This window comes from Equus przewalskii, chromosome 1 (assembly GCF_037783145.1).
Source record: "Equus przewalskii isolate Varuska chromosome 1, EquPr2, whole genome shotgun sequence".
Taxonomy (NCBI): domain Eukaryota; kingdom Metazoa; phylum Chordata; class Mammalia; order Perissodactyla; family Equidae; genus Equus; species Equus przewalskii.
The window spans coordinates 28,308,612-28,592,500 of NC_091831.1; the positions used below are offsets into that span (position 1 = coordinate 28,308,612).

Here is a 283,889-nt window from a genome sequence, read left to right on the forward strand (position 1 = left end):
AGTTGTGGTCCCACAATGATTTTTCCACATAAAAAATGGAAAGTTAGCCAGAATTAAAAATTAAGAGGTCAGGGGCCTCCCACCCCAGAGACTCCTCCTTCTGGCACAATGTCCAGGTGTCTTCATGTAGGAACTCAGAGCCCTTTGGGGTGATGCATCCCATATGGGTTTTAGAGCAAATATTTTGAGTGCTTATAGTGTGTCAGGTTCTTAAAAAGTGATAAGCACTTTTTATATGTTATTTTGGTTAATCCTCATCACTTTATTATCTCCACTGTATCTCTGAGGAAATGGAGGCTTAACTAATAAATAGCAGAGTTAGGAAAACTTGACCTTAAGTCTGTGTTCTACCTTCCCACTCACTCCCATGAGGCTCTTACCTCTGTCTGGTACCTGAAGAAACCAATCAAACTCCTCAGCCTGGATTCAAAGACCCTCCACCATCTGAACAAATTTCTTTCCTAGGCTTATCTCCTCTCGCTCCTTGTCAGGCAGCGCAAGCTTGGGTCACCAGATGGCTTGCTGTTACTGGTCCTTGCAATCTGCCAGGCCTTTGCACAGGCTGTTCCCGCCACATGGAATCTTTTTCTCTCCTCTCTGCCTGGCAAACTACCAACGTGATTTCTCCAAAACTCGATCAGACTGTGTTACTTCACTTTTTAAAACTTCTGTTTCCTCACCACCTTACGTGATCAAGACCAAGTGTCTTAATTTCCAATGGGATCATCATGTTCTGGGTCCCATTGGCCTGTGGGCTCACCACTCCCACTTTCATCTCCTACTTAATGTTCCACTCCCGTGATCTACTTACAGTTCCCTAAACATTTTGGGCACTCTCAGTTCAAGGCCTTTGCTTATGCTGTTCCTTCTTCCTAGAACTCTCTTCTTCCCACCTTTTCCTTCACTTACCTGATTCCTACTTGTCCTGATCATTGCTTGGGCCACACCTCCTCAGAGCTCCTTTCCCTAACCATTCCAGGATATCTGTCCCCTCCTGTACACCCAGGGTATATGTTTTTCTATACTATGAATTCCTCAAGGTCAATAACCAAATTTACTAATGTCTGGTCCCCCAGAGCCTCACAGAGGGCTAGCACCAGGCCGTCTCAAGAAATAAGAGAGGAATGAAAGAACTGATGAATGGATGGATGGATGAACTACAACTTAGAGTTCCTGAATGGGGTCTAGGTACTCAGTCTGACCTTAGACCCTTCCTTTTTGACCAGCTGCTGCCTGATAGTCTTGCAATTACTCCCATTATTTGAAACCTCTTCACTGCAACGTGACCTTGCTTATGTGAGTTTACCTCTTTGAGACTCAGTTTCCTCGAATGCAATATGAGAAGGTAGGAGTACGTGATCCCTTCCAGATCCCTTCCAGATCAAATGTTACATGAATCCATGCTGCTTGCAAAGGAGAAGGAATTTTCCAAGCACTGTGTGCTTGTGTGCGGGGAAAGCACCAATGGTGTTGGTGGTTGCAAGAGATTTTCAGAGACTCCAGCTTAACTCTCTAACTCAGGTTGGCAAACTACAGCCCAGGGGCCAACTCCCTCCCACTGCCTGTTTTGTATGGCTCACAAACTAAGAAGGTTTTTAAAGATTTCTATTTTTCCTTTTTTTCTTCCCAAATCCCCCCAGTACATAGTTCTGTATTTTTAGTTGTGAGTCCTTCCAGTTTTGGCATGTGGGATGCTGCCTCAGCATGGCTTGATGAGTGGTGCCATGTCCACGCCCAGGATCCGAACCCGTGAAACCCCAAGCCACCGAAGCAGAGCGTGCCAATGTAACCACTTGGCCACGGGACCAGCCCTAGCAAGGTTTTTTCACATTTTTAAATTGTAAAATTTTTAATTTTAAAATTTACATTTTTTACATTGGGGTAAAAAATCAAAAGAAGAATAATATTTCTTAACAAGTAAAAATCATATGAGATTCAAACTTCAGCATCTATAAGTCAAGCTGTCCTGGAACACAACTGTGCTCATTTGTTATGCATTGTCCATAGCTGCCTCTGCACCACAACAGCAGAGTGGAGCAGTTGTGACCGAGACTGCGGCCCTCAAGTCCTAAAATATTTGCCATCTGGCCCTTTATAGAGAACATTTGCCAACCCGTGTTCTGACTCAACAACACTCAATGGGCTCCCCCTATCCATAACAGCGCTGTCCGATAGAAATATAACGTGAGCCACAGAGGTAATTTAAAATTTTCTAGTAGCCATGTTAAAAAGTAAAATAAACATGATTCTAAAAATTAAGAGTAATAATATATTTTATTTAACCCAATCTATCAAGATGTAATCAATATAAAATTATTAATGAGGTTTTATATTCTTGTGTTCATTCTAAGTCTTCGAAATCTGGTGTGTATTTTGTGCCTATGCCACACCTCAACTTGGACTAGCCATATTTTAAGTGCTCAGTTGTCACATATGGCTAGTGGCTACTATACTTGACAGCTCAGAGTTAGAAATCAAGCCCAAACTCTTTGACATGAAGTTCTAGGCCCTTCGTAATTTGGCCTCAACTTTATTCCTAGCTGCTTCCTCAAATGCTAGCCAGACCGATCCATCCCATGCCTCCTAAATTAGATACAACACTTTCCACCTCTACTTCCTTGCTCTCTCCTTTCTTTCTTTCTTTCTTTTCTTTTTGGTAACAGTTTTATTCAGATATAATTCACATCCCATGCAATCTATCCATTTAATGTGTACAATTCAATGGTTTTTAGTATACTATGTTATGCACCATCACCACAATCAATTTTAGAACATTTTCATCACCCCAAAAGAAACTCCATACACTTTAGCAGTCACCCTCATTCCCCACATCCTCCCTCAGCCCTAGGCAACCACTAATCTATTTCTGGCTCTAAGAATTTGTCTGTGCTTGACATCTCATATAAAGGGAATCATACAATACATGATCTTCTGTCCCTGGCTTCTTTCACTTAGCATAATGTCTTCAAGGTTCATCCCCGTTGTAGCATGTAACAGTTCTTCATTCCTTTTTATTGCTGAATAATATTCCATTGCTCCTTCTTTTCTGGTATGCCCTCTTCCTCCAACAACTTTTCTTCAAGAGATTGAGCCCCAGGGCCCCAGTGAAAACTCAAGAATGAAGAGAAAAGCCTGCCCGTCTTAGTCCACAATATTTAAGATCAAACACAGGATCTGTTCAGATTTTTAGAGGAAAAAAGAAGATAAAGACTTTGTGAAATCATTACATTAGTAACAAAATACATCATTTTTCTTTAAACCAAAAAAACCACAAACCAAAATATGGTCTAAAGGGAGAACTTCAGATCAAACTGCTGATGACTCTAGAATAGTATACTGAGTGAGCCCGTTCAATGCACCAGTAAACCGAACACGGCAACCCAGCCTCAGCCGAGACCCCACAGTAGAGGCCACAAGAAGTCTGACCTCACTTCCAACCTTCCTCTGTCAGACACTCCGGCTGAGCTGACTGACTGGTCTGCTGACAGCTCCACAGGCAATGATCCCCATGCTCCATACATTCACAACAAGAAAAAAACAAACCAGAAACACCTACTAAACTCCAACCCTTCTTCCTTCAGCTCCTAGGATTATGTTCCAGGTGATTCTGACTCCTCCACCCCCCCACCCCCATGGCCTCGCCCCTTTCCTCTGGCTTAACCCCATGTTCAGCCACAGCTCTATCTTTCCTTCTCCTCTCCTGATTTCCCCTTTCCTACTGCTCCCTTAACTCTTCCCTTTCCTCCTCACTCTCCATCCAGCTTTTAGTTTCTTCTCCTGTTATCTCCCTCCTCTTCTCAAACTCCTCCCTTCTTTTCCACATCTTGGTTGCTCCCCTCTTCCCTCATATCGCCCGACTGCCATCACTTTTCCTCTTCTTTTGTTTTTTTTTCTCTCAGAATGTGCCACGTAAGGATGTGGAGCTGAAAAGTCCCTTAGGCTCATCTCACAGGAGACAGCCAAGATCTAGGAGCCAGATCCGAGGCTGAAATGTGGCTCCATCACTTAGGAACCGTGGTGTGGAACTACGAGCCAATTACTCAACCTCCCTTATAGGATTAACGGTATATAAAATGGCGTACGGTGAGCTCACAATAATCACTCCTCATCCTTTTTAAGCTCGCACTGGAAAAGAGAGTAGGAGACCCTTCCCCACAGGTCGGTCCCAGAACCACCAGTCACCTCTGCGATCTTTCCTTCACACTTCCTCGTTTTGGTCCCTCCCCCGTCCCCACACGCATTCTTTCTCTCTACTTCCGGAGGCCGTTCTTACAGTCTCCCCCTCTTTGCTCTTCTCCCACCCTCTGTGCAGCTCCGCTACTCTCCTCTTCTCCTCCCACCTTCCCAACTCTTTTCCAGGCCCCACCTCAAGCAACAGAGCCTTACTGTGCAGGCACTAGGGACGCCCTGCACCATTTAAAGTCAGGTGGCTCCTCAAGGCCCAGGGTCGCCCCAGCAACGGACAGACGGGGCTCACCTGAGTGCCTTCTGATTGGTTGGGCCTCTCAGCCAATGATTTCCTGGTTCCACTGCCCGCTACTGCGCAAGCGCTTTCCAGTCTCACGGGCCAGTCCTTTGAGACCTGGCGCGCGCTTTTTGATGGGGCCGAGCCCAGCTTGAGTTTTAAAATTTCTCCTCTTCCTCCTCTTTTGTTAAGTTTTCGGTGTTATCCTGGTGCTGCTAAAGAAACTTTTGGAAGTACATAAAAGTGAAAGCACACGGTTTCTTCCAAAGCTGTGCCCATCTCCCTGATCGTAGAGTCCAGGTGGGAATGTGAGCTACATATATATTATTGTTAAAATATTGGGATACTGCTGCAACAATAATAGAAGTAGTGATAATAATGGGTAAATTTATTGATATTTTCAGTGTGCACTATGTTAAGTGCTCTTTATGTTTAGCCCTGGCACTGCCATTATTCTCAATTACAGATGTGAAACTGGCCTTACAAAGGCTAAGTAATCGCTCTAGATCTTACACTTAGTAAATAAGTGGTAGAGCCAGGATTTCAATCCGGGTCCGACTCCAGAGCTCGTGTGCAGCCTCTTGGCTGTACAGGGTCGTTCTTACATGCAGCATCTGTTGTCCCTCTGCCTTGGGACAGATGCCCTAGATGGTAATGCTCCTATCGTTAGAAGATGGGAAACACAAGTCAGGACTGAGTTAACGCCTTTGCAAAAGGCCTATTAGGCCTGACTGAGAGCCAGCCATCCTGACTGAGAGACATCCCTTCTCCAGGGATACCAAGGGCTGGACCACAGAGGCTGCCCCTGAGGATGAGGGGCTCCCCCGGGAATCAGTGACCCTGTAGCCACAGCTGCAAATGCTCACTAATAATAACAGTGATCATCTGTAGGGCATGGGCTAGATGCCAGGCAACTTATTGATGTTATTTCAGTCAGCCTCATAATAGCTATACAAGGTGGGTGAAATGATTTGCCAATGCCAGTGTTGTTAGGATTTGAACCCAGGCTTACCTGATGCTGGAAGCTGTGGTATTTCTATCTTGCCTTTTGCTTTTCTGTGAAAATGTAATAGTCACTAAGAGTGAGCCTCTGTTATGTGCCAGGTCCTCTGCTGGGACTCTTACATATATTCTTATCTCCTTGAGTCTGCACAATAATCTCTTCAGAAAGATATGATATTTCCCTTTTACAGATGAAGCAGCTGAGGTTCAGAAAAGCTCGGTAACTTGCTTAAGACTGCATAGCCTGTAAGGAGAAACAATATTCACACTCTGATTGTTTGACTCCTAAGCTCATGCCCTGTCTGCTGCCCTGTGCCAGGGGGCAAAGTTTTGCTCTGCATTGAGGGTTTGGACCAGAGCTGGCTTCAGCTGTGTGAAATTTCTTCAGGACCCCACGTTCTTCCTCTGATACCCTCTATGGGGTGAACTAGGGCAAGACCCTGAGAGGAGGCTGCTGTTCCTCTTTCTGTGAGGGGGTCATAAGGAAACTCTGTGATGTTTCCATGGTTGTGCTTTAGTTCCCCATCCTGTGCATCGAGGTCCTGCTGAGCCTTTGGCTCTCTTGATTTTGTTTAAAAGAAAAATACCCCATGCCATAGACTCACAGGGGTGGGAAGGACTTTGAAGGAGAGTTACTAGTACAACCTTCCATTCGATGCTTCTCTGTGCCCCCGTTTCTTCCTCTGTCTCTCAGGATTTCACAAGACCTTGGGTAGGAGAGGTAAAATAATGGCTGTGGGAGCATAAGAACTGGGATAAATAGTTTATGGTTCTGAATACTCTAGATCAGTAATTCTCAAAGTGTGATCTGGGGACCCCCTGTGTGTCCCCAAGATTCTTTCAGAGGTCTGCAAGGTCAGAATTATTTTATAATAATACCAAGATGTTATTTGCCTTTTTCACTCTCGTTTGCTCACAAGTATACGGTGGAATTTTCCAGAAGCTACAGATTATGGGATATCACAACAGACTGAATAAAAAAGCAAATATGAGAATCGTGGCTTCTATGAAGTCAGAAATTAAATAGATTTGCAAAAATGGAAACAATTCTACTCCTCTCACTAATTTTTTTGGGAAAATATAGTTATTTTTAATAGAAATATTTATGTCATATGGAATGAGTTTATTATTTTAAAAAATGAATTAACTGTCTTTTCAAAGTTCTCAGTTTTAATTTCTAATATGGTAAATATTGATAGATATAAACCACATGAAAAAAGCTCTTTGGGGTCTTTGGTATGCTTCAAGAGTGTAAAATGGTCCTGAGACCAAAAAGTTTGAGAACTGTTGCTTTGGATCATCATTAGCATCACACTGACATTATATTAGGCCTAATTGTGAGTGGTGCAAAAGAATTTCTAGAATCACAGTCCTGACTAACTGGAGTTTCCAGTGAAAAGTGCTAATGCCAGCCAGGTCCTCTCACCCCAATGGGACCCAGAGACCACAGCATAAGAATCTGAGCCAGAGTCAGGCTAGGCCCTACGGTGTCAATCACAGCAAAGAGTAAATGCGTTTGTGGAAACGATTTAAAGATGGGATTTATTGGGTATTTTTTTTCAGCCTTATTGAAGTATAATTGAAGTACACTAACTTGCACAGATTTAAAGCGTACGGCTTGATCAGTTTTGATATGTGTATACACCTGTGAAACTATCACCACAATCAAGATTACAAGCATTGTCATCACCCTCGAAAGTTTCTTTGTGCCCCTTTGTAAGCCATCCTTCCCTCCACCCATCCCCAGACACCGCTGATCTGCCTTCTATCACCTTAGATTAGTTTGCATTTTCGGTAACTGTATACACGTGGAATCAGACAGTAAATGCTCCTTTTGCCTGGCTTCTTCCACTCCGTGTGGTGACTCTGAGATTCTTCCATATTGTTGTGTGGGGGAGGAGATTTGAACTCTAGCTCTCCCACCTCCGAATTGCATGACTTTGGGGAAAATACTTTTCTGCTCTTCAGAGAGGAAGCAAAAAATAATTCCTATCTTGCATAGTTGTGAAGATAAAATGAGGCAATATAAGTAAATAAAACACTTAGTTCAGTTCCTGGTAGTTCCTGGGTGGCTGATGCATGGTAGTTATTTTTGAATATAACTTTCTGGGATAGGAATTAAGGAGGGTAACTAGTACAGCGTGGGGTTGGGGGAGAATCTTGTTTAGACTAAGTTGATCCATAGCTCAGGTTTAACTATTTCTTAAAGGTTTCTCACTTGCACACCCCAAACCTCCACACATGCTAACCTAACCAGGAAATTTTTCTTTGGTGAGGGCTGGGGACATGGAAATTTGTAGCTTTGAAAGTAATGCCAATTTGGAGTTACCCTGTTGGAAAAAAACAAAATCCCTCCAGGCTGCTTTGAAAATGGAAAAGGTGTAGTCCTTTTTCATCCTCGTTGATTCCAAGTCCAACTGGCCAACTGTGGAATGAAAATCCCTGCCTGGGGATGGGGCAAACTTCAGAAAATTCTTGGCCAGGAAGTGGGAGATTGAGGTTTTCTGTGTGATCCGTGGCAGCTGAGCCTGAGTTGGGGCCGTAGTGGTCAAGCAGAGGAGTTTCTCAGAGAATCCAAACGGGTTCCCCAGCTTCTGGGCCTTTCTAAGTGCCAAGGGCCATGGGGACCTGTTACAATCATGTTGCATTTGCTACTGGCAACTGAAGCTCCTTGTATCCTCATGCTGCTGGGAGGGAACTGCTTTTTCCTAAGCCTGAAGACACCGTCTGAGAGAAAAAGAAAACAAAGAGGACATGAGAGAAGAAGAGAGGAGGGAGGGTGAGAGAGGGCTGAATTGATCGCCGTCTGTTCAGGTCTAGCTGGAAAACACAATGAAGTGAAAAGGCTTCTTGGTTGGTGTGCTTTTCTTCATTTTTTTCCCAGGGTTTGAAGTGGGGAGGGAGGGATGGGAAAAAAGAAAGGAAGAGGTGGAGGATTGGCAAGGCCTGAGGAGAAGCAGCACGGGGCCCTCAGGGTTGGGGAGGGGAAAGTAACTTGGTGATTCTGGGACCCTCTCAGGTCACCCCCTTACTGGCCAATTCCTTCCTTCCACAAGAGACTGTGGCTCAGGGTGATGCTGCCAGCAGTGCATTTCGAATGAAGAAAAACCAAGCAGCTGAAGGCTGTCCATCTCTGCCCTAGAAAAAAACACCACATAATGTTTCTTCCGGTTGGGGGAGGGCTGGCTGTTGATGTTGGTTTTCTTTTTTTTCCTGTATAGAGTGTTTGCAAACTTTTATTGAGCTCTTACTTTGTGCCGAGCATTCTCCTAAGTGCTTTATAGGTGTTATCTCAATTAATCCTTGCAACAACCTTGTGTGGCGTGGGTTCTATTGTTATCCCCATTTTACAGATAAAGAAACAGAGGCTTGGGAAGTTTGAGTAAAGAACTTAGGTCACGTAACTAGAAGGCGGCAGAACCAGGCTTCATCCAGAGGTGTGTCTGAAGTCTGAGCCTGTGTTTCGAAGCACTGCACTACGCATGTATTTAGATATCGTCTCTTAAATAGCTCACATTTACTATAACTCTGGAGGGAGGAGGGTTGGAGCTGCGAAGAAGCTGGATGATAGTCATGTGCAAAAGCAGCTACAATACAATGTGTTATGAGCCATACTAGCATGTTGAAATAAATGCTTTGGACACCAAAGAAAAGAATACTTATTTCTATAGGCCTGAGATGATGAAATTAACAAAACCCTTTTACTTTTTTATTTTTGTCTTTAATATGTGACATTTTAAGAGGTTAAAAGCTCAAGCTGCAGAACTTACTGCCTGGCATCAACTAGGACTGTGACCTTGCTCAAGTTACTTACTGTCTCTGGGATTCAAGTTCTTTATCTATAAAATGAGGACACATTCATTCAACAAATGTTTACTGAGAGCTGTTTTATGTCAGATGCCGTTTTAGGCAACAGAGATAAATTGGTGAACAAGACAGACAAGGACCTTGTGCTCACAGGGCTGACATTCTGGGGCGAAAATAATTGTACCTACCTCATGGGGCTGATGCGTCTGGAACCCCCTAGCTCTTCACTCCTATCCTTTCTTGCCTCGGCTCAAGTCCCATTTTCTCCATTTCCAGAGAAATCTTCCCTGATCTGCCTGACCAGGGCAGTTTCCATAGGACCATGGACCTGTCCTTTATGATACTTCCCATCATCGTAAGTTGTTTGGTTCTCTGATTAAAGTCTGTAAACTCCTTGAGGGCAGGCACAATTTGTGATTTCCTCTTTTATTTTGTTTTTAGCTCACCAGTGACAGGTTCATATTCGGCTCTCATGAAATGCTTGTTGAATGAATAAATGAAATGAGATAATGCATGTAAAGGACTTGGTGTGGCCCTGGCACAGTCAGCATTAAATGAAATGCCATCTTCTATTATTACTTGACATTTATATTTCTTGATTTGACGACAGAAGTAAGCCCCATCTTCACCTACCTGCCTTTGACATCTTGTCCTGAGTAATGGACTCTGTGGGTTGCCTGCCTAACTGCCATTGCCACTTTCTTCCTTGTTGTTAGACCCTGGATGTTGTGTGACTGTTCACCCTTCCCCCAGACTAGTAAGTGGCACAAGTGGGGTTTGAATCTAAGCAGTAGGCTCCACACCTTGAACTTTTAACTTTTTAAAAAGTCACAAATTGGTAAATATATGCAAATCATGTATCTGATAAGGAGTTAATATCCAAAATTTCTAAAGAACTTCTGCAACTCAACAACAACAAAACAAACAACCCAGTTAAAAACTGGGCAAGGGACTTAAACAGACATTTCTCCAAAGAAGAGATACAAATAGCCAGTAAGCGCGTGAAAGATGCGCCACATCGCTAATAGTTAGGGAAGAGCAAAACCAAAGTGGGATACTACCTCACACCCGTTAGGATGGCTGCTATTGAAAAACAACCAAAAACTCCCCACCAAAAGCCAGAAAATAACAAGTGTTGGTGTGGATATTGGGAAATTGGAACTCTTGTGCACTGTTGGTAGAAATGTAAAATGGTGCAGCCACTATGGAAAACAGTATGGCGGTTCCTCAAAAAATAAAAAATAGACTTACTGTTTGATCCAGAAATTCCACTTCTGGGTATATGCCCAAAAGAACTGAAATCCCAGTCTCAAAGAGATATGTGTACAACCATGTTCATAGCAGCATTATTTGTAGGTAGAAGCAACCCAAATGTCTGTTGATGGATGAACGAATAAATATAATGTGGTATATACATACAATGGAATATTATCTAGCCTTAAAAAGGAAGGAAATTCTGATATAAGCTATGATATGCGTAAACCTTGAAGATATTATGCTAAATAAGCTAGACACAGAAGGGCAAATATTGTACAATTCTGCTTGTATGCGGTATCTAGAGTAGTCAAATATATGGAGACAGAAAGTAGAATGGTGGTTGCTAGGGGCTGGGAGAAAGAAGAATGGAGAGTTATTGGTTAATAGGTACAGAGTTTCAGTTTTGTAAGATGAGGAGAGTTCTGTGGATGTGCGGTGGTGATGGTAACACAACAGGGTGAATGTACTTAATGCCATTGAACTGTACATTTGAAAATGGTTAAGAGGCTAAGTTTTGTTATGTGCTGTTTTCTACCACAGTTTTTAAAAAGTTGATCAACAAAATTCTTTTCAATTAAAAAAAAGTCACATATTAGTCTGGGAATTATATTTCAATATAGCTGATGTACATATGTACACGTGTGTGTACATATATGTGTATATAAAGTCACATATTAAAAAAAAAAGTAAAAGGAGTTTCTTAACCTCATCATCCCGGGTCTGCAGGCCCACCAGTCATGGCAATCCCATTGGTCTTATTGGTGATTTGTGTACAGGTGGGTATGTGATGAGATTCTGGCACGTGGGACATGAAGGTAAGTCTGCTGGGGGGCTTCTGAGAAAAGTTCCTCACTGATAGAGAGAGATGCACAGGAAGATAGGGCCTGTCCTCTGCTAGGTCTCATCTCATCCACATAGGATATCTAGGACTGCAGCAGCAAGTTTGGAACCACGAAGGGTACTAATGGAGACAATGTTGACATGCCCAGGATGTCAGAATTGAAAAATGCTTCACCCAAAATCACGACATCATTGAATTTTAAATTAAACAACTCCAGGGCCCTCCTTCTTCCAGACTTCTTCTTATATGAGATTATAAATGTTCTTTATTGTTCAAGCCATTTTGAGTTGGGTTTTCTGTAACTTGTGGCCGAAGACATCCTAATAGATACAGAATATCATAAAATCAGGGCTAGGATTCTCTGGCCCTTTGAGTGCTTTTCCTTTATGCAGCCTCCCCCAAGTCAGAATACATCACATTTTCCTCTCCCAAGGAAGCTCTGTTCCTTTGACAGCAAGAGTTGGCAGGAGTCCCAGTGGAGGCTGCAGGTTTGTGGCAGCTGTGGAGGTGCACCACTCAGATGGCCCTTCAAGGAAGAACTTGCCGGGCGGCTGCCCTTTTGAGCCGAGCCGGTGCTCCCCATGGTCGGCCCTCGCTAATGACTGCTAATGACTGAGCGTAGTGAGGGTACCAGGGCCTGGCCTTCCTGCCCAGCGTAGGACCCCTCTAATCAGCAGTCTTTCCTCCAGAGCCTTTCCTGCCCAGTTCTGCTTCTTCCCTCTTTTATCTTTCATAGGCGTTCCCACCCCCCACCCCAAACTGCTTGCACACCTCACCCTGTCTCAGCTTCTCATTCTGAGAGGGCCCAATTGATACAGAGTTGAAGATCAGCAATGACTCCTTTTTGAAGGATTTGTGCAGCCGGGTCTGAAAATAGAAGGCCTATTTTCTCCTTCTTGTCATTCTATATCTTTATAAACATATTCCTAATATTTTGAGTTGCAGGTCAGGAGACACTCAATTATTTAGCAATTGTTACGTGCCTGTTCACTCTGGCATTGTACTAGAGGCCTTGCATTCCTGAGCTCCTTTAATCCTCAGAGCAATCCTGTGAGATGGGTCTAAGTATTATTTAACAGAGGACGAAACTAAGTCTTGAAAAGTTAGGTGATGTACCCAAGGTCACCTCGTCAGAGAGTGGCAGATCTCATTTTATTCAGAGACCCGTGCCTCCCTGTCTAAAACACTTCCCCTACTTTGATTAGTCTCTTCTCCTCTGCCCCACTTTACTGCTCTCTGAAATTACAGTTTTATACGTTTATTGTCTGTCTGTCTGTCTCTCTCTGAAAGGGAATCTTTGCAGGGCAGTGGTCGTGTGCAATTTACTGCTGTATCCCCAGGACCTTGAACAGTGCCTGGTGCTGAGCTGTGCTCACTGAGTGGGTGCAAAAAGGAAACTAAGCTCATCTTTAAGACCTGTTTATATTCATTGTTTTAAATAATAATATGCCACATTTGAATAACACTCTGCAGTTTACAATGTGTTTCCACTGTCATCTCATTTAATCCTTACAGAAATCTTTGAGGTGGGCCTGACCCTCTTAGTCCTTCCTCAGGGTCTTCTCACACTCGCTGGTCCTTCTGCCTGGAATGCTTTCCCCTCAGTTCTTTACCTACATCACTCTCTGCCTCCTTCTATATCACTTCCTTGGGGAAGCTGGCCCTGATCCTGCAGCTCAAGTTAGGAACCCATGTTACACACTCCCTTCATAACTTGTAAGTCTCTTGTAGCCCTTATCACAATGGTAGTTAAATAGTTATGTACTTCTTTTATGACTGGCTCCCCCACTAGCCGAGGATCCATGAAGACAAGGTCTTGCCATGCTTGTATATGTCATATGCCACTGTTCCTGACACACGGTGGTGCTCATTATATGTATGTGTACATGAATATGTATATATATATGTATATGTATAAAATGAATTATTTCCACTCAATAAATGGCGAAATCAAAACTCCATGGTCTAAGCCACGGGCTGGAAAACTTCTCTGTTTGTTACCCACAGTAAGAAATTTATTGTTCATCATGACCCAAGGAAACGCACCTCCACACTCACATGTGATAGTGCTTATACTTATTGTGGACTAAGCATTGATATTTTCTGTTTTATTCAACTTGAATTCATTAAAAAACATTTAGTTCCAATCTATTTCATTGATTTCATGACCAACTAATGTCTGAACAACCTTGAGTGACTTGTTCAAGGTCACCTAACTAGTATAGTGGTTGAATCCGGAGAATAATCCAGTATCTCCCACCTACCACACTGTGCTGGGTTTCTTGCCCTAAGACAAAACTATCACAAAAGTCTTGTGTCAGTTTTGATAACTAAAGAATAAATTTGGGGCTGGCCCTGTGGCCAAGTAGTTAAGTTTGTGCGCTCCACTTGGGTGGCCCAGGGTTTCGCCAGTTCACATCCCAGGTGCGGACATGGCACCGTTCATCAAGCCATGCTGAGGTGGCGTCCCACATAGCACAACCAGAAGGACGTACAACTAGAATATACAACTGTGTACTGGGGGGCTTTGGGGAGAAGAAGGAAAAAAAGACTGGCAACAGATGTTAGCTCCTGTGCCAATCTTAAAAAAAAAAAGAATAAATTTGTTCTATTTTCAGCCACAATTAAGGTGATGCTAGTCTCACCACATGCAGGCGTTTCAATCTGATTTGTTCAGATACCTCAGCTCTCTGTAATGCAGCTGTCCAGAAGGTTCTTCCTAGAATCTCCAAAGGGAATGATTTAGCCCTAATGGGTGGCACACCCAGACTTGCTGGAATTCTCATCTGAATTACACCAAACATTAACATATGGACAAAGGCACATGGCATATTAAATGATTTACTGGGGTCAAAGATCAAGTCAATGGCAGGCCTAAAGTTAACCTGCCACACACCCTCGGAGTCTGCTAGGCTGAGACATGAGGAAGCCTCGGCTAAGCAGGGCTGTCAGCCTGGCCCTGGTCAGCCGTCAGCCAGTTAATCGACAACGGCACCTTCTTTTCCTACCAGAGGGAGGTTTGACTTGAACTCCTGGGAGACCTGCCTTCTTGGAATCTAGATTTCTCTGCTTCAGAGTCTACTTTAGCTGGCATTGGATGCAGAAGCCTAGAGAAAGCTAAAATTTGTTTATTTGTTCTTTTATTCTTGGATTTATAATTTGACCTAATATACTGTATGTCTGTACATGTGTTGATCTCAAAAAATGTTTGAGCTTGCCTGCTTCTCAGGCCATGTTGGCAGGCAGCTGTTAAAGCCATCAGTGATGTTTGCTTCCAGTTACAAAAGAAAACATTCTCTATTTGAGACTATGTTGTTGTTTTTTTCTTTCCTGATTTAAAAGGGGAAATATGTTTCCCAGTAGACATGTGGAGCTGTCTCCATCCCCTTCTAGGGCTGAGAATGACTAAGAAACCTTTTCGGCACACCTGGTTCATCATCTTTCTAATATTCATACTCTTTTTCTCTCCCCGTGGAAGTATTCTTAGGGGATTTGGTTTGAAATTATTTGAGCAACTGGGCAGGTTTCTCTCCCTTCCCTGGGGATGGCAGTTTATGGTTCAACATCTCTCTCAAACTCTGGTGTGTTTTTAGCTAAGAAAGAGTCAGGTTGTGTCCCATTATCAGGTGCATGGATGAAATAACTGCTGATGGGACCAAGAAAACATGAGTAATTCTAACCTCTGCCCAGAACTTTTGAAGGAATGCGTAAACCCTGACCTTGCTTTGGTGCTTTGGAGAGACCATCTGGGGAAAACTTCATTTCCCAAAATATATATGAAATTGAGAGTTCCTTTGGCTGGGAAGTAGGAAAAACCATATGGCAAATGTGGGGTTCGCATATGCAAATATTTGTTTCAGAGAAAATGACTTAAACACGATAAGTACACTTTTGAAGGTCTGGCCTGTACCCTGGGGAAGAGCAAGGAAGGAGTTGGAGGGAAAGAGGAGTGAAGGACAGAGAAGGCAGACAATAGCTGGGAAACAAGACACAGGCAGTATGACTTGCTGGAGGTTGGGGGTGCCTTTGGAAGTGTCAGACCAAAGTTCAGTAATCAGCTGGAAGCAAGAGAGGCAGGAAGGTTTGAAAATGAGGAGTGGAAGCCTGCGGGGAAGATGCCGCTACCTAAATGAAAGAGGCTTGGAGGAAAAAAAAGACTTCACAAATAGTACCTCCGAGGAATCCAGGGATGGTTAGAATCACTCAAAGGACAGCTTTGACTCAAAATTAAAGATGAGGTCTGGGACACTACATGAAAGGCCTCAATAACCCAGGACTTCTGACTAAAGGATGTAGTCAAGTTGAAACTGCTATTCGCCAAGCTAGTGTGCTGATCACCTGAACCCATTAAATGGTATCTTTTTTAAAATTTCAGATTCTAGTTGTTCATTCCCGGTATATAGGAAAGCAGTAGATTTTGTATACTGACCTTCTAACATGGAATCTCTCTCCATTTATTTAGATCTTCTTTTCTTTCTTTCATCAGTCTTGTGTAGTTTTCTACTTATAGATCCTGTACATGTTTTGTTAGGTTTATACCTAATTATCCGGGAGTTTTGGTGCTATTGTAAGTGGTATTGTTTTTTAAATTTCAAATCCCAATTATTCATTGCTGGTCTTTAGGAAAGCATAAGAAATTAGACTTTGATCTTAACTGCCATTTTGAGCTTGTACCCAAAAGACACTCTTAGTAAGGGAAAGCTGGGGCAGGATGGGTCAGTAATCACAGTGTCCCTCTCCCCATCTTTCCCCGCTTCCTCACTCTGTAAATGTTTGTTTATTTCATTTGACTGAGTTGATGTTGTGTTAAAGGACAGCTAGGGAGGAGGGGGTACTGTTGAGAAATAAGCGAAAATGTCTAAGTCTCAAGGTTAAGATCTTTGGAGGAGAGATGTTTGAACTCTCAGTGTTTGAGACAGAATGGTGAGTGTGGGAAAACTAGTGGTAACAGTGTCATGAGAAAAGGAGAGAGGGCTTCACCAAATGATGTGGGTAAAGACGAAGACATATTATGCCTGGGGTTACATGCAACAATCTACCAAAATAGTGTGTGAATTGAGATCATACTCCGATTGTGGCCCAGAGTAATTAGATGTAATTAAGTCATTGCTGTGTTAATGTTTATGGAAACGTTTCAGAAAAAAACAAGCTCTCAGATGAGAATAGTCTCTGTGCAACTTGGGGTTTGTTGCTGACAGGAGGCTTGATGGTTGTGAGGAGGTGGGGCTTTCAGTGGAATTCGGTTGAGAAAAAAATGAGAAGGTTCTATAGCCCACTTTTTATCCCCCAGTGCTTAGCAAGGTACCTGGGAAGTAGTTCTTAACAAATATATGTTGAACAAATCTGGAAGCAACTCAGCAAAATTAACTTTAGTGCCCAAATGTCCAAGGAGGGCAGGGCAGAGATGAGTTTAAGCAATTGTTATTAACAGAATTGAAGGTAACAGGTAAATCAAGATTCATGTGGCTTCCAGGGATTTTTACTGGGACAGAAGGTAGACTGACACTCTGGACAGAAAGGCTGTTGCTTACTCAATGACTGAGGTAGCCAAGAGACATGGCTTTCCTTTGGATTGTAGGTAAACTGTCTGTGGATTCCCATCTTCCCGCAATCTGAAGACTGTCGACTGAGCTGTCAGAGAATGAACTGTGTAGCTGGGAGATGCACTGGTGTGCTGGAGGACTGTGTAGTGATAGGATGACCCTCAGAGTCTCTTCTAACCAGGATGACCTTGAGCTGTGGTTGTGCCCTTTGCTGGAGGGACCCTAGCTCATGGAGGGTGACAGCAGGGGAAGAATCCTGGGAGCCAGAGCCAAGGCCTTGGAGCAGAAGCTCCTGAGGCTTAAGGGGTGGGGGCAGAAGGTCACCTAAGAGGTAACAAGTAAAGTGGGAGAACCATTTCTAAGAAGGCTGCTCTAAGTCACAATTAAAGATATAAGGGAAAAACTCCTTCCCGCCAAAGGCCCAGCTTCCATTAAGGGTCCCAAGGAAATCATTTACACAAGGTTCTCACCTGGAACATTTCCCTGAGAACTGGCATATCATGTACAATTCTTTCATGTCTCTGCAAACACTAAAGAAGTTTCTTTAGGTGGTTACTATACCCAAGAACACCACCATTTTCTTCTTAGGCAATGACCTAAAATTTAACAATAATATTACTTCAGAGAGCGACAAATGTTAACAGTTAAATATTGAGGGAGGTTTTATTATGTGAGGCCAAGAGCATGGGCTTTGCAATCAGTAGGTCTGAGTTCAATTTTCACTTCTGCCATATGCTAGCTTTGTGGCCTTGGACAAATCACTTGACCTCTCTGAGTGTCTGAGAAATAGGGATGTAATAACCACAATATCCATTCTGTTGAACTTACAGGCTATTACTGCAAGCAAGGAAATGCTATACATTAATTATGATTATTGTTGGGGCAAAATTGGTATCAGCGCTCCCTAAAAATTGCCCCAGGAGAGAATCCATTCAGAAGGACTGACATGGTCCTACTGATACAGGCAGATCATAAAGTGTAGGGAGAGTGAAAAGGGTCAGTCAACAAATATTTATTTACCATCTACTATGTATAAAACATTCTTGATGCAGAAGGGGAAAGGTGAGGGGGCAGAGAAGTAGTAAGCATGGTTTCTGTTCTTTGACGGGCTACCTGGAGAAGTCAAATACACAGTAAAAACTATGACCAATATCAGGCGGTGTAGACCAACGCCAAATGAGTAGTCTAGTCAGAGAGTGCTAAGGATTTTCATGGCAGGGCTTTCAAGGGGGCTAAAACACGAGTTTGCTTTGATGGATGGGTGAGATTCAGATGAGAAAGGACTTGTCCAGAAAGAGAACAGGTGGGAGCAAAGGCTCAAAAGCCAGGATAAACAGGACATTCATGTCACCCATCAGACACTCACTACACCCTTGCATTGTGCTAACTTCTTTTATATGCCGTTGTCTAGTTTAACACACGCATAATAATACGGCAAATTAGGCTTTGTCATCCCTGTTTTACAGATAAGGGAACTGAGGCTCAGCAAGATTAGGAATTTTGTCCAAGGTCATTTAACAAAGAAATCACAGAGCCAGGGTTCAAATCCAGATTATCTGACTCCAAGTCTAAGGGTCTTTCCACAGCACATGCTGCTTATTTGAGATTTAGCAAATAGTTCACTCTGGATGGAATGGAAGGTTTCATGCTGGGGCAATAAGGAGGGAGAGGTCGGGGGAAATCAGAATGCTGAGCGGTCAGCAAAGGCGTTTGTATTGACCTCGAAGCCTGTGGGTGGCAGAGGTCTCTGAGTATGAGATCAATGTAACTAAAGTTTGCCCAGGATTTCCAAGTCCAGGGCCCTGTGGGGGCATAGGCTGTACCAACTAATAATTAGGTAGTTCAGGAGGGAGAAAGCTACCACCTTGTTATTTGTTCCTGGATGATTCCTCTTGAATTAGTTTTCTCTGTTGTGTTATTCCTGGGTGCTATAAAATACTTCTGTAATTTCCACCCCAGAGAGAGCATCATATTTCAGTAATGAGCAAAGCGAAAGAGATTCAGATTGGTCCTGCATCCAGTAGCGAACTACAGAGAGGAAAGTGCTCACATGCAGAACTATTTTAGCACCCTGAGTACCACTGAATCAGGCTTTCTAGTAATAGGCTTCCACATTCTTTTCCTAAGCTGAAGGTTTCGATGGAGGTCAATGGTGAAAGACGAATTGCGGGAGGGCTAACAGACAATGCCCACTCTTTGCATTGTGTGCGGGAATTTCTCCACTGATTAAGTAGTAGGTTCCTTGGGGTCTTAAGTGCGTAGCTGCAGTAGCAATTCTTTCTGTCCTCCAATCCCTCTTTTAAACTAAATTCTAAAATGGCTGTTGATCTTCAAAGCTTTAAAAAATGTACATGCCCTATGACCCAGCAATATCACTGTTAGGAATTTATAAGCCAATTTAAAGCAAAGTCAGGAATGTGAATATGGAATGCTCTTTATACTGCCAAAAAATTGAAAACACCCAAATTTCCAATGATAGGGAATTGATTGAGTGGATCATGGTATATCTTACTCAGTGGAATGCTATGCAGTCATTAAAATGATATTGTTGAAGAATATTCAATGGCGTAGAAAAATGTCAAGGTTATGTTAAGCTACAGTTGAGGCCAATTTTTAATTTTTAGAAGTATATAACCACTTCACACCTATAAGGATGGCTATTATGAAAAAAAAAACCAACAGAAAACAAGTGTTGGTGTGGATTTGGAGAAATCGGAACCCTTGTGCATTGTTGGTGAGAATGTAAAATGTGCAGCCACTGTGGAAAAAAGTATGGTGGTTTCTCAAATATTTAAATATAGAATTACCATTTGACCTAACAATTTCACATCTGGGAACATATACAAAATAACTGAAAGCAGGGACTCAAACAGCTAGTGTTCATGCACCAGTGTTCACAGCAGCGTTCTTCGCAATAGCCAAAGGCAGAAATAACCCAAGTGTCCACTGAGGGATGAATGGATAAACAAATTGTAGTACATACATGCAATAGAATATTATTCAGCCTTTAAAAAGAGTAAAATTCTGACAGATGCTACCACATGGATGAACCTTGAAGACATTGTGCTAAGTGAAATAGACCAGATACAAAAGGACAAATGTTGTATGATTCCACTTATATGAGGTAGCTAGAATAGTCAAATACATGGAGACGGAAAGTAGAATAGTGATTACCAGGGCCTGGGGGTGGGGAAACGAGGAGTTATGGTTTAATGGGTACAGAGTTTCAGTTTGGGAAGATGAAAAATTTCTGGAGATGGATAGTGGTGATGGTTACACAACAACGGGAATGTACTTAATGCCACTGAACTGTACACTTAAAAATGGTTAAAATGGTAAATTTACCATAATAAAAAATTGTTTAGGGGCCGGCCCCATGGCATAGTGGTTAAGTTCAGCATGCTCCGCTTTGGTTGCCTGGGTTTGCGAGTTTGGATCCTAGGCCATGCTGTTCTGGCTACCCACATATAAAGTGGAGGAAGACAGGCACAGATGTTAGCTCGAGACTAATGTTCCTCAAAGAAAAAAGAGGAAGATTGGCAATAGATGTTAGCTCAGGGCTAATCTTTCTCAGCAAAAAAAAAAAAAAGAAAAAAATTTAGAAAATTATATGTACAAAAGACTATGTGGAAGTCTGGGTAGCAGATTATAGGTGATTTTATTCTTTTCTTTTTAGTTATCTGCTATTTAGTTTTTTAAATCACTTAAAATTATTTTTAATTACATGAGAATTATATAAATACATTCTCCTTGTAAAAAAGTAAAACATTACAGATAAGGTTAAAATCCCCTTTGATCACCTTCCTCAATCTCATATACATGTGTACCTGAACCCACTAAAATTATGTGATTGTTTTATACATATAATTTTTGTAATATCAGCTTTCAACTTTTTTTTCACTCAACAGTATTTCTTAGACATGTTTCTGTGTCACTCTTTTCCAGTTTCGCTCTTTTTAATTGTTACATATTATTCTATAGATGGATACACTATAGTTTGTTTAGCCAGTTGCCCATTGATGGACATTTAGGTTCCTTAATTTCAGTTTTTTGCTATTATAAACAATGCCGCTTGAACACGATTTGTCTTTTTTAAATTGATTCTAATAAAGTGTGTTACATTTATAAAGAGCAAAAGTATTTTAAAATATTAAAAGTATTTATTGTTTTAATTTGAGCTGGAACAAAGGCAATGACTTTAATTCAATACGTGCCCCCATTTTTCTAGAGGTCACAGTGGCTCAAGACACACATATTCCCTAACACTGTTGATGTGTTAGGAACCAAGTGATAACGCTTGGCCTCCGTTATTTTTTTCTCACAGAATTCAGGGTAGTATAAATCCATCAACTCCCCAACTTTAAGGATCCATTTGAAAACTGAAAAGACCAACAGCTGCTACAGATAAGAGACTGAATCCCACTCCTTCTGAAACTTCAAATCAAAGGAAGTGAGAGCTGGGGAAAGATTTTTCAGCCCAGAGAGTGAAGGAGGTGATAAGATAGATATCTCAACTCTCGTGGCACATCAAAATTCTCAGGTAGAATTAATATAATTTGATCCCTTGGATATGCAACCACATTAGCTCCTGTCACTCCCTGATCTTCAACTCCTAACCTTATACTTGGGATGCTGGAGACGTTAGAATTAGTGACGAAATCTGCAAATTCCCAGCACCTTCTGCTTAGAGCCATGTCATCTTTAACCAAAGGTGCAACTGAGTGTAAAATAAGCAAAGTTCTTGCATTTGCTAAAATGAGTTACAGCACAAAGGCTCTCCAGTCTAAAAGAGAGAGAGAGAGAAAAGAAACAAACTCCCCTCCCTCCAGCCTCCCCTCAAGCCTCTAATCTCATCTGTGAAAAAGAACTGTACTTTACTGTCCACAAAACAGTCTATTTTCAAAGTGAGGGGAGAATTGCTCTGTGAGGAGAGCCATCAGTAACTGCGGTTCGCGAATTCCTGCTTGTTTATAGAAAGCAGTGGCTAAGGATAGACACTTTGAAACCACCTGTGAAAGAATTAAAGACCAAGGGGGGCAAAACCCCCATCACAAACAGAATCTCACTGATCAAGTGTGAAAGAAAAGGAAGAAAGAAAAAGCCAAGTAGATCTTTGCAGGCAACCACTAGATGGACATAGAATTCAAAAACATTCTTTAGTGAGATCAAGGATGGCAGGCTTTGAAGCCTGGAGGGCTGGCGAGTCTCAGAAACGGCCTGGCCGTGGCAATCCCCACACCGAAGCGTCCACAGTCTTGCACTTGCTGGAGTAAAGCATTTAAATTGGAACAATGTCAAATTTCACAGCTATCTTATGTCCAGTGACCTTACGGGACCCCAAGGGAAAGACAGATAAAAAATGATTGTTCTCAACAAGTTCCTGAAAGCGAAGAACTCACATAGGCAACCTCAAGAAATCACTTCAAAATGAAAACACCCACAGACTATGGCAGGCAGGCTGGCAAGCGAACACTGCTTATTTATTCACCTATTTATCCTCTTTGCTGAGGACTCCCGGCATGTCTTATTCCTTACAGAACCCACACAAAGATCAAGCTCCGTCACCACAGTGCGTTAATTTATGAGGATAATGTTATTGTGGGGAAAGAGGAGGTCACAACTATTCTCAATTATTTAACTAATTTGAACCAGTTTTGCTGTTCTTATAAAGAAAGTGAGACAGAACTAGCGTCGGACCAAAAAAATCTACACGTTATGTGAACGTATGTGAATATGAGGACAGACATGAGGTCTCAAACCTCTGCTGTGTTTTTTAAACAAGAATTTCAGCGGCACTTCACATCCCCAACTATGCCTCAGTGAATCGTCTTAGCTTAATTTTTTTTTTCTTTTAAAAGAAATAAGCGTTATAGATGTAGCTAAAACTCCCTTTCGCCACTACCCCCAATCTCATTTCCCACTTTCCTTCGCAAGAGGCAGCCACTCCCATGAGTCCGAGGTGTATAACTCTGTTCTATTTTCAGTACTTTTACATATATGTGTATGGTCCCTAAAGAACTATATAGTTTGTAGTGTTAACTTTTTTTATAAATGGTATCATACTGTATATACGGCTCGGAATTTATTTATTTTGCTTATTACACTCAACTTTATGTTTTTTGCCACTTATCCAGATATGCGTTTTATTTCTTTTTTGGACTTCAGTGTTTTAAAGGAATAAACCAAAGAGGAAGAAAAAGTCTATTCATACCAGAACAGTTGCATGTACCTATATGTTTCTGCCTGTCTCTGACTGTGAGACTAAAGTCAGGAGGATTTCTTAGAGGAAGGGAGGCCTAAATTCAGTTTTGGAAAGAGGCGAAAAAATGCTAAGTGACAGAGAATGTCATTGCAGAGATACGCCTTAAAATAATTTCGTAAACTAGGAATTGTAAGGTTTGCTGTATGATCTTCCCATCACTATTTAAAATGTAGGTTGTATGGCTTTTTTTTGTTTTTTTTTTAACAGTTTGGCTAGATGAAGGATTTGGCTGTGAAAGATATGTTTAAAAACGGATGCTATACTAAGTAACACAAGATTTACTAAAATCAAACAACTCCAGAAATTCTATAAAACACTATCATAAGTCTAACAGGTGGACACACAAACCAATTACAAATGAAAAAATCTTCGATCAATGGAGTCATTGGTGTGTGCTGAATAAAATACATTCAAAAGGTATTTGTCGTGTGCGGTAAAGATACGGAGGTCACCAGTGAGTGCTGCTTATGTTAGCAGTTTTAATTCCACCTTGTCGGTGCCCCTGTGTACAAAACTTGAGAAAGCAAGACTTTGATTTGTTCAGGTTTCCTTAAGGAGGGGCCACAGAATCCTTGAAGCACGATTTGAAAAAGATGGATAAGATATTCCACCCAAAATTCAACATCACCTTTAATCTTGGCCTCTCCTCCTCTAATCCCTAGGTAATGTTTTGTGCTTCTTTTGCAGGAAAGCAATTTTGTTAATCACTTTAGCACCAATTCTTGCATCCCTGGCAATACTCAGAACTGCTTCCATCCAAGTCTTTGATGTGGGAAAGAAACACACACACGCTCTTTCGCATGTAATCTGAAAACAATTCACCTCTTGCCAATGAATGCACAGCACTCCACTTTAATAGAGAGCAAGTTCTGTGGAGGTTTCTAATCCTTTCTGCCAAAGAAGAGAAGAGAGAGAATCACTCAGGTAGCCCAACCTCATTCAGGAGTTAAAATCACTTGAAATGTTTTGTGGTGTGTCTGGGGCTTTTTAAAAAAAATATCACTTGCTCAAGATTACTGCTCTCAGGGGAAATCAAAACAACTCAAGATCAAAAAATAAATAAATAAATAGAAAATAAGAAATAAAAAAAAAGATTCTCCATCCCCAACTCAAATAGGATATTCTTCTCGACTCAGATAACTCTTGATCTAAGTGTATTACAAGAAACCTGCTTTAATCCTTCAAAGCAATGGTGTTACAGATAAGTAGCAGTAACTGAGGTGGCTTAAATTCCAGAAATGTACAAAAGATTTGGTTGGGAACAAAACTGAAAAAGAAAGAAAGCTCAATCTTCATTGTTGTGACTTGAAGAGGTAAATTTACGGCAGTAAAAATGCAAAGAAGGACCCCTAAAAAAGAAATAGCCATAAAAGTCCACAATTGTCTTAATGGTCTTATGGACTGCTTACAGTGTGTGTCTGAATGCGTGTGTTTTAGGGGTGTGTTTGTGTAAGCATTTTAAGGAAGTGAAATTGTTTTACTGATTGCTGGATTCAGATGGAGTTCATCTGAAAATTTATTTCTACATTTTATTGTGACATTAAAACATTCTGAAACTTTATTTCACAAATCATTTTTTTCTCTTTTTATAATTTTTAATTGAGTTCCAATATTTTCTCCCTGTTTAGTCCTTTTTCTTAACATTATCATTGCTTACTGCTTACTTAAATGCAATGAGACAGACTTTATTCTTTTTCCTTCTGTCAGGAATTATCAAATTTTCACAATCTCGGTACTAATTTTGATCAACCTTCTGACATCCCAGTTAATACACTGCAAATTCCCCCCACCCCCCTTCTTCACTATAGCTCTCCTTTGCAAAGTAATGGCAATTTCTTTCATTATGGCCTCTGCAATGACCCAAAATATGCTCGAAAATGATCTTTTGCTTTTTTAGAGAGTGACCTTTTTTTTAGGGATAAAGCCTATTATATGATAGGTAATACAAATATTTAATAGTTAAAAATTCAAAAGGTATGGGGCCAGCCCAGTGGCGCAGCAGTTAAGTGCTCACGTTCCACTTCAGCAGCGCGGGGTTCGCCGGTTCAGATCCCGGGTGCAGACATGGCACCGTTTGGCAAGCCATGCTGTGGTAGGGGTCCCACATGTAAAGTAGAGGAAGAGGGGCATGGATGTTAGCTCAGGGCCAGTTTTCCTCAGCAAAAAGAGGAGGATTGGCAGCAGATGTTAGCTCAGGGCTAATGTTCCTCAAAAAAAAAAAAAAATTCAAAAGGTATAAAATAGTATATAGTGAAAAGAAACCCTGTCCCTCATCCACCCAGTTCCCCTCCTTAGAAGCAAACACTGGTACTAGGCTTTTGTGTTATTTCTCCAGAGATATTTGGCACACAAAAGTCAAATCACACAAGTATAGCTCCCCCCCACAGATGGCATTATACACATTGTTCTGCATTTTGCTTTTTTCGCTTAACGTTTATTAGAGATCCCTCTATACCAATGCATATGGACTTCTTCATTCTTTTTCACAGCTGCTTATTATTCTATTCTATGGATGTTCCATGATTTATTTAAATAGTTTGGAATATATTTGTTCCAAACACTTCTATTCTCTATCAGTGGCTTGTTTCCTCCCAGGTTGTTTCTATGACTCTATCTTGGGTACTATTGAATAAATGATTTTAGTTGTAACACAGAAGGCTCTTCAAGGAATTTTAAAATTTTATTTTCTAAAAGTTTTACAACTTTAAAGAGTTACCCAAAAGGATGTGGGTTTATAGGTTTCAAAAAAACAGCATTATGGAAGTTGTATGATGTCAAGGCTTTCAGCCACCTCCTCTCAGTCTCATCGTGGATCTGCCCTAGATTGCGTCGTGACCTAACTGCTTAAACATTGAAAACTGCTGTTCATTGGTTTCCCTATGTATGTCGACATAGGGTACTGAATTGAAAATTTCCTTCTAATAGCTGATATTAACTTTCTCTTACTACAAATATGAAATATGTTTTACAACACCTTTGATTGAACACTGATTCAACGTGCTATCTCATACATGAGTAAGGACTCAAATAGGAGAAATCGATACTTGTAGTTGACCTCAACTCTTGGAAGAGCTAGGCAAGCTGTGGGGCCTGACGGTTGTGACTCCTCTCCCAGTGCCGAGTGGTCCAAGAGATGGAGATCTTGAGAGAGTATACACTAAACCTCCTGGGTTGTGCCACACACCCACCGAGATTGATCAAGCTTAAGGAATGCCTGAGCACCTGGGCAAAACCTCCTTTCTACTTCTTGGTGGCTCCATAGCACTCAGAGGCCCATGCCCTCGCCAAGTGATGATTTGAATTCTTAACTCTGTCTCGTCAGTGCTGATACCTCTGCGATTATTGTTTGGTTCTATCAGACTGACTTCGGCTTCAGCTTTTTAATCTGCCCATTTTGCTCCTAATTTATGAGCTTCTATCACAGATGTGAGGTTTAGTTCTCTTTGCGTACGCTCTTGCCGGGAAACTGTTCCAGCAGAAAGCCTGTCACCTGTTGTGAAAGGGAGCTGGTGTTGACTTGAAGCAACAGAGTTGGTGGTCCAGCGGCCATGGTCCTGTGTGAGGAGCAGGTGGTCTTGCCCAGCTCCATGTGTTTGCAAACTTCTCTGACTAGCGCTTGCACTGCTAAAGGGAGAAGAGCTCAAGCTGCACTCCTTGTTTCCAGGTCAGTTACTGAACCTGGGAAGGTCCCCAGGGGCTAGCTTGGACTTCTTCCTGCTTTTCTCTCCATGGTGGATTTTAAATGTAGGGGATTTTTCTCATTCATCTCTCCATTTGTATTCGAAACAGTTGCTCTAAGAAAGGGGAAAAGGTACACTATACAGAACATATAATTTTTTTGAAGCAATGACAGAGGTTCTCAAAGGATAACAGTTAAATTTTGGTCCAAAGGCCATAATTGATCTTTACTTAGTATATGAGCGTGTGTGTGTATAATACACATTTTTTTTTACTAAAGTAAAAACTAAAACAAGTAAGACCCATCCTTATTCCATTCACATTCAAACTTTTGTTTATATTTAACAACTGAACATAACACCCTCTATTCAAAATAACGTCACAGAATAAAACTTTAGAAAAGTTGCCTTTTGTGCTTTTCATGTTTTTAACAGGACCCAAAACCTACGACAAGATAAATAAATTTATCCTGTGGTTTCATTTGGTGTAATGAATGTCTTAAATGAAAAATTTACTTGAAGTTAGGCATTCTTAAGTAATAATAATAATTATATTGGGGCTGGCCCTGAGGCCGAGTGGTTAAGTTCGAAAGCTCTGCTTTGGCAGCCCAGGGTTTCGCCAGTTCGAATCCTGGGTGCGGACATGGTACCGCTGGTCAGGCCATGCTGAGGCAGTGTCCCACATGCCACAACTAGAAAGGATCCACAACTTAAAATGCATAACTATGTACCGGGGGGCTTTGGGAGAAAAAGGAAAAATAAAATCTTCAGAAAAAAAATTATAGAATCAGAAGATTTTTATATTTGACTTGGCACTTTCTTCCAGAAGAACTGAAGATGCTCAAGAGAAAATTTTGTCTAGAGCTTAATTATCATTCTTTCGTGGGAAAAGAATACATAAGATCATATTTATTTATATTCTATCTCAGTGGTGACTATTTCTTTTTATTTTATTGAGGTCATAAAGTTTATAACATAGTGAAATTTCAGTTGTATGTTATGATTTGTTAACCACCATGTGTATGTGCCCCTTTACCCCTTATGACCACCCGCCAACTCCCTTCCCTTCTGGTAACCACTAATCTGTTCTCTTTGTCCATGAGTTAATTTATCTTTCACATATGAATGAAATCATATGATGTTTGTCTTTCTCTGTCTGGCTTATTTTGCTTAACATAACACCCTCAAGGTCCATCCATGTTGTTGCAATGGGACGATTTTGTCTTTTTTATGGCTGAGTAGTATTCCATTGTATCTATTTACCACAGCTTCTTTATCCATTCATCAGTTGATGAGCACTTGGGTTGCTTCCTCAGTGGTAACTTTATTTTTATGTATGCATGCATTTACTAATGTAAAGAAATCCCTAGGTAACCATGAAAATTTCACAAGATTTTGTTGTTCCCTTCACCTGCAAGTTTGATATGTTCCATCATCTGTTGCCACATCACTCAGTCTCCTGATCGACAGAGATCAGAAAAATCACCAATTCTGATGCCACTTGGCAATAAAGGAATTGATCTGAGATCCTAATGCTGACGGTGTGCTCTATATTTTGTTCAAAATCTATTTGAACACCACCTATTTCCATGAAAAAGGCTATATCAGACTAACGACGGCATTACTTAACTGGCAGGTCTGGAAACTTGTTTTCTTTTCCCTACAAAGTTACACAGTAAATTTCTATCCTGCCCACCCCCTTACTTGCTCTTCTACCCGTTATAGACAGATGGTCCTTAAATTTTGTATACATATGTGTATACTTACATAATATATATTTAAATACATATATATATATATACTTTATATAAAAATTAGTGCTTGGAGATGTCTGTTTTCTCACAGTCGTAAAGTCAGGACATTCTCTTGGAATGATATTTGACCCTTTCAAAAATGACTTTTTCTAGTACAGCTGTAATTTGAATAACTAGAAATCTTAGGTAGTAGTTTTCTTTTTGTTGGAGATGACTTATGGGACATTATTTCGACTTTTGTCCTTTGCATTTGGGGTGACAGCATAGGGATTCATAATGTCACACATCTCTAAAACTCAGGAAACACACTGGCTTCACGGGCATTACAATTTTTGCAGAGATTTTCTAAGTCACAAAAGGCTAAAATGAGCCTCTTTTAAAAACTTTATTTTGTAGAACAGATTTAGATTTACAGAAAAATTGTGAAGCCAGTATAGCAAGTTCCCAAATACTCCCATTATCAACATCTTACATTAGTATTGTGCATTTGTAACAATTAATGGACTGATCAGATTTCCTTGGTTTTTTACCTAATGTCCTTTCTTTTTTTCTGTTCGAGGACACCACATTACATTTGGGTGCCATGTCTCCTCGCTCCTCTTGGCTGTGACAGTTTCTCAGCCTTTCCTTGTTTTTTGATGATCTTCACATTTTTGAGGAATCCTGGTCAGGTAGTTTTACAGAATGTTCCTCAGTTGGGATTTGTCCAATGTTTTTCTCATTATTAGACTGGGATTGTGGGTTTTGGGAAGGAAGACCACAGAGATAAAGCATCATTTGCATCCTATTATGTCAAGGGCACCTACTATTGGCATGGTTTACCACTGTCGATACTGAACTTGATCACCTGGCTGAAATAGTGTTCGTCAGCCCTCTCCACTGTAAAGTTACTCTCCTGCTCCTTCCATATTGTACTCTTTGGAAGGAAGTCACTATATTCAGCCCTCTTAGGAGTATGTGTGTGTGGGGAGTTATGCTCCACCTCCTTGAAGGTAAAGTGTAACATAAATTATTTGGAATTCTTCTGCATGGGAGATTTGTAAAGTGAACTTTTAAAATATTAAAATGAGCTAGCTTAAATTAAACGATTTCTTATGTTTAGGTGTAAACATCTCTTAGGCTTTTTTCTTTAAAAAAAAAACCAACTGATGGCCAGCCCTGGTGGCCTAGTGGTTAAGTTCAGTGCGCTCCGCTTTGGTGGCAGCCCGGGTTTGGTTCCCGGGCACAGACCTACACTACTCTGTTAGTGGCCATGCTGTGTGGCAGCCCACATATTAAAAACAGAGGAAGATTGGCACAGATGTTAGCTCAGGGCAAATCTTCCTCAGCAAAAAAAAAAAAAAAAAAAGGGTAAAAAAACCCTCCCCAATTATCTATGTAATACATGCTCACTGCAGAAAACTTAGTAAATGTAGAAACGTGTAAAGCAACAGCAAAAAGAACTACCCATAATTCTGCTTCTCATAAGCATCCATGTCTGGTATTTGGTCATATTTCCTTCTAGTCTTTTCTGCATAAGGTTAACTATTTTTAAACAGTACTTTAAATAGTTTCATTTTGAAATAAAAATATTTTATCTTTGAATATGACAAAGGTAGTAGATTCACAGAAAAACAGAGCAGATCTTAGTGGTGTTTTTAAACAGGATTTCAGAATATAAACTACCAACTTGATAGATAATTTCTGAAAACAACACTAGCCTCTACCCTTCTATTTATGAGATGCTGAAATATTTGTAGATACAACATTCACTGTAGGCCTCTTATTGTTTCTAATACTCTAATTTGTTCTTTATTTTACTATTACATGATACACATTTTAAATGGAATAAATAAAGTTCGAAGAAACTTAGGTGGCTAGTTAAAAACTGTAGCAATGACCTAGGCTTAGAATCTCCAACGTTCTTGTTGCACGGTGTGTTTGGACTCACGACAACTCTTTTTCTTTTTGAGAGACTTTATTGATTTTATAAAGGTGACACGTTTCTTACTAAAAAAAAAATCAAGAAATACAGATAAGTACAAAGCAAAATCCAAAAATTCTCTTACCTAGAAATAACCATTATTAACCTCATTCTACAAAATCTCCCTTTGCATATATACAGATAGGGACAAATTTATTAAAAAAGGCTCATATAATACATGACATATATATATTTTGTTACTTAAATTTAACTGAAGAAAATAAAGTGGAAGCAAAATGAAGGAATTACTAAACTTCAGTTAAATGTTCTTTTGTAAGATATATTAATTCCTACAAATCCCTTTCAAGTTTTCCAGAAAGATTATGAAGAGCATTAAGAGGTTGTAGGTCTACATGGTTAACTCTTAAAAAGCAACTGAGACGAGAACAGGGGCTACTTTCGTTGCTTAGAAACAGCTTTTATTTAGATACCAGAACTGCTTGATGGCCAGAGGCAAAGTATAGTATTATTGGCTGTGTCTTTATTAGTTGTAAGCGATCCTCAGAGGACCCTGAATTCTGTGCCTTATTCCATTTCCTGCTGTGTATGGTGAAGGCATGGTTCAGAGACAAGCTTTGGGCTTAGACTGTCTGCATTTGCTATCTGCTCTGCCATTTAGGAACCACGTCACCATAAACCCCAGTTTCATCTTCTGCAAAAAATGGGTTAATAGTTCTCTTCCTTCTATGATTGTTGACAGGAATAAGTCAGACAATACATGGAAAGCTCTAATGATAGTTTCTGATATATAGTAAGTGCTCAATAAATATCAGCTATTACTATTATAGAGGAATAATGGTGAGTATCTGAGCCAATGTATGACAGTGAAATTTGTCATTCACAAAATAATCTCTTTTTCACTCATCTCAGAATAATTCCCCTGTTAAATATGCCTACTTTTAAAATTAAAGGCTGGGGCTCTGAGGGCTTAACCAAATGGGCATGTGGATGTTGGCTACTATGGGTGGGAACAGACTCCTGTGTGAGATTGTCACCTATGTTTATAAGAACGGACTGAACGTACAATTCTAGCCTTTTTACAATGCTAAACATACATTATATACTACCTATAACAGCAATAATCACTATTATGTATGTCACTTACATGGACATACACAAAACACTTTGTATCTGTATACTTAAATATCCTCCTTAAAAATAAACTGCTATTAGTGTTTCTAAATACCCAGTATGTAATTTATATTGTCTTAAGTTTTAATATATTATGAATTCCACAATTTTGCCATTCTAAAGTAGTCTAATTCTTAAAGTTGTCTAATGTTTTCAGTTTACTTATTAATAAAGCTTTTTTATAAAAAGCTTTATAAAAGTAAAGGTAAATTTTACCCTCCTATATTATTTCATTTTCATTGATTCCTGGATTTGAATTTCAAGGGAGTTGATGGCTTTTCTTAAAGATGTTCTTAAGTCCATTGTACTCTATCCTCCTTTTTTTCTGGCTATTAATATATTTATTTTCTTTGATAGTAAAATGCTATTCAGGTTCTCCATGAAGATACGCATTTACTTTTGTTACAAACTCATCTTTTCAGCTACAGTTGAATTTTTAAAATACCCTGTCCCAAAGAAGAATTTTAAAAGTGCTTTTTTGTGATGCAGTTTTTTTCAATTTTGGGAAACCCCAAATTGGATTGTTTTGTTTAGAGGGGGAGGGAAGGTTGATGAAAAATTCTAGCTGCTTCTCTGAGCTGAGACTAAACTGTAAGGGTTTTTTTTTTAAATGCTCAGTAATTTAGGGATACACATCACCACCAAATAACAGAATATATGCCAATTTTCCATTTTTGGCTTTGCCTTTCTGCATAGTGAGTACTTTGGCTCTTTTTGGAAATCATTAAACCATAAATTCTAGCTTAAACAGTTCACTTGATCTCTAGTTTGGGTGTGAAAGAGGGTGATTTGATGTTTTTAAATGATAGTTTAATTTCTCCATCAATGAAGGCAACATGGGGTAAAGAGTAAGTTGTACCTGTGCAATTGTGGATTTTAATACTGACTTGATTTATGTTGGGTTAATTAAATAATTTTCTATGCCTTCAAGTCCTCCACTAAAACTACTAGGTACAAGGTGGATGAACTACTCAGCTTTACTCTGTGTAAAGGAATAGTTAAAAAATTGTCAAACAGTAAGAATTTACAAATGTGTCTAACACAAATCTGAACATAAAATGTAGGAACCATATGCTGTATTCATCTTTGTCTTCCTTCCAGAGTGGCTCACAGTACACAAATGTAGCAAAATCAATAAATGTTAAGTTGATGACATGACCTCAATTTGCAACATTCCTCATCTACAGCCTTTTTAACAGTCTGAATAAGTAAATTTCTTTATAATGATCTCTAAGAGATGGTCTAAATTCTTTAGTTGTATTGAAATGTTGTATCAAATATTGCTTTTAATAAGTAAACCACTGGCTGGAGTTTAGAAATCTTTTTCTACACAAAGCTTTTGTTGTATTTTTCCTTTTTTTTTTTTTTTGTAAGGGTATTTTTTGTAACAGGATTTGACCTGTAACTATTATTGAGAGTTTTCTTAGAGAAGTTCAAAGCATTTTACAGGGATCATCTCATTTATCCCTCGAAAGTAAGGCAGAGACATTATCTTCACTACAGACTGAGGGTTTTTTTGTTGTTGTTTTGCTGAGATCAAAAAGTAATTCTAGGGCAAAGCCAGATTCCGGTCTGACCTTGTTACATGACGCTCCTGGAGCACCATAATGCAGTGTAGTTACTTCCCTAGGTTTCTCCTGGGCTATGCTAGACGTTGAATAATTTCCAGAGTTGATTTCTGATTCACTCTTGCTCCTTGAACATGGGTCTTAAAATGTAAATACAAAATAAAACCCTCAAATTCTTCCTATCAGTATTCAGGGTACAGGATAGACAGACAGGGGTAGGCCTCTCCCCCTGCCCACGCCCCCCCCCAAATCTTACTGCCCAGCCCAGTGCTATCCAATAGAAAAATAATGTGGGCCACAAATACAAGTCACATGTATAGTCTCAAATTTTTCTAGTAGTTACATTAAAATATTTTATTTAGTCCGATGTATCAAAAATCTTCAACATGTAATTAATATAAAATCATTAACGAGATAGTTCACATTCTTTTTCTTGTATAAGTCTTCAAAATCTGGTGTGTGTTTCACACTTATAGCACACCTCAATTTGGACCAGCCACATTTCAAATCCCTAATAACCAACGTGTGACTGGGGGGACCGTGCTGGACGGCATGTCTAGACTTCAGTACGTTTTTCTCAGCTCTCCCTTCAGATTCGTGCCCTTTGAATGGAAGGGGTGGTGTGGGAAAGGGCTCTTGGGTGACCTTAGAGAAACCTCTTGCACTTGTGTGGTGACTAATAGGAACACGTACTTATTTGCCACGTACTGATGCATGACTGGGGAGTTATGGATTCAGGATCTAGAGGACTGCAACCTCCCCAAATATCTAAAATACCAGCTCAATGCCAGGACCGAGGTTCACATTCTGCATGAGAGCCCGGGTTAAGGAACCTGCCAACTTCTGGGGCTGCAGTTGGTGAGGCCCTGGTATGTGGCCTGTGGAAAGGAGGCATCACCCGAGGAAGAGAAGGGCCCGCAGAGAGGGATGGGTACCCATGTGGATGCTTCTTGAGGGCAGGGGCTGCAAACAGCTGCTGCTTAAAGGCAGAAGCTCTTCTTGAGGCCTCTGGCCAGGCCCTGAGCCGCCTCGCATGCCGGCCGTCTGAATGCATGTGCTTCCACCAGCCGCTCCGGGCGGCCCCGGGGACGGGGGAGGGGGTCCACTCCGCAGCCCTGGCCCGCACCCCGAAGCCGCTCCACGGCTGCGGGTGTGAGGGGCGGGCCCAGGCCTCGGCCCGCGCCGCCCCATGTGACCCGGTCCGACATGGTGTCGCCTCCTCCCGGGGCGGCGGCGGCGGCGGCTCGGGCTCGGCTCCGCGTCGGGCCGGCCCCGCGGCCGCTCATGGGCAGCCAGGGCCGCTGGGGGCCCCCCGGGAACGGCGGGCCCGGCGAGGGCGAGGGCGGGGAGGCGAGGAAACTGCAGGAAGGGAGGGTCGCGAGAGGGAAGCGAAGGAAGGGGAAGGGGAAGGGGAAAGCGGGAGCAGGGCAAGGCGGAAGAGGAAGCGGGGCGGAAGGGCAGCCGGAGCCGCAGAAGACGACGGAGGCAGCGGGGCTGGGGGCCGAGGCGGGAGCGAGGGCAGGCCCGGGGGCGGGAAGAGAGGGAGGCGGAAGCGTGGAGGAAGGGGCGAGAAGGATCGCGAGGGGAGCTGAGGGGAGCACAGGGGCGGGGAAGGAGGCCAAGGGAAGAGATGATGGGAAGAAGGAGGCATGGAGGGTCAGGACCGGGCGGCGGGAGGACGCAAGGCCGGGGAGAGCGCAGGGACGAAGGGGTCAGGCATGGGGCCGCATCGCGGGGCCAGGGGTGGCCATGGCGGCGGCGGCCGAGGAGGAGGCGGCGACTCGGGAGCCGGCCGGCCGGCCCGCGGCGGGGCCCGCGCTCTGGCGCCTGCCGGAGGAGCTGCTGCTGCTCATCTGTTCCTACCTGGACATGCAGGCCCTCGGCCGCCTGGCGCAGGTGTGCCGCTGGCTGCGGCGCTTCACCAGCTGCGACCTGCTCTGGCGCCGGATAGCCCGGGCCTCGCTCAACTCCGGCTTCACGCGGCTCGGCACCGACCTGTAAGCGCCCGCTCGCCCGCCCGCTCCCCGCCCCGGGCCGGCCCGCGTCCCGGGAAAGGTCGCACCCCGAACTGCGAGGCCCACACCCGGCCTCCGCCGAGACCCCTCCCCGAGCGCCTTCCTCCTCTCGGAGGCCCCCATGCCAGGAAGCCTCCAGAGAGCATCTCTGAGTTTGCACCCTCCCCGTGGGCGGCTCCTCACAATTAGCCATCTTAAGCACTCCCTTAAGCTTTTAATTGTGTCTTTTCGCAGACACTGACTGCCACGGTGCCTCAGTCCCAGAGGAGCCCGGCTGGTCTGTGGCTTTGGAGGCCTCCTCCGGTCCAGGTCTAGGACCATGTCCACTATGTGGTCTAGCAGAAGGTTCTTGTGGACGTTCATCCTCTCACTCGTTTTCTAGAGGTTGTTGGGCTTCAGGGCTCGTAGAAAATCGAATGTGGAGAAGGGAGCTCAGACCCGAAAAGAAGGCCCTTGGTCCAAGTGTCAACCATAGTTTATGACTAGATACAGGCCGAATGACACAGAAAAGGGTGCCTGCTCATGGCAGGGGCTGGGTTAGGTCTAGGCTATGTACACAGGCACAGTATTGCAGTTTGGCCTGTTCTTGGTAGGATCTGAGACCTGTGAATGAAAAACTTCCCTGAACCGCTTAAGCTGTTAAATAGAAAGGGGAAAAAATGTAAGGAATTGAAGGAGTAAAAACTTTCAGATTGTGCCCAACTCTGTCCAGTTTGGCTTAAAAAACAAAGGTGGTTCTAATGTAGAATAACAACATTAAAGAAAGTTGTTTTAAAACATAAAAAGCTATTAATACCACCACCTCTAGACCACTATTCATTTTCAAAAGTTACTTTTCCGTTGCGCACTTCTTGCCCCGTCTTAGTTGCTATCTTACTGATCCTAACAGAATAGGTACACAATAAATGTTTGTGGGCTATACAATAATGAGATGATTAAAAACATTTCTCTAATATTAAACTTTCATTTTATGTCCAGCTTTTTGCTATTGTAGATAACAATGAAATGAATAACACATTTTTGGTAACAGTTTTATTGAGATATGTCACATACTCTATAATATATATATCTTTTGAATTAGTTCCTTAGGATAAATTCTTGAGATTAGCATTATTGGATCAAAGGTTATAGTTTGTAAAGGTGTTAATACCAAGTTATAGTGGCACCAGAAACTAAACCAATTTTATGTGAGAACTTTAAAAATCTTTGCTGTTTTAGTGGACACATAATGGTATCTCAAAGTTTTGTTGTTTTGCATTTCTTTCACCACTGACCCGGATAAAGATTTTCCCATGTGTTTGTTTCACCTGTGAGATTGTCTGTTCCTAGTCTTAGCCCATTTGTTATTGGGGTCTTGATGTTTTTCTTATAAATTTGGAATCCCTGTGGGTCATAGATATTAGGCTCTAGTCTATCATCTTTGATGCAAGTATTTTTCCCAGTTAGTTCTTTTTACTTTACTGTTTTTAGCCTACAGATGTTTTACACTTAAATATATCAGAATCTGTCAGTCTTTTGTGACTTTTTTTCCTTTTTTTCTCCAAAGCTGAGAAATTTATACTTCCTCCACAGGCTCTCTTTGGGTTTCTTATAATTTGATTTTTTTAATAGTTAACACTTTCATGAACACCACTTTTGTTTTGGTACAAGGGGTGAATTCATCTTTTTTCTAAACAGCTACCTAGTTCTCTCTACACTTTTTGTTAAATAATTCTTGTCTTTCCCTTTGTTTTAGAAAGCTTACTTTGCCAAATATTAAGTTTATGTATATACATATGTGCCCACATACATACATATGTATATGTATTGGATCCATATCTGAACACTCCATTTTCTCCCACTGATACGTTTTTCCATTTCCATACTATTTTAAATATTGTTGCTTTTTGATAGAGTCTAATATCTGTTAGGGTTAGATTATCCTTGTTGGATTTTTGTGTGGGGGGGACATCTGCACTCCCACTCAACTCCCCAGCAAAAAAATTCTGTGCCTTTTCAAAAGTTTCTGAGATTTTCACTATAAAGTTCCCACATATCTGTTGTTACACTTATTCCTAAGTTTTCCTAAATATTCTGTTTTTATTGTGAATACAGTGTCTTTTTCAGTATGTTTTCCAGATGGGTATTATTAATGATGTACAGGATTACTATAATCTTTTGTAAATTTTGAACCTGATTATTTTGCTTAACTTTTGTCTATTCTAGTATTATTTTGTTGATGACGATGATGATTCTTTGGGAGTTTTTGGGCATGCAGTCTTGTGACCTTCATTTCTTATAAGAAAAACTCTTTGAAAGAACATTATCAGTTGGCCTGTAAGAAAGTTGGCTAAAATGACTGGAACCCAAGCCAGCCAAAGCAAAGTTGGGCTTTCTCTCCTTGTAGAGACTGAATGAATGAATGAAAGAATTGATGTTTACTTTTCTTTCCTTTTCAAATTTTCTCAAAGAGAGATAATGGGAAAGTGTGTATTCTGTAAGCAACGATAGTGAAGCAACAAAATGAAAGTGAGTTTATGGTATAAAGTGCTTTGAGACTGCCCGGTGATATGGCTTTATTCATTATTAGCCATGTGTGTTTTGATTTCTTGCCTGTGTTCTAGGATGAGGTATCTCCGACCTTCTAGGGAAGTTTTACCACAGCATTTGATAAAGAGCAGGATCATCGTGTGTGTTTTCTGAGTTGAAGGGAGAAGTTATGCATGTTACAGCAGGTGGAGAGAGTGTTTACCAGTGTGGTCTGTTTCTGGACAGCTGCAAGGATGTGATAAGCCACCAAGAGAGGCGGTTGTCATCCCTGGAGGGAGATGGCATGCACCCCAGTCCTCATAGGGCATTAGGGAGCCTGGCCCAAAGTTCAGTGAGAGTATGACCGCTTGGATTGTTGCAGGGCTGTAGTTCATGCTTTGGGCTGATTAACTGAAGACTGGACCGCAGGATTATTTTTATAAGCACAACACAAAACTTCGTTTTATCAGAAGCCACAGACCCTCACTGCTCCAGAGTTTTGTCACCCGTAAAGAATAACATACCCAGTAAAATGAGGCTTAAATGTAGTAGTGTCTAAGTGCCAGCACAGTGTTCAGCACATAGTAGGCACTCAATAAATTGCACAATTTATTAATTTTAATGAATTTATTAATTTTAATTACTTGGTTTCTCCGCTAGTCAGTCTGTATATAACAGAAGTGGAGATGGTTTGGCATGGAGATGCTGCCTAAAGACAGGAGGTGGGGGAAAACACACACACACACACACACACACACACACACACACACACACACACGGCTTAGTTTCTCTCACCTGACTTGAATGTTTTTGGAAACAAGACAGTAGAACCTGTGGGCTTAGGGACTGCACTCCCTGCCGATGAGCCTCTTGATTCTCAGAAACACAAACTGCTAAGGTTTACTGACCTTCCGGCCCAGGGCAAGTCCCCTTCAGTTTGGCTGTTCCTAACTGATCATAGCTTTGTTGAGTAAGATGACCTGCTTTGATTCCTTGCTATTTGTTAATGGTCTTATACTTGTGCTTGAAGGCATTTTGGCCACTTTAAAACCACAAACAAATAATTTGCTTCCCTTTAGGCCTCTTGCCCAAATAGTGATCACCAGTAGGTATCCTGAGCTTTTTTTTTTTTTAAAGTGCACACAAAGACAGTTTGAGTCAGTCATCTGGTTTAAAATCAGTTTCGTTTGAAGGTTTTATGAAGCCTGGGGGACTAGAACTATCTTTAATATAAAAATCAAGGAAATGTTTCATATAGCAGGCTTTTAAGTTTCCCCTAAAGAGTAGGGGGAAAACTAACCTAGTTCAGTCTTCAAGAAGAAAACAGAGAAATTTAACTCTGTCAGTTTATACTGTAGGCTAAATGCAAGAAGTTAGACAGACGGTGTGACGGAAGTGCTATCTGCAAATTCTGATACTGGAAATTAACAGGAATGGAAAGAAAAAAGTGTGTGTGTAAATCTTTGTGTGTGTGTTTTTTTGATACTTTTGCCAGTCTTATATTAAAGAAAACTTACTTGATCCTCTTCCTCCCAAATTAACTCCTACATGTTTTCAAACTTGAATTTTATTTTAAATATCCTTTGAGCAATACCTGGGTGCTCTCTTGCATTTGGCTGTGATGGATTTGCCTAGAATTAACAAATAGGTGTTTAGGGAGTAAGGCTCTGAGGTGTTTGCCCTGGCATGTACATTCATTCCTCAGCCAGGGGCTTGTGGGCTTGGAGCTCTTTGAGGCTGGGCGCTGGGGTATCTATTTCAGTGATGATTAACGTCCAGAGTGGTGAGATGGACACAGATAAGCAGAGTGTGTTTGTTTGTTTTAAAATGATTGTGCCTAAGAGCATTTTTTTGTCCCAGAAAGCATAAAGTTTCCTTTCCTGACTCTGAATGGAGAAGGCATTGCTGACTGGTTACATTTAAGGTCTAAACAGTGATTTTCAGAAAACAATTAGCAACTTAAAGTAGTTTTGGCTTTCTCCTTCACCTTTCTGCCTTACCTAGGAAGGAGAGTCACTTACTTGTGCTCCAGTTCATTGAAAGGTTTTATCTATGGATGTATTTATCTTTAGCCATATTGGAAAGCCTTATTTTTAATGGTTTTGTGAGTTAATAAAAGTTGAGTTCAGTTTACATACTTAAAATAAATAAAACAATACACCTGTGGAAGCAGGAAATATCTAACACAGTCAGTACCTCCACATGCAAACTGGGAGAATGGAAGAGTTCTTTCTTCCAAGACTGGGAGCGTATAGAAGCTGCTTATAGCCTTTCCAGTCTTGTAAAACTTGAATAGTAGGGGATGAATTTCCTAGCTTTCAAGGCAGAAACATGGAGAAACCCAAAGTCCTCAGAATCTGCAAGATAAACAATTCACATTGGAATGAAATCTCTGAAAATATTTCAATACTCCATACTTTCAGTTTTCTGTGTCTGGCAGCTTCACCTTAGGTAAAGATTTTGCCTGAGCTGCGGAAATCAAACTGACAGTGAGGCTACGGGCGAAGCATTCAGATTTAAAAAAAATTATTTTTGAGTATTTGACATAGAAAAGAATTACCTTAGTTTGACAACTTAATTCTGGGTTGACTCTGGCATTGGATTAGTTTCTGGTCCTGACTCATAACTGGGGAACAGGGAGAAATTCAGGGAGACTCTTCTTGAGGCCAGGCTCCAGTAAAGTTTTAAAATTTAAGATAGGATCAACTGTTTGAAAAAATGAGGAGAAAGTTGAGTTTTGAATTTTTAGTGAAAATTGGCATGCCCCTCACTTTGATCTACAGAAACAGACTTTTGCTAAGTGCCAGCATTATCTCAGGTGTGTCAACCATCCGATGATGTTGAGAATCCAAAGATTTGGTTTATTCTTGAGGAAAGTCCCTTCTATTCAGCAGTCTTGCTCGGATTTGAACAGGATTCAGATGGAACTCCAGTTGTAATCAACAGAAGCAAGATGGTTGTGCTAATTAAGAATGTGTTTATGAGTCCTGAATCATGTAAATACTTGAACTGTATCTAAAACCAAGTATGAGACTATCTGGAGGAAGAATTTATCTCTTGTTAGAGGTTTGGCTGCCTTGTCTCTACTTTGAGTCAGTTCTTCATTATATCCAGACTGTCTACATTGCCATCCCTGGAAGTCTGGGCCACCCAATGGGCCACTGTGCCTGCCCCTCTTTAGCCTACAATTAATTGCCAGTACATTCTTTCTTCTTCTTCTTCTTTTTTGGTATTTGACATGAGCTCAAATTGCTGAGAAAGGTGACAACTGTGAAATGAAGACAGGGCTTGGAGACACCTTAAAAAATACATGCAAAGGCCACTAAATGACAAGAGCAGACTGCCAGGCTCTTTCAAAACATCACCACGTCTGTTGACTTTCCATTCCTTGTCCACAGCACAAAATTGGAGGTCAAAGAATCATAGGCGTTAGAGATGGAAAAGACATTTGGGGTCAGCCAGTTCATCCCTCTGCCTTCTCTTGCCCCTGATTCCAAATCATTCTTTACATTATATTTTCTCCCCCAGCTCTTGTACAGTTTTCACGGTCTTCACTCAACCCGGCTGTCACCTTTGGGGAACAATGCTGGAGGCTCTGTCCAGTTTCTCCTCGGCAAAGAGAGATATTGCCTCTCCCCGCAGTTGACATTCGTGAACTTCTTTGTTGGTGGTCTCAGCTGAGAGGCAGAAGTCTAACTGGAAGTCTTTCTGCTGCCTGGTGATGGGCCTTTTCTAGATAGAACCGAGATGCGTTTAGTATATGATGATGTTGGGGAAGGGGAAAAAGGCTGGGGTACAGTGTAGCCATTGCTGAATTTGTTCCTAGACTTGTGTTTTTCAAGGCTCTTGACCTGAAAGGAGATTTGTATGTGTGTGTGTACGACGAGTATGGTACTGGGGAGGTGGACCGAGACAGGGAATTATACTAGACAGGAGTTTGGTAAGAACCCTAACTTGGAAATTGGTGGATTAAACAAACAAAGAGTACTAGTCTTGTGAGTAGTGGAAGATTATTTCAAGAAATGCATGTCAGGGAAGAAATAGAGTAGTAGCTTACTGTACGGAAGTTTCATCTTAGAGTCAAGTTGAGGAGAACAGATGGGCTGGAGGCAAGTATTTTGGACTAGGGGACACTGTTCCTTTTGGGGTCTCCCCTTGCTTTAAGAAAGTAGAGAAAGGGAAGTCTTATGCTCACTGGCTGCCTGGTTTGGCGGTGGGAATGGTCCTTTTTAGAGGCAGCTTTGGAAGGTTACCCCCAGCTTCCCCTCTTGTTCCAGCAGCTGTTGGGAGCAGTCCGAAGAGGGTATTATATTTCTTCTGGTAACTCTGCCAAGAATGAGAGGAAATCCACAATCTGTGGGCTTTTTTGGGGGGGGGGGGGATGGGGATGGGGTGGCAGGTGATGGGACAGGGAAATTAAATTGTTATATAGTAAATATGTTGAGATACTTTTCCTTGAAAGCTGCCTCATTGAAAGGAATGCTATTTCCCCTGCTCACTAACTCTGTAATGGGTTCTTTCTCTGTAGAGAAAGGGAAATAGTCTTCTTCCAGTACTTTTTCTTTTTTCCCTGTAGCTCCAGCTTTGACCTCCCATGTTTCTTTGAGTTTTCCTTGAGTCCATATTGAAAAGGTGTGTCGAGATTCAGACACAGGTGGTGTGTGTGCTTGAGAGAGGCCTCCCTCCAGAAGTGAGTTACTAAAGAAGAACCTCTCATTCATCCCTTATCTTGGCTGCAGTTTGGCTTTATCATAATGGCCTAGAAACTGGAGATGTAAAAACTTTCTGGGTGGTGTCTGGTTCATGTTCTCTCCATCCCTTCTTCTAGGCTGGAAGGGCACCAGGGATTTTGAAGCCTGGCCACTTGGGCTGAGAACCTGTTTTGGTGATTAATATAGAACACCGTTGCAAGATTAAAAACAATAAAAAACAACCCCAAGAAGCAGAGCAGTGTAATTGTTCCTCACATTTCAGATGGGGAGCCCAGGGAAAAGTCAATTTGAAGGTATGAGGGCAAAGTCCCCTCTGCGTCTGCTAGTGTCTAATTCATGACTCAGAGGATGGCCTGTTCACAAAGAATAGGGGCATCTTCCTTGCTGTTTATTCTCAGAAAGTGCTAGATCAGTCTTTCTGAAAGTTGTATTGTGGAATTCTTGCAAAACTGATTCTGTGATCACTTGAGTGTGGGAAATGCTGTACTTCACATCTTCTTTCTTGGGAATTAATTTAAATTAATTTAATTGGTAAATTAAAGACACTGAGAAGTCCTGTGATAGACAGACCTGTTTAATTTTGTTTCAGCCAGCATTGTCCAAAATGTTTTGACCATAAAATTCTGTTTTTTCCTGCTTAATATCTCTTAACGTCTTGCAGAACACACACACTGGCCAAGTACCCTGCAAATACAGAACTTGCCCAGTAGCAGGACGGAATGGGTATGAATGTGAACACGGCCCTAAATCCTAGGCTCATGTAAAGAATCAGGGTTATACCCAGTGCTTCTGAAACTGCTTTAGACAGCTCTGACATGTGGGTGCCACATTAAGTTATTTTATCTGCTCAGATTCCTTCCCTCAAGCCTCTCTAGCATAAGAATTTGGAGTCCTTGGTTGAATTCCTGAAGATGTGGTGTGTTACTCATTTTTAGGAAGGGCTGTTGGAGCTTGAAGGTAGTGCGTCCAGGCTCCTGAAGATCCTCAGGCACTGCTGAAAGGGTGACTTGCCAGAGGGAGAACTCTACTTTGGAGAACTTGCTTAAGCAGTCCCTGAGCGGTATCTATCAAAATACCTGTTACTCTAGGAACATGGTTCTCACCTTTTGTCTAAGACATAGTTTTGTATGATGTTAGAATTTTTGATAGTATATTAAGGAATTAAAAGGCGAATGTCTTTTTTCAATAAAGCAAGTTTCAGAAAACCTGTCTATTTACTTGTTCACTGTCTGGTATGTTACTGTTTGAGTAGAACTATTTCCTGCCCTTGTTCTCTCATATCCTTTGAGGTAAAATTATATATGTTCCTCTAAACATGCAATTTTCCTCTTATTTGCAGTAAATTGTGTCATGAGCCACATTGTGGCTCAGTGGTGTGTCTGACAGAAATCTTCATAAAAGTGTAGATCTTTAGTTGAATGGAAATAAAATCTATTAATTGTTTAAAATTTGCTGGCACAGTTATTCAGGGTTCCTGGGGTACCAGTGCTTTGCAGCATGTTGGTTGAGATCCACTTTTAGAAGTACTGAAAGGTTTAAGACTCGATCCTATGGAATTTATGATTATATTGGACACATAAGACATACAGCTGCGAAAAGCTAACAATGCCTAGGTTTGTGGTAGGTTCAGTCTAAGGGTTCACATGAGAGGGGGAGGAATGTGGAGGAATCAGGGAAGTAGAGGCTTAAGCTCGATCTTGAAGAATGGGAGAATTTGACTAGTGCGCAGAAGAGAGAAGCAAGCATTTGTCAGGGACAAAGGTAGGCTGGTGCTGGCAATATAGGAGAAGGTATGGGAATAGGAATGAATGTAGAAGAAATGAGCTTGGCGGGAGTTCACTTGCATAGTGTGGAGCCATGGAGGTGAGGTTGAATGAGTAAGGTAAGTTGACATTTGGAGGCCTTTCAAGGGAGATGTGGATCTGCTCCATGCTCTCGTTGAGCATGGTCTGTCCTCGTGCTGGCATATTTCCCACAATCTCACTTTACCCTGGGTGTTGGGGCTATTCCACATTCCCTGGCCAGAAGGGTAAGCAGTTTAACAAAATATAACAATCTTTTTGAACCTTAATTATAGACCTTTGCTGCTGAGGCCATTGGAGGATTTAGCCTCATGCAAGTATAAATTAAGAGTTAGAAGTTTCTTGTCTTGAGCTGTTTAAATACTTGTACTTTAAAGCCAAATTCTTAGTATTGGTAGTAGAGCTGGTGGATACAAGCGATATGGGGGAAAATCTGCTTTCTAGAGACCAAGAAGATCCAAGAAATCAAGAGACAGTGTTGAGTTAAAATTCCAGTCCCCTAAGCATCGTTTTGCATAGCCCTGTCCCCCCTTGAGATGGCCTTGTTCTACACTTGTGGACAGATACCCTCTCCTGAATTCCCAAGGCGACAGGAAATTATGTTTATGGAAATCATGCCAGTCATGCCGGTAGGCGGCATCAGTGGCATGAAGGGAATCAAACTTCGAGATGGGACAGGGAGGGAGGTTGATTTGTGATCCAGGAGTCTTCTGATCTTAGAGACCATATGGGTTTAAGACCTCTGCAATACACCCACACTCCCCTCTTCTTCATCCCCCAGCCATTTTTCTTCAGACTGGGTTTCTTTTAATTTGCTTTTGGTTTGGGGTATGAGCGAGGAGAGGTGAAATGAAAGGGGACTCTAGATAACTTCCTAGATTAATTTCTGTCCCTCTGGACTCACTTGTTGCCAAGATTTTAAGGAGCCTGATAGCTTACCGTGGGTACATGTTGTGTTGTTTTTGTTTAAAATAGGTCATGCACCCAGGAATGCAGTCAAACTATAATGGTGACTAAGTGCCGGAAAGCTGAGAGGGAGGGGGCCCAAGTGGAAAAATGAGCCTGAGGCAAGAGAAGGAGGGCTGGGAAAATGGAAGTTCCACCAGGCCCACAGCCAGGTTAGAGATTCCTCCGCACATTAACAGCCCTGCAAGAGGTTTATTTTCAGGGCACGAAGCATTTTGGGGAGAAGCACCCCCACTTTACACCAGTAACTGTATTGGAGAAACAGCCAACCAGAGAGCTGCATCGCATTTCAAGGATGGGAACGAGGGTTCTTATTGAATTCCCAGGGGCACCTGTTCCTGTCTTCTCAGGCACTTCTACTGACCCCCTTTCACTGGACTGTTTTCAGAGAAAGAAGATTTTTTTATTCGTTCTGATTTTTCGAGTGTTCGAGCCAGTAAGAATATAGACACGATTTGGCCACCAGCGAGGGAAACTAACTAGAAACGATTGACCAAACACAAGGGATGGAAAAGCTGAGCTGTTAAGGTGCTTTTAACAAAGTGGTGCTATTTCTCAAGGAAAAGCCAAATGAAATGGTTTTAAAAAGTTGAAGTTTGATTTGAAAGACCAGAGCCAAGTATGTTGATGATGGTGTTGGTTGTGAGAGAGGACGCTTGCACCTGCTGTTTGGCAGCAGCTTCTAAAGTTCAACTTTGGAAGTTTCTTGTTGCTGTGATCGGGCCCTCAGGGTAGTGCTTTGACCCTTAGTAAAGTGTCACCAAATAGCAGCTAAGTAACCAGAGAGATGAGAGAAGCACTGTCCTTATCCCAATTCAGGAAATATATTCTTTTCCCCCTTTTTTCCTTCTGCTATTATCCAGAATATTCCATTTTTGGTTTCATCTCCGCATATTAACTTAGACCTCACTCAAGAGGAGAAGTTGACTACAAACGATCTCTTCGTTAATGTCTGGGAGGGATTTGCAGATAAGTTTTGGCAGAGAGTCTAATCTTTTTCTTTAAGAGTTCAGTTCTTTTGGTCCATCCTAGTGACTGTGTTTTACTTCCTCAGTTCTCTGTCCAGCTGGTGGTGTAGATTGCTCTCTAGCAATGTGAAACCAAGGGCCACATTCACCCAATGGATGAATTCAGTAATGTATTTTAGCTTTAGATGTGTACACCCAAATCCTAATTATTCAGCCTGAAAGAAGACTAAATTTCACTTTAGGAGAACAATTTCTAATAGAATTAAATTAGGAGGAAAACAGATGATTATTGGATTAGCTTCAGCAATGACACCATTAATGGATATTAACTACTATATATATTTATGTAAAAATAATTAACCTTTTTGTAGTGATTTACAACTTATACTGTGCTTTGTTTTGGTTGTTATCTTTGAAACACCACAATTGTGTGAAATATCCTTATTTCATAGATGAAGAAATTGCCAATTAGAGAAGTTAGGTAACCAGGGTTGTATAATTAGTAAGAGACAGAATTGGGATTCAGATCCAGTTTCCTAAGTCTGCATTCTGTGCTTTTTCCACAACTTCTTTAATCTACTATTTAGTTAAAGGTGAATTGGAAGACCTAACTGTCAATAATTATGATATATTAAAAAAATTTCTTACTTCCTAAAGTACCATCTATTTACCTCTTCTGACCTGTTATTTACGGAGACATAATTTTATGTAGTGTCTCTTCACGTCTACCTTTGTGAATTTGACTTAGTTTTAAAATTACCATTACTCGTTATATTCATTTCCAAAATATTTTGCAGTCCTCACATTTGTAATTTCTCATGGCAATATATTCCATTGTATTAGTATACCATTCTCCCCCACACAGAGACATTTGGGCTGTTTCCAGATTTTAGCTCTAATATATAGCTGCAACTATAAATATCTTAGTAAAAAATATGTTTTTCTTCTGAATGATTTCTTTGTGATATAGTGCCCAAAGTGGGAGTGCTGGGTCAGAAGTTGTCATTTAACAACTGTTCTTGACAGGATCCCTTTCTGAAGGGCTGTCCCAGCGTGCTACCAGCAATATATAACCAAACCCAAACCCTTCTCTCAAACCAAAGCTAATGTCTAGTTTTTCCACTTAATAGATGTGAGGTGGTACTTGAAGAATTCTGTTAATGAGCATGTTTGTAAACGATTGTTATTGCAGGACATTTTCCCAGCGTTTTATCATGTGAGTACTGTGGGGCTGTTCTTATCCGCTTTTATGGGGTATTGGAGACAGAGTGTTATCCTCATAGATTATTTATCAGCACCCTAAAAGTTTTAGGGATAAAACTTATACCTACAGTATTAATTGTTAATTTTCCCCTACTCTGTTTCTTTCACTTTAATCTCTTTTTTTCTTCTATGCAGTATTTAAAATTTAAATACTTTAAACTCTTCTAGTTAAAAAACTCTTTTAAATGCACTCTTTCATTTTTTTGGAATTTATGATATTGTGATATGAGATGGTAATTTAAATCGGGTTTTTGCTCTATTGACATCCAGTTTTCTCAACAGCCTTATTATTTTAATGAGTATTTTTCTCTTTACCAAAAATTACATTGTAGAAAAATTGGAAAATACACAAAAACACGAAGAAAATAAAAATACTTAAAGTTGCCTATGCACAGTTAACCATTTTAGACTACTGTATCCTTCCAGTGTTCTTTCTAGGCATGTATATTCTTTTCCCTCCCTCCTTTCTGATAAAGTTGGGAACATGCTATGCAAACCCAAGAGCACTAATTAAGTTGTGATTTCTTTCTTGACTTTCAAATTTTCCTTTGTTATTTATATTAAGTTCATATCAGTTTGGTTAATTTCTGGCTTTCTTTTTTAAAATTGAAAGACAGTTTTCTTATTTCCAATGTCCTCTATTTGGACAGAATGCAGGAAGTATAATCGCTCTATCACCAAAACGCTTATTGATACTTACTATGCATAAGGCATTGGGTAAATGAGAACGGTGCCTGGCACATCCTAAGCACCATATTAAATGTTTGTTAAATAAATTATCTTTGGAATCACGATCCAGAGCAATTATAGCATTCTAAATAATTTTTAAATAGTATTCAGTTGAGTTAACTAAACTTTACTTACTTTGTTGAAAGATTTTCAGAGGTAAGATTTGAAATAAAAATATATTTTGGGTTAACTTTCCTTTAGCCAGAAAATTGTAACAGGAAGACCTTTCCTAAACATTGACTGTCTTTAAAGTGTTTCAAAAGATTAACATGAAATTATGGATATATAAAAATTAAAAATGCATGGATAAAAACTAAAAATTAAGTAAAAAGAAAATAATAAATTGGAAAAAAATTGACAACACAGAATATATAAAGAGTCTTTGCGAACTCATGAGAAAAAGACCATGAACCTAGTAGAAAGAGGGACAAAGGTCCTGAACAAGCATTTCACAGAAGAAGTGCTAATGGCTTTCAACCATATGACCAGATATTCAGTTTTATCCATAATTAGAAAAAATACATGTTTAAACAACAGGGAGGAATCTTTTTTTACTTCTTGGAATGGCAAAGATAAAAAGAAAAATAAACAATGCCAAGATCATGAAAAATAAGGAGAGACTGAGAAACTGCTATAGACACAGGAGATTAAGGAGACATGATAATTAAATACAATGTGGATGCTAGATGGGATCCTGGGACAGAGAAAGACATTAGTGGAGAAATTGATGAACTTTGATAAAATCTGGAGTTTAGTTAATAGTAGTGTACCAGTGTTCATTTCTTAGTTTTGACAAATATGGTTGTGTAAGACATTAATGTTGGGGAAGCCTAGTGAAGGGTATATGGGAACTCTGTACAATCTTTGCAACTTTTCTGGAAATATAAAATTATTCCAAAGTTAAAAAAAATCAAGATATTCAGAAATAAACACCCTAATATTTTATTGGAAGTGTAAGTTGGTATAACTTCTTTTGGATGACAATTTGGTAGTATCTATCAAAATAAAAAATATTTTCCTTTGACCCGTTCAATACGATTTCTAATAATTTTTTTCTCTAGATATATTCTCACACATAATTTGAGGTATAAAGATATTTATTGTTTTTAATAGCTGAAGCCTGGGAACCTTTTAAATTGATTAAAATGATGATTGAGTCACACAATGGAATTCTATGCAGCTGTAAAAGAGAATGAGATGAATCTAAATGTACCAATATGAGGGCCGGCCTGGTGGCATAGTGGTTAGGTTCAGGAGCTCCACTTCGCAGGCCCTCGGTTCGCAGGCTGAGATCTCAGGTGCTGACCTAGCACCTGTGGTCAAACCACGCTGTGTTGGCATCCCACATAAAAGAGAGGAAGATTGGCACAGATGTTAGTGACATTCTTCCTCACACACACAAAAAGTATTGATATGGAATGATCCCCAAGACTTACTGTTAAGTGAAGAAAGCAAAGAGTAGAATAATATACTACTACTTTTTAAATCAAAAAGTGAGTTTATGTATAAATACACACACACCAATATATGAATCTACCCTGTATATATTGTACTGTTGCCTCTGGGGAGGGTCTCAGCCAGGAGTGAGAATGACTTACTTTTGCATTGTTAACCTTTTATACTATTGGCATTTTTTTTTTTACCGTGTGCATTTATTACTTTCTTAACCAAAAGTAATTATGCTATACAAATTAATAAATGAAATGAGGCCGGGAGGCAGAGTTATCATTTATCCAGGAATGGATTGGGTCTCTCTCTTTCTGCTTGCCAAAACCATTCCTTCTAACCTGTATCTGTTACAATCGTGAAAGCAGGACTTGCTTGCTGTCTTTTAGTAAAGGGTGATAAATGTGAAGGTGTAGTAGAAATGAAGAAACGTGTCTCTCTCCTTTTCTCAGTGGACATGGCAGTGGTCACTCTGCGTCCTGAGCAGTGTACCTTGTATTGTCCAGTGGAGCAAACCAAGGAGACCCAGGGGAGATGTGGGGGCCCAAAATAGAATTTTCAAATTCTTGCTCACAGTTTCAAAATTCTGTCCAAAGGTGCAGTTTCAAAGGGACTTTGAGCCCTTCTCCCTACCCCCTGCTACTCCAACCCACCCCCAAACTATGCCATTCCTACTGCTAGTGTGCTCCCTTATTTCTTACTATTCTAACTTTCCTCATCCAAAAAGTACTATTGACACTCCCCTCCAACATTTTTTAAATGAAAAATTTAAATCATAGAAAACTTGAATGAATTTTTCAGTGAACACTCATATACCCCTCATCTAGATCCTACACTTAACATTTTACTGTATTTGCTTTATTACGCATTTCAAAATGAGTTACAGATATCAGTACACTTCACCCCTAAACACTTCTGCATGCATGCGCATCAGTGACTAGAGTGTATTAGTTTATGGTTCTTTTTTTCTTTTTTAAAGATTTTATTTTTTCCTTTTCTCCCCAAAGACCCCTGGTACATAGTTGTGTATTTTTAGTTGTGGGTCCTTCTAGTTGTGGCATTTGGGATACTGCCTCAGCATGGCCTGGCTAGCGGTGCCATGTCCACACCCAGGATCCAAACTGGCGAAACCCTGGGCTGCTGAAGCAGTGTGCATGAACTTAACCACTCGGCCACAGGGCCTGCCCCAGGTTCTTTTTTTTTTTTTTTTTTTTAAGAAAAATTTATATACAGTGAAATGCTCAAATTTTAAGTGTATCATTTGATTTGTTTTTGACAAATGCATACACACCTGTGTAACCCAAATTCCTTCAAGATTTAGATATACGATGTTACCCAGAAAGTTTCCACATGTTCCTTCCCAGTCAATCGCTGTCCCTACCAGGAAATCACTGTTCTGATTTTTCCACCATAGATTAGCTATCCTTCTCCTCAAACTTCACATAAGTGGAATCAAACGATACGAACTCTTTTGTGTAAAATTTTTTTCATTCAGCGTGTTTTTGAGATTCACCCACATTACTGTGTGTATCAATATTTCTTTCCTTTTTATTGTTGAGTAGCATTCCATTGTATGACTATACACTGTGGTGTGTTTATCCATCCTCCTGTTGATGGATGCCTGGGCTGTTTACAACTTTTGGCTATTATGACTAAAATTCCTAAGACTGTTTTTGTGTACTTATGCTTTCATTTCTCTTGGGTAATTGCTAGGTCATAGAGTAGGTTTATGTTCAGGTTTATAACAAACTGTTAGACCTTTTCCCAAAATGGCTGTACCATTTTGCTTTCCCACCAAGCATATAGGAGAGTTCCTTCTTGACCTTCAAAATATATATATACATATACAGAGAGGATTTCCTCATATTTTCTGGATATAAGCCCTTTGTCAAATATACATTTTGTGAATATTTTCTCCCAGACCATGGCTTGTGTATTCATTTTGGTGAGCAGAAGTTTTTAATTTTGATGAAGTCTAATTTATTGAATTTTTATTGTACATTATTGCTTTCTTTGTCTTAAGAAAGCTTTGCCTACCCCCTAAGCCACAGAGATATTTTTATGTATTTTCTTCTAACAGCTTTATAGTTTTAGGTTTTATGTTTAGGTCTGTGATCTATTTTGAGTTAATTTTTCTGTATGATGTGAGGTAGGGGTCAGGGTTCATTTTTTTCCCTTGTGGATAGCTGGTGGTTCCAGGACTCATTGTCATCCTTTCTCCATTAGATTGCTTTGATGTCACTATAGACACTTTAATGGCAGGCTGTTCTCCTGGGCTTTCTTGGTTATCCTAGTATCGAGAGAGAAGAGGTACTCCTTTCTTGTCTCCTACCCCATTTACTTATGTCCAGATATATTCTGGATTTTCCCGAGTCCTGACTTGTAAACCTATGGAATTTTCTCTGGTTGGCAATGCGTTGTAGTGACTGGATTATCTGTTGTGTCTGGACAGGATGCCCAGTGTACCAGTGAAGGAACGGGTGAAGGTGTCTCAGAACTGGAAGTTAGGGCACTGCCGAGAGGGGATTCTGCTGAAGTGGAGATGCAGGTAAGCAGCCTCTTGACTCTTTTAAATCTACCTGGGACAGAAAAGCATGCTGGGGAAGTAGAAAATCTAGTCCTAGCTAGAGTGTCAATATGCCTGTCTTGGGTGGTGTGGCACTGGTGATCCTTTAAACACCACAAAGAGGGCATCAGAGGGACTTTTTTTCACATTTAAAAAAAGGATGACAAAAAATGTATTTTAACAAATTCCATATTTTTTATAATTATAAAAATAATATATGTTTATTCTAGAAATTTGAAAAAAATAGAAAAGTTTAAAGAAGAAAATAAAACTTACCTGCTATCCTACCACTCAGAAGTAACCACTGTTAGTGTATCTCATCAAAAGAAATAAATGAAGCCAATATTTCAACTCATCTAGTTTTACAATGTTTCTTTAAATCTTCTGTTCTAGGGAGTTAAACCTTTACTCTTGGCTTCCTGTAGCCTTCTCCCCTACTTTATTGCAAGTCAAAATAGGATGTAAATGTTTGGATATATATGTTACAGGAGTTAGAGCTTAGAAAAAGTGCCAGGAAATTTAGATAATGGCTTTGGAACTGTTAACCCCACAAATTTTATGCTTCATTGATGCTAAATTATTTCGTAGTTATTATTTGACTCCCTACCGAAAAAGTGCAGCATGTTGATTGGTTGGAATAGATAGGAAGCATCATGATTCCTCACTGTAGGTTGACCTGTCCCTGTGCTGATAGGTACAGGTAGTTTTCTTCATCTGATGCCTCTTTCTCTCTTGCTTGTATCCAGTTTCTGCTGGTTTCACTGACATCATTCGCTAGGAATTATGTGGTGGTGGTGATGGGAAAGAAACTACAGGGCAGAAAGACGGAATTTTATGATGACAGACTTTACCCTCAGCTTCCCCCTTTTGCCTTTAAATGCCAAAGAGTAGAGTTAATTTCTCTATCAAGGTTTTGTCCCTCACATCTTTTTGGGCTGGTTTCAAGCAGTTTGGCAAATAAACACACAAAACTGTTAGCTGGCTGCCCTGGGATTCTCCACTGTTCACCTGGCATGAACCTGGTTGACCTGGTTTCTTGTCCTAGACAAATGGCTGTTTACCAGATGGCTCTAAACATATGAATTCCAAGCCCCAATGAGTGCCACAAACTCGTGCAAGGGGATGTTGAAGAGGAATGTGCAGAATGGGTGAGAATGTAGGCATCTATACACACTACACATGTTCCATATAATATATGCGCACACTTGTAAAACCTCATGAACAGAAACTCAGTTACTACAAAGTCCAAGCTGCATTTAATGGCCCGTCAAGTCAATTTGCAGAACTTTTCCACCTTCCCATGACGCTTGTATTAAAGAGTCTGGGGAAGAAACAGAGCCCAGTTTGCTCAGACAGACTTGGCAGTGGGAGATGATGACTCTGTAAATGGGGCTGAATCCGCCTTCCCTATGCTTTGCTCGGGACTTGGTAGCTCCAGGACCCCTATGTAGAGTAGGACAGGCAGCTGGGATGTCTGCCTTGGGAAGGGGGTTAGTCCCCACACAGAGCCTGGTCTCTGGCAGAGTCTTCTTTCTTCTTAAGGCTTACTCCGTGCCGTGGGACTGGCCTGTGGCTTTTAACCTTTCTTCTTCCTGCCAGATTGTAGAGGAAATCTTTAACCATTTGTGGATTTCTCTTATCAGCTGCCTATGAGAGCTGACTATTTCTCTGTAGCCCCGGAACTATAGTAGACTGCTATGGAGCTGTGTTTTTCCATTGCCACACTTACCTTCTAATACAGAAATGTAGATTTCCCCTGTGAGGATCCAGGTATCTAATCAGTACATTAGCCTCCTGTCCTAAATGGCTTATTCTTTTCACTTATAAACAGGGCTCTAGAAGGATGAGAGATTGGGGCATCCCTGGGCTCTCTCTTCTCTTTTCTCTGTCACACCTTAACTGATCTGTTGGGACAGAGGTATGAATGGGAGTCTTGGAACCTTGAAACTTATCACTTACACTTCAAATCAGTGAGGATGCAGAACGGAAGAAAATTCATCCAGATGGAAGGTTTCTTTTTGCCCCTCCCCATGCATCAATCATTACATTTTCTAAGCTCTGCCTACCCACAAGAAATCTAGGTTGCAAATAATTCAAGTCTTAAGCATTCTTCAATTATTTAATTGGTCTTTTAATTCTGATTCTCTTTTAGAGTGTCCAAAGAAGATTAGGTCACCACAAAGCTCAGTCGGTCTAGTTTTCTGAGGGTAGCCTAAGGATGGGTAATTTTGAAGGAGGGGAGCAAGGTATAGACTTAGCCTTGCAGGTTATCCTTGCTAAGCTGGGGATTGGTCAGCCTCTCAAAGATCGGAGTCGAATTTCATGCTGTGTCTTGATGATCCTTAAATTTTGTTTTCCATCTCTGCAGTCAGATGCCCTGGATGCAGCTAGAGGGTGATTCTCTGTACATATCCCAGGCTAATTTCATCCTGGCCTATCAGTTCCGCCCAGATGGTGCCAGCTTGAACCGGAGGCCCCTGGGAGTCTTTGCAGGCCATGATGAGGATGTTTGCCATTTCGTGCTGGCCAACTCACATATTATCAGTGCGGGAGGGTAAGTGCTGCAGGCTTCTCCTTCCACCCTCTTCTGTAGTATTCTTCAGGGACTTCTCTGTCTCAGCTCCAAAGGGATGAGGAGGGAGACTAGAAGGGGTAGTGGTTTTTTTCCATTTAAAGCAGAGAGATTTACCAAAGGCACTTAATAGGGTTAGCTGGAGAAGGAAAACAGGAAGAGCCTTTAATGAAAAGTGAAGCTGGTTTTGATACTCTCAAGGGGGGAATTTGTTTTGTCTCTTGGCTCTGTTCAGCGACCAGTGTACTGAAGAAGTAGAAGTATCTAGAAGCTCAGCACCTTATTGGGCTGAATTGCCTAACGCTTAGCAAATTTGGATGTCACTGGAGACTTGGGCTGTTTCTGTAGACTTGTTCTCTTCCTGCAGAAAGAATAATTAGCTTTTGGGGGTGGGCTCCTTATTTCTCTCCTAGAGATGGGAAGATTGGAATTCATAAGATTCATAGCACCTTCACTGTCAAGTACTCGGCTCATGAACAGGAGGTGAACTGTGTGGATTGCAAAGGGGGTATCATTGTGAGTGGCTCCAGGGACCGGACGGCCAAGGTGAGGTGGTCTCCCCCTTACATACTGTTATTCCCTCCTGTCTATAGGGAGTGGGGTGGGAGAGGGTGGATGGGGCCTTGAGTCTTGGGATTGGCTGAGAGCATTGGGTGGGGGCGGGAGGGGAAACGACACGATAAAGAGCTCACTTATGTGCCTCTGGCATGCAGCTTGCCCTGCCAGGCTGTGTCCCTGCCAGCTGGCCTGGGAAAGGAGTGGACAGTGGCTGGGAAGCTTGCCACTCACTTGAAATGTGGCGTGAACTCAAAAACAGAGGGCCTAGCCAGCTTTTCCTCCCTGAGCTAAGTTTCCTCAAGTTTGTGGGTTGAGTTCTGACCCCAATATTTTATTTTAAAATCTCCCTCCTTTTGCTTGCTCTCTGTTTAGGGAGGTTAATTTTTCACCACCTTGTTTATAAGCAATCAGGCTGATAATTAAAATGTGTTTTTATTGCTTCTCTGGAGAGTGATGTGGTCAGTAAGCAGTAGAAAGATGACGGGAGAAGGGTGTTGTTTGCTCTATCACTGCCAAATTGCCTGGTCTACAGTCAGATATCTGCCAAGGCATAACAGAGTGAGGCTGATAAGTAGTGTGACCCCTGCTTTATGGACTCAGCTCATCCATGTCTGGGTCAAATGGGCTCCCCTCCGTGAGATAGGGAACTTTCTGCATCCCTGTGTCCAGCAGCCCTAGCCGGGGCCCACACATGCCTGGTCCTTTGGGGCTGCCGTGGGAACTTTGCTGACAATTCAGTTGATGGTGCAGGAGGCCCAATATTGTCTTGCTTGTCTGTTTCCCAGTATCTGGAGACTCCACGGTGCTAACAGGAGCAAAATGCTGTCTGTGTCAGCAAAAGGGCCTCTAAGAGACATAGGGAAAGAGAAGTTGCAATCTTTACTCACTGACTTTTCTGACTCCGCGTACTCTCTGGTGATTACTCCTTCACGTAAAAATGTTGCTAATTTATGTAAAAAGAAGGGCTAAATATGTTCCCTTCTATTTATGGAAATTTCTCCTCCCTTTCCTATTTTCTTCCTTACACTCTGTCAGAGAGACATGTGTACCATCATAGGGAAACAGAAAATTCCAGAAAATCTTTTGGACCAACATGGAAACTAAATTTCCTATCCCCTCCTTCCCATTTCCCTACCCTATACTTACTCCAGGTTTCTGATTGGTCACTCTCTTTGTACCATTCCTTGCAAAGAGACTGCCCTTAGGTTGCCATACAGCCCAGAAGTCAATTTGCATAGAAACCTTTTGTGGCATGTGTGACCTAGACACTCCCATCTCAGTCTAGCGTCTTCTTGTCATGGCTTCAAGCTTCTGCTGGCTCTTCCTTTCCAGAGACCTCTCTTTCTTCTATTCTCTGTGGTCAGACACCCAGAGCAGTATAAGCTAAGCTTTGTGACTACAGGTAGAGGTTCAGGAGTATGGACTGCTTATGGTTGAAGAATGATAGCAATTTTACTTGGGATATTGGGTTAATTTCATGTTTTAAGTACCGACTCATTCCTATTTAGTGGCTTAAATTTTTTTAGGCATTAAAATAGGTACTTTCTAATTCTAAAATGGTCACTGCAGTCCATTCTGTTCCTTTTGAGGATTTCCTTTAGGTCAGTGACAGAATTCTGCCCCCTGGTTCTTCAACTCCAGAAAGCTAGTCAGCTGTTTTAGGGCTCCCCAGTGACCTCCAGGCCAGCTCATCTTTTCTGGCTCTCTGGATGTTGCTGCTGTTCTCTCCTTTCTGTTGTTGTCTTTGCATTTAGCCACCTTCGTCTCCCTGGCCCATTTCCACATTACCTACAGCTGGTCTTTTGTCACTGACTCTGTGTCTCTTCAGTAGCATCTGCAATTCTACTGCCACTTCCACAGGCTTCTAATACCTGAACCTACATAAGAACTTAGTCATGTTTCCCTGTAAACATCTATAACCTGGTTTTTGGGAGTTGCCCACATATGTACTGTGTTTTAGAAAAGAGATTTATTTTATTGGGGTGAAGGGAACCAAAACATTTTCTCCACACGACTTCTGAGCTAGGGACTGCCCAGAGAGCCTGCTTCCTTCCCCTCCCCGAACCTAGTTTCAAACTTACTGTGACTTAGCTTGGATTGCCTCTCTGGGCTTTAGGAGGGCCAGCTCCATCCTGAGATGTGATGGGATGGTAGCTTACATTCTTGGTAGGCTTGGGCCGGTACTGACCATTCCTTCATTTCCTCCTTTTTCTCTATTCTTTCATTCATTCTGGTAAATGCCCACTGTATGCACAACGGCAGGGCTCTTCAAAAGATACAGCCTCTCTCTTTAAGGCGAGCTGAGACAGGTGTGCACTGGCTATGACGCTGATTAGAAGTGGCTGGGACTGAGGTGTGAGGCTCTGGGGAAACGGCCAGAAAGTGCAGAGGGTGGAGAGACCACATCTGGCTTGGAAAAGGAGACTTTATGAAGGAGGGAACATTTGAATTTTTTTCTTCTTTTGGTTATTTTTCAATGCATAGGTTTGCTTGTTTGTTTTATAACAATATAGAATGTAACCAGGCGCTGTGCTAAGCACTTCACATTTGTTCATTTTCTCATTTTATCCTTTAGGGTAATTCTTTCCTCAGATAGTTATGCTCATAATATATTTTAGGTACACAATATACCCTGCTGTATCTACTTTATTTTATAAGGTTTTCTATTATTATTACAAAGTATTTGTAAGTGTCACCTTTAATGGCTTCACAATGGACTTACCATAATTTAGTTACCATTTTTACTATTGGTGATGCTTGTATCTAGTTTTTTGCTATAGTATAAGAACCACCATTATTGATGCCTAATAACTGCCCAATACTGTGCTGGGTGCTTTGTACATATCTTCACTTTTCCCCACTGCAACCATGAAAGATAGGTATTATTTCTCAATTTTACACATGAGGAAACTGAGGCTAAGAAGTTTTGAAACATCCCAAAGATCAGAGATAATAAGTAAACAACCAGGGTTCAAACCCAGATTTGTCTGACTCAGAAGCCCGTGCATGCTCTTTCTGCTGCCACAGGCTGCAGGGGATATTTTTAGCATTTAGGTTTTTCTTCATTTTAGGATTATCCTCTTAGGATAGAGTCTCAGCATTAGAATTACCGAGTTGATAACTTTGGTCGTTTTAAGGGTCTTGATACATATTGCCAACTTTTAAAAAGGATTGCATAAATGTCCACTCCCACTGAGTTGTATCTTCTCGAGGCATGAGTCTGTTTTGGATTTGACCACTGAGGGTGAATACGTGATCAACATACTCATGTTTCTGGTGGATAGTGTGCTGCCGAGGCAGGTCAGGTGGGGCGCTTCCCAAGATCATGCTCAGAATTAGCAGCATGCTTCCTGAGCCACTCATGGAGACCAGGGACCTTGTTCTGTGGTTGGCATGATCTAGGAATCCACTAGCCCTTTCCATGGAGGCCACTAGTGAATTCAGGCCTAGGGCTGTCCCCATAGATTTCATAATCAGAGTCCTCAGTGTCTCCCCACCTCCTAAGCAAGAACCTGCCTCCTCGGGAGTTTGCATCAGGGAAAAGGCAAACCTCTCTTCCAAGCTGAGGCATCTGAAAGAGGACATTAGAAGTGCATCTAGTTACTACCAAAGTGGCCTGACTGTAGATCCAGAAGAGTAAGCCAGAATCATGGCACACCAGGGAAGTTAGGGTATTTACCTTTGTTTTCTGCCCCTGTTTGGTCAGGATCTTCTTATTAAATTTATTATCTTTTCTCTGTGTTGGGAAAAGTAACTCACACTCTCCTCCTCCATCATAGAAACCCAAAATCTAAGAAACGCTTTCTCCTTTTATAGGGAAAAGATATCATGTGACCCTAAGAAGGCAGGACTACCCCCGCTCCGTCACATACTCCTTAAACCCAAGGAGTGTTTCCTGAAAGTTCTTCCATCTAAGGTCCTGACTGACTTTTGTGTGTTCCCCTTATAGCACTGCAGGGACCTTGAGAGGTCGCTGATACATCTGGCTGCCTCAGGATCCCTCCTTGGCTGTTGTCTGGGCACAGCCCTGTATGTTTGAGATTTCCTTTCTGTTTGGTTAGAGGCTTATTTCCCTGTGTGTGTCATCTAGGGTAGGGTAAGGTGAGGGGGGCCTTGTGCTTAATGGGAGATTTCTAAATGCACTGACTGCTGAGAGGGCTCTGTGAGTGTTGATTAGAGTTAAGCCCAGAGTGGCTGCTAATGTACATTCCTGACTGATAGGGACCAGATAATGTGCTCCAAGCAATATTTTTAACCTGTAGGAGATATGGAAGCTTAAAAGAGTTAAGCTTTTCTGCTACTTTTGGTGACACTAGGTGCTAAATTCCCTGCTGACATGAATAGCATTGGATTCTGGGCATTATCAACAAACAAACAACAACATACCACCTTCCTACTTTGAAGTCTCTCTTCTTCTTCCATTCTTTCCTTCTCTTGAATCTTCTTTTTTACTCCTCTAATTCTACTCTAATTCTATCTCTGTCCTCTCATACTGTGCCTTGATCTTTCCTTCCTTTCCCCACCTCACCAAAGTAAAATCTTGGTGAGAGAAAGGAAAAAAAGAAAATCCACAAACATGGGGAGGTTGCAGAGAGAAGCAAGCCCCATGTACCCACTCCACTCAGTCAAGTCTCAGCTGGAGAATGTGGAACTTCTGATTCCCTGGCATAAAATTGCCTAGTAAGTTGAGGCTGGCCCCGTGGCCGAGTGGTTAAGTTTGTGTGCTCCGCTTCGGTGGCCCAGGGTTTCGCTGGTTCAGATCCTGGGTGTGGACCTAGCACTGCTTATCAAGCCATCCTGAGGCGGCGTCTCACACAGTAGAACTAGAAGGACCCTCAACTAGAATATGCAACTGTGTACTGGGGGGCTCTGGGGAGAAGAAGAAGAAAAAAAGATTGGCAACAGATGTTAGCTCAGGGCCAATCTTTGGAAAAAAACAAAATTGGCTAGTAAGTAAGGGCTGTCAGGTGAAAGTAAAAGAGGGTGGTGGTTAGGACTGGGAGCCAGGGTCTATTTGGGTGGTAGGCAATCCAGAAGCTAGAGAGGGCCCCTCTGCTGATGCCCTGAGCTCTGTGTATACAAGATGGAAAGAATTCTCCATTTCCCCACCCTTCACCCCTCCTAGGGACAGTCACGCCACTGAGTACATCTTTCTCCTCCCCATACCAATCCCAGGCAATGCCAACGAGAGCATCTCCTCTCCTGTTTCCAGGTATGGCCTTTGGCCTCAGGCCGGCTGGGGCAGTGTTTACACACCATCCAGACTGAAGACCGAGTCTGGTCCATTGCTATCAGCCCATTGCTCAGGTAAGGGAGATGTTTTTGGATATGGATTTGTCCCGTATAATAATGCTTTTATTTTACGAGCTTACATGGGCTAGAAAATCTTCCACCTGTGTGTTCTAGGTTGTTTTGAGCCACTCTCCTGGAGATTTTGGAAATTGTCTAGAAACTTGAGGTCTGTGGCTCACTTCATATATGTGTGGGGTTGAGATAACTTTCTAGGGGCTAACTTCCTGAGCATCTAACACCAGAAATGTGAAGGAAAAGATATTATGTTAGAATTTAACTGAGTCCAGCTGTTACAAGAGTGTCCCTTTTGGAGCAGATGCCCTCCGGGATTGCTCCCAAAGCAGAGGCCTCGCAGCCCCGGGAGGTGACGACATCAGCCAACCTGCTCTCACAACTCACATCTGTGGTTTGTTCCCCTTGGAAAATGTCTTCTGGAGTATCCCATACAGAGTTGAGTCATCAGGAGAGACTTGGGGCCCATGTCCACTTGGGCCCTCATCCAAAGGCGTGTATGTGGAGTAGATTCATTGACAATTGTAGCAGAAGTGCCAATTTTTGATGGTGGCTTTACCCTCCCCTTTGGCCTGACTGGTATTTCTCTAGTTTTACCTATGAATGAATGAGCTTTGCATTCTGACTTCTGCTTTCTAGGGTCTCTTGAACCAAGGCAGAGCCTCTCCTCCTCAGCCCTCTCCTGCACCTGCTCTGTCAGAGTGTTTACCTAGGGTCTTCCCCCACTTCCTTCACCCTGTACTCCCCTCCCAAACGATCAATGGGAAGACTAGGGCTGCCATCCTCCAACAGTGGGTTGAAGTCAGTCGCTGGTTTTATGAGAGAGTTGATCCCCCACTTTACTCCGCCCCCTTCCCCCTCCTTCTCCTCACCCCATGGAGCCTGCACCCCTCCTCCTGCCCTGTTCCACAACTCCCTTTCAAATTTTTTTCTTCGTAAAGAATTAGAGCCGATTAGCCACGTCATTAATTCTTCAATTTGACGGCTGATATAGCAGGACCTGAAACACATTGCTGACCCCAGAGAATGGATACCCCGTTCCTTAGCATATTGACGATGGGAGAAGTTAATTAAAATTCCACAGAGCGGAGGTGTCGGCTAACCTATAAACCTGTCGCTGTTCAGAACAAATCATTCTAGCAATCCTCGGAAAGAGGAAAGGAAAGACTAGCAGGGAGTAGAAAAGCCTAAGTGTGTGGGAGCAGAGGGTAGATGATGGAGCCACAGGGCTTTGTCCCCTCCTCAGTTTCTTCCTGATGCTGTCCCTTGTAAAGCCAGGTAGACAGGCTTGGGGGTCTGTGGGCTAGATATGTGTTAAGGATTGAAGGAAGGTGGGACAGCCTGGAGGAGGTGACAGGTGGGCTGGTGACTTTGTCTTAGTGGTTACCTGTGGACTTCTGCTGGCTTTAGGAGACAAGCCCAGACTGGGGTGGGGTTGGGAGTAGCAGGAAGCTTTTCAGGGCTGAAGATGGTCCTTGTGCTTCCTGCACATGGATTTAAGCCAAAGAACACAGACAGGCTCTCCCAGCACCCCACGCCCCTATTCCTGTACCCCAGCCACCTCCTCTGGAACGTGTTAGGTGACCTGTTAACAGACTAGAGCGTGGCAACTGTTGAAGATGCTGTCAGTGAGAGTGGTTGAGGAAGAGTCTGCCCTCATCGTTAGGAAGCGTTTTACAGCACAATAAACAGGGGTTTTTTGGGCCACAAGTTGGAAACTGGCTTTGAAGGAGGACCTAGCTTTCTTGTTACTAGTACTACTCTATGACTGCTACTACTACCAGCAGCTAACATTGTTAGTCATTTGCTCTGTGCCAGACCCTCTGCTCAGTCCTTGATGTGCCTGGTCTTTGGTGAAGACCTGGGGCTAGTGTTTTCTTCGCATTCTCCTTCGGAGTCTTCTTGTCCTCTTGGTGCTCTGTCTTCACCCTGGGTGATTCTTTCGCTCACTGTTGGCTGGCTGTTCAGCTCCTGACCCACAGTTATTTGAGATGATCTTTCTCCCAACTCCGCAGATGGAGTGTTGGATTCTTTTAAAAAATAGTTTGCATCTGGGATCCTGTCTTTACACTAGATGACCAGAAGACTGGGATATATGCTAGGGTTTACCTCTGCCCCTTTTTCTCTGAACCAAAGAATATACTGGGATGGGGGTCTTTTCATCTTATTGTTAGATCTATTTCTTTTCGCTGTATCCATGAATTGAAAACTTTCAATAAACTTATCCATTTTCCCAATCTGGGGAGACACTGCCTGCAGCCTCCAGGGTCTGTCGTGGAAACTGGAGTTCTGCTTTGCCACCAACCAGCAGGGCGGCCTCACGGAGGTCATTCCTTTCTCTGAGCCTCATTTCCTCATGTCTTAAAAGGGAATACTATTTCCTTTATAGACCTTGCTAGATTATTGTGAAGATGACCTGAAACAATGAATAAGAAAATACTCTGCAAAGCTAAAAGGGCTATGATATATGTCAACCAGAATTTCTGTCTCTGGTGTGGCCTTTATTTAGTGGCTTTAGCTGCTCTCACATCTCCACCCTTGCCCGGGGCTTGTCCCAGCCCTCGTGTCATTACATGCTCTTTTGCAGTCTTATGGAGGTGGGCACTCAGCAGCAATCTCTCTTTCCTCTCTTTTTCCCCCTGTAGTGTTGTTGCCCATGGTCACTGCCTTCTGTTTCCCTCCCTGCCACCTTTTCTGTTGGGTGTGGTTGTCAGTGTCACTACTGTGATATGACCATGTAGGACATGAGGAGAAGTGGGCAGCAGCTCTAGGGCAGTCGTCTGGTTTACCCGACGACCTCTCACCCCCTTCACTGCTTCTTCCTATAGTTAGAAGGAACCGGGACAGTTAGGAGACCTAGCACATCCTTTTTCTCGATTAACCCCTTTCTTCTATTTCAAATAATTTGTCAGAACTATTCATTGTATTTATCTTTGATGCCTTCTTATGTGTGTACTGAAACACGTAGTATGAAACATGGAACCTTAAGCCTGAGGCTTAATTTGAGGTACTCATGACTGGGAGAAAGCAGGTATCCTGTCCTGTGTCCAAATGTCGCCTTTCCTTCCTTCCCTGACCTTGAGTTCCTGATTCATAAACAGTCGTGGAGGGTGATATTTAATACCAGTTATGTGCTTAGAGCTGTGTTAGGTACTCAGAAAACACAGAAGGAAAACTAGTAGTCTCCACAGGAGGGTGGCAGGCAGGGACCTTCTCCTCTCCCTCCGGTGTGCCCTCCTACCCATCTTCTTGCCCCGACTCCAGTAATCCTGTTTCTAAGATTCATGACTTATGGATGCAGCCCAGCTCCTCTAGAGGAGGCCCAGCCTGGAGCTGTTTGATGAGTGAAGGAAGGATGGGTTGAGACGAACAGGAGTGAGATGCTGGAGGTATGCCTAGGATGTAAGGGACATGTCTGGGTGTAAATGTGGAGCTGAAATACATTCAGAAATACTGGTCTCAGAGATGCAACCTCCCCAGGTCACATTGAATTCTGAGCACTTTTCTATGAGCAACACAGAGAAGCAGAGTTTTTAAAATGTGCAATGTTTTATTCCCATTTAAAAATTATTTCCAGCTAAATAAAGTTAGTAAATACTCAAGAGTGAGGAAATGCAGAACTGTTAAAGACTCTTTTCCAATCTCTCCTACTTTCCATCTCTTCCTTTCTCACTTCCTTTTCTTCTCACTCCTTTTGTGTTGACTGAACTCTGCTGTGTGGAAGCTTCCCCGAGGATCTTATTCACGTGTGGGCATGAGATGGGTATATAGCTGTAATGGTTGACACCAAGTGCCTCAAACCAGGCTGTCTCTGGTTGAGGGGGAAGAGGGAGTGCCATTCCCCTCCTGGCAGAGGGAGAAATTGAAGCTCAGGGAAGATCGATGCAGGGCGCATGTGGGATGGAGCAGAAGAGGCAGCAGTGTGTGCTCAGGTCTCTATCCTATTGCCATGTCCTGTATACTGAGGGAGGGCCATGAGGCAGGCCTCTGGGTCATTGCTGTGCCTTCATCCACCGGCATCTTGGACAGTAGCTGCGGCCCTTGAAAGTCTCTGTTCTCTCTTCCTGGAGGCAAGTTGAGAGAGCACGGAGGGGGAAGGCAGTATGTAATCGAGACCTAGGCTCACCCAGGTAGCTGTGAATGCTTGTACCATTCCAGGAGAGTGAGTGCAGGGGGCCCTGGTGGTGAAATGAATCTATAGACCCACTTGCCCTGTTTACCTGGGAGGGGAAGAGACAGGAGCCCACAGCTCCTCCTTTGCAGACACCATATTTATGGCCCTCTGAGAAAAAGGAGGTGCTCAGCAGAATCCTTTCCCCGTCTCCGAACAACACTTGCTGTCGTGCGAGTGAGTGTGGTCAGGAAGGCTTCCCAACGCACTTGGGTTTTAATCCCTTCTTTCTTGTTTCTGTCATTAGGGAAATGTATGAGTGGTATAGGTGTAGAAACTTGACTTAGCTGTGTTATTAAATATACAATATAATTTTGTGTAACTTTGCTCACTGTGGTGGCCTGTTTGTTTTTGGGAGGATTAGTCCAAGTCTGCATGAAATGTACCGATTCAAATTTGTAAAGTGAGTCGTGGCCTCTGGGGGGTTTTGATGGAGGAGCTGTCCCTTCTTGCTTCATTTCTCCCAGAGGTGAGGGAGAGTCTGGAAGGAAAGCAATCACTGTGTACTGTTTGGTGAGGGGGTGGGTTTCTGGGGAGAGCAGAGTGTTTGTTCCCAGTGGCTACAGAGTTTACTGTGTGTTGTGTGTGTGGTAGACACATATTCACCAGCCTGTTGAAATACACCTTTCTTTAGTGAGAGGTAATTGCATCTGGAGTTTTCTCTGACAGAGGGGTTTGAAAGATTGGAAAAAGAGGCAGCCAGCTTTCAGTTTGGATTCTTTTGGTTCCCAGTGGTTCAGCAATCCTTTGGCCCTGGGCTTTATAACTTAGTGCTTTTAGGGGAAGACGATTCAAAAGTAAAGGTTGTGCCTCTGAGTTTTGCTTTTTCTGGTTGGTGATGGAGAGCTGGGTCTTCAAGGAGATCCCTAACCTTGATAACCTGAAGGAAGACTCTAGTGGATGACTTTGTTGTGCTTCATATTGTAGCTGGTCCTCCTGATGGCTTGGCCTGTGGCCATGAAGATCTGTCTGTTCTCCCTTCCCAGGGTAAAGGAGACCTTCCCTAGGCAAAGAGTGGCTCAGTGTCCCCCTTTGTCAGACTACAGAACACACAGGAGGGAGCCTCCTGCATGTGGTACCCCTGGATGAGAAAGTCAGAAGCAAAAAGACACCAGGGAGGGGCCAGCGGCTGGCATGGCTAGAAGGGGTGGCATGATGTCTGGAGAAAGAAGGAAGCTCTGAGTGATGCTAGGTGGGCCCGTGGTCCAGCCTAAAATGACCTAAAATTGGAAAGGGATCAGTGTAGGGATACAACTGAATTAGAGTCTGGTCCTGCTGAATCTCAGGGCAGTGCCTGCCACCCTAGAGTTCATAGCCTCTGCTAAGCCAAGCCTCTCGGGCAGGTGTATCCATCAGTAGCAAGGATGAAATGCCACAGGGGTGGGTTTCACTTCCTCAAGACCCTGGATTTCTGCCACTACCCAGGGCATGTTGGGCACAGGGAGGCTCATGTGCTGAGCTTTTGGCCTGAGACCAGCAACCCAACCAGCCCTGGCTGGCCTAGAACCCATTTGTGGGAGCGACTCCTTCCCTGGCCAACAAGGTTGGCTCAGTTTTCAAGAGCTGACTTAAATAAAACACTACCAATAGAAACAGAAGCTACTGCCGAAGGCAGGATACTGTGGATACAGAATCCGTGCATGAAGACCCTGCGCCTGCTAACACGGATACATTTCCATCCATCAGTCTCAGTGTTTAAATTCTTTCTTTCTCCATCTCTGTCTCTGTCTCTGTCTCTCTCTTTCTCTCCTCCACCCTCCCCCCTGCCTCCAGTCTCCCTCTCCAGATACTTCTTAAGCATTACTGTGTGCTAGATCCTAGGGAAACAACAGTGAGCTAGACAGCATAGTCTGATGGAGAGACAGACAAGTCAAGTGGGTAATACGGTGTGCAAAGTTCTCAGGTGGGGAACAGAGCTCATTGGAGGGATCAGAGTCTTCCTCCTCTTCTTCCTGCTGCCTGCACCTTCTGGCTCCAGTCCCCACCTGCACCGCTTTCTTCTACTCTTCCGCATTAGGAAGAGAGAAGGTAATTTTCCTGCCTTAGCTGTGGCTGACTTTTCTGGGTTGTGTGTGCAATGTGCCTGTGTTTTTCCACCTTTGATCACTGTTCTGCCGACAGATAATTTAGCAATCACATCCTAAGGTGGAAGCATGGAGTTAATGTTAAAATTAGTTGGTTTTTTTTTTTTTTTACTCTTTAAACTTCAGTGGGTGATGAGGCAGAGAAGGAGGTGGGAGGGTGAAGGGGAGCCATAAATTCTGTGGCTGGTGTAGCTGTTCTCTGAGCAGCCGGGAAGCCTCTGATGTCTCCACAGCACTTTCATTAACATTTAAATTAAGGGTTTGTTTTCCAGTCTGTTTTATAGGCAGGGACCTTTCATGGCCTGTCACATGCAGCACCCCCCCAACCCCTCCTTCCCAAGCAAGTGTGTAATTGTAGCCACTGCTCTATCCTAACTCTGGGTTGCAGCCAGAGTTCAAAGGGGATTCCTGGAGATGGAGCTCTGGAGGTACAAGGTGTAACGGTCAGGATGTGGGTGTTCCTCCTCAAATGAAGGTGCTGTGTAGGAGCTCTTTCTCCTCTCATCTGACCTGTGCTATTCTCTGCTCTTTCAAGGAACACACATTTCAATCTAACTCTGACCCCTCCCCGTCCTTCCTTCCCTGGGGCTGTGGGGCAGGTGGGAAAGGGTGCTTCCATCTGAGTGGTTTCTCCTTATATCACAGGTTAGGGCCTGGGACTGATCTTTCTAAGATACAGACCTTCATCATGCTTATCTTCCTCCTTTTGACTTTTTTTTTTTTTTGAGCCTCAAGAATACTTCCTCCTACTCTACTCAGACTTAGAGAAGCAACAATATAAAAGAGATTACCATCTGAGAAGAATTTATAATAGGTTCCTTTGGTCCTAAAAAGTGCATTCTAGTGTAGACAGATATGTGTACACACACCGTACTTAGTTGCTAGCTCTGGGTGTATGTGTGTTTGAAAAAGCTTACTGATTTAAGAGATCACTTGAGGAGACTGTTCTCTGAGGTCTTGGCATTCAGAGGAAGCTCTCCTACGCCCTCACCGAGTGAAATTGTTTCTAAGCTTCCTTTTATGCTGGTGTATCTGGCAGCATTTGGGGGTGTTTTGAAAAGACATGGTCTCTGTCCTTCCCATCACCATCTTGTTGATCTGTTGGTGATGAGAATGTGTACCAAACGTTCACAAAACATCTTCCTAGTTCATAAGCTCTGAAGGCTTATTCACTCACTGCGGGCACCTGATTTCCTCTCTAGACAGTGATGAGAGGGGCATTGGAGCCATTCCCTCTTTATGTTCAGACGCTGAGAATTTGCTTTCTCTTGGAGCCTTGACTTCACTGCTCGAGTCACCTCCTCTTTTCTCCATCCTTCACTAATCCACTCGAACTATCCCTGACTTATCTGCAAGACTGAAGATGGCTGAATGTCCTGCCCGCCTGTTCCAGGTAACCAGTCAACAGGTGGACACCCTCATGCCCTGGAGTCCTGCCCAAGGGGAGTGAGGGAGGTGCCGGGGTGACCCCTGTGCAGGTGCTGCTGGGCTCAGATTGCAGGCTGGTGTCCAGGCCCCGCCTGGTGGTGATTAATCTGGGACACGGGCCGTCAGAGGCCCAGCCAGCGCAGCTTTGGTCCCTCACTGTGAAGACCTTTGGCTCGGAGACTGAACTGATCTCTGTAGCCTGTTTCGGCTTGAGTTTGATCTGTCAAGGCTAAAGAGGAACCTGATGGTTGGGCGGAAACTCCTAGCCCTGTCTGACTTATGGCGCTGATCCGTTCCAGCGGCCCTGTCATGATAATACTCATATATTTAGGAAGATCTCCCCACCTGTTAGCTGTAACACTCAGATCAGTCAAAAGAGGGGTCTTCATGAAACATCTGTGCTCTTAGTTTCTTGAGCCAATGGAGTTTACTCTTGGAAGTAAACTGGGAAGTGGGGTGGGGTTGGTACTGGGCCTGAGTGAAAAAGGCAATGGTGGGGGTGTGGCTGGATCAGTAGCATAATGTATGTTTGTGTACTGGGTGGGGGGTCATGTTGCAGGTGGAAGGATCACCCTATCCTCCTGCAATTAGGTGGCTCTCAGGCCATTTGGGGCAGATTTCAGTATTTCAGTTTGGAGTCAAGTCTTAAGTTCCTTGTTTTCATTTCAAACCAATTTTTTTGAAAAGGTGCCCCCCGCCTCCTCCACCTTTTCATCTACCAGAGTCCTGGTCTGGGGATCTCCAGGTGACAGTCCATGGTATTAGTTGTATTTCTTCCTTTCTCTGAGTTTGGGACAGTCACACATGGCTCCAATTGGTCATGGGCTTAAGACCCAAGAACAGAAATTCTGCTGCCCATGACGGTTTCCCTGTATCGATGAGTCTGAGTTTTATTAATATAGTTATTTCCATTTTAGGGGTTAGAAGCTTGGGACCCAAGAGCTGGAACATTTTCCTCACACCATCAAAAAAGAGAATAGACATCCATGTATACCACCAGCAGTGGAATATGTTGATACCATTAACAGGGAAAACTGGCTGTAAAGATGCTCTGAATCGTAAAGGTCCGCGTTGACTCTGAATTTTGCTGTGCTGACTAGAGTTTTTACATATGATGACAATAAAGGATGCATTTATGCCCCAGCAAACCAACAAATGTGTTTGGCTCTTCCTCCAGACCCATCCTAAAAGATCTCTGGCTGTGTGGATTGGACACCTGCTAATCCTGTTCCTCTCTAGCAGTTTCTTGAATAGGACTCTTGAAGTTTCATATTATGAGCTTTTGGGGGCAGGGCTTTTATTTTTTGTCTTGTATAAGCGTTATGTGCCTGTGTGCTACAAACGAAACCCCTATGCCTCTGGGGTGCCTCATTAACTTGACTACTCAAGATCCTTGCCTCTTTTCCCAGCTGGTTCTTGCTCCTCCTCCTGGCCAGGGCATTTTCATAGGGGGTAGTTTGTGACATAGTCTGTAGTGCTCTGTCAGACAAGCTTGGCTCATATAGAAGGTGCTGGCAAGTGGGGGGGGGGGGCTAGCAGGAGGAGGGAGGTGAGTATGTGCGTGTAGAAGCCATGGTAATTGCAAAGAGAATATTAGTCCGAGAGCTGCTGGCCCAGGAAATTGCTTTTTGCCAAAGCTTTCCTTTTTCATAGTTTGCAATGCAAATTTAAACATGAATGGGGCACAACAAGTATAGGAGGGGCAGGTGGGGTGCCCTTTGGGAGGTGATAACATCCAAAATCTTTAGCAGGGTCTTGATTTGCAAAAGAGAATTTCAAGTAATGAGAGAGAACCTTTTAGGAGATTAAAATAATTATAAATCATAATTTGTTGTGAAACCCCTCCCCACACACACCTTTTCATGTTCTTGTGTTCAGACTTGTCTCTGGCCCTGCTCAGCTTGCCCTGCTGTCTCCTCCTCTGCTCCTTCCAATAGCAAAGCCATAATCTAGCTTCTAGAACAGTGGCCATGGTGGTCATGATGTAGTATTTTGATTTTCACAGCAGGCTCGAAACAGCAGCCCCATCTAAAGTTGGTACACTTAAGAAAACATGCACGCTGGTCGTGGGGACTAAAGAGCATGCATCTCAAAGGTAGGAGCTTGTCTGCTCTGAGAAGGTGCTAAAGCTAAGGCGTTCGTCTATGCCTTCTCTGATCCTCTTACACCGTGGGTAGGCTTGATGAAGCAGAATGGGGGCCCCCGGGCCTTTTTCCTCTCTCAATTTCCCATGCTTCATCTGCCCCATCTAAAGAGATGTGGCTTTCTGTTTCCAGGCTGAAGATTCTTATGTTTATGTTGCACCTGGATGCGCCAGTGGTGCTGGAAGTGGGGGTAGGCAGGGGATGGCCACCAGTTTCATTATGCTGGCATAGCAAGAGGTTGGGTGAGAAGCTTTAAACTGTCTTGTTTCTAAGCTGAGCTAGACAGGTAGACACAAAGAGAGGCCAGAGGGCAGTGTGGAGGAAGAGCTTTTCAAGTATAAATATGCCCCACTGGCAGAGGCCACTGGGCAACTGTGGGGCTGCTCCTCGTTCATGTGTGTCTGTGTTGCACATGTGACACGCACTGGTTGAACAGATAGGGAAGGAAAAGCTGAGATGTGCAAGGTGAAGTGAAATGTACCCCTTTCTGTCTGTGGCCACCGCCAGTGTCCCTCCCTCTCTTGTTCGTTGATTGGGGAATTTTGAAAGGGAGATTAGCTCGAGTCTTCCCCAGGGTCAGTCCTGTGGTGCCTGGTCAAAACTCTGGAGTCTCCAGAGCACAGTCTTCCTATAGGATAATGTCCAGACTTACTCAGCCATTGCTTAGCCCATGCTCCTCACCCTGAACTTGCTGCACCATGGCCTTCAGGGGCGACAGAGAGGGTGTAGCTCAGAGCATGTCACCACTGTCTCTCTTTCTCCTGAGGACTCTACTCTTACAGGCTGCTTCTCTTTCTGCTGTATTTTCTGCCTTGTTGCAGCTGTAGCATTAGCTGTCCTGGCCAACCCTGGGCCTCTTTCCTCCTGGGCCTAAATGGGAGGAGACCAAGTAAGTGATTGGAGTGGGGTCCTATGGTAAATGACCCAAGAGAAGGGTCAGCTGGGCATGAGGGTGAGCTTTGTAACATTTGGCAGAGAGAGAGACACATGGGTTAATGTGTTTGAAGCACTCTACTTTCCCGGCCAGTATGAATCTCACTAGTATCCAGGGTGAGCTGTGGTTGAGAATAAAAACAAAAAATTAGCACCAAAAAATACAGATTATTCAAAGGATTCTTCTACTTGTTAGAAGTCTGTGGCCAGGAAAATCCTTCTTTACAGGCTGGTAAGGATGGGTCCAGGAATAAGGAGAGGAAAAGTTAGAGTTTTAAAATTGCATTATTTTGGCAGTAGGTGTCAAAATAAAAATGTAAAACCCTTTTTTTTAACTTTTTATTAAGATTATGATAGTTTACAACCTTGTGAAATTTCATTTGTACATTATTGTTTGTCAGTCATGTTGTAGATGCACCACTTCACCCTTTGTGCCCTCCCCCCTCCCTTTCCCCTGGTAACTACTAATCTGTTCTCTTTGTCTACATGTTTAACTTCCACATATGAGTGGAGTCATACAGAGATTGTCTTTCTCCATCTGGCTTATTTCACTTAACATAATACCCTCAAGGTCCATCCATGTTGTTGTGAATGGGACTATTTTATCCATTTTTATGGCTGAGTAGTATTCCATTGTGTATATATACCATATCTTCTTTATCCAATCATCAGTTGATGGGCATTTAGGTTGCTTCCATGTCTTGGCTATTGTAAATAATGCTGCAATGAACATTAGGGTGTAAAAACCTTTTGACACATAAATTCCACTTCTAGGAATTTATCCTAAGGCAATAACCAGACAAGTACGCAAGGTGTATGTATAAAGACTTATATTAAGAACATACAAATATCCATTAATAGGGATCTGGTTAAGCATTTTATGGTATATTTACCCAATAGAATACTACATAGCCATTAAAAGGATGATATAGGTGTCTATTTATTTACTCCAAAAGATGTTTTAACATTGTTGAGTGAAAAAAGGAAACAAAATAGTATGATAGTTATTTGACTATTTCTTCAGAGTTATTTCTTATGTGGTAGATTTCTGCTGCCATTTACTTTCTTTTTACTTTTTTGTATTTTAAGTTTTTTATAATGAGCCTATTTTTATAATTAGAAAAAACAGAGTACATTTAAATGTTTATTTCAGTATCAGGCAACAGTAGAGAGAATCCTTCCTTTTTTCTTCACATATTTAAATTAAATTATTTACAAATTTAAGTTAAAGATACATAGACCTACATTTATTTTTTATTTTAAACAGTTTTATGAAGTATAATTTATATACCATAAAATTCACCCGTTTTAAGTATACAATTCCATGATTTTAAGCAAATTTACAGAGTTGTGCTACCATCTCTACAATTCAGTTTAGAGTATTTCCATCACCCTGAAAAGATGCTTCCTTACACTTACTTTTGCAGCATTAAACATGATTTCATGCTTGGGATGTTTTTTGGGGAAAGAAACAAGTTAAAATACTGGGATTTTTTTTTAAAGCAACGTACACTCAGAAACGTTTTTCTATGTAATGCATATCTCTGAGTGCCTGTCTTATGGATGTATCGAGAATGCTGCTATGTGCAATGTTGCGTGGGAGTATGAAGCACAAGCGACAGTTTTTACCATCCAGGGGCTTATAGTCCAGTTGAGGAAACAATGCATATCCTGAGACAACAGTTTATCCCAGTATCTAAGCGATGTGAATGTCATCAACTGTCAGGGTTATCAACAGGAAATCAGAGGAAGGCAGTAGCCTTTTTGTTAAATCAGGGGAGCTTCCTGGGTGACATGGAATTTGAAGTGGGACTTAAAGGATGGCTCTATTTAAATTGCAGAAGGGAGCTTGAGGCAAAGGGGCTGGGATGAGCAAAGACATGATAAGACACGGGGAAGCTCAATGTAAGTTTGGGGGTTCAGAGCAGATAAGTTTGACTGGCTAAGGTGGAGGGTTTATATAAAGGAGTGATGGGCAATGAGGCTGAGGGGAGGTTGGGGCCTGGTTTTGGAGGGTTTTGAAGAGGAGTTTGACTTTAACCTGAGAATAATAGGGAACCACAGAAGATTTTTGGCCATATTGAAGAAGTTAAATGATTAATGTGGTGGCACAGTGTATGGGATAATTTGGAGTGGGAGAGACTGAGGCTGTTTGCATACTTTTCCAAGACTACACTTCGTTAGCGGTAAGGGCCTGGCCTCCTAGGCACAGTGGAAAGACAACTTTGGATTCAGGAGAAAGAGAGGAGAAAATCTGTTGGCAGTCATGACTGAATGTGGGGATGCGAGGGAAGAGCCCTGTGTGAGTTCCATTATGAGCCTGATGGCTGTGAGAAGACTGGATTCTGTTTTAGACATGTGGCTTGTGAAGTGGTGATGGGCCAGTCAGGTAGCCATGGCCAGAGCCAGCCAGGAATGATGGCCTGCAGCTCAGATGTGGGGACGAGATGTGGAAAGCATCAGCATGAAGACAACAGTTGAAATAACATGAGGGCTTAGCAGGAAAGGGAAGCTCAGAGAGAAATAAAGACAAGTGGGCCAGGAGAAATGAAGAGGCGAAAGGTACCATGAGAGGCAGGAGGAGAACCAGGAGCTAAGAGAGAGTAGGGCATCCAGCAAGAGTAGAAGGTAGCGGGCAAGTGAGGATTTGGGGCAGCTTACATAAACTATCACCTCCTTACTGTCAGGCCTCCTCCCTATTCTAAGTGACAGGTAGAGAGATAAGGCAAAACCACATAGCCTTGATATCCATGCAGGGAGATGGCAAGCATTTTATTCACCTGGCTTGTGTGAAGCATTTTGTTTTCCAACTACAATTGATCCTAAATTTGGCTTTCTCTCAAGTTCTTTCCCTTGGCTCTTGTTCTGTTTGCTTGTGTTCTACCCTATGGTTATTTTTGCTGTTGCTGAGGATTGCCTACTTTGGGCTTGGTAATATTTTTCCTCTCAGCTCACAAAACCACTAAGTGTGAGCTGAGTTTTGGAGGGTCAGCAACTGAGCTAGAGATGCTCAGTGACAAAGTGAAGGAGTATCATTAATCCCAGTTGTTTTCTCCATGTATGAGGGTGTCCAGGGCAAAGCAGGAGAGGCTGATTTAGGAGAGGGGAAAAAGCCCTCCGACCGCTCTGCCATTTGGAGAGCTTTGGCCTCAGAGGCACAGGGGCTGCCCGGGTTCTGGGCTCGCTTGGATGACTAGGGCTGCCTGAAAACTTTTTCTTTAAAGAGAATTAAATAGAAACTCTCAAATCCTCCTCGGGTTTTTTGGGGTAGTCATTCCATGGGGCTTGTCATTTGTGTTTGAAGCTAGTGGTGAGGAGGGCGGAGTGAGGAGAAGCGAGGGGGTGGAGATGGGAAGCTGAGAAGGAATCAGAGAGAGAAATTTTATTGAGGGAGAGTTTGCTGGGTTTATGGGAGGGAATCTCTCCCCTCCTCCCCATTCGGATTTGAAAGGGCCGGTGAATCTTTGATTAGGTGCAGGTCAAAAGAATTTACACATTGTGACCTTAATAACTAGAGGTGATTGGCAGGCGGGCTGTGGGGAGGGGGCCGCGGGCCCCTTTCATCTCACTTAGCACAGAGGAGAGACAATGGGCCAGCCGATTTTCCTTGTTGTCCCTTGTTTGAAAAGGTCTGGTGTCTCTACTAGGTACCTGTGACATGGGGGTCTTGATTGGGGTCTCATAAAGGCCCCTGTCAGTATGTCCAAAGGCCAAGAGTACAAAAGCAAGCAGTGGGTGGGGGTCTCAGCTGACCACTGAAGAAGGGAGGGGAGGGCCCCAGAGGCAGTGGAGGGAGAAGCAACCCCCGATGGGAGCCCTTATAGAAGGATGGGAGGAGGGGGGCAGAGAAGGGCCATTTTTGTCCCTAACTCATCAAGCACATCTGCAGAATTGTCCAAGCTGCTGCCTCCCGGTTTCAAAAGAAAAAAATGATCGTTTGATAAACCGTCCCTGATTCACCACTTTCTCACAAGGGTGGGAGACCCAGCCCTGACCTCTGTATGATTTCACATCAGGACCAGGCTTTCTTTCCCCTACCCCCAAATTGCTAGAGAAACTTTGAAATGTATCCTGTGGCTTTCTCTCTCCCTTCTGCAACCCTCCCACCCCCATTTCCCACCCTCTCCACCCCACTGGCCTCTGTTTTCTCCCTGGGCGCTCCGGAGTGTAGGCGAGTAATTAGTCCCCTCTTTCTGGGGCACAATGAAGCCAGGGTGTTTGGCGGGCCCCTTCCCACCGCTCACAGAGCCGGGGGCCTGGGGGGAAGGACCAGGTGGCATGTTCAGTGTGTTCCAGGCCTGTACAATTGCTGGGGCACAGGGCCGGGGGCGCAGGGACTACTGTGCTCCTGCTTCTCGAAGGAATGTGCAGAGGCGCATGCATTAATGGTCCCCACACAATGCTTGCATTTTTTTTCCAGGCAGAGGCATCTTCCCCGTGAAAAGGCTGCCGAACCCGGAGCCCAGGCGGGAGCTTTGGCCGCCGTGATGGCGTTCTTTCCCACCCTGCGCTTAGTCACTTGGAGCTAACATGGGAGACCAACAGGCCGCGTCTCCCGAGAGCCCGATCTTTGTATCCGATGTGTGCTCCCCCTCTGCCCTGTCAGTTTTGTGTGTTCACGGAGTGTTGATTTTAATGCGGGCCTGTGTTGGGCTGGGAGGCCAGGCTGGGGGGCCTCAGGTCTTTGTCTTGCAGGGCCTCTTCTTCTTGGAGGGTCTTCGGCCCTAGAGGCTAGTGGCAGATTTGAGAGGTAGGGTGAGATGCCAACTCTGGCTGGCAGAGGATTCCCCCATCCATGCGTCTGTCACAGACCACCACAGGGTGCCTAAAGAACAAGAGCACCTTGGGATGCTCAGGCACACGCTTGCTTGGCACTCCTCACCCCCTGAGGTGGGTGGTTAGTTCTACCACATAGGACTGCCAGCTTGAAATGCATTACACCCCCCTTGTGACTGAGTCCAGCAGGAGCACAGATTGTGAGCCTCAGGGAGCCAGGGCAGGGCCTTGTCTGCAGGGGTTCAGGGGAGGTGGGGGCGGGCAGGAGGGGTGCTGGGAGAGCACAAGTTGGCTGCAGATGACTACCCAGCAATTGGTAAGGGTCAGGAGAGAACGGAACCAGACAGAAAAGAGGCAAAGTGTCTGGAGGAGCACTGGCAAATCTGATGCTCATCTCTGGCAGTTGAGGGGAGAGTCCTTAGAAACTAGGGATAGAATGGAGGCATTTTCCCCAGTGAGGAGAACTGGGGCCCTGTCACAGGTCGACGCACTAGGGACTGTCCAACAGGATGTCTTCTGTCTTTACCATTCACTCAGCTGCAGTGTAGCCAGGAGCTGTGGGAAAGGATCTTTACCCATTCTGAGCCCCTAGTCTTGCTGAGAGAGAGGATGCATGTGCATGGCTCAAGGAAGGGTAGATTCTGGGATTATCAGCCTGTGTGTGGCCTCCTGTACTTCTGGGAAGAGGGAAACCTAGGGTTACCTCTGAGTCAGGGAGCCGGTGAGTGAGGACCTGCCCCCACTGCCCCCCATGGCCAGGCCATGGTCACAGCATCTGGTGTGGTGCTGGGGGTCGGGGTACTTCATCTGAGGAATCAGGTTTTTAGAAAGGGACTGTGTCCTCACTTTCCATATGATCAGAAGGCAGAGCTGCAGGCTGACCACTAAGATGAGGTGGCCCTGGAGAGGCATCCCGCCAAGGTTCCCCGAGCACAGCGGCTCCTCTGTGCTGCTGTTGGCACTCTTCAGACTGTCTCTGGAATTGGTGCCAGTCACACTGTCAGGCCTGATGAGGGGAAAGAAGCTGGAGCTCCAAGGCCTTTGAGGGGCCTGAGTCCCAAAGGGGCCCACCAGTAAGGAGCGGCTCCTGCTTTGGGTCACTCTCTGGCAGAGAACATCTCTTTCATTGAGAAATAGGCACTCCTGGCAATACCCTCCTCCTCCCTTTTTCGTTTTACTCTTCTGTTCCCTTAACTTTTTCAAATGCTGTGTCTCCCTTCCCTTCTCTTCCATTTTGTGGACAGCTCATAAGCAGCCTGAAAGAGACAGAACTTACGCATATGGATGTGATATACGAGGGAGTTGGGGTCAGGGCTGGTCAGGCTGGGGCTCCAAGATAGTAGAAAACACCTTTGCTCCCCTCAGGCTGTCCTGCAAGGGCCTGGCTGGGAGGGCACCAAGAGATCATAACCTTTAAACGCAAACTTGATGGAGGAGAGAGAAGGAAGCCTGAAACAAATTAGATATATCTATAGGGGGTGTTCAGCTGGAGAAAATGAGCATTTCTTACTAATTGGAGTGAAGGGCATTTCATTATTAAGCTTCATTAGAAGGGGAAGAGTGCGGCAGGCCTCTTTGGGGATTCCCTAGGCTGTTTTTTCCTTTTTAAAAGCATAATTGTATTTAGGTTGGAGGAGGAGGCGGGAATTGCTCCTGGTAACTTTGTGGAGCGCCTAGGGATTTAAAGCAGAGTTTGGAGCAAGGTAGAGGGAGGGAGAGATGGACCAGTGGGAGGCTGCTTAGAGACCTCCTGCATTCCTTGACAATAAATAAGAGGTAAGAAAGCACTGATGGAGGTGGGGACCTCACTTCTGGAACTAAGATTGAGGAATTTGGAATGACAAAAAAATGTTGATCAGAAAACCTGCCTTCCTGGGGTGCCTGATATTTGACTATTTTAACTTTTGTATTAAAAGTACAAAATGGTGGAATTCAGATGTGGTGCAATGGCCTGACACAACCGTTGTTTCCCAGCATGCACAGGACTTTCTCCTTTGGGGCCAGGAAGGGCTAGGGTGGGCTGGCTCTTCACTGAGCCTGCTTGGCTGCATGGTAACTTCCATCCAGGCAGAGGCAGACTGGGCCTGTCCATGGAAGATTATCTGAGTCAGGTGAGCTTAGCTTTCAAGTTCTGACTCCTTTTCCTTCTGCTGCCCCAGGGCTCGTGTCCAAAGTACAATCGGTCCCCAAGAAAACTCTGATCCAGAGTGCTTGCCCAAAGAAGTGACTTGTCTAGGTTCTGTGTAGTCACTCAGGCTCTCTGGTGTTCAGTGTTCTCAGGGAAGCTGAGATCAGGTACCATTTTGTCATGGGAGAGTTTCTCTCCCATGGTTGGAGTCCCAAGAGCTGGGATACGAAATCTCATTTAGAATCAATGCCTGTTGTGACTTCATCAAAGGCCTGGAGTTTTTGCTTTCTCCCACCTGCAGCATCCTTTGCTCTTACCACAAGTCTCTGCTTGGCTCAACCTCCCTGAGGTACCTGGGGCTTTAAGTACACAGGATGTCTTCCTGTTGTTGGGAGACCTAATCCCTAATGGAGGCCTAACATCGTTCTTCAGCGGCCTGGGATCTCCCGGGTGATTGGGTGAACCAGGGATTTATGAGCTCACTGAGCACCTGTGGAAAACAGCTTATTTCTGTCTCCCTCTCCCCCGACCCCACCTTTTCCCCATTCCTCCCCACAAAGAAGCAAAAGTATCCTGTGCACTTTCTACTTCCCCAAAGAAAAGGAGAAGAGATGATCTGAAGAAAGAGCACCTCATGAAAATTAACTGAGTAATAGATAGCCAATGCTGTTTTTTTATTTGCAGGCACAGGTCTTGTGCCCTTCTCTTCCTGGCTATGTGTGTGTATGTGTGTGTGTATGTGTATCTGTCATCTGTCTCTGAGCCTGTGCACCTGAAGGTGTGTGTCAGGGTGGCAGGCAGGTTCTCTGCTCTCTGGGTGCCCTCCCCCAAGCAAGGACAACCTCTCCTAAGATGATCCACGTGGAATCCTCTGCCTATCACCTTCATTACTTTGTGTTGATATCACTGCTTCTCCTGGGACAGTGTCACCTCAGGAAGACACCTCTACATGAGAGAGTGTGCATGTATGTGGACTCTTAAAGCCGCTGGGTTCCTTTGTTTCCTGGGCACCTACTTATTGAGTTGCTGGCAATCACTGTGTTTCCTGCAGTCCTTTGATTCTCCTCTAGATTATCTTTTGCTTGGTCTTCTCCTTGGGACTCCCTTGCCCTGCGAATTTTCCTCCTGTTGGTGGTGGAGTGCAAGGAAATGTTGTGTTGTGGAAGAAGTTGTATGCTTCCCAAGCAAGTCACACTGGGTGGTTGTGGTTGTATGGGAGGATGCAGAACCTGAGCATAGAAGAGAGCAGGAGCTGTCGAGTTTGCAAAAGCCCCAGGCCTGTGCTGGTGGCAGCTGACCTGAGGGTTCTGAGCAGGTTTATCATGAGGGTCTAAGCTCCTTGGCTTTTCCACAGAGGGAGTAGAATATTGGGTGGGTGAGGGGATGGGAAATTGGTTTTCTCTAGAAACCTTTGACTTGTTGATAAGTCAGCAACTGACAGTGTCCAATTCTTAACACAGTTACAGTGTAGCAATGAAAGCCTGAAGTGAGTTGGGTCACCCAGCCAGTAAATCAGAAACCCACACTGCTGTCAATGTGTTTGCAAATTTGTGTCGTTTCTTTTCATTCTACTAAAGGTTTGTATCCCATCCCAAGTGGCTTAGTGAGAAAGAAAGTAAACTTCCAATCAAATGACCTTTTTGGTATCATGATGTCTTTCCAAAGAAAAAAACCCATAGTTTTTATAGTTTGTGATTTCAAAAATGCATGACAAAAACATGCCACCAGAAAAAAATCTGTTCCAAAGCAAGTGTTGGGGGTGTGGTGTGAGTGGGTTGAGCTAAATTTGAGGAATTGGATGGGATGGTCAGGCAGCTGCTGAGGGAAGGGATTCCCAGGCTCAGGATCTCCTTAAACTCCTCTGTGAAAACCTTGACCAAGGAAGGTCTGGAGTCAGAACTCTGGGGTCCAGTGGAAGGGAGCCAAGAGAGGCAGAATGACCTGTGGGTGGGGGCTCCTTTCCTGAAAATAATGAAAGAAACAGATAAGTTAAGGTCACCACTGGAATCTTCTCTACCCATTGTAGGAGGCCTTGCCCAGGCCCAGGGCCAGGAGGACATGGTGCTTGGGAATTACGTGGGCTCTGGCAGCCCCTGATGTCAAACCTCCGTTTGGAAAGCCGTGCATACCCATGACTAGCAGGACTGCATGGGTAGGTGTGGGCCTTGGGAGCTTGAGGTCCCAGAGTTTTGTGGTAGGGCTGACTGAAGCCATGCTTGTGCCCCATCCCTAACCACCCCCACTAGGAGGTAGAAAACTTCTCTCTAGGCCTCTTGGGACCAACTCTGGCTCCACTGGGACTTCAAGTCTCAGAAGAGGGATAATAGGTATTAGGTGCTGTGGGATCACTATTGGCTCTTTATGATCTGAATCCTGGGTTTGAAATTAATTGGATTGCAGAAACAACTTCCTTTTATTATTTTTTCAAACCACCTAAATACCCCAAAACCAAATTTTAAAACCCCCAAACCTTTCATCATGCTCCCTCTCTCCCTGTGGCTTTATTTGCTGGGTACTGAAAAGTGCTTTCCCCAGCCTCCTTTGGGTTGCCATGCTGAACAAAGTGAGAAACCCAGGGAAGGAGGAAGCTGGTGCCAAGAGGGCTGGCCACTGCCCCCTGCCAGCTCTGCGTCCCCTGGTCTGCCCCGGCCGCCTCACCGTCTGGGCTGCAGCCCAAGCAAGCAAAGGCGCCTTGACCGACAACAAGCCCCAGCTTTGTTGCGCCTGTAGTGGGATATGCTTTCTGGAGTCCAGGGATCTCCTCTGAGAACCACCTGTGCCTCCCGGCCTCCTGCCTAGCCTGGGCCTTCTGGCACAGGGGCCCCTGCATTCCAGCCAGCAGGCTGATGGTAGAGAGCAAGGGGCGCGAGAGGAATAAGGGATCTGCGGTCAGTTTGAGGGGGCGCAAATTCCAGTCTGCCCCTTTAAGGCCCCTGGTTGGCTCAGGATCTCCTGCAGCCCTGCCTAGGTTAAATTTGTCCTATCTGTCATCGGCACTGACAGTAGCTTTCTGAAGTGGTCTGCAGAATAGGGACACAGGACCCGAGGTCACTCTTCTTACCCAGTTTTTGCTGCTTCAGGAGGGAAACAATATAGGTTCCCCTCACCAGGCCACTTCTTTGACCAGGGGTCCCCAGTGCGTCTCTGCTGCCTAGCCAATAGTGGTGAGAAAGATGAGGATGAGGATGGCTGACTCATGGAGTGCCTGCTAAATGCTAAGCACTATTCTCCACACTTTATATCTCTCTTACTCCTCCCAGACAGGTACTGTCACCATCCTCAGTTTACAAGTAAGGAAACCGAGGCCTGAGAGAGGTTAATTAACATGCCCAAAGTCACATCTGGTAGTTGAGGCACCAGGGTTTGAGCCCTGGCGTCTGACTCCAGAGCTCATGCTTTTTTAACTGCTGTGCTACTGTCTGCCTTCCCAGCCCATAGTCATCTTGCTCTCATTTGGGATTGGAATTTGTGTATTGTCTTGAGTTGCTTCCATTTTTTTTTTTTTTAAATATGTATTGAAGTTTTGACTCACTGTCTGGACCTTAAGCTGCCAAAGGGCAAACCCGCGTGAGTTTTGTTTTTCCTGAACACCCTAGCGCCTAGCACAGGGCTGGCTTGGATAGCCCTCAGGTACTTGTTAAAGGAATGAAGCCCTATCTCTGCCTGCCCCTAGCTCAGGAATTGCCCAGGCAAAGCCTTATTCTGTGAGAGGAGTGGTCAGTCCCAGAGCAGGAGCTTCCATCTGAGGCGGAGAGGGTGGCCTGCTCAGGTGGGACACAAGGCTGATGCAGGGGCAGCAGAAGATGGGAAGACGGAACCCAGGCCGGATGTGACTAGAGCCGAGCCAGTTTTCTGAGCAACAGGCCTGCTTGTGTCCTGCGGGTTGTTGGTCTGGGCTACTCTGAGAGGAAGAGGCTGATCAGGGTGGTGGGGTGTGAGGGGCGGGTCTGCTTTCACGTCTCTGAACTGTGGGTTTTTGGACTAGCCAGCCTGTACTTTGTAGACTCTTGTGTAGAGAATCACTTTGAACCTCTTTTGGCAGGGCTTGCGGTGAGGGCGGGAACAGTAGTTCCAGCAACCAGCCCAGGTCAGTGAGGGAGCAGGGTCGGGGTAGGTGTCACCTTGCGGTAGTCTTCATGGCTGGATCTCCTCGTTGGATGCACAGGCAAAGGTCGGACCTGACTACTGCCCACAAGCCATGTGCCAAACTACTCCACCTGCCACCAGCCGTAGTTGCCCCTGAATGTAGTTCACCTGAGCTCTCACAGACTGTCATGTGTGGTGAGGTTTGGGTTTTTTTTACTTTTTATTAAGATTACGATAGTTTACAACCTTGTGAAATTTCAGTTGTACATTATTGTTTGTCAGTCATGTTGTAGGTGCACCACTTCACCCTTTGTGCCCACCTCCCACCCTTTCCCCTAGTATCCACTTTTCTCTTTGTCTACATGTTTAACTTCCACATATGAGTGGAGTCATACAGAGATTGTCTTTATCTGGCTTATTTCACTTAACATAATACCCTCAAGGTCCATCCATGTTGTTGTGAATGGGACGATTTTATCCTTTTTTATAGCTGAGTAGTATTCCATTGTGTATATATACCATATCTTCTTTATCCAATCATTAGTTGATGGGCACTTAGGTTGCTTCCATGTCTTGGCTATAGTAAATAATGCTGTGATGAACATAGGGGTCCATGGGACTTTTGGAATTGCTGATTTCAGGTTCTTTGGATAGATACCCAGTAGTGGGATGGCTGGGTCATATGATATTTCTATTTTTAATTTTTTGAGAAATCTCCATACTGTTTTCCATAGTGGCTGCACCAGTTTGCATTCCCTGTGGTGAGGTTTTTGACAGCAAATGGGGACATGATCCCACTTGTATTGGTTGTGTGACTGGAGGGAAGGTGGGAGGCAGCACTGTGGAGCACTGACCTGTGCTACGAAATGCTCAGCTTTGTTCCTTCCCATCGGCCCTGTGTTCTGCTGGGTCACAGCATTAGTAGTGGAGTGCTAGTAGTGGAGTAGCCCTGGAGGTAGCTGGTTCTGGGGTTTCCAGGCTGGGCTCTGAAGGTCTGCATCAAAGGCAGGAGCGTCATGGGCTGGCCCCGTGGCCGAGTGGTTAAGTTCGCGCGCTCCGCTGCAGGCAGCCCAGTGTTTCGTCGGTTCGAATCCTGGGCGCGGACATGGCACTGCTCGTCAGACCACGCTGAGGCAGCGTCCCACATGCCACAACTAGAGGAACCCACAACGAAGAATACACAACTATGTACCGGGGGCTTTGGGGAGAAAAAGGAAAAAATAAAATCTTTAAAAAAAAAAAAAAAAAAAAGGCAGGAGCGTCGGAGGCCACATGGGTGGGGCTCACCCCCGCCTCCCACGTCTGCTCAACTGGAACAGCTCCTTCAGTTCCTGTTTTATGTATCTATCAGAGATGGCAGCTCACAAAAGTTTTCTGTTGCTTTTTTTAAAAAGTTCAAAAACATTGTTCTAGTATAACTGTTTCCCATTTTACAGACAAGAAATGTGAGGCCCTAAGAGGTTACAGGCTTGCCCAAGGTTACACGGCTTGTGAGCGGCTGAGCTGGCACTGGTGCCGGCCTGTGGAGTCCCAGCTCTGGCTCTTTCCAGGGCGCCGCAGCGCTGCCTGCCCCGGCCTGTGTTCTGGGCGTTCCCACCTGGCAACGAGCTCAACTCCTCATTCTCTCTCTCACCCATGCACAGCTCGTTTGTCAACCAGCGCTTCTGTTTCTGGTTTTCATTTTTTCCTTCTTTTAAGGAGAACTTCTTTTCTCTCTCCTGGGTCTGAGGTCAGCGCTCTCCTAGGGCTGGTTGTCAGAGGTTGGCAGGCCTGCTTGCTTCTGGCTCTGTGGTTACTTCCACTGCTGGAGTCCACATTCCAGCCTTTGGACACTTCAGCACTGACCCCAGATAAGTCACATGCTGCTTTCACCCTGTGCCTCTCTAGCCTCGAAGCCACCCCTAAGAAGAGGGCTGTCTTTCCTCTGCTTGGCTGGTGGTAGGGGCTGCTGTGGTGGCCACAGTGGAGATAAGTATTAGTGGAGCCCTGGGGCTCTCTGTCTCTCAGGAAAGTCTCTTTCCCTCAGCTTCCTGACTCAGGGGGGTCCTTGAAGGCCTGAAGCAAAATGAGAGCTCCAGCCCCAGGCCCTCTGGAGAGAGCCAGACACAGCACTGTGGCCCTCTGGCCCCCCGTGTCCCACCCCAGCTCAATCCACCACCCTTTCCCTATTCTTTGCTTCATAAACACAGAGCTGTGGTACTAGTTACAAGTCAACTGTCTTGAGTGCCCCTGCTGCCTCCCAGAAAGCTATTTGGGGCCACTGGCCCTGACTGGAAGACACAGATTGGGTTGGTGATGATGTAGGTCCCTTCTCCAAGCCCCGGTCCCAGCTGCCCCCACCAGACCTGGTCTGGCTCACCACGGGGCCCAATTCAGGGGCCTCTTTTGTTTGCCTTGCACAGGGCAGCCCAGCTCACCGTTCCCACATGCCGAAGTTTCCCCACCATTCACTGGGAAGGCTGAAAAGCCCTCAGCTAATTGCGTTGGGCTGAAAATTACCACTTTCCTGCGTTCCCCTGCTGCTGAGGACATTTGTGTCACTGCTGTATTTAGGAGGAACAAAGGCCCCCTGTGGGGAGAGCCCAGGTACGAATGTGGGATGGGGGGAATAATTGCTGTCTCTCCAGGTGAAAGCCCCTGTTAAACTTCAGTAAGTCAATTAGGCTGGGGGAGAGGGCAGAGACCCCCACAACAAACTGTTCCCACCAAGCAATTAAAGAAAATCATTTTAGCTTTGAGGAGAGAAACTGCTTATTAGAAATTTTGTGGGTCCCCTTCCTCCCCTACTCCAGGCCCCCCTTAGGGATGAAACAACAAAACGCCTTCCTCAATAGAAGTGTTCCTCCTCCTCCCACTCATTGTGTGGTCTGAAAGCACTTACTGTGGGCGGGCAGAAGCAGGACAGAGACAGGCCAAAGTGGGGAGAAAATGGCAGGGGTTTAACACCTGGGCTCACTGAAAGTCACAACTGCCCAGCAAGGTTGTGAAAGAGACTCCCGCGGGGCGCAGCGCTTCCACAGGTTGTGTGGGACGTGCACATGCCCATGGACCTGCTCTCCTCTCTTCATCAGGAGTGGAAACTCCAAGCAGTGGGTACATCTGTGTGAGTATGTGTGTGGCATCCTAGGTGCCCCCTTACCAAAGGGAGCAAAACGCAGGCAGTGTGCATGCATGTGTTTGTGCACGCATGCTTATGTGTGCCTCCTCAGCAAAGGATGGCGAGGTCAAGACAACCCAGCTGGGCATGCACCTCTTCCCAAGGCTGTGACTGGGCCCATGTTCTCTCTCCTCCCAGGAGCCAAATACCAGCACCTGGGAGTTGAACCACAGCATAGCTTTCCGCCTCGGATAGTCGGCAACTGAGGGCTGAATGGCCAGCAGCCATCTACTGACCCTGGGCTAGGAACGGTCTGGGGGATGATGGATGGACATGCTGATCTCCACAATGTTCTTCCCCATATTGTTTGGGTGGGAGTGAGATGTGGAGACTCAGCAGGAAAGAATCAGTGACCTGGGCTGGCACATGCCTTCTTGGTATCTAGCTTGGCTTAAAACCTACCCCCCAATTTCTGAGGAGAGGCAACAATTGGAAAGATCAAGTGATCTTATTTGATCTTATTGGGGGGGGAGGTAGACTCATGCATCAAAAGTCAGTAATCGGGTAATTTACAGGGGTGTATGCCTATGTGTACCCACAGATCACAGGTAGCCCAGGTACCACATCCCACCCTGCCCCAAATCTTGGTAGCTTAGGGGAGGGCCTGGTGGCGCTGATGGTGGGCATGGCAATGAGTCAGGCACTGCCCTGGCCCCAGTGCTTCCCTGTGGCTCATGATGTGTTTGGCCTTTATTCCAATGTTCCAAAGAGGTGAAATTAAACATTGAGGGGTTGACTTTTCCCAGACAACAAATATGCCAAGTTATTTGCCTACCAAGGGGCCTTAGGAGGTAGAATTTGGTGCCTACAGGCTGGCAGTGGGGAGGTGAGGGCTGTTGACAAAGTCCTGACCAGGAGCATGGAGGTGAGGTTTAATGGAGAGCAAGGGCTAGTTGGAATTTGGGAATCTTGCGGTGGGGATGGGGGTGGGTGGAGTAGCTCAGAGAGGAGCAGGAACGGGCTGCTCACTGTGGCAGGCTCCACACAGTGGCTACCTATAAGGAGCTGGGTCTTCGGAGGAACCTGAGGCTCAAGGACTTGTCATGTTTCGCTTCAAATTTTTTATATGTATCTCTCTATATAGATACATACACATATGTGTCTATTTATGTAACATATAGTGATATATTTATAGAGTTTTTATATGACACATGATATCATTTATTATTTTATGCTCCAGAGTGTGGTTTTCAATGAATGGGCCTTGGTTTCCTCATACCTAATTTCTGATTTATGACTTCAAATGTTTTGCTGACCTAGGGCCAGTTTCATTAAAAAAGAGAGTGAGCAGGTTTTTTGGGACTGCTTTGGGAATATGTGAGATTTCTTGTTTTATTTTTGCTTTTTACAAAAAACAATTTTACATGCTATGTGTGAGTTTTCTGCTTGGTTCCTCCTGCATTTTTTGTGTGTGTTACTCAGAGGGACTCAGGAGTGGAATATTTGAGTTTGCTCCTATGGTCAGATTTATTTTTCCCTTGGTTTGGGGGCATTAGTAGTGGATCAGGGTGGGGAACAGATAAAAGAAGTTGCAACAGTGGAGTTGCTTGGGGTTACAAGGTTTTAATTGTTGGGTATGTGTATTTTTAAACTTTTAATTCTGAAAAATTTCAAACATACACAAAGAGAAAATAGTAAAATTGACTCCTATGTTTTCATTACTATCTTAACAATTATTTTGTGTCCTTAATTCAAGTCAGCTAAATAGCTGGAAAGTATGTTTACCTCTCTCTCTCAGATGCCTGGCACTATCGTTGTTGAAAATGGAAGAATCTGAGAGTGGACCAAACTCTGCCCCATCAGTGTGACCCTTGTGGTTTCCAGCAGAACTTTCACTCTCATCAGTTCGTAAAAGAGGATCCAAGAGGCCAAATCTCTGAAGACCAGGGCCTTCTTCCTTATAAACTATAGTCCCATCCCTCAAGCAGCATCCTTGTTATCTGCAATTGTCCACACCATCTTTCCACCCCCTACTGGGAATGGGAGAGCAGATTTTTTTCCTGGCACTCTCCTTGGGCCTAGGTGTAAGAGATGACTTCATCCCTCTTCTGAAGTTCCAGGCCAGCCTGTGCTGCCCCTTTTTTTCTGCTCCCCCAGCAGACCCATCAGCTATTGATTTCATGGCTAAGGTATCTATTGTTAGTCAGGCTTCAAGGTATCCAGTAGGTACCTGGCAAAGCCCTTTTCTCATCTGTCAGTGAGGACATTCAGATGGATGAGAAGCCCAGCACCTACTGAACAGAGGCTCTGTAGTGGTCAGGACAAATTGGTTGTAAGTGACAGAAACCAAATTCACATTAACTTCAGTAAAACTTGGACTGTTTGGCTCATGAAATCCAAGCACGAAGCTGAGCAACCAAGCCAAAGGAGGAGCACAAATACAGCTGGGCTCAGGAGTAGCTAGACCCAGAGACCTCAGTGCTGCCAGGACCTTATCCTTCTCGGGTGCTCATCTCTCTTTCTTCCTGAATCTTAGCTCCTTCCTTTTCCCCAGCTGACCAGCTTTTTCCAGAGGCTGCCAAGGGTTCCTGAGTTTGGCAGCTCATGGCTTAAGTCGCGGAGAGTGATTGGCGTCCCAAAATCCCAGGGCAGAGACTCACTGGCCCAGCTTGGGGCAGCTGCCCTCCCTGTGGCCAGGGAGGGACAGTGTGTAAGAACATGGGAAGTCTCCCAGGAATCACATGTATGGAGGGAGAGTGTAGGGCAGACAGAACAACATGTGTCTGCTATTTTCACAAAGGCCAGATTACTCCATGACATCTGGTCCCAAAGTCTGTGGATGGCACTAATATGTGGACGGTGACTGAGCTCAGAGCCTTGGCCACCACGTCTCAAATAAAGTCAGAGTCTGGTGGGAACTGTGGCACTACAGCCTTTAACCTCTTCTTCCTCACTTCATTACTGGTTCACTGATTAGAGGTTCCTCCACTGTAAACTGTTGATGGTGTCTTTAGAAAAACCTGCCACTTTCCTAACATGACCTGGACAGGCAAAAGAACCTGGCTGCAGACTCATGAGGTTGGATGAGTCAGCAGCGGGCTAGTACCCTCCCAGTTGGGGTAGAGAGAAACTGGAGCCAAGTCCTGGGATGGCACAGGCCTGACCTGGCTAGACCTCCTCCAAAGGAAAATGACTAGGAGGCTCCTTGAATTAGACTGCAGGAGGACAGTTTACCTCGTGGAACAGGGCAGAAGACAGAGACTCCTACCTCTTTGGTGTCAGTGTCAAGAGGGTGGGAAATCTTGGGGAGGAACAAAGTTCAAGGTCAAGATTGCTGGTGCTGCTAACTAATCTGGAAACAAGGAAGTTCTGAGGAACTTCACCTTCCTGAAAAGCCCTGTAATGGAAGTCTAACAGAAAAGGATCTCAGTCCCCTCACTCTTCTGTCTCCAGCAGTATAGTTTTTTCATTTCCCCCTGTAATGTAAGCCCCAATCTGTATGGCTGGTGTAAGGACTCTGGGGCCCTCATTGTCTCCCATCACAGGGAAGGAGTCAACACAAGAGTTATTGACTGGATTTTCACACCAAGGTTTGCTGCTGGCCCTTTTCCACAATGGAGCCCTTCTTTGAGAAATAGGTTATAAGTACTGTGTACATAGACACACAGTCCTCTCCTTTTTTCTTGTCATGGATCCTACTTCTCTAGACCTGCTGTGTATAATTTATGATGCATAGTAGGTCTACTAGCCTATCAACCTCCATGACAACCCCTTCCCCGTCACTGACAGCCAGCAGGGTACTGGTGGAAAATGCTGCAGCAATCAGACCCGACTGAGCAGTGGAGAGCTTCACCTCTCCTTCTCCTCCCTCTGTCTTTATAGAAGAGAAGTGGTCCAGGGCTGCAGATGGTGATGCTGAATCCGTAGGTTGACACTCACACCCTTAACCTCCCTTTTTTTCAGGGATGTCACCTTTTTTGCTGGATGTCACCATGGGACTCTTTTTTCATTGGTGGGTTATCAGGGCCTCTGTTACTTTAAGCCCTGCAAGAGTTATGAGGCCATTGGATGAGGAAGGCCATGCAGTCATGTGGTGGGTGGTGTGGATGGGCTCTTCTGCCCTTTGATTCCTTAGAGAGAACCTCTTTCTAGAAGGTCTTGATTATACTTTGATGCTTGTTACATGAAAATGACTGCCCCACGTTGGTGCTTAGGGAACGTTGAGAATAAAAATAAGAACCAGGCCAATCTCTAGGGCACTCCATTGCTGGGCCTAAATGTGACAGTGGGTCAGGGTGTAGGGCCTCAGGATCATAGTCACACAGATTTCTCTTTGACCTGTCCTCATTTCTCTTCTCTATTGGTGTTATAAACACTTAATGCTCCTGCCCAAATCTAGATCAAGTCTGAGTTCCAGGGTCCTTCTGTGGTTTGTTAATGTGGGTATGTTTAGAAAGAATCAGATTTTAAAATAAACGTGTTGAGTTGGGTCTGGCTTATCTGTGCAGCCCTCCAATTGAGCCCTGCTTTCCTCTCTATTTGTTTGTAGAGCCACAGCTGATTCTAATGGTTCTTGTCATCCTCCCATCTTATGCCCCTAGTCAAATGCCAGCCACTACGTTCATCAGGAAACCTGAAGAAACACCAGAGCTTGTCTGCTCTCAGTCTCCCTAGTAATCAGCAGACCATATGGGCCATCCAAGCTCAGGCCTTGGGCCTGACCACTACTGTGATGCCAAAATGGACCGCCTAACAAGAAAAAGTGATTTGTTTTGGAGTTGAAAATATATTTTGTGCTTCAGGCTTGGCTAGCCATAGCAGCAACAGTCATTTGAGCACCCAAGATGTACAGGGCACTGTTGTGGAGTAAGCCATGGCCTTGGCCTCTAATGGGCTCCCACTGGAGTTCAGTAGCTCACCTGTGTGAAGAAGCTTGCTGTTTATCTCTTTACAGAGAGAGTGGTTATGAAGCAGAAGTTGGGGGGGAAAGTTCTATAAAAGCAGGGGTGAAATTGTGGAATTCTCATAGGCAGTTGTTTCCAGGCCTTAACCACTCGGAAGCCCTCTGGGTGAAGAGTTTCTGTCAAGGGTCATCAGCCAGGTTCAGGACAGAACCAAGAGACCATGTGGTTTGTGTGACATTCAGGATTGCATTGAATTGAGTGTGCCACCAATATGCAGCCCTTCTTTCAGACAACTTCAAAATGTATTTTGTTATTACCATCCTCCTTTTAATTTCTCATTTTCTATTTTGTTTTATTTTTTACATAAGTAATATACTATAAATATGTTCCAATTGTAAAAAGTTTAAACAGTTTAAAATACAAAGAATATAAAGTAAAAATCCCCTTCAGTTTCCTCAGGCCCCTCCGGCCATCCTTCTCCTTTTTGTAGGAAGTCTGGTATGTGTCACTCCAGATCTTTTAATTTGAAGCAAATATCAGACATCATATCATTTCATGAATATGTATGTGTGTATACAGACACACATAAATATATGGTTTTGCTTTGTTTTAGGCTCACATTATGCATTTTTCTACAACTTGAATTCTTCCTCTACTCATGTGGCTCAGAGGTCCTTTGCTGTCAGAACACATAGCTCTACCACATTCTTTTTACTGCTGCTTTCTAGTTCAGAGTTTTGTTTTTCTGGATTCCACATACAGTGAAATCATATGGTATTTGTCTTTCTCTAACTTATTTCTCTTAGCTTAATGTCCTCAAGGCCAATCCATGTTGTTGCAAATGGCAATTCCATTCCTTTTTTATGGCTGAGTAGTATTCCATTGTATTTATATATACCATGTCTTCTTGGTCCATTCATCTATCAATGGACTCTTGGGTTGTTTTCATATCTTGGCTATTGTAAATAACGCTGCAATGAACATGGAGGTGCAGATATCTTTTTGAATTAGTGCTTTCATTTTCTTCAGATAAATACCCAGAAGTGGAGCTGCTGGATCAAATGGTAGTTCTATTTTTAATTTTTTGAGGAAACTTTGTACCATTTTCCATAGTGGCTGCACAATGTACATTCCCACCAATAATTCCCTTTTCTCCATGTCCTCGCCAACACTTGTTATTTCTTGTCTTTTTGATAATAGCTATTCTGACGAGTGTGAGGTGATATTTTATTGTGGTTTTGATTTGCATTTCCCCGATGATTAGTGATGTTCAGCATCTTTACATGTGCATGTTGGCCATCTGTATGCCTTCTTTGGAAAAATGTCTGTTCAGAGCCTCTGCCCATTTTTTAATTGGGTAGTTTGTTTTTTTGTTGTTGAGTTGTATGAGTTCTTTATATATTTTGGGTATTAGTTCCTTATCAGATATATGATTTGGAAATATCTTCTCCAACTTGGCAGGTTGCCTTTTCATTTTGTTGATGATTTCCTTTGCTGTGCAGAAGCTTTTTAGTTTGACGTAGTCCTATTTGTTTATTTTTGCTCTTGTTGCCTTTGCCAAAGAATCGTTGCCAAGACCAATGTCAAAGAGCATACCGCCTAAGTTTTCTTCTAGGAGTTTTATGGTTTCAGGTCTTACATTCAAGTCTTTAATCTATTTGGAGTTAATTTTTATGTTTGGTGTAAGATAGTGGTCTAGTTTCACTCTTTTGTGCATGGCTGTCCAGTTTTCCCAACACCATTTATTGAAGAGATTGTCCTTTAACCATTGTATATTCTTGCCTCCTTTGTTGTAAAAAAATAGTCTTATTATCCTTTAGTTTGACGAAAAAAGTTGTGTTTACCTCCTTCACACCCTATTTTTTAAATAATTGTAATAATCCTGTTATACCAGCGTTTTTTCTCATAGTGGAATCATAAGCATCCTGCCTGTGTTCTTTGGGAACATCATTTTACTTTTTATTATTTTATTATTTTTATTTTTTATTGAGATCTCATCAGTTTATAAGATTATATAAATTTCAGGCATACATCATTATATTGCAACTTCTGTATTGGCTACACCATGTTCACCATCAGAAGTCTAGTTGCCTTCTGTCACTGTACAAATGTGCCCCTTTACCCCTTTTAGCCCTCTTTCCACTCCCCTTCCCTTCTGGTAACCACCAGTCTATTCTCTGTGTCTGTGTGTTTATTTGTTGTTGTTTTATCTTCCACATATGAGTGAGATCATACAGTACTTGTCTTTTCTGTCTGATTTATTTTGCTTAGCATAATACCCTCAAGGTCCATCCATGTTGTTGAAAATAGCAAGATTTCATCTTTTTGTGGCTGAGTAGCATTCCTTTGTATGTATATACACCACATCTTCTTTATTCATTCATCTGTTGATGGACACTTAGGTTGTTTCCAAGTCTTGGCTATTGTGAATAATGCTGCAGTAAACACGGAAGTGCATAAACCTTTTCAAATTAGTGTTTTCATATTCTTCGAATAAATACCGAGAAGTGGACTAGCTGCATCATAAGATAATTCTCTTTTTAATTTTTTGAGGGATCTCCAAACTGTTTTTCTTAGTGGCTGCACCAGTTTACATTCCCACCAGCAATATACAGGGTTCCCTTTTCTCCATGTCCTCTCCAACACTTGTTATTTCTTGTCTTTTTAATAGTAGCCATTCTGATGGGTGTGAGGTGATGGCTCATTGAGATTCTGATTTGCATTTCCCAAGTAATTAGTGATGTTGAACATCTTTTCATGTGCCTATTGGCCATCTGTATATCTTCTTTGGAAAAATGTCTGTTCAGATCCTCTGCTTGTTTTTTAACTAGGTTGTTTTTTGTTGTTGTTGTTGAGTTGTATGAGTTCTTTATATATTTTGCATATCAACCCCTTATCAAATATATGATTTGGAAATATCTTCTCCCAATTGGTACGTTGTCTTCTAGTTTTGTTGATGGTTTCTTTTGCCATGCAGAAGCTTTGTAGTCCCATTTATTTTTTCTTTTGTTTCCCTTGCCTGAGGAGACATATCCAAAAAGATGCCAAGATCAATGTCAAAGAGCACACTGCCTATGTTTTCCTCTAGGAGTTTTATGGTTTCAGGTCTTACATTCAAGTCTTTAATCCATTTTGAGTTAATTTTTGTATATGGTATACGATAGTGGTCTACTTTCATTCTTTTGCATGTGGCTGACCAGCTTTGGGAACATCATTTTACATGACTGTGTAATATTCCCTTAAGTAGATGGAGCATCATTTATTTAACATGTTTTTGGTCTTGACCCCTTGAAGGCATGTCCTTCTTTCCCTGTTAACCCATTTTGGTTCAATCATACACGAAGTTGGCTAAACTGCTTTTGAATTTATATTTTCTATCTGTACCATCTCTTTGAGGTAATGGTATGCCAGTTGCTTTGTGAAATGGAACTTCTTTCTATTTGCCTTAAACTGTACTCATTGAAGTTTCACATAGGCCTCTTGGTCTTATTATCCTTTAGTTTGATGAACACAGTTGTGTTTACCTTCCTCTCCCTGGACTTATAGCTTTAGTTCTGGGCCTTATAGGCAGGTGCTCCTGTGGATGGTAGGCCCGGCAAGTGTGCTCCTGCCCCCTCACTGATGTGACTCTCAGCCTTCTGGTCTGAGTATAGCATTCACGTGGAGGTTTCCCCGGGTGCAAGGTGGGATGTTTGTTGGAGAGAGCACAAGATTTCTTTGCTTCTCTTTTTTTTCCTTCCCAAGCACATCTATTTCCCCTCCCCTTGGGTGGGCTGGGGTGCTCTGTTGGCTGGGTCTTGGGAACTGGCTGCCTCAGACTTTCACCTGCCCCAGCCTATGTGTCTCCTCTTCCTGACTTCTGTTGACCTCCCGTTCCCACTCTACTGGTCCCTCCCTCACAGTGCTGTCACTGCGCTACTGCTCCTGGCTTCCCCTCACAGAGTGAGTTTGTGTGACCTTCGCACTGCATTCATGCTTTGGGACTTAGTTGCTATAATGATGTCAGTGGCACAGGTTAGCAGATGGCAGCAGCCGCAATGAGACCTGACATGTTCTAATGATTCCCTTCTTCCCATCCTTGCAGGCTGAGCCGATGGAGGGGCAGGGATTTCCTTGAGGCATTTTAGGAGGGGGATGAGGGAAATCGGGGGGCCCCCAGGTGCCGATGAGGCCTGTGACCTTTGCTGCTATAATATCAGTGTTTCACAAGCAGGGCGGTTCGGGAGCCCACTTGCAGCCCATCAAAAATTGATTTAATTGCAATTTTTCCTCCAATTAGGAGCACTGGAGCCTGACTAATTGGAGTAATAGAGAGTAATAAGGCTCAGATAAAAAGCCTTCCTCGGCAGCCTTTGTATCTCGTGTCAGTGCCTGTCAGAGGTCAGAGAGCTTGCATATTCTATTAGGCAGCCCGGCCTTCATTTGTACAAATTAGTTTACCCAACAGTAATTAAAATGCCAATGCGGGTTGAAGAGAACTGAATACACTTGATGGGCATGTTGGTGAATGATGTGACAGCTCTGGTGGCCTCCGTTGCCAAAGTGTGTCAGCCCCGGCTCAGAGGCGGCCGGGGCCTGGGCCAGCTGGGCGGCTCTAGGCCAGCCACGGGGCACAGCTGCTGAGCACGCCACTTCTGCTGCCCCTCCTCAGAGCCACCCGGTCGCTCCTTTTTTCTTCCAGGTGGAGTTATTTGTTCATTTGTCCATTCATTCATTCACCAAGCATCTGAGTTTTCAGTGTGTGTCAGGCATTATACTGGGTGCTGGGAGAGAACCTTCAGGGCAGAAACCAGGGCAAGGGGTGGTGAAATCACTTGAGCTCTGGAATCAAGACTGACTGGGTTCAGATTCCAGTCCTACTAGTTGCTACTTGTGTGAGGTAGGGCAAGTTCCATTACCTCTCTGTGCCTCAGTTTCCTCATCTATAAAATAGGAAAAGTGATACCTATTGCATAGAGTTACAAACATTAGATGGGATAATGCTTGTGAAACATGTGCTTAGAACCTGGCACACAGTAGGTGCTCAATAAATTACTAGCATAATTAAGAGGGCCTAACCTAAGGCAGAGGCAGCAAGAATCCACCTTCTTTTCACCCTGCCCACACCCAGCTGATTTCCCTTCTTATCTTCCTCTTCTCTTTTCTGTATCTTGTTATTTTCTTTTCCTCAACTTAAGTATCAGAGCCCTAATTCTCCTCATGTCTCTTTCTGATATGAGGATTCCTATTTCTACTTCTTGGGCCTGAGGATGATCTCTGTGATGCCAGGTTTACCTAAGCTGGGGCCAGGAGGCCAGTAAGGTAGGTTAGGGATCTGGGCAAGGTCTGGGACTAGATGAGAAATCATAGAAGGCTGGTTTCTGGTAGGGCTTTCTGGTCCAAAAAGTGTAGAATTTATGGAGTCAGAGTGACTTTCAGACCTTCAAGCTGAGAGAGTGTCTGCACTTGTTCAAGAGCATGTGTGTGTGTGTGTGTGTGTGTGTGTGTGTGTTGATGTTAATTTTTAGGTACTGTTGGTAAACTTCTCATCTATTACCTGGTTGTGGTACTTATGAGGGATTTCACTGCCCCAACAATGTATGACTATGTCATGTGTCTTTCAAGTCTGAGTCTGGTGATTTGGGAATTATTCCATTAAGAAGCAGAGGGACCCCCCTTCACAGCCCATATGACTTGGTTGGGCTTTGTTGGCTGTGAGCTCTGGAGGGTTCTTTCAGTTCAAGTCTATGGATTTGTACTGAGTGCCTCTTTTGGGTCAGGCACTGTGCTGGGCACTGAAGTACACAGGAACCACTAGACAGTTCATGAGCTCACAGGAAGGATGAGAAGATAACCCCAAAAATACCATTTGTCCCATGAGGGTGAGACCAAAGTGTGGTAGGGACCCAGAGGAAGGATGGCCAAGCTACCTAAGGAGCCAGGAGCTCTTGCTTCTGCCTGTTCAGCACAGGTTTGCTATCCCTGTCCCTGGGATATTCCTGAGGGAAGAGATGGGACTGAGGGTAAAAGCCATTTGAATCTTCTTTCCTTTCTGAGGAGAGCTGGCTTTTTCAGTAACTTCAAACCCTAACTTGAGATTATAGCAAAGACCTCTTAATGGGAAAGATTCTTTGAGTAGACCCTAAGGAGGAGCCATAGAAGGAATGGTACATGTGTTCCTTTAGTTCATCTCTAAGTATTTATTGAGAATCTTTGGCATACTTAGCATAGGACCCAGCACAGCGAGGGATGTGGAGAGAATTTATTTGAAGATATCAGGCTGATGCAAATGGAGCACAATGGCATTATATTCAGGCTAAATTGCCTGGTGGAGGTTAGAGAGAGTGAGGGTGGTGAGGCTGCCTGTGATGTGCAGATCCCACCTTACTAGCCCTTTTTCAGAGCACTTGATCTGGCAAGTCTCCAGGGAGGGGTACAAGTATGTGAGCAACAGGTCCCGTGTGCAGCTGCAGCATTTCAGGTAAATTCATGGAGGCTTGGCTGTCACTTTATTTTCCCTGTCTGTACAATGGGAACAGTAATTTCTATCTCCTGGACTTATTGTGGGATGTGAAGCATCCTTTGAGTGTCCCAGAACTATGAATTTCTTCTCTTCTCTGCTCCATGTGTCCGTCCTACACTCTGGCAAGACTGCACTTGGGAGCCCCCTTTTAATCTTCTGACTTTGAATGTGGCCAGTCTGTGGCTTTTGCATCCTAAAGTCTGTGGGAATTGGGAGGTAGGGTAGGGAGCAAGTATGGCCGAAAGCAGGGGGAAGTAGTTTGAGGTGTGCAGGGCTATGTCTGCAGCCAGCCTCGCCCCCAAGAGTCCTGGGCAGTCCTCATGGTTTGGGTGTGGGTCCTGGTGAGTGTCCCCAGCAAGACTTGGTTCCAAATCTGCTTGGCTGTGGCTTGCGGGGTTTTTTTTACTGAGTGTTAAATTTGATTAAACTGTTAGGTCCTCGTAAGTGTCGAGGGGACTCTCTACTTTCCCTCCTTCTCTTCCTCCTTGCCTCACATGGTTAAGCAAGGGAAAAGTGCAGTTTTGGAAAGAAACATTCTTGGTGTCGTGTCCAGACAATTAAGAAAGACCTTCATGGGGTATGAAGGTGAGAGGTACTCCTCCTGGTGGCAGATGGACAGGGCCTGGGGCCAGTGGGCAGGAACAGAGAAGGACAGGAGTCCCAGGGGAAGGTGTTCCCATTCCCACCTCAGCCTGCTGAGAGGTTAGAGCTGTGGGAGTGGCAGGGATTCAGGTTCCAGGTGCCTCCCCCCCACCAACATTGACTTACCTTGATGCTAATTTAGGCCTGTGGCCAGTCAAAGGCCTGCCACAGTCTCCTTAAGAGATGTCTGTACTGGCGCCCCTCACCTGGCCCCCACTCCTCAAAAGTCTGGAGAGCCCAATTGCCTGCTCGAATGATTTCCAAGTGGCTATTATGTTTCCAACCCAAGGTAATTGGCTTTACCAGTTATTAATGGATTACCCTCAAGAGAAAAATGTCGAGGGGGAGGGAGGTGAGGACACCTCCTGGCTTTGTAGTTTCGGGCTTCAGTGTCCAGTGGCTCCTTCCCAGGCTGAGAGTCACTTGGGGCATGACAGAGTGGCTGTTTTGGCATGCTGCTCTAGTTTAGTGGCTGCTGGTACTCCTATGGGTTGAGAGGAAGCTGGGATGATGGAGCACGTCCCTCAAGGAAGTCTTGGCTTGAGGCATGGAAGCCCCAGGGGGGCTTATGTGGCTTTTTGTCAGCCTGGGATTGAAAAGCAGACACTTGCCCTGCAATTTTGATTGTAAATCAGTGGCTCCGCCAATGCCTGCCCTAACATCTCCTCCATGAGCAACTGGCAGGCCAGCTCCCCCGCAGCCAAAGCCACTGGCTTCTTTCTCTGTGGAAAGCCATCTCCCCACTGACATGCTTGCGATCAGAGAGCCACAGGTGCTGGGCAGGGTCAGGGCGGATGGGCTGCTACCCCCACGTTGCTAACATGTCATTAGTATGTCCAGTCCCCCTCCCCCCCATGCCAGACATGTAGGGACATGGCCCTTCCCTGCCCCAGGACTCCTGAGTGACACAACTGCTTTCAACTCTCTTGTTCACTGTTTAGGTTTTCAAGCCTAGGGTTCCTGCAGGCTTCCCACTGCCACCTGCCAAATCCTCTAACAAAGGAGTGGTCTGGAGTATAGGTTCAAGTTCTAGTCCTAGCACCACGGCCAACCTGGCTCATTGCACGGAACCTTCTCACTGGGCTTGTGCCTCCACTTAAAATGAAACTCTGCAGATTGTATATGTTGAACTTTTTAGGGGTTTAAGAGACACTCTGGGAAATATGGTCACAGTGTTCCTTCTCACCTGCCTCTTGGTAGTATCTGTCATTGTCCTCTAAACTCTGCCTGACTCCCCTTCTACTCTGAAGCAGCCCTGGCTGCCTGGCCCCTCACATTCCCTGCTCTCTCACCTCATCTACTAGCATTATGACCCATTTCATCTTTTCATGTTGTTACTCACCTTTCAGTTTCCCTTTCCTCAGTTGGGTGCCTTTATACCTGCTCTGTGCTTTTACCATATTCCCAGATTCCCCCAGCTCTTAAAACCTTCCATAATGCCCCCCCAGCCACCCTCACTTCTGAACCGTGGATTCCCAGGAGACCTTTTCTGTGCCATGGCATTGTGAACTTATCCTTCATACAACTGAAGCCCAACAGGCTTGCTGTCCCTTGGCCTCAGAGTTGTGCATCTGGAGATCCATTATTATGGGGGGCAGAGACCACACAACGGTCTGAGTAGCAAGTAGCAAGCTCAGTCGTTGTTAAACCCATGGGTCCTCTGGCCAAGCAGCCGTGGGAGGTCACAGCCCTCACCGTGCTTCCAGTTGTCTTCCCACAACTCCTCTGATGGCTGTCTCGGCTGCTTCCTTCATCCTGGCTTAACCCCACGATCCCCTGGAGAATGAACACGGTACTTACAATTTTGTAGCCATTTCCCACAAGTTCTGACAAGCCAGACCTGACTCTGCTCTCCTTTTGTTTGGCAGCTCTTTCGTGACAGGGACGGCTTGTTGTGGGCACTTCTCACCCCTAAGAATCTGGGACCTCAACAGGTAAGAGATTCCTGAGCCCACCATGGCTTCTTGGGGGGGTGGGGGGGGGGTGCTGGAGCAGCCAGGGTCGTAAAGCAAAGAGCTGGCTGAGCTGGCCCCTGCTTCAGTTGGCCACCGACTGGGCCAGGAGGAGGCTGGGACCCCCGGCCTGCAGCCCACTGACAGCCTCCACTGTGGGTCTTCTCACACGGAATCATTTGGGTTAGCTTGAGAAAACGGAAGTAATTTATAATAGGTAAATAATTTCCTGTGTAATTTATGATAACGACAATTTGGATTTATGATACTCTTTCTCTGAGGAGTGCCTATGTGGCTACATAAAACCCCATCTATCTTCACAGATAATTTTTCTAAAATAAAGAAATTTTGAAAGTGGCCTACAGATCCATACAAAGAATTATACAGAACAGTAAAAATACATCCAGATTTTACTCATAGTTCTCCTCGTTGGCAGGCTAAACACATTCCCATCTGATTATCTGCCATTCTGTTGTGTTTTTAAACTTTTTATTTTGAAATAATTATAGATTCATAGAAGTTATAAAAATAGGACAGGAGGGTACCTGTGTAACATATTACATTGGTACAATCCATAGACCTTTATTCAGATTGCACTTGTGTGTATGTGAGTGTGTGTAGTTCATTGCAATTTTATCCCATGTGTAGTCATGTAACTACTACCACAATCAAGATACAGAACTGTTTGTTCCACTAGCACAAAGATCCCTCTTGTACCCTTTTATTGTCGCACCCATCCTCCCCTCCACTTCCCTTCCTTCTTGTCCCTAACCCCTGGCAACCACATGTGTCTTCCTTGTCTATAATTTTGTCATTTTGAAAGTATTATATAAATTAAATAATACAGCATGTAACCTTTTGAGATTTTCTTTTTTTCCCTCTAACTCAGCATAATTCCCTTGAGACCCATAAAAGTTGTTGCATGTATCAATAGTGCTTTCTTTTTTATTGCCAGTAGCATTCCCTGGTACGGACATACCAAAGTTTCTTTCCCCATTGAACAGCATTCACCCATTGAAGGATATTTGAGTTGTTTTCAACTTTTTGACTATTGCAAATAAAGCTGTTATGAACATTTGTGTATAGGCTTTTGTGTGGACATAAGTTTTCATATCTCTGGGATAAATGCCCAGGAGTACGATTGCCAGGTCATTTGGTAAGTGTACGTTTAGTTTTCATTTTTCTATCTGCCAAACTATTTGAGTGTCTTTATTATTTTATATTCTGACCCCAATGAATCAGAGATCTACTTTCTTCGCATCCTCAACAGCATTTGGGATTGTTGCTATTTTTTATTTTAGCTATTCTAATAGGTGTGGTATCTCATCATGGTTTTAATTTGAATTTCCCCAGGAGCTAACAATATTAAACATATTTTCATGTGCTTATTTGCCTTCTGTATATTCTCTTTGGTGAAATATCTGCTTATGTATTTTGCCCATTTTCTTATTGGATTGTTTGCTTTTTCACTGTTGAGTTTTGAGAGTTCTTTGTATATTCCAGATGGTAATCTTTTGTCAGATATGTGGTTGGCAAATATCTTCTCTAAGTCTATAGCTTGTCTTTTTATCCCCTTAAGAGGGTCTTCTACAGAGCAAAAGCTTTAAATTTCGATGAAGTCCAAATTATGGACTTTTTCTTTTATCGATTGTGCTTTTGGCATCAAGGCTAAGAACGCTTCACCTGGCCCTAGGCCCCAACATTCTGGTTTTCAATGCCATAATTTACAGGAGTGGTGAGGATATGCTCTTCTTGTCTGTCTCCTGCCTCAGTTGCTCCAGCTTGTCTTTTCTTTCCATCTCCCCTGGAAAGTATTAGCCATATCTTTTTTCCTGAAAAATCCACTGTATTGTCAATCTTTCTAAAAGATTTTTTTTATAACACATGGAATGTTTTAATTAAATATGGTTTCCTCTACAACATTGTCTTGATGGTCATCCAACCACAGGGATAGGAAACTGGCAACTTCCCCAACCACATCACATCTTTGGATAGCTTGGAGAGCTAGAATGCCTACCCTTCATTGAGAGTTGAGCTGCTTCCTGGAGCTGTGATCCTGGACAAGAAGGAAAGGACTTCAAATATCTGAAAACTTGGTTCTGCTCCTCCAGAGTCTTCTCTTTTCCAGACCAAAAGTCTGAGGCCCTTCAACTATTGCTTATAAGCATAGTAGATCAGTTAGGGTGCTTCTGGCTATAAGTAATGAAGATCTAATTCAAAGTGGTTCAAACAATAAAGGGATTATTATTGTGTTAAATGACAAGGAGTCCAGAAATTGGACGACTGGCTGGTTCCAGGATTGAGGGGTTCAGTAGCTCAATGAGACCACAAGGGTCCATCTGCTCCGTAGCTTTCTGCTTTGCACCCCAGTCAAGATGGCTTTTGCCCGTGTCCTCAGGCTTGTTTACACAAGCTCTACCAACTCATAAAGGCAACATCCAAAGGGAAGAAGGAAGAGTGAGGACGTGTCCCTGCCTGGGGTCTGTTTTTAAGATGGGGAAGCCTTTCATAGGAGCTCCCAAGCAGACTTCTCATATTCAGTGAGCCAAAAGTGTTCTCCAGTACTCACCCTAAACCAAACTCTGACAAGGGAAATGAATGACTAGTCAAGATTCACCTTCCAGGCCTGGGGAAGAGCCCAGTTTTCCCCATATGCTCAGTGGCAGTGGGGGAGAGGTGGGGTGGGCACAGAATCCAGTTTTGGTCAGCAAGAAAGAAAGAGAGGAATAACTGGATGGATGACTTACAGTGTTGGTCTCACACCGGTTTCAGGACTGTTCTCACCTGGAAGTTTCTCTAATTTATCTGGGTTTATCCCTCTTGAAATGGGGCGTTCATAACTGAGTACTGTACACACTGGGTGTGGGCTGATGAGGGGCAGGTGCTTTCACCTCCCTTATTCTAGATCTTCTGCTTTTGTTAATGTAGCTGATCTTCACATCACAGTTGCCAGCACAACTAAAACTTCCAAGGGCTCCTTTGTTCTTTAGCCCCTGGAATGTTGGAGCTCCTGCAATACGTGAAAGTTGTTCCCATGGCTCACTCTGCCAAACTCCTGCCATCAGCAACTTCTTCCTTCTCAATGGGACTGGGGCAGAAGGAGCCCCTCCTCTAGTGTGTGACTTGGAGGCTGTGAGGAGCTACAGAGGGAGCACAGACCGTGTGGTCAGACAGACCTGGGCTCTAGATCTGACTCTGCCGCTTATTAGCTCTGTGATCTGGGGGGGACCTCTCTGGGCCTCAGTTTCCACATTTGTAAATGGAATTTAATTATCCCTACCTAAGAGAACTAGTATGAAAAAAAATATTTTGAAAAAGTATCCCCACAGTGCCTGTCACCTTGAGGGCATTCAACCACTGTAAGCTGTCTCCTTCCTCTCTTCCTCCTCCCCACAGCTTCCACGTTAGTACCTTGGAGTTTGTGGAGGCTTAGCCTTTTAATTCTCCAAAATAGCTGTGGCCTTGTGACCAGTAGCAGGGGAAGAGAACCTGCTGACTTCATGGCACAGAGAAAGCTCTTGATAGTAAGGCTGCAGGTCACAAAGATGGGAACTTCTGCTGAAAGTCAGCTTTATTTAGTCATGTAGCTGGACCTTGTGCTTGGCATCATCACTGGCCTGGGTTGAGGATGGCAGACAAGCCTGCGGGGGAGGGCCGGGTGCACCACTGTGGCCCAGCTTTGTCTCGAAGGTTGGGTAACCTTTGAGTGGCCTCTTCTACCTGTGGTTGCCCTGGTGGGCACAGATTTATGGTCAGGATGGAGTTCTAAGGGACCAACTCCTCGAATGGCATTCTCTTATGAAACCCCAAACACTGAGTCTTCATAGAACCTAGAAAGAAGCAAAAGGAGAATGGACACAAGACAGCTAGGGCCTTGGTTCTCATTGGAGCCAGACAAGAAACAGCTACTGCGCCCCCTGGCCAGCCTGTGGCAGGGCTGTGCTGGGCATCCCTTGGCATTGCCTTCTTTCTAGCCCCTGGATTCGCCTCCTCACCACTGAGAGGAGCCAGGCCTTGTTTAACCATCTCTCCTGTCCTGAGGGAAGCTTGGAGGACTGAGTGGTGCAGGGATTGAGGGAAAGATGCCCTGGCGGGGACATCCGCTTTTGGTGGGAGGAAACGGGTAGACAGGACAACTGTCTGTAGCTGTCTTTCCCAGAGAAGCCCAAGCAGATAATAAAGCCATGTAGAAAATAGGATTAAGGTAATGAACAGGCAGGACAGAGTTTGATCTTTCAATAATGCCAAAGCCTGACTGACAAGCCAATCTGGAAGGTGGAGCAACATCGCCGGCAGGACTTGGTGGCGGGCGGTGTGCAGTGCTGGGTGGATTCTTTGCTTTTAACCTGTCACCGCTGAAACCTGAGGAGCGCCAGGGTTCTGTCTTTTATGTGTGTGCTCTGTCTTGGGGGGAGGAATACTGGAGGGGCAGTTTTGCTCTGAGCATCACCCCTCCAGGGGCTGCCCTCAGGATGATGGTGGGGGCTGGGACACACCTCCTGGGTTATAGGTGCCCTGCTGGGCACCAGCACTCCCTCATCCCTTTGTTGTCCCTTTGCCATCCTTAGACAGCCTAGGCTACTTCTCACAATGCCTGAGGACGTCTTTCAAGGTCACCATGGCGCCTTCAGCCCTTTGTTCTATCAAGACCCCGACACTCTTTTCTGCCTATGGGCTAGGGAAGGGGAGGTGCTGGCTGAAGCACATGGGTCAGAATGCAGTCATGGGCACACAGCCACTGCCTAGATGGCAAGGAGCTTTGTTGCCCCCCTCACCCTTCCTCCTTTTTCCCTTTCTTCTTTCTCCTGGAGCTGGAGACTGTGGGCTGGGCCCAAAGACAGGAATTTCTAACCTGTCTAAACCAGGCAGAGAGAAAGATGGAGTACTTCATCCAAGCTCGAGGTGCCAGAGTGTTCTTGCTTCTGAGGGCAGAAGGTCTTCAGGCCCAGTCCTAAGGGCTCCCATCTTGACAGACTGTGCCGACAGCCACCCACTGAAGTATCCTTAGCTAGGCCCTGTGGTCTCATCAGATCCTGAGGAACTGTGCCAGAGCCATCCTGTTCCTGAACCTGGGGTCTGGAGGAATCAAGGCCCATCTGTCTTCTCTGTCTGCATGTGAGCAGGGCTCTCAACTAGGCCCCAGGGAAGGTGTTGTCTGTGTGGGACATACCTCCTGGTTGCCTGAAGGCCAAAGGGTCTGAGTGGCCTGACATCACACACCCTCTCCATGGGCTTACTCTTGCTGTGGGTTTTACCTTTTTTGCCAAGGGGCATTTGAGCTGGATCTAGCATTGGTGCCCTGATAGCAAGGCGCAACAGGTGCCCTGGTGACAAGGGGCAGGTGGGCATCAGGATGGAGAGGCCTGTAATCCCAGACCTGGAGGTGTCACAGTGGGCCCAGCCACATTCCTAAACCAGCCTGGGGACTGTCAGATAGGAGTGGGCTTTGGTGACCTGGCTATTCCTAGGGCATTGAGGGCTCAAGTCCTCAGCTAGGCACTACACTGCCCTGTATGTGTGATCATATGCATGGCTCCTGCACACACACCTGATCGCCCCTTCCTCTTCAAGCCAGGTCATTCCTGGCTCCCATCACCCCTCCATTTCTACGCTCCAGCCCCTAAGTCTCCTCCTTCTCCATGAAGGCAGGGGAAGATAGACTTCTCACACATTCTGACAGCCATCCTGTATTGTTTCCCCTCTGAGCCTTTGCTCCAGCTGACTCGCACCTGAAATACCCCCTCTCTGCCTACTGAAACCCTACTCACTCTTCAGCATAAATAGCACCTACATCGCAAAGCCCTCCCTGATCCTGACCCCTGTGGCTGGAGTTGGTGACCCTTAGAGCACTCATAGGGCCACCTTGTCAACCACCATGTGGCTTGGTATAGCTTCCCTGCAGGTGAGGAACTTATCTTGGGACCCTGGATTGAACACAGGAGATGCATATCAGGGCATCCAGTGGCATTTGGAATGGTAAGAGGCGCCTAGCTGCAGCCCTTTCTAACCATCTGCAGGAGGAACCAGTGTCCTGAAGGCAGGCTCGGCCGCTCGGAGGGCACCATTAGTGCCCATCCTGCTCAGGTGTGGCTTTGTCTCTGCCCCTGGCCCTCCGCCTCCACCCCAGGCAGGGGGCCTGGCCCTCAGTCAGGGTGATTACGGGAATTGCCCCTCTTTAAAAGTACCTGCCTTCTCCTTTGAAAGTATTACTGACAGCTTTTTTCATTTTCTTTTTTCTTTACCTCTTTAAGGAACCCTGTAATTTCTTTCTTTTTCTTTCTTTCTCCCCACCTCTTTCCTTTTTCTTTCTTGTCCCCTCTGTCCCCCTGAACTCTTTGAAATTGGCTCTCTGCCTGCTGACACCAAACTGATACTTTGCGTTTCACTTCTCCTTATCCCTTTATGGCAACAGATGTTGAAATTTTGTATCCTTTTATCTGCCCGGCTGCCCCTTCCTGTAATTATGGTCCTCTTGTTAGCAGTACAAAGTGGGCTGCCGGGCTGCCTGGCCTTTGAGCCATTGTGTCTGAACACGTGTGCGCGGGCAGGCGCTGGGGGGCTGTGCGCGCGTGCACACACACACACACACACACACACACACACACCGCATGTGAGAGGCTGTGTGCTTGGGAAGGTCCTTCCTGCTCACCTTATGGGGCTGGGGCAGGCGAAGCTTCCATGGGCTCGTCCTGTCTCCACCACTCTGTGGTTACATCTAAGACCTATCTGCCTCCTTGAGTCTCTTGCCCTCCCCACCACAGGGCTGGACTAGGACAACCTCTCCCTGCTTAAAAGCCTCATGGCTGTCTGCCACTTGTGGAGTTCATGCCAGCTGAGTAGTGTACACCTGAAGGCCCACCACGGTCTGGAACCAGATCCCGCCAGCTTGTTCCCCTCACATACCGAAGCCTCCAGCCAAACCAGGTGCTCTAGCTCTGCACCTTTGTTGTTGCTGGTCCTTCACCTGGGCCATCCCCCCTCTCCTGTCATTGCCTGCCACCTCCTGTCACTCACTGAAGAATCACTTAATACCCACAGCCAGAAATGTTCTCTTACCTGTCCTCTTATAAAATTTTCTTTCATCTCTCCTGATACCCACTGAGTCACCCCTTCTATTATTAGTTGGATACATGACAGACTTCTCTCCCTCACTGGGTTGAACACTTCTTGAGGACAGGGGCAATGTCTCCTTCAAAGTCACACCTCACATCTCCCTGCAGTTTCTGTTATGCACAATGCCTTGTATACAGAAGGTGCTCAATAAATGGCCATTGATCAAAGAAAGGAAGAGAGGGAAGGAGGGGGTAGAAAGAAGGAAGGTAGAAAAAACATCCCATTCTCTTAGCGACCAATATTGGGCCTAGCTTATACCTTCAGGCCATCTGTCCCCTGGGAGCAGAGAAGAAGGGTGAACTGTTTGTCACCCTTCTTTCCCCCTCTAGAAAAGCCACTGTTGCACTTTGTGTGACCCCAAAGAGGGCCAGATAGGGTGTCCTCACACCCAAACAGATGCAGGAATGAGCACTCAAAGGATCTCCAGGGAACATCATCAGGAACCCAGTATGGAAACAGTGGCTGTACAATGGTGTGGCGGCCATGGGCATTTGTGGATGTGAGCTGGCAGGTGGGAGCCAGGGGTATCATATCTCAGCGCACTTTAGCACAGGAAGACTTTCTATGAACTGTGGCTTGTGAGCTCAGGCAGGGGAGACGTTTGGAGGCTGGGAGGGGAGGACTCAGGGGAAGGAGAGAGGGAGTGAAGCAGGGCACCAGGCTTCCAGGTTCTGCAGGGCCCAGGCTGGGGGGTTGGCGGGGGAAAAGGGGGCTTGCCGGGGACTACTTTTCTGTGCCTGACTCTAGCCTGGCACTCAGGGCCTCTCCCAGATGGGACATCTGGGTCTTCAGGGCCAGCACCTACCTCCAGTTAGCCAGTGCCTTATTTAAATTTCCTCCTCCCTGTCAGGAAGTTCCTCTCTAAACTTCCTCTTCCCTCCCGCATCAGTGGAATAGCCTGTGCCTGGGCAGCAGGGTGGGTTGGGCCAGGCAGACCTGATTCCCTCACCTGATCCCCTCCTCAAGGGTCCCTGGGATGAGGCTGCACTCTGCTGGCTTTTTCTGCCCAGGTACTCTGGGGGCTCCCAAAGGGAGGCTACACACAGCCAGGCTGCAGGAACAGGTCTCCTTTAGGCTGCTCTCTCAGCCTGAGTTGCATTCATCAGGCTCACAGGGGCGGCCCCATCTGTCTTTATCTTTCCCTGGGTTGAGAGAGAATTGCTGGAGTCAGGCTCGGCCCCCCAGCCTCAGCGGCTCCTGGAGGCCTGGGCTTTGTGCACAGGAGTTGGAAGGGAATGGACTTTTTGTCTGGCCCTCTATAGTGACAGACCCGGCCCTTGCTCCTGTCTTGGCCTGGGGCTCTGAGCGGCAGCGCTGTTCCCACACAAGTTGTGCGACAGCGAAGGCTCTGCACCCGCCTCCCGCCCCACACAGTGAGAGGCCGAGAAGCATTCTTAACATTCTTTCCAGAGAAAAGGGGTGAAATGTCTGAATTTGGGGGTCACCACGTTATACAAATTGCAATCTAATCATTTTTACAAGAACACACTTGCAGTAAGAAAAGCAGCCCGGGAGGAGGGACTGAGGAGACAACTTGTTTTGTCCCCCTTCCCCCCAAACTTTGGGACTACTGTCAGCCGATCTCACTCCCTCCACCAGAGAGGTTGAGCTCGAGTTTTCTAGTTAAATTGGTCCTGGGGTGGGGGCCACGAAGGGCCCACGGTGCCATTTCTGTTTGTTTTCCCAAATCAAAGCCCCAGCAGGGCTCCTATGGCACTGCTGGGCCGCTATTTGAAGAGACGGGCCATTTCCCAGAGCCTGGTGTGTCAGTTTATGCTCTGAACTTAACCTCACAGGCACTGCACAACAGAGCCTCGAGGGTCCTGGGCCCAGAGGCAAAAGAAATTGTGTCTTTTTATTGGCCCATTTAAAGTGTGTGTGGCCCTTTCAGAGAATCAGAGACCAGTGTTAAAAAACTCCTCAGCCCCTGGCCAGGCTAGGCTGACAGACGAGGGGCTTTGGAGACTCGTCCCAGCCTCCAGGGCCTGGTGCTCACTCGGGCCCTTGGGTCTCCCTGAGAGGGTAGGATTCTGTGTTTCTTATTGCAGACACTGTGGCATGACACTTTCCAGTGGTGGCACCCAGGATGGCAACTTGGTCTTGGTGTGGCCCTTACACTGCTGACCCTGCCCAGCCAGTGGGTGCCCAACTCTCCTTCCCTCTGAACCCTGGGACCAGGGGTGGGCAGGTAGAGCCATGCTGGGCTTCACGCCCCCCCAACCCCCACTGCCTTTCATCTTCTATTTCAAACAGACAAACATGAAATTACTTCTGTAGATTAAAGGGGAGAGCTCCTCAGTCATTCCTGAAGGCCTCACTAATGGAGGGGGCAGGGCCCCCAAATCTGGAAGGAGGCAGAACTGTGGAGCAAAACAGCTCCTACCCGGTGTGTACAAATGTGCATGTGTGCCCATAAGGGAGAGAGAGACTGGCTCCTCTCGGGGCTCTGGCCTTCCCCAGGGTGGAGGTGGGGTCAATCACGGCTGGTGGCCCATCTGGGAAGGCAGGCCTTCCTGAGACCCGAGGTCCATGATCTCTAGGAGATGCTTACCCAAGGAGAAGGCTTTCTGCTTGATACCTCTCAGGATCCCCCAATATATAGAGGCTTAAAATCTTCTACCCCTGATAGGAAGAGCATCTCCCTGGGAAGGAGGATGGGGGCAGGGGTGCTGACTTAGGGCCTAACCCCCACTGGCCAGCAACAGTGCTTCTTGCTGGGGGTCACCTCACAGCCCAGGGCTCAAGGGGAAAGACAGAGTGGGCAGAAAGGAACCCACAGCCGCCTCCTCTATTCCTTCAGCCTTCAGGGAAGATGGCAGCTCCACTTGGTTAGGGAGGAGGGAGGCTGAGGGTCAGAGTCTGTGTGAGGTGGAAGGACTGGAGCTGAGGTCCACATTCACACATGTGGCTGGCAGCCTTGTCTGCCTCAAGCCCTTAGGTGAACACTGCTTGGGCCAAAGCTGGGCTAGTGAGACCATGAAGTCCTCCCCACCCCATGCCAGGGGCCTCTTACCTGGGTGACCCTGTGAAGTGTCCATGGCCTCGTTTCTCTTGTCTGCCATGGAGGAGAGCCCAGCATCTCTTGGGTGAAGCTGAGGGATGGGGCCTGGAGGGTGCCCCTCTTCTTCATTCACACCAGTTATTCTGCAGAAACTCACTGCTTCTACTCGTCCCTAGCCATAGGGATTAGCGGGTGCACTTGATGTTGAGGGGTAGTTGCTAGGGCCAGGAGGCCCCCCTACGTGGTTGCTAGGGGTCTGGCATTGGGGCTGGGGTCTGCCCACTGCCGCGGTCACGGAGGGAATTACACAGTCACAAAGAAATTGTTCTTCTCAGTAATCTGCTCTCGGCCACCAGGAGGGGCGAGGATGGAGGGAGCAAGCTGGAGCCCAGCGGGCTGGGGGCTGTGATCACAGAGGCGTGCTAGCCCTGGGCCGAGGGCCAGCCGGGCCAGGAACACCAGGGACCAGCCCACTAAGCTGCTTTCTCAGCGATTTCTCTCCCCAGACACAAAGGTGTTTACTTGTTTTAACATCTCCTGGGACTCCCCTTCTCCCTTTGTGTGGTCTTTATCCCCAATGAGGTTTGAGCCCCAGATTACAGGCGGGAATTAAGGCATTGGACTCAGGCAGCTCAGAACTGCATGACCTGCAGGATCAAGGAGTATAAAGTAACCAAGTGTGTGTGTGGGAGGGGGGCAACCCCTTCAGCAAGGCCCATTCATCCTCCGGAGGAGGAGTGGCTGGGCAGCGGGCAGCCAGCATGCAGGTGTGATGGAGGGGCTGTTGGCAGCTGATTGAGGCCTTTAGCTGGGGGAGGGGCAGGGACCAGGACTGGAGTGAGAGGGGTGGGAGTCTGGGGCATCTCCTCCTTCAGCTCTACTCCTGAGGGAGTCTAATTCTAGCTCAGGAATGAGAGCTGCATTTCCCTCGGGACTGATGCCATCTGAACGTTAAAAGAATGTGTGTGGACCAAGGTGGGACAGCCTCTCATCCTCTGCCTCTCCTCTCTCCCCAGTGGGCAGCTGATGACCCACTTGGGCAGTGACTTTCCCCCAGGGGCTGGGGTGCTGGACGTCATGTATGAGTCCCCTTTCACACTCCTGTCCTGTGGCTACGACACCTACGTTCGCTACTGGGACCTTCGTACCAGTGTCCGGTGAGAGCACTGGCAGAGGACAGGTGGTGGGAACCCTGCACCAGTCCCAGCCCTCCCTCCAGTCCTAGTGGGCCCACGGGAGAGGGCACAGAGATTCCATGTCAGAGGCTGGTAAGGAGCAGCCAGCAAGGTCAGCTCAAGCTTAGACTCCCCAGCTTGGCAGCCCTAGTCCTGTGTCCCGGAAGACCATAGCCATCAGACCCTAACAAGAGCCTTGGGATCCGTCAGGGTGCTGACCCTCAGCATTCTGTCTCAGCCTTTCTTACCTCTCTGCCTCATAAGTCCTGTGACACGTAGCTGGCCGTGTGAAGCACAAATGAGGGCATAATATGCCCTGGGGCCTGGGGCTTGGTGAGAAAGAGACCTTTATCAAGGAGGCTTTCCCCCATTAAGTCTGGCTTTTAAAGGATTTGGTGATTCAGCTTCTCTCCCAGACAGGATGGCTCCCTTTAGGCCCCTGGGGAAGCTGGGGTGGAGATGGAGGGCACCCCTGAATCATCCCTGCATCTCCTCTTCCTGGACAGGAAGTGTGTCATGGAGTGGGAGGAGCCCCATGACAGCACTCTGTACTGCTTGCAGACGGATGGGAACCACTTGCTGGCCACTGGTTCTTCCTACTATGGAGTTGTACGACTGTGGGACCGGCGCCAAAGAGCCTGCCTACATGTAAGTGTCCGGCTTACCTCATGCCTCCAGAACGCAAGGACTAGTTATTATGGGCTGCATCTGGAAGTGGGTATACCTGGAGTGGGTGGGAGGAAGCCTACAGTGGCCCCTGTCTCATTGCACTGGGCCGGGGAATCCTGGGTTCAGGCTCCTCCAGCTCCCATTCGGGATGCTCTTGCCATTCTTCTGCCCTCCCTTGCAGGCCTTCCCGCTGACATCGACACCCCTCAGCAGTCCTGTGTACTGCCTCCGCTTCACCACCAAGCATCTCTATGCTGCACTGTCTTACAACCTCCACGTCCTGGACTTTCAAAACCCGTGACAGTCAGGGCCACCCCAGCCTTGGGCCAGGGAAGCCAGCTACTCAGGGACCTCTCCTGCCTGGAGGGTGCAGTGATACCTCCCCCCAACCCCCTCATCGTGCCTGTGCTCCTAGACCTATGACTACAGTGCTCGGGCACTGTAAGCTAAAGGCTGCTGACTCCTGGGGATTTGGGGTTACCCAGAGGCACAGTCCCTCCCAGGAACCAGTTGGAGAGAAGGGACGTGGGAGAGTGCAGATGAACCCAGCTAGGCCTTGCTTCCCTGTTGGCCAGAGCAAGGATCTGGCTTAGAGAGGCCCACCTTAAGGTCAACCTAAGAAGGTCAACCCCTTCTTAGAGCTGTGACAGCTTAGAGTGAGGTGAGGTGCTCCAGCCTTCCCAGTTGGTCTCTTTCTGCCCCTTCCCTGGAAAGAGGGGTGAGGGTGCCAATCAATACCCCGGCTGGCACTGGCCCTCACCTCCTCAGTCAGACCTCACCCTTGACCAAGCTCTTGGGGCTGAAGACTCATTCCTGGGGCACTGTGGCCTGGTCTCGCTTTGAAACCAAGAAAGGACAAAGGGAACCCCACACTTCTGAGTGAGTTCTAAGCCAGCCCAACCTCAGTCCAGCTGTTGAGACATGCTATAATGTTCATTTTTGTAAAAATAAAGCTTGATTGTTCACAGATCTGCTTCTTCACTAGCTGAGGAGTCCTGGGAGGCCCCAGAGAGAGGGAACACCAGATCCATACTTGGGAGTGAGCATGCTGGGGAAAGGGTAAGACAAGTCTCATGGCTCGATATCCCAAAGACAAAGGTTTCTTTTCTTCAGGAAAACCTCTCATTACCACCTACCCCTTTGGCCCTAGTGGTGGGGTGGGTGTCACCTATGGGGTATGGAGAGGGGACCATGGAATGGCTCTGAGTTGCGGGGGGGCCACGCTACTGTCCATCTCTGGTGACTCTCTTTCACCCTGCTCCAACACACACATACTCTGTGCAATGCTACCACCCTTAATCTGGTTTTTGACCCACAGTGTCTTAATATCCTGTGCTATTTCCAAGGTTTCTGCATTTAAAAAACTCTCTCACCCACCCTTATCTTAGGGAGTTCCTCTGGACACTTCTGCAAGCTAAGGTAGCACAGGGTCCCTTCCAGCCTAGTGTTCCTCTGAGTTTATGCAAATAGTTTAGGGAAGATGCGGTCAGAGCTCCATCTAAGGCCCACGCCTCCCTTTATGCAGAAGGCTTTACCTTGAAGGTCTCTAGGATAGAGGAGAAGGGAATGTTGTCACCACCACCCTTCCTGGGGACAGGAGCACACAGAGGTGGACAAGAATACAGTCCACTGACAGTGACTCAGAATGACTTTACTTAGGAGACAAGACTATGATGCAGGGGCTAAAGGTGCCCTGAGGCCCAGCCCAGATAGCTCCTGGAAGAGAAGAGGCTGCCCCTGCACCGGAAAAGCCCAAGCCTCGAAGTCTCACAGGCTGACAGGAAGAGCCTCACCCACCCTCCACACCAGAGGTGCAGGCTCAGCAGTCTACTACTGGGTCTTGCAGTCCCCATCACTGCTGTGGGCCGTCTTTACCTTCTTCAGCTCCTTCTGCAGTTCTGACTCAGCCACCAGGACCTCCTTTGGTTTCTGGTACTGTGGATGGAGCCAGGAATAGAACATAATTCAGTTACATCCCCCCCTCCCTACATGTATACACACATGTGCATGTGCACACACACACAGACAGGACCCCTTCTGATCCCTTTATTCAAAGATGAAGAAATTGAGGCCTACTGAATGATTTGCTCAAGGTCACATGGCTGGGTAGGAGCAGGCACTGGACCAGAACCCCAGGCCTGTGATTTCCGCCCCTCCCCATCACCCTCTATCCTATTCCAGGTGTGATTTATAAGATCAGGCTCCTCCCTGAGCCCCTACTCTGCTCTCCTCATGCTCAAGTAGAGATGCCTGTTCTTTAGCAAGCACAGCCCAGGGTAGGGGCTAGAACTGGGGACTCCTATGGGATGGGAGGTGGGCAGGAAAAGAGGGAGCCTCTCCCTGATGCAGTGGCCAAGAAGTCTGGGTGAATCTTACGGAGATGATCAGAGTGCAGTTGGCATAAGCAAAGCTCAGCGAGGAATCATCCAGAGGTAGCTGGTATCTGTCTAGGTCAGGAATGGAGAACTTCTTGTAGTACCTGTGGGGACACCAAGAGGCATTGGGGATACCCAGCAAGGTGACCCCAACAGTTGGGCATTAGGCCCTCTGCTGCCAACCTTCTACACAGTTCTCCAACACCTTCCAAACAGCCAAAGAGGAAGAAGGGAAGCCAGTGGGAACACTAGTATTTTAGAGCTTAGTGGCCCTGGGAAGAAAAGGATGAAAGGCCTTATGACCAAATCAGCAGCAAAAGAGCGGGACTAACTGTGATTCCTTGATTAGACGAGGATTAGAGTGACTCACACTTCAGTTTTGGGACTCCCAGACATGGAGAAGAAGCCTCACGGAATACAGAGAGCTCAGGCAAGCTAAGAAAATGGGACATGTGTGCTACCAAGGGACAGAATAAGGACATGTAGGGCTGTCCCCCAAGGCTGGGGAGTGACAGTTGCCATTTACATGGGACTTCCACTGAAGGCCTCCGTCACATATGTTTTCCTCTTTTGAGATCTATCAAAGCCTTATTAGCCTGACTCTACCTGTAGGCCAGAGAGCGAAGTACATCTGCAAGGAGAAATCTCCCTAAGAGGACGGACAAACCATGTGATTCATCGTGGAAGCCGGATCTCTGGGGCTCTGGACTCCTTTGCTGGCCCCACTCTTCCATTTTCACACACCACACAAGGTCCCTATCATCTGCAGGTGCCAATTCAGAGATTAATGATCCCTTTTAGTACAAAACAAAACAAAACAAAACAAACCAGATAGCAACACCCAGCCCATAAGGTGTGTAACTGGATTTTGTTTTGCAGGAAATTTGACCTCCTTTACTGAAGAGGAAACTCAGGCTCAGCGAGGTGAAATGTCTTGCCTGGTTTCACAGTCAGTTGTCAGTGGCATCAGGATTAAAGCTCCTTGCCCCTGGTCTGCTGCTTGTTACACCAGAGCACAAAGAATGGCCTTCTCATCTCCAGCAATAGGCCCGTGTGGCATTGTCCTTGGTGGAAGTGTAGCCTCAGCTCTGGCCAGTGGCTGCCAGACCTGTCACCCAGGTGTGGCGTCCCTGCTGCTACAGAGTTTGTGTGGGCTGGGGAGGGAAACGCTGCAGGCAGGCACAAACAAACTCAAGTGAGGGGCCTGAAGAGGACGGGGCTTTTAATACTTCAGAGGGGCCTGGTCCTTGTGGTGACAGCTACCCTGAGTCCACTTCAAAAGCTCCGATGCCCTGGGGACTCGGAGTTGACATCAATGCAGCACTTCTTCCCGCTCTCCCTGCCGAAATCCCTCAGTTTAGTGGAGGCTCTCAGGGCCCCTCTCCTCCCAGGTTCCTCACTCCCCGCCAAGGTGCTGGGACCCACGGCAGGAAAAGAATGTTTACTTAAAGGCTGACAGTTCAAAAGGAGTGGGGGCTGGGGGATCCTAATGGCACCACAAGTTTGCTTTATTTTCCAAAGCTCTGCCCCAGGGAAAGGCGATCCATCTGCCTGCAAACTGGGGTGGAATGCTGGCCTCATCCTCTTCCTAGCCAGCCCAGGCTGAGGGCTCTTCCTGGGGCCCTTGGTCTGGCCAGCAAAGGTGGCAGACACTGATAATAGGGGGGAGTCAAAGGTTAAACAGCAGAGATTAGATGAACACAAAGGCTTGTTAGGAAGTGTTAACATCTTCCCTGCAAATATACACAAGCGGCAGAACCGGGAGAGCAGCAGCTCAGGCACACGCAGCCCAGCCGAACTGATGGGGCCTGTGTAAGGCCTTGCCATGCAGAGCATGGGGACATCCTTTCTGCCTACCTGGCTTGTGTGCCAGGGGTGTATAGCAACACACCTGTGCCCCCTTAGAGGGGCACGGTCAAGCTACATTCCCCAGGCTGGGGCAGGGTGACTGGAAAAAGAATCCTAGAGCTTGCCCTCAATGGCAACAACAAGATCAAAGGGAACTTGAGGTGCATGGCTTGCCCCCTCCCCTGTCCTACTCCCACCACCTTTCACAAGGCTAGGGATGTGGAGGCAGAGTGGGTCTGGAGGCTTGGATTTGTTTTGAGTCTATTCTAATGGATTTAGTTTATTTGTTGAGGTTAAACAATTTTCCTCAGAGGCTCCTACAGGCACTGTTCAAGGGAGTATGGGGCATCTGCTTTCTTTCCTCAGATAGCAGTCCGCCCCCTTCTCACCTCCATTCCCTGGCCTTGGGTTTTCCCTGACAGGAACCACACTTGACTTTCTTACCAGCACCCGGACTAGAGAGGGACCCACTGTCCTTCTGGAAAAGTCAGAATGCTCAGCCTCAGGCAGCCCTAGGTAGGCAGGAAACACTTCTTAGGCATCATCTGTATCCCAGGCCTTGAGCTGTGAGCTGGGAATTTAAGGATGAAGAAGAAACAAGGCCACATCCCTGCCTGAGGAGACCTTGTTGTGTTTCTGTTAAAAGCAACACCCTGGGGCCAGCCTGCTGGCGCAGCGGTTAAGTGTGCATGTTTGCTTCGGTGGCCTGGGGTACGCCGGTTCGGATCCCGGTGCGGACATGGCACCACTTGCCAAGCCATGCTGTTGTAGGCGTCCCACATATAAAATAGAGGAAGATGTTAGCTCAGGGCCAGTCTTCCTCAGCGAAAAGAGGAGGATTGACAGCAGTTAGCTTAGGGCTAATCTTCCTCAAAAAAAACCCCAAAAAGCGACACCCTTACAGCAGGTGGTTCCCAGGCTGTTTGCAGATGTGCAACACTCCCCCATTCTCATCCCCTTCACAGTTCTCACTTTCAGCCATACAATGAAAGGTGACACTTATTAATGCTCATTCTGTGCCAGGCTCTATTCTATACATATTGAATCCTCAAAACAACCCTCTCAAGTTGGTTACTTCTATTATCCTCTTTTACAGAAGAGGAAACCGAGGCACAGCAAAGTTAGGTATCTTGCCTAAGGCACAAAACTGGTAAATGGAGATGCCGTTATTACAAGTGATAAGTCCCCAAATCTCCTGACCCTTCCATCTCTCCACATTCTCACCTCAAAGTCAGAGACTACCTGATCTAGGTTCCCTGCATTTGTCCAAAGACGGGGTGGATATGAAGAGTGGTCTCCTCCGGGATCCAGTCACCCTGCAGGCCCCTCCCCTGGGCACTCTCTCTGACACATAGTGCTCCGCCTTTCTGAATGTCAGAAGTGTTCAAAGACGTATATAGAAGCAAAGGCTCTCAGGACGACTCTTGCACCTGCCTTGGGACCCTGCGCTGGCCACTGAACTTCTGGGCCTCAGTTTCTTCCTCCAAATTCCTTCCTCAAATAAAGGAGCTGCCCTAGAGAAACTTTAAGTCACTGTCAAAGGAACGGGAACAGGCCAACTCTGTTACCTCTCTCCAACCTGGGCCAAAAGGACAGCTCCTACATTTTGGCTATTTCAGAAATGACACACGCCCATATCTCCTTCCCAATTCCCAGTCCTTCCCCAACCTATTCTTCCTTGCAGTGAACTGAGAAATGGCACAAGAGGCCCGGCCTTCAGAGAGAGAGACTGGAGGAGAGGCTGAAAGTAGCAACAGGGCCACTGTGGACAGTCACATGGGCCATGCCCCACACACCTCCAGAGGGCGCCCTGCATACCTGCACACAGGCTCAGCTAGAGTGGTCCAGAGAAGCCTCCAGCCAGCCCGGCCCTTAGAAAATCAGCAGGCAAATCTTCCTTCTTTCTTAAACATCAAGGATCCAGGCATCAAGCCTCCCTGCCTACAGGAGTCCCCTCCTAGAGAGTTACACTGCACACTCACATACTAAAAGCTCTCAGAAGCCCTATCAAAGAGAAACTTGTTTAGTCCAGAGTTTCGTAAACTTATTTGACTACAGAATCCTTTTTTCTAGTGATGCCTATTAACACCTCCCACAGTGTTAATATCATCGATGTCAAATCAGCCAAGATCTCTCGGGTTCCAATTACCAAAGAATTGTTGAGGACCTGCTTCAGGCTGGCCAGTGTGCTGGGTGTTGTACACATACAATTTCATCAAATTCCCCAAACAATCTATGAGATAGGTATGACTTTTCTCCTGTGATAGATGAGGAAACCTTGAGCAAAATACTAGTTAATATGTGGCAGAGGCCAGATTTAAGCCGATGTCTTCCCAATCCAGCACCCTGGCTCATTCCACTTATAGCTGCCAGCTTCCAGGCTAAGGCTAAGAACCTTCTTTCTGCACAAACACTCTTACCAGGAACAGATGGTGCCACACTGGGATCCTGGAAAAGCACTTTCTTCCTTCCCTGTTCATCCCTCACTAATACCTGAAGCCACGGACATGATACACTGGAATCACTTCAAGAAATGTGGCAAGCCAGTTCTTCAGGGACAAGGCAGGTATGGACAAAAGATCTGTGACTTTTATTAGTAACCACATTCCAGAATATTAGAACCAGGTCAAGCATAGAACCTCCAGGTAAAGGAAGAAGTCAAAGCAGAGAGAAATGCCATGGTGTGGTGGAAATTGCAGATGCCTAGGTGTTGAGACCATCACTAACTTTCCCTTCGTCAAGTCAGTTCATCATGCTGACTTTACAGATACACTTACATAATCCTTAATATATAACACAAGAATAAAAATAGGTACCCTGCCCACCACTGGATGGTGTGAAGATCAAAAAACAGATTTTTAAAGTATCCTGAAAAAGTTAAACACTGCTCAAAGGAATAGCCATTGAGTTCTGTTTAATTAGTGGTAGTAAATGTATAAGATATACCACTACTCCAGATAGAAGATGAAAAGGCCACTAGGCTCAGGAAAGAGCCAGTTAAGGGTTTAGTGGCCTCTCTCACCTACCTCCCAGCAGAGGGACCTAAGGAATGCTGGGTTGAGCCTAGCTGGGCCTCGACAAGAGGCTCAGTGTGGGTTTCAAAGTGGGCACACACATACTCCTCTCCCCTCTGTGGGAATCTAACCCCCAGCTCTGCCCCATCCTGGGGCACTACTCCCGTCCCACCTGGCCCTCACCCATCAGCTCCAAAATATCTCCCCCTTGCCTTTGGCTCTGGAGTGGGCCTCTAGCCATGGAGCTCCTGGCCAACAGCGCCACCTATGGCTGGATAAGTGCAGGAGATGGGACCCAGGGGATCCGCCTGCAGATGATTTTGGTGAGCTAGCTAGCTAGCCTCTCTTAATCCCTGGTAATCACATTTCTGCCTGATATCTGTATTCGACAGTGACCTCTGGGGGACAAAAGGGAGGCAGCAGCCAGCTCCACAAACTGCTGGGCTGCAGATTCAAGTGCTATCAGAAGCACTTTTGTTCCCAGTTTGGACCCAGGACCTCTTGCGCCAGGGAATGCTTGCTGAAGCATGGAGTTTGCTTTCCTAAAGGCAATTTCTCCGTTGTCTGAAATTGCTAAATTCCACTTTAGGCACTGACTCTTGTTAATGATGAGAACAATAACGGGAATAAACTGCCTTTTATCTGAGGGCTTCAAAGTGCTTTATAAACGCAAACCCTTATTATTATGACTTTATATTTATAGACAAGGCCCACTGCAGGGGCTGCTGGCTGCATGTACAGCAATAATCTCAAAATTAATTCATTCATCTCCACCCCTTCCCCACCCCCTTAACCCTGCCAAAGTGACAGGATGCGGGGGTCATAAGAGTGGGGCAGAAGCCAGGGCTGCATTGGAGGAGCCTGGGAGCCACGCTGCTTCCCTGCGGGCCTCATGAACCTGAGGGAGATGGGAGGGGAGTCTGACACCACACCATCTGAGAAGATGGACAAAGAGCTGGGTCCCCCTTACTGCATGTAAACCAGTGGATGGGTGGGGGCACGTCTGGCCTAAGCTTAGTACCCCATGAGGCATGTTGGGTGGCTTCACAGTTTGTGGACCAGTAACTCATAAAACCTCCAGCTCAATGCCCTAAAATTATTTGAAGGGAGTTGGTCCTATACTGCAATCCCTCTGGCCCAGATCAAGACCAATTCATGACAGTGCTCTTCTCTTCTCCTGTGATCAGAGCTCTGGAAACCCAAATGGGACCAATGCATTTCCAAGACAGCCCAGAAGCAGCCCTGCCAGGATCAAATCTCTACCCTGGCCAACTTCTGTCCCCACTACCCCACATTTTGCCTCCCCCTTAGCCAACCACAAGGAGAAGAGCAAAGGGAAGTTGAGTACTCCTTTTGGAACATAATGCAAAAGACTTCCAAGGGGCCAAAGCAAACTGCCCCTCAGTCCAGGGAGGAATCTCATTTACTGCTCCCAGACCAGTAATTTAAACTCCTGTAAATGTTAATGGCCAGGTGATTCCCTCATCCCCTCACTCATTCAACAAATATATATTGAGCCCCAGTATGTACCAGGTACTGCACCAGACACTCATTGTTCCAATTTCCCTGCCTGATGGAGCAGATTACATTATTCAAGCTGGTTTGATCCCCAGGTCAAACCACACCCCTGACCCTGCTCATTCACAGGCAGGAAGGTGCCCATCACACTACTTACTTTTTGTTGGTTGTTCTGACAATAATGCAGCGTTCCTTCTGGTCCACACAGACACTATAGACATCCTTAGGGTAGGGGAGATTTCGAATCCGCCACTGGAAACTCATCTTGGTATCTTTGCGCATGAAGATGGGCTGCAGAAAGTAAATCCAACTCAAGGACTGTTCTTGGAGAAGGGCAGGAAGGGATGGCTTCCCCCTCTGCAATGCTCTACCAGAGGGCACAATTGGAGACTCTCAGCTCTTCTCCAAAGCTCCCCTCTGATGCTGCTATTGCTGTGACATTCCAGGCCTGGAGACTTCGCTCTGGGATGGCCAAGTCAAAACCCTTTGGGTAGTCATTCAAGCAAACATTTCTAGAGCACTGTGTCCAGGTGGGCACATGAGAGATGAGGAGATGAACAAGATATGGTGCCTGCCCTCAGGGGCCAGCAGGCCAATCCCACCCCAGCCTCCCCAAGACACCTGACAGATAGACATACATTGACATTGCTTTCCTTGATGAGTTCAGGCCCCAGGCTCCCTGCTCCTGGGAGTGCTGGCTCTCCCACCTCAATCTGCCACTGGCCCAAGGCTCCCAGGGCACTTTTCACACGCCACTTTCTCACTGGGGAGAGAAGGAAGCAATGGGATTATGAGGAAGAAAGAGGCTCTGCTCTTTTCTGCCGAATCATTGACATCACATTTGGTAAGTGGAACAGGATTAAGAGTGGGAGCTACAGGCCTTCGCACTGGCTTTGTGCATCTGAGCAGGGTCCTCACAGCCTCTGAAATCTCAGCAGAGCATTTCAGTATCAGACAACTTGTAAAGCTCATCTCATGGGTGCCCAGACAAAGAGAACTGAACAAAACTCTGCAAGGAGCCAAGCAGAATTAAGAAATCCCTAGGTGTGACTTCAAGCAAGGAGAAGATGCAGGGGTTAGGAACTGGGTAGTTACTGGTAACGGAGAAAATTTGGACCCCGAAAAGTGTGAGCTGATGTGCATTTTTTCCCTCTGAAAATGTGCAAAGGAAAAATGCGTTAAGAGGGAGAAAGCATTGAGAGGCATATTTGTCTCAAGATTCACAAAGTCCAAATATAAAAATTCACTCATTTCAGGTTTACCTGGCTTAAAACAACAGCATGAGTTGTATTTAAACAAAATTTTAGGCACACATCATTTTAAATGCATTGCTTACAGACAATTTAATGTGAACTTTTTGTAGAGTGGAACCGTTCTTTTATAATGCAAATAATCATCTCTATTTTACCTTATTTTACAACCCAGATGTCTGCATAAGACTGTTTTTTTCAAATAAGGCACATACATTATGGAAATTATAAGTGAAAAAACTAGTTCAATGGACATTACCTGGAAGCCCCTGGCTGGGATTTTGAGGAAGCCCATTCAGCCACGTCACAGTGACTGCTATTGTCAGAATGGCAGCCCGTCCTGTAGGGGGGCCTTCCTGAGCAAAGGCCTAACCTCTGTTCCATTCCCTTCCTGCTGCACCGGGTGTCCTCCAGCCTGGGCAGCCAGGTGCTGCTAGGGGCCAGCAGCCTTCCTGAAGCTGGTGTAAAGAGCTAGACAACTCAAACAGTGCCTGGTATTCGGCCGTGGTTGTTCCCGTGTGCTCCATTTTCTGGGCTGGGGGACAAGAGCTGCAGCTTGATTTTCAGGATGGGTTTCTTTGAGACTTTTTGAGCAGTTGTGCCAAACCCAAACACCCTCACTGCTCTAAGTAAGGCACGCAAGCTGAACACAGAAGTGTGCTGTAAAATTAGAATTTTCCCTTGAATATGTGCTTTTATAAGGTCTGCTGCATTCTGCAGTGTGATTTTATTACAACTTAGGGCCAAAAATTCTCCCTAGAAACACATTTCCAAGTTTATAATGAAAATTAATAAGGAAGAGTAAAACTTCGAAATATGCTTCACAGGCAACTTTTTTTTCCCACAAATACTTCTACTCTCTTAGGTGAATGGACTGTGACTGGGAGCAGATCCAAATCTATTCACGTAATACGTCACTTAACTGGAAGCCAGCCTTCTGGGGGCCTCTGTCATGGTCAAAAACTCGGAAGTGACAAAGGCCTCCAAGCAGTGGCTTATTGTGACAAGACCCATGTAGCTGGCTCTATACCATAGGAAAGATCACTCCCAGATTCTCACTCAGACTATATATAAAACACTATGTGTGGAATAAGGCAGGAAATAGGCATATTGACAACAGCTTACATCAGAGGGCAGCATCAGAACTGCAAAGCACGTGGGATCACTGAGTGTAAGGGCAAACAAGCCCCCTTGGAACCTGCCAGGATCACTACAGAATAGAACACAGTCATCACAGATTTTAAAGATGGAGGTTTCTTTAGAAAGCGTTTGGTTCAATGCCTGTATTTTTTGTGTAGGCGTGAGGAAGAGTGGCCCTGAGCTAACATCTGTTGCCAATCTTCCTCTTTTTGCTGGAGGAAGATTGTTGCTGAGCTAACATCAGTGGCAATCTTCCTCTATTTTATGTGGGATGCTGCCACAGCATGGCTTGACGAGTGGTGCTAGGTCTGCACCCGGGATCCGAACCTGTGAACCCTGTGCCACAGAAATGGAGCATGAACTTAACCACTATACCACTGGGCCAGTCTCACCAGTGCCTGTATTTTTTAAATGAGAAAGAGAATTTCTTCCCTGCCTCCTCTCTTTCAACCTTTGCCACTACTGTCCAGGGGATAGAGTATGAAGAATTACCAAGGCTCAGAGAGATTAACTTGCAAAAACCACAACTAAAATTCAGGTCTCCTAATTTCAAGATCAGAATGTGAATCATTAATAAAAGGCTAAATTGTATTCCATAAATGTTCAATAAACATATATGATATTCAGGAAGGTTTCTTTTCCTTTTTTATTTTTTTTAAGTAGCTCTATTTCTTTTTTATATTTTAGCCTTTAGAGGAAAATCTTTGATTATCTGAAAATGTAATTTGTGAGGAATACCTAACTAGCTGGGGCTGAATAAGAGAGGTGCTCCTGTAATCATAGGCCTTGTTAAATCATATGTCCTAAAGAACAATACTAGTATGGCCAGGAGAGGCAATTCCAAATCCAAGATTTTTATCCACTGTTTTACTCCAAGGGATGTTGGGTTTTGCACAGAAACCTTCCCAAGGAGCATCCTAAGGAGGAGGAAAGTCAGCTACTGGATTCCTTACTGCTGACTTTAAAAGCCAATCAGGTCACAGGAACTTGGCACCCTTGGCTGTTTTACCTTCTCCTTTTTTTTAAACACCTTGGGATAAATTTCTGTTACAACACAGAGGAAAGTTTCCCTACTCCTTCGCTTATGAGATAAGATCCACCAGTGATTTTGGTGACGTCCTTGTTATTTTTCCTAAGTACCTGGGCATGAATGCACACATGCAAACACATACTTTGTTTTATCTTTCTTGTCCTGTCTTTGTTCCTGAACTCAAGGACAGCTCCTGCGGCAACAGAAGACTGTTTCCACCTGCTGTCACTCTGATTTGATTATACGTTAAACCCAAACTGGTGTGTGCAAGGCAGCTCCCTGGGATGCTGTCATATCTTCCTGGCTGAGCCAGGGTCAGTCCTTGGAAAGGAGACTTTCAATGACCCTGTAAAGGGTCTGATGAGGACTATATGAAGGAGGCAGTGCCTGGGGGCTTTTTCCTAAATCAGCAGGAAGCAGGCTGATGTCCCAGACTGCTGAAAGGAGGCCTCGTCTTTCAGGTGGGCTGGAAAGTGGAGGGCCTAAAGGCCTCTTTCCCCAAAGCTCCAAGCCCTGGCCCACTTCCAACATGGATAATTGCATTCCCCTTTCCTAAATACTCCCTGCTGCTTAAACTGGATGCAGGATTCTTCTTTTCTGCCCTAAAACACTGCAACATTGCTATGTTGCTATTAAACAGCTGCCACGTCCCATCCCTGAGGAGACTGAAGGGAATTGAGTGGGTCATTTATAAAGCCGGTGAAGTGCTTGGGGATGAAAGTGCTCAATATCCTCCAAATGCAGCCTGGGGTGGTTAGGCTGGCGGTCAAATACCAAAGCAGATTAAGTCGGTAATCCGAATGTAATCGCTGGGGGATGGCCTGCCCTTCAGCCTCTGCCCCCCTGGACATGCTGTGTTCTTCTGGGGCTGGTTTGATGTTCCGATCATTGTTATGGGGCCCTTCAGTTTTTTCCCCTATGAATACATACAGCATTCATTGTGGGGGGTGGGAATGAATAGCATTGAGAGGGGTGAAAAAAATATATGACACTACTATCCTTATTAACAGTGACTGAAAGAACTCTGTCCTAGACAGGAGCCCTATTGGCTTCCTCGATAAATTACTTTCTGGGTTTTTCTAACAGAAAACCAGTTTGGCCAATTATCAAATTTGTATAATTAGCTGGAAAAGTGGTAACTATTCCTATTTACAGCCATAAAAACCCTGTCCATATTTTACTTCATAGAATGCACAAGCAAAAGTCAGCTCAGGCTCTGGGATTATTTACACTTAAAAAATAATGAACAGTATTTTGCAAGGGCAGCTGGTGGGGGTAGGGTGGGGTGGTTGGGGTAAGAAAAGGATCAGCTGTTCAAAAGGCTCGGTGGTTCAAGCCGGGTGTTCCTCTCTGCCCATCTCTGTCCTGCTCCTACCAGCCCCTACTCAGGTCATTCTGGGGAGAGCAAAATTTAGTAAGAAGAAAATAAAGCAGGATTAAATATTCTCAACTCCCAGTGGTACGCTGTTGTGGACTAAAGCATGGGCTGTTAATCAGACAGACCTAGGCTTAAATCCTAGCTCAGAAACTAACTAGCTGTGTAATTCTGAGCAAGCTGCTTAACCTCTTGGATCTTATGTTTTTTTTGACTATAAAATGGCAACAGTACCTGCCTCATCAGGCTGTAATGAGGATGATTCAATAAGACAATAAATATAAAGCACTTAGTATAGTGCCCAATAAAAGTTACAGTATTAGTATCATTACAGTTGTGCACCGCATATCGACATTCCATTCAAGGATGGACCACATATACGATGGTGGTCCCATAAGATTAGTACCAAATAGCCTTGGTGTGTAGTAGGCTATGCCATCTAGGTTTGTGTAAGTATACTCTATGATGTTCGCACAACGACGAAATCGTCTAAGGATGCATTTCTCAGAACGTATTCCGTCATTAAGAGATGCACAACTTGTATTAGATAAACTTTAGCCAAACAATGTTCTCCTATGAACCTCCATTTCTGCTTTTAAGAAAAAGAAATTTGGGGGCTGGCCCCATGGCCGAGTGGTTAAGTTCGCGCGCTCCGCTGCAGGCGGCCCAGTGTTTCGTTGGTTCGAATCCTGGGCGCGGACATGGCACTGCTCATCAGACCACGCTGAGGCAGCGTCCCACATGCCACAACTAGAAGAACACACAACGAAGAATATACAACTATGTACCGGGGGGCTTTGGGGAGAAAAAGGAAAATAATAAAATCTTTAAAAAAAAAAAAAAAAGAAAAAAAAAGAAAAAGAAATTTGAAGGCCACTGTCTATTCCCCTCCTGCCAAGAGAAGCGATAGCTTAATGTGGGATGCTACCGATGAAGGAAGCTGGCCTTATTTTTCATTTTAATTTCATGTTCAAGCACAATTAAGAGGCCCAGGTTTTATTTGTTTGTTTGTTTTTACAGCCACAGCAGCTATAGCTGTTTTATTTGCTCTGTGTGGAGAAGAGGTGATGCTGGGGGAGAGGAGCTGCGGCTAGTCTCTGGCTTGGTGATGGTAGTGGTTAGCCCACGTGACCTCTGCTTTCATAAGCTCGCCCCTATTAGGCATTCCAAGGCTGTCATCCCCTGGGAGCGCTATAAATTACAATGCATTGTGAGGATATTACTACTGTATTGGTTTCCACCAAATCAGTGTCATATGCTAAACACATCAAGATTTTTAATAGCACCAGACTAAACCAATTGGGACTGAAGCCCAAGCAGCTCATAATGAGGAGGGATCAACACTTCACTCTGCAACTGAACATGCGCAGGACATGCATTTTAAGACTGGAGACTAAGAGAATACAAACCAGTGTAATCTGTGTTGTCGGTTCTAGACATTTATGAGCTGTCAGAAAAAGGGAAAAAGAAATTCCCTCACCAATACTACCTGTCGATCAGGCCCAGGAAGAAATTAAAGTCAAGAATAATGACAAGAAAATAACCCAGCCCATGATTCCATCATTGGTCTTAGCATTTTAGGTGGAACTTAATAAAGAGACCAACTCCCACTGCTGACAGCCTCAGGCCCTGGGTCAAAGAACCAGCCACCTAGCTCTGGGAAGTCAGTTAGTGCTGATGTGCATACCTGGGAACAGAGAATGGACAAATAAAATAATTCTCAGAAATCTGAGCTGGAGCCCCTATTCATGAGCCTATTCTTAGAGGAAAAGAGCTGCAGGAACGAAAATGATAAATGCTGCAAAATCACCATTTCTACCCCCTACCCCACTTTGATTCAGACATTCTCCAAGATAAGGGTCATATTTAATAGTGCCACCTCTGAGAACAGGTCAGAAGCTGCTGCCTCTGATGCTTGCTCCTGGTGTGGCTTCAGAAAACAAAACAAAAAACAAGCAAAAAAATTGCAGTGAAAGCCTGCCCTTACCACTACTCAGCCTACAAGCCTCACTTCTAATTCCATCTTCTCTGTAAAGTTTTTTCCCAATGGTTTCTCTACATCCCCATTCCCACCTTACAAGAATCACTCACTCTCTCACTTGTCTGGAGGTGGTGTGGGGTTCACTGGCCACTCCATCTCTGGTGCCCAGCCCCGCCTCAGATTATTCTCAGGAACAATCTTGCCTTGGGGGCCTCAGTTTCCCCATTTGGCACTGGGCTCTTCCCTTAAGCCTCAGGCTGGGAGTGTTTACCTGTGTTTAGGTCATCCCAAGTGTTCCTAAGGGCCCACTGGGGGCCCTGTCACTTACCAAGTAGTTCACTCGTCTTCTCATCATATTCTTCGGCCATCTCCTTCCCATCTGGGAACAAATAGTGCACCTTCCTTCTCCCTACGCACAAAGCAGAGAGTGCCTTACCCCCAAGCCTCCTCTTGTCTTGCCCCTTGCAGATCAAGGGCTCTATCTGGGAAACACCGACAGCCTTGGTGGTACTGAGAAACCCTCCCAGAGCCTCCCACGAACTCCTTGCCAACCATCGCCTACCATTACTTTAAGACGTGTCCTGGAACTCACTTCCTTTCTGAAGCTTTCTCTGAACATGTCTTTGCTTTGTGGTTTCCTCTACCAGCAAAGGCTCCATACTTCTTCCCATCTGTTGAACTCCTCACTCTTCAAAATCCAGCTCAAATGTCACTTCCACTGGGAAGTCTTCCTAGACTATCACCCCCAGGCACATTGGCAAAACTCATTGCTGCCTTGTTTTTTGTGCCTCCCTAGTGCTTTATTCATATCCATAATGGAGCATTTGTCACATAGTGTGATACTCTTAAAAGCATCTGTCTCCCTAGGAATGATACAATATCTACCTTTCTCTCCCCAGCTGATGTGCTCAGGATATGGAACAGGATATTGACTGAGCACTCCCTTTAGCCGTGCCATCACTCTGCATTCTTTTGCACATTTCTAGGCCATTCCTATTACATAGCCAAACGATGTTAGTTCCCATGTGTTTTCTTCAGGGTTTTTACCTTGGTTATGATTTTACACCTATTTGTGTGATTCTTTGATTACTGCCTGTCTCTTCTACTAGACAAGAGTGGTTTTATCCCCCCTGCCTATGGTTTCCCTAACACCGAGCATAGTACCTGGCATATATTATGGGCCCAACTAACTACTGATGAAAGAACAAGTGAACACTGATTCGTCTTTCATTGAAAACATGGAAGAACCTAAGGGAGTCTCCTAGCCCAACTCTTTGACCTACCTAGTATAATTATAAGCATTTTCTTAAAAGTGACTAAGTAATTTCCCCTATTTTTAGAGACAGGTAAGTAGATATAGGTAGGCTCCTCAGTGAGACTAATAACAAATGCCTAGGAGACAGGTTCCCAAAGTATGTCTGATGAATAAGAGTCCCAAGGTCCCCAACAAGCTAAAGCTGCCACTAGTTAAAACTTGCAACTGTATCTGCTCTACCAAGCCTTTTTCCTGTCCAATTCACTACCCTGGGACACAGTTCCCTTGAGTCGTTCCTAATTTGTATTCTAGAAAAATTCCCCCCAAATCTGCGGGGACTCTCAGCAGGCCCCTAGTTCACACCACCCTTAATCACTTGGATGGCTCATAGCGCTGAAGGGGGTTTTCCTGTCAGAAGTGGGGTACAAGGTGCTGCCTGTGAGTAGCTGAGGGGGTCTGGCCTGACCCTCTTCTCTCCCTGCAGTCCAGCTGTGAGTCTAAGGACGCAGTGCTAACTATTGGCCAGGCACTTTACATGTTTTATTCCATTTAATTCTCACAATAATCCCACGTGCCCCCATTACCTGTATTTCACAAATGAGAAAAATAGAGGTTTAAAAGGCATGCAACTTGTCCAAGGTCATAAAGCTAGGAAATGACAGACTGAAGGTGAAACTCACTTGAGGCCAAAGTACATGCTCTAATAACCATGCTAGAATAATTTGTATAGCTTTAAATATTTGTAAGGTTGAGCACTGTTCCAAGAGTTTATTGGTCATGTTTCTAGTGAATTACCCATTTAGGCCTTAGCCTATTTTATTTGGGTATTCATCTTTTTCTTACTAATCTGATTGAGCTTTGTATATATTAACCATGTGTCACATGTGTTGCAAATACTCTCAATTTCAATTGCCTTATAACTTTGTTTAAAGTGGGTTTTCCCAAACTAGTGTTTAATTTTTATATTGTCAACTATTTTTTCCTTACTACGCAGAAGTTATGCTTAGAATATCCTCCCTTACCCAAACATTATATTTTATTTATACTTTATTCTATACATATTTATTCTATACGTATATGTGTATGTGGATATAACAAATTTTAAGTATATTAGCATGACATTTTCATAAAAGAAAAAAACATATGTGTGAGTGTGTATGCATGGGAAAAATATCGAAGTTTATGAAAGAAAATGTAAATTATGATTACCTCTGGATGGTAGGACTATCGGTGACATTTATTTTTTATTTTTTATTTTTTTTTAAAGATTGGCACCTGGGCTAACAACTGTTGCCAATCTTTTTTTTTTTTTCTGCTTTATCTCCCCAACCCCACCCCCATACATAGTTGTATATCTTAGTTGCAGGTCCTTCTAGTTGTGGGATGTGGGACGCCGCCTCAACGTGGCTTGACGAGCAGTGCCATGTCCGCGCCCAGGAACTTAACCACTCAGCCACGGAGCCGGCCCCAGACATTTATTTTTAATATTTCCACTACAAATATATATTTTTCTGAAAAAAATTTAAAGTGTATTGGGTTCTTATTACAATAGCAGTGATTCTTGGTAGGAAGGAGGTAACATCCCCCACCCATACATGCACACACCAGGAAGGTAAATTTACAGGAAAGGTTTGACAAAGCATATCCATATATGTATATATATATATTTTCAGTTTGGAAAAGAAAAATCTAATAACATTGTTTTGTGATGCTACTAATAAAAAAACTTAAGAAAATCCTGGCTGATGAAATATTTGTTTAAACAGTCCTGTGACCAAAAGAAGTGAAAGCAGGGACTCGAACAGATATTTGTACACTCATGTCCATAGCAGTGTTAGTCAGAATAGCTAAAAAAGCTAAAGCAACCCAAGAGTCCATTGTCAGATGAATGGATAAACAAAATGCGGTATATACATACAATGGGGTATTATTCAGCCATAAAAAGGAAGGAAATTTTGACACGTGACAACGTGGATGAGCCTCGAGGACATTATGCTAAATGAAATAAGCCAGTCACAAAAGAACAAACATTGTATGACTCCACTTCTATGAGGTTCCTACAGTAATCAAATTCATAAAGAGAGAAAGTAGGATCGTGGTTGCCGGGGGCTCGGGATAGGGGGAATGAGGAGTTAGTGTTTAATGGATATACAGTTTCTGTTGAAGAAAATGAAAAACTTCCGGAGATGGATGGTGGTGATGGTTGCACAACACTGTGAATGGACTTAATGCCACAGAGGTACACTTAAAAATGGCTAAAGTGGTAAGTGCTATGTTATGTACTTTTTTATAATAAAAACAAAAGCCACTGTCCTCTGAGAGAATGTCCAAAATTTAGCTTGGCATAGGAGAACTATCACAACATACCCCACTTTATCTGCAATCTCTCTTCATTTTCCACCATTTCCCCTCATTAATCCTTGAGAAAAGAGACCTTTCATTCACCCTGCCATCGTAGCATCTAGTACCTGACACGGTGTGAGGGGTTGTAATGACTGACTGGGTGAATGTTCAGCCTCACTAAATGTTTTGTTACTCCCCTAGTAATCAGCTATATACTTTCACACCTCCATGCCTTTACATGAGTCATTCTTCCCAGAATAGCCATCCCCTCTTCTCTACTTACCAAACACCTATTAATTCTTCAGGACCCATAAACATCACCTCTTCTGTTAGACCTTACTTCAAAGAGTTGATCATTTCCACTTTCCTGCTCTCATAGCATTTTATAGAAGATTTCAGTCTCTATTTAACACATACTATTATTTATTTACATGTGTTTTTTCCTGGTCACTCTGTGAACTCTTGGGACAATGAGTCTTTTTCTATCTTCTCTAGCACACAGGTTGGCACATAGTAAAAGCCTCCCTAAATACTGCATAAATGAGTAAGTGAACGAGCAGCTGATTTTTAATTTCCAGGCTTCCCTGATTGGCTTCTGGCTATGGATGCGAGTCCCTAGCTGGTATCCTGAAAGCTACAGGAATTCAGATCTAATTCATTCCGGCTGTCAAGTGCGTCCAGGAAGGGACCCTGAAGCACAGGGAGTCCCACACCGGCCAATCCTAGGGTGAGAGAAAGTCAAGATTCCATATCCCTGTGCCCACCTCTTCCAGGCACAGCCTTGGGCCCTTGCTGTCTCCCCTAAAGACCCAGGGAACATTTAGAGGTTCACTTACAAACATAACATGACAGCTGGAAAGGACCCAGAGATAAGAGAGGTAGCCCATCCGCCTCATTTTACAGATGAGGAAAGTGAAGTCCAAACAAGTCAACAGCCAGGATGGAGAGCCCATGGTGAATTAATGGCAGAGTCATAAATAAAGCCTAGGTTTCCGGCCTCTCCATGACACCAGGCTGCCTTCAGCAACAGAATCCCCAGATTGAGGTTCATGGGATCCCAGGTCAAGATCCAGTTGTACTACTGACTGGCTGGGGGAGCTGAGGCTGGTCTAAAATCTTCTTGGATTTCCGTTTCCTCTTCTGTAAAATGGGGTGGATATTAGCCTCTCGGGACAGCGGTGAGGAGCAAATGATATAATGAATGGGAAAGGAATTCTTATTTACTAGTAACAGAACTCAGACTGGAGTGAGGCGGTGTATGGGAAACCAGGGGATGTCCAGAGAGGCGTGTGCCAATCACATCATCTCTCTGGGCCTCAGTTTCCTCATCTGCAAATGCAGGACATGGCCTGGCTGGCGACCGCGACCCTTCCAGATCTGCCGTCCCAGGGTGAGGCCCTTCATGGAGGCGCCAGCACTGAGGGTAGGACCCTGGGGGAAGGGACGAGGGGGCTCGCGAGGGGCCTCAAGTTACCGTCTTGCAGTAGCGCCGTCTTCTCGGCAGCCCGCAGACTCCCCAACCAGCCTGTCACCGCCATCTTCCCTCCGCCCAGCCGCGTGCCCGGACGCTGCCATGGCAACCGTTCTGCCTAGGGTCACTTCCGGCTGACCCGGAAGGTGTTCTGGGCATTTGTCCTTCCCGCCCCACCCCACCCCCACCGCATCTCCCACGCCTTCGCCTGCTCTCATTGGCTGCTTTGGTAAGTAGTTTTTTCCTGGCCCCACTCAGGTGACCAACCCGGCCTGAAGTTGAACCCATCCTAGACCAAATCCCGGGAGTGGGGAGGGGGCTGGGCCCCCTCAGGGCAGGGTCCCGACGCTCCAGCCGTCCTGTAGTCCCCAGCTGGGAGTCCCTGATGCGCGCCAGCTGCGTACGCGGCGGAGACCCCACACCTGCCGGAGTCTTCTCTACCCCCAGCTGTGAGGCCAAAACTTCCCCAATCCCGGAAGGCGCCCCACCCCAGCTGCGGCCGGGCCCCGTCTCCCTGCAGCTGCGGGACTGAGCACCCCGAGCCGAGAGGCCCGCGACTAGGCAGGTGCAGGGCGTTCCCACTGCCCCGTTAACATCTCCCCCGCCCCCCGCCTCGTTTTCTTCTGTGGGTCTGTGATGGGGATAGAGAAAGATTATGTGGGGTTTATGTGCAGGTTTCCCCCAGTCTCCACTCCTCTTGGGAGCGCAAGGGCTTCCTAAAGATGTAGCTCCATTTCCTAGCCTGATATCCCCTTTTGGTAAAGCCCTTTGGAAGTGGGATGCAGCAGGGGCAGACACTGCACTGAATCTTTAGAGTAACCCCACTGAGGAATGATATCGTTTCCTTACTCTCAAAAGCTCCCCAAATAGTCCCATTCTTCCGCCCATAACCCCAATATTCTGACTTTGAAAGGCTGGTGAGTGTAGAGGTAGGCTAAACTACTGACGTTCACTTGGGTTTTTGGAGACCCCTGGGATCTGGGCTCCTGCCCTCAAGGCTTGATCGGTAGAGATCCCACCTCCATAGGCAGAGGGCTTGGGGAACCTCAATTCTGGGTTTCTACAAAACAGCTGCTGTGATCAGCTCTCAAACAGAAAGGACAAGATCCAGCCATATCTCAATGGACCCCAGGGGTATCTTGAAGGCATTTCCCAAGCGGAAGAAAATTCACACCAATTCACCATCAAAAGCACTTGCAAAGATTCCCAAGAGGGAACACGGAGAAGCAGGAGGAGGTGAGCAAACCCATCTCAGAACCCTCATGTGCTTGAACCCTCAGGATTCCTACGTTGTTCATGTTCAGAATCAGATGTTAGAGCTGACTCTGCCCACCCAGGGCCTGCAGGTTTGTTTGTACCTGCCTTGCAATAGGCTTGGTCTCCAGTCTTTGACAGGCTGCTGGCTGGGGTATCTTCTACCCCACCCCAAGACCTCCATCACTCAGAAAATACTCCTTGGTCCCTAAAGAAATGACCAGCAGAATCCTTTCCTCTCAGGTTCCCAGAGTTATAAGCTATTTTACAGCCAAATTGACAAATAGATGGCAAAGGCTTACGTGGGAATGGGGAGGGGGAATCTCTGAGACTGTGAGGCCTGTAATGGCAAACATGTGTGCCTTGTGCCTAGTACATAGTAGTAGGTTTCTATTAATATTGTTGAAAGAATAAATGATCAGATGAAGTGATTTATAGAATACCTACAATGTGCCAGACACTCTTCTAGGTTACATGAGGAAACAGGACATATCAAAATCCTTGCCCCTTTCATTCAAGTGATGGCTATGAGGAAATTAGCTATGCTTGGGGTGGAATCTTCAGAATGAAGGCTGTCTGGATGGAAGGGAAATGATTGTCCAGGGGCAGGGGACTGCAAAGGGTTCATTGGGATATATCTGAAAGTTACAATAGGCATCTGGATGTCCTCTCCACAGAGTGGCTGAGCTCCCTGCGGGCCCATGTTCTGCCCACTGGCATTGGGCGAGCCCGGGCAGAAGTCTTCGAGAAGCAGATTATCCAGCACGGTGGCCAGATATGCCCTGCCCAGGCAGCAGGGGTCACTCACATTGTGGTGGATGAAGGCATGGACTATGAGCGAGCCCTCCGCATCCTTAGACTGCCCCAGCTGCCCCCAGGTGCTCAGCTGGTGAAGTCAGCCTGGCTAAGCTTGTGCCTGCAGGAGAGAAGGCTGGTAGACACGGCAGGATTCAGCATTTTCATCCCCAACAGGTGGGCTGGTCTCAGTCTTTCCTCAAATGTTTTCTGGCAGCATCTTGAGCATTCTTCTTGGGTTATTAAAAATAACTCTCATTGTCTTAATTGGACACAGTGGAAAACCAAGGTTTCAGAGTAGAGAAAGGTTGGGAGCAGAGATAGGGTGAGGTCTTTGGTATCTTAACCTCCCATCACTGTCCCTGCAGGTGCCTGGACCAAACACAGCTCAGCAAGGCAGATCAAGACTCTTCTACTCCTCCTGGAGCCCGTGAGCCTCTGCTCAGGACAGCCCTCTCCCCTCCTCCTTCTCCTGCCAGACCTGTATCTCCTCCCCGGAGGGCAGAAGAGGCTCTAAGCACCCAAGTCCAGGTCAGGAGCCTTCCAGCCCCCAAACTCCCCTCTCCTGGAAATTAGATCACAGAAGCAGGGAGGGCCTGGTGGTGGTTCAGAAAGTTCCAGGCCCCTGAGAGAGGAGGGTTCTCTTTATTATGAAGCCACTTAGTTCTTCCCAACCCTCATCGCTCCTGCATTTGCCATGTACCACTGGGGATGCTAGGGCTGGGCTCTGGGGGAAGCTGAATGAAAATCAGCCCCACACTTAAGGAGACCCATGTCTGCACAAAAGACCCAGCCTCATTCTTGGGTCTGACTAGGAGATTCAACCCCACCCTCAAGGAGCCCTCATCACTGGGGCAGGAATTGATTGTCTCTTCTCCTTCCCTACCTCAAGCCTGGCTTTGATGATGAAATCAGTGATGGGGAAGAGACCCAGGTTAGCGCAGCTGATCTGGAAGCCTTGATCAGTGGCCACTACCCTACCCTCCTTGAGGAAGATGGTGAGCCTTGCCCAGCTCCGAAGGGCCTGGATAAGTGGGTCTGTGCACAGCCTTCAAGCCAGAAGGCAACCAACCACAACCGTCACATCACAGAGAAACTGGAAGTGCTGGCTAAAGCCTACAGTGTTCAGGGAGACAAGTGGAGGGCCCTGGGCTATGCCAAGGCCATCAATGCCCTCAAGAGCTTCCACAAGCCTGTCACCTCCTACCAGGTATCTGACAGCCAGGGCAGGGTACGCAGGGGAAGGGGGAGGTCTTCTCTTTACTGGCCAGAGATTGGTGGAGGCATCAGTCACAAATGGAGATCAGGTGGAGTGGTTAAGATTTTGTGATGTCTGGGACTTGCACAAAAGCAAAAAATGGGGGGATTGATGAGAGCAGATTGACAAAATCTTGATAATTATAGAAGCTGGGTGACAGGTACTTGGCAGTTCATTATACTGTTCCCTCTACTTTGGAATTTTTTTCCATAATAAAAAGTTTTTTAAAAGTTTAGAATCTGGAGGCCAACAGACCTGGGTTTGAATTCTGATTCCCATTATTCACTAACTGTGTGACTTTAGGCAAGTTACTTAAACCCTTTGAGCATCAATTTCCTCATCAGTAAAAAGGGACTAACAGTAGTAACAAATTCAGTGTTCCTGTGAAGACTAAAGATGATCTCTGTAATGCAGGACCTGATGCACAGTAAGCCCTCAGTAAATGTTAGCTTGCACTATTGTGATGATGGTGGTGATTAGTATCATCATTATTGCCTTTTCTCTATTTCCTCTGCTGATCCCCATCCCTCTGGGAACCAAAAGACAAAGTACGCAGCCCATTCCATCCACACTTCTCATCTTCAACTGTGCCCGAGCTTTACACGGCCATCAGTTGCCAACTGGCCAGGCTGGCTTTTCTTCATACATCTGCTAAAGGAGTCAGCTTCCCCACTGCTGGCTCTACCCGTCCCATCTTCTCACTCTTCTTTCCTGCCTCTGCCTCCTCCTCCTCTAGGAGGCCTGCGGTATTCCCGGGATTGGAAAGCGGATGGCTGAGAAGATCATAGAGATCTTAGAGAGTGGGCATCTACGGAAGCTGGATCATATCAGCGAGAGTGTGCCTATCTTGGAGCTCTTCTCCAACATCTGGGGAGCTGGAACCAAGACTGCCCAGATGTGGTACCATCAGGTCATACTGTTTCCCAGCCCCTACTTCAGTCTTGCTATATTTCAGAACTTGTCTCACAGTTAAATTACCCTGTGCTCTGATGGGAATGAAGCCAGACTATAGGGAGACCACTTTTCAAGGGGACCAGGGCTCATGTAGACCCCTCTCCTGGCTCATAGAACTTGGTATCCTTGAGGCGTTAATCTGTGGTGTAGGCAGAGATAGGAAGTATGTTTCTCTGTCCCACAGACCAGCAAAGGCCTTCCTGAGGAGACCAGGCCTCAGGGCTGAGTATCCAAATCACTAGTTCCCAAACCTGGCCACGTACAGAATCACCCCTAGTCTGATGGAATCATGAACCAGTGTTTTAGGATGGTGGCAGGGCTGAATGGGGGCGTGTCTTCCATGCTCCCTGCGTTTCCCGAGTCCCAGTGTATTACAGACCCAGCCGCTCCTGGGGTTGGTCCTGCCTCAGGCCTTCTTTGGAGTCTAGGGTTGGTGGAAGCCTTGTGTGTGTGCTCATTCACTGTCTCTTCATTGGTCATGGAGCCTCATAGCCTTCCTATCTGGTTTCTTTTTTCCAGGGTTTCCGGAGCCTAGAAGACATCCGCAACCAGGCCTCCTTGACTACCCAGCAGGCCATTGGCTTGAAGCATTACAATGACTTCCTGGAACGCATACCCAGGGAGGAGGCCACAGAGATTGAGCAGACAGTAAGCACATGTCCCAGAACAGTGAGGAGAGCCAGGTGCTGCCCTTATAGCAGGGACTGGCTTGAAGCCAAGAACTCCTGATCCCTCAGCTGGGACCCCAGTGGGCAGAGGAAGCTGTAGTTCACCAGAGGTTGGGACTAGGGGAAAGAGCAAGTTGAGACTGAAGCTGCAGGTCCAGAGGAGGGGTGGGTGGCTTTTGTTTGGAAGGACTGCAATACCAGCTCTCTGGATAAGGGTTCTCAGCGGTTAGGCAGAGCAAGCGTTGGCTTAGATGCTAGAATGGCGTTTGGACTGGGTTAATGTTAGGGCTGGGTTAGAGAGGGATTATGATCAGAACTGCTTGAGGATATGGGGGTTTGAACTGGGCTAGGTTAGGGTGGGTCAGGGCAGAGGTTCTTTGAGAACCTGATGAAAACTATGGGCTCTTTCTCTCCAGAATTTGTATAAATGTGCAAAGTTTTATATCTCTTTCCAGATGTAGGGGCCTTCTGAAACCCACCCAAGGCTGGTTCAGGGTTTGGGTTAGAGTTGGTGTAGAAACACAGTGCCAGTAGGATTAGCTTTGGGGTTAGAGGAAAGCTAGATCAAGAGTTGAGTTAAGGTTAGGCCTGAATTAAGAGTAGGGTTTTCTTAGTGTTGGATGGTTTTCAGATTGTGGTTATCCTAGAAATAAGGTTTGGGCAAGATTAGGGTTTGGTTTAGAGTTAGGGTTAGATGTATCATTTGTTCAAATGGCATTAGGATTAGGGGCTGGTTGCTATGGGCAAGTTTGCTCCCTTTGGTCTAGGATTCTGATAGGGAGGACTCCATGGAGACTCTGGCCCAGCTTAGTTGAAATCAGCCTCCAGCTCTACTCTAGGCCGTGGGACTGTGAGGCTGGCACAGGATGGATGGACAGGCCCCTTTGTCCACCTGACACCAGGCCTTGGTGCTGGTGATGACACTGTCACTCAGCCACGGTATCTGGGCACGGAGAATGCCTCAGTGAGCCTCTGGCCTCCAGCCCCTTGGAACAGAAGTGGCTTCCCACCTGGCCAGCTTCCCCGACTTAAGGGCTCCAGCCTTAGGAGTTTTTGATGGGATTACTCATCCTAGGCCTCCTCCCATCCTCTTGGGAGGCTCAAGAAGGGAGTGAAGGGATTAGCAGAGCCAGCCTGTCAGGAGAATTGAGGTGTCCTGGCTGCGGGTATCCAGGGCCCCAGAAATCTCAGTGTCCTGGCGTGGAGTCGGGAGGCCATCTGCATATGAAAGGCCTCAATGTCTCTGGGGTGGAAGCTAATGGGCTTATCCCCCTCAATGAGAGATGATCCTTCAGCTGACAGTCCCCTCTGGCTCAGCCCCCTCCCCCCTGAGCCCCATTCCTCTAAGTAAGAATGTGGGCATTGGCTCAGAATTGCCTCCCTCTTTGCTTTCTTTCCTTTCCTTTCCTGCAGGTGCAGTTATATTTCTGGGTTCCATTTTCCCTCAGACCTGGGCCCAGGGCACCCTGTCAGCCAGCTGCTCAGGCCTCAAGCCCCAATTCACACACTGCCGTTAGCTCCAAATCCGTAGATACCTGGGGCTGCCGAGATCTGGCTGGGGGCTTCCAGGTACCTGGCCCTATGTCCTAAGTGGAGTTTCACAGGCCTGGGCATCTGGGTTGGGGCAGGGGCCAAGAGAGTTGTCTTTTTTCTCTTAAAGAGCTCTAGAGGGAAAGATCAGTGCTTGCCCTCAGAATCAGAGTACACATCTTCTTCTGTCTCTCCTCAGGCTGCCTCCAGTGGCATCTTCTGTCCTAGTGAAGCTACAGAACAGCTGCTCCCCAGGGTAGATCTCTGGCCTCTGTTCCTTGGGGCTTATTCCCTCATCGTGCATCCAAGGATTGGCTTGGGGCATCAGCTGGGGATGTGGGTCCTGGGTCAGGGAATGCCCTCGGGCTGCCGTGAGAAAGGAACTCCTCACAGGGCTGGAGGCCCACAGCCCCTTACCCCCTCACTGTTCTTTCCCAGGTCCAGAAATCAGCTCAGGCCTTCAACCCTGGGCTGCTGTGTGTGGCATGTGGTTCGTACAGACGGGGGAAAGCAACCTGTGGTGATGTGGACGTGCTGCTCACTCACCCAGATGGCCGATCTCACCAGGGCATCCTCAGTCGCCTCCTTGACAGCCTTCGGCAGCAAGGTATAAGCTCCATCTCTGGGTGCACAGGTTGGCACAGGGCAGGGAAGGGCTGGACGGCCTCCAGGAGGGAGAGCCTCAAAGCTGCAGTCTCGAGGCAGGAAGCAGGGAAAGGTTGCTTTGTGAGAACCCCCCCCTTTCCTTTATGGCCAAAGCCGTTTCAGGGAAGAGAAGAAACAGCTCCCCACACCTACCCAGAGGTGCTCAGTAATACCTGCAGGTTGAAGGTCTCATCTGATCTTTCTGTGACACTAGTTGGGGCCTGGGGAGGAATTACTATCATTTTACAGATAAGGAGACAGGCTCAGAGAGGGCAAGGTCACCCAGCAAATACATGGATGAGCTGGGGCTAGAGGACCCAGGGGTGATCAGGAAAGATCTGGGAGGATGGGACGGCCCAGGGCCTGGCTCCCTGTGCTCCTAGCAGCCATCCTGTGTTGGGCCAGGATTCCTGACTGATGACTTAGTGAGCCAGGAGGAGAACGGCCAGCAGCAGAAGTACCTGGGTGTGTGCCAGCTCCCAGGGCCAGGGCGGCGGCACCGACGACTGGACATCATCGTTGTGCCCTACAGCGAGTTTGCCTGCGCCCTGCTCTACTTCACTGGCTCCGCCCATTTCAACCGCTCCATGCGGGCTCTGGCCAAGACCAAGGGCATGAGCTTATCAGAGCATGCCCTCAGCACAGCTGTGGTCCGGAACACCCAAGGCCTCAAGGTGGCGTCTGGCCGAGTGCTGCCCACCCCAACTGAGAAGGATGTCTTCAGGCTCTTAGGCCTGCCCTACCGAGAACCAGCTGAGCGGGACTGGTGACCCATGGCTGCAGGGGAGGGGATGCCAAACTGGACCGGCACCCCACCTGGCCATCCAGTACTCCCTTCTCCCCTCAGCTGGCTGAACCTCACTGCTTCAACTGCCAGCTCCCTGGGCCTGAGGGAAAGGGCCAGCCTGGCTGCCAGGGTGTGCACAGCCCTCTCCCTGACAGGAGCATGCTGCTTTCCCTTCTACCTCACCACTGGCCCTGGCCCCTGGCCACATTCTAGGCAGGAACAGGCGGCTGGTCTGCAGCCAGCTTCCTGTGCCGAAGGCCCAGGCATTCATACTTCCCTGCCCTAAGGAGGGTCTAGCTGCTGGGGGTGGGATGGGGCTGCAGGGGGAGAAGCAAGCAGCTGTCGCCCAGCATCACCCAAGACCCCTTGGAGAGGAGAATGAGCCATTCCACATGTACTCCCTCCACCCACCCCACTTCCTGTGCAGCTGGAGGTGTGTCGTGGGGGCACCCCCGGCCTGGTGAGGACAGCATTTGAAGGCTCAGGGGCCCAGTAAAGTGCATTTGACATTTAACCTGCTTGGTGTCTTGAGCTGCTGCAGCCCTTACCTGCCATCTGACTCCTGGGCAGGGATAGAGATGGGAGCTGAATGAGAGCCCAGAAAGGCAAGTGAACTGCTCTCCACACAGGCCAGGCCCGAGGCAACTCCTGAACTCAGAAAGTGGTAGGGTGGACGTTAAAAGAGAGAATTCATGGAGTCAGGCATTAGGTGCTCGTATCTACCCGTCAGCATCTCCTGTGAGCCCTGCCCTAGAACAGGCTATCTGGGGACATGAATAACGGTGATGGGACTCATTAGGAATAGCTAAATGGTGATCTCTGTGCCACTGACAGGGCTGAGGCAGTCAGGGAAGGCTGCCTGGAGGAGAGGAAGGGGGGCCTGGCAGGGAAATAGCCTGTTTGAAGTAGGGTGAGCGGCTCTGGGAACAACTAAGGAACACATGTTAGAGAGGATGCTGTATGCCAGGAGTCAGGAGAAGGCCGGGCTGCTAGAGGACGGAAGTCCAGCTTAGGGGCTTAGTTTGATAGAGCAGAGAGGAGCAAGTCCAGCTCGTTGGATCAGGATGGTTTTTGGAGGCTGGACCTTGTGGGACAGGGAGAATTTGTGAGGGGAGTGGAGGAAAGCTTGGGCATACCAGGTATGAAGAATAACGGGCCCAGAGGCAGAAGGAGGAGGCTGCACTGGAGCAGCAGGGAGCCTGGAGAGGCTTCGTGACATGGGGGTTTTGAGGGGAGCTCAGGCTGCAGAGACGGGCTCAAACCTGAGTGCTGGCTGTGAGGCAGGGTGGGGGGCGGGTGCCAAGTCCTGCATCTCCCTCAGTAACTTGCAGAGTCCCAGAGCTGGCTTTTGTTGGCTTGGTGTCAGTCAGGGGATCCCAGCAGCCTGAATCGGCCCCCCAACTCTAGTTCAGAACCCTGAAGTCCAAGCCATGGGGCCTTGGTGGCACTGCTCATGCAGAGAAGGAATCAAAAGCCGTGGAGTCTGGGGTGCCCCTTTCACTACCAACCAGAGACAGCCACATCAAAGGCCCAGAAACCGCTGGGAGGGGCGGGCCTCTCCCTCAGAGTGTCTACTCCCAGGGAGGCTGGCTGCCCAGGGCCTGGAGTGGAAGAGAAGAGCTGTGAAATCCCTGTGTCCCCCAGGTGCTAGGGCTGCTTTTGGTCCCTCCTTACTGCTTGTTCTCCTGTGGACTGGGCCCTCAGTGCCCACCACCAGCAAAGGTTGGAGTTGGCAGAAGCCCAAAGCCTGGGGTGTCCGGCTCCAAACGTGGATGTTGCTTCTCTCCTTTTGCTTCCTACTTCAGTTCCCAGCCTGCCCAGCAGCCTCTCCAGGCCCAGAGGAATGGGGCCTCCAGGGCTAGGAGAAGAGGGAACCAGTGGGTCACGGGGTAACTTGGCCAATTAACGCCTTCCTACACACAGCAAGTTCCCAGACTATTGGGAGGGATAGTGCTGACTTCTGTGAAACCAGGGGCCTGGCCCCCATTCCTGACACCCACTCACACCCACCCCATCTGCCTTAACTCCTTCTCCCAGAAGACTCAGAAATCTGGAGTCCGCCCTTCAAACCATACAAACTCCTGGTCCTACCTCCTGACAAGGGCAGCAGGAAGTCATGGATAAAAAGGAAGAGTGCCTACACCCTCCAGACCCATCCTGGGGCTGGTATACCCCTGGCTGCTCAATCTGACACACAAGCCCAGGAGAAGAGCTGATGGTGGGATTTCTGTGCCTGGAGAAAGGCTGCCCAGTTTGGGGGAGGGGTGGTTCTCTGAGTCCAAACTAAGCAGAGTGTGTTGAGGGCTCCCCAGCCACTACAGAGCCTGCCCCTTCTTCCTGGGTGGGCTCTCAGCCAGTGCCCCATCCTTCTGGAAAGAGAGACTGAATTTCAGAGCTCTGGTGGGAACTGGTGTCTTGTCTAGCAACTGAGCACCCCAAACCACCACCCAATCACTGCGTGGTCCTGAGGAGGAGGAGAGGAGCCCCACAAGCCTGCTTCCTGCCCTTAGCCCAGCCGTCGTCACTCTGTGCTTGAGCCAGAGTTGTCCCTGGACAGCCACGTGTGGGGTCAGCAGAATAATGGTCCCTCAAAGTGATACCCACATCCTAATTCCTAGAACCTGTGAATGTGTTCCCTAACTAGGTGAAAGGGACTTTGCAGACGTGATTAAGGATTTTGAGATGAGATTATCCTGGATTATCCAGTGAGCCCAATTTAACCATGAGTCCTTTAAAGTGGAAAACCTGGGGCTGGCCCAGTGGCGTAGTACTTAAGTTCGTGTGCTCTGCTTTGATGGCCTGGGCTTTGCAGGTTCAGATTCCGGGTGTGGACCTACACACCGCTCATCAAGCCATGCTGTGGTGGTGCCCCACATACAAAATAGAGGAAGATTGGCAGAGATGTTAGCAACAATCTTCCTCACCAAAAAAGAAAGAAAAATAAAGTGGAGAACCTTCCCCATTACAATCAGAGAGAGATGTGACAAGAGAGAGAGATGTGACAGTGGAAGGGAGGCCAGAGAGATGCAGTGTTTCTGGCTTTGAAGAGAGAGGGGCCCACCAGCCAAGGAATGTAGGCAGCCTCTGGAAGCTGGAAAAGGCAAGGAAACAGATTCTACTGTAGAGCCTCTATATAGAATGCAGCCCTGCCAATGCCTCGATTTTATTCAGTGAGACCTGTGTCTGACTTCGAAACAATAAACTGTGCAGTAATAACTGTGTTGTTTTAAGCCGCTAAGTGTGTGGTAATTTATTACTGCAACAATAGAGAACCCATAGACTGGATAAGTCTTGATCTCTCCCTGTACAAAGTGAGCGGAGGGACCGTGGGTGTGAGCAGGCCCTGCCCTGAGGTGGAGAAGGTCCCCCGAAGTGCAGTGGGGTGTGGGAAGGGGAGGGAGCCTCCCATGCCTGGAGGAGGGAAGGGGCAGGTGGTAGGCAAAGCCCTGGGCCCCAGCCTCTCCACTGACTGCCACGTGCTCAGTCTGAGCCTCTGTTAATGTCAGTTTCACTCTGTCACTTTGTGCCTAAGATATAGTGCTCTCTGGGCTGCTTACCCCAACCCTGCCAAGCCGGGAGCCTCATCTCCCAGGGCCTGGAGTGATGACATTGGCCTTAGCCTTAGACTTTGCACTGAAAGGGGAGTAAGATAAGGCCAAACTTTTCTCCTGGGTTCTTGCTGCTTGTAGGGGAGCAGTTGTGGGCACAGGGCCAGGGGCCTCGCAGGCCTGGACTGGGCATGGCAAGGTGGGCAAGCCCAGCCCTGTCCTACCCTCCAAGATCCAAGCTGGGAATAGAAAACCCAGGCCCTTTGTCCTGCTTCTAACAGGAGAGTTATGGCATTCCTGTCCCTTTAAATGGAAGGCCTGCCTCTTGCAGGACTAGGGCCTAGAACTTAGAGAAGACATTGGCCTCACTCCCTCTCTCCACTCCCCGCAGCAGGAGAGCTCCTCTGCAAGGCCTCCCCACCACCTCAAAGACTGACCTCACATGGCAGCTACAGCTGTTGGGGCACCTGCTGCTACCCAGACTCTGCCGACCCCGGGAGCTGCCCCAGGTCTAGCATCGGCTCAGCCCCAAGACCTTTAGCCCTGTGTCCACTCTGCCCTTCAGTCTGGGCACCAGCCAGCTAGTTTTCCAGAACCCCTGAGCTCTGGAACTGGGGGACCCTCAGGGCTGAAGCCCCAAAGCTGGCCTGAGACTTTGGGCCAGACCTCACCTCCATTGTTGAATTGGGGGCTCTGCAAGCTCTGGTCCCCTACAATAGAGGTCAGTGCAGAAGCTTAGCCCCAGAGAAAGAGCTAGAGGGAACATTCCTGAAGAAGGCCCCGGAGATGAGGAGCGGACCCAGGGGTTGAGGGACTGTGCAGAGGGCTCTAAGGATGTCACCAGAGGACAGTACAGGCTCCAGGCGAGGGGCCACCACTTGCTGCTTGAGTGGAACCTCTGCTTGGCACTTAGCCCTGCTGGACTCAGGCCTGGCCCTGACAGGGCAGCCCGTGGCCTCAGATACAGTGTGCCTCCCACAGCAAGGCTCCCCTCAGCCCTACTGCCCTCACCCATGGGGCTCCGGTTCCCTCAGCTCAGCTGTCACTGTGCCTGTGTCTGTTTCACTGTGTGTTGGTTTGCCTGTGTGCCTAATGTACCTTCCCGCGCCCTGTGTTTGTGTGCTGTGTGTTCATGATTTTGTGTTTGTATACGTGTGTGGGCACCCGGCTATGTGTCAGTGTGTCCCGTCTATCTAGACCTCTGTGTGCATGCCCCTAGGTTATCCAGGGCTCAGGCAGAGCCTGGGGTTGGAGGGGGAGTCCTTGGAGTCCCCTGTAGTGCTGAGAAGGGACCACAGAAGGTGGCGGAGCCCTGGCTGAGCTCTGGACTCTGGGTCCTTGTGTCCGTGGAGGCGGCCACAGGGCGGGCCGCCTGCGTCAGCCTTGAGCGGCCATCAATAGCGCGCGGTTAATTAATTTGATGGGAACAGCAGGGACTGCCGTTTGCATTTAGTGAAGTTCCAGGAACTTCCAACCTCATCTTCATAATTGGCCTCATAAATTGTGAGAAAGAGAGAGATCAGCAAAGCAGGAGGGAGGAGGGGCCGCCCGTCCGTCCTTATTTAATTTTATTGCTGAAATTCATCTTTTTAGCCTCCTCTGGAATCGGCTCTCCCTGCCGGATTCGCCTAATCATGATAAATTAATATTCATTTCCCCGCCTCTTACCCAGCTCCCACGCTTGGATGGAGTTGGGGAGGGTCTCCTTCCAGCCCCTCTGCTAGGCCTTGATGGGGGCCTGGGGGGTGGGGGCCCTGAAGGGGAGCTCACATGCAGATCAGAAAGTGGAGCCTGGGGAGCACTGGAGGGGAGCCTGAGAGAAGGGGCGGCTGTCTTACTGTTGGGGGTGAGGGCTGGGAATGCGGGGTGATTGATTGGGCCTCCCCAATGAGAGGCTCTTGAGGCCCCCCCTCCGTCGGCAGGAATAGCCCAGAGGGTCCAGGATGCTGGGATCAATTACCCCTGCCGAGCTAGGGCTGGGTGGGAGGGACAGGAAGAGCCCGAGAAGGGCCTTTTGGAGACCCAGAGGCCAAGACTGGGGTCAGATAGGATGGATTTGGGACATGGATTTTGTAGGCCCACTCCAGTTGAGAGGTGGGGGGAGCAGAAGGGGTTGGTTGCCCACCTGACCTGGTCTTTGCCCTACTCCCCCGACTAGGTGCAGGCCACTTCGCTCTGTGCAGGCTCCAGGAGGGACCCATCCTCATCTGTGGGGCCTCACAGCTGCCCATGGTCTCTGGCCAACAGAAGCAGCCTCTCCACTTCCCCACAGCCCAGCTCAGCTGGGTGGCTGAGCCTCTTACATAGGGCACCTTGGCGGTGCTGAGCACCTGTCCCAGCTACTGCCCTTCCCTAGTAAGGCACTTTCGAAAGCCTGCAGGGGGTGTTGCTGGAAGAGTAATGCAGTCCTGCTCTTCCCTGGGCAGGGGCCCTGCAGTCCGAAGGGTCGGAAGTCGTCTTCTTGCATCACAGTTAGTATGTGAGCCAGGGGAGGGATGTAGATTTTATCCAGTCCCTTGCCCCATTTTACAGATGAGGAAACTGAGGACCAGAGATGGGAGGTGACTGGCTCAAGGTCTCACAGAAGTCAGGGGGTGCTGGACTAAGAGTGAGGGATGCTTCCACCCCACCTTGGAGGCTGAGTGTGGTGGGCAGGATTCTAGGACCCTCCAGTGACCTTTGCCCTTGTATAACCCCCGCCCCTTTGAATGTGGGTGGGGTCTTCAACTATGATGGACCGTTACTCCTGTGGTTATGTTACCTTATATGGCAAAAGGGAGATTATCTGCATGGGCCTGGTCTGATCACATGAGCCCTTTAAAAGCAGAGTTTTCTCTGGTCAGTAGCAGATTCAGAGAGATTTGAAGCAGGAGGAGGATTCAACATACTTTTGCTGGCTTTGAAGATGGAAGGAGCCATGTGTAAGGACCAAGGAGAGTCCTTGAGGGGCTTAGAGGAGCTGACAGCCAGCAAGAAAATGGGGACCTTAGTCCTACAGCCACGAGGAACTGAATTGTGCCAACAATGAGAATAAGCATGGGAGCCGATCTTCCCCAGAGCTCCCAGATACGAGCCCAGCCTGGCCAACCCCTTGATTTCAGCTTTGTGGGACCCTAAGCAGAGAATTCAGCTGAGCTTGCCTGGACTTCTGGCCTACAGAACTGTGAGATAATTAATGGGTCTTGTTTTTAGGGGCTAAGCTTGTGCTAATGTTTTATGCAGCAACAGACAACTAATACACCAGACTCAGGGGAAGGGCATCTTAGGAGGCATCTGTGATGGAGGGGAGGAAGGAAGGCCGGCAGGTCTGGGCTCTGTCCTAATGCCACTTCCCTCCCCCCATATTCCCACAAGGCAACCATTGAGTGGAAGTGCGCAGCTCCTCATCACTCCATGCTGTTTCACTTGGGACCAAACCCTTGTGAACATTTAAATTTGTGGCTCCTGTGAGGTGGAGTCTGGTGTTCCCCCCCCCCCCGCCCCCCCTCCCCCGGGGTTATGAGGAGCAGCGAGTTCACCTGTCATAGGAATAGGTCCTTGACGGGAGGAGTTTCTATGGAATTGCCTCCGGCAGAGCCTTCCAGGTGTGGGTAAGGGCTGCTGATAACTTAGGGCACTTTCAAACCAGATCTCCCTTCCCCCTCCCAAACCAGAGTTTTCAAAAATATTTATTCATGGGGCCTGGGTGGGTTCTGGCAGAAGTTGTCTTTCATTCCCACTGGAAGGCACCTGATTCTCTGGAGGTTGGAGAAGACCAACTGACATTTTGCAAGCTATGAAAAGAGTCTCCAGTGAGGAGACCTGGGTTACTGCACCACATTTCGGGTTTATTTCCGCAAGGTTTCAGCCGCGTTTACTGACTGACACTGAGCCTGGCCAGTCCACTCTTACTTAACCTAGCTCTGCACATGGATTATATCATATAACCTTCCCAACAGCCCTACGGGTAGTTGTATTATCCCCATTTTGCAGATGAGGAAAGTGAGGCCCAGAGAGGTTCTTTCACTTGTGCTAAGTCACACAGCACAGGAGGAAGAGAGGTGGGTTTCAACTCAGATCTCTATGACCCAGGAAGCCCTGCTGGTTTCCCTGGCTCCCCTCTGGGAGTGGCTCTAGCTCAGCTCTAACTGGGTTTTCTGTCCTAACCTCTCTCCCTCCTGTGTATCCAAAGCAAAGAGCCCTGAGCTTTTCAGTCTGTGGAGGGTTCCTAATGCTGACGACATAGTCCCTGCCCCTGAAACCTGGGGTTTTGAATCAGCAAATGCTCACCTACCCTGAGATGGGACCCCTGACCTCCCACCCTCATTAGGGAATTAATGGTTTGGGGGGCACTGACTCCTAAGCTCCACCCTGCTGGAGGCAGGGGTCCTGGCTCTATAGTTCACATATATCCCTGTACATGCCTAACCTGTCCCCCGTGGTCCCCACATGTGTCCCTCACAGACCTGACCCCTCCCTCCCAGCCCCACACATGCCTGACTTGTTCCCACATGGACTCCACACATGGCCTGAGGGGGGCCCAGCCTGGCCTGAGACATCCCCTCACCCTGACTCCAGGCTTCCCCTGAGGCATCTTCTCTCATCACCGTGACTTTGGACTCAGTGCTGTATGGGAGCACTTTGGGATCAGTTTGACAAGGGCCTCTGGTCAGGCCACCCTACCTACCTGCCAGGCCAGACACACCATTGGAAAGGAATCACCCTCTGGCCTGCCCTTCTTCCTCCCAAGCTGCCTAAAGAGGAGAGAGCCCAGGACCCTTAGGGTCTGGCCCCAGGAGAGAGGAGCCCAGAGGCCATGCCCTTCCTCTCCCTGCCAGAGAACAGTCCTGGAGCGCTGGGCCACCCCAAATTCCCACCTCAGGAGCCAAGGACTGCAGCCCCCACCTCAGAGCTTCTGGAAGCCAAGGCCCCCTCCCCACCATGAGGGCCTCCCTGACCCTTCCCCACCCAAGTGCCTGTGGAAGCTTCAGGACCAAGCGGAGGAGGAGGGCTCCAGGAAGATGCCCTGGAGGAACCCCGCCTGCTGCCCTGTGAAGCACAGGCTCAGACTGCAGATGCCCCTCTGGAGCCTGGCTCCCTAGGCAAGACACGCGCTCTCTTCACTCCTCGCTTCAAGTTCCTCTTTCTGTACCTCACTTCCTCCACTCTGTAGGAGCAGACAAACGGGCTTCTCTAAGATATGGAACGGGAGCGGCTGCTCCGGAGCAGGGGGATGGCGGGACAGAGAAGTGCTCCAAGGGGCATCCTGGGTGGCAGAGGCGTCGCCGCAAACGGGTACCTGCCCGCGGGGCCTTGGGGTGGGCCTGGCGCTGCCGCCAGGTGTGTTGGGCTGGGGCTGGGGCGGGCATTGAGGCCCACGAGCGCGCTTCCCGGGAGGCGCCAGCAGAGGGCGCGCGAGGACCGGCGAAGAGGCCCGGCCTTGGGCGAAGGCCGGAGAGAGGGGTGTGGTAGAGAGGGCGGTAGATGCCCGGGAGGAACTGCCCAGGGGGGTTTCTCTCAGTGCTCGAGGGGGTTGGAGGCCGGGGGCTGGAAGAGAGCGGACTGCGCTGTCGCAACGCGGCCCCTCGCTTCTCTGCAGGAGGCGGCCGATGGGGATGTGGTCTGGTGCGCCCCTCCGTGGCTGGGTAGACCCTCCCCATCACCCCTCAGGGGAGCAGGATCTGCGGATCCAGGACTGGTGACCTTGACGCTGAATCGGGTGGAACCCTTCCCCAGACTCACCTCTGATCGGGATTCTGTGCCTCAGTTTCCCCTTGGGTGAGTTCTGTCCTTGCTCCTGGAAGCTTTTAACTGGGAGACCAAGTGGGGTGAGACGACCCCATGAGAGGGAAACAGTACCTCCTGAGTACCCCCGTCCCCCTCCCCTCGCCAATCTTGTACGCAGAGCTTGAGGGGAAGTAGAAAAAGATGGAGAGAGGAGAAAAGAGTGAGTGATGGAGGGAGGTGGCGCTGGAGAAGCAAATGGAAGGGGAGAGTGGAGGAGGAGGAAGGGAGGAGGGTGGGGTGTGTGGGTACGAAGAGGGGCCTAGTCCTCTCTGTGAGAGCTCTTCTGAGACTGGGGCCATCTTGCGCCTCCTCGGGCGGTGCTGGGGGCTGAGCTCCCCGCTGTATCCTGGGAACCATCGCTCTGCCCGCAGCCCCCCTCCAGCCGCCATGATTTATAGCTGGGCCAGTCCCTGCGACCTTGGACGGATAACTAATGACGGGTCAATAACGCTACAGAAAAAGTGATCTGGTGAGGGAGGAGGGCCGATGCCCATTAGCCGGCCCATCTCTTTCCTCCCGGCATCTTCTCTAATCCCCGTGCTGCTCGCTGAGGTCGCCTTGCTGGGTGTCTCCCCGAGGGCCTCTTGACGGGTCTGAGAGGTGATGGTTAACCCAGCTGAAATAGGGGAGGGGGCGGTATGGCCAAGAACCTACTGGAGAGACCCAAAGTGGGTCACATAGGGGTGAAGGCGACAGGTAGGGGTCCTGGAAATACTCCCTCCCTGCTTCTGTAGACAGGAGGAAGTCACACGTCTGGAAGTCAAAGCTGGCAGGTGGAATTCCTGTCAGGCAGAAGGCAGGGCACCCTGGGAGGGACCGGGGGGGGGGGGGGGGGGGGGGGAGGCGGGGTAGCAGCCCTGGGGCCCTCCACTCCCCTCCACCCCTCTAGGTCTGGCTCCCTCTCCTGGCCGGTATCTCTGGGTGTGTCCTCTGCTTCCCCCTGCACCCCAAGCCACCATGCGTTAGACTGTTTACTTTAGTCATGGGTGGCACCTCATATTCGGCTGTGTCCCTGCTTGCAGGTGGGTTGTGAGAGGCAGGGGCCTGAGTCTCAGAGTACGCCCCAGCTTCTTCCTCCCAGTCTGCCTACTCCCCTCCCCCTGTTTGGGGTCACCTGGGTCATCCTCTGGGTCCTCAGTCTATTTTTGATACCTCAGGGAACCCAGAGTTGGGCGGAAGGAAGGCACTTTCTCAATACCTGACCTGAGTGAGTGCATCTCCCCAGTAATCTCTGTCAGCATCACGGTGCCGCCGGTGTAAATGTTTTGCCGTTTTATAGTCCCATTTTGTAGACAAAGAAGTTGAAGCTCAGAGAGAGGAGCAGTCAGCCGAGGAAGGAGCTGAGACAGGAATTCAAATTCCCCTGCTCCAAATCATAGCCTGTTCCTGCCCCATCACGGTCACCCTGAGGGCCTGGTTCCTCCCTCAGTCGGCTCATCCTGATCTCCTGCCGGGCTCTGTCTGCAAAGCAGAGACACTCAGTGAGGGGGCCACCGAGGCAAGGGCAAAGTTTCCCCAAAGTAGGCACAGGGTGACAAAACAACCCTGGAGGAAGTATAGGGCAGTGGCAATGGGAAGGGGGAACATATCCCGGCCGGCATGTGCCCCTCATGGTGGGGGACGGGAGGCCCAGTGTGTGTAGTGTGTGGACTCATGTGTGCTCATTAATTCATGCATTCACTCATTCCTTCAACAAACAGTATTGAGTGGCAATCGTGTGCCATGCCCTAGGGACACAGGGGTAGCACCAGGGAGCTTATACTCTAGCAAGGGCAGCACATAGAATAGGTGTGTTTTAGGAGGCATCCCTGTGGTGTGTGGCAGTGTGTGGACTCACTGTGGAGTGGGGAGGAGCATGGGCAGAGGCATTTGCAAGGTGCCAACTCCTGCTCTGGGGATGGAGACACTGAGTCTTCACCATCACCTCCACCCCTCACTTCACATCCAGATCTCACACACCCCCTGGCCCAAACCACACTCACGTCTTCTCCCCTAGATGTGCTCCTTCTACTGTCTTACTTAATCTGGAAACCTGAGAGATCCCTAGCTCCAGGACCGGCTACATAATTTTCAGGGCCCGGTGCCAAATGAAAATGCAGGCTCCTTGTCATAAAATTATAAAGTTTCAAGACAAAGCATTAAACTAAGCATAGGCTCTTCTAAATGCAGGACCCCCTGGGACTGCACAGGTCACACACCTGGGAAGTTGGCCCTGCCTGGCACCTCCTGTTTACTTCTTTCCCATTCATTGACCTCCTGGTCCTCTGCTTTTCCGTGTCCAGTGTAGCTGAGCCTTCATGGGTCTCTCATGTGGACCTACCCCAGCCTCCTCGTTGGCCCCTAGCCTCAGCCTTTTCTCGGCCCCCAGTCTGTCCCATAAGTTTCATTCTTATCACTCTCACTCAACACCATTCGCTCGGACTCTTGGCCCCAAACACTCCCTACATGCTCCCATTTCTATACCTTTTCTTCAAAATTCGATTTCTTTTGAAAATTTACTCTTCCTCCAGGAAGACTTTTGTGATTTTCCAGTTGGAAATCTCATATCGCAAACTATGTACTTAGATCAACACACAGATCATCTTCTGCCTTCGTTCATAGCCATTTGTCTGTGCCCTCTAGTAGACTTGAAATTCCAAAAGACAGGGATGGTGTCATATTCATCACTGTAACTCCACAACACCTAGTTGACATGTGCCTGGGAGGGGGCTCAGTTAATATTTGTTGATGCAGTTGTGGGCATCTTTGGCATGTGGGTATGTTTGGAGGCCCTGAATAGCGTGCACAGAACTTACGTAAGAGCTTGTGTCCATGTACAAGCATTTTTGCTTATATGTTTACATATTTCCATGTCCATGCACATGCAGGCATGTTGGGAGTATACATGTGCGCAGACATAAGTGGTTTCTGTAGGCGTGTGCACAAATTGCAGTGCATGGGAATGCATGGCTCTGTGTGCACGGATTTATGTTGGATGTGTACCGAGATCTGGGTGCCAGATGTATGCCCATGCATAGCACAAAAATATGTGTCCATGGTCCCGTGAGGTGGGGATTGTGCCTGGACAGGAGCTGCAGGTGCACCGTGCAAGGGCATAGGCGACTGGCTAGTGTGCAGGCCATGTGTGTGCACAGCTGCGTGTCCCAGCCGCAGGCAGGCCCGACGCCTATTGCGCTCCCTGATGCCGCTGAGCGCGCGGCTTTGTTCCTCTGCCAAGGGCGCCTGGGTGGGTTCCCGGCTCGGTGGCCTGGGCATCTTGGGCCCCCGCGGTGATTGGCGGCCGGGAGGCTCGGCTCCCTGCAGGGCGGGCGGAGCCAGATCGGCTCCCGTTACCGGCGCGGGGCTGGGGGTGGGGGGGCGAGGCGAGTAAGGGAGGGGGGGGCGGCGCCAGGCCATCCATCTTCTGTTATTACAGCGTAATGGGGCTGCTCGGGCGCCCGCCCATTTGTCATCGGCCTCGTTCGCTGATAACGGGCATTTGTCATCACTTTCCTTTGCACCAATGTCATCAGCGCCGCTGACAGGCGCGGTGGGGCGGGGCGGGGGGGGGGCGGGTGTGGGTGTTGCGTGCATGAGCACAGGCGCGCACCTATGAACGTGGGCCTGCTGGACACACGCTCATGCACATACGCACAGGTACACGGAACCTGAGGGAGCACACCGAACCTGGGGGGACACGTGTCCCTGTGTGTGGATCAAGGCTCCTTGGAGACGGACACACATGCAGGCACACACTCAGAACAGCCTCATCTGTCAAGCAGATATTCCCAGCTGGAGATCCTCTTCCCAAGTCGAGGAGCCGGTGCTGGGGGGAGGGGCTGGTGTTCGTGGTTAATAGCAGCTTGAGTGCAGGTGGCCTTCTGCCAGCTCCGTGTGCACACGTGTGACATCACACACCAACATTTATTGAACCCCCCACAGGCACCACAGGCACGTGTGACTGTGTGTCCTATTGGCAAAGTGTGGCAGCACAGGGACAGCCAGACGGTTGTGCTTAGGCCTCCCAGGCTGCTCAAACACCAGGACTTTGGGCAAGTCTGCAGCGCTGGGTGGTGGGGTCATGAGGTGATGGAAGTGGTGAGTGATGGGGTGGTGGATGGTGGGATGATGGGTGGTGGTCCACACAATGCCTTCCTCCCAACCCTCCAGAGACCGTGTAGCTGGGGAATCACCCTTCCACTCCTGGCCCCACGCAGGCTCTGAGGCTAGGCTGATCTGTAGCAAGAGGGACTCAGGAAAGACTCCAGAAAGAATTTCCTGCCTGGGAAGGGTGCAAGGCAGTTTGGGGTAGGGATGGCGCTAGTAGTCAAGAGGGGAGCTTGGAAAGGAGAGATCTCTTGCCTATGTCCTATGCCCTCTGGGTGGGGTCAGGAACCAGCCCACCTGGGGCATGGATGGCATGTCTGCCCAATGCTGCTTTCTACACATTCACTTCAGGATGGCAGAGGGGACTCCATTAGTCCTTATTAGGGAAGGAGACCCCCCCCCCCGCCTTGACCTCTCAGGTCCCTGGTTATGTGGCATGTATTAGGTGCTCAATAAATAACTGTTGAATGGCTGAATGATTGAAGACAGGGTGTGGGGAGGAGGTGGAGGTCTTCCTAGTCCCTCCTTGAGTGGCCATCAGTACTGAGGCCCAGATCTCACCTCCCGCCCTCCTCCTAACTCCCTTCCTCACTCCTTCGTAGCCCCCCAAATTCCTCTTCTCCCCCAGCCTCTCCCTCCTGGGCTGAGGGGGAAGGGGTGGGGGGAAGGTCCCCTGGCAGAGCAGGGCTCGCTTGTTCCTTGTAAATGAAGACCATAATTAACATTAAATTAAGGTAATACAAATGAAGGCAACATAGAGGCTGACAAGATGAGCGTTTGGGGAGGCAGTGGGGAGAAGTGATTCATATTTTTAATTTACTGTACGGATGGGCCGTGTGGCTGGGGAGCAGACGGCTCGCGTGGAGGGGGTGTCGCCCCGCGATGTTTGCTGGGCTCTGAGCGAGCACACAATGACTATTAAACTCAACTGTCCATATAATGGGACAGATTCGACATGACGCCCACTGGAGCACCAGGAGCCTGGCCGGCCAGGCTGTAAATCCTGTCTACGCGGTGCCTGCCTGCCTACCTGCCCACCTGCCCACTTAGCCTGGCTTTGGTCAGGCCTGGGGTAGAGTGGGCACAATCCCCAAGGGGCTTGAGAGGGGCCTTGGACCTGGGGAATTAAAGGGGCCAAAAAGGTTGAGGCTCCTCGCCCCAGCTGAGCTCAGGGTTGGGGGGCACCAGAAGGTCAGGTCTTGAATGTACTGGGGGTGAGAAGAGCCCGGGTATCTCCCTCTCAGCCCAGGACCTCAGTGCCAGGATGGGGCTGGAGCTCGGTGGTCCCAAACGTGGTCTGTTCCAGGAACTGAAGAGAAGACGCTGGTGTCCCAATCCAAAATGGGAGCTAATCGTCATCGTCACCATCATCACCATCACGACTCACATTCACCAAGCACTTACTATGCCCCAACCCCTACTTCTGACCCGTTAACTGAGTCCTCACGACCATCCTATGAGGAAGACGTTATTATCCCCATTTTGCACAGGGGGAAACTGAGGCTGAGAGACAGGGAGTAACTTGGTCACAGAGCTTGTATGTGTCCACTGCCCCACTCCACACCTCCGAACTGAGGGCCTGGGGCGACCCCTTGATCCTGTAAACTGTGCACGGAGTGAAGGCCAGCGTCCCAGGGAGCCCTCACCACTGAACTCTGAGGCCTTAGACACAGAGCCCTCTGGGGACTCAGAGGGTGTGTGTGTGCATGCACGTGTGTACATCCCCCCACCCTCCCTCCAGTCAGAAGAAAGGTGCCAATGAATCCCAGGCTGGCAGGGAGGGATCCCTGCTTACTCACTCTGCAAACAGAGCCGAAAGATGCTCGTCCCTGGGATGAGAGACGCAAGTGTAATTTAGGTTTTGATATTATGAAAGTCTCGCTGCTCTAAAACAGCGGGGCACTCGGTGCCTCATTAATAAAGGATAAACTCGGAGTCTATTTACAAGGCGCTTTTTGGGGTTATTTACTCTCCAATATACATATGTAATGCTGCGCATACTTACCGCTAGGTACAGCTCATCCTTCCAGCTTGGGCCTTGGAGTCACCCTGGGGAGGCGGTCCCTGCAGGGTGGAGAGGGTCACTGGGGAAGAGGGAATGCAGAGGGGGCTGCCCCTGGGACAGGGGAGGCTCTGTGGTACAGGGCCCCACGGGGAGGCGGGGGAGTCATGGAATTTTAGAGCTGGAAGGTAGAAGGGATAAAGGGGACAACCCTATGTCTCCACTTTCCCCTTTCCTCCCTTCCTGATAAGGTATAGGCTTTTTTTTTTTTTGAGGAAGATTAGCCCTGAGGTAACATCTGCTGCCAATCCTCCTCTTTTTGCTGAGGAAGACTGCCCCTGAGCTCACGTCTGTGCCCATCTTCCTCCACTTTATATGTGGGATGCCTACCACAGCATGGTTTGCCAAGTGGTGCCGTGTCTGCACCCAGGATCCGAACCAGCGAACCCTGGGCCACCGAAGCAGAACATGTTCACTTAACTGCTGCACCACCAGGCCGGCCCCAGGTACAGGCTTAAAGATAAGGTACAGGCTAAGCTCCCTGCTGGGCCTCCAGGTTCTCGCTCCCAGCTCTTCCCTCTGTATCAGGCCAGGGCTCTGCTCTGACCAGATTCTGACCACACTGGGGAAGAGCCCCTGCAACTCTGAAAGGAGGTCAGCCAGTTCCTATCAGCAAGCATGTCCTGTGCAACTGCTGGCTATCTAATCTTAACACCAGCCTTGTCCTGCCACCCCAACATTGTACCCACTGGTGCCTGGAGTGAACCTGGTGTTCCTCAAACCAAGAAGGAGCTTCCCACCCAGTTCCTGGTGCCATTAGCCAGCCATGTAGGGTTGGGCTTCCTGCAGCTGCCCAGCCCCCACCTTTCCCTGCAGCCACCCCCAGCCTGGCCTGCACTCTTTACTTCACCTGTGCTGTCTCGGTGAGCCTGCGGCTATCTGATGACATCAGGCACTGCTTTCATCTCCATTTCATAAAAGAGGAAACTGAGACTCAGGTTAGGGAACTCCCCCAACAGCATACAGCCAGTAGGTTCCAGGCTGGGACTTAACCCAGGTTAGGGTTCTTAACCCCACAAGGCCTCCTCAAGAGTCCAGGGCCTTCACTGCCCATCCTGGCCCCTCTGCTCAGCATGGGCTCCGACCAGCCCATGGCCTCTGCAGAGGAGCTCTGAGCTTCACCCTCCTGAAGCACATCTCCCCTCACCCACTGATCTGCTCATTCACTGAGTCACTGAACACCCAGCACATGTAGACCTGGGCCTGGACATATATAGCCTGAGAGGGAATAAGTGTGTGGGAGCGGAGGCCTTGGTCAGAGACCCGGTTAATGCACAGGGGAGCTTAGAGAGAGGGCTGCCCACCCATGCACCCCCACAGCTTAGAGTTGTGAGGCTTTCTGCACATCAGCTCCTCAGGTGAGAAGTGTGTGGCCCCAGGCCCAGCCTGGGAGTGGTGATGGTGGCATGTGCTTGTATGCAGGCGACATCAGGCCCCCCTACAACCTGCCCACTTTGGACCAAGGAGACATCCAGTGGCCACTAGGAGACCTGCAGCCTTTCTGTAGGAGCTCTGGGTGGAAGTATTAGGGTCTAACCAGTCCCCTGGGAGTGCCCAGGGGTCTAAAAGGACATAATCACCCTCTACCTCCATGTTGGGGTGGAGCTCATGGCTGCTCCAGGCCTCAGTGCTGGGACTCAGTGGGAAGAGAGCAGGTTCTTGTGTATCCTTTCCAACCCCAGAGTTGGGGGAGAGCTGACCGGGAGGGTGCTGGACAGAGGGAGGATGGCAATCAGGAGGATCTGATCCATCATTGTTGGTGAACAATGAGCCGTCACCACCCTAATTAAAGATGTAATTACAGCAAATACATTCTGGGCTGAGAATGAATGACGGATGGCAGGAAGGCACCTTGTAGCCAGCAGCCAGGACTCCAAGCTGGGTAACCCTCCCCTCAGCATGCCCCCCAAGCTGGTTACAGGGTGCCTTGGCTTTTGACAAGATGATGATAGACAGACAGGGACTGAGTCTGGAGCTGAGGTGCCAGGCAAGGCTGGGGGCCAGGGCCTTGTTGGAGAAATGAGCGTGGCAGGGAGGCCGAGGCCAGATTAAGAGGGACTGGGTTGGTGTTCTGTCAGGCAGGGGAGCAGGGCCAGAAAGAGTGGGTACCTCTGTGAGAGCATCACCAGAGCACAAAACAGCATTTCAAGGCACACCTGCTTTGGGAGTAATTGGGCCTCTGCAAATGCCAGAGGGACTGAAGGCTATTGACCTTTGGTCCTAGAAGGTGAGTGCAGGGACCAGGCAGAGGGGACTCAGCCTGTAGAGGGTAACCATAGTGGGGGTCTGGTGGGCTATATTGGCTTTTAGGTCTGGCCCAGACTTCAGGGACTCGGTGTGGGTGGGGGGACTCTCCTGAGGGCCGATTTGTTCTTACCTGGGGGTCAGGGTACAGGGCAGGGCAGGGGACTGGCTACATGAAGGGAAGAGAGATGGGCTCCTTCCACTCACCTGGTGACTGCTGCTCCCTCCTTCAGCAGGGAAGGCCCCCAGACACCCCTCACTCCCTCACCCCTGCCCAGGACCCCCTTAAAAGTTACGGGCACTGGTAGGGACCTAGGGACTGGTTGCCCTGAACCTGGGCTCAGGACATCTTCCTCTACCTAGGATCTGAGCGTCTAGATTCCAAGGCCTGTTTGCCCCAGGCCCCTACCCCAACTGACCCTCAGGGATTAGGAAACCCTGATCACAGGGTCAGGTCACTCTGAGGCCAGCCTGAGCTGTGACCATCCCAGGGCCATCCCAGGTTTGAAGGCCTGCTTGGATGGGGGGCTTGGTGGCCTCAGCCTCTTGGCCCCATCTGCCGTGATGGCCCCTAGCCAGGGTCCTTCAGGGTGTGTGGACTGACCCCAGGGGAGAGAGGGCTGGATGGGGGCTGGTGGGGAGCCCAGGCAGGCATACGGAAGGGAGGGAAGGCCACTGACAGCAGAACAAATGCTTGTAATTTTATAACCAATCTCAGCGTGTCCGTGGGGGGCCGTTTGTGCCTCCACTCAGGACCAATCAGCCTGACAGAGCTATGAGTCTGCCTGAGTGAATGTGAGCAGCTTCCCCCCCCAACACCACTTACTGCAATCTCATTACCTGCCCAGCCCACGACCCGCGAGGGCTGAGGGGCTGCAGGGAAGCAGGACCCAGGCCATGCTGAGGCAGAGCCAGGCCAGAGCCAGGAGTGGGCTAGGGCCAAGAAGGCAGGGTAGGTGGGCCTTGGAGATCCAGTGCCTCAGAGGGACGAGGAAGGCAGGCAGGCTCAGGAAACAACAATTTACTAAGCACTCATTGGTTGCTGAGCATGTAGGATAGGGTTAGGGTACAAGCCTCTGCCCTCAAGGAGCTTGCAGTCTGCTAGGGGCAGATGGCAAGATTACAGAGGGATGGGCCCTGGGGAGGGCAGAGATGGAGAGAGATGTGACCAGAGGGCAAGGAGGGGCAGAACCCCAGAGTGGAGCTAGCAATGGGCAAGGGGTGGGAAGGAGAGGGTAAGAAATCAAGGTAGAGGGAACCAGAGAAACCTCAGGAGTGCTTGCAGAGCCCAGGCAGGGAAACACAGGGCATGGGAAATGCCCACCAGGGGAGAGGGGCCTGGCTGGCCGGTGGTGGATATTAAAGGATGGCCTTGCTGGATAGCTGGCTCTGGGGATGGCTATATGCCCATTAGTCTCTCTAATTGTCAAAAATCTAATTTAGTGTCTGGAGCCCGGGCCAGCCTCGGGTTAAATGGAGGGAGGCAGGCCTAGCCATAAATCTGCCCTCTCAGCCTGGGCTGGTGCTAATTCTGCAGTTAAGTGAGGAGGTGAGGAAGGCAGCAAGATGGGACAGGGAGGGGATATCTCTGACCCTGCATGCCAGCCCCCGTGCGCTAAGTCTTAGCTAGGCTTTCCTCCCTTGCTGGAGGAAGGGAACTTCCTTGGGGCTTGTTTGGACCAGGCAGGGGAAGTGCCTCAAATGTGTGATGAGATCAGGACCAGAGGGAGTCTCAGGGTCTGCGTGGCTGGGATTGTAAAACCATCAGCCCCTCGTCCTGGACCTAATCTGGGTCTCTGTGGGCTCAGCTCTTCACAGTCATCAGTAGGAAAGTCACATTTCCTAATACCATAGTGAGCCTTTGGCGAGGAAGGGGGCATGGAGATTCAGACCATGGGAGATTCATATTCACACATGTGACCAAGTGACTGGCATCCTGTTCACTAGGTGATGGCTAATGATAGCCTCGGTGATGGGGACCCACAGCCATTCCTCACTGGGGAGAACAAACACAGCCCCCCGAGTGGCCCAGCCTCTCTTTCCCTGGGCCCAGACTCTAAATAAGGTGCATGGGGACCAGGACAGCCTCTGAGGGCCTCCTGTGGCCTGAGGCAGGGGAGGGCTCTCCACCTGGGTTTGGTAATGACCTCACTCCCCTCAGAGCTGCTAATTGAAAGCAAGGGATGTGGTAGACGCAGCGGGAGAGTTTGGGGGGCTGAGAGGGTTCCCTGAGAGGCTCTGCTTCCATTGGGGGGAGGAAAATGATTCCTCCTGGCTTCGGCTCCATCTCACTAGGCACCCACCGGCCTCTCCCGCTGCTAAGGAAGTGCCTTTAATTAGCAGCCTAATAAAATGCTCTTAATTGGCAAGAGCCAATCAGGAAGAAGAGAGGTCTCCTCCCCTTAGTCATTGCTGATAGGGGTGCAGCTATAGGTTTCAAGGGAAGAGGGATTCCAGGCCCAGCCTGGCTTTAGGAGACAGTGACTCCAAGGCTGAGTCATCTAAGGGCATGCCCTAAGCCCCAGCATCCCTGCGGGAAGCTGACACTGGGTTTGAAGATGAGACTCAAACCCCAGACCTAGTCTCTGCTCAATTCTGGGCTCAGAAGCCCAGCTGGCGAGTGACAACTGAGCAGATGCCAGTGACCAGAGTGGTCTACTGACTCCTCCCTCCCTGTCCCTAGTTGTTAGGGAGAAGACTCCAGTGTGGTCGCAGGTAGTAGGGGGAGCCCCTTCTCCTGCTCCTCAGGTTCCTCATCTGCAAAATGCCAGGGGCGCCTGATGCTCTGACTTGTCTCCATTCTAGGAGGAATAGTTCTGCACTGGGCCATCTGCACTGCGGCCCTGTCGTCTAACAGTCTGAGAACGCTCTAATGACCACAGTGGTCAGTTCAGGTACCATAGGCACTGGGACCACAAGGCTGATAGAGCCTGGGAGCCTGGTCAAGCAGAGAGGGATACTACTACTGAAAGCCCATAGATGGAAAATAAGGGTGGATTAATTTTGACAAGGATCCTGCTTGTGACACTTGGAGGGGAAGAGAAGAGGGGGAAAAGGAGGGGTCTGCCATGCTTGCTACCTTGCATCCATCTCCCTAGGTTTGCTTTAAGGAGGTAAGGGGGGTGGGTTTCCCCAGTCAATGCTCTCTTCATTTTTATAGCTTATTGGAGTTTCTCTGGAAATTGCTCCCCAATGTGAACTCGCCTGTCTAGAAACTGACCAAATGGGTTGCAAGGGAAACCCAAGTCTTCTTACCCATCAAGGTGGCAAATTTAAGGAAAAGGAAAATTTAAGTTCTGGGCTCAGGCTGAGTTGTAGTAGGCTCAGGCTATGGTGACAAGTTCCCAAATTAGACATCACTTTGGCTTCAATTTAATTCAACATGGAATACTAATTGTACACCAAGGCACCCCATATTTATTCACACCATTTGGCCCTGACTTCTCTCAATGTTGCTTTCTCATGTCAGATTATCTTAAAAGTATCTGTGTACTCCCTCAATTTGTATATTGAAATATTCATTGTCCTCTTGATGTCGGGGCAAAGAGACAAGACACTTAAAAAATTCACTTTAATCTTATATTTGTAATTTAAGTTACTTTTTTTTGAACAGTTAAAAAAACCAAAACACACTACATTACCATGATCCTAGGTTGTGAACATATTGGTACATTGACTACACATCACCGTAACATAATCACAAAATTCAAAGCAGTCAGCACTTAAGAGTCTAGAGAACAAAGGCTGAATCAACAGAAAGCTCTTGGGGAAGCTCACATTTGTTGCCAGGCCTGTCCCATAGTGGAGTCCAGCGAACATCCCTCAGAACAGTCTGGGTTGGGCTTGAGTGATCACTGATTTGGGAAGCTGTTAGTTTCCTTGGTACCCAGAGGTCTGACCCTTCTTGTTGGTCTTTTCCTTCAGTGTCCAAAAAGGGAAAGGGACAGAGGAGCATTGACATTTATAGTGCTATTTATTACACTGATCCTTACACACACACAGCCAATCAGGAGCTTAAGACCCAGCTGGGTGCGTTTAGATGTCATCTGCCTCCATGAAATTTTAGATCATAGGTATTCAACTTCCAACAGAAAAGGTTTTCTGGGTATCAATGCATTAAGTTCCAACTGAAATCAGGCAGCCATAGTCATGCTTTTTTGGTTTCTCTCCTCAGTTCCAAGGATTCTGAAGTCACAAATGAACTACAGGTAAAAAGAACAAGAAGCAAAACCCAGCTTTATTCCCCTAAGAGATGCCGGTCTTCCTGGCACTGATTATGTCGAGACTGTGGATAAAGTAAGGGGATCTGGTCTGTTAGTGATCAGCTGTGTGTGGATGAAGCCCAGAGAGATTAACTTAGCCTGTAGGCTTTGGGTGAACTTGTTAGAAGTGAGAATTATTCTAGGAGGTAAGGAGGTAAGAGAGGAAGGCAAGGAGAAGCAAGGGCACCTTTTCATGTTCTCCAGCTCTTAGAAAGTCTGTTGAACTGATCCAAACGAGGAGGGAGATCAGAAATGTGGATTAAAGTCATATGGTAAACCTGATCATCAAAGAGCATGATGGTCACAGGCGGTGGGTATCTCAACATCCCCTTTTCCATCTGGAAGTACCTTGGATTCCTCCAGAATCAAGCTTGCAGCCTAGCCTCTCAGGCATACAGTATTCTGGGTTGAAATGCTCCCACTTCAGGCAGGAAGATATTACCATCTAAGGTAAATGGAAGATGCCAAGAAGGCCAACAATACCAAGGTATCTAATCTAATTCTAGGAAAGAAAGAACTGCCGTAATTATTTCCAATACTCTCCACCCCGTCTACCCCAAGCCCTTTGTTTCCACATTCAATCAAGTGTTAAGCAAGGAGGAGACGACCATAGCTGTTCAGACCTATGGGCACCAGGAGACTGCAAAGGAGAAGAGTGCATACTTTCATCTCTTCAGCTTTTGATTTTACAAAAGAAAAATAAAAAGGATTTTTCTTACTCAAGCAGAAAACAGAATAATTTAGGGGTCCCAAGGTCTTTTCCAATTCAGAAACAAGTTATGAGGGCCAGACTTTATTACTTGTCAATAGAGGTCCAAAGGGTCCCTGTCACTGAAGTTTCTGGTGAAGAGTCACCAGAGAGAATTTTGCCAAGGGACAAGTGTAAGAGGCCTCCCCTTCCCATTACCCTTTACAAGTGTAGAAGGTGTCCCACGAAAGAGGACACTCACGTCCACTTTCAAATTGCACATAAAAGGATGTTCTCAGTGGTGGAAATACACATACGTGCAGCAAGGCATGCTGGTTTTGTCTAAGCAGCCCCGGTGGGAACAGAGCTCGCACGTGCCCACAGAACTGCCAGGTGGAGGTGCAGGCACACACTCCTTGCCCGCCTTTGGAAGAGCTCCCTCCCATCTTTAAGAAATGTTTCTTTCAGGCCCACATTTGAATTTTAGTGAGAAGAGACTAATCTACAATGGAGACATTTCATTTCAGAGCCCAGAGACACCTTCAGCTCCTTTCTACCAATCCTTTCAATGTGTTGAGACTTTCTTTGTTTCTCCTTCCTTTTTAAAAAGGTCAAACTTTACATTTATTCTAGCCCAGTTGGGGATTAGTGATAATCAATTCCCACTGAAATCATGCAGAGATGGTAAGTGGGGTTTACCTTCTCTGGAAATGAACTTCTACTTACCTGATTATTTCTTCTACAATGAACTGGTAAATGACCCCCAGAGCTGAGAGATGTGACTGACTCAAGTTTTTCAGACCACTTAACTTCATTCCCATTTCCATCGGCAGCAAAGGACAACTTGGAGAATATCCTTGACGGAGCTAATGGCTCCAGACTGCAGGGTCCACCCTCGATCTCATTTATGAGGTACTGGACAAGTTTCAAAACAGTCTTAGAAACAATACACCTTCAACTGAACCTAGATGGGAGAGCAAAACCCCAGGCACCAATGAATATTCAACAGCTCCCACTTTTGAATAGCAGCATATAACAAAAGGGCTAGTAAAGTTATGGCTATTGGACAATATTTTGAAACAGCTTGAAATCCACGCCTCTTCAATGTCTGACCTGTGTTATTCAGGGCTGATGATGGCACTCTGCCTCCTCTGTAGCACAATCCTCAACCAATCACAAAGCCATTAACAGTCAACACAATAGACAAGGAACCTTGACAGTGGCTAAATAGAAAACATGTCTCTGTAGCATTTGGGCAGTTGGGAAGGGAATTATACTCAGAAAATATTTCCCAGGCAATGACATATTATTACACTGGGAAATATTTTCTGAATATAACCTGGAACTAAAAGCTAAAAAGCACTCATAAAGCAGGAAAGGAAAAATGCATATGCATAATCTGCCTCTCAATATGAAATAACAACATTCAGTCTGGGCACATTTTGGGAAGAGGACACCTTCTTGCAAATCAGAGGGAAGAGTGAAGATGGTTTTCTCTGCCCTTTCTCCTCTGCTGAACTAAAGGTGGCTTGGCTTTGAGGTCACCTGCAGCTAGCTCCTATTCTGATGTTTTTACAGCAGCTGGTTAAAAAGGGGCTTTCTTCTACTCAACTGCTTTAATTAGGAACAGAAACAATGGGCCTGACTGCTCAGCTTCGAAGGGAAACTTGAGACTGCACTGTGGCCTTGAGGCCTTCGATGAGCGTGCCCATGCTGGTGCACGTCCACTCCTGCTCTGGGACACAAGTTGAGCACACGCTCATAGTAGCCCCTGTGCTCCCAGCTCGGGGCGGCACCCGCACCCTGCACTTGAAGCCCATACAGCTCCCTTTCAAGTGGCCAGGTTAGCCTGGCCCTTGCTGAGGTCCATTTGTTTATGTTGCTCACCAACTGCCAGAGAAATTTTATTGACTGGGGAGAGTGGAGAGTAAAATAAGGCCAGGAGGAGGAAGAAAAGGAAAGAGAAGGCAGTTTCTGCCTCATTAATAAACCCTGTGTGCCAAACTTCACCCTGATCCTCTCTCTCTGGCAGCTTTGCCTTTTGTAAATACTGAAAAGCAGAAGGAAAGTTCTGCAGTGCAAAGTTGAGATGATTAGCCTGAATTCTGAGAGATGATATTTACTGGTCTAAATGAAAAAGAAATCAACGTTTACTCCTGACCACCCCTCTTGAGCTATTCTGATAGTGGTCTTGGCAAAATATAGGCGCCTGGGTGCTCACAAGCCCTGATGAGGAAATCAGAGACGTGAACCATTATGCAGAACGCACTGAGCGACTGGCTCTGGCCATTTCAAACCTTTCCGTAGGCTGAGCTTTACCAGTGATTTAAGATGAAGTACAATGCTTTTTATTACACATCTAATTGTTAATGAGAGGAAATGCAATCAGCAACTGCTTTCCACACTCTACATGGAATCGAGGAGACTGCTGAGTCCAGAAAAGATGCAGCCATTGATGGAGCCCAGGAAATTTCTGCCCCCTCCCTTTTTTTTGGGTGGGGGGCCGGGGGCCGTGCTAGGAGGAGAAGAGAGAAGAGTTGCAAGTATGATGAGAGTACCATGTCTGAGAATCCATTGTTGCCACTTAGGGTCACTTGCAGCAAAAGCCTGGGTTTGAAATTTTGGCTGAACACATTTAACTCTTCCAAGTGTTACATTTTCTAGCTGATTTGCCTCACGCCAACTGACGACACTCTCTTCATACTCTTTCTTCTCAGGTGAAGCAGAGAAACAGCTTGAAGGGGAGAGGGGCAAAGGGGGAAGAGGAACAGAAACAGAGAAAAAGATGAAAGGAAACAAGCCCAGATCTTCCAGTGTGTGCATCCTTGTTTTCTCTTTCTTGCCCCAGAGGCTACACAGACAGCTGTCTCCTCCTAAGCATAGCAGGGCAGGGCTGATCTTGCCAGGCGCTGGGCACTCCCGCAGTTCACATGGAGACACTGGGTGCTGTCTGGCTTAAAGTCATATCCCCCTGTCCCCTAGAAGTGGGTATCTCCCAGTAGGCTACATAGGGAAACTAGTTCTTCTGCTTAATGGCAAAGCAAGAGAGATTCTGGCAAAACACTAAATATATTTATAAGTCATCTTTGTCTGGAACCAAATGAGGAAAAAACAAGTGTAGAGGGGACAGGAGAAGGGGAGGGGAGGTGCGATTTAAAAGTTCCAATCATTCACGAAAGATAAAAGACATCTTCTGATAGCAGCACGGAAGCAGTCAGCTGTGTTGAGTAGACCATCCTGGGTCGACTGCAGACCAACTGTGTCCCAACAGGAGTCTCAAAGTCCCACTCCTCAGCTAGTCCGGGAAAGTGGGTAGTAGTTTGACTGTTACGGTTGTTGCTCATCTTGGTATGGGCAGATACGTTAAATACTGCAACTTTAATGAGTCCTGTGTGAAAACAGAGCAAATAGTCATTAGTCCTTTTCCCTATATTTCTTACTTGCTCTAAGAGGAGAAGAATATTAACCTAGCCATCAACTGGGAGAAAGGCTCAGAGGTCCTTCCTAATGCCTGCTCTCTGCCCATGCCACGCAGGAGCTTCTGTCGAAGGCTACATGGCCTGTTTGGGGACTTGGCAGGGCTCACTAACATGCTCAGGGCAGTAGTGCTCACACAGAGTGACTCTGATGTCTTGAGATTAAGAGTGACTATGGTGGGTGTAGCATCTAACGGTAGAGCAGGTAAGGACAGCTCTGAGGTTCTGGCTCCGAGTGGCCAGGAACAGTTGTGTCATTAGCAGAAGCAGGGGAGTTGGTTGAAGCTGTCTTGCTGCTTGTCTAGAGGGCACTGACAGTGTAGATGAGGGGAAAATATGATTGTTAGATGTGTACACTAGATATGCTCCTAGTACCCTCAAGGATAGATGTGTAGGTGGTGGCTGGAAACGTGGCCTGGAGATAAGGCAGAGGTTGGGACTAGAGACACAAATTTGAGAGTCATCTACATTGAGATGACAGCTGAAGCCTTGCTCCCAAGAGATAAGGCAGCCAAACAAGGGAACTTAGACAAAGAAGAAAAGCCTGACACAGACTCTTAGGAGATGTCTATGTTTTAAGGGTGAGAGGAGGAGGCACACATAATCAGAGAGCCAGAAAGAATATTAAAAATGGAAAAATGTCATAGAAATCTAGGGAGGAAAAAATTTTGGCAAAAGGAGGGGATAGGTACTTGATGATTACAACATTAACACTAATCACCACTTTTTACTGAGGGCCTTGTGTGCTAGGCATTGTGCTAAGCACTAAGAATTTTACATATAAGACTTCAATGCAATCCTCACAACAGCTCTGTGGAGTAGGTATTGCAACACTCACTTTACTAATAAGGAGACCGAGGCTCTGGGAGGTTACTTGCCCAAGGGGACACAGCTAGGACTCTCACCCAGGCCTGCCTGTGTGACTTGCGGAAGCAGCTGTCCTCTGTGAGAGAAGTTAAGCACTGAAGCGAGCCTACCAGGGCATGAACCACCTCACTCAGAAGAACCAGTGCGAAAAGATGTGCAGAAAAGTGTATTAAATGTGTACTTCTGCCATAAGAACTGAGGCAAGCATGGGAAATGAGAAATCATAATGACAGCAATGCTCCCCAGTAGCTTTTTCCAAAAAAAGTTCGGTTTTCCCAAATGAGCAATAACCTAATTAATGTATTTGAACTGGTTAGGACACAAGGTATGATCTGAATATACCATAATATAGATAAAGATGAATTCTAGGATCTTTTCATGTCTCAGAGGGAGGATGCAGACTTGAGTGGGAGAATACACTGAGTTTTCACCAACTCCATAGCTACTTCCAAGGTCAAAAGACAGTTCTTTTCTTTTTTGGAGGGGATGGGGCCTGAGGATAAGGATAAAAAAGCTACCTTTTATAATCAAATGACACTGACAAGGCAGAACTGTGAGAAGTCAGTGTGATATTTCACCAAGTGATTTTTCCATTCACACGTTAGATTATCTACTTGGATTAAAGGGTCTCAATTATAGGTACTGGTTCGATTTGGTTAACTACAAAGTCAGGATTTGGGGTCATTACTCTTAGTTTCGAAACTAATTCAAATTTCATTTTATTTTCTTAACAGTCCTATTAGATAACTGGGGCAGAAATCATTAGTTCCACTACACAAGGATCATCTAGATCTAGTTCAAGAATCATCTAGAACTGAGGCTGGCTTTATAGGGCTTGGAAAGATAAAGGGCATGAGAAGGCTCCATGAGCTAGTAACACCTTACAGCCAGTACTCCATCTCCTATCCAGAGTGCTATGTACACAATTCTTTTTCATACCTGGGCAAGTATGAGGTCAGTGTATGATTATTTATCTGGAGATATAGGTGTATGTTCGAGAAGGGGAGTGGGGGGGTTCAGCTTGGGCAGCTGGATCATTTAGGAAGTCCCAGATGAGGATTGTGTCATCATGTGAACTACTGACAATCTGGAATTCATCAAACTGAAGTCGGAAAACTCTTCCAGAATGTTCCTAAAGAAGCAGAAACAAAAACTTTTGAACTACTCAAAATCAAAAGGACACAAATTCAGCAACATGTCAGAGGAGTCTATGGAAAGGTATGGTATGCTGGTAATTTACCATTTATCTCTTTCAAGAATTCATAGAAAAAAGCTGGATTAAAGGCTAGATGGAAAGTCAAATATTGGGCAGTTAATTTCATACACAAAGTAACATCCACTAGAGCTGAGACATGTCAAATAGTATGCTAGTTTCTCATTGCTGACTGTCCTTGGCTTAGGCTGAACGAGAACATTCCTCAGGACCTCCCTCAACTTATCCTCTCCCTGTATCTCTAGAATTCTTTTACGATCAGAGGCCAAGGATTGATGAGCAATAACAAGTGGTGTGCTGTTATATGTTTATCAATTAACTCTTCTCAATTTGTAAAAGCAGTTGTACATTTTCATGGTGTAAAAATTCCTATCCTGGCCAATTTAAAACTACCCATGTAAGGTCAACCAGCTTGCAAAATTCATGAAAATTTAACAATTGGCTCTCATAAGCAGGTGGAAGCCTGCTCTACCACACCATTAGCAGTGCTAACCAAGCACTGCTGATCAAGATGTAGAATATTTCCAGCATCCCAGAAACTATTCATGCCCCTTACTAGTCAATACTACCTTCATCCCAATGCTATCGTCATCAATTTGTTTTTCTTGTTCTTGAATTTCATATAAATACACTCATATGGTATGTATTCTTCCGTGCCTGGTTTCTTTTACGCAACGGTATAAGATTCCTCTCTGCTTCTGCAGGTAAGAGTGCTTCATTCTTTTTATTATTACTGGTTGATAGTCCATTATATGAACACACTATGATTTGCCTTTTCTCCTGTGGTGGACATTTGGGCTGACTGTAATTTTGGCTATTATAAATAAAGCTGATAAGAACATCTATATACATGTCTTTTCATGGCTATACATTCTCATTTCACCTAGGAGCAGAACTGCTGGGCCATAGTGTAGGTATATGTTTAGCTTTAGCAGACATGGCAAAACAGTTTTTTAAAAGTTGTGCCTATTTACGCTCCCACCAGCAATGTATATCAGAGTTCCAATTGCTACACATCTTCACTAACAAATTGATACTGTCAATCTTTTAAATTTTAGCTATTTTGGTAAGTTTGTAGTTGTATTTTATTCATGTTTTAATTTGCATTTTTCTTTATGCAGTTGAGGAAGTTCTCTATTCCTAGTTTGCTGAGAGTTTTTATCATAAATGGATTTTACCAATTGCCTTTTCTGCATCTATTGAGATAATCATGTGATGTTTCTTTAGCCTTTTTTCTTGATGAGGAATATTGGCCGCGAGCTAATATCTGTTGCCAATCTTCCTCTATTTTTTGTATGTGGGATGCTGCTACAGCATGGCCCAATGAGCAGTGCAGGTCTGTGACCAGGATCTGAATTGGCAAACCCTGGGCCACTGAAGCGGAGCGTGCAAACCCAGCCATAGACTACAGCATTAGGCCAGCCCCTCTTTAGCTTTTTGATGTGATGGGTTACATTAAGTGATTTTTGAATATTAAACCAGCTTTGCACACTTGGAATAAATGCCACTTAGTCATGGTGTATAATTCTTTCCATATGTTGTTGGATTCAATTTGCTAATATTTTGATGAGGATTTTTTTAAATTTAAGAGTTAGTTCATTTCACTGGCATATTACTAGCTTTTAAATAATTTTAGAAATTTCCTTATTGTGAAATCACTAAACATAAGGACAGTGACAAAACCATACTCAAATCTGAAGCAAATAGTTCAAAATATTACCAAAAAAATTCTACCTAATAAAGTCATATTAGTCTTGCAATTGTGTGTTTACCTATTATATTACTATTTAAAAAAACATTTTATTTTGAATTATGGTAAAAACCACATAAAATTTACCATGTTATCCTTTTTGAGTGTATAGTTCAGTAGCGTTAAGTGCAATCAATCTCCAGAACTTTTATTAGACCACAACTTCCCATTTCCCCCTCCCTTCAACCCCTGGCAACCATCTTCTAACTTTTTACGTATTTGACTACTTGAGATACCTCATATAAGTGGAATCACACAGTATTTGCCTTTCTGTGACTGGCTTGTTTCACTTAGAATAATGTCCTCAAGTGTCATCCATGTTGTAGCATATGACAGTATTTCCTTTCTTTTTAAGGGTGAATAATATTCTCTTATGTATGTGTATATATATATATATACACGTCAGATTTTGTTTAGCCATTCATCTGTTGATGGACACTTGGTTGCTTCCACCTTTTGGCTATTGTGAATAATACTGCTATGAACATGGGTATGCAAACATCTCTTTGGGATCCTGCTTTCAATTCTTTTGGATATATACCCAGAAGTGGGAGTGCTGGATCATACGGTAATTCTATTTTTAATATTTTGAGGAACCACCATACTGTTTTCCATAGAGGCTGCACCATTTTACATTCTTTTTTTTTCTTTTTGAGGAAGATCAGCCCTGAGCTAACATCCGCTGACAATCCTCCTCTTTTTGCTGAGGAAGACTGGTCCTGAGCTAACATCTGTGCCCATCTTCCTCTACTTTATATGTGGGATGCCTACCACAGTATGGCTTGCCAAGCGGTGCCATGTCCGTACCTGGGATCTGAACCGATGAACCCTGGGCCACCAAAGCGGACCATGCACACTTAACCACTGCGCCACCAGGCTGGCCCCCCATTTTACACTCTTTACAAGATATAAATGAGCTCTGTGATCATGAAACATTGGTCTGTAGTTTTCTCTTCTTGTAACATCTGTTTGGTTTTGGTACTAGGGTAATGCTGGCCTCATAGACTGAGTTAGAAAGTATTCACTCTGCTTCTATCTTCTGGAAGAGATTGTAGAGAACTGGTATAATTTCTTCTTTAAACATTTGGTAGAATTCACCAGTGAACCCATCTGGGCCTGATGCTTTCTGTTTTGGAAGATGATAAATTATTCATTCAATTTCTTTAATAGGTATAGGGCTACTCAGAATGTTTATTTCTTCCTAAGTGAGCTGTGGAAGACTATATCTTTCAAGGAATTGGTCCATTTCATCTAGATTTCAAATTCTGGGGCATGGAATTGTTCATAGTATTGTTTTATCATTATCCTTTTAATGTCCACAGGATCTGTAGCGATGCAAAGCTGAGTTTAACACTAAAAAAATCAATGCAACACACCAACAGAACAAAGGCAAAAACCATATGATCATCTCAATGGATGCAGATAAAAGCATTTAACAAAACCCAACACTAATTTCTAATAAAAATTTTCAGCAGTCTAGGAGCAGAAAGGAACTTCCTAATCCCCTGACAATGTACTTACCAAAACACCTATAGCTAATTTATATCTATATATATATATATAAAAATGGTAAAAGACCAAATGCCTTCCCCCCATTCACTCTTACCACTTCTTTTGAACACCGTACTGAAGGTTTTAGTCAGTACAATAAAATAAGAAAGAGAAATGAAAGGCACACAGATTGGAAAAGAAGTGTATTTCTATATATTTGCAGTGAACAATCCAGAAATTAAAATTTTAATTTTAATAACATTTGCAATATCATTAAAAATATTAAATACTTAGGGATAAATATGACAAAGACCTTCATACTGAAAACTATAAAACATTGCTGAAAAATTTTAAAAGACCTAAACAAACAGAGAGATACAATCCTAATGAAAATCTCAGCAGATTTTTTGTTGCTGAAATTGGCCAACAGATTCTATAATTCACATGAAAATTCAAAAGATTCAGAAAACTTTGAAAAACAAGAAAGTTGAAGGACTTAAACTACTTGACTTCAAGTGTTATTAAAAGGCTGCAGTAACCAAGATAGTATGATACTGGCATCAAGACAGACAAAAAGACCAATGGAACTGAACAGGTCTATAAGCTTCATCAACCAATTTTTGACAAAGCTGCAAGGCAAGAGGAAAAAGGATAGTCTTGAATAAATGGAGCTGGAACATTGGATATGCATATGAACTGTGATCCATACCTTGTACCATCCACAAAAATTAACCCAAAATGAATCACAGACCAAAATGTAAAACCTAAAACTATAAAACTTTTGGGGGCGGCCCAGTGGCACAGCGGTTAAGTTTGCAAGTTCTGCTTCTCAGCGGCCTGGGGTTTGCCGGTTCAGATCCTGGGTGCTGACATGGCGCCGCTTGGCAAGCCATGCTGTGGCAGGTGTCCCACATATAAAGTAGAGGAAGATGGGCATGGATGTTAGCTCAGGGCTAATCTTCCTCAAAAAACAAACAAACAAAAAACTATAAAACTTTTAGAAGAAAACACAGGAAAAATCTTTGTGACTTTGGATTAGACAAGGTTTTTTAAAGATATAATAGCAAGATATAAGATATAATAGAAATAAGATATAATAGAAAAGTTGATACATTGGACTTAATCAAAATTAAGAATTTGTGCTTTTGAAAGATACTTTCAAGGGAATGAAAAAACAAATCACGGACTGAGAGAAAATATTTGCAAATCACATATCTGATAAAGGACTTGTATCTTGAATATGTAAAGAAATCTCTAAACTTAATAATAAGAAAACCACTCAATTAAAAAAACAGGCAAAAGATTCAAACAGACACTTCACCACAGTATATAGATGGACAGCAAATAAACACATGAAAAGATGCTCAACATTATTAACGTTAGGGATACGGAAATTAAAATCACAATGAGGTACCACAATACACTTATTAGAATGACTCGAAAAGACTGTACTAAGTATTGGAGAGGATGTGAAGTAATCGGAACTCTCATACACTATTATACAATAATGCTAATTGGTACAACTGCTTTGGAAAACAGTTTGGCACTTTTCTAAAAATATTAAACATACACTTAACATATAACCTAGCCATTCTGCAGCTAGGCTTTACCCCAGAGAAATGAAAGCATATGTTCATACAAAGACTTGTACATAAATGTTTATAGAAACTTTATCTGTAAAAGCCAAAAACTGGAAACAACCCAAATTTTCATCAACTGGCAAAAGGGTAAATAAACTGTGGTATAACCAGAAAATGGAATACTACTCAGCAATTTTTGAAAAAGAATCAACTATTGATATACATCAATAACATGGGTGAATATCAAAATAATTCTTCTTAGTGAAAAGAGACAGGCAAAAAAAAGCATATACTGTAGGTTCCTTTTATAAAACCCTAGAAAATGCAAACTAATCAATATTGACAGAAAGCAGATCAGTGTGCGTGGGGACTGGAGCAGTGGGAAGTGGGGTAGGAGGGAAAGAAGGGATTACACAGGGGGCATGATGATATGTTCATTATCTTAGTTGAAGTGATGGTTTTATTGGTATGTACATATATCGAAATTTAAGTTGTACACTTTAAATATGTCCACTTTATTATATGTCAATTATATCTCAATAATCTGTTTTTAAAAACTTCATAAGACAATTCAATAAATAAACAAGGACAAGATTTGAACAGACACTTAAGAAAAGATAAACACATGAAAAGATGTTCTACATCATTATCACAGAAATGCAAATTAAAACATCACTATATACCCACTCAAATGGCTATAATGTTTTTAAAAACTGACAATACCAAGTGCTGTCAAGGATGAGGAAAATGAGACTCTTATACATTGTTAGTGGAAATGTAAAATGGTTTGCATTTGCAAACTCCCAAAATGCCACTCTGGGAAATAGCTTGGTAGTTTCTTTTAAATTTAAACACACTTATCACAGGACCCAGAAATTGCACTCCTAGGTATTTACCCAAGAGAAATGGAAATGATATGTACATACAAAAACCTGTCTGGGAATGTTTTCAGTATCACCAAAAACTAGAAACCTTCCAAAGGTCCTTAAACAGATGAATGAATAAACAAACAGGTTCATCCACACAATGGAATACTACTCAGGAATGAAAAAGAATGAAGTACTAACACATGCCACCACATGGATGAATCTCAAATGAAGTGAAAAAAGCCAAATGCAAAAAGCTACATACTGTATGATTTAATTTATATGACAATCATAAGATAGTAAAACTATAGGACAGAAATCAGACGAATGATTGTTAGGGGTTGGGGAGAGGGGACTGATATGAAGTGTCATTTTTTGGGGGATGGAAAATGTTCTACGTCTTGATCGTGGTGTTTAAACAACTGCAAAATTCATAGAAGTACATTAAAAAAGGGGCAAATTTTGCTCTATGTAACTTACACTTCAAAAACCAGACTTAGATTAATTATAAAGTTAATGAAAGTAAACGTTTTCAAAAATGTGTGAAATGTGCAGGTAAGCCACATCTGGTGCTGAAAGAATGAGCTTTAACTCCAACAAGGAAGACAAAGAAATCTCTCCCTCCCTTCTCCAGAGCAGAGACTGCCTAAACGTTGAGAGTCAGGATTCAGAACACTGGGCTTCAAATGCTTGCTCTCCTGTTTTTCCTGAGTTGTGCCAAAGATGCTGTCCTCCCTAGTGCCCCACTTAATCTTCTTTTTCTAATGGAAGCAGCTTTTAACCTTAGGCCATTTTCTAATCTGGGCCTTTGGTGAACACCACGATAAATAAAAGACTTGAGAGCTTTCAAAGGTGACATTCCCCCTTTTGAGTCACTTCTTTCCTCAAATGTCAAGCTGTTCAGGTAAGGGGGTATATGAAGACCAAAAAAGAGGGGATTCAAGTTGCTGGAGGCAGCATGCCTTGAATAGGATGCAGAACTAAGGGGCTGACCAGGGGGTTCACGCAGACTCCCTGGGCACTTTTTGCAGGCAGAGGTGTGCAGGTCCTCAGATTCTGGACAGGTTCCAATTTGAGTAATTATGTTCTCTCTCCCTAAGTACCCCCTACTGTTTCTGGAGGATACAGAATTCTTATTCACTTCCTGTACTAAAGTGTTGTGTAGAGTTGCTGTGCAGCTGTTAAACAGCTGCCACATTCCTCTCCATACATAGTCTCTAAAGCACTTTTGGATGAAAGGTGCTATATAAACATATTTTATTATCATGTATTGGTTGCCTTTCCATTTAGTAATAGGTTTTGGGAAGTTCTAACTATCAAATCCAGGTCTGTATTCCACAGCACATCTATGTTTAATTTCTTCCCCTTCCTGCTCCCCAACCCCCTCTAAATGACAAGGCTCTTACCACAAGGGTCCGTAGACAGAGAGTCCCTGCAGGAGCACGGGGGTCCAAGGCAGCTACAAGATCCCACACTTTAATTTTTCTAAAGATCAAGAAGGGGACCAAAATCTTAGTTAAAAGTAAAATTAAAGCAACACAGGAAGAATAGCAAAAAGTCATGGCACTAAATATGTATGGTGGATATAGTTTATATAATAATGCAGCTCACAGGAATATATAAAACCTTTTTTGTCTGGGAGATTTGGTTCTTGCATTCATTTTTGTGTTGAGTTATTGGTCTTAACAGGGGAAAATGTAGGTGATTAACCTAAAGATGAGAAATAGGTTAGCTTTAACCACACTGAAGATAGTGAATGGTAAAGTTATATCATACTTTGGGGTCAAGAAGAGATATCAGACCTCTTAATGATATGAGAGATCACTTCAACCTAGAAACCTACAACTCTGAGGCATCTTCTTTCTGGTCAATTCTAAGAATGGCCCAGGTCAAATGTACCAGAGGACTGGGGTGCATTTAAGAACTCGAGAGTTTATATAAGCAAATCCTCCTACTTTGATTTAAATAAGAAAAGTTTAGCTCTTCTAAAAATCAATTATAAGTCATGTCTCCTCAGGGTAAATAACAGACAAATCTCAAGAAAGCTGGGTACAGATCAAAACCAGGGCAATGAGAAATACAACCTTGAACCCAGCTGGAGCATGTTGTCACACCCTGAAAAATTTTCCAAGGTATGACAGTGATGGCTGACTCAAAGCAGAGGAATTGGGTCTGTTACACTTCCTGCTACTTGAGTTGTATTGATATATAAGTGTGGCCAGTTCATAAACTAAGATAACGTTGTAAGTAAGTTTCTGATACTTTAAAAGCCAATGTTTGAACTGTAGCCTCCACTTGCCCAAATCGGGCACCTTGACAAGAAGAAATGATAAAAGAGGCCTTCATAAGTGAATACACGTTTGTAAGAATTTACTATGTGCTTAGCATTGTGGACATGGGATCCATCCACAACATGAACGGATTCTATAACCACTGGAAATTAGATTGAAGAAAATGAAGATTACCGAGATAAAGTTACTCACTGTACCTGAAATTCTAGGAGGTGAAAACAAGAGGGCTGCGCTTTTAGGAATCACTCAGAGAGATCAAAATGCAAGACTCTACCACACTAAGCCCCAAAGATACTGCCCTCCAATGTTTCAGTTTTATTAATGAGTCACTATTTTATATGCACATCCTATTATACCGTTTGTCCAGTTCTTTGCTTTTTAGGGCAAAACAGACAACTATGTAACTAAATAACCAAAATATTAATTAAAAACATGAGCAAATAAGTGCAATTAGATGACTGCGAAGAATATTTTGGAAAAGAGTAAACAAAAGAGCGGTAAACACGTAGATTAGACACAAGAAATACTGGATCCTCTCTGTGAAATCTTTAATCTTACAGAGACAAGGCAAGGCTACATTTAACAACCTAAGACAGGAGGGATTAAGATGTAGGCATATTTTTTTTAACACTGTTAGCAAACCTACCCATCATAGGCCCCACTGACTATCCTCTTGTTATCAAATCGAATACAGCGCACCAACTCCTCGTGCCCTTCTAACACTCGTAAACATGCACCACATTCTATGTCCCATAATCTGGAAGAGAAAATTGAGTCAAGTGAATTTTCATGTATTCTTTTCTAAGCTTGGAATGTTATAATAATATACTTCATATGTCTTTTAAAAATCCACAAAAATAAAATCAATCAATATCCATACAAAAATGTATTGCTTTCAATGTAATTTATTTCCTTTCTGCCATATAACTCAGGCAGAAAAATGTATGATTTAAGTTCAAACATAGCATATATTTTCAAAGCACAAAGCTTTGTATAATTGACCAAGACAAGAAAAGTAATCCTGAAATCACCAGTAAGAATGAGATGCAGTCTGGCAGTGACATCACAAGGCATGTCCTCCTCTGTCACTGAGGACACTCTGCTTTCACCCACAGTCCAGAACTGTCTTTCTCATATAACGGAAATGCAAACTAAGTTCTCAAAAACTTTTTTTTTCCTTTTTTTTTTAAGGAAGATTAGCCCTGAGCTAACTACCGCTAATCCTCCTCTTTTTGCTAAGGAAGACTGGTCCTGAGCTAACATCCGTGCCCATCTTCCTTTACTTTATATGTGGGACGCCTACCACAGCATGGCTTTTGCCAAGTGGTGCCATGTCGCACCCGGGATCTGAACCGGCGAACCTCGGGCCGCTCAGAAGCAGAACGTGCGAACTTAACCGCTACGCCACCGGGCTGGCCCCTCAGAAACTTTTATATATTAATCTAAAAAACTGTATGCTTTCAGACCAATCCAAATATTTCTAGGAATGATCATTTCCTCAGATATAACAATAGCTCTATCTTTGGTATTTTTAATGGCCTTTTCATCCTCTTAGTACTTCTTTGAAGGAAGGGAGGGGACTGATAATTCGTGCAAATTCTATTAATATCTGTGTCATTCATCCCTGTGAAGGGAAAACACCAAAAAGTACTTCAATTTGTGGATCCTTCATAATTTCAGAGACTAGTTAACTCCCTGGCCAATTGTGTAATGCTAAGAAAACAAAATGCACAATTTCTAGTAGGGAACAAATCTTTTTTCCCTTTTTTTAGAACAGTGGCAGAGAGAAATGGCCTTTAGCTATTTATTAGCAATTTTCAACTGTAGACAGGAGAAATTTAAAGGGAGGGGCCTTCAACCTCCATCTACTTATCTCTCTTGTCCACTTCCTCATTTAAGCAGTACCTTTTAAATAGGTCTATCTGGTGATAAAACTATTACAGGAAGGAAACACATCAACAAAAGGCTTTGCTGTGCTGCCTCTGCTTGGGGCAAACTTTTGACCTGTAAGAAGCTACAGAAAGGAAAAATGTTTATTATAAACATAATGCAGTTGAAGATTTGTTTGATCTGTGCACAAACAATGAATGGCAGGATAATACTGATCCCTTCTGGGCAAGGGCACCTGCTGCTCACCTGATAGTGTTGTCAGATGAACCACTCACGACCAGCCTGTCTCTGTACTGTAAACAGGCAATGCCGCGTTTGTGTCCATTTAAGGTCCTTACAAATTCACAAGTACTTGTGTTCCAGACCTGAAACAGAAAATAGCACTGAACGAATGGGGGAATTCAACTTTTCAAACCAAACCAAATAAAAAACATGACAAGTTTGATTCATGGTAACATAGGGCTGATTTGTAGCTGGCCGCTATCACATGAGAATTCCTCAAATCGATTTAAGGTGTTAGCCTGGTCTTGTAGATACATTTTCTTTACCCTAAATTTACCTCTGCCCTTCTCACACTCACCATTATTTATAGGAATAAAATATCTAACCAAAACTATCACACAACTTGTCTCACTCATTACCTTTTTACACATAGACTAATATCTGAATTAAATATTAAGTTATTCTACAGTGATGTGTGAAATTGCCCTTGATCAGATGTTCATATGAACTCTCCTACTCTAAGTTAGGGACATACTGAAAAATGCCTTATTACCTTTATAGTCCTATCCCCAGATGCAGAAACAATGTACTTGTCATCAAAGTCTACAACATTGACGGCAGCTCGGTGTCCGACTAGCACCCTCCGGAGGGTGATATCAGTTGGGGAGGCCATATCCCATACAGCAATGGAACGGTCTTTGGAGCAGGTCACCATCATGCCATTATTGAAACGCAAGTGTAGAACTGCTTCACAATGGTGAATCAACGTGTTTAGCATTTCACCTGTATTTACATCCCACACCCTGAGACAAACAACATTAAGGTTATCTAAGATTTTGATAGTACTCATGCTACAATCTGTTACTGGTATTTGAGGATAGTGCTCCTCTCCCCTCCCACTTCATTTCCATAGTTAGTGTTATACCCTACTCTTCTTTTGCAGCTTTGAGGTTGAGATGAGGTAAAGAGTACTGATGGACATGGGGAAGTGGTAGATGGAGGGCTGGGCTGGGATGCTGCCAATCTGAAATCCTTAAGACATACTACTTGAAATCTGGGCAAGTTGTGGGGGGTAGGAACGAGGCTGCAGTCACCATCACCTACTAATTGCGCCCAGATTTCAAGATTATTATAAAACTTCTGACATTCAATCTGATACCATTAATTGAATACATTTTTAACTGGGAATCTGACTAATAACAGCAGCATTAGTGTCCTACAGATAGCCCTCAGGAACAAGAACGGATATAGGCCAAGAAGCTTCTGTGACAGACTGACTTAGTACTGTGGATTTGAGCTTGATGACCCTGGATCTTAGATTTCACCACGCAGGTCAAGGCCCAAGATTACCTAGACTCTAAGTCTAAGGCCCTATTTCTGTGCTTTGAAGGCAGGTTGGAATCAAGAATAGCCATCCGATTGTGAATATGGGCTTCAGAGCACAGTGTGGGACTCTCAGATAGCTTGAGAATTTTGTATGATGATATATTTTATTTTGATTACTCTATTTTTGTATATTTACTTTAGTTTTTATAACGCATTTTATTTCCTTTTCCAGTTTAAACCCCCCCTTTTAGAAAATAATTTTTTCCTTTAATCTTATAAACGATGTTAGCCTCTACAATGTTTCAACTACCTTGAGGCACTCCACAAGTACCAATAAATGTTAAATGTCAATAACTATAATAAGAACTGAGTTTGCTATGCCTTTAAGTCAAAAGACAAGAAACAGGAACAGCTTTTTCTATTCACAAAGGATAACCTGGAATGGTAAACATTTAACTTCAGAGAATCTAACAATGCAGTTAACCGCCTTTTTTTTCTATTTTTTTTTTTTAAGTTACTTTTGATGCATTATGTTTGCTAAATCCTTTAGCTTAAGGCAAAATTCCTAACAGAGGTTTCCAGCAGTGCTGCTGGTACCCAGAACTCAAGCTACACTGGACTCCAGCAGCATAATGGCTGTGTCATCAAATCACTAACGCCTCTGGAAATTGAAGGCCCCTCCCTGAGTGAAGCTTGCAATTAAAAACTGCAGGGGCAGCAGGGGAGGGGCTGGCAAAGAGAAAGCATTGCTCACCTGTACACATTTTAAAGGAGATAATGCATGCCTGCACTACAGTTATAACCACCTGAAAGGAAGGCTTCGTTCCATTCATGTCATTCCCCTGTGAGGTGGTTTTTGTAAGGAATGCAAGGTTCACTAAGTTTCTATAATGGATGATTCTCCCAAATTAAAACAGAATATGTAGTTTCTTAAATGTACAAAAACGTAAACTTACCTTAATCATGCCTAAATCAAGTTGTCTAGTTCTAGACTGACACAATGATGGGAATTTATTCTTTTTTAGTTACGAAGTTTCAGAGCTGTGTTCATGCAGAAATATACAAAATTACTATCTATGACAAAGAACAGAGCGGATCTGGTATTTCAGAGTTCAAAAGATCATTTGAAATTTTCTACCTGACCGTGGAATCCGATGATCCAGTTATGATCACCCTCTCGTCATACTGGAGACACAGGACAGAACCCGTGTGGCCTGTGAGAATTCGCTTGCATTCCAACGTGCTTTTATCCCAGATCTAGGATGACAAACAAGATCCTTTTGATCACTGTCATAATGGGGTGCTGCAGAGACTTGCTGGCTCTATTATGTGTTTGATTCCCCAAAAGAATCAAAGCCCAGAGTAGTGTGGAATGCATTCTTTTCTACAGGTATAGCTAAGCACCTATATATATGTGGTTTCAGTAGTAATGCAGACTTTATCCTTTTCATTAAGGAAAAGGAGTAGCCTATAATTATGTGAGGGTGAAAAGAGTAATAGCCCATTCAGTGCACCTAAAGAAGAGAATTTAACCCTAGCACTAAGCATTTGTATGTGCTTCTGGTGAGGGAGGGCAGGAGGAAAGCAGGTATCTGTCCTTTAAGGAAATGATTTTGGCTTTGGGACTGGAAACAATCTAAAACTTTCATTTTGTGGAAATAATGCTTAGAGTTTATGCTTTGGATTGCTTTTATGAAGGTGGTTAGCCTCGCTTATTCAGCTACCTTCCCACAATTGAACAGACCTCACCTTGATTGTGTTGTCTCGAAGGCCACTTACTATCTTCTGATCATCATACTGTAAACAGTAAACTCCTTTGCTTGTTTCACTTCGGCAGTGGATTCTCTGTAAACTGTGTCTTCCACATCTCCAATTAGATTCTATGGTCTGAGAAGGAATGGTAAAGAGACAGTAATTAGGAAAAGACCAGAACTAAACTCTTACCTGACTTTCATGGCAACCAATGACAAATGCTCAATGCTTCCCTCAATGCATATACAGAACTTAAGGCAAACTAAAAAAAATGTTTTTAAAAGGCCACTATTTAAAATTGTAAAACATTTTTCCATTTGCAAAGTAATTAAAGATTTATTTCCTAGAACTCTCTTGCATATAACTTGTATAATTAAATAATAAATCTTGTGGAAAGAGACTGCTCACCAACAGAGGGCAAGCTATGAACCACATGAGGTATGTACTCAGCGCTCTTCTTACTATGTGGTGGCCATTTCTACCAGTGAACTTCCATGGAGGCTCAATTCAGAAGATACGTGAACTGTATATCAGCTTCTAAGTGTAACCTTAACAGTCTCACAGCTATTGTATGACGACATCATATGCCCTCTCTCTTGCTCATCTATCAGTAAACAATTTTTAAAAGCTTTAACATTTTTGCTTGGCAATTTACTACATTTTACCTAACCTATTCACTTGTAAAGAAATTGATATTTAACCCACATCAATAAACCTTAATGGGTTTGCTGTAACAATGCTGTTATTGAAGAATGCTGATGCTTCTCTAGTATTTGGCAAATACCCAAATATACATAGATTCTTACCTCAATGTCTTGTATAATTTTAGGATAAAGTGCTCTATAAAAAGAGTTGGGAGGAGCATTCCCATCAGGAGGTTTGTTTTTGAATAAATAATGTCCCCTAAAAAAACAACAAATATTTCCCAATAAAAATCATAATACTGTACATTTACAAGGAGCTTCATCTCTCTTCAAAGTGTTTTCACAGTTACCGTTCCACGTAGTCTCCCTAACTAGCTAGAGGAGGTGTGAAGTCAAGCCTGATTTCAGGAGTCCCACATCAAGGAGGAACTTTCTGGGCTCTAAGGAATTCAGTCAACACTGATTTGCTTTGGGTAAAACATGATGATTTCCATGTAGAACATCAGAGTATCAGGCCTTCAGGAATATTACAATGTCAATAGCCAAAGGAATATGTATAATCAGAATTCATCTACTTGTCTGTCACACTCCTGTACAGACAGACTCATTGGCCTTATCTTTTGAAAGTTTTGTTAGTGATGGTATCTACTACCTTTGAACTAGGTACATGCCCCACAGCCTTTTCACTGAGTAAAGCTGTGCCAGTGTCACTGGAGCCTAGCATCGTGGGCAGCAGGAATGCCTCTGTCATGGAGATCACTTTGTCTCGTCTTCATTTATGTGGAGGAAGGTGTGCTGGTGGCTCAGGCACCCAGGCTGCTGGTGATCAGTGTAGCTATGCTTTAAAAGGAGCAATTCAGTTCATTTCGACAGAAAACAAAGGCATCACAGGAGTGTCCAGCACCAGGTATGGAAGAAGATGAAAGGAAATGCCTAAGAGCAGTGTGCTGTCAAGTCTAAGGCACGAAATTGACTTTCACAGGTGTGTTCCTGGCTACATACACACATACATGCATTTTACTGCCTTTCCTTGATTCCTGTGAGCAACATTTGTTAGCATCTCCTTCCTTATGACAGCACATCCCTGGAATACTCATATCCCAAGCTAGATCTTTGCTACAAAAAAAAATCAGTAAATGGCAATCACTTCCTGCTGGGTAAAAAATTTAATTCCTCATCCTGAAGTTAAGAACCCACCAAACACGGTGTGGAAGCTAGTAAACCCCACTATGGGTGTACTAACTGCTGTTCTCACTGGCACCGTGCCTTGCAAAGTGGAGACAGGCAGAAATGCCTCTGAGTGTAATACTGGCACCAGAGAAATCATGTTTTCTCTGGGCCAGTCATCCACTCCTCCCTCTATAGCTCCATTACAATATAATTAATTGTTTGATGTCTCCAGGAGCGCTTCTACCCTGCCCTCTTCCTATTATATACCTTGAAAATTAGTTGAAAAAATTTCCTATCAGGAAGGTAGCTGGCTCTGACTTCTGTGTTAATACAGAAAGGGAAATCTGCAATGGAGGAGCTAAAATAATAGTTTTTAAAAGGGGACTAATAGGAGCAAGAAACATGATACACTAACATAAAGAAAAGGCCGAACAAGACACATTATGAAATAATTCTAGCTTAAGAGATACACTTTGAACAATCTTATTCGATAAACACATTGCAGGCAAACAACAGATTTTGAATGAAGAGATTCTAAATCTGGTTAATAATTATTAATAATTTCAACTTCAACATCCTTTAATGAGGTAGGAATCACTATATTGATTTTGCTGATAAAGAAATCAAATGTCGGGGAGGTTAAGTAACTTGCCCAAGGTCACACAGCTAGTGAGCAGACCTGGGATTTGAATCTAAGTCTGACTTCAGAGCCCTCACTCTTAACTACTTTATTGTCTCTCAGTGCCCACAATTCCTCAGATTCCTGTCTTCCTTTTAATCTCTGGCAATCTATACAGGCACTCCAGGATTTTCTTCGTATGCAATACAACTATCTCTACATCCTAAGGAAAGAGAAAGCATATACTTTTCTGATCTCATTTTCTATCCCACTGTATTTACCATGCCTTGGTAAAGAAGTATGTGAATTTCTTCAAATCAAAGGTACTATAAAAAGGGTAGCTAGATGTTGAGAACTGATTTCTCAGTATATATCTATGTTGTAAGTCAAAATCTTTTATGATGCAAGCTCTTTGACAACAGGGACCACTTGTATGTGAAATGCCTAGTACCTCTGAGAGCAAGAGTACATAATAAACGCTAAATACTAACTTCAGAATGTTATCATAAAACATGATCTGCTGATTAAGAAAATAGACTTTTCCCAAGTGGTCTTTTATCATACTTTTAGAGTAACCATTACTGAGCAGAGAGAGCATATTCAGTATTATTCAAGAGTGAAAATGACAGAGTTCATGTCCTAGGGGCAGACTGTCAAATTCATCTAGATATAAACACAATAGCAGAGTGGAATTTAAACTCAAAGCTTTATTAGAAAACTGTATTTACTTGTTTATTTTTGGTTGGAGGAAATGTAAGAAACTTTCAATAATAGCATTTGTGGGAAAGTATAACAGAAAGACTTTATTGACACAGTAGGCTTAGTAAGACAACTTGAAGGAAGAAAATGAGAAACTGATCATACATTAAATTTTTTTTAAAAAGTGGCAGACGACAACCAACACAGGAAGACAGGCAACATGTAAAAAACAGAAGCAGCTACAGAAAGTCAAGGGGATACTGGAGGAGGTCTTGATGAGTGGACAAATATTTGTAATTTCATGGGTCTGTATCAAGCTAAGATGACAAATGTGACCAAAGACAAAGGAATATAGTCATAACTCTGAAGGATACTCAAAAGAACAGGAATGGGTTTCTTGGTTGAAGAGAGGGTAAAGAGTGATAATTAGTGCTGGATTCTGGATTATTTCTCAGCTATACTTTCATATACTGTTTAAAAAGATCAAAAAGCCATCTTTTCAATGATTTTGTTTTTTTCTTTGTAACTAACATATCAGATCTTGCTGTTTAGTGCCTATCCTCAGCAAAATTGTGGAACCTATGTTTATCAATGGCATTTTCACATGCATCTGCCAAGATCTGACCATCTACTTCTTGTTCTCTCTGGCTTCAAAAAAAGACTTTGTAAAGTCTCAAGGTCTGATAACCGTTTCCTGTCATATACAGTCTAAAAGGGAACAAGGTGTATTTTAACAGGGAACAAAACCTTTACAGCTATAGGAACGAATCTCTGTCACTGAAATTTCAGATCAATTATCTGGAGGAGAGTTTCTTTTCTTTCCTTTTTTTCTCTTCTTTTTTCCCCTGAGGGGTAGAGAAATATTTCTAGCTACCCTAAAATTTTCCCATGTAAGCAACTGCCTGCTCTATTTCTAAGGCTGGTTCTGGCACACTTAGCAGGATGATAGACTTTGGACGCCACACAACTATGTAACTTACTTGCTTTTTTATACGATAGAGCTTATTTCCAAAGTATGAAGTAAGTTATGAAAGATAAGGTTTCTATCTTTCTATAAGTGAGAATAAGAAAAACACATTTGGAAAGGGGAAATAGAATAAGTTTCCATTTATGCAATTTTCATATAGCTAAAGAATTGCCTGGAATTTGCTTTCTTTAATTGAATTTGAGGGAAATCTTAAAGTCTTCCTAATAGCCAGAATGACAGAAATCTCTTGAAGCATTTGGTATAATATTTAGAGGTCATTATGTTAATTATATATTCATGAATTTCAAAGATACAGAAAAAGAAAGGGAGCCAACTATATTTTTATGAAAATTGCTAAGAAAAGTTGATCCTCCATTCTTCACTGTTTGGCATTTCTTTAACAATTGATAAACTTAATTGCTCAGGATTATCACTGAGCACATATATGCCTACTGGTGCATATCTATCAACTAAAGTACTTAATATGTCACGTTTATTTTATTTATGAAATATTCACACCTGACTTTCCTATAGTGACATTCTAGAGACATCCTCTGAGAGAAAATTATATATAGACAGCATCTTTCAGAAGTTCTAATGAAATGGTACCACTACGTTAAGAGAACAACAACAAAATTGGTGAATTCTCTTAGGCTGCTAACTATATAATGCCTTAAGGAATTCAGGATTAAGTAGTAAAATCTTGAAAAAGTAAATGTCTTATGAAGAAACAATGATTTATACTAAATTCCATTTTTCACTCCGATGGCTAGAGTTCTTATTCTACTTGGGCATAAAAATAATTTTGATTACAAAGATGATAAAACACCACAGATATGGGGTAAAGGTAAGAAATCTTTGGAAGGAGAAAAATAATTATTTGTTCTGGATTTTTTTAGGGGAAAGCTGGATCTGATGGCTTCTGTGTGACTCAAAGTCATCCACTTGCCTTATAAATTGCCCATCGGCCCTTTTTCAGGATACCAATTTCTGGCCAGAGAACAGAATGCTTTAAACGGGAGGGCTGATCAGGTTTTCATTATTTTTTGCAAAGCAGTGTTAATATATTATTTGCTATTTATGAGTGAGTGGTCAGAAGAAAAACTGCTGAGTACATGAACAACTATTTTACACTTTTTGCTATAAACCAGCAAAATCACTGTATTAAACGATAAGCAGTCTCATTGGTTCCCAGAAATATTTCAGTAACTCTGAACAGCCAGGTCCTGAAGCCCTATAACAGTAAGAAAGTTAAAAGGCTCACCACCCTCTTCGTTCTGCCAGGCCTCTCCACAGAGAATCTGTCCTGACCATTCTCTCGATGAGCTTCTTCCATAACATGCCATCAGATGTCACTCGGTACCATTCCTTGCACACAAGTTCAGCAGCACATAGTGATTTGGCATCCAGGTATGACAGAATGTTCTCAGCAATGTGATCCAAACCTCGAGCTTTCAGTGGGGGGAGGAGGCAAAGAAAAAGAACATAGGTGATGGTGAATGATTTTTCACAAAAGGTCCTTTAAAACAGAACAGCATTTATTCTGCTATGAAGGCACATCACTGTCCCTAGTGTGGTCCAGTTTCTTTTTCAAACAGAGACTTGGGTAAAATGAGTGTCAATAATTTTTCCATAAGGTTACAGAAATGAACAATATTTTCCATCTTCCTTTAGATACGGAAGTTAAAGCTAACAACCAGCAAACCCCCCAAGACATTAAAAATAAAAAGGATTCCAGAAAACAATTCACATCTATCTATATGGATTTCAGCACTAGGGGATGTTCTATGGATGGCATCTCAAACTCTGTGATTCAGACTCCCTCCCCCCACCCCCCAAATCGCTATATTAGGTCCATTTCTCATTCCATTTCTATTACTGCTGCACTTCCAAAGCTGTTCAGTAAAAGAAATATCCTTTAAATGTACTGGGGGAGAGGCACTAAGTCAGAATGTGCTGGGTTATAGAATTTGGGGCATGCAGAAAGGAGAGAAGAAGGAAATACAGATTGGTATAGGAACATCCCAAGAGGAAAGACAGAGAAGTATGTTTAAGTTCAGGGATGAGTTTAATTTCAGATGTTTAAAAAAAAACTATATTTGAGAATAGTTGCTGCTATAAAACCTAAATGACAGTTAGCCAAAAATGAAAAAATCCAAGACCAATAGATAACGGTTAGAAATTCAGGGACTATTTCGTAGGATGCAGAAAGGAATAGAGTGGAAGTAGATCTTGGGCTGTATAAACTAGGTAGGCTTTCCAAGTAAAATTCTCTACCATCCAGATCTGTACTGAGGCCTCAGAGGAATAGATCTTATAAAATAGGATGATTACACTAATAAACCTTTTGGCTGCTGTTCTAATTCACAAGTGAGACAAAACATTCAAAGTTATTTCTTTTTACAGGTTACATATCAGAGATATGCTAAAGACTTAAATAGTGCAGAGGGATTTCTTCATACTCTGACCTCCTTAGGCAAAAACTTAACAAATAGGAAAGAGAATACCACATTTCATTTTGTGCCCTTCTCCTGAATCATACAAAGACACATGTGGACAGCATTAACAACAAATGTGCTTAAACGGTATTCTAATTATACTGTATGGATATCAGTCAAATTTTTCAGCAGATTTGGAAAAGAAAACATTAAATGGATCTTGTTTGGCTGGCATCACATGTTTATATTTAAGCATAAGCAGATGGAGGCATCCATCACCTAATTCTTATTAAAGGAACATGACCATAAGCCAATTAAAGATATAATAGTTAGTTCTTCATGAAAAATACAGTGATGGTACAATTCCTGCATCTTTATATTGAGACTTTCTACACCATAAGAAGTTTCCAAAATGCATTCTTGTGTTTTTAATGGCTGCCATCAAATTGCTCCTAATCTTTCACTATGTCCCTATAATAAGTCTTTGGAAGTAATTTCACGTAACACTCCAAACAAAACCATTACATTAATGGATTACAGGCATTTTTTGAAGCAGTTTGGTTTACTGAATGTAGCCAGATGGTGTAGGTTTATAAGTTAAAATGGTCATAAAACCTTAGACTGATGATTCAATATCTTATAAATTGGTCAGCAGATACACATCAGGGATCGGTATTAGGCAAAGGATACACAGGTCTAATCAACTCCTATTCAATTCTTAGTGGTATATGCTTGAGATAGTAGCATGTCTCGGTGACTGGGGAGAGCACAATAATGAGGTACACAAAGATTGTTCGCACAAAGAAAACTGTTGCCTATGGCTAAAACAAAATCCAATCAGTGAAGAGGGGGCAGAAGTCTACTCTACTTAACAAAAGATATACTTACAAATTCAGTTTTAAACTAAGATATAAATAGGCATTTATTTTGTCTTAAAGGGTAATTAAAATTCCAATTTTGGAAGAAGAAATTTTTAAAAAAGATATAATTGGCAAAGATTGAACAAAGTGGTAATATGCAGTTTCGGGGAGGGTATAAGTTGGTATTTTTTTTAAAGGACAGTTTAGAACATGTATTAAAAGCCTCAAAAATGTTTATAATTCATTAATATAGGAATCCCACTTCTGGCATTTTTTCCTAGGATGCCCAAAAGATTTATGAATAAGAATGTCTACCATAGTGTAGTTTATAACAGGAAAAACATTTTAAACTACCTAAATGTTCAATAAAGAACACAGTAAGAACAAATATGTTATAAACACTTATGATCCCAGCTTTAGAGGGAAATATACACATCTAGAAAAAATAGGAAGGCTACATGCCAAAATAGCAAATTAGTAGTTCTCTCTGAATGGTAGGGTTCTGGGAAATTTTATTTTTATATTTTAAACTTTTTAAAATTTTCTAAGCTTCCTATAACTTCTATAAACAGGAAACAACAAACAAAAAATAAAAACAAGATATATTTTAGAGACTCACTCATCTTTGTACTATTTTTTTCTTTTCTTTCTTTATTTTTGAGGACGATTAGCCCTGAGCTAACTGCTGCCAATCCTCCTCTTTTCCCTGAGGAAGACTTGCCCTGAGCTAACATCCATGCCCATCTTCCTCCACTTTATATGTAGGATGCCTACCATGGCATGGCATGCCAAGCGGTGCCATGTCCCCACCTGGGATCCGAACCAGCGAACCCCAGGCCATCGAGAATCGGAACATGTGAACTTAACTGCTGCACCACTGGGCCAGCCCCCTATTTTTTCTTTTAAAATTAGTTTTTGACAGATGAGAACCTTATATTTCACTAAGAGAACATTTTCCCCAAATTCTGATGCCTATGGAGTGTCCTAGATCACCATCGAACATTCAGTGAAACAACCACAGCACCTTCCAAAAAAAGTATTTTGAGTGTGTGTGTATATATGTGCGTGCGTGTGTGTTATATTTAAATATACATTTTAAGAAATATATATTTTTACATATATAGTTTACAATAGCTATTTGGTTACTGAGTACAGGGAAATTGTGAAGCCTGGAACTTACATATTTAATGTTACAAGGCTCCTGAGATATCTTTCTTTCTAAAATACTCAATTAAAAATGTTTCTTATTGATTCCTACAATTTAAATATTCTGTTGATAAATTTCCTTAGAAATCCAAATCCAAGTACATAAGTGAAGATATTTTGAAACATTATAAAAGACATACCTCAAATCAGATAATGTTTCAGAAAAGATTTTATTTGGACCTATGTGTGGGTGAAAATAGGGTGAGTAGAAGGGCATGAGATAGGGAGAAGGCAGGGAAAAGAGAAGCCTCTTTCCAGAGTTTGATTTTTTGTATTTATACCCCAAGAAGGTACAATTAAAGGACTCAGTTTGTAAAAATCAAGCCAATAAAGACTTTTAAAAAGAGAGATGTATACCTGAAAATCCACTACCATTACCATTGTAACATATCTTCCAGGCAAATTAATGGCTCACAAACACCCATAGACATACCTGGCAGAGCAGTTATGAAGTCCCTCTGCAACATAGGTTTAAGATACGAGTTTATGTGCCCATGTTGGTAATGACACATTTGGGATATAAGATGTTCCACAAATTCCACTTGATCGGACTCTGACCACTGCTCAAAATATTTGACACACAGTTCCTTTTCCTTCTCATAGCTTGCTGAGAGTTTCCGTTGCTTGGGCACAATCATACTGGAAGTGCCATTGGTAAGTTTTGTCTGTAGAAGCAGTGCATTAAAAGAAAGATATAACAATAAGTATTAAAAATGAGGGAAATATATAATTTTCTAGTCTAGCATGTTATGTTAGGTCCATATGATGGAGCTCATTCTGTTACTCTATTAGTAATTGGATGTTTGTGAACAGCAATCACATGGAAAGCCACAGAAATATCACAGTAAGTAACTGGTATTACCAATATTCCTGGTAAATCAGGAATATTGCCAGATGACTAGGCATCTATTTCCATAAGTTCACAGGAAGACATTATTTGGAGATATACTGATGAAGGCTGAAAGTATGTTAAGTTATTATCACTAGCAAGCAAAAAAGTTAATTTGCTTTTTCTTACATACACCAGTTACTGGACATTCACACAATTACTTACACACAACTTATTTTTTAACAGTCAAATAAGAAATCCTCCATGCAAAGAGAGGCCAATGAATAATTTGAGACTTGGTACCTTTGGAGATAAAACTTAACATTTATATGCTCAATCTACCCTTTTCCTTCCCAAAAAAAATCCCATCTCTGCTGTCATCAAAATTACATGCCATAAGTCTTTTTTATTAATTGGTTCATTCAATAAACATTAATTGAGCATCTACAATATACCAAACACTGCCCTAGGTACTAGAAATACAACACTGAACAAAAATAACATAGTCTCTATTATCAGGAACTTATGTTCTAGTGTGTATAGCAAGTTAAAAACATAACCAAATAGAAAATATATAGTACAGATAGTGCTATGAAGAAAAATAAAGCAGGATAAGGAGATAGAAAAAAGTGTATATTATTGTAGTAGGCAAAACTCTAAGATGATTCCCCCAAGATTCTTGGCCTCTGGTGCACAAACATCTTCTCAGTTATTTAAACAAATATTTAGGCACGGCGATGATTTAATTAAGGTCCCAAATCAGTTGACTTTAAGATAGGGAGCTTACTGTGGTGGGTCTGACCTAAACAAATGAGCCCTTTAAAAGCTGAGAGTTTTCTCCAATTGGTTGCAGAAGAGGAAGGGGATGGTGTGGCAAGGAATGTCGTCAGCCTCTAAGAGCTGAGAGCAGCTCCCTGATGACAGCCAGCAAGGAAATGGGGACCTCAGTCCTACAAATGCAAGGAACTGAATTCTGCCAACTTCCCCCAGAGCCTCCAGATGAGAATTCAGTTCAGCCAACACCTTGATTTCAGCCTTATGACACTTTGAGCAGAGGACCCAGCCATGCTCTGCCAGACTTCCCACCTAGAGAACTGTGAGCTAATGAATGGGTATTACTTTAACTTGCGAAGTTTGTGGTGATTTGTTATGCAGCAATTGGAAAAAAAAAAACTAATATAGTTATTTAAGTCTAAAGGGTCAAAGACAGTTTGTCTAAAGAGATGACATTTGAACTGAGACATGAAGGAAATGAGGGAACTAGACATTTTGTTATACGAGGGAAGAATGGTCTAGGCAATGGGCATTTTGAGGCAAAGGTCCTGGGTAAGAGTCTGTCTGGCACCAAGTCAGCAAGGAGAAACAAAGTTGGAGAAGTAGTCCAAGCCAGATCATCCAGGTCATTTAGGTAGTGGTAGCTAATCTCCAAAGGTGGCTCCAAACAATTCCATCCCTCCCTGAACATGAATGCCGTTCCACCCACCAAGAGGTGGAGTTTGTCCTAGCCTTTAAATCTGGGCTTTGATTAACAGAATGTGGAAAAAGTGACATTCTGGGACTTCTGAGCTTAAGCAGCTTCTGCTTACTCCTTTGAGCCTTGAGCTACCACATAAGAAATTCAGGCTACCCTTCTGGAGAAGGAAGTCTGGAGGATGAGAAGCTATGCAGAGAGAGGTCTCATGCAGAAGCACCTAAAAAGCCTGAGAGTGACATGATCTGACACCTTTTAAGAAGATCACTGCTGTGTAGACAATACATTGTAGGGGAGATAAATGGAAATAAAGAGACTAATTAAGAGACTACTTCACAGTAGTCCATGGAAGAGACAACAATCTTTTGGACTAGAGTGGTTGCTGTAGAGGTGGTGAGAAATAACTGGGATTCAATGCATATTTTGAAAACAGATCCAACTGAAATTGCTGATGGACTGGATATGGGGTATGAGGAAAAAAAGGAGACAAGGAGTCAGGTTTGATTCTGGGGAATACTCAGAGAAGATTCAGAAATGAACTAAAACGTTTACTACTCTGAAGAAAGCTGGTTTTCTTTAGAGGATAACCACAAAGTGGTATAACTAGGTACTTTTCAAAGTAATTTGAGGGATCTTTGGCATTTTTGCCTGAGGCAATCCCAATTTGGCAGAGAGACCCATGTTACTATGGAGGTTCATACCTGTTGAGACATATTGAATGTGCCATAAAACTGTATCAAATTTGGATAATCAGCTTCTGCTATTTAAGGCACACACTTCCCTTAATTTCTACATGTTAAATCCTACATGCAGGCCTTTTTACAAATGATTCCTGATACACAGCTGAATGCACATTTTTAAGAATGGTATTAGCCATTCTATTTACACAGAAAGAGCTGACACCTGTAAACAGCAAGCCGTGGTGTACAGAGTTGGATGTTTTCTAGCATAAACGCCACTGTTGTCTATAATATAGACTAAAAATGATTAATAAGAACCTTGTTAAACACAGGCTTTGGGAGACCTTAGGGCTGCTTTTTGTGTAGGTTATTTGTTTGCATCTCAGAAATCAAGAAACACGGAGTAAGATTTAGAAAGCTAACAAATAGGTGGGTTTACAAGCTTGCCCAAATGCCACATCTCATCCCAATAACCAAAACCTCCCAGTCCATCATCTTTTACATATATGTCCTTTGTCTTTTAAAAGTTAGAAATGGACCTGAATTGGATGCTACCCAGAGTATTGTTTTCTGGCTAAAGACCAGAAATGCCAGTAACGGGGAACAATAATCAGCAAGGTAATGAAATTATTCTGTTTATACCTTAAACAAACCAGATATATCCATAATCGTGGGGAGTCATGCTTTGGTCAGTGGCTATCAGACTATTAACAGATAAAAGTGCCTAAGGATTTCACAAGTTTGGTTAACCCACTGCAGGAGCTAAAATTCAGTCAAGACTTTCTTATACTGTCAATGATCAAATCATAAATGGGACCTAAACATTTGGCTAGTAGAAATGAAGTATAAACTGAGAGGTCATATATTTACCAACTGTCTGGGCTATTCTAGTTGGTACTAGATTTTAGTCACCACCCCTCAAAGCAGAATATTTCCTTGTGAGATAGAAAGACACATACCTCAGATCCATCATCACTTCAAATGAGTTACTCTTAACTACTACATACCACACCGTATTGTTTTAATAGCCCTGGCCCTGGAGTAGAAAGACCTGGTTTCAAATTCTACCTCCTCAACTTACCAACTGCGTGACATGGAATAAATAACTTGATATTTTCTGAGTCTCTGTTTCCCTCATCTGTAAAATGGGGATAATTATAAAATGTATTCCATTTGGTTTTTGTGGGGATCAAATAAAATAATCAAAGAAAAGCATGCTTAGCTCACCACCTGGCACACTGTAAAGTGCTCAATAAATCAACATATGTAATGAACTTATGACACTGCTGGAGTTGGACCTTCCCTCTCTTTTTGAAAATACATCCTTCTTTCTCACTAAGTACTATATACATAGATATTGTTTTTCTATTTTAATTTTCTATTTTAATTTTTGAAGTATAATATACATAAAAATGCATAATCTTATGTTTACAGCTTGATGAACTCTCACAAGGTGAGCACACCCATGTAACCAGCACCCAGATCAAGAAACAGATTATCACCAGCCTCAAAAGCCCTGACTTGTGCTCCTTTTTTTGGGTCACCAGCACCCCTAAGGGTGACCACCATACTCATTACATTTTTTTTTGAAATATATTAAAAAAAATCTGTCTGCCTAGAAAATTTACAGTAGCATTAAAAAAACCATAACACTTGGGAACAAATTTAACAACAAATGTGTAATACTTGTAAACTGAAAACCACAAAACATTGCTGAGGGAAATTTAAGAAGACTTTAAAAAATGGAGAGATATATTATGTTCACAAATTGGACTCAATATTGTTAAGATGTTTATTCTTTCCAATTGATCTAGAGAGTCAATGCAATATAAGTAAAAATCCCAGCAGGCAAATTGATAAGATGATTCTAAAATTTGTACAGAAATGCAAAGGACCCACACTTTAGCCAAAACAATCTTGAAAAATAAAAACAAAGATGGAGGACTCACACCACTGAATTTCAAGACTTATAAAAAAGCAACAGTAAAGATAGTGTGGCTCTGATGTAAGGACAAACATATAGATCAATGGAACAGAATAGAGAGTCCACAAATAGACTCACATACGGCTAGTTAAATTTTGAGAAAGGTGTCAAGATAATTCAATAGGGAAAGGATAGTCTTTTCAACAAATGATGTCGAAACAACTGGATATTTACACAGAAAAAACGAACTTTGTTCTTTACTTGAGACTATATACAAAAATTAATGTAAGTAGATTCTGGATTTACATGTAGGAGCTAAAGCAGAATTTCTAGAAGAAAACATATGAGAAAATCTTGGTGCGCTTGGGATAGGCAAACACTTCATAGATAGAGCACAAATGCACCAAAAAAGTACAAACTTTCTTTTTTTTTAAAGAAAAAAATAGATAAATTGGCACGTGGCAAAATTTTAAACTTCTGGTTTCCAAAAGAAATAGTTAAGAAAATAAAAATACAAACCGCAAGCTTGGAGGAAATATTTGCAATATATGTATTTGACAAAGGACTCGTATCTAAAATATATAAAGAACTCTTAGAACTTGGTAATAAGAAAATAACTTTTTTTTTAGTGGGCAAAAGATTTAAACAGACACTTCAGAAAAAAAGATCTATGGATGCCAATAAACACGTGAAAAGATGTTCAACATCATTAGTTACCAGGAAAATGCAAATTAAAATCACGAGATACTACTATACATTTACTAGAGAGGCTAAAATTAAAAAGACTAATGATACCAAGTATTGGCAAGAATGAGGAGCAACTGGGTCTCTCATACGTTGCTGGCAGTGTTTAATGGTAGAACCACTTTAGAAAACAGGTTGACGGTTTCTTATTAAGTTAAACATAAACTTACCATATGACCCAGGAATTCTACTCTTAGGTATTTACTGCCACCCACCCCTCTCCACATGCAATGAAAACATTTCCACACAAAAGCCCTTTGGTGCCCATCTAGAGTTGAACTGATAAACAAATTGTGATATATCCCTACAATGGAATAGTACTTAGCAATAAAAGGAATGAACTACAGATACACAGAATGACAAGGATGAATTTCAAAAACATGCTGAATGAAAGAAGGTAGGAACAAAAGGGTATATACTTTATGATTCTACTTACATGAAATTCTAGGAACAACGAATCTAATTTATAATTGTAAAAACAGATCAGTGGTTCCTCAGGACTGGATGTGGGGTGGGATTGACTGAGTAAAGGCACAAGGAAAGTTTTTGGGGCAATGAAAATGTTCTATAGCTTGGTAGTTACACAGGTGTATATATTTGCTAAATTTATTGAACTGTATACTTAAAATGGGTGTATTTTACTGTATGTAAATTATCTTAATAAAACGGATTTTAAAAGCTTCTAAGGATAGACTGTTCCTAAGGATAAATGCCTCTATAATATTAATTTCATTTGTAATTAAGATATTACATTTGTAGAGAACTCTGGAAATAAAGGGCTTCATTATCAAATCTCTTCTATCATTCTCCCATACAGATTTGTCTACTAATGTCTAAAGTAAATGCAGCAAAATTTCAATTTGAGAACCTTTGAAAATCCACAAGGGTACAGTGAAAAAGTTCAATTATTAAAAAATCAAAAGGTTGTATATTAGAGTGTATGGGAGAGAGGGTAATTGTTACCGGTAGCAATAGAATTGATTTGGCTTTCCCAACAAAAGCCTGATGACTCAACCACTACTGCTTAAATGTCTAGGAAAGCTGACAAACCACCTCAGTTTAGTGGTAACACTAACTTTCTGCCACCCCTGCACATCTCCTCTTCTGCTTTTCTGTTTACAAGGAACAGTTATCTCCAGAAAAGAAAGAAAGAAAAAAGCTGTCAGGTGACAAGCACGCAAAATGAAAGGACTTAAGTATTTATATGACTGTCTTCAGCTTGGTCCTCAAAGGCTAAGGGCTAACATTTTTCCCCTCTGAAAACATATTATATGTACCACTTTCAAAATTACCATGAATTTCTCTAAAGCTGCTGCCTGGGCGAGGAGGGAAAAATATATAGTTGCAGACACCAACTAGCCTGACCACCACCACTGCAATATTAAGTGTGCTGACTTTGCTAACTGTATTGTGTACAGGTTGGAAGATACAGTATGGACTGGTTGAACTTGATGGTGAAAGGACAAATGTTTCTAGTTGGCATGCAAACCCTGCGTTAACCACAAGGAAGGGTGTGGTAAGTAGAGGGAAAAAAGTTTCAGACATAGGACACCATTTGGAATTGGGGGTGCAAGGACTAAATGAAGAGAGTGATATTTATGACTACAGAGATGCAAACGATATTTAACGGTTCTGTTTGGCCTCAAGAAGGGCTCTGTGGAAAGACTGGCATTGAAACTCATGGTAGGGGAAAGGGGACATAATGATTAAGATGATAAATGAATGTAAGAATAAAATGGGAAAGGGTTGTGCTGGAGATAAGGCTGTAGCCTAGGAGGGATAGGACAAGAATTTTGGTCGGAACTCTAGAGTTATCAATCAACCAACAACCATTTATTGAGTGACTACCTGTGCCGGGTACTTTTCTAGCTGTCAGGGAAACTGTGGTGAACAGGCACACAAAGTTTCTTTACCTTCTTTGGGAAGGAGTAGAGGGAGAATATATAAAAAACATGTTAATTTCAGAAACCAATAAGTATTGTGAAGCAAACAAAATAAGGTAACATAAAATAGGGAGTGAATAGTACAGCCTACTTTAACTAAGGTGGTCATGAAATGACAATGAAGGGGATAACATCTGAGCTGAGATCTGAATGATGAGAATGAATCAGTCTTTTGAAGATCTGAGGGAAAAGCCTTCCAGACAGAAGAAAGAGCAAGTCAAAGGTGTGTTCAAGTGAAAGAAGGTTAGTATGGCTAGAGAGGAATGAATGAGGGGGAAAGTGTTGGGAAATGAGGTTAGTGAGGTGGCCTGGAGTCACATCATCTAAGGCTTTCTGTGTCACAGTGAGGAGCTTGGATTTTATCCCAAGTATAAAGGAGAGCCCCTGGAGGTTTTGAAGTAAAGTATGACATCATCTGATTTATGCTTCAGAAATATTTACACTAGCTGCCACATACAGCATGGAGGGGATAATGAGGGCAAGTTGCAAGAGCAGAGGAAGGAAGATCAATTAGAAGTCTGATAAAATAATCCAGGCAAGAAGTGATCATGGCTAAAATTAGAAGAGGCAGATTAAGAAATGCTTAGAAGAAAGGTATTTTACCCTCACAAGAGAGGAAGGAGGGGGAAAGGGCCTTTTGAGAATTATAAGTCTGGGTTATAACACACATTTATTTCAGTATAATGATTTACTTCTTCACTAGGGCTGATCTTTCAAATATTTAATCCGATACATTAACCTGGATGGGGATAGAACCAGGGTTCTTGGTCCTATGGTCAGGAGAAACAAGGTAAAATACGTAAGAGTTCTGGGGGCGAAAGGGAGGATTTTTTAGAGGTCTACACTATAGTCTCTATTGGCTGCTGCCAGGCTTTAGTTAAATAAGAATCCAAAAACATTGATTTTAAGGTTATTTTTCATATTGTTTTTCCTTGATTTCTTGGTAAAAATCTCTCTTAAAAAAAGTCAACATTGTCTTGGTTGAATTAAGAGGAAATGGTATTGTATACATTTTGATTCGGACTGAGATATAACTAAGCACTCCTAGGGATGGAGATGCTGACAGCAAGGAGGTCTAGAACAGCTCTGGAACTCCCAAAGAGCTAGGGCAGAAAAGAAAAAAGAACAGAAGGGATACAGCTCATTGGCACTTGGGCATCTTTTAACAAAAGAATTTCAGAGAAACTGAGAAGAATCTGGCCATAAATTGAACATCCAGAGTAAAAGGTAATGAATGGTCAAAAGTGGGATCATAACTTTTAACATTCCAGTTTTCAGTTAACCTTTATAACTTTCAGTGACCAAAGCAGTCCATTATTTTGTGGGGTGAGGGTGCAAATGAGAAGAAAATGGTGGCTGTACGTATAGAATGGGACGTATATTTCAAAAGAAGTAAACACCACACTTCTCAGTAGGATTATTGCATTAATATTTTAACAGCTTCTACTAAATATGATTACATATTAGGTGAACTCATAAATATGTCAGATCTGATTAGTGAACGTGGGAGACAGGAAGGGGCAGATTTGTCAGCAGAAGGAAAGTACACATTATGAATCTGTTTTCTAATAACCAACAAGAAAAAGCTTACAATCACTTCAATTCTTTTAAATAAAACTCACTAGGAAATAAACTGACAAACGTCCCAGTATGTATGGTTATTTAAAGACTGGACACTTGCCAATCTTTCTTTCTACTTACTAATTTTTGGGAAAGACATATTAAAAATTCACCCAAATCAAAAGAAAGCCATTTTGATTATTTCCATATTTTTGAGGTAGTTAAAGGGATAGGATAATCACTTGACATTTTCAGGTTTCAAAACTGGGGCTCTTGTCTCTGTAGTGAGTTCCCTCATGCAACTTTATAGCTTCCAGGGCCATAGGTTCTTTTGTTCCAAACCAAGAAACTCACAGCAGTTTAATTTACTGCTGCATTATTATAGCTACTAACTATACACACCTCCAAGGCTGGTAAATCCACTGATGTAGACAGTGCCACCTTAAAAGGATTTTTGGATGGGTCTTAGTGATGGGGGGAAAAAAAAGGACATAATGTTTAATTATAAGAAATGATTGAAATAGGCACAGACATACCCCGGGTGCCTCTGCACTGCAGCAAGCTCTAAACTTGTTATCGTTAATGGTTTAAATTTCACTGTGCTAATCATTTCAGGACACAAGCCTTTCTTGATAATCTAATGAATTATTCCAACATCCTTCAGCAAAAAAAAAATCCTCCATGACAGCACTAATTACAAGACGTTTTCCCAGTGCTTATGTAAAATATGACAGAGCAGCAGCTTAGGGAATTGCAGAAAACTGCTTCTAATTTCCACTGAGAAACTGACAAACACCTCTCTTTCATCTCTCCCAGCTCTCAAGTAAGATTTAACTTTCTCATTTAGTTAATTACCGAGTGAGGATCATCATTTCCCCGGATCGGAGCGGCACAGAGCCTTTATCGTGTTAACTTGTGAACTTGATCGATGGCTGCTGCTAAAACTTAATAACTTCACCCCCTGGCAAATTGTAAGATAAATATAATAGGAGAAACTCTGACAGTAAAAACCTGCCAGAAATGAGCGCTGTGTTTATGTTTCTTCGCAGGCAGCAAAAAAACAACCGACAGCTTATTACTGGTTGCGTGTTACTTATATTTAAAAGACTCCAGGCAGTTAACTTTCTACGTACTGTTAAAACTTTGCTCACAACATGGGAAAAAATGGGAAAAAGCATCAGTGATGCAGACCTGGGGAAGTGTGGGAAGAAGGAAAAAAATGTGAGGGAAAAAAAGGGCAAAGCAAAGGAACAAACATATTGTGTAAAGTCTTTTAAAATGTCATGTTTATCAAATAAAATGCCCAACCAGCATAAATAGACATAAAATCTTTAAAAACAAAAAAGAATTCTGAATTTCCAAGATACTATATGAACTATATCTAGGAGCAAAGCAAGAGAATTTTGCTCAAACTTTTTCAATGACCATAAGTCCATGCCTGAAGAATTCAATTACCTGTAGAATTCCTAGATCTCTTTTAAAAAACCCCTGCAGCTAGAAAACCATTCACTAACCACACCATTTAACCCTTTCTGAAACTAGTACATTATAGCTAGGAAATGCATAACTTTGTCTAGAACAGTTCCTCTAGTCTTATATTCACCTTCCACACCTAGGCTAGCCAACTGAGAAGGAAATAGTCTGAAACTTTTTCTTTTGGTCAAACTTCAATCTGAACTTGGAATTTTAACATGTAACCTAGTACAGCATGAATTTTATGCCTTTTATAACCAACAGTACCAAGGACAACAGACAAGGTATAGAAGTGAGGTATAACAGTAACAGAATGGCTGCTCACTAATGCCAGCCCACCAACCCTCAAGACTGATAACAGGGCTGAAAACAAATCTGTATATAAATTGCCAAGTCTGTCACACTCACCTCCCTCATAGTATAGAAATATTACAAAAAGCAAAATATGAACTAAATTTTGGGGAGGGTAGAGAAAGGCAAAAAAGGTCTTGTAGGGCAGTGCTTAAGCCTAACTTATATTTAACTGTATTTAACATCCATTTTGCGCTATAATTGTGCCAACAGCTGAGGGCTTCATGCTGCAGTCCCAGGGGCCACCATTTTGAAAGTTGAAAGGATTCGGAAACTGAACATCAAAATGGCAAACCAAATTCATATTCGCTAGAGGAGCAAATCTGATTCCTCATTTTGTTTTGTTTTTACTTTTGTTAAATACAGATCTATTGGAGGCAAATAGAGAAAGATCAATTGATTTTTCTAAAAACAGCATTTATAACAGACACACTTTCGACAATATGAAAAATACAGAAGCATAAAGAATATAAAAATTGCCCATAATTTCCACCATCAACAAATAAAGAATGTTCACATTTTGGTGGGTTTATAACTTTCTGATCTTTAAAAAGATTATTAGTTAATTCTTTGATGTATGCGGGTGACGATGTTTCTGTGTCATCTAGAGGATTCTTTGTCTATAACATCAAATTAATCAGAGCAGGCAGGGGTCAGCGCCGTGGTTGAGTTTAAGGTTAAGTTCGTGTGCTCTGCTTCAGCAGCCCAGGGTTTTGCCCGTTCGAATCCTGGGCTCGGACATGGCACTGCTCATCAGACTGTGCTGAGGCGGTGTCCCACATAGCACAACCAGAAGGACCTGCAACTAGAATATACAACTATGTACTGGGTGGCTTTGGGGAGAAGAAGAAAAAAGAAGAAGAAGAAGATTGGCGACAGATGTTAGCTCAGGTGCTAGTAACACACACACAAAAAGAGCAGGCAAAATTTATCTCCTTTGCTGAACTCCTTAGAGAAGTCAAGGTCTGATCCTGATCCTGATCCTGGAGGATACAGAGTTACAGGCGATTGTTCCTGTGGAAAGGAGGGCAGAGAAGAGAAAGACGAGGAGGAGGAAGGAGAAAGGTAGGGAGAAGAGGGAGGGAGGGAGGAGTCGGGGAGGAGAAAGAAAGGGAAGAGAAGCAGGGAGAAAGGGGAGAGGAAGGATAAGAAAAGGCAGAGGAATGATGGAAGTGGCTGGGGGTGGGGGAAAGGAGAGAGTGGGGACTGGATGGGAGTAGGTGAGAGACTGGAAAGAGATGGGACGGGTAAGCAGGGGAGGGAGAGATGGGAAAGGGAAGAGAGATGAGAGGCTAGGGAAGAGATGTGGGAGAGACATGGAGGGAGGATAAGTGGGTAGTAGAGGTGTGGTGGAGAGGGATGGGGGGAAAAGAATAAATGTAACCAAGTTCAAAAAGGACCTAGCATTACCAAGTTCACGTGCTCCAAGAAAAGCAATATGCTTGTTGGATAAACAGGTCCTCTCCCACGCAACGAACAATAAACATCAAGAGCGAGAGGAGATGAAAAACTATTTTCCTAAACCACTACTTAATGTTTTAGGCAGAGTAATAAAGTTTAATTGTCTGGAATCTGGTTGTTCTTTCTGTGTAACTTCCTCAGATAGAGGTTGCTCATCTGGATGTTAAATAATGTTAATATTACCAAAATACAATTTCTGTGATGGAGAAAGTTTAAACTAGACGTCTTCTCCCCAACTTCCCCCTACACCCTGCCTTTATTTTAGCATTAGAAAGTTAGGTTCTACCATAAATTACAGGGATTGATGGAGGCATTGGCTGCCAGAAGAAAACACAGACACTTAAAATACAATTTAAAAATACATGGGAAAAATATACAGTTGTCCCCCCTTATCCATGGTTTCACTTTCTGTAGTTTCAGCTACCCTAGTCAACCTCAGTCTGAAAACACTAAATGGAAAATTCCAAAAATAAACAACTTGTAAGTTTTAATTTCATGACGTTCTGAGTATTGTGATGAAATCTCACACCATTCCACTCCATCCTGCCCAGCATGTGAATCATCTCTTTGTCCAGCATATCCATGCTGTATGTGCTACCTGCCCATTTGTCACTTAGTAGTTATCTAGGTATCAGATCTACTGTGGAGGTATCGTAGCAGTTGTGTTCAAGTAATCCTTATTTTACTTACTAATGGCCCCAAAGCTGAAGAGAGAGAGAGAGACAACATTCACATAACTTTTATTACAGTATATTGTTATAATTGTTCTATTTTATTATTATTATAGTTGTTAATCTTTTACTGTGCCTAATTATAAATTGAACTTTATCATAAGTATGTATGTATAGGAAAAACAGTATATACAGGGCTCAGTAGTATCCGCAGTTTTGGGAATCCACTGGGGGTCTTGGATCATATCTCCTATGGCTAAGGGGGGAATACTATAGTCAGTTTTAAATAAAGATGAAAAAACTACCCTCCTCCGTTTTGTGCTCTAATCCTTACATGTTTGGTCCATTTTTACCAATGACTTGGTAAAACTTGCTCTTGAAGAAAGCCTTTGAGAAGCTATCTGTACAACCTGGATTAGGAAAATGCAAGGTTTTTTTGGATAGCATCTCAAGAAGCCAACTCAGCTTTCTAGAAGAAATTCAACTCTTTCCAAATGCTTGTTAATGCATGTTAAATGCAGCAAGAAATAATCCTATGAGGCAGCAGCACAGGCCTCTCTTAGCTGCAGTGAACGAAGTAAATGACTTGTAACTTCTGGAAATCTTGGTTATCTGCAGGTAAAACTTTAATAACCCTTGGAGCATCAAGGGACTAAAGACATTTCTCTCTGGAATACTTGGGTAATTGTTTTCTTAATTTATCCAGGAAAAGCTTAGTTTAGATGCAGCATCTGTTTTTTTAGCAGAGGTGATCAAAATAACTTGCTCAGATTCATATAAGTTACTAGAGTTCAGAGTAAATTTCAAAATGCAGTTGTTACATAAAGTGTACAGTTCTTCTAAAACGAAATTCTGGCCCTTTGTCTTTTTAATGACAACGAAGCTCCAAGTCAACGACTGAGATTAAATGTAGCAGACCAGGACTGCTTTCTATAGATAGATAAATACATTTTCTCTAGCCAAAAGTGGTTTACATGAGCACCAAGACTACACATGCTACACTCAAGCCATTTCAAACATTCTTCTGAAGGCGTTTATGTTTATGTAATAGAATATGGTAAAAAATAACACCATAATTTGGCAGTAATTTTACCCAGCTCTATCATTTTCTTGATATGTGACCTTGCTTAAGTTACTTAACCTCTCTGTGCCTCAATTTCCTCATCTGTAAAATGGTGATTCTTACACTACTTACCTAGAAGGGTTAATGTTAGGATAAAAGTAAGATAATACATGCAAAGGCATTTAGAAGAGTACCTGGCACATAGCAAGGGCATTACCTCTCATTATGCATTTTAGCTAGAGAAGATTGTAATGTACATAGTTGCTGATTATAATTAAACTTCTTTGCTTTTGAAATAATTTCACTTTCAAACTAGATTTTAAACTCTAAAGAACACAGATTATGACATAAGCCGTTTATATCTATGTAACAGCAGCTTGAAAATAAACTGAATTTTTAACCCAAAATAATGTAAGGAGTGGATGCTGCTTTTTCAGAGTGCAGTGGTAAATTGCTTTGTGGGTTAAATATATTTGGAGTCCCCTTCTCTCACCAACAAAAGGATGCTACTATCACTACATTGATGTTTTGCCTATTTAAGTACTCTAACTTGGCAACCTTCAATCCATTGTTTTCTAAGATTAGTATCAACATTTTTATGTAATAAAATATGTAAAATATTATCATGCAAAAATTTAAGAATCAAAGTAAAATTAAACTTCCAAAAGGAATGATAATTGATATTTAACAATTGGAGAAGACAGAAAAGAGCAAAAGGAAGATCTCAAAATACGTTCTACATTATGGAATAAAAGACATTTGAACACCGATTTTTTTTCATTTTCAATCTTGCAGAGCAATTGCCAAAACATATTCCCGTAACACTCAAATTCAGTGAGGAAAGAACAGTAAGGAAATTATTAGAATGGTAACAGGACTCTCAATGCATTAGTCCAATTTTGAAAATCCACTTTACTGGTTTCTACCAAAAAGCTAAGATGTACTGTACAGAGTACATTTTGCTTCCTTTAGACTTTGTACTTCGCTTTAGCAATCAGCAAAGACAGAGCTAGGGCAAAACTAGACTAAAATTTCAGCTGTCATCAGTACCCACCCTCCTTTTTCTCAAATATTGGCAGGAAAACTACTACCTTGCAGTTTTGTCTGAAGGTTATTTACATTTCTCCCACATGGGCACTATTTTTATGGGGTTTCATGGGCCAGAGATGGCAGATTTCTGGTGTTTCTGAGGAGAGACTGAGTCTTGAGGGTCACAAAAAATTTTCTTTTTCAGAATGGGACAAACTCCTACCAGGGATTTTGTCTGTGTATTTGTTGAGAGTGAAGGATAAGAAAATGCAAATCAGGAAGACAGTTACTTCCATAACGTTTATGCACTTGATTTAGAAATAGGAAGTATCCTTTTTTTGCAGAACTTGGCTTTGTTTTGTTTTGTTTTTGCTGAGGAAGATTCGCCCTGAGCTAACACCTGTACCAATCTTCCTCTATCTTTCAGTATGTGGGCTGCCAGCACAGCATGGCCACTAATAGAGCTGTGTAGGTCCATGCCCGGGAACTGTACTCAGGCCACCAAAGCGGAGCACACTGAACTTAACCAGTAGGACACTGGGGCTGACCCAGAACTTGGCTTTTTTAAAAGTATGAAATGGTTTCTATAACAACATTTCCTGGTTTACTACCCAACCTTTTTACTTCACTTGAGTGTGGCTTTAAGGTCACACAGAGCGCTATAAATATAAAACTCAAAGCTAAGAACTTTTTCCCATGAAATTTTTCTGTGTCGAATGTTCTGAAGTTACTCTATTTCTATTTTCTGTTTAAGGAATACATACTGAAATTTGATGCTTTGGAAACAAACCATTATGAAATTTCTCTCATAGATGACACACATGTAAACAGTCCCACAGGAAAAAAGAAGCAGCATGATAGCCCAGTCCTATCACTAATTAGCTATGTGATCTTGGGCAAGGCTCTACTGTATGGGGTCTCATCTGTAAAATGAGTGGGTGGACGATACTCTGAGGCTCAGTCTGCCTTTTATATTTTGAGTCTGTGATTCAGTTCCACAGTAAATTAAAATAGAGCTGAGCAATAAGTTTAAAAATAGAGACTCATTTTCACACTTTTTTACTAAAAACTAACATATTAGAGTTTAAGCATACACCTCAAATAAAAAGAGAAATATTTTTCATAATATTATTTGAGCAAGGAATATATGCCAAAATCCCAAGAATAAGTCAAACTTTTCTGCAACAATTGAGTCTTTAATGCAAAGAAATGCTATCATTCTGAGTGACAGATACGCAGGTAACATTATTATTCTCTGACTTTGCTACATGCTAAAATATTCCATAATTAATAATTTAAAACTTTATAAGTGTTAGCCTTTCTCAGGGCTGACACTAGGATCTGAAGACCTAATAATGTCTTTTTTAAGTTTTCTGTGTCTCATTTCTTTCACACATCTCATTTCTTTCATATTTACTCTTGTTTCCCCAACCATCTCTCCATAGTTCCCAGTATTTAAGGAAAAATTTTCTAGAAAATTGTCAATAAATGAATGTATCTCTCTATTAAAAATCCCTTTACTTCACATGCAGGCAAAAAATTCTATCAATTTAATATGCCAACTTGTCTTATTTAGGGCCAAATCAAAGTAGTATGGCTACAAGAAGAGGCTGCAAATAGGAAAAACCTACTGGGATATTCTTAATGCTTTATCAGTGTTACAGTGGTCATGATCATCTGGCTGCTGTTCTCTGCCAGCTTAATTTTCAGCATTATAGCCCATAGCTTGAGGTATCTTAGAGACCTTTCTTTTTTGGTGAGGAAGATTGGCCCTGAGCTAACATCTGTGCCAGTCTTCCTCTATTTTGTATATGGGATGCCACCACAACATGGCTTGATGAGTGTTGTGCAGGTCTGCGCCTGGGATCTGAACCCGCAAACCCCAGGCCACTGAAGCAGAGCATGTGAACTTAACTACTATGCCACAGGCCTGGCCCCTAAGAGAACTTTTTCTTTCAGATTCCAAAGACCATCAAGTGTCCTCAAGGTCAAGGTAGCATATTAGCTACTGCAATAAATAAATGAATATGGAAAAGAACTGGGCCTCAATTTCCATTTGAAAGATTAAGTTTCATTAGAAGTTACAAACAGAATTTGTGGCATCATCTTCCATGGTGATTTTTTTTTTTTTTTTGAGGAAGATCAGCCCTGAGCTAACATCCACCACCAATCCTCCTCTTTTTGCTCAGGAAGACTGGCCCTGAGCTAACATTCGTGCCCACCTTCCACTTTATATGTAGGACGCCTGCTACAGCATGGCTTGACAAGTCTGTACCCGGGATCTGAACCAGGAACCCTGGACCACTGAAGCGGAAGGTACGAACTTAACTGCTACGCCACTGGGCCGGCCCCATGGTGATAGTATTTTTTCACAATGAGCAATTTAATGGGTCTATAGTGTAAGTAAGTAAAGCTGGAAGAGTGGGCTGACATCAGAATGGACAAGGACTAAGAGAGTAGCAGTGACAATGTGGGGTGGGGTTGAGAAGAAGACAGAATAAAGACATCTTGGAGGATATATTCTTAGGCATAACAGCAAGGAGGCTGGACATTACTTATGGAGTGAGTAAAATGAATTATTAGTTTAAAGGTAGTACTACATAGTGTCAGACAAACCTAGGTTCAAGGCCTGGGTCTGCAATGCACAAACTTTGTAGGCTTAAGCAAGTTAGTTACCTTCTTTAAGCTTTATTTTTTTCACCTGTAAAGGTGGGGAATACTACCGCCTATTTCACAGGGTTGTTAAAAGAAGTAACAGAAGATTATGTATAATCTGTAGCTATGTGATCTTGGGCAAGGCTCTACTGTATGGGGTCTGGCACATAAATGCTCAATAAAGGTAGCTACTATTGTTTGCTAGTACACAGAAATCATGTCACCAATTCAGGCTATATCAGGACCTGCCCATCAAACTTTGAAACTAAAGTTTTAACTGAAACTCCATACCAAATTCCCTATGAAGGGGAATTATGAATTTGAATATTTAAAAATATGCTAACTTGTCTGTCCACCATTAACTGATATGATCTGGAATAGAACTGTGAAGAAAGAAAGAAAATTTAAAATGTGATTAGATTGTAAGAGCAGCCCAGTAGAGCAAGGCTCAAAGGCTCCGGACAAAATCAGAGGAAACAATAACTTAGGGAATTTTTGTGTGTACTGGAGTTATCTCATTTAAACAAACACATTGAGGACTTTCTACATACAAACGCTATACTAGCCAATGTGAAGGTTACAGAGATGGTAAATATTGACAAGTTGATTCTAAAATTTATATGAAAATGCAGATGGCCAAGAATAACCATGGTAATCTTGAAGAATAATGATGAAGCTGGAGGGCTTACCATCAGAGTTCGAGATCTGACAAAGACCTATACATATATGATCATGTAATCTATGACAAAGGAAACAATGCAGTACAGTGGGAAATACACATTTTAATAAATGGTGCTGGATCAACTGAATATCACATCAAAAAACCTCACAAAACTCTCACCTCTACCTTATACTACACGCAAAAAGCAAATGGATTGCAGATCTAAACATGAAAGGCAAAAAAAAATTTTTTTAGAACATAAGAGAATATCTTCATAACACTGGGTAGGCACAGATTTCTCAAGGAGAATGTAAAAATACTAACTACAGTCATGCACTACTTAACGACGAGGATGCGTTCTGGGAAATGCGTCGTTAGGCGATTTTTGTCATTGTGCTAACATCATAGAATGTACTCACACAAACCTAGATGGTATAGCCTACCACACACCTGGGCTAGATGGCACTCATCTTACGGGACCACCGTTGCATATGCGGCCCATTGTTGACCAAAATGTCATTACGTGGTGCATGACGGTACACAAAGACAAAAATTGATAAATTGGACTATGTTAAAATCAAGAACCTCTGTTCATCAACAGACATCATTAAAAAAGTGCAAAGGCAAATCACAGAGTGGGAAAAAATATCTGCAACACACATATCAGACAAAGGACTTGTAACCAGAATTTATAAAGAAGTCCTATAAATCATTAAGAAAAATACATAAAACCCAATAGAAAAATGGGCAAAAGAATTGAACAGGCATTTCACACTTAACGGTCAATCAACTTATAAAAAGATGCTCAATTTTAAGTGTTAAAGGAAATTTAAATTAAAACACACGTGAAAACAAAGTGAATATACTTAACATTACTGAACTGTACACTTAAAACAGGTTAAGATGGTAAATTTTGTCATATATATATTTTTACCACATTAAAAAAAAAAAACAAACCCCACAATGTAATACTGCTACTCACCACCAGAAGGCTACAATGAAAAAGCCAGACAACAAGTGCTGGTTAGTGAGGAAAAGGAACAATGGAACTCTCATTCACTGCTGGCAAGAAAAATCGGTACCACTAGTTTGGAAATTCCAATTCCCCTCCTAGCTATATACCCAATAGAATACATGTATTCATTGTACACAGACACCAAGAGATATTTACAAAATTTTTTTTGTAGTTATCAAAATCTGAAAGCAATTCAAATGGTCACCTAAGTAAAATGGATAAATAAGTTTGGTGTATTTATATAATGAAATACTACACATAAATGAGAATCAACAAATTACAACTCAAATGACTGACTGACAAGTCATACGTAACAATACGACTCTCAAAATCATTCTGTTGAGTGAAATAAGTCAGACAGTAAAGAATATGTACTGTAGGATTCCATTTGTACGAGGTTCAAAAACAGGCAAAACTTATGTATGATGCTAGAAGAGAGGATGATGGTCACCCTTGGGAAGGGAGTGACAAGGAGGACAGGAATGGGCTTGTGATAATGTCCTTTTTCTTTCTTTCTTTCTTTTTCTAAAAAATCTTGGTGGTGGTTATACAAGTGTGCTCATTTTGTGAAAATTCACTGAGCCAAATTCAGGGTATCCTGAATACTGTATGAGGAGGAGATGATTATATTCATAGAAAGAGAGATAAGGGTGAATAAAGTCCTGTTTGGTTACAGACAGACAGTCTTAATCCCTATTTTCTGAAATAAAGGAAACAGGGAGTCCCAATAAAAAAGATTTAAATTTTTGCCATGTAACAGCCTTAGCTTCTATCTTCACTTGAGACCCTATGGCCACATACAGACAATTGTTCTCACATGCCACTTCTCTGAACAAGGTTAGAGCTCCCTCTAGCACTTTTAACTAAGGAAACACCACAGGCCCTTACAGAGCTGACACAGTTTGGTGCTGCCCACGGTTAAATGCAATATGGCGATTTTTATTTTTAATTTGCTTTAATTGTTGCTATGATATGAATAATTAATAGGCTGCCTAAGCCAGTTTTGTAAAGTCCACAATATAGAAAGCCAGGAGAGAAATATCTACTTAGAAAGGCTTAAAAATGGTTACAACTGCTATAATATTAGAGAATTCAGAATATTTATTCATGATTTGTGGCAACATTATGTCTCACCAACAAAGAAACATGCTACCAAGCACTTCCTACTAAAAATTTCTTCTGGTCTTCATCTATTTTTCTCTTCATGGCTGTATAACCATTGTACCTACAAGCACTGTTTAAGAACAAAGTAGGTCAGTGTTAGGAGAACCTTGCCCTTTGATGGAGGAGAAGAGAAAAGTTTGGCTGTAAACACTTAACCTAGTTCCATTCATTCTAAAACAAGTATTTATTAGCATTAAATAACCCCCTGGACAATACAGACTTACTCAAAGTGAAGCCTGTATTCTTTTCCCATATTTTAAACTCCCTTCTTCACTGACACCTTAACCATTGGAAATCATGTCATCAGTGCTTCCACTCAGCAATGTTTACTTTATGTTTGGATACCACCAGAAAGTATAATTTAGATACGATGTTGTAATCCTATGCACTCCAGACAGAATTTGAGCAGGCTCTAAAAGTTCAATGATTATAATACACATAACCAATTGGGAATTGAGCCAGCAATAAAAAGGGCTTCATTTTTCATTGTTGGATTTCAAATCTTCCCCACTCTGAAAGAAACATTGCTTTTCAACACTCCTGTTAAAATTAATACAAATATAAAACTAGGTAATTAATAAGTTTCTTGAATCAAGGAGGGAGAATGAGAGAACGAAAAAGAAGAGAATGTAAAGAGTTACCTTAAAAGTAAATTCATTTTACCAAAGACTATCATGTGTCATTCATTATTTTGCATTCTAAAATTAAGAAAAAATTTTTTTGAGTTATAATAGGAAACAAACATTTCCCATCTACCTTTTCCTAGTACATGGATCCCTCAAAAAGTGTGTCCATACTTAGAGGAAACTTTAGCAATTTCCAAGGGAAATTTTTACCATTTCTTTTTTTTAGTATTCTAAATAGACATTAATACAAGTCAGTATGACTTCCTCTCTTGTGCTCTGGTTACACTCAAGCACCTCTCTGCCAAAGACAGTACACTATGGACATCAGTCCTGGATCTTTCCTGCACATACCACAAAGCCAAGATGCCAAATCACTACGTAGTTTGGTTTTGCATCATCTTCGCTGGTCACATTAACATGGCCACTTCATTCCAACAGCAGCTCAAACTAGGGGTGAAATATTATCTGAAAACAGTTATTCATTAAACCTACTGAGAGCTTCAATCATGAGTTGTGTTTTTCCTAAGACAGGATTCACTATTGCTTCTCTTTCAATTCACCTAGTATCTGTTGGGAGTCGTCTATCATGAACTAGAACAAGAATGACAGATCTAAATTAACACAACAGAAAAGCTATTTAATGTTGCCTCTTGGTTTCTCCACTTCACTCTCTTTTGTGGCATCCAAAGGCTTCAGAACCCTGGCATTAATTAAGCAACTGTTTTATTACACACAAAGCCTGAAAAGAAAATCCTAACAGACAGCAAGAGGAGATTACAAGGTTCAGTTAACGGTTTTACTTTTTTGTGGTTGCTAATTGAGGTATTTTTAATTTTCATCATCTCATATGGAATGCTGAAAAGGAAAATACTATAAGCGCAAGAGAAGAACACAAACCTAAAATGTATTACTGCATCATGATTTTTTATAACCAACCTGCATACTCAGTGTTTTCCAAATCCTGGCCAGTTTTTAACAAATTATTAACATTTAATAGAGAGCTTTTTAGATAATCTACCCCATTTGCTACATCTACCCTAACCACTATGTACTAAAATTCATAAAACACAGTGGTTGAAAGCACACGGCCATGGCTGGGTTCAAGTGCCAGTTCTGCAACATATCTTGGGCAAGTTGCTTGATCTCTCTGAGTTCTAGTTTATTTGTAAGTGAAATGGAGTTGTACGCTTAATGAGACTGTTGTGAGGATTTAAGTCAGAGTGTATATAAAACCCTTAGCCAAGTGTCTGGCACATTGTAAACATTCAATAAATAATGGTACAAAAATTTAGTGACACAATCTCTGAATTTTAATACTTAAAAAAATTTTGTTTAGAAGTCAATAACACAACAAATATAATTTGAGAATCTACTTTCTGTAAGTGAAAATTAGTCCTGTTCAAACTCTACAATGAAGGCAATTTACTTTTGCATACAATTTGCCTTTTATAAGTAACTTTTATCACACATTTTCAATTGGGGGGAAGCAGGGAGTAAATAACAGTCTGAATCTAAAACATCTGAAGTTTCAAGAACACTAAATAATAGTATCAACCTAAACAGCTGACTAAAAAAATTAGTTATATAAAGCTCTCACTTAGAATTTACACTTATTGCACGTTCTCATGTTATAATGTTGAGAGGGTGGCTCCTATAATGACCCAGGCTAGATGTACTCAAATTTACATTACTTAGTATCCAAACTTTTGAAAAGCATCCCATATCCACAAAACTGTATCACTGCAAGTGGAACCTACTGTAATCTTGATACATGTGGTATCTATATGTACTCCGTACTGTTCATAACAAAATATAAAAGATAGCTGTATTTCTTAGACTTAATTTCAGAACCCACCTCTTCTCTTTAAGTATTACCCAGAGAAAAAGTTAAAGAAAACTCCTTCAACCTATCAATTTTAGAGTCTAAGATGACACTATATTAATCCTACAAAAATAAATAAATAAAAATAAAGCAAAGTTCAAGGAAACTGATATATTTTTTTTAAAGTTCCCTAATTAAACTGTCAGGTTTGTAAAGTACTCCAATCACAATAAGAGAAAATACACAAACTGAAAATGAACCTCACACAAAGATTAAATACAGCCACTCTTTAGGTTGCCCATTAATCCACAAGTGGCATATTCATCTTATTTACAGTATTATACCCCCTGCCATGATATTCCATTACAGAGTCACGCTACACACTCCATAGTTAACACTGTAGGAACCATCTCGTTTTAAACAGTTTTCTCTCTGTATTTCTCTTTTGGCTTGCTCTCAGGTTTTTTTTCTTTTTTTTAAATCTTTAGAATTAAACTTCTTATGCTATTAGATATCCCAAGAAAATGTGAATAAAGTTAAAGTGATGATGTCTGAGGTTCAAAACATAATTAAATATGTTCATTCTTCGAGAAATAGTTCGACATTCCTGTTTGTCATGGTCTTAGTGCTCCATGTGAGCAAGCACTTGCATATTTTTACAAGTCTGAGCGTGAAATTTACATGAACCTTAACTATGAAAAACTTCTATTCTTTCCACTAGAGAATATTCAGGGAGATTTTATACATATATATATATATATACACACACACACAATAGTATTCATGTTTGTTTGCTTTTTGTTTTCATTTGCTTCTGATAAATCTGTTTCTTCTTAATTGCTCACTCCTATCCAAAGCCGCCTCTCTCCTGTCTGAAGCAGACAGAGGATGTCAAGGTCCAACTGTTAATTCTGATATCCTCACCACGTCTTCACAATCACCAAACTATCTAGAAGCATGCATACAAATGTAAAAATATTTACTGAAGTGTAATCTGACAGAGACTGGTTTTGAAGCCTTAAGGGACATTTTTTTTTTTAATTGACAAAATTAATTACCAAGCTTAACCAGGAAAAATAAATTTTTGGAATAAAAGGACTGCCAATGTATGTTTACACCATAAATCCTGACATACAGTAGGATGAGATCTGTATTCCTAAACAACTTCTAAAACAATTACTAAGGTATGAGTCACCACTTAAACCAGCTGTATTGGACTCATACTGTCCCACTTATTTTATAGAACAATGGAACATGGAGCCATGAGGTCATCTTAGATCCTTTAAAGACTTATGTTTATGAGGTAGGTGATTATTAGTGAATAAGCATTTAAAGCTACATAGTGGAATTATTGACTAGGTAGACCCAGAATAGAGATACTTACATTTTCTAAACATACACATTTGGCTCAGTTCAGTCAGAACAAGATATTTTACAAGCAGTAAAGGGCGGGGAGAGGAGATGAAGAAATAACATTTGTTAGATGTCAAAAACGCTATAGAAATCAAACGGAGAAAAGCTATAGTGTGAGGTCAAGTATAGTGGTAGGACACACACAAAAGGCCTCCAAATACTACTTGAAAGATAACCTGGTGTAGTAGAGGAAGGATTCTGAAGTCTGAGAGAGCTGATTTTAAAACTAGACTCTACAACTTAAGAGATGTGAAAACTTGGGAAAAAGTTTAACTTCTCTAAGTTTCCAGTTCCTTATCTGTAAAATAGGGGTAATATCATCCATCTCATCACATTCACATGAGGATTGAAATAGATAACATAGCTAGCACTATAGTGCCTAAACACAGGGGCTTAATGAATATTGATGTATTCTCTCTCGTCCTCAAACTTTTGAGTAGTACAAAACTAGACCAAAAAAAAAAAAAAAAAGATGAAAGGTCTTCCCTCCTGAAGATATACAAGAAAGAAATTGCACATTCTTCAATTTCTTATATAGGAACATATCCCAAAACTAAAAATTGGGGGGGGGGGGGGTGGAACTTAGAAAAGATTATAATAGGCTCAGAGATTCAACTGGTTCTATAAATAATAACTTTAAATAAGGGTGTATTGGGTGAGCTCCAAAGCACTAGGCTAATGAAAATTTCTCAGAGTGAACCCTATTGATGAGATTTGGGATTAGTAGAATTTAAGGTGACTTGCAACTCTAGCTCTGTTAGGAAATTAAAAGGGAATTTCTTGGTCATTCAGTCTACTGTAACACTGATCTTAAGAAGCAAATCTTACTGGAAAAGAACTCTAACAACAAGAACAAATATTGGCAAGAGCACTAAGTCAGACGGAATTCCAGAACTGTAGGAAAAAGAGAAAAATACAATTTTATTTTTGTAGAAACTTGGTATAGAGTACAGCATTCATTTAGATTCATAGCTCATTTGTCTTACAAGCTGAAGTCACGACACAAGAATAAAATTTTACATGTATGGATCCTGAGCTCATGGGTACTGAAAGGTTCAAAAGGAGAGCTCGGGTTTCACAAGCTTTGTAAGTGATCTATTTACACCACATGACTAAGAACATATTTATTCATGGAAAGCTTATGAGCCCTGTCTTCTGAAACTATCAAACTAGAGGAGAGGAGAATGAAAAGCCATAAAAATCCATAAAAGCTATAAGAATAAAAATCCCTCTTCCAGATTAAGGAAAGCAGAAAAGTATCATGCAAAATTCTAACAAGTGTGCTTTAAAATATTAATATGCACAGTAGCACCATTCTCTTTAAGCATGTAGGGGGCAAGTCCTAGAGACTATTTAGTATTAAGTCATTGATCCCAAAATACTAATACGTCTAAGTCTAAATGAATATTATCAGGAAAAGCTCACCATCAGTAAAAAAATAAATAAATCAAGTTTCTGACAGAATTTCAAGAGCTATACTAAATATTTTTGGGGGGGAAGGGAGTAGGTAGATGGGTACTAGGAGGAAAGAAAGTGTATTTGTTTCATGAGTTTTGCATAGAAGTATAATGTTAGGAACTTACATGCCGTAAATATAGCATCTTAGGGCTGCAAAGCTAGAATCTCCATTTAGTTATACATATTATGAAAAAAGTCCTATTAACCATGATGGGAAAAGATCACCTTACACTTAACCTGATATTTCCTACTAAACTTTAGGCTCTTTCCTGATAATTCTGTACTCAGATGGGTACCTGATAACTGGCTTTAATGTGTTAATACTTTAAATAAATGCCTAAGTCAATTAACTGTTAATATCAAGCAAACAAATTTATTTTATATATCTTTGGAAGATATCTGGATTCACTTACATAGCCTACATTATATTACTTGCTTTTACAGTAAGCCACCAAGCCTAAGGTATAAAGATTAAAATATTGCAAATCCTGATGGCCTCATATACTTTCCCAAAGTTAAAGCCTGCCAAAGAAAGACCAGAAAACAGGCACTGATTTGGTAGAGAAAATTGACTCATTAACATCTTCCATAGCCTTATACCATATTTTCCAATATTAGGACATTATAAGGATGATTAACAAAGCTAAAATTTTAGTATAACTGGGCTTTAAATTGATGAATCAGCCTTTAGTCTCAGTTACTGCACAGACTTTTTTTTAACCCTATTGCTCCTATAAACATGGCATAGGGAAAACAAAACCAAAAACAAAACAGTGAATTTCCTAGTAAACAGAATCAGGAAAGGAACACAATTTAAACATGCCATAGCTTACTGCTTAGATTTTGCTCCTCTTGGAAACAAAGTAACAGAAGTGCTCCAAACCAGAAAACTCTCACGCTACCTGCAAGGAAAACTCTAAATTGGAGAAATGAGGTGGTGGAAGGTTGATAAGGCAGACCTTTTTAAGATTTAATTTCTATAGTTACCTGATTTTTTTTTTTTTTTTTTTGCCAATCTGATTTTTTTCTTCTTCTTATTCTCCCCAAAGCCCCCCATTACACAGATGTATATTCTAGTCGTAGGTCCTTCTGGCTCTGCTATGTGCATCGCCGCCTCAGCGTGGCTTGATGAACGGCGCTATGTCAGCGCCCAGGATCCAAACTATTGAAACCTTGGGCCGCCAAAGCAGAGCATGCGAACTGAACCACTCGGCCATGGGGCCGGCCCCAAGTTACCTGATTTTTAAAAAATCAAAAGTTAAATTCAGAGTGCAATGCCAAAGAAAGTGTGCTGGTAATCAAAATCCTAAATGATCCCTGATAGAATTATATAGTCTATAGAACATTAATGCATCAACCATATTTGAGACATTACTTTGGAAAGTAGGCAGTATTTCTCAAAGTCTGTAAATCATCTCTAGAGTGGAAACACAATGTCTGTATACTGCAAGAAAAGTATGATGTAAAACCCACAGATCTTTTTTCTTTCTCTTTTCAGGAATGGTGCCTGGCATTGTGCAGCTGTGGTGCTGCCTTCATCACTCCCTCTGTTTCCAGTCTTGCTAATTAAAAGGTTGATCACAGAACAATGCTCTTCTCATTAATTTCAGTGTTCCGATTGGGCAGGATCCCTGCTTACCCCACCTGATCTTTTCACACTGCTGAAGTTAATGTGACAGGAGCCCGAAGATGGATTACCTGCTGCCATATTGCCCATCGCCTCCAATCAGGAGCTATCTGTGTAAACTGATTGTTCTAATTTGCTCTCATTATTTTTACAATATCAGGAGAAAATAATGCACACAGCTCACTGTCAAAGCCATGAAAATCAGCCATTAGTTAAACCCAGACACTGAGTGGCTTTATTAGAAGTACCGCAGTTTATTGATGTAGCTCCAGTCAAACAAGGCAGCATTTGCTTCAGTAGAAGGAAACATTTATACTGAAAGTAAATATTTATTGTAATAATACCCACAGCAACATAATATTTTGAAGAATCCTGTACTTATTTCAGAAGCCTGGTTTTGACACAAATTAACAATAATGAAGAGCTGGGTTGGCATAAGAAAGTAGATAACATTTAATACACACTCAGAAGCATTAAAATCTATCTATTAACTCAAATCTATGAGCATTCTTCACCTCCTATACCTCACATAATAAGAAACTCTATTCTATGACTATAAATGCTAATCAATCAATAAATAATGGAGATTCTATTTTGCTCCACACAACAAATATTTTTCCAAAACAGAAATTTTATGACTCAGGAATGAAAATTATTTCTATAATGATCATACAGGTATAGTTTTAAATAAGAAAAACTATATTCTTGTACAATGTAAGTGTTCAACAAGACAGATTACTGATCCTAGTATCACAGCTATTCACAATATATTTCAGAATTGGAAAATAAGCAGCGTAGTAAAGCCAGCTAAGCAAACAACAAGCTGGGTTTTAAACCCTTCAGTAAAAGATGGTTTCTTAAAGCAGAAGGCAGAACTCTGCAGAAAGGTTTGCTATTCAATGAGATAATATCTTTAAAAGATTTGTCCTGGGCACAAAGAAAATATATTTCTCTGTTGTCAAGAAAACGCTAAACTCTAAAAGAAAATAAATTTAAACTTGGCATTTCTAGGCTTGTCTGGCTATGAACATTTTGTGAAAATGTTAGCTAAATGCTGCCTGAACAGCATTTTGGGGGCCTGGAGAAGGAGGGTATAAATAATAGAAACTGATCCTTTTAAATAAAGGAATTTAATCCACACACTCTACCCCCTTCTCCTCCTTTAGTATTAGAAGAAAACATGGCTTCCTCCTGTTTTCTTTCTACACTAAGATTCCTAGGTAATGTGAAGGCAAGAGTATGCCCTTCTTGCTTCTCCCCTTTTAATGGCCACTTTTCTTTTTCTAAGAAACGTGTGCCATGCTTTTCTCCTTAAAATTCCTGCACTAAAAGACTGCACCATACTGCACTCCGCAAAACGTGCTGATGGCGCCAATTACAAGCCCCCAGCCGAACGCTCCAGCCCCCACCATTCGGGCAGATTTATGCGGACTCTTGCCGACGTTATTACAAGTCAGAGTTTATTGGGAAATTGTTACATTATGCGGAGTGTCTAACAAATTGCTTATGCTGCTATAATTGGATTACAACAGCCGCTTGCTCCCACCGGTAAGATTAGGCAAGTAGGACTCCTGCCGATCTCTGAGCGTTAGCAGTAATTTTATTTGCCTTGCCTCTCTCTTTCCTAACAACATGCCTCTCTCCCTGCCAGCTGTCTGCTGAAAAGGCACAGGCTTGTTCCTTGGCCCTAACAATGCAATTACAGCCCTGCAGATCGCACTGTTTGTGCATTAAGTACAGAGCCAAAACGAGGCGAATTGATCGTTTGACTTTTGGAGAAGCCATGTGATCTCTTCGTGCGGGTGATCCGACATGCATCAGCAGGCAATACTGCAGTCAACTCTTGATGAAGAACTTTCTTCCTTCACCCCTCTCTCCCAACCTTTCCTTTTTCATTGAGGAAACAGTGACTGGGCTCATCTCATGCTAATCTAGATCAATCCACAAAGACAAACTCAACCTTATTAGCTCCCTGGCTAGATAGAAATGTGAATAGGTTCTAGCATCCTGAAGCGCCTCAGTCAGATATACCAGTGGTTCCCAACAGTTGAACCGCTGCTGCTATCTAAAAAAAGGTTCATAAAGAGCACTGAAGAGATAAAGTTCAAAGAAACAATGTAGTTCAAAAGAACTACAGAAACTTTTAGGTTTTGGGAAACAAAACTGCCTTGGAAAGGCTTTGTTATATATTCAAGGGGCCATCAAGAAATCAGCACTGAAACCCATGTCCTGCCTTTCTCCACAGATCTGCTCTGCTGGAAGATGCTGGCAGCTAACACGCAGAATCAATGCAGCTGACTTCAGGCTCAAAAACAGTCAGTCTAATCCCTACTCAGGGCAACGTTTTAAACAGACTTTGTTGACAGCTTTCAGTTTCTAGTTTCTTTTTCTTGTATGTTTAACAATGAGTGCAGGTAGCGAGGAGACTGTGCAAGCAGTTACTTCGATTGTAGGATATAATTCATGTAGATTCTCACTGGGGTCAGGACTTTTTTTTTTAATTTACTCTCTTGAAATGATTGAAAATGACTTTGAATTTTACCAATTTTAATACACAAGGATTCCTGCTTACACTTTCCTCTCCAGTGGCATATGCTACTTAGGGTTCCTGAAGCTGATTACACAACAAATGTGCAGTCAATCTGCTGATCCATTTTGGTGCCCTATGTCCGTATTCTTAAATATTACGCACATCTAGAAGGTTATGTATTCTTGCATTCCTGACAAACACACAAACTCTTGTCTATAACAAGGGTCCCTCATTCTATTATTACTTCAAAGTGAGCTTGGAAAAGTCACTTTACTAGTACATCTCAGACCCTCTCCGTAACCCCTACTAACACTCATTAAATTCATATGAACATTTAAAGATGGAAGAAAAAATATTGCTGAATTTTATTCCTGTCCTTTTGAAACAGCAATAAGTCTAAAGTGTTACATGTTACATTCCAGAGTTTTTCCAACCACATTGGCCTCAATGATATGGTTAAATCTTAATATATTCTCCACAAAGCTAATGTTTATATTTGACAGAAGGGCCTGTGTGAAGAATGGACCATCTGACATGCTACTTGTAGAACAGTATATTAAAGAAGCCTGTTAACATGTAGTTTAAAACTCAAAAGAAACTCTGAACAGCTGAAATGCCTTATAAATAGCACAGACCCAGAGGAAGTGCAAACGTCTGCATTGTGAATTGTAGATCTTAATTACCGACAATGGCTGGTACAGCAAGTAGCACAGAAAAAAAGTGAAACAGTTGCACTGTTCATGGTTGGTAATAATTCTTCAGGAAAATATTTACTATCAATCAGTTATGAGAAAAGGGACTCTGTGCTCGTAAAACAGCACGTTGCTTCTCATACCAGGACCATTTTGCTTCAGCATAATCTGAATTTAAACAGCTTGTTTCCTGCGGATATAATTTTGGAAATAAATAAAACAAGTCTTCTATCAAAATCTGGAGTGAGTGGAAAGGAACATCACATTTTTCTGTCTCAGTCAGTTGCAAACAGATTAGTCTCAAATAAAAAACAGTAACAACAAACAACAACAACTACATACAGAACATCTACAAAGGGCCACAGAAGGGGTTTATTTCCTAAAAAATAAAGAAGCAGAACTTCTCCTACCTGGACAGGAATCTAGGTAGATGTGTTCAAACAACTCAATTTTAACTATATGTGTCTTGTGTGTGTGTGTAAGGGTAAATTAGGAGAAAGCCTGAAACCAAAATTTTCCGTAATATTTAAATAAAGTCAATAAAAAGGTAACACAGAAAATTAATGCTTTTCATTTTTCCAGTTAGTTTTCTTTACCAATTAAAAAACATCATGAAGGTTGACAATTAGGTACAATGTAATTATTGATTTTAAAGACTAAGCTGGCAGTCAATAATGACTGTCCATTTAAAGCTACAATACAGAGCTCATCATGTTCCAAACACAAATCTCATGAACTACAGGGCTATAATTAGCAAGAAGAAAGGCTTTGGAAGAAAATAAAAGACAATTTCAATGCCTCCAAATATTACTTGGATTAACATATCAATAAAATGACCTCTCCTTCATTTTTATTTTTAAATCTTTTCTTAGGTCTCATTATTCAAGTTAGAGATTCAAAAGATTATTATTAGTCTATGGTGGCTGTAGTCTGTCTTACAACTTTGTTTTCTTGTATTCTAAAGAGAACTAAGGGTCCCTTTTCATAGACCTATTGTAAAACATTTATTGTAAGATATTGCTGGCAAAGATACTATATGGGTCTGAACATAATAACATTGCTGTTTTTAAGGGAAATAAGTGGTATTAATGTGTTCTCTAAAACTCATATAAGCAGCATTCAGTAATACAGTTCTGGCCTTTAACTACTATCTCCACCCAAACCAAAGTCACTCTTATCAGAATTAGTTGCTTTGAACTAGAGACAAAAATGGTTGCTATATCTATGTTATAGTTGCTCTCACATGGAGACGGTTGGACATTCAAAGCCACTTTGGAGCACAATCTGAATCAACAACAGATACTTGTACTAAGTTAAAAACCACTGCAGCCATTATCAAGTGTAGTATATGAAACTATTCAGTTAAGGGCTAAAGGTGAAGAGGAGCAGGAAATACAGACAAGCTTGCAGACTTACAAAAATAATGGCAAGTCATTACCTTACAAAGGTCAAGCAATAAATGAGGCCAATAGAAACAGTACAGAATCATGAGATACATATAACATATGTAAATAAAAAAGAGAAAACTCTTTCCCTATTCCCATGTTATTGGCATCTCACTGGAGGCTGTTACAAGAACAAAACTTTTTCAGCTGTATGTTTTTTATTTGCCATTGACCAACTGATTACTTGGCTCAAATCTGAAGCAATGAACCAGAAGACACAACGTGGACCAATAAAAGGAACCAGAAATTTGGGTGGACTCCAATAGGAAATAATAGAAATCATTATTAAATTATTTAAGGAGACGATGAAAGGATACAGGTGTCAGAATAATGTTAAAATAAGCAAGAATGGAATGAGAAGGTCACCATCTGGGAGGAAATAAAACAGACTGATGAGCAGAAAAGAGAAAACTTACTTCTTCACTCAAGAGCATAGAAGAAATTATGCCATTGTGCCAGATGCCAGAAGATTTCTAACCATGCACCACTGAAGTAGAGGGTAGGAGAGTAAAACAAAACCCACATCATACAGATACACACCAACATAACTACGTAGCTTACAGATCCTGGCTTCCAAAGTATGGAGAAAACAAAAGGAACAGATGCTCACTTGGCCAGCTTGCAATGAAACTCATTAAAATCGTCACCCTGTCCTTGGATCGGTGCTCATGCTAAGATTTTACCTTGTTTAGCCAGAAGTCATCAACTTGTGAAACTGAGAGCAGCATGGCCAAAAAGGAGAAAGATTATTTTTAAAGGCCTAAATAATTGCTTCTCTATCTCAATGTAGAAAAAGGGATATAAAATAGTGTTAATCAGCACTTGCTAGTTGTAACTAAATGACTGAAAAAATAAATATATGTAAAATTTATAATATTCATAGCTTGCAGCAAATTTTTAAGACATTCTAATTAAAGAAACAGAATAGATTAACTCTATCTTTTTAAACTATAATTTTAAATAAATTCTGACATTTTCTTATATGGATCATTTCTAATGATTATATTTTGTATGATATGTTTTGAGTTGATAAAGTAGGTCGAGAGACTATTGCATGTTTTAAGAAATAAAATTAAAAAAATAAAAAATATTGCTGTCTGATTTTTGTAGCAAAGGATGGAGACTACATGATACCAGGCCTGGCAGTAAGTAACTGAGAGACTGAGTGTACAATAGATTAAACAAAAGTAGTTAAAGTTGGGAATGTTCTAACAGTGACAAGTCTCTGAATAGCTATAGAGGCAGTAATTCTGCAAAGTAAAAATCTAGAAACAGAGTTCATATTGGAATTTTACCTCTTCCTGGAAAAATCAACATAGCTGATATCTAAATTTAGGTCAAAGTTCCTGAATAATTAGAGATACTTAGAAAATCTGAGTCATAGTTGATAACGATTATTAGATCCTAAGATCTCTAATATGTAAGGTTATTTTTGTATGTAGGCTATAGATATGGCACACATTTATACATGAGAAAGAGTTGGTTATATGCATGATTAAATATACTTGTCCACTCAGTTCAAGATCATAAAAAGCAATACTTCTATCATTAGCCACTCAATAAATAATAATAGTGATATAATGATTGGATTTTCTATAGCATATTTCATAATCCTTTCAATGGTGTGCTCTATACTTGATTACACTTAAAAACCGTAAATGAACTTACAAAAATAAGTGTACATTTTTGTACAGAAATCTTTTTTATTTGTGATAATCCATAACTAGTGTCAAGCAAAAAATATGAATTAGCCTAAAGTGTGACCAGAAAAAAATAATAAAAAAAAATCTGCTGCACTTGAAGAGAGAGAGACTCCAACTTGCAATCTGCTTTATATAAAATGATGCCTGCTGTATTCTTTTTTAAATATATAATCCTGTAATAGTCTTTAATAGCAATACTGAGTTGAAGATGTCTACAGACAAAGGATTCTTATGATACATTGATGAATAATATTACTTACTTTGGCCACACAATTTTCAGTCTTCATAGCAGTGCTTGCTAGACATACTGTTTCTTGGTTTAAGCAGAGTCTGGCACAGCTGTTGTAAGTCTGTAAAGAGAATTTGTTGAAAACAGGTTTAAATATTAAAATACGGTCATATACAATTTTCAAATTCTGCCTTATTTTCAAAATCAACACACAAATAGACCTTATGTGTAAATTCTAGATTTATGGGAGCTGAGGGACAAGGTAGACAGGGGAAGCAAAGAAAGTGAGAGCCCACAAAAGCCACCGACGTGCCCATGAACAAGTATGTGAGCAGCAGTAGCTTCACTCTATGTATGGAAGGAGGGAGGGTTAGTTATTCAAAAATGTTGGCATTTCTCCAAAGAAGATACACAAATGGCCAATGAGCACAGGAAAAAATGTTCAACATCACTAATCACTGGGGAAATGGAAATCAAAACTACAATGAGATATCACCTTATACCCATTAGGATGATTACTATAAAAAAACTCAGAAAATAACAAGTCTTGGTGAGGATGTGGAGAAATTGGAACCCTCGTGCACTGTTAGTGGGAATGTAAAATGGTACAGCTGCTATGGAAAACAGTATGGTGGTGGCTCCTTAAAAAATTAAAAATAGAATTACCATATGATCCAACAATTCCAGTTCTGGGTATAGACCTAAAAGAACTGAAAGCAGAGTCTCGAAGAGATATTTGTACATCCTTGTTCATAGCAGCATTATTCACAATGGCTAGGACATGGAAGTAACTCAAGTGTCCACTGATGGATGAATGGATAAACAAAATGTGGTGTGTGTGTATATGTATATGTGTATACACATATACATATACACACAATGGAATAGTATACAGCCTTAAAAAGGAAGGAAATTCTGACATATACCACAACATGGATGAACCTTGAGGACATTATGCTAAGTGAAATAAGCCAGTCACAGAAAGGTAAATACTGTATGAGTCCACTGACATGAGTTACTTAGAGTAGTAAAAATCAGAGACAGAAAGTAGAATGGTGGTTGCCAGGGGCTGGGAAAAGGGGGAATGAGGAGTTATTATTTAATGGGTATACAGTTTCAGTTTTATAAGATGAAAAGAGTTATGGGAATGGATGGTGGTAATGGTTACGCAAAAATGTGAATACTATTGAACTGTACACTTAAAAATGGTTAAGATGGTTAATGTTATGTTACATGTATTTTACCACAATTAAAAAATACTGGTTATGTTTTATGGTAAGCAAACACTACTAATAACTGGCCAATATATTAATAAAAATATTTCCTTTTAGTCTTAAGAATCATGGTCCTCAAACTTTAGCATGCATCAGGATCATCTGGAAGGCTTGATAAAACAGATCGCTAGGTCTCATCCCCAGAGCTGCTGAGAATTTGCATTTTTAACAAGTCCTCAGTTGATGTTAATGCTGCTGGTCTAGGAACACTCTGTGAGAACTACTAGTATAAATGTGTGTGTTGAAATTAAAGAGAAAAATCTTAAGATACAGGTGACTGCTTATAACCAACAATAGGAAAGAATTCACTTTTTAAAATTCTAGCTCGACATTATAGTTGCAAAAATAGCTATGAATTCCTGTATACATTTCCCCCAGCTTCCCATTATGTTAATGTCTTACATAACCAGGGAACATTTATCGAAACTAAGGGATTAACTTGGTACAATATAAAGAACTTATTTGAGTTTCACTACTTTTCCCACTAATGTTCTTTTTCTGTTCAGGATCTAATCCAAGATCCCACGTTGCATTTAGTTGTCATATTTTCTTAGTCTCCTCTAATCTGTGACAATTCCTTAGTCTTTTCTTGTCTTTCATTACTTTAACACTTCTGAAGAGTACTAATTAGTTAACCTATAGAATGTCCCCCAATTTAGGTTTGTCTCATGTTTTCTCATGATCAGAATGAGGTTATATATTATTAGGAAGGATAGCACAGAGGTGATGTGATGTGCCCTTCTCAATGCACCAAGTCAGGAGGCATGTTGACAAGTATTTCTGGTGATGTTAACCCTGATCACTGGCCTAAGGTCTTGTCTGCCAAGGTTCTCCATTGTAAACTTATTATTTTTCCTTTAGGAATTACCAAATATATTGATGGAAATATTTTGAGACTATGCAAATATTCTGTTCCTGCTTCAACTTTTGCCTGCTAATTTTAGCATCCATTTGCGGATCTTACCTATAGTAATTTTTACCATGGTGTTTCTAATGGTGATTTTTAAATTTCTTTCTTTCCTTCTACATTTATTAACTAGGATTATTCTGTAAGAAAAAAGCTACGATTTCTCCCCCATTTATTCATTCATTCATTCATTTATTTTATCAGCAATGGAAACATAAATGTTTTAAATAATTAATTTTTGGTCAATTATCATTCTTTGGAAAGAGCCTAGGTGGATAAAAATACACTTTAAGAAAATGGAGACAAATAATATTATAAAATTAGGTTTCCTTTTAAACAAGTTAAACTTTTAAAAATTTATCCTGTTTTATTCTTATGTCATTTAACTTGAAATTATTTCAAAACACATATTTTAAAAGAACAAGTTGGATCATTTGACATTAGTGTATAGGGACTATTGGTACACATATATTCAAGGTGCAGGGTTCAGTACTTCTTTTGCAACTACTAATACCACAAACATTTACTATTCATGTACAGACAACACAAAATTTTTTTTAAGGAAACTTACTGTGTTTTTAAAAGACATTTATCAAGTAATTGGTATTTAACAAATAAAGTAAAACTTTAAGCCAAAGAGTTCTGCTTCCAATGATGGCAGAGGTGTTTGTATTGGATTAATCCTCCTGCAGATAACAATTATAAACCATGGAAAAAGTATTTTAAAATAATACTTAAAGGCACTGGAGATTGACCTAAAGTAGGCAGGAACTGGAGGGAGGAGTGGACTGATCTTGAAAGATGAGAACCACACTGGGTAAGATCCATGTTTATGAGCTTTTTCCCTGAGGGTACTTACCAGTCTACTTGGTGCAGGGTGACTAAAATTCAATTAGAAAGCCACAGTCTATTGGCTTGAGATGTCAGAGGATGGAGTTCAGAGCTGCCATAGGGGCCACAAACTGAGAAGAGAAATCGCAGAAAAAAGAAAGAGCCATGGGGGAGGAAGGAAGCATCAAAATATGCCTACAAATTCTCCTCAAATCCATGGCTAACTCCCAAATTACATACATGAATGGGAGACTCCAAAGATTTCAATGGAAAGCAATACTTAGAAGACTGAAAGATCTTAGTAGAGATTCCAGCTGCTGCCCATGAGGGGAGACAGAGTTTAGAATTTGATTCCTACTAAATTAGTGGGGCTTAATAAGCATCTCAAACATTCCACTGAAAACTTGGAAAGACCCTGCATTGAAACTAAAGAGTAAGTCTTAGGATTAAGGGATCTGCCTTAGGATTAGGGGCAAAACCAAAATACACCTGCTCTAACAAATGTAAAATCAGGACTCCACGAAGTCACTGAGATCAGCCAGTAATTTAATCAGAGAAAGATAAAAGAATCCAGAATCTCTACCATGTATCATTTATAACGTTCACTATCAAAAACTGCTAGACACGAGAAGAAGAAGATAAATGGGACCTACAGTCAAGAGAAAAAAGGAACCAATAGAAAATGACCCTGAGATGACCTAGTTGTAACAATCAGCACATAAAGACTCCAAAGAAGCTATAATAAATATGTTCAACAACTTAAATGAAAGATATGGTCAAAAAGAGTAAACAGATGGAAACTTTCACCAGAAATATAAAAAACTAAAGTGAACCTAATACAAAGTCTAGAATTGAAAAGTACATTATCTGAAATTAAAAGTTTACTGGATGGGCTTAAAAGCAGATTGGAGATGGCAGAAGAAAAGGTCAATGAATTTAAAGACAGATAATTGAAATTAAAATGAAGAATAGAGAGGGAAAAGAAAAAAATTGAAGAGTCTCAGTCATCTGTGGGCCAATTTTCAATGATCTAACATGTGTAATTGGAGACTCAGAAGAAAGGTGAGAATGGAACACAAAAAAAGTTATAAAAATAGTGACCAAATATTTCTCAAAATTGGTGAAAACCACTGATTAAATGGAGATTAATACAAATACAACTAATAAATTAATTAATACAAACACAGGGAGATTAAATACAAAGAACACAGGACCTAGGCCCAACACAGTCAAACTGCCAAAAACCAGTAACAAAGACAAAACCTTGAAAGCAGCCAAAGAAAAAAGGGATGCTACATACACGGGAGCAACAATATAAACAATGGCAGACTTTTCACCATAAATTATGAAGCCTTGAAGAACAGGGAACAACATTTTTAAAGTGCTGAAATGAAAAAATATCAAACCAGGTTTCTTATTATTAGGAAAGAGAATTACAAATATGAAAAGGGAGAAATCTAGAACAAATCCTGTGGTGTTGGATTGGAACTGGAGGTATCAATGTGAACTTGTGTTTTTCAAAATAAAGAAATCTAGGTGTAAAATAAATGTTAATGTTTAAATCTTGGCTTCTAAATACCATTCTGCACTAAAAGCAACCACAGTCCCCTAGGGAAATGGCTGATTCCAGGATTGGACAGGGAAAATACAAGAAAAACTTGGAAATACTCAGAGAATGATAGAGACACGCCAGAGGGGCACAGACACCAACTTAAAGGTGCTCCCTCAGACCAATATGGAATAATTTGAATATTAAAATAAAATTAAAGACATTAACAGATTACAATCTGTTGAATAAAATAGAACACATTTCTTGAAAGACATAAATTACTAAAACTGACACAATGAGAAACAGAAATTTTGAATAGCTCTATATCTATTGAAGAAATTGAAATTGCTATTAAAAATCATTCCACATGGGGCGAGCTGAGTAGTGTAGCAGTTAAGTTCGCACGCTTTGCTTTGGTGGCCTGGGGTTTGTGGGTTCAGATTCTGGGCCCAGACCTACACACCGCTCATCAAGCCATGCTGTGGTGGTGTCCCACATATAAAAAACAGAGGAAGATTGGCATAGATGTTAGCTCAGGGCTAGTCTTCCTTACAAAAAAAAAAAAAAAAAATTATTCCACGTAAATTTAAAATTAAAAAAAAAAAATCTACTCATAAAGAAAACTTCTGGCCCAGGTGGTTTCTTTGGTGAATTCTATTAAATTTTAAGGAAGAAATAACACCAGGATCACACACAAACAGTTTTAGAAAGTGGAGAGGGAGGAGAAGACTTCCCAACTCATTTTATGAGGCCAGCATAACCCTGACACCAAAACCTAACAAAGACATTAAAAAGAATACTACAGATCAATATCTGTCATGAACACCGACACAAAAATTCTTAATAAAGTCAATTAATATAATTTACCACATTAAGAGGATAAGGGAGGGAAAGCATTTGACAAAATTAAACACCCATTCATTCAACATTAAAAAACTCAGCACTCTAGGAATAAAATGGAACTTCCTCGATCTTTTAAAGGGAATCTAAAAAAATTTCAACTAACATCTTACTTAATGGTGAAAGATTAAAAGTGTCCCTCTAAGATTGGGAACAAGGCAAAGATGTCTTCTTATCACACTTATTCAACATTACATGGGAGGCCATAGCCATTCAAACAAAGCAAGAAAAAGAAACAAAAGGCAAATAAGTTGGAAAAGAAGAAATAAAATTGTCTTTATTCACAAATGACAGGAAACAGTGTTAACAGTCAAAAATCAATTATATCTGCATATTCTAGCAGCAAACGATTAGAGAATAAAAAAAATTTACAATAGCATTGAAAACATTAAATACTTAAGAATAAATCTAACTATGTGCAAGAAATGTACACCGAAAAGTAAAAAAAAACTGCTTAGAAAAATTTTAAAAGACAAATAAATGGAGCTATATACCAAGTTTACAAACTGGAAGACTCAATATTAATGAGAGGTTGATTCTACTCAAATGGATATATAGTTTCAATAAAATCCAAATCAAAACCCCACAGACTTTAATAGAAACTGCTAAGTTGATCCTAAAATTTATATAGAAATGTGAAGTATCTAGCATAGCCAAAACAATATTAAAAATAAAAAATATGTAGGACTCACACGACTTGATTGCAAGACTTATTATATAAAGCCACAATAATCAAGACAGTGTAGCATTTGGTGCAAGGACAGACGCCTCTGAAAAGATAGAGGACCTCGAGTTCGTCCTCTGTGTTGTGCTGGGACTCGAAGTAGCGGTTCGTCAGGGCCTCACCCGTTGTCATCCTTTGCTCTGCGTCCAGCAGTACTTCCTCTCCAGGAGGTTCAGAAATAAGACTACACTTGAACAGTCAACTGATTCTTGACAAAGGCACCCAGGTAATTCAATGGGGAAACAATGGTGGCAAAACAACTGAATAAAAGTATGGGGAAAATAATGAACCCCAAACTCCACTTCACAGCACACATAAGAGTTAATGTGAGGTGGATCATAGACTGAAAGGTAAAAGCTAGAATTTATAAAGCTTCTGGAAGAAAATCTAGAAGAATATCTTCATAATCATGGGGTAAGGATTGATAGACTAGACTTGATTCAAAAATTAGAAACTTCTCATCCAAACACATCATGAATAAACAGACAAGACACAGACTGTGAGAAAACATTCAGAACATATATCTGACAAAGGACTGCTATCTAGAACTCAATATAGTTGAGTTCTACAACTCAACAATAAGACGACAGACGATGCAATTTTCTAAAATGGCAAAAAACTGAGATACTTCACAAAAGAAAATATCTAAGTAGCCAATAAGCACATGAATAAGTATTCAACACACACTCATCAAAAAATCTTTACATAAGAACATTCATTGCAACTTCATTTATAAAAAGGGAAATAGCTCAGGTGTCCATCAAAAGAAGAATGAAAAACAAACTTCATATTTATTCAATGGAATATACTATGCAGTAGAAGATAATTAACTATTGATATACACAGCAGCATAGATAAATCTCATATAAACACTATGCTAAGGGAAATTCAGACCCCAAAAATGTGTAATTCCATTACACGAAATTCTAGAAAAGGCAAAACTAATCTAAGACAGTAAGCTGATCAATGTTTGATTCATTGGAGGTGAGGGAATTGGCTGGGAAGGAGACCAAGGGAACTTTCTTGGGTAATGAAAATGTTCTATAGCTGGACTGGGGAGGTGGTTACACAGGTGGACAGACTTATCAAAAATTCACAGACCTATACAATTAATATCCACAAAACTCACTGTACAAAAATGTTATTTCAATAAAAATATTAAAATATGCAGTTAACATTTTACGGGAAAAAGCACTAGAGGTTTGTGCAGTTAATAAAAATATTATGCTATTTTTCTGGAAAAAAATAGCCATGGCACGTAACAAAATAATTTGGTTTTCCTCCAAAACTCCTTTCCCCCTCAGAAATGAGTACAACACACTCAGGGGAACATTAGATTCTGGAATCTGTTCCAGGCCTATGGGAGCTTCTAGAGTAAGACTATATATAGGTTTTTATTTTCTAGACATTCCATCTGTAAAATGGGTATATTATCTTGTTTAACTGGCAAGGAAGTCACATAGATTAGTAAACTAAAATTTGCCACAGTCCTTAGATCACTCTGGAATAAAGAAGCTAAAAAATTCCATATTTTACATTCAATATTTTACTGTTGTAAGACTCCTTCCAGGCTAAAATCAAGCCGGTGAGTAAAACAGCCATAGGCAAGATAGGTTCTGTCCCCATGCAACATTTGAAAGGTAGCTTCATTGCTGAACCAGAGGCAGAGAGTTTTGCGTTGGAGTACTTTAATACGTTTTTATATTGCATATAAAGCACATAAGCATAAACCAGTAAGAAGCCTTGCTGAAAACTACCTTCTTTGTGAAAGCAGGCTGTAATTCTGAACAAGTTTTCAATTTTCACACTGCTGCTAGGGTAAAACATTTTAAAGAGTTTAATTTTTTACAATGGATTCAATGACATAGGATTATCTAACAAAGTAATGGCTAATCAATAGAAGGTTTAGTTGTCAGGTGAAACATATAACACACTAAAAGGGATTGATTGCCAGACTTCTTCTTATTTACTAGAAGGTATATATTTAAAATGACACAAACTTGTTACCAGGCTGCATTCTTTTAACCTTGCAAAAAGCTGCTTAAGAAATCCGTTCAGCAGCCCTATAGCAAAACAAGATATAGTATAATGAAAATGGCTAGTGATTGGGGGGCGGAGAGCGGGGAGACAGGGACCTTCAGATAAATGGTAACATCAAATCAAGTCCCCAGCAAGCATATGGGATAGAAAAAAGCAAACGACAAAGAGACATCTAGGGAAGCTGAAACTGGGTTTAAAAATGCCACGCTAATGCTACCGAATCTTGTTCAATAGATGCCAAGCTGTATCTGATCTAATTCCATGTTGCTCTTAGGGTAGATTTTTAAAGGACTCATACAACTGGGCACAATACGATTTTTTTTCCATTTTCTTTTTTTTTTTAATAGTACATCCAGATTATGCACTGAACACAAAATGAAGTGGGCCCATATGGACTTCGACCAGCATATAAGCTGTTTCCTTTATAATTTATTCACAATATCTCAAGTCTCTATATGAAAATACACTTTTTATGGTCATTGCAACCCAGGAGTTCAATAATATTTTTTCTACTAAGTCAGTGATTACACAATCTATCAAAGAATGATTACACTGAAATAAAAATAAAACAAAACACCAACCCCCTATACAGTCTTCCTTCCTCAAAGTAATTTTAAGAAAGCTGGTTATTAAATTGCTTCTTTTTGAAGAAGGGTTTCTGTAGCTAGACAGAAATTGCCAAACCATGTTTTTAAAAAAAAGTTATTAGACTCTGAAGGATTCAGCCGAAGTGGGAAGTTAAATAAACAAATCACTTCATCAGATTTGGAAAGATCACTTTTGTCTTACTTAAGAGACCTACATTAATTACCTTTAAGGTCTGTTACATGGACTATTTAAAATAAGTACTATTTATTTATTTATTTCAAATGAGGTGCTTCTTCCAAAGTATTAAATAATGTCTACAAATGCAAAAGCATTTTTATAAATAGGTAATTAAAACAGATGACTAAAATTAAGTCAAGCTGCAAAACATTACCCAGGATGCACTGTGATTTTTTTTTTTTTTTTAATAAACATCTTCAGGGGGAAAAAAAATAAAAAAGAAGTAGGAAGTTTCATAGGGGAAAACACACACATATATAATGAAACAATGCCAAACCCCAAACTAAAGTATTTACAAGACAGTCCCTTAAGTGTAGTTTGTCATATTGCAATTACACCTTGCCTACTGCCGAGTCCAAGTGCTTACTATTGCCACTAGAGGGAGAAATGTCTTAACACAAAGCAAAGGCAGACAGGGAACGGGTTTTCTTGAGCAATTATCAGAACAAAGCTCCCTTGGCTGTGTGTACCTTCTAATTACTCAATACAATTAAAATGACTAACCTAAAACAAATAGAAAAAAACCCTGCCTGCCTGATATCAGGGACTTCATTAAACCTTTTCCCCTCATCAATCAAATCAGAAAGAAGGGAATGCCATCATATACAAATATTACAGAGTTATTAAAGGAAGTAAATTCAGTGAGTTTGATTTTTTTTAAGGAAGAAAAGAAGCAACTCTCTTGAAAAAAGAAATGTCATGGTATTTACCCATCTGGATGTTGCTTGAAAACAAATTGTCCTCCAAAGAGCAGAAATACAGTATGTTTTCTCTCAGTTCACTGGCTTATGAATGACTTTTTGTTGTTGTTGTTGTTTTGTTAATACACACTATAATGTCATTTTCTGTGTTAGTGATGTGCTTTTTCCTCCTACTCATCCGACTGTATAAAGGAGCTATGCCAATCAGGCGTCATGCTTACACTGGGCTGTTTTAACCTTAAGTTCTTCACTGCTGTGTTTTGTGGATCTACTCCAAGGTAATGTTTAGAACAACACAGGAATCTGGTGTGGTGGGTCGGGGTAGGCAAGGAAAACAGCTACTTACTCCTTCTAAAAGGCTTATGTAGTTCCTTTCATAAGGCCCAGTCATTAACAGAAGATGACAACAGAGTCATTTTTCTTTCAGCTGACAATTGTGACATTTTTCCAGCAGCGTGCAAGGTGTTGAAAACCTGGCAGCTGTTACCTCCTGGGATGAAGATACTTTTTTATCCTCCCTTGACAGTTTAACTCAGTGGGTCAGCACCTTTAAAGACTGCAAAGTATCCTCGAAGAGGATGGAAGCTTGAATTACTGCTCCCTCCCTAATCAATGTAAACCCTCACTGCAGGTGAAGTTTCCATCTATAGAGGTGCATGGGGGAGGAAAATGTAATGCCCTGAGCCAGATGGTTTTTATCTTGTTTTTAAAGAATAAAGGAACAAGCTAACAAGGGAGACAGCTACTTTGTTAGCTTCTTGGCCTCTCTCATGGCTTTGCATCCCCAGGGTTCCAGCTACACAAGAGAAAGAATACAGAAAAACGTAAACACTTAAAGAAATATAACTAGAGGCCTGGCATCATGCTGCTTTCAAAGAGTTGAGAGAGATCTACTCAATGCTTTATTTATCACTGCCCACGTTCTCAGGATGGTAAGTGGACACATACACAAAGGGAATGGGGGTTGGGGGAAGGATTAGATAGAGGTCACAATTTACTGAATTACAGAGAAAGGCAGGGCTGACAGATCCTATTAGCACCAATGTGAAGCAAAGAAGTTGTTGCATGATGTAAGGCTACATTTTCAAAAAGTAAGAGTACTTCCATGTATCCTCCCAGGCCTTTGCCCTTGTTTGCAGATATGAATAAAAGCTATGAAAACAGTTGCAATGGTTTCATTGGCTTCACATTTTAGGAATAAAAGTAGAAAGAAAATTGTAGCTACTTTGTACATCATTTAAATAAAAACTCATACTTAATGCCAAAAGGTGAGAAATTTATTCTGAAACTTAGAAAATTAAACGGATAGATTGCTTTTCTTCCCCCACACCCTTCCCAACTCTCCTGCCTTCTGCTGTTGGACATGAAATGGAAAAGCAGAGATAGAAAATGACTCGGTGATGCAGGGAGCAGTCTCTCCTGACTTTGCCCTTCAATATTTTCTTTTTCTGCAAATGTCTTTGTCAGGTTTTGGAATTATGGATATGGTGGCTTCAAAATTCAAGCCAGGAAGTGTTGTTCTCTATTTTCTGAAAGAATTTGTATAAGATTGGTGTTATTTATTCCTTAAATGTTTGACAGAATTCACCAAAGAAACCATACAAGCCTTTTGATAATTAATTCAATTTCTTTAATAGACATAGGGCTATTCAAATTCTGTTTCACCTTGTGTCGGTTTCAGTAAGTTGTATTTTTCAAGGAATTTGCCCATTCATCTAAGTTGCCAAATTTTTGGTTTAAAGTTGTTTATTATTAATAGTCCTTTATTATCCTTTTAATGTCTCTAAGAAATATAGTAACCTTTCTTTCAGCTCCTCTAATAATTAAAAAACTCCAAGTTAACATGCAGTGGTCATATCCTATCAACAATGGTAAAACTGTACTTTAGAATAATATATGAAATCTATAAAATTAGTTTTAAACAATACTAAGCTTGTTGGAACATAGAGCATTTTAAAATCAATGGTGAAAGAGTTCCTGAAATCCCATTAGAAATATCTGCAAAAGATTCTCAAGAGATGGCCTATGTGATGCAAATCCTACTTACGTCAACTCTAGGTAAAAGGCAGCCTTGACATCTTTTTATCTATATAACTTGACTAAAGGGAGGAGGAGGGGAGAGCAAATGGCACTTCATTATTGTCATATGCAATAGAGAAAAGAGCGAGTTTAAACAGCTTCTATATTATGTCCTACATTAAAAAAATCAGCAGTGGGGTAATCAAGTTCAGGGCAGTCCTGGACAGCTGCCCTGTGACCCGCTTCTATTGACCCCTGCTATTCATCACTCTTCCCTAAGACTGAGAGGGCAAGCTCCTAGGGAGTGACCACCACAATAGACAGACACAAGCCAACAGTAATCTGGTTCCAGCAAAAAACCAGATGGCACTGCAATAAATTTACAAATCTGCATTCATGGGGCTGTTAAAACACCCAGAAGCTAAAAGACTCTGAGGGCCCCAGGAGGATCTCCTACTTCCCTGTTTCTAAAGGCCATTTCTCTTTCCAAGAACATTGAGTTCATGCTCTTCACAAAGAGAATGGAGATAAAACCCTTTACAAAGAAGGGAGGGGGGAAAAGCCTCATGACCTAATTAATCTCCAGAGCTTGGATCTCAACACTAAATGACAGATATTAGAAAAATCATTTTGGAGCACTAGGAGGAAAAACAAAACCAAAAACAGTTGTTAAAGTGGAGGGGGTGAAGCAAACCTGCTAAAAAGCAATGAAAAAAACCCAACATTAAACCTCTTTCAAATACTGCACACGACAGATCTTGCAAGTAGAAAATGATTCAATAATGTATGCATTTATTTTTAAAATGAATCAGATTAGTCCCATGTGTGACCTGCTGGTCCATCTGTATGTGCTGGACTTAATAGGCACGATTCTCTCTCTTGCTTCAGTTTGAAGTATGAGAGAGATAAATTTAGTTTAATTTTCAACAGATCAGCCTATCCATTTTCCAAATGGACCATCTGGATCAGCCTATTAAAATTAATTTATAACTTTGCAGAGTGAAAATTCGTTTGTTAGCTTAAATAAAGTTGCCAAAACTTTTTGTCGTGTCATTGTTTGCTGACAGTTGTTCCTGTATAGTGGGCAGAATGTTTCCATCTCCAAATTTATCTTATTCAATATTGTTCTATTTATTTAGATTTACAGATCAGGTGTTTATCTCCAAATAGTTAAAGTTGTAACTGCACAATATCAATTACTGATCATTTGGTTTTTTTTACAAAGCTTCCTGAACTGATTCAATTCTACTTACTACATAATTATTTTTATAAAAAAAGGAAAAGTGCCCATCCAAAAAGTTTTTAAGATATAGTAAATAAAAAATGAGTGTGTCACAGTTTCAAGTACTTTTCCCCTAAGTTAACGCTGTATACAAACTGTAGTCAGAAGGTAGAAGTAGAAATGCTTTGGTAACACTGAGATATGGGTTTCAAATCAGTGACTAATTAAACAAGTCATCTAACCTCTCTAAGCCTGCATTTTCTTCACCTATAAACTGGAAATCACATCTAGCAACTTTACAGGGTTATCATGAGGATTAAATAAAATAAGTATCAGCTTCATGGAGGGTGCTCAACAAATACTAGATCTTTTCTACCTTTTCCTAAAATAATGCTATAAATGCAAGTAGATTAAAACTATTTTTATTACTGCTGGTGCTCATCTTATTTAATTTTATATTAAAAATGAATAGGTGGTATACCTATTATCTGGCAAGACTATAAGAACTTACTTTTTGGCCACTGGGAGATGGAAGATGTTAGAGGTTGCTACAGGCAGTGAGAAGAGCAAATTTTTTTACCAAATGCTTTTGGACATTTTAATTTTAAAAAGAGAGCACCAAGGCATTGAACTTTCAAAGTAAAATGTGTTACCTTTGGGGAACAGGGGCACAGTAGTGAGTAAAACTTTTTTAAAAGATGTCATCAATAATGGCTTTTACTTTTAGAAAAAGCAAACAAATATTATGCAGACTAAAAGGAGCTAACTTCACTATAGGCAGATCTCTTCTGGTTATTAATTTTTAAAAAATGTATGAAGAATCTTAATAGGAAAATAAGGCTTAAAGTCAACTATTCTACTATCCGCACTTAAGAAGCATTTCAAGTTATTTTTCCTGAACAAGAAACATTTTTTTTTAAATTTTCTTTTCACTACATGTAAGCAATTGACTGTCTTGTATACCTAGGATATTTTTTAAATGGCTGGAAAAACAATGTTACTTCATTGAAATTGATGGCTACAGCCAGACCAACTACAGTGTACTCTTAATTTAAGCTCCAGTGCTTAACGAATGGCAAATTGAGAGTTTCCTGTCTTTTGTTTTGTTGTGGTAGCTGTTTATTTTAAGTAAGACTGAATTTCATACCTGTCTAAGTGAATTCTTCTCTGGTATTATCTTCCTAGGGGGTTCGCCATTATTACAGTCTTCTCTCTCTGAGGAATTCTGTGAAAGAAAGTAAGCTTTAATTCAGTTCTCATTACCTTCAATCTTATTCTGTGGGAGTAAACTGGATTACATTTCTAATTCTGTAAGCTAGAATACCATGTATATTTATGCATTTATTCATTTGAAGATTTATATACATACAGACATACACTTATGTAAATGAAAATATATGCCCATGTATATAAATGTATGTAGGGATCTAGGTGGAAAGTATTTCATCTATATTTAAGCACTGCCCAGCAGATCATATTCATTAGAAGTCTAGTTTATTGTTCTTTGAAAATGCAGGCTGACACTGGACACAAGAAAGTTCCAGTCTACATTTAGCTGATAACAACTTAAACCATGATTATTACATTCTCTTTTAAATAACTAGTTTTAAACTATAGTAAATGTTTGGTTGGTACAAGATCTCAAAGTCTGGATCCTAAAAAAAAATAGTTTTTTCTCTTCCTCCTCTTCTCAGATTTGATTTTCTTTTCCTTATCAAATGCTACATAGGGGTCGGTCTGGTGGTGCTTAGCAGTTAGGTTCACGCCCTCTGCTTCGGTGGCCCGGGGTTGACCAGTTCAGATCTTGGGCATGCCTACACGCTGGGTCAAGCCAGGCTGTAGCAGACCTCCTATATATAAAGTAGAGTAAGGGAGGCACAGATGTTAGCTCAGGGCCAATCTTCCTCAGCAAAAGGAGGAGGATTGGCAGTGGATGTTAGCTCAGGGCTAATCTTCCCCCCAAAAAAGTAGCATAATACTTAGCTCAAAACAACATTTAATCAGTAGTTTAGGATTAGAGTCCATTCTTGCCATTATCACCTCAAACAGCAGCTAGAAGACCCTAAAATATCAATGGGATTTTTAAATACTTAAGAAGAAGGAAAAAACAACAATCCAATTGAAAGTGAGTTCAGTGTTCTAAATTATCAACAGAATAAAAAGGCACCCCAAGGAGTGGGAGAAAATATTTGCAAATCGTATATCTGATAAAGGATTAACATCCAGAATATATAGAGAAGTTGTAAAACTCAACAGAAAAACCCAACCCAATTCAAATATGGGCAAAGGACTTGAAAAGAGATTTCTCCAAAGAAGATATACAAATGACCAACAAGCACATGAAAAGACGTTCAACGTCACTAATCATTTCAGAAATGTAAATCAAAACTACAAGGAGATACTACCTCTCATTTATCAGGAAGGCTACTACCAAAAAACAAACACAATAACAGAAAACAACAGGTATTGGCAAGGATGTTGAGAAATTGGAACTCTGGTAAAATGTTGGTGGGAATGTAAAATGATACGGCTGCTAAGGAAAACAGTATGGCGGTTCCTCAAAAATTAAAAATAGAATTATCATATGATCCAACAATTCCACTTCTGGATAGACACCCAAAAGAATTGAAAGCAGAGTCTTAAAAGAATTGAAAGAAGAGTCTTAAAGAGATATTTGTACATTCATATTCATAGCAGCATTATCCACAATAGCTAAAATATGGCAGCAATCCAAATGTCCATTGACAGATGAAGGGATAAGCAAAATGTGGTATATACATACAGTGGGACAGTATTCAGCCTTATAAAAAAAAAAAGAAAGAAAAGCCAGACATAAACTACAACATGGATGAACCTTGAGGACATTATACTAGGTGAAACAAGCCAGTCACAAAAAGATAAATGCTGTATGATTCCACTTATACGAGATACTTAGAGTAGTTAAAATCATAGAGACAGAAAGTAGAATGGCGGTTGCCGGGGGCTGGGAGAAGTGGGGATTGGGGAATTACTGTTTAATGGGTACACAGCTTCAGTTTTATAAGATGAAAGAGTTACCGAGATGGACGGGGGTAATGGTTGTGCAACATTATGAATGTATTTAGTAGCAGTGAACTGTATACTTAAAAAATGGTTAAATGGTAAATTTTATGTTGTATATTTTATCACAATAAAAATAACTGAAGTGGGCCAACACTGCGGCCGAGTAGTTAGGTTCACATTGACCTAGTACTGCTTGTCAAGCCATGCTGTGGCGGCATCCCACATAGAAGAAGTAGAATGTGACTCACAACTAGAATACCCAACTATGTACTGGGGCTTTGGGGAGAGAAAAAATGAAAGAGGAAGACTGGCAAGAGATGTTAGCTCAGGGCCAATCTTCCAAAGAAATGCCGCCAAATTCTTAAAAAAAAATAGAAAAGAAATCTAGCAATCAATACCGTGTGAATCACTATCTGCAAGGCAAAAATACAGAAAATCCAAATACATATTATTTGGGCTCTATTTCCCACAACTACATTTGTCATGTTAATATTTTCAAATTTGCAGTTAATGAATTCACTACATTACATATATTCATCACATTCTAACTGGGGAGTTACTGTATTTTTAGATCCAGAAATTATTTCCAACATATGAATTTATCTGAAAATTTTCATATGAGTATAAAATCATTGGTAGAATATAGGATCATAACTGTTTTAAACTTAGATATTAGTTATACTTTTTTTGGTTTGTATCAAATATTATATTTAAAAATATATTAAAGGAAAAATAGTGTGTATATATATTTATAGTGTCATTTTAAGGCCCTTGCACTCTGTGGCTAACACCTGTATCTTGTGTGTCACCTGTAGTGGGCCTGACAGGTCAGTACTCTAAAGTGCTCCTTTTGGGTAGAACTCTCTTATGATGTTTAACTTGATATTTTACGTTTGTGATGATCACTTTAAGGTAAAGATCCCTAAAATTAAGACAAAGAAGAAAACACATGCTTTGTTACAAGCAAGGGACAGAGAGTCAATAACTTCAAAGTTCCAATTGCTTTTTCTTCCTAATTTGAAAAAAACAAATGTAGACTATCTACAAAAAAATCAAGGAGAGATATAGTAGAGTTAATGATCATAAGGCATACCAAATAAGGAAACTAGCAATATTTGCCATTATAGGAGAATCAGACAAAGGAGGGAAAAGGTCAACATTAAACCCATAAAATCAATTTGTATATTTAACTTTTCTTAAAGTATAGATCAATGTTTTAAATGCCCAAATTAAATCTTATATAATAAAAAGTTAAGCCTGTATTCAATTAAGCCAGTATTCAATTATAAACTTATAATTTACAAGTGACTATTCCCCAGACCATGAAGTTCTGCCATCCTTTAAATACCATTTCAGATAATCTAAACCTGTTTAATTCAATGTAAGGTCCTATATTTCAAAATTAATTATGTTTTGTTAAAATATCATTATAAACTTGAAATTCTAAATAATTTTGGGGGGAAGCTTGTTATACTAAAGACATTATAAATCACATTTTTACTCTACAGGTGCTTGGGATGAAACAAAATAGATGGTAAGCTCTCTATACTAAATCACATAGTAAAAAAAAAAATAGTGATCTGAACATAATAGGATGAGTAGTAACTATCTCACCTGTATCCACAATTTTCTTCCTTCTGACCCTCTAGTTTAGCTGGATTTTGATAGGGAACTATTGAGTGGGTATTATGAGACGGTCTAAGGTAGGAACAGGTGAAGGGAGCTAAAGGATAATGACTATCTGAGAGCAGAACACAGAGTTGTAGAGGAGCTCCTTTCCCTTCTCCACTCCATGAGGGCAAAGGATATACATAGGTTGTGTTGTTCAAAAGAGTAACTCTTAACAAACAGGAAAAAGAAAAACAAGCATTGTTATAGCTAGTTCTTTTTAGATAGATTAATCCAACATTTTTTACAATGACCATCCACCATGAGAAACCAAATCAGCACTAAAAATTCAACTCTGTTGTTATATACAATAGAGGAGGGTCATTAAACAGTCATGATATCAGAAGCAAGGAGTAAGGTACCCTCCTAAAAGTGAAGAGAAGAGCCAGAAAACCAGTGAATAAGAGATAAATAGCTCTATAGTCTTGAGAGTGGAGAGAATGATGAAATAGCCATGTATATCTAAATGGTCACCTCAGTGGTTCTCAAAGCTGTGTGCTCTCCAGTATCACCCAGGAGAGTTCAGCAGCACAGTTATTCCTTGTATCTTTATCTATGATGCACCCCAGTAAGCAATGTTCACAATTGCCCTGGGTCTTCAAGCTAAGTTATGTCAAATAAGTTCTGTTTAAGGGCAACTAATTGATGCAAGTAAGGTTCATCACACAAATTAGTGGGTGAAAGTTAGACAAATAACAGGATGGTTACATAATCTCAAAATATTCCTCCATAAGATATTTAATAATTACAAAAAGAAACACAGTAACCTCACAGTGGAGAGATCTGGCAGACACAACCTTAACATTAGGTGCCTCTTGATATGATGTGTTATTACTACTGAGGTTACCTTACCAAAAACACATAAACCCAATGTGCTTATGAGAAAACATCAGACTAACCCAAATTGAGGGACATCATATAAAATCACTACTTTGTACTTAACAAAAAAATGTCAAGGTCATGAAATACAAAGACAGACTAAGGAACTGTTTCAGGTTAAAGGAAATTAGACATGACAACTGAATGCAGCTTGTGATCTGAGATTATTTTTGGGAGCTGAAACAAAATTGATGGTAAATTCCTCTATACTGAATTATATAGTGAAAAATACTGATCTGAGCCTAACAGGATAAGTAGTAACTATCTAGCCCATATCCCAAATTTTCTTTCTCCTGACCCTCTATTTTGTCTGATTTTGATGGGTAACTATTGAGTGGGTATTACAAAATAATGGTATAAAGGACATTATTGGAACAATTGGAAAAATCTGAATAAGGTCTGTAGATGAACTAATAACATTGTATCAATGTTAATTTCCTGATTGTTTCCCCAATTCTAAATTTACATGCAGAAAAATTCATTTTTGGTGTCTAGCTCTATGAGTTCTGACAAAAGCACAGATGTATAACTACCACCACAATCAAGATGGAAAGCAGTTCCATCCCTCCCTACATTCCCTTGCGCTGCCCCTTTACAGTCAAATCCTTTCTCCAATGATCACTCATTTTTTTGTCTCAATAATTTTGTCTTTCCCAAATATCATAAAATGCAAGCACATAGTAATTTTTTCAGTCTGTCTTTTTTCACTTAGCATAATACATTTGAGATTCATTCGTGTTGTTGCATGTATCAGTAGTTCTTTCCTTTTTATTGCCAAATAGTATCACTGTATGGATGTACCACAGTTCGTTTATACATTCAATTTCCTGATTTTGATAATTTGTATTGTGGTTATTTAAAAGAATGTTCTTGTGTTTAGGAAACATATAATGAAACATTTAGGGGTAAAAGGACATTATGTCTCTAACATTCAAACAGTTCAGAAAAAATAAGTAAGCAAATGTGAGTATATATACATATGTGTAAATAGAGATAAAGGAAATGTGGTAACAGGTTAACATATGGAGAATCTGCGTGAAGAGTATAAGGGGATTCTTTGTACTAATCTTTCAACTTTTGTGTGAAGCTAAAATTATGTCAAAATATAAATTAACAAAATAGATGAAACCTAGAAGAAAATATGTTAAGAAATGGAAAAATAGAAGTCAAATAGAAGTCAGATGAAAAAATGGGGGAGGGGGAAGTCCATCAATATAAATAAAAGTTATATTCTACCACTTAACCCTGAGCCAACTAGAAAAACCTGACTGCTCAGACCAACTCATTCACAATACTCAGATGGAACATTTCATTATAGTAAATCATTTGCAGAATGTGTTTATAATGCTGGAATAACAATACTGTATAAACAGTAGCATTATACTAAAATGTCTCTGAAAAAGATACTACATAACTTGTTACCTTTTATATTAACTCAAATATTTCTATTAGCCCAGCACTTACTAGCTTAGAATGAAAGGGGGCAAAATAAAGGTCTCACTGACAAATTTGAATTTAACTTCAAACTGGAAGCGTTTGTCTTGTAACACCTGCAAACATAGTAACAGAGATTTGGGTAGGAAAAAGCCAATAAAGTGGAATATTGCTAAAGCTCATGCATTAGATCTCGGGGATATATTTTGGATAAAATATTTCCAGAAGTAACCTGGGGGTGAATAAAAAAGCAAACGGAATCAAATTTTAAAAAGTATTCAGATGATAAACTTAAATAACCTGTCTCAAAATCAACATATCCAAATTTAAAGCACTCTTTTACCATACTCACCCATTCTAGGCCAGCTCTTTCTCCCCCAGTTTTTCTTTCCATCCCTGACCTGACTCCTCTGAGTCAACTTTTACTCACCCTCTCCTCACGTTTTCTTTTTTCCTTTGAATGTATCTAGCCAATTTCAGGTCTTCAATTTTTCCTTTGGATCGTCTATTTTAGTAGATGTAACTCTAGTTTTGTATTTCCACTGCCTCTACTCTAGTCTAGACCACCAACACCTCTTACTAGTGCTATTACTATTGAGATAGGCTTCTGACATCCTTGCCTAAATCTGTATCTGGTCCACTCTATACACTACTGTCAGAATCATCGTTCTAAAAAGATCTTATTCCCTGTTCAAAAACCTTTTATTGCTGTCACCTACAGGATAAGTCTAAACTTCTTAGTATAGCATCCACAATCTGGCCAACTCACCTTTCCATCAAAGTCTCTTGCACCATTTACATGACATTATCATTCTCCAAAATAAGAAGAGCACTCTCTCATTCCCTTGCTTTTGCTAATTCTATTTCCTCAACGTGTAACAGTCTTCTTTCCCGATCTCTTCATCTACTAAAATTCTGATTCGAGAGTCAACTAAAATTATACCTTCTCTGAGAAGCCTATGCTCATCCCCTCCATTCCCCACCTACCCCAGCTGAAATTAATTACTCTGAATTAGCACTTGATTTCTATTTTGGCACTTATGCTTTATATTTTACCTCTCTAAATGAACAAGCTTACCAACCCCACCCTACACTGTAAGTTCCCTTCAGGGCAGGGCCAGTTTTTTTCATCTTCATTTCCCAAAGGCTCAGCACAAAGCGTGAGAACATACTGTGAGTTTAAACATGTTTATTGGATTGAGTACTATTGCCAGATTAATTTTTCTTTCTTAAACACCACTACTGTCATGGTGATCTCTTCCTCAAAAACTTTTAATGGCTCTTTATTTCTATGAAATCAAATATGAAGTTCTAGGCCTAGTTATCAAGACCTTCCAGAATTTTCTGCTACATTATAAAGTTGATTCCCTCAACACACATTTTCTGCCCTAGTTAAGCAAGTCTCTTCACAGTCTCAAAAACATGTGATATAATCTTAAAATTTTCAGGCTGAAGGATCCTTAATTCTAGTCTAGTTCACTTGACAACTATAAACACAAGAAATTTAATCTATTCAAGTCCTATCCATTCTTAAAATGAGTTTCAACTGTCATCTTCTCTAAGAAACCATACAACTACTCCAGCTTACTCTACTGGAAATTCCTTAACATTTTTATCTTGGTGCACATGTGTAATTTGGCACTTAATTAGATAAATGTTTGCATGTTATTCTCAACTACCCAATAAGGTTGAAAGGTTACTGGGCGAAGTCTTTGTGGCTCCCTCTACCTCTCAACACATTACATAATACACAGATAATAAGGGCTTAATAATTGAAACCCTATATCCACACCATCCAGCTAGCTTTAAAAATGGTTTTCATAGCACAGAAACTTGAAAGAGATAGCCCAACTACAGTCCTACCATTTCACCACTTATAATGCCACTATGATAATTTAGAGCAGGAGTTAGCAAGCTAAAACTTTATTTATTGAAGTTTTATTGAAACTTAGCCACTCCCATTCATTTACCTTTTGTCTATGGCTGCTTTCACACTACAATGGCAGAGGTGAGTAGTCACGACTGAGATCCTATGGCCCACAAAGCCTCAAATATTTATTACCTGGTCCTTTACAGTTACAATCTGCCAGTACTTAAGAAGGAAAAGTTCTTCTGTGGATAAGCAAAGCATTCCTAACTTTTCGGAGTTTTTTTGGTGTCCAAAACAAGAAGTAGAGAGGTTTTGATGGTAGCACACAGCAGGTTTATGGCTGGGGCAATATTCTCTGCGACCTAGTAAGTGGCTTATTTACTGTTTTCAGTTATCTATTTGAACACACAACTCCTGATGACATGGATAATTAAGAGTTGATTATATAATCAAATGAAAAACTAAACTAATTTACACAGTGATGAAAAGTCAAGCTACTCATAATGACTTATAATAATCTTTGAGTTAGCATCTTGCTCAAGGTTAGAGCCTAAGCCTGTTTGAATAGACATCTGTTATAAACAAAATAACCCGCTCCAAAACTAGAAGTAACATTTTCCACATTCTTGACTGGGAGAATTCAAAGGGCTATGTAACCAGGAAAATTATATCATTTTAGCAAAGCAGGTAAATTGTGGTGAATTATAACTCTGATTTTGAACACATTTAAAAAATGGAATCATTTGTTCACATCATTTAGAATGACAACTCATGTGAAGAAAAAGACCTAGAGACCAATTTCTAATAGCTAGTTGCAAACATTATATAGTGGGCTTGACTGGCAAATTAGTAATTAGATTAATATAATTCCCATTAGCTTATTATATGATTCAGAGCTAATTATAGCCTCCAAATATATATGATTTGTAATTTTCAAAAGTAGGGACAATTTTCCTTCCACAAGGTTAAAAGGTCACTTAGCTACATGGATAAAAATTATTCAAACTCTTCGGGGCCGGCCCCATGGCCGAGTGGTTAAGTTTGCGCGCTCCACTTCGACGACCCAGGGTTTCGCCGGTTTGAATCCTGGGCACGGACATGGCACCGCTCATCAGGCCATGCTGAGGTAGCGCCCCACATGCCACAACTAGAAGGACCCACAACTAATATATACAACTATGTACTAGGGGGCTTTGGGAGAAAAAGGAAAAATTTAAAAATCTTAAAAAAAATTATTCAAACTCTTCAATGAAAGGTGACAAAATAAAATAGTGTGTGTGTATATTTAAACTAATTTTAATTAATCCTTCTAGGATATAATGGGGGAAAACTTAGGTCATTTAAGTTCAGAAGCTAACTGAAGAATCCTATTCCAGGACCAGTTTTAGAGAGGACCCGAAGTGTCCTCATAATATTCTCTTGCATGTTTTCATGCATATTGCTTCTCCAGTATGTTTATCATTTGACATACTCTATTAAACCACAACCACATCAAAGCTTCCCTATACTGCTGAACTTCAACAAGATCCACCAGTTAAAGCTTTCAAGAAGTGATATTTTCTAGTAATATACCAACCCAAGCACAGTGCTAGGAACCAGATATAATGGAAAACACTCTCTGGGACAACCAAACACACAGGACTTCCATTAATACTGCCTTACTCCCTATGACTGATTACCAAAAAAACCACCAAGTAGGTTTTTCCCCCTGCTACACTGTCCAGCACTAATTTTAGAACACTACAGATGCAGCCTTTCTCAAAATGCAAAGGGATTGTGTATATTTGCAAAGAACAACTATTTTTTATGCTTCCAAATTCTTAATCCTGTTTGGAGCTGTCAGTGGGGGTTAATGGAAGCCTTGGATAGGAGAATTCCAATCTGGTTGGCAGATGGATAGGTTGGTTATAGCTGCATAACTATGTCTTGCCTGCAGGCACAATTCAGAACACTGTTAAAGCAATATAAAGTCTCTGTCAAGCTGAACCATTTGGATCAGTAGCAAGCAGAAATAATAATAAAAAAGAAGTTCATTTCTGGGCCTTGTGCATTTATGCTAGTATGCAGAAACTGATTAATTGTCATAGTGTGCTGGTCTTCTATACCTCAGATTTCTACTTCTGGAGTAGATTTTGCATGCTAATATAATCATTCTCCCTCTTGAGACATTAGCAAATAATCAAATGAAAAACAGGATCATAATTTACTGAGATTCAAGCAATTCTCTATGCAAATTTGACTTGTTATTGCTGCTGCCTCGTTAATCTGAATGCCTTTGACAAACTCCTTTGATTTATGAACTCGTGACAACTCCAATGTGTATATATTTTGCTAGATTGACATTATCATTAAGAGTGGGTGGACTGAGCTCACATGAATGGCTGATTTTATTCGCTGGTGTCTGCTGCTCAACAGCTGAGCATCTCCTCCTCACAAAGCCCCTGAGCGTCAGGCTCTTCCCATCTTCCCATCCATTCATCATCTCGATGTTAATTGGCCCAGGCTTTAAGCAAATTTTCAACACGATTTAAAGGCACGGTGACACTGATTACTGACCCTCTGCCATACGGTGCCTATTGATTAACCTGACAGAGATGATGAGCTTGAGGGAAACTAGGTGTGTGGGGACCTCAAGGGGAAAAATATATTGTCTATGCAGGCAAACACTTGTCATTACCTCACAAGCCAGAATTTGCACAGCACACATTCTTAAAACACACTACTGCTTTAACACCTACAGCTATCACAGAAAGTGCTTTCTGTATTCAGAGATATTATAGATATGTCACGTCAAAGCACATGACACATTCAGTATTTAGAAGAACTCCCCGGATAGATAGCTGCCTTTCAACCAATTATGCTTGTGCTGGCTGATGTATGTATTTTAGGTTAAATTCAAAGAAAGTGCTGGGTGGACTGGTAGTGTTGTATCATATCAGAAAAGAATTAGATTAGGAAAATAAACTAGGTTCTTGAAAATAAATAGATAGAGGAAGGAAGAAAGGAAGGAGTAAAATTGCTATTCAACCACTACTATATAATAAGCTGCCATTCTATCACTATTAAAATAAGAGGTACTCTTAAAAGGCAAGAAAACAACAACCTGATTTTACAAATTTTACTTTCTGTTCTTTAAATACTACTACCTGATTCCAACTGTCAAACTATTCCTGGCATAGAAATTACCAATGACTGAAGATTTAAAAATAAAGTTAAGCAATATTTAAGTCCAAAAAAAATACCCCTTAAATTCTTGCTTGTCCGTTTTCAACAACTGCTATACAAACTACTAAGGGAAATTCTGCAGGATGTTTGAAGTTAACCTTCACGAGAAAATGAAATCCCTCATTATTTGAGAAAAAATATGAAAGTTCATTAATTAATAGTCACTGAGCACACACATTAGTAACAAACAAAAATCTGCTTTAAGTTATTGCTAGATCTGCAAATTTACACAAGCAAAGTCATGCAGCATACTATCAGGGGTCAGACAAAAACCATCTTTAGATAGGGAAGGTTCTTATTTAAAACAAAGCTAACAAAATACGCTCCCTCTGGCCACACATATCACCTTATTTACTTACGAGTCCTGGGTGGACAGCCAATACACAATTTTAAACCTGGAGATTTTGGAACAGCACTAACAGTTATTTCAAAGCTAAAATAACAGAAAACTGAACAACAGCCCGGCTGTAGTCCCTATTACAGTGACATGGGCTGTTAATGTAAGAGATCAAATGTTTTTCAAGTCAAACAGCATTGGTGCCTGTTATACTGGAACATGTAGCTTACTCCCTAAAAGCCTGCCTCCTGCTCTTTTAAGATAAACAAGCTCAACTAAACCCTGAGATATTCTGATAAGAAGGATGGAAGAGAGGAGCTGCACCAGGGAGTGACAAGGCAAGGGCATGAAGGAACAGCGCTGCTTTTTTGTTAACTTTCAAGTTATAGACTATATCATAATACAGCATTTTAATATTTCACCATTAAAAGCATGGCTATAGGAGAAGGCCAAATTTTTATCACCAAATATGGGGACCAAAAGAAAAAAAAAACGCTAAAAGAGTTATCTCTGTTTTGTGACTAGGAGAGATATTACACAGATGTCTGAACACAATCAGCTTTGTGACTTAATCAAAGGTTTGAACATGAACTTAGAAATGACTATGAGTATATAAAAGAGTTTGTTATTATGTTAATATGCTCCACATCAGAAGTAATAGTCCATTTAAACTCTAAAGGTCTTTTTTCACTCTAAAGGCTTGATTTAAGAACAAACAAACAAACTTTGTATATACCTTGCCCTTTCAAGTAGATTTTTTTTTATATTTTTTTCTGCTTAATATCTCAGTGAAATCACCAAACCACATGTATCTATAACAATGTGGCTTAATATTTTAAAAATCCCAATAGGCTTGCAAAGGGGGCATTTATATACTACTGCAGGTTGTTTTTCTTGAAAGAACTAAAATGATTATCATTTGTTCAGAAAAAAATGAGTTTCATGCATATGTTTTCAGTGTTTAAAATACAACAACAATGCATAAAGTAGCTAAACAAGCAAGCATAGTAAAATGAATAAAAATTCACCAGGGGGATTTGGGATTGAAAGCCATCCCTAATTAAAAAAACAAGCTTGCCTACCATGTAAACAAAAGTATAACTAGCTTACTTTACCTCTCCTACCTCTAAATCTACATCAATCTTAAAAGATTTTTTTTCCCTTTTCAAGATATTACTTTCATGATTATGTGTTTAGGACAGATCCTTTCATGCCACAATTTTCTTTGCTGCCCTATTTACACAATATTTCATCCAGAGATCCTCTGCATATAGTTTTGTGTGAATTGAGAGGCAAACATTTGCTTCTACTAATAAGCACATCTGGTTGTTTTTGTAACTCACAGACATCTGCATTTTGTGGATCTTTTTGATTTCTCAAAATGGGGTTGAGAACTATAGAACCCTTAGGATGTATGCCAAAATCCTTTCTCTCTGCAGAATAGTTATTTCTGTCATTGCTGTTCCCGATTTTTTTTTGCTAAATGACTTTCATCACCTTGGATATCTTCCCTGCTTTGGTGTTCCCATTTTATTACAATTCAACAATATCGTGAAAGAAATTTAAGGCTCCTTTAATGGTGATAAACCGTAATATCCCCAAATGTCCACCTATTTTGGAATGAAAATAAAATCATACTAAGTAAATAAGTAAATTTCTGAAAACCAGATTGGGCTAGGTTAAGATCTGTGTTTAGGTGTGTATTTCTATTTCTATTGTGAACTGTCCCTTATTTAATCACTTTTTTTCTTATTATTAAGAAATTAATATTCTGTGGGCTTATTATCCTGGGGACTTTTCCAGTAATTATACAAAGTCTTAATGAATTTTCAGGTCTTTAAAATTACAAATACCATCTCCCCTCATTGACTTATATAGATTTTTGGTTCCCAAGGGTGAAAAACATGGTCCAACATAGGTCTTGAAGGGTATGTCCTAAAAAATAGAAACTTAATAAGAAATCAAACATCACACTTTGCTTAATATCCCTTGCTTTTTTCTTTTAAAATGCCAAGTACACTAACTATAGTCCTTATTCAGGATACTTGAATTTAAGCTGTAACTTTAGCTTTTATGATAAATTCTGCTTTCTTATTTTCTGTTCATCCCCACTACAGAAATTTAAAAACTACAATAAGAGAAAAAATATTTTTAAACAGAAAACAGCTAATATAATTCACATGGACTGCATTCTCACAGGTCTCTAAGTAGCAGACAGAAAGGTAGTATTGCCTAAAGGATTTAAAATTTAAGTGAAAAGGCTTCTATTTCTGAAAGGTCAAAGGTTACAAACACCAATTTATGTCTTCAATTTTTCATTTGCTAATATTACCAAACAACGAAATGAAAATAAAACCCAAAAGAGATTAACTTGGAGTTCTCCCAGGAGTAGTTTAATAAATTTATTTGGGAAGATGGCTAATTTTACTGCCCCAGAGATAAACAACCTTGTAGGTTTGTTGTTATTTCTGTTGTTTTTAACAATTCTCTTTGATGTGTAAGTAACATATTTAAAAAGATTTTTTTTCTATAACAACACAAATGGTTTCTACTTAAAGGATATGTTTCTGTGTTATTCTAACGAAATTATTTTTCTTAAGCCTACAATCTTAAATTACTGGAAAGCTACTGAATGGTTATATACCTTAAATCTTCTATTTTGCTAAGTATACAGAATTTTGTTTGTGCATTTCTGACAAATCCTGCAAATAGTTGGATTATAGTGTCAATACCTTCCACACCATAATTGTTCTTAATCTAAAGAATCAGAAGAAATCTACATTATTTTCTTTTCTCAGAATTACTTGATATGTCACTACAATTACAAAAGGCAAGTTTTACTACCATTTAGCAGGAGTAAAGAGTTTTCTTTGGAAATATTAATGATCCTTTGTTGATTAAAAAAAACGTGAAAAACATTAATCCAAATGTTCCAGAATTATTCTGTTTTGGATCAGCATCTCAATTTTAAAGTGGCCTTTCTATGTAATTAAATAATCATTTTATTATTTAGTTATATTATATGATATTTATTATAATATATAACATTATATATGATTATAATTATAATATTATATTTGATTAGTTAAATAAACAATGATTAGCCAATTTAAATTGGGCTAATTTTGGGGCTGGCCCCGTGGTCGAGTGGTTAAGTCTGCACACTCTGCTTCAGCAGCCCAGGGGGTTGCCAGTCTGGATCCTGGGTGCAGACCTAGCACTGCTCATCAAGCCATGCTGAGGTGGCGTCCCACAGAGCACAATGGGAAAGACCTACGACTGGAATATACAACTATGTACAGGGAGACTTAGGGGAGAAGAAGAAAAAAAAAAAAGGGATTGGCAACAGATGTTAGCTCAGGTGTCAATCAAAAACAAACAAATAAATAAATTCGGCTAATTTTAATCAATGAACTTTTAAAATCTGTTATTAGCATCATCAATAGCATTTTATTGTGTTAAAGAATGAAATAAATTGTTTCACTAACTTGAGAGTTTGTTAATGGATGATTGGTTTGACAGATACCAAACATCAGTTTTAGTGCCATAGTACCTGTTCTTGTAGTACAGAACCTGTGAATAAAATAGCCAACTTTTGTATTAAAGTTTGTTTTGCCACAATTCCTTCTTGTAGAAACCAATGTACCTCTTGCTCCTGCAGACAATGAAGGAACACTTGACTTCAAAACCAGTTGCCTATCACTGACTGCTATACAAAGGACATTCTGGGTAGTGGTCGGTAAAAAAAGCATAGCTATTTCTAAATGCCAGTCAGTAGTTCCCAGCATCTCCTTTCCTTCTGAGTGGAATGAAGTCTGCAAGCACTGACTGGTGGGTCATTCGACCCACGAGGGCCTGGAAAGGTTTCAAGAATAACAGAGGTCATGTAATTGCCAAAAGAGCATTAGCCACTCAATCATAATGGATAATTAAATGACCTACATGATTCCTGAAATAGCTGCTCTATATTTGGTCTATTACTTTCGTCCCTCAAGATAAGCTACTCGTCTGGTCTGCCTTGACCCGCAGAAGTCCAACCTGCGCCTGAAAACTAGCTGCATGCTTCTATTGCTTTGTAAATCCACCTCCCCGCTGTGACCAAGTAGTCATGCCCCAGACTATGGTTGAAGAGGACACATATAAAAGATCAATCTTGTATCCTTCTCCGTATTGTGCTCTCTGGAATACAAATAACTAAAGCAAAGAAAAAAATTAGTAAATTCCTGGCTTAGATCTTTGGGGGATAGAAGGAAGAAACATAAGAACTACAAAGAAGGAAAGTCACGACAATATTTTTTTTTTTTGAGGGGGATTAGCCCTGAGCTAACATCTGCTGCCAATCCTCCTCTTTTTGCTGAGGAGACTGGCCCTGAGCTAATATCCGTGCCCATCTTCCTCTATATGTGGGATGCCTGCCACAGCATGCCTTGCCAAGCAGTGCATAGGTCCGCACCCGGGATCCCAACCAGCAAACAGTGGGCCACCAAAGCGGGATGTGCAAACTTAACTGCTGCACAACCCGGCCAACCTCGATAAAATTATTTTTTAAGTTTTGCTCAATATGCCTCCAAATAATTTTATATTTGATTACAATGCTGGTTAGGAATTTTTTGTGCGCAGCAAGACCTTAAAAGTCCAATTGTTTGGACTGCATTTTTGATGGTGTGGACTATTAGAATCTTTCCTGGCCTAATTTTTTAGTCCCTACAGAAAGCAAACTGCCTCTCAACAAAATGAAATATACATAGAACCAATTGTTTCTATAATAGCAGTAGCAAAAGGAACAAGAATCTATATGCTTTACATTTTCATCTCTCTAAATAGTTCAACAATCTCACTGTAATATTTGATCAGAAATACAACCAAATAGAAGCCTCCTGCATGAAACGGCAAAAATGTACTGGAGAATATGCTTCCTTAGGAGAAAAAGGTCTGTCTGTGGCCCTAGAGGTAGCAGCACATCAAGCAAACACTAAAGAAAAGAGGCAAGAGACAAGTAACCAAAGACAACTCCACAATAATGGCAAGGGACAAGGGATGTGAGGGACAAAAGAGTTCACATTTAGAATGCCTTGGAGGCTAGTAGGATTTTTCCGTTTCCACAGGAAATTATGTAGCTTGAGGCTACTGACTACCCTGATCTCTTACTAGTACATGAATGGCTTATTAAACCTAGAACATATCTGTTTTAGTTAACTTCTGGACAGGGAGGGGATTAGAGGGGGAGAAGAGAACAAAATGTACTTAAATGCTGAATTTTTTCTCCAGGCTGAATGCCTTTCATCCAATAAGACATTCAAAGCAGTGACCCAGCAAATGGATTGAAAAAGCAATCTTCCATCCCAGTGCCACATTATCATTCCTATTCAGTATTCTCCATGAGATATCTCAATCAGCTGTGTGTAAGTGACAACGCAGCCCATTGCTGGGTTAATTAAACATTTGACTTTAACACCCTCCCCATCATTAAGCAAATAAAAACAGATAATTCAAACTGCACTTCATCCTCAGGGTACACAACACACATGTCAAAATTAAGAGAGTCCAAGGCCTCTGGAGAATTCTGTTGGGCCTATAATCAGTTTAAATCTTATCTGGTTTATCAATTATTCTATTGATTAAACCAAAGCAGTTATACACAACTCCTCTGCCACATGGGATTGATGTCAGCAGAGCAAGAAAATAACTTCAGGAGGTTCCAAACTGATTTAAAAAGAGACCAACAGACAGACCAATAATAGTCGATTATTACATACCAGTGATCCATATACTGAAGAGTTGATTCTTAGTTTCAGGCGGGTGAAGTGAACTGTTTCCAATCACTGCGTCTCCCTGCTATACCTTACAGTCAGTCTGAGTAAATTTATGTCTTCGAAGATCAACATATTTTCTACTGATTTAAACAGGAGCTAGCATGCTCAGCAGTTGAAATATTTTATAGACACTGACCCTAAACTGTAACAGAGAGAATCTCAAACAAGGAAAACTAAAATTTTTTCTAATCTTACCTGTCTGCATGTGACCAGGAACATACAGGGATGAAGGGGGATATACTTGAGAGTTGATTCTCCTAAAAATATGCAATCACTCAGCTATTCCAGTGTCCTACAAGACCATATTCTTGAAAAAGAGAATTTAAGATATCAGAAAGACCTTACCATAGATACAGAGTAATGACTCCTTTCATTAATTCCAAGGGCAAACATCTTCAAAGTCATTAAGAACAATGAAAATATAGAGCTGTATCTTCAAACAAAATGTTGATATCCAAACCCTAACATATCAAATTTCTACCAATTGTGTTTAAAACCACAACTTAGATACTCTCCTGCCCAATTCATTGTGTAATATCCTTCAAATGTCCAGAGCTCTTATCCCCTCAAGGCCATGCCCTACTATATATGAGAGAAACACTAATAAAACCTACTAACAAAAAAGGGGGGTAAGGGGTTTGACTATTCCACACCTGATATTTGTGTACTCATCGCTGTGCTCTTCAGAAACAAAATTTGTTCACTGCTATGTTGGCACCACGTGTGCAATCAACCATAGTTTAACTTACCTCCTTCAGATTTTTTGTTTTCAGGCAGATGAAGTAAGAAACCTGCATTAGCATGCTGTATTCTACACTCAGCACTAGAAATACTGAGGGTGCTATTTGTAATTGTATTCTTTTTAAGAGGTTTGTTCTCTGCAGCTGTTTTCTGCTTGCAGTGTATTTTGTGTAATCAGCACATCATCATAAATACATTGGCTGTTCCCCTGAGGGTAGCTGTCAGTGTTTAATTTACAGAACAACCTGGCCAACGTGAATTTTAACACTACAGCACTATGGCAAGGAGTTACCGCACTCTTTGAAAAACAGGTTTCTATGAATTTTTATATCAAGAGCTGGTCCCAGGACAATTTAGGTTCTAGAAATAAACTGTTTAAAGAAGCATTTTATACCTGGTATGCAATGGACTCTTTCACATTTATAGCCTTAGAAGGAACCTTGAACTAAATACCAAACCACAAGTGGGCACTACCAATTATGGAGACAGCAAGGATTAAAAATCTATGATCTACCAGCAGAAGACACTAATAAATGTTACCCATCTCTTTTTAAGCTACATGTAAAGCTATCGAAAACATCACTGCTCCCTTAAAAGATGGGGAAAGGCAGAAGGGAAAACGATTTAAGAGACAGACTAGTCTTGGGCAGGTCCCGTGGCCGAGTGGTTAAGTACGTGAGCTCTGCTTCAGCAGCTCAGGGTTTCGCTGGTTCGGATCCTGGGCATGGACATGGACCACTCATCAAGCCACACTGAGGCAATGTCCCACATGCCAAAACTAGAAGGACCCACAACTAAAAATATACAACTATGTACCAGGGAGGCTTTGGGGAGAAAAAAGGAAAAAGATTTTTTTTAAAAAAGAGACAGACTAGTCTGAAATATGCACACCCCTATTTTTGCTGAGATGAGGTATATCTGATATGAACATAAGTATACTACTTCATTAGGGCTGCTATTAAGCCAGACCTCTAGCTCAATCAAGGGGAAAAATACACAAAATGGATGGTTATTTACACTAGTAGCCCCCTCCCAAATTATATGCATAGTGCCTGGTACACAGGTTCTGAATAATTGTCTAGCAAATAACTATAAGCTCCATGAGGACAGGGTCTGACTCTTAATTTATGCCCAATACTTTGTACAGTACCTGGCACATAGAAGGTACTGTACATATTAATTAAACGGAATTGTGGCTAATTGTGAATGGCAATGTTATTTGTAAAGCTTTAGGTCTACATGGTGTCAAAATGCATTTTCTAAATCAGTAAAATGCCCACATACACATTCTATAAATCAAGAGATTTACATATGCGTTTTTCTATTAAGGACTATTTTACAAGTTGGAATGCCTAGAGTTAAAGTGAATCAAAATATAATTCATGCTGAGTTCTCCTCAGTGTATTTGCTTTCAAAGTTGTACAGAATTATATTTTCACGATGTTTTACAAAATCACTAAACTGTGACTAACAGATTCTTTTTTTAGAAAAGGAAGAAAATTACCTACTTCACTTCAGAGGATTTCAAACTTGCCCAAATTTGTGGTAAAGCTAAATTTTAAATGACTAATTAGAGCAACAGAGATCTATAGAACTTGCTTTGATATTGATGTAATAATTAAAATATTTTTCCATACAATTTTTAAATTTTATGTAAGCATAATCATGTATAGCAAAATTTGATAACACTTTTAAATTGACTCGACCTCAGTATTTTGGCAACCAGAAAGAAATTTTATTTAAGAACACAAACCCTATAACATTCTTCCTAGCTGATGCTAAGAACATTACAAAAAGATAATTCTTTTCCACATTTATGTCACATGAAAGGCAAAATGAGAAAGAACATGATCCACTGCAGTACATCTGGATTTGTTTCCACCAATTAAATTAGAGGCTAGAAGTTTCTAATTCAGGTGAATATTTGCAACTAAATCCTTCATAAAAAAACTTTATGTCTAAGAAAACATATCGTAATTTTTAATAGAGAAATTAATCACATTCTTTCTTTCTTAGATTTAGAATTATAAAAATACATCTTAGGACCTTTTGAACTAAACTGGATGGGGTTAGACTGAGGTCACACTAGATCAGCTGCCTGCATTCTCTCTTCCCCGGAGACCATGTAGTAGTTCCATAGGCTGCCATTAGATAGCAGCACAGTACACACCATCAGTCATATCTCTCTCAGTCTCTTCCTGTTAAGGTTGGAATTCTCTCAGTTACACACACACACACACACACACGCGTGCGCGCGTGCTGATTCTAATTCAATTAGTGCAGTCGGCAACTCCAGAAAAGAGTAATTCAATTAGTGCATTGTGGAGCTCTACAATACCTCTAAGCAGATGTTCACCATCTTCAGGAACTGGAGCTAGGTTTCAAATACCTGTACCACTCAGATATGCCACTACATTATGTCATTTGTCAAAGTGCTTACATATGCTTTTCTGGCTTCAAAGAAAAGGTGAGGAAACAAATCTAGCCTAAGTTCCTAGAGATTTTTCAATCATCTACACCAAAGAAGTATATTTGATTTTAGGCTGCAGTAATTAAATTACATAATCCAAATTATGTTCAAAACAAGATGTATCACTGCATTCTACACTTGTATACACTTTTGCAACGCTGCCTCTACTTTTGCATGCCACTGTCAAGGTGGAATGCATTCACAAGGAAGGACAAGCAGAATGATAACACCCTCCATCAAAATAGGAGGTTATGAAAATGGCAGGAATGATCATTGATATTCTCCAAAGAAACACTAAAAGAATCAAGAATATTCACGCTGGGAACAAAAAATATAAGCAACATGATAGCAATCCTCAAACATACAAAAACACGAAAAAGAAATCAATTACTTTACATTTCACAAAAGGCAGAATAAGAATCAGTAGGTGAACAAAAAGTTTGACTCCTCGAGGGAAAACTTAACAGCAGCAACAGTGAAGAAGAAATAAGATGCCTCAAAAGAAAAGAAAAGATGCCTCAAGAAGTGTAGCTTGCCACTAATGGCAGTGATCAAGCAGAGGTTAGATGACCCTCTGCCAAAAATACTTCATAATGGATTCCTGTATATGACTGGACTAGATGGCCTCCTGATGTCCCTTCCAATGCTGGAATTCTATGGTTCTATGTATACACTGCCTTTTGCTCATGAGGCAAGCCTGACTTTAAGTGATAAAGCTAATCATTATTATGGAGGTGTGACTATATAAAGCCCATGGGCTGTGAGGCACTTTCATAGCAAATGATGGATTAATAATACACCAAGAGAAGAAGAAATTTTGCATAGTTTCTCTATGTTAAGATTTAGGAGATTCTACAAATACACATATTTCTAGTCTTATTTCTTACATAAGCACTTGCAGTCCTCTTACTCTTCCAAGATTGAAAAGAATGGTTTGTTTTCACTCATCCTCAGGAAATCAGCCAATGAGAAACCAATTTCCAGAAGAATGATTTTTGAAAACTCCCCCACTGAGTCATGACAGTGGGTTCTCATAGTTAAATGCAAATCTACATCAATATTTATGCTTTAAAAATACAGAGCAATACTTAAAACAACAGAAACTAATTCTCAATGTCCCTCCCTTTGGTCTTGCTTTCTGTGCACTGTATTTTGTAAGAGAGGACATAATTTTGGGTAAAATGGAACAGGCCATTATTTTATAAATACTGTCTCCTCTCTTTCCAGCATGACCTCAAAGCAGGGAATTAAGAAATGTCAGGAATGATTACCACCAGCGCATTTCACTATGTATTCACGACAGAGAGTAGCTCCTGCCTTTCACATTTGCAGAGGGAGAGACTAAGCTAAGTAGCTGTCCTTTAAAACCATCAATAAGAATTAATTCAAGTATTTTCAATGCAAATTCCTACTTTTTCAGACTCCAGAGGAATTGCAAAAGGTCACGCTCACTTAAAACTTTACTTGTAAGGTCTATGCCCCCAAAATGGATTAAGATAAAAGCACATATCTATCAATAGTGCTGTTTTCTTAAGAAGAAAAATTTTAAAAATATAAAATATTTGTTGTTTTAAGATGTATTGAATCTTAAACAGCAATAGAAAACTCATCCTATTACTAGAAAATATTTTCCAAGAAATCTATGTTTTGGCTTTTTCAACAAGATTTTCTATTCATGTGCCATTAAGCTGTACTCATACATATATAATGCTTCTTCAATGTTAACAATTCATCAGCCTTCTTACTATAAACACAAATTTTGCACATTTAAAATAACTTATCTTGCCAAAATTTTAAGTCTTTCATAATGAACCACTTGCCAAAGACATTGGATAATTAGAGCAATTAATAATATAGCTGGGGGGGTCGGCCCCATGGCTGAGTGGTTAAGTTCTTGTGCTCCGCTTTGGTGGCCCAGGGTTTCACCACTTTGGATCCTGGGCAAAGACATGGCACCTCTCATCAGGCCGTGCTGAGGCAGCATCCCACATGCCACAACTAGAAGGACCCACAACTAAAAATACACAACTATGTACTGGGGGGCTTTGGGGAGAAAAAGGGAAAATAAAATCTTTAAAAATAATAATAATATGGGGCTGGCCCCGTGGCCGAGTGGTTAAGTTCCCGCGCTCCGCTGCAGGCAGCCCAGTGTTTCATTGGTTCGTATCCTGGGAGCAGACATGGCACTGCTCATCAAACCACGCTGAGGCAGCGTCCCACATGCCACAACTAGAAGGACCCACAACGAAGAATATACAACTATGTACCAGGGGGCTTTGGGGAGAAAAAGGAAAAAAAATAAAATCTTTAAAAAAAAAATAACAATAATACAGCTGGGTTAATTTTGATTTAACTGGTAATACTGCTATATGGTAGGCTATCAGTTCAACAAGTTTTGTCACTCCATCTCTTATCTTTACCCACTACCGCCTTCCCACTTCCTGCCTCCACAAAAACAGAACCGGGACCTAAGCTGATTCTTCCTTACAATAGGGTGTTCCATAAACCCCAATATTAATGCATTAAACCAACTTTAGTTTCCTTTTGCCTATGCCTCACAGCCTGCACTTATGTTCCAGTGTTAAGCTTATTTGGCTCCATCAGCATGACTTCTCTTTAACATTGTCCCTTTTCATGCATTTAAGGCAACTAGTTCCAACCCTATCAATGAAAGCAGACAAATGGGGGATAAAGGAATGAACTGCAAACACCTCAAACAAGAAAGGTTGCTTAAAAAACCAAGTGTCACATTCTGACAGTTCAATATTTCATAGCCAATACAAGGAATGTAGAACGACACTGCAACTTTAAATCTTTTCCTCCTCTGTCAGTCTCTCTTTCTCTCATTGTAATGCCAAAGGGAACAGCAATCAGAGTGGAGATGTTCAACGTGATAGAGGTCAGGACACCATCGGATCAACGTACCAGAAACACGACCTTGTTTATTTTTTTTTCCACAGTATTATTGTTTACAGGGTGCTCTGCTCATGTACCTTGTGGTTCTTAGCTAAAAGATGAAATTACAGCCCAGGATGAAGCGCTCAGGCACACATCCAATTTGTGTTTCCATCTCAGAAAACAAAAAGCTTCTAAGGCCCTCAGGCTGCCATTCAAACTTGGAGGCTGACATTTTTAACAGCATGAACCAGAGACTGGCAGAGAGAATGATCTAATGCATTTCTGACTTGTCAATCAAAGATCTCACCTCTGCTGTCTTGTAAACAGTTGGGGGCCATCTAACTACATTCATAAACCTAGGGAGAGCTTACTGCCAGCTGGGGTGCTGGAGCCACATGCTCTGGCTTCTATTCACCAAAATCATGATTCAGTTTTATAATCTCACTGTAAATAGTCCACAGGCACATTTCCAGGATTACTGGAATAGAACCAGAGTAGGGAACACAAAAGAGATTTTGGTCAAATACTGCATTATTTTCAAACTGTTGGAATCCTGTACCCATTTTATCCTCATTTTACCAATTCCCTGCAAAGGACTGCACTATGCTGCAACTGAAATGCTTAAAACAATTAATGGCCTGCCAATTTAAAAATAGGGGAAATATACTAGAAAGAAACAGGCACTCCCCAAAACATGGCTAATGCAAATAGTAGAAACTGCAATGAGGGAGGGAGGAGGGTGAAAAGGGTGATTAGGCACATGTGTATGGAGATGGATTGTAACTAGTCTTTGGGTGGTGAACATGATGTAGTCTACACAGAAATCGAAATATGATGCACACCTGAACTTTATATAATGTTATAAACCAATGTTACCACAATAAAAAAATTTAAAATTAAATTTAAAAAAGAAACTGCAGTGAACAATAGCAATTCTATTTCAGTAAAACTAATTGTGTGCTTTCTTTCAAATATGAAGCTTCTTATGTTCTTACACAAAAGCTTTGTACGGGGGGGCAGCAGTTAAGTACGCCATTCTGCTTCTTGGCGGCCCGGGGTTCGCCGGTTCAGATCCCGGGCGCGGACATGGCACCACTTGGCAAAAGCCATGCTGTGGTAGGCATCCCATGTATAAAGTAGAGGAAGATGGGCATGGATGTTAGCTCAGGGCCAGTCTTCCTCAGCAAAAAGAGGAGGATTGGCAGTAGTTAGCTCAGGGCTAATCTTCCTCAAAAAAAAGGCTTTGTAGATACTAGTTTAAAATAGTGCACTATATATATATTTGTGTGTGTGTGAAACAGGAAACGAGTACTTATCACTCTACTCTTTGTCTTCTGTTTATGACCTCTAACACAAAAAAATTAGACTAAATCAGGCTAAGACTTCAACTTTCTACTAAAGGATCATATATGAAAATTAATGTACTCTTTTTTTGATGTAAATTTTACAAGGCATAGAATTCCAATTTAATTCATATCAAGCCACAGATCCTAGGTTTGCAACAAAGTTCTCAAGGATTTAAATGGTACACCCAAGAACTTTAAAAGGTAGATGACAGATAACCCAGCAGAAAGTATGCTGCAAATCCCATTTCATGATGATGTACCACATCCTAGGCCCAAACAACCATTTCAAAATATAATAGACTTGGTCTCTAGAGGACTGGACCAGAGAATTTAGAAAAGCTCAAAGCTACCCAACATCACTCTCAGGAAAAACAAAACTCAGAGGTGTCACCTCCCAATAGTAAAGTACTCCAATTCTTAGAGGACAATGCAGCTAAACAAGTCAAGAGATTTGGTTCCCCTCCTCCAACAATGAGGCCATCGTAAATAACCTGAGTTTCTCTCTTCATGAAAAATGACAAAGAAAAGTGTTTCCTAAATGATGCCTATCTACCGAGATTCTACATCTTGACAGTCCACATAAAATACCAAGTCTAGAAACTAACACAAGAAGGACAGCAAGACAATAAACACTACCATATAAAGCAGAACAAGGAAGAAGGCACAAATGGCTGTGTCAGTCACAAAACAACCAACAATGACTCTTGAATAGCACAGAAAGAACTCCTGTGGCACTTTGGCCTCTACTCAGCACAAAGACGGCAATAACAAGAAGGTAATCTTGGAATATAAAGAAAGTAACATGTACATCTTCATAGAATATAGGTGAGTCTTAACTGCCCACAGCAAGAATTTGTCTGGTAGGAACAGTACATCTAGAGGCTCTGATCACCCTTAAAGTTTTTTATCAATTTCATTCTCCTAGTCTGTGCTTCTTACACTGGGGCAACTCCAGGCCCCCTGGGGTACCTGTACTTTCCCTTCTCCTATTAAGGGTCACATTGAAGTTAGGGCAATTAGGGGAAATCCAACATTATTCAATATAAACAAAAGCAATAAACCCTCTTTGGGGAGTAAAGAGTTTAATTTTTCAGATCCATCAGGGAAAACACTAAAAGAAAAATTTCTTTGAGGAAGATTAGCCCTGAGCTAACATCTGCTGCCAATCCTCCTCTTTTTGCTGAGGAAGACTGGCCCTGAGCTAACATCTGTGCCCATCTTCCTCTACTTTATGTGGGACGCCTGCCACAGCACAGCTTGACAAGTGGTGGGTAGGTCCACACCTGGGATTCGAAATGGCGAACCCCCGGCTGCTAAAGCGGAATGTGGGAGCTTAACCGCTGCGCCACTGGGCCGGCCCCCAAAAAAACTTTTTAAAGGAAATCTGATCGTCTCACAATAAGACAATTTGGTTTTCTTTTAAACATTAGATAATGTTGCTTATTAGCCTGTAAATGAACATTACCTGCATCACAGATATGTCAAAACACTTAGTTAGCAATGGAGGAATCTATTATTACAAAACTTGAAATAATTAGAGTATTTAAATAATCTAGTAGGCATCTTGAAAGACAATTCAGTCCTAATGAGGTCATTCCTACAAGACAGACTATTTCCAGGATAAGGTAAATGTAGCAAATTCAGGTCATTTTTAATTTTCTTAGTGAAATATATACGAAAGTTGAAACGTCAGAAGCTGAACAATAAATTTCAATGTTAGCTAAAATGTTTTAAAATCCATAACTATGCTTTCTTTTTAAGAAATGATCTTCAATAATATATTTCCAACATTTGCACATGTACTTTAATTTTATGACTAATCAAGGCTAAAGGGTCATTTTCAGCGTGCTTAATGATTTCCATCTTTTCTCTAGACTGTTGTTTATCACTACTATAATAATTTTAATTTTTCCAATGTCTATCTTTTTATAGAATAAGGATAAAATGCAATGAAATAGTCAAATAAGTGCACAAACATACACTGCTGTGAAGATAAAGATGTTGACATCATTGCAACCAAACTGTTAGCTGGCTGGCAGTGCCACTACTTAATAGCTTGAAATGTGCATTTGTTCATCACTAAGGGTCCAAATTCAGCATACAAAATCCAATTCAGAAGGGATCATCATAGTGTGAGTTGTATGAAAGCGAAATGTATAAAATTTTTGAGGACTGTCCATAAATCAGACTGGGCATGTTTTCTTTTTTTTCCATGTAAATGTGTGGTCTCTGGAATGACTGTTTAATTATCATGACTTCTTTCTGAATACAGAACACTTGTGTGTATGTATGTGCAGGTACCACCAGCAATTCAATGCTTTCTCACCTCCCTCCGCATAAAAGTTATTTGATAGTTTTCTTCAAATTATCTAAGACCATTCATTCATTTTTTTAGCACAATTCATTAAGCACCTACCCTATATCATGTACTATACTTGATACTGGAAATATAAAATGAACAAAACATAGTCCTACTTTCAAGGAACTCACAGTCTAGTGAGGGAACAATTACAATAGCATCTCAGTGTTATGACAGAGGTATCTATTGCATGCCCTGGGTACAGATGCCCTGTTTGGGTTAAGGGGAGAGTAAAAAGGTCTGCAAGGGCTTTTATCCTAGAGGTAAAACAACTTGAGTTGAATCATGGAGACGTGGAATTAGTAAGGTAGATAGAGGTGGGAGGCAACGGGTAGTGGAGGAGAGGTGTTTTTGGTAGGCTTCTTCAGGTAGAGAGAACAGGATATGCAAAGACACATATCCATGAGAGAACACAGCACCTTTGGAGAGCTGTAAATTTGAAGTGGCCAAGAATTACACAAGAGGAAAGTGGTGGTAAGCCACTCAGTTACATGAGTGGGTAAACCAAGTTCAAACTTTGTTCAATTTACAAACATGTGAGCAACTGGCCATGAGATAAAGACCGAGCAAAATCAACGTGACCAGCTGACGAATGTAGAATTTGGACAAGTATAAGATGCAGTTGAAATTCATAATGTATTAGTATCAATAAAATGATAATATCTGGGAGGACATTTAAAATATTTTCTTTCTTTCTACTTCTCTGCATTTTCCACAATTAATGTTAAATTTTTATATTTTATAATAAAATGGTAACAATAAAAATATTTCAAGATGAGTATATTTGGGCATGCCTGTGTGTGTACATGCATGCATGGATGGAAGTCATTCCAGACTGAAGGAAACTAACATGTTGACGATTATCTTAAAGTGGAAGAATTATAGGTGATATTTTCTTGTTTATATATTTACCAAATAATTTACATATTCCACAATAAATAATAAATTAGTTTTATAAGCAGGGAAAAATGTGTGTCTTTTTCCCACAAAACAAAAACATTGTTGTTTTGTCACTATATGCCAACTCCTAATGCAAGGAGCGTAGCTGGGATAAACACAGGTCAAATGTCAACATATACACAAAAAAGAATTGAACTTTTTATTATACAGAAATTGTACTGTATTGAGATTATTCATATACAATAGAGCGGCCATCAGCTTGATAAGGCTTGATATCAAGGGCTTGATAAGCATTTTTGTCATGGGATACATTTCCCTTATGGTATTGCTTTGTAATAAGATTTGAATGTTAATATACATTCAGTGTGATAATCCCCATTCCCCAAAAACCTCAAATGCAAAATGAAGTCTCCCATACATACATACATATAGTCTGAATAATGCCTAATTTTCCTAGTATTGTTTCATTTTAACATTTCACTTAGTAAATGGTAAGATTTAGTAGACTTCTAAGTATTCTTAAACAATAAAACACATGATGTCTCCTGAAGTCAATCTCCAACAATTTCAAACTTTGACAAAAGACCCCAGGTAGTATTAAAGTATTATACAGTTCATTTATCTCAAGATTCCCCTAAAATTACTAGCTATACTTGACACTCAAAATATTCTAAAGTCATATAAATTGACATATTCTTATTGTTAGAATTTCTCTTCTCTTTCAATGTCTAATGAAAATAAAGGATCTTAATTACTCAGCTATTTTTAAGCACTTTCTCTCTACTGCTCATTCTCTTAAATATTACAGATTATAAGATCCCAATTTGCTGAGGATGAATAAATGATTCCACAAAATATATCCACTATTAATCAAAAGAAATCCTTTTAATCACCCATACACTTTCCAGGACAAACCAATGGAATGATGAAAATGAATATATGTTCAAATTAAACATGTCCTCATAGAATCTATTTAAACAATATTTTCAGCATCTTCTCTGTCACTAGTGTAAAATGTGTAATTTGGAATGTCAATAATCAAACCATTCTAATGCTGCCATTTCCATCTGAATTACTGAAGATAATCCAACAATTTCAGTAATGACTCCATGGCTCGTCCATTTCTATCGTCACAGAATTTTAACTTCAAAGGTGCTTCAAACTTACTAAAGGATGCAAAAATTTCAAGGAAAAAAATGCCATGAAGCTATTATTAAGTCAGTTTTAGTGAAAATGAGTATTCCTACTGGGACAACCACTTTAAAGAGTTACCTGATTGTTTTAAAATTAAAACCACTTCCTCTATGATCCAGCAATTCCACTCTTAGGTATTTACCCAAGAGAAATAAAAACACACAGCCACAAAAAGACTTGTACAAACTGTATACAGTAGCTTTATTCACAGTAGACAAAAAAATGGAAACAATCCAAATGCTTATCAATAGACAAATGGATAAACAAATTGCGGTATATTAATACAATGGAATATATTCAGCAATAAAAAAGAACGAATTACTGATAAACATAACAAAATGGATAAATCTCAAAAACATTATGTTGATCAAAAGAAAAACAGACATAAGAAATGTATACTATATGACTGCATTTATATGAAGTTAAGCAACAGGCAAAACTAACCTTTGGTGACAAATAAGAACAATAACTATATCTGGGGGATGGGTAGCAACTGGGAGGGGGTACAAAGAAACTTTCTTAGATTATGTAAATCTTCTATATCTTGACAGTGAGGTTACACAGATGTATACATTTGTGAAATTCATCTAGTAAGAGTACACTTAAAATCTGTATATTTCATGTATGTATATTTATGTAAACAAAAATCTAAATAAGTAAATAAAACAAATCAGAAAGATACAAATGTACCAAAATTGTTGTAATTCTAGTAGTGGAAATAGGAAAGACCAGATTTAAGTCCTGTATCTGCTAATTAGTTAATCAGCAATATTGAGCACCTATGTACAGACAGCCTGACACAGAACAAATTATTGGATTAGTAGAATAAAATCAGCACATAAGCCCATTTCTTCCATTTTTGCCACATAAGACATAACAATGTTTTTGAAGATAAGAAAAGAAAAATAAACATTCACACTTATAGCAATGTTGAGAAAAGCAAAACAGTATCTGCTGAAAGCCTCCAAACCTAGTCCTCTGTGCATTTTTCTAATACTATAAAACCCATTAATTTGCCAGACACTGTTCTAAGGACTTAATATAAATCAACTCATTTAATCCTAAAAACAACTCTATGAGATAGATACTATTATCATCCCCATTTTACTGATAAGGAAACTGAGGAATATAGAGGTCAAGTACTTGCCCAAGGTCATACCCAGACAGAGCCAGGCTCAAATCTCAAGCAGTTGGTACCAGGGCCCATGCTTTTAACCACTACACCATACACTGGCCTCTGGTCTTCCAAAATGTTTCCTAAGCATCTCTTTTCTGCCTGTGTCACACAATTTCACTCCTACAATGTAATTCAAGGCTCACACACCCAATTTATTCCTGAATTTTCCAGCAAAATCTCTAAATCAACATTTCTCCAAATATACTCTGGAAGTAGTAACTTATAAGAGGACTTAAATTTTTGTTAAACAGATATTTGTTGATTTTTGATTAAGACAAAATAGAGAAAGCCCTGACAGTGATCATGAATTTGTTCAGAATTTTTCCTAATGACCTTAGATTCAAGATTGCTTTAGGCCAAACGAAATTTTAAATTTTTCTTGGTATCTTTATGTCCAAGTCAGGTAACTTTAACTTGTACAATTTTTAGTTGTACATGATTATCTTTACCACTTATCTAATATAGTTCCAATCATCAGTATGTATTGAGCTCCAACTACAAAAAAGCACTCTACAGGACACTGTGGAGGTCAATGGTTAAGTGTAAGAGATTGCTTCTTCTTTCAATGAATTTTCTAGCATAATATTTCTCTCTAAGCTAGGATATATTAACTACCAAAGGTCTATTGAATTCTCAACCCCACATCCCAGGGGGGGAAAAGGCATGTGGGTGACAATGTAGTAGTATCTCACTGTGGTTTTAATTTGAATTTCCTTGATGACTAAAAATATCGAGCATCATTTCAGGTGCTTATTTGCTGTTTGCGTATCTTTCTTGATAGCGTATCCATTCAAAATTCTTGCTCATTAATTGCCAATTTTTTATTGGGTAGTTTATCTTATTATCATGTTGTAAGTATTCTTTATATATTCTGAATACAAGTCTTTTATCAGATATGTATTTTACAAACATTTTTCTCCCAGTTGGTGCCTTACCTGTTCATTTTCTAAACAGTGTCTTTTGAAAAGCAAATGTTTTAAATTGTGATGAAGCCCAACTTATCATTTACTTTTTAATGGTTCATGCTTTTTGTCTTATCAAAGAAATCTTTGCCTAACCCAAAATCACAATGATTTTTTTCTCCTTCATTTTCTTCTATTAGATTTATAATTTTAGTTCATATATAGGTCTATGATCCAGTTAAGGTTAATTTTCGTATATGGTACAATGTTAACAGTCAAGTTCATTATTTTGCATCTAGACATCCAATTGTTCCAGCATGATTTGTTGAAAAGACTGAGACCAATGCATTTTAATATAACAGAGCACAAGAAGTTCATTGATATGGTTTCAGATTCTATACTGTAACTAATCTTTAAGAAATTATAATTACCTGAAAAGGGTATTAAAATACCTCTCTCTTTCAAACTATTTATCTGTATAAGGCTGGATTCCTCATATATTTCAACCAAAATACCACATCACAACAGATTGAATGCAGAAGCAGATATGAGAATCCAGCTGTCTTTTATTAATCCAGACGTTAAAGAGATTTGTAAAAATGTAATACAATGCCAGTCTTAATTTTTTGCTTTAGAAATAATTATTTTTCATAAAAATACTCTATTTTTATTAGCATGTAATGTGTTTATTATGGCTATTTTATATTATTTAAATGAATTAATAAATTAATATTTAAATTTTTCTCAGTTCTAATTTCAAATATAGTCATAGATATAATGCACAAAAACAAAAGCACTTTGAGGTCTTTGATAATTTTTTTTTTAAGATTTAAAAAATATTTTTCCTTTTCTCCCCAAAGCCCCCTGGTACGTAGTTGCATATTTTTAGTTGTGGGTCCTTCTGGTTGTGGCATGTGGGATGCCACCTTAGCATTGCTTGATGAGCAGTGCCACGTCCACGCCTAGGATCCGAAGTGGCAAAATCCTGGGCAGCCAAGGCAGAGCGCATGAACTTAACCACTCAGCCATGGGGCCAGCCCCCTTGGATAATTTTTTGTGTGAGTGTGTGAAGAAGACTGGCCCTGAGCTAACATCTGTTGCCAATCTTACTCTTTTTGCTAAAGGAAGATTGTCCCTGACCTAACATCTGTGTCAATCTTCCTCTATTTTACGTGGGATGCCACCATGGCATGGCTTGACAAACAGTGCTAGGTCCATGCCCAGGATCCAAACCTGCAAACCCAAGGCTGCCAAAGCAGAGCACATGAACTTAACCACTATGCCATGGGCCAGCTGCAGGTCTTCAATAATTTTTAAGGTGCAAAGGAGTCCTGAGAACAAAATCAAACCGCCACCATCTCTTTCTTCAATTACTGAAATTATCTCTATTTTAAGTAGAGTAATATATCTAAATGCAAATCTGATCAGGTCAAACTTGTATTTAAACCCTTTCAATAGCTTACTACTCTTCTTAGCATCAAGACTAAAACCCTTTCAATGCCTCACAAATTCTATGGTGATCATGCTTCCCCAGTCTTTCCTAACTCCAATCTCCTCGGTCTCTAAAACAATTGTCTTTTTTTAGTAGAGTCCACCAAGACCCACCTGTTCTTGGGACTTATGCACTGGCCTGAAATATTTCCCCGCTCCTCCCCTTAGCCTAGTTAATTCCTACTCATCCTTCAGATCTTAACTCAAACATTGATTAACTGATCTTCCTTATCCCCACCCTCAGGTTAGATCAGGTTCCTCTTTTACATATTCTATGGCTCCCTGCACATTTCCTTAATAGAATTTATCAGTTTGGGAGATTATACTTTTGGGATATGTGATTTAAGAGCTCTCTCGTGGGGCCAGCCTGGTGGCGCAGCAGTTAAGTGTGCACGTTCTGCTTTGGCAGCCCTGGGTTCACTGGTTCGGATCCCAGGTGTGGACATGGTACCACTTGGCAAGCCATGCTGTGGTAGGCGTCCCACATATAAAGTAGAGGAGGATGGGCACAGATGTTAGCTCAGGGCCGGTCTTCCTCAGCAAAAAGAGGAGGATTGGCAGCAGATGTTAGCTCAGGGCTAATCTTCCTTAAAAAAAAAAAAAAAAAAAGAGCTCTCTCTCTTATTTCAAAGAATATAAATATACTAATCATATATAAAAACTATTAAATAAAAATTTGCCTATGTGTCACGTGCATCGCTCCAAGATCAGTAGTTCTCATTAGATCCTCAAAGGATCCCTGTGTAGTGAAAGAATTAATAACCTACACAAAGAGAGGTCTGGCCTTTGCCCAGGTCTACCAAGAGGTGGTATCTAGGCCCTTGGAACTTCTTACCTAACAGGTCTGTCTTTGTTTGCCTGGGAGCTTTGGCCACTGGACAAATGTGATTCTTGATGGGGGCTTTGAGCTACTTTATCAGTTTCAGTCCTGAGAGGAAATGGATACTAAAAGTATTAGTATGACCTATGGAAGGTGCTGGAGACTAAAGGTCGCCATGTGGGCAGTTTATAATTGAGCCCCAATAAAAACTCTGGACACCAAAGGCTTGGGTGAGTTTACTTAGTTGTCAATACCCTGTGTGTATTGTCACATACTGTGGCCTGGAGGCAGTAACACCATCCATGACTCCATGGGAAGAGGATGACAGGAAGTTCCACATTTGGAGCCCTCCAGACTCTGCCCTATGTAGCTATTCTTTTGGCTAATTTTAACTTGTGTCCTCTCTCTATAATAAATCGTAAGTGTAATAGCTTTCAGTGAGTTCTGTTAGTCCTTTCCAGTGAATTATCAAACCTGAGGGTAGTCATGGAGTCTCCCAGACTTGCAACTGGTGTCTGAAGTGAGGGCAGTCTTGTACGGATTACTGTCTCAGACTTTGCAGTTCCGCTAAACTCACATCAGCCCAAAAATGGTTAAAAACCAATAGGCTAGACTATGAATTCCTCACGAGCAGAAACGTTATCAATATGATATATAGTAAAACATATAAGATATTTTAAATAAATTGATACTCTCAGGATATCAATATTCTTTAACAATAATAGCAATAATATTAATGAAGATGAGGAGGACAAAAAGCACAACCATTTACTGCATGCCCTTACTACAGTCTTCATTTACCGATGAAGAATATAAGGATTAGAGTGAAATGACTTGCTCGAGATCATGCCACTAGTGACAAAGACGGTTTGTAAGTTCTGATTTAACTAATTTTAAAGCCTACAATACTTTGCTATACTGTATCTCATAAGACAAGCAAAGAAAGTATAATATTAAATTCTGAAAAGGACAAATAGAAACATCCAGCATTATCATCACTAAAACAGTATCATCAAAGACTACCAACTGTTAGCACAGTTCAGGAATGTCGAATACTTAAGTTCCCCTCTTTTAACTAAGACTTAGTCATGAGCATTCTGATGCTTACTTACAGCCTGTCTTTGAAATTCTTCTAAACAGAATATGAGCTACGTAGGTTACAAACAAATAAAAAAACTAATCTGTTGTGTATTATTACCAAATGCCAAATACCTGAGGTGGACAGATAACACTTCTGCAAAGAAAATCACCAGCTATGGTACCCTAATCTGTAAGCATTGGGCACCAAGTTCACTCTTACATTTTCCTCCACAAATTTTCCATTCTCTTCCTCTACAGTTTTCTCTCATATCCTGGAACTGTCTTATTTGGGTGTCTAAGAAAGACAGAAGGGAATGAGAATCTGTTGGTCCATGAAAGACCAGATGGACTGTCTCAAGCTCAATTCTGTACTCTAAGGTCTTAAAGGTGTTCCCACCTTGAAACTAGACCTATTAATCAAGACATAAATAAACACAGTTCTTACCAAAAAAATATACAGTAGTATAGTAACTAGGAGAAATTCTAAAATAGAGCACTTTATATTTTTAGTTATCATAAGAAAAATATAAGAAGTGTTCAGGCAATTGGTTATACTTAAGTGATTAATTACATTAACTGTCTTTATGCAGGTCCAGAGCAAACACTACATACTGAATACTATTTGTTGAGATTACTTTAAAGTCACAATCATACTTCTACTAGATATGAAAACCAACAGTCAAGTTGTAGTATGTCAATTTTGGCAAACCAATAACAATGTTGTAAAGAGTGGATCAGTCTGGATCTACATTAAAAATTAATCATTAAAGGAGTACTGAGTGTCATAAAACACAGGCAATATGAAGAAGAAAAAGTGAATATAAGTAAAGCATGGGAAAGAAGGAGGGACACATTAATGAATTAGACATACACACTAATGCCCACAAATAACCCACAGAGACAGAGAAAGTACCTGGAAAGCTGTGAGTGCGCCAGTCCCTGGGTTATACAGGCATCGCAGCGAAGGCATGCTGTCCGCCAGGCTGGAGCAGCCCAGCCACAGAGACCTGGGCATAGAGCACTGCAGAGAGAGGACAACTATGAGATGGGACAGTATGAGACAGGATGGCACAGCTTACAGGAATTTTCAAGGCTTGGCTGAATGCAATAATCCAGTTGAAACTGGCCTTTACGATAGAAACATCTTTAAGAAATATACTACTTACTCTTTCTAACCCCAAAGAGAAACTCAAAACGGATACTAGTGGCCAAAGAACAAAGGAAAAAAAAAAGTTATAGGTCCAAAACCCAAATATTTAGTAGAAATTTTTGCCCCTGTTCTTTTATGTATTAGTCTAAAGGAAATTTACTTCTTAATCCAAATTCTTTTCCTCTATACACCTCAACTCATCTCCCATAAATTCACCACAGGGTGAAATATTGTGCAGACTAAGCAGAAAAAGGAATAGTTCATGGTAGCATTTCAATATTAGGAATGATAAATTAGAAAACAAAATACCACAGGAAAGTTAAGGGTTTTTTAGAAGGCAGGGAGAAGGAAAAGTGTTATACCCCTACAGCTTTGACAGCAACTAACTCTGCACAGTTTGCATATGTTTTACGTGTCTTGTTAGTTTGCTATTCATTAACCAAAATGCATAGTTACCATAGCAGCTGCCTCTTCATCTTTCCAGATGGATTGGAGCGGGGGGACAGGGGAGGGGGGCAATTCAAACAGAAGGGAAAACAACAACAAAGAAAGAAAAGGAGACAGGGACAGAAAAAGTGAGAGAACCCAAAAAGCTCCTGGTGTTAAAACCTTCTAAACAAAAAAGTATGTGTGAGTGTAAATATACATACATAGTGCATTCAGTAGCAAATAAGGGTAGAAATTATTATTTCTAGTAATACTAATTAAATAATATTAGTGTTATTGCTCCTATGGCTTTATAAAACATTATACCTTTTAGAAGAATTTTTACATTCTTCAAGTTTCTCTAAAAGTATCCCAGGCTGAAGTTTTGTCCATCAACTTGGGTGCTATTACAGCCTAATAATACTAAAAAACTAAATACCTGATTGTAGCACAAATAAAAACAGGAATACACATTTTAAAATAGCAGTGAATGCACATAATACTAAATTTTAAATTACAAGTTTTGAAATATTTAATATCATCGTGGGGCTTTTTTTCCTTTGTAAATCACTCTAGTTATAGGAATTAATAATAGGAAACAAAATATGATATTCATTGTTCACACTATCTATAACTGACATAAGGATAGTATACTGCAAAGGACTCCAATCTGGTCTAGACCTCTGCTTTCAGATCATTATTTCTTTATTTTTTAGTTAAGGTGACTGATGTCCAGGAGAAAATAAGTTTTCATCCATGATCAAGAATTTAGAAAGTACAGAAGGAGGAACTAGAATGCTGATCTATTGTTTCTTAGTGCCAAATTCTTCCTCCTGCCTCCACCCATCCCTTGTCATAAAGTGGAGACATGAGACTTCAAAGAAGGGTATCTGCTAAAGGCATCACTGGATAACACACCAACCAAAACAGCTAAACCACTTTGAACCACTACAACAATCTCCTGTTTTCACTGTTTCCAATGTTTCTTCATCTCAAACTACAATCCATTTTACAAACAGCAGCTAAATAGAATAATTACCTTCACTTTATCATGTCACTCTTGTCAGTAATTCATAATGGCTCCCCGTATCTATTGTATGAAATCCAAGCACCTTATTTTCAATCTGACCCTTCCCCACTGCCTACATTAACTCACCTTCTCTGTCCTTCCAATTGGCTGGCACTCTAGCTAATGAACTACCTTGACATTTTGTTCAAATACTCATTTTACTCCCATAGCTTTAAACTCGTAATTTCTTTCTCCCTTTCACCCTGCCAATGTACATCCACCATCTACCTCTCTAGCTCCTTAACACTATTTATACTAATTTCTTTCTCACCCAATAGTTCTCAGTGGCAGAGATTCTCATGTTGTGAGAAGGCAGTAGGAAGAAAAGAATAAGGGAGAGCAGGATAAAAAAAGGTTCTTTCCCCTTAAGAATCACTGTTCTACTCTTATTACTGCTCTACACTGGAAGAATCAAGTTCTTCATTAAAATAATTTCTGTAAGTAAACGATATTAAAAATTTCTAAGTCTAATGTTTTAGTCATTTATTCAACAAGTATTTATTGAGCATCTTCCTTGTACTAGGCACTGTTCTAGGCACTAAGGATAGAACAATGAACAAAAGAGACAAAAATCCTTTACCTTCTAGTGACACTCACTCAACCTTAAATTCTTTTACATTAAAAATCCTTAATGTAAAAGAAAGGGGCCATTCACATGGCCAAGTGGTTAAGTTCGCACTTCATTTCAGTGGCCTGGGGTTTCGCCGGTTTGGATCCTGGGCACAGACATGGCACCGCTCATCAGGCCATGCTGAGGCGGCATCCCATGTGCCACAACTAGAAGGACCCACGACTAGAATATACAACTATGTACTGGGGGGATGAGGGGATGAGCAGGGAAGAAGATTGGCAACAGTTGTTAGCTCAGGTACCAATCTTTAAAAGAAAAAATCCTTAATGTAAAAAACTCATTGTTAGTGAGTTTCTCTCGTTGTTAATGAGAGACTATGTACATTATTAAGCAGTTGGTTAAAGTTCTGTATATGTTGGGTAGAAGAGAGCTTCATTTTGAAGAAGGACTAAATTTAAGAAAAGTGGGAGGGGAGAAGAAGTGAGAGTAAATAAAAAGGGAGCATGAAAATACAGAAGAGGAAAAAGGAAATAGTGGAAAAAATGGAGTAGGCACTGAAAGATAGCTTGTCACATCTCCCCATTCCCTTCAGAATAGGTAGATGGCTCATACACTTTTAGCCATTTTGAAGCCACCAGCATGATTTCCTCTTTTTTTAAATTAAAATACGCACATTTATTTGTATTTATGACTGCTCCTTGCTGAGTTTTTAAGGCATGACTCTTTTGAATATTTTGTCTGCTTCATTTTATACTATATCTTGTGTTATTTTTGCAGTATGTACTTAATTATTATCTGATTTTCCTTACTGTTACTCATTCTAAGGCTCTTCCTCATTCATTCATCCCTCCATCAAAACTCCTAACAACTAAGAATTTGAAAGGGCTTACCCTATCTCCTTAAACTAAAGTTACAAAAGATAATTATAATCAATAACGAGCCACATACACCCAGGAAAGCCACTACATATAGTGGTGTGATTTCTAAAATAGCATTAACTTGCAAACACCACACAGAGGATGCATTTCCGATTATTACAAGACAATTGGTGTGGGTATGAAAACTGTGCTTGAATATAGTCAGAACTGCACATTACCATAAGATTTTATATGTTATAGCTCAATTTAAAAACTATTTTCAAATTGGTTTGTATTGTGACAATTAATCTTATCCATACTGGTAAATGTCACTTCAAAACACCAAGGAAAAAATATAATTACAAAATTAATGGAATAGGCTATAACTTCTACGTTATCTCTTTCCCTTCTATCTTCACATTTAGGAGCATTTTCTAAATGAAGGGGAATATCAAAGGAAATTTGGACAATAAGTAACAGAGTGGAAAGGAGTGCCATTTTGGTTACTATTCCTATGTATTCTACATATTTCAGGGCCATCCTGATTTGTCAATTTCTGACAAAGATGTAAGATCTTTTCTGTCCTTCAATATTTAATAAATAATCCCCTTTAAATTTTACCTTTAAAATACCTAAAATGCACAAAGTTTTCTACTTAAAGATTGGGCTGAAAAAGTTTGTTTCTCCTTACAAATCACATTTAAATTCCTAAGATTTTTTACCCATACTTACACAAATTTTTTTAATTAAAAAAAAAGCAGATTCTAGGGGCTGAGTGGTTAAGTTTGCATGCCCCGCTTCAGCAGCCCAGGGTTTCGCTGGTTCAGATCCCAGGCGTGGACATGGCACCCCTCATCAGGCCATGCTGAGGCGGTGTCCCACATAACACAACCAGAGGTACTCAGAAGTAGAATATACAACTATGTATTAGGGGGTTTTGGGGAGGAGAAGAAGAAGAAGAAGGAAAAAAAAAGGATTGGCAATAGATGTTAGCTCTGGTGCCAATCTAAAAAAAAACTGATTAAAAAAAAAGCAAGTTCTAAACTAAGCTGCAATCCAGCAGCTACATTCTCACGAATAAATATTTAACTTTTATTAACTGTTAAAGGACTTATGAATGACCTATCCCTTAAATGTTTCTCCAATGCAATCTCAGAAGCTACAACAAAGTTCAGATCATACACATGCCTCCATCCTATACAAATCCAGCCCTACACAGAACATAATTGTTTCTTCAGCTCATTTCCCACTTTACCTCACCCCAACTAACTCTCCTTTGCAAAATCAAAGAAAGTTGAAGACCACAGTAATTTATTAAAACTGAAGTTTGTTATCCAATTGAGTTTACCAGCTTTTAAAAAGCATATACAGTATTTTAAAAAAATACCTGAACATGTTTTCTACTACTTGAAAGAATCAGAAAAAGAGACTGAAATGTTGCAACAAAGGGCCACTGGGAGAATAGAGTATCTAGTGCTCATTAGGTTCAACGGTACAAATTCATTTTCGCAGAGAACACTGAAAACACTGACTCCTCCCCCAACTTGGCTGCCCAGAGAAAAGTCACAGTTCCTCTTCACTGATAGAGGGCCCTGCAGGCAAAGGGCTGGCCTCAGCATTTACTATATAAAAGCCGAATGACAAAATCTCCTAAACTCTAGTCCCTGTTGGTCAACTTCTAGGAGTAATAGAAGCTATAATAATCAACAATAAAAAGATTGCTGCACTGAGAGTTTATGTATCCTTAAGTCATGGAATAGAAGAATTCCCTTTTTACTACTGTATCAACTAAAAATTTCAGGCCCAGAGAACTACAATATTCCATAGGCCATGTAATATATTGGCTCTACCTATACAAATTCAGTGACTGCCTCTTAAGAATCTCAATTTAGTTCACTCACTTTAAAAATGAAACTCCCACCTGTCACATAGGGTAATCATATCTACTCAGCCTAATTGCACAAGGTTGTGGTAAAATTAAAATAAGGGATCTAAAAACTCCAAAGTGCAAAAGAAAAAAATGTAAAGTGGTATCATTACCAAGAACAGGCTTCCATGAATGCCACTTGCATTTCAAAATGTTCTGGGAAGCCATTATGAACTGCAGACCATGAAATCAATAAATTAATCCATCAATCAAATATTTATTGTTCATTACCAGAATGGACACAGGTGGAGTATAAGGGGAGGAGAACCAAAATTTATCAGGCATAAATTGTTTGCCAGACATTGTGCCAGATCTTTTAAATACATTATTTCATTTAATCGTTACGACTCTGTCAAAGAGTTATTAGGATTTTCATTTTAACAGGGAAGTAAACTCAAGTTCAGAGAAGTTACAGTGACTAAATGGCAATGGCAGAAATAAGACCCCAATGTGTTTGTCTCTCAAAATCCACAGACTCATCACTATGAAGACCCGTTCTCAAGTAGTTTACATTCTATTTTAGAGAGAGAAGTTAACTATACAAACAATAACGACAAGGAAAAATACAAGCATGAACTAAATTGTGTTAGACAATAACTGCTATATAAGTTGAAATTTCTAATTTTTAGAAAAGTTCAGACACAGGCTTTAATTTTATTGTAGCACTTGTTACTGTATATAAATTAATTATATATTTGCCTCCTCCATCAACTGTATTCCTCAGAGATATGAATCAAATCTTATCTTTTTTTTTTTTTAATCTCCAGCATCTGGTCATAGCAGATGCTCAATAAATGTGTGCTTAATGATGAGAGATCAGTGAGAGCTACATATCAAAGAGAACTAAGGAAGCATTTTTTGTTTATGGAATAGTGAGAATACTGATAAAATAATATTGGTTATTTTACTGAGACTGATCTTCCTAGACTGGAAGATATGTGTATTGGATAAAGCTCTGTCACAATTTATTATCTTACTTACCTGCAAAACAATCTAGTAAGGTAAATAGGACCCAAAGACGTTAAATAAATTACCAAAAGCTGATGGGTACCTAGCAAGCAGTAAATATGAGATTCAAAACTAGATATTCTGACTACCTAGGTTAGTGCCTAGGTTAATGGCTCTTAAAAAGTCAGACATAGAGTTACCTCATTTATTAAGAAATGTGGAGGGGCCGGCCCGGTGATGCAGTGGTTAAGTGCACATGTTCCGCTTTGGCGGCCCAGGATTCGCTGGTTCATATCCCGGGCGTGGACATGGCACCGTTTGACAAGCCATGCTGTAGTAGGCGTCCCACATATAAAGTAGAGGAAGATGGGCATGGATGTTAGCTCAGGGCCAGCCTTCCTCAGCGAAAAGAGGAGGATTGGCGCAGTTAGCTCAGGGCTAAGCTTCCTCCAAAAAATAAAGAAAAGAAAAAGAAATGTGGAGCCAAAGGTAGTTTAGGGGCACTGGACTGACTACAGAAACCAAAGAAAAGGAAGCCCACCCAAGAGGCTGTTGTAATCATCAAAATAATGGCCATGGAGAAGACAGATGTAGATCAAAAGAAGGATCAACAAGAATTAACGACTGAGTATAAGGAAAGAAGGAGGATGAGTCAGAAATAACTCCAAGATTTCAAACTTGACGAACTAGAAGAATGGTAGTAGCACTGTCAGACAAGGTAAATTGAAAATAGTTGGGAGGAAGGTGGGTTAGATAAGTTTAGAAATCACAAATTTGACATGATAATAAATCTCTAGCATGTGAGTAAAAATATGGCACAAAAAATCGAGTAGAAACCTGTAACAATTACATAGATGTTGGAATCACCGGCTTCTGTATAAGTTGCAATGCACTAGGTTAAAAGCATTTGCTGTAAAAATACTAGTGAGGTTTTTTTGTTTGTTTCTTTGTTTAATAAAATTTTAATTGATTCCTGTTCCCTTATCTCCTTTCCTACCTGAACAATTCAGTTCAATAGTCATTAGGAAAATACAGGCTAAGTAGGCATCAAGCTGAGAGGCAGAAATAGCAACAGTGGCCCAAGACAGACTTTTGGAGTCCAAGTGGTGTGAGCAAGGTATCCCTGTGAAGGAAGAAGCCTAGCATAGCATTTTAGAGCCCAAGTAGGGTGAGGGAAAAAATCTGCACAGGAGAGTAGACTGGCATGTGGTGCTAGAGCCCCCATGAAGTGAGGAGGGCTTCCACATGGGGGACTGGAGTGGCAGTGGGCAGGATGATAAGGGTGCTCATATGATGGGGCAGGGCAGTGAAGGTTCCTAAAGTGGGCAGAAGAAGACATTGAGGGTTGAGGGACAGTGGCCAGCATTGAGTTTCAGACCTAGTGGGGCAAAGGGCGTTAAACGGGCTACGGTCCAGCACAGGGTTTCAGACCCAATGGGAAGAGGGGGGTGGAAGTGGTAGACTAAGGCAAATAGATCCCAAGAGGGTGAGGGAAACACACATGCAGAGTATGGGATGGGAAATAGAAAGAGCTGTGTCAGCAATGGGAGATAACTTATACAGGGGATTGATCAAATAAGGGGGTGGAAGAAATACTGAGGATGATAACAACAAGATTTCTTATAATCAGAGAAAAGTGTTACAAATAACAGAAAGGAATAAAACTAGAATGAATACTATGCTGCTGAACTAAAATTTAAGATGTTGTGGACTCAAAGCTTACAGTATATAGAGAGACAGAGAAACTTCGAAGTAAATGATATATGCATATTTGTACACACATACACACAAACACACCTCTGGGCTCTAACAACTGAGAGGCCCAAGGACAGTAACACCCTAATAGCAGTGAGTACACTTAATGATTCTATATATCGCCCCCTACTAAAAGGAACCAGAGCTCCTTAGAATAATGGACTTGGGCAGGGGAAGTTTAAGATGAGCTTAGAATATCTTCTTGTGGTACTCAAAGAATGATCGAGACATGGCAAAATGACACAGGAGCCAGTGTGAAAGGCTCTCATAGGCTAAAACTGGGATAAACCAAACATCAAAATAAATAACGATAATAACACAGTAGAACTGTGGCAGGCGAACTTAACATGCCCCTCAATGAAACTCACCTCCTTGTAATCACAACCCTTGTGTTATCCTGTCCCCTTGACCATGAGATAGCCTAGCAACTTGCTTCCAGGTCATTTAAGGTTGTAATTTCCATCTTGCTAACAGAATCTACTGCCATCTTGGCTCACATGCTTTGATCAAGCAAGCAGTCATCCTGGAGAAGTCCATGTGGCAAGGAACTAACGGTGAGCTCCAGCCAACAATCAGCTAGGAATTGAGGCTCTCAGTCCAATAGCCCTTGAGGAAAGGAATTCTAAGAAAAATCATGTAAGCTTGGAAGTGGATCCTTCCCCAATCAAGCCTTCAAATGAGACCTCAGCCCTAACCAATACCTTGATTACAGCCTTGTGAGAGATCTTGAAGCAGAGGACTCAGGTCAGCTATGCCCAGACTCCTGACCCAAAGAAACTGTGAGATAATAAATGTGTGTTGTGTGTTATTATAAGTCACTAAATTCATGGTAATTTGGTATGCAGCAAAAGATAATTAATACAATAAGCCAATGAATAAAATAGAAATCCATGACTCTTTTAGTGATATAAAGAATAAACTGATAGTTTAATGAGGAACAGGATACTTGAATAGTCTAAAATATCTCCCCACATAACACTTATTACAAAGGAGAAAACAGTAACTTCACAGCGGAAAAACCTGGCTGACATTTTAATCAAGTGATTGTTATTAATATCACAAATAATGGAACTGAAATCATGTATCATCTGATAGAATGCAACAAGATCATGGCATCACCTCTGTGATCTTCCTGCCAAACATACGTAACCTATATCTAATCATAAGAAAACATCAGAAAAATCCAAAACTGAAAAACAATCTATAAAATAACTAGCCTGTAATCCTCAAAAATGTCAAAGTCATGAAAGTCAAGGAAAGACTGAAGAACTGTCCCAGGCTGAAGGAGACTAAAGAGACATGACAACTAAATGCAACAGGTAACTCTGGACTAGATCTTTTGCTATAAAAGACATTCATTGGGATTCCTAGAAAAACTTGAATAGGTTGTATGGATTAGTGGGCAGTCCTGTATCAATATTAATTTCCTTATTTTGGTGGTTTTTATTGGTTACATAGGGGAATGTTCTTGTTTGTAGGAAATACACATCAAAGAATTCAGGAGTGATGAGACACCATATTAGTACCCTACTTCCAAATGATTTATGGAAATAATGTTATTTGCACTTTACTTTTCTGTAAGCTTGAAAATACTTAAAAAATAATATAAAAATTATCAGATTAAATTTCATGCAGAAAAAGACAACTATAAAAGCTGAATAAAACATAGAAAACTATTTGAAGGCATCAGAGAACAACTAACGCAGGCAAGACTTTAGGGGCCAAAATCCTGGGCAGGAAGCAAATACATTGTGCTGAACCTGACATTCTACACACAATTTCCCTGAGGCATTTGTTGACTCCTACATTTTGCATGCAAAGAGTCAGATGCTGAAAAACTAAGTTTAAAGCGTATTTCAGCAATTTTATGATGCTAAGGAGACAAAAATTGGATTATAGAGCCCAACACGGACAAAGTGCCTCAGTAAAAAAAAAAAAAAATTAGGCTTTCGGTTGATACCATGGAAAAGCTACATAAACTAGAAAAAGAAGGGCACCAGAACTAGAGCACTCTCAATCAAACCAAAGGGATATGCCCATGAAAAGAACGTTAAACCCTCTCTGAAGGAAGATATTATTTAGAGTCTCTACCATTTTCACAAAAAGAGTCTAGTATTCAATAAAAAATTATCAAGAATTCAAGGAAAAGGGATCATACACCCAAAAAACAGAAAGGAAAAAAAAAGCAAACAATAAAAATAGATTCAAATAGTCAAAAGGTGGAAATAACCCAAATGCCTACCAATGAATGAATGGATAAATAAAATGTGGTATATACATATAATGGATCCATTATTCAGCCTTAAAAAGGAAAGAAATTCTGACATATGCTACAAAATGGATGAACCTCA

The 283,889-nt window shown here is 42.4% G+C and overlaps 4 protein-coding genes and 1 long non-coding RNA gene across 31 annotated transcripts in view; 2 read left to right on the forward strand and 3 right to left on the reverse strand.

The window, feature by feature from the left end:
• Positions 1–2,255: 2,255 nt before the first annotated feature.
• On the reverse strand, positions 2,256–35,272 carry LOC103551395 (uncharacterized). 2 transcript variants are annotated; one of them, XR_011522460.1, is made up of 6 exons: positions 35,134–35,254; positions 17,386–17,511; positions 7,240–8,194; positions 5,478–5,711; positions 4,478–4,689; positions 2,256–3,174 (listed from the first exon to the last, which is right to left on the reverse strand). It is a non-coding gene; the product is annotated as an uncharacterized lncRNA (long non-coding RNA). The 2 variants fall into 2 exon arrangements; XR_011522459.1 differs by lacking the exon at positions 17,386–17,511 and having other exon boundaries at positions 35,134–35,272.
• FBXW4 (F-box and WD repeat domain containing 4) lies at positions 33,980–118,516 on the forward strand. Of its 8 annotated transcripts, none has more exons than XR_011522438.1 (10): positions 34,463–35,267; positions 52,132–52,227; positions 54,614–54,799; positions 55,231–55,363; positions 99,443–99,508; positions 109,997–110,154; positions 110,657–110,797; positions 111,322–111,463; positions 112,453–112,543; positions 114,739–118,516. XR_011522438.1 is itself a non-coding variant. In XM_070558471.1 (9 exons), the coding sequence occupies exons 2-9, from the start codon at positions 52,133–52,135 to the stop codon at positions 111,783–111,785; spliced, it is 978 nt and encodes a 325-aa protein (XP_070414572.1). In that variant the 5' UTR covers positions 33,980–34,139; position 52,132; the 3' UTR covers positions 111,786–112,451. The 8 variants fall into 8 exon arrangements, 4 of the variants coding, with proteins under 4 accessions (XP_070414572.1, XP_070414563.1, XP_070414555.1 ...); XR_011522450.1 differs by lacking the exons at positions 112,453–112,543; positions 114,739–118,516 and adding exons at positions 60,588–60,682; positions 111,666–112,451 and having other exon boundaries at positions 34,467–35,267; XR_011522444.1 differs by lacking the exon at positions 109,997–110,154 and adding an exon at positions 60,588–60,682 and having other exon boundaries at positions 34,469–35,267.
• DPCD (deleted in primary ciliary dyskinesia homolog (mouse)) lies at positions 113,115–132,237 on the reverse strand. 2 transcript variants are annotated; one of them, XM_008520893.2, is made up of 6 exons: positions 132,088–132,237; positions 127,344–127,424; positions 120,878–121,002; positions 120,397–120,530; positions 113,861–113,963; positions 113,115–113,419 (listed from the first exon to the last, which is right to left on the reverse strand). In XM_008520893.2, the coding sequence occupies exons 1-6, from the start codon at positions 132,149–132,151 to the stop codon at positions 113,315–113,317; spliced, it is 612 nt and encodes a 203-aa protein (XP_008519115.2). In that variant the 5' UTR covers positions 132,152–132,237; the 3' UTR covers positions 113,115–113,314. The 2 variants fall into 2 exon arrangements, with proteins under 2 accessions (XP_008519115.2, XP_070414625.1); XM_070558524.1 differs by lacking the exon at positions 127,344–127,424 and having other exon boundaries at positions 132,088–132,207.
• Positions 132,205–143,213, forward strand: POLL (DNA polymerase lambda). Of its 6 annotated transcripts, none has more exons than XM_008520882.2 (9): positions 132,205–132,313; positions 133,156–133,320; positions 134,016–134,310; positions 134,502–134,664; positions 135,026–135,343; positions 136,128–136,301; positions 136,865–136,993; positions 138,982–139,150; positions 139,594–143,213. In XM_008520882.2, exons 2-9 carry the CDS (start codon positions 133,206–133,208, stop codon positions 139,956–139,958), a joined length of 1,728 nt encoding a protein of 575 aa, XP_008519104.1. In that variant the 5' UTR covers positions 132,205–132,313; positions 133,156–133,205; the 3' UTR covers positions 139,959–143,213. The 6 variants fall into 6 exon arrangements, with proteins under 6 accessions (XP_008519104.1, XP_070414600.1, XP_008519105.1 ...); XM_070558499.1 differs by having other exon boundaries at positions 142,013–143,213; XM_008520883.2 differs by having other exon boundaries at positions 132,244–132,313; positions 133,169–133,320.
• Positions 143,214–161,246: 18,033 nt separating this feature from the next.
• The window catches only part of BTRC (beta-transducin repeat containing E3 ubiquitin protein ligase), a 167,035-nt gene continuing 44,392 nt past the window's right edge, over positions 161,247–283,889 (reverse strand). For 4 of the 13 annotated variants that reach the window (XM_070608801.1, XM_008520887.2, XM_070608743.1 and 1 more), the window contains exons 2-15: positions 273,749–273,856; positions 238,337–238,414; positions 224,229–224,318; positions 190,392–190,623; positions 186,719–186,905; positions 182,162–182,258; positions 181,353–181,490; positions 180,742–180,860; positions 178,831–179,080; positions 178,302–178,420; positions 176,812–176,922; positions 175,281–175,359; positions 167,914–168,106; positions 161,247–166,019 (exon numbers count right to left, since the gene is read on the reverse strand). In XM_070608801.1, the coding sequence (XP_070464902.1) occupies positions 167,945–168,106; positions 175,281–175,359; positions 176,812–176,922; positions 178,302–178,420; positions 178,831–179,080; positions 180,742–180,860; positions 181,353–181,490; positions 182,162–182,258; positions 186,719–186,905; positions 190,392–190,623; positions 224,229–224,318; positions 238,337–238,414; positions 273,749–273,850 (1,764 nt within the window). In that variant the 5' untranslated portion in view covers positions 273,851–273,856 and the 3' untranslated portion in view covers positions 161,247–166,019; positions 167,914–167,944. Of the gene's footprint in view, positions 166,020–167,913; positions 168,107–175,280; positions 175,360–176,811; positions 176,923–178,301; positions 178,421–178,830; positions 179,081–180,741; positions 180,861–181,352; positions 181,491–182,161; positions 182,259–186,718; positions 186,906–190,391; positions 190,624–224,228; positions 224,319–238,336; positions 238,415–249,653; positions 249,777–255,652; positions 255,760–273,748; positions 273,857–283,889 lie in introns of those variants that run through there. The other 9 variants (XM_070608819.1, XM_008520888.2, XM_070608813.1 and 6 more) reach the window with 5 other exon arrangements.

Bases quoted from the DNA above. Each gene is read 5' to 3' on its own strand.
- FBXW4 (XM_070558462.1), top strand. From the start codon at position 34,477: ATGGTGTCGCCTCCTCCCGGGGCGGCGGCGGCGGCGGCTCGGGCTCGG. The intron at 54,800-55,230 runs GTAAGTGCTGCA...TTTCTCTCCTAG, and splicing joins CATATTATCAGTGCGGGAGG to AGATGGGAAGATTGGAATTC. The intron at 110,155-110,656 runs GTGTTTACTTGT...CTCTCTCCCCAG, and splicing joins TTCTCTCCCCAGACACAAAG to TGGGCAGCTGATGACCCACT.
- DPCD (XM_008520893.2), bottom strand. From the start codon at position 132,151: ATGGCGGTGACAGGCTGGTTGGGGAGTCTGCGGGCTGCCGAGAAGACG. The intron at 121,003-127,343 runs GTAAGTGACAGG...TTCTCTCCCCAG, and splicing joins GAAGACGAGTGAACTACTTG to TGAGAAAGTGGCGTGTGAAA. The intron at 120,531-120,877 runs GTATGTCTATCT...TACTTTCTGCAG, and splicing joins TCAAGGAAAGCAATGTCAAT to CCCATCTTCATGCGCAAAGA.
- POLL (XM_008520882.2), top strand. From the start codon at position 133,206: ATGGACCCCAGGGGTATCTTGAAGGCATTTCCCAAGCGGAAGAAAATT. The intron at 134,665-135,025 runs GTCAGGAGCCTT...CCCTACCTCAAG, and splicing joins CTCTAAGCACCCAAGTCCAG to CCTGGCTTTGATGATGAAAT. The intron at 136,994-138,981 runs GTAAGCACATGT...GTTCTTTCCCAG, and splicing joins CCACAGAGATTGAGCAGACA to GTCCAGAAATCAGCTCAGGC.